General features: G+C 37.3%; 29 protein-coding genes, 1 long non-coding RNA gene, 1 other non-coding gene and 3 pseudogenes across 44 annotated transcripts; 14 read left to right on the plus strand and 20 right to left on the minus strand.

Annotated features, from left to right (window-relative positions):
- The first annotated feature begins 4,204 nt into the window (after nt 1-4,204).
- On the plus strand, nt 4,205-12,051 carry LOC125472516 (wall-associated receptor kinase 2-like). The gene is made up of 3 exons (XM_048574117.1): nt 4,205-5,174; nt 6,389-6,562; nt 10,544-12,051. The coding sequence occupies exons 1-3, from the start codon at nt 4,262-4,264 to the stop codon at nt 11,767-11,769; spliced, it is 2,313 nt and encodes a 770-aa protein (XP_048430074.1). The 5' UTR covers nt 4,205-4,261; the 3' UTR covers nt 11,770-12,051.
- Nucleotides 7,051-8,372, minus strand: LOC103960356 (U11/U12 small nuclear ribonucleoprotein 35 kDa protein-like). 2 transcript variants are annotated; one of them, XM_048574116.1, is made up of 4 exons: nt 8,208-8,372; nt 7,492-7,529; nt 7,332-7,407; nt 7,051-7,233 (listed from the first exon to the last, which is right to left on the minus strand). In XM_048574116.1, the coding sequence occupies exons 1-4, from the start codon at nt 8,354-8,356 to the stop codon at nt 7,173-7,175; spliced, it is 324 nt and encodes a 107-aa protein (XP_048430073.1). In that variant the 5' UTR covers nt 8,357-8,372; the 3' UTR covers nt 7,051-7,172. The 2 variants fall into 2 exon arrangements, with proteins under 2 accessions (XP_048430073.1, XP_048430072.1); XM_048574115.1 differs by having other exon boundaries at nt 7,492-7,553.
- An 811-nt stretch (nt 12,052-12,862) lies between the features above and the next one.
- On the minus strand, nt 12,863-18,526 carry LOC125468173 (coatomer subunit alpha-1-like). Its single transcript, XM_048574110.1, has 4 exons — nt 18,317-18,526; nt 17,897-18,127; nt 16,987-17,481; nt 12,863-16,155 (listed from the first exon to the last, which is right to left on the minus strand). Exons 2-4 carry the CDS (start codon nt 18,102-18,104, stop codon nt 13,205-13,207), a joined length of 3,654 nt encoding a protein of 1,217 aa, XP_048430067.1. The 5' UTR covers nt 18,105-18,127; nt 18,317-18,526; the 3' UTR covers nt 12,863-13,204.
- Nucleotides 18,527-19,399: 873 nt separating this feature from the next.
- On the minus strand, nt 19,400-24,362 carry LOC125472515 (annotated as a pseudogene).
- A 642-nt stretch (nt 24,363-25,004) lies between these two features.
- LOC125472514 lies at nt 25,005-28,582 on the minus strand. Its single transcript, XM_048574114.1, has 5 exons — nt 28,197-28,582; nt 27,551-27,763; nt 26,850-26,998; nt 26,693-26,761; nt 25,005-26,602 (listed from the first exon to the last, which is right to left on the minus strand). Exons 1-5 carry the CDS (start codon nt 28,395-28,397, stop codon nt 25,162-25,164), a joined length of 2,073 nt encoding a protein of 690 aa, XP_048430071.1. The 5' UTR covers nt 28,398-28,582; the 3' UTR covers nt 25,005-25,161.
- A 1,133-nt stretch (nt 28,583-29,715) lies between these two features.
- LOC125472579 lies at nt 29,716-30,219 on the minus strand (annotated as a pseudogene).
- A 2,504-nt stretch (nt 30,220-32,723) lies between these two features.
- On the minus strand, nt 32,724-34,029 carry LOC125472518 (putative germin-like protein 2-1). Its single transcript, XM_048574118.1, has 2 exons — nt 33,452-34,029; nt 32,724-33,364 (listed from the first exon to the last, which is right to left on the minus strand). Exons 1-2 carry the CDS (start codon nt 33,564-33,566, stop codon nt 32,826-32,828), a joined length of 654 nt encoding a protein of 217 aa, XP_048430075.1. The 5' UTR covers nt 33,567-34,029; the 3' UTR covers nt 32,724-32,825.
- Nucleotides 34,030-34,647: 618 nt separating this feature from the next.
- LOC125472580 lies at nt 34,648-35,786 on the minus strand (annotated as a pseudogene).
- A 1,073-nt stretch (nt 35,787-36,859) lies between these two features.
- On the minus strand, nt 36,860-41,260 carry LOC125472479 (LRR receptor-like serine/threonine-protein kinase GHR1). 2 transcript variants are annotated; one of them, XM_048573998.1, is made up of 4 exons: nt 41,121-41,260; nt 39,421-40,499; nt 37,777-39,300; nt 36,860-37,603 (listed from the first exon to the last, which is right to left on the minus strand). In XM_048573998.1, exons 2-4 carry the CDS (start codon nt 40,478-40,480, stop codon nt 37,020-37,022), a joined length of 3,168 nt encoding a protein of 1,055 aa, XP_048429955.1. In that variant the 5' UTR covers nt 40,481-40,499; nt 41,121-41,260; the 3' UTR covers nt 36,860-37,019. The 2 variants fall into 2 exon arrangements, with proteins under 2 accessions (XP_048429955.1, XP_048429954.1); XM_048573997.1 differs by lacking the exon at nt 41,121-41,260 and having other exon boundaries at nt 39,421-40,612.
- Nucleotides 41,261-44,191: 2,931 nt separating this feature from the next.
- Nucleotides 44,192-49,823, minus strand: LOC125472582 (obg-like ATPase 1). Its single transcript, XM_048574225.1, has 12 exons — nt 49,661-49,823; nt 49,165-49,332; nt 48,894-49,017; nt 48,475-48,566; nt 48,199-48,297; nt 47,653-47,766; nt 46,984-47,048; nt 46,466-46,582; nt 45,965-46,040; nt 45,733-45,825; nt 44,850-44,900; nt 44,192-44,553 (listed from the first exon to the last, which is right to left on the minus strand). The coding sequence occupies exons 1-12, from the start codon at nt 49,745-49,747 to the stop codon at nt 44,455-44,457; spliced, it is 1,185 nt and encodes a 394-aa protein (XP_048430182.1). The 5' UTR covers nt 49,748-49,823; the 3' UTR covers nt 44,192-44,454.
- A 1,524-nt stretch (nt 49,824-51,347) lies between these two features.
- On the plus strand, nt 51,348-53,961 carry LOC103936301 (GDP-L-galactose phosphorylase 1). Its single transcript, XM_009346140.3, has 7 exons — nt 51,348-51,805; nt 52,021-52,163; nt 52,250-52,309; nt 52,401-52,631; nt 52,932-53,108; nt 53,211-53,459; nt 53,617-53,961. Exons 1-7 carry the CDS (start codon nt 51,739-51,741, stop codon nt 53,812-53,814), a joined length of 1,125 nt encoding a protein of 374 aa, XP_009344415.2. The 5' UTR covers nt 51,348-51,738; the 3' UTR covers nt 53,815-53,961.
- Nucleotides 53,962-54,593: 632 nt separating this feature from the next.
- On the minus strand, nt 54,594-58,050 carry LOC103936300 (probable receptor-like protein kinase At1g30570). Its single transcript, XM_009346139.3, is given in 2 exon segments — nt 54,594-57,070; nt 57,073-58,050. Coding segments are annotated over 2 exon segments (2,562 nt in total). The 5' UTR covers nt 57,265-58,050; the 3' UTR covers nt 54,594-54,700.
- A 6,113-nt stretch (nt 58,051-64,163) lies between these two features.
- Nucleotides 64,164-69,255, plus strand: LOC103936299 (WPP domain-associated protein). The gene is given in 7 exon segments (XM_009346138.3): nt 64,164-64,395; nt 64,919-65,408; nt 65,411-67,487; nt 67,665-67,791; nt 68,147-68,248; nt 68,599-68,675; nt 68,824-69,255. Coding segments are annotated over 5 exon segments (2,715 nt in total). The 5' UTR covers nt 64,164-64,395; nt 64,919-65,059; the 3' UTR covers nt 68,659-68,675; nt 68,824-69,255.
- Nucleotides 69,256-69,647: 392 nt separating this feature from the next.
- On the minus strand, nt 69,648-72,928 carry LOC103936298 (2-succinylbenzoate--CoA ligase, chloroplastic/peroxisomal). 3 transcript variants are annotated; one of them, XM_009346137.3, is made up of 10 exons: nt 72,559-72,928; nt 72,143-72,215; nt 71,874-72,045; nt 71,678-71,779; nt 71,465-71,562; nt 71,128-71,321; nt 70,839-70,966; nt 70,266-70,654; nt 69,933-70,147; nt 69,648-69,820 (listed from the first exon to the last, which is right to left on the minus strand). In XM_009346137.3, the coding sequence occupies exons 1-10, from the start codon at nt 72,756-72,758 to the stop codon at nt 69,691-69,693; spliced, it is 1,701 nt and encodes a 566-aa protein (XP_009344412.2). In that variant the 5' UTR covers nt 72,759-72,928; the 3' UTR covers nt 69,648-69,690. The 3 variants fall into 3 exon arrangements, with proteins under 3 accessions (XP_009344412.2, XP_048429649.1, XP_048429650.1); XM_048573692.1 differs by having other exon boundaries at nt 72,545-72,686; XM_048573693.1 differs by having other exon boundaries at nt 72,139-72,215; nt 72,545-72,686.
- A 1,855-nt stretch (nt 72,929-74,783) lies between these two features.
- On the plus strand, nt 74,784-75,597 carry LOC103936297. The gene has a single exon (XM_009346136.3). It carries the CDS (start codon nt 74,976-74,978, stop codon nt 75,411-75,413), a length of 438 nt encoding a protein of 145 aa, XP_009344411.2. The 5' UTR covers nt 74,784-74,975; the 3' UTR covers nt 75,414-75,597.
- Nucleotides 75,598-77,195: 1,598 nt separating this feature from the next.
- On the minus strand, nt 77,196-81,513 carry LOC103936296 (ADP-ribosylation factor GTPase-activating protein AGD12). 2 transcript variants are annotated; one of them, XM_009346135.3, is made up of 9 exons: nt 81,147-81,513; nt 80,394-80,504; nt 80,026-80,107; nt 79,695-79,770; nt 79,002-79,165; nt 78,756-78,906; nt 78,549-78,668; nt 78,029-78,124; nt 77,196-77,544 (listed from the first exon to the last, which is right to left on the minus strand). In XM_009346135.3, exons 2-9 carry the CDS (start codon nt 80,431-80,433, stop codon nt 77,263-77,265), a joined length of 1,011 nt encoding a protein of 336 aa, XP_009344410.2. In that variant the 5' UTR covers nt 80,434-80,504; nt 81,147-81,513; the 3' UTR covers nt 77,196-77,262. The 2 variants fall into 2 exon arrangements, with proteins under 2 accessions (XP_009344410.2, XP_009344408.2); XM_009346133.3 differs by having other exon boundaries at nt 81,206-81,512.
- A 1,909-nt stretch (nt 81,514-83,422) lies between these two features.
- Nucleotides 83,423-86,018, minus strand: LOC103936295 (ferredoxin--NADP reductase, root isozyme, chloroplastic). The gene is made up of 5 exons (XM_009346132.3): nt 85,778-86,018; nt 85,556-85,618; nt 84,884-85,216; nt 84,354-84,573; nt 83,423-84,221 (listed from the first exon to the last, which is right to left on the minus strand). The coding sequence occupies exons 1-5, from the start codon at nt 85,799-85,801 to the stop codon at nt 83,722-83,724; spliced, it is 1,140 nt and encodes a 379-aa protein (XP_009344407.2). The 5' UTR covers nt 85,802-86,018; the 3' UTR covers nt 83,423-83,721.
- Nucleotides 86,019-90,632: 4,614 nt separating this feature from the next.
- Nucleotides 90,633-94,977, plus strand: LOC103936294 (nuclear transcription factor Y subunit A-7). 3 transcript variants are annotated; one of them, XM_048574264.1, is made up of 6 exons: nt 90,633-90,806; nt 92,012-92,078; nt 92,682-92,806; nt 93,790-93,891; nt 94,014-94,178; nt 94,274-94,977. In XM_048574264.1, exons 2-6 carry the CDS (start codon nt 92,051-92,053, stop codon nt 94,457-94,459), a joined length of 606 nt encoding a protein of 201 aa, XP_048430221.1. In that variant the 5' UTR covers nt 90,633-90,806; nt 92,012-92,050; the 3' UTR covers nt 94,460-94,977. The 3 variants fall into 3 exon arrangements, with proteins under 3 accessions (XP_048430221.1, XP_048430222.1, XP_009344406.1); XM_009346131.3 differs by having other exon boundaries at nt 90,636-90,806; nt 92,682-92,827; XM_048574265.1 differs by lacking the exon at nt 92,012-92,078 and having other exon boundaries at nt 90,635-90,806; nt 92,682-92,827.
- Nucleotides 94,978-105,585: 10,608 nt separating this feature from the next.
- On the plus strand, nt 105,586-112,241 carry LOC103936292 (homeobox-leucine zipper protein HOX32-like). Its single transcript, XM_009346130.3, has 18 exons — nt 105,586-106,400; nt 108,032-108,191; nt 108,297-108,412; nt 108,498-108,588; nt 108,704-108,799; nt 108,886-108,999; nt 109,151-109,234; nt 109,348-109,503; nt 109,582-109,656; nt 109,744-109,850; nt 109,970-110,156; nt 110,283-110,471; nt 110,605-110,685; nt 110,776-110,910; nt 111,009-111,334; nt 111,457-111,568; nt 111,670-111,819; nt 111,913-112,241. Exons 1-18 carry the CDS (start codon nt 106,171-106,173, stop codon nt 112,057-112,059), a joined length of 2,556 nt encoding a protein of 851 aa, XP_009344405.2. The 5' UTR covers nt 105,586-106,170; the 3' UTR covers nt 112,060-112,241.
- Nucleotides 112,242-119,317: 7,076 nt separating this feature from the next.
- On the plus strand, nt 119,318-122,291 carry LOC103936288 (kxDL motif-containing protein 1-like). 2 transcript variants are annotated; one of them, XR_007254283.1, is made up of 4 exons: nt 119,318-119,477; nt 120,511-120,663; nt 121,412-121,669; nt 121,892-122,291. XR_007254283.1 is itself a non-coding variant. In XM_009346126.3 (3 exons), exons 1-3 carry the CDS (start codon nt 119,353-119,355, stop codon nt 121,509-121,511), a joined length of 378 nt encoding a protein of 125 aa, XP_009344401.1. In that variant the 5' UTR covers nt 119,318-119,352; the 3' UTR covers nt 121,512-121,811. The 2 variants fall into 2 exon arrangements, 1 of the variants encoding a protein (XP_009344401.1); XM_009346126.3 differs by lacking the exon at nt 121,892-122,291 and having other exon boundaries at nt 121,412-121,811.
- A 292-nt stretch (nt 122,292-122,583) lies between these two features.
- LOC103936305 (BES1/BZR1 homolog protein 2-like) lies at nt 122,584-123,607 on the plus strand. Its single transcript, XM_009346144.3, has 2 exons — nt 122,584-123,042; nt 123,166-123,607. The coding sequence occupies exons 1-2, from the start codon at nt 122,818-122,820 to the stop codon at nt 123,445-123,447; spliced, it is 507 nt and encodes a 168-aa protein (XP_009344419.2). The 5' UTR covers nt 122,584-122,817; the 3' UTR covers nt 123,448-123,607.
- Nucleotides 123,608-123,754: 147 nt separating this feature from the next.
- LOC103936289 (DNA-damage-repair/toleration protein DRT111, chloroplastic) lies at nt 123,755-127,204 on the minus strand. Its single transcript, XM_009346127.3, has 2 exons — nt 125,998-127,204; nt 123,755-124,240 (listed from the first exon to the last, which is right to left on the minus strand). The coding sequence occupies exons 1-2, from the start codon at nt 126,841-126,843 to the stop codon at nt 123,944-123,946; spliced, it is 1,143 nt and encodes a 380-aa protein (XP_009344402.2). The 5' UTR covers nt 126,844-127,204; the 3' UTR covers nt 123,755-123,943.
- A 3,774-nt stretch (nt 127,205-130,978) lies between these two features.
- Nucleotides 130,979-139,579, plus strand: LOC103936290 (serine/threonine-protein phosphatase 6 regulatory subunit 1). The gene is made up of 19 exons (XM_009346128.3): nt 130,979-131,284; nt 132,179-132,282; nt 133,159-133,245; nt 133,335-133,410; nt 133,514-133,588; nt 133,723-133,776; nt 134,517-134,576; nt 134,759-134,875; nt 135,241-135,335; nt 135,428-135,630; nt 135,818-135,915; nt 136,137-136,240; nt 136,318-136,483; nt 136,616-136,738; nt 136,910-136,992; nt 137,273-137,414; nt 138,055-138,084; nt 138,218-138,288; nt 138,955-139,579. Exons 1-19 carry the CDS (start codon nt 131,246-131,248, stop codon nt 139,553-139,555), a joined length of 2,328 nt encoding a protein of 775 aa, XP_009344403.2. The 5' UTR covers nt 130,979-131,245; the 3' UTR covers nt 139,556-139,579.
- A 1,468-nt stretch (nt 139,580-141,047) lies between these two features.
- On the plus strand, nt 141,048-147,394 carry LOC103936304 (30-kDa cleavage and polyadenylation specificity factor 30). The gene is made up of 7 exons (XM_048574017.1): nt 141,048-141,699; nt 142,083-142,475; nt 144,155-144,317; nt 144,426-144,536; nt 145,095-145,163; nt 145,890-145,976; nt 146,321-147,394. Exons 1-7 carry the CDS (start codon nt 141,302-141,304, stop codon nt 147,125-147,127), a joined length of 2,028 nt encoding a protein of 675 aa, XP_048429974.1. The 5' UTR covers nt 141,048-141,301; the 3' UTR covers nt 147,128-147,394.
- Nucleotides 147,395-148,256: 862 nt separating this feature from the next.
- On the plus strand, nt 148,257-152,359 carry LOC103936291 (U3 snoRNP-associated protein-like YAO). Its single transcript, XM_009346129.2, has 7 exons — nt 148,257-148,800; nt 149,287-149,629; nt 150,234-150,458; nt 150,773-151,001; nt 151,116-151,294; nt 151,390-151,455; nt 151,811-152,359. Exons 1-7 carry the CDS (start codon nt 148,373-148,375, stop codon nt 151,907-151,909), a joined length of 1,569 nt encoding a protein of 522 aa, XP_009344404.2. The 5' UTR covers nt 148,257-148,372; the 3' UTR covers nt 151,910-152,359.
- Nucleotides 152,328-154,477, minus strand: LOC103936287 (accelerated cell death 11). Its single transcript, XM_009346125.3, has 4 exons — nt 154,207-154,477; nt 153,911-154,083; nt 153,121-153,266; nt 152,328-152,547 (listed from the first exon to the last, which is right to left on the minus strand). Exons 1-4 carry the CDS (start codon nt 154,387-154,389, stop codon nt 152,441-152,443), a joined length of 609 nt encoding a protein of 202 aa, XP_009344400.1. The 5' UTR covers nt 154,390-154,477; the 3' UTR covers nt 152,328-152,440.
- Nucleotides 154,478-155,766: 1,289 nt separating this feature from the next.
- Nucleotides 155,767-168,605, plus strand: LOC103936286 (187-kDa microtubule-associated protein AIR9). Of its 3 annotated transcripts, none has more exons than XM_048573994.1 (39): nt 155,767-155,969; nt 156,135-156,231; nt 156,480-157,347; nt 157,523-157,594; nt 157,746-157,811; nt 157,967-158,038; nt 158,139-158,204; nt 158,336-158,398; nt 158,498-158,563; nt 158,789-158,888; nt 159,126-159,227; nt 159,713-159,945; nt 160,039-160,153; nt 160,288-160,408; nt 160,785-160,960; nt 161,131-161,266; nt 161,478-161,578; nt 161,684-161,731; nt 161,978-162,162; nt 162,263-162,380; nt 162,791-162,918; nt 163,141-163,309; nt 163,557-163,675; nt 163,928-164,096; nt 164,330-164,414; nt 164,526-164,599; nt 164,683-164,802; nt 164,988-165,183; nt 165,284-165,405; nt 165,750-165,957; nt 166,118-166,191; nt 166,287-166,425; nt 166,701-166,882; nt 167,108-167,263; nt 167,406-167,537; nt 167,648-167,706; nt 167,812-167,844; nt 167,953-168,084; nt 168,324-168,605. In XM_048573994.1, exons 3-39 carry the CDS (start codon nt 156,514-156,516, stop codon nt 168,498-168,500), a joined length of 5,148 nt encoding a protein of 1,715 aa, XP_048429951.1. In that variant the 5' UTR covers nt 155,767-155,969; nt 156,135-156,231; nt 156,480-156,513; the 3' UTR covers nt 168,501-168,605. The 3 variants fall into 3 exon arrangements, with proteins under 3 accessions (XP_048429951.1, XP_009344399.2, XP_048429952.1); XM_009346124.3 differs by having other exon boundaries at nt 156,152-156,231; XM_048573995.1 differs by lacking the exon at nt 156,135-156,231.
- A 362-nt stretch (nt 168,606-168,967) lies between these two features.
- LOC103936285 (cationic amino acid transporter 1) lies at nt 168,968-173,159 on the minus strand. The gene is made up of 3 exons (XM_009346122.3): nt 172,907-173,159; nt 172,396-172,810; nt 168,968-170,543 (listed from the first exon to the last, which is right to left on the minus strand). The coding sequence occupies exons 2-3, from the start codon at nt 172,808-172,810 to the stop codon at nt 169,114-169,116; spliced, it is 1,845 nt and encodes a 614-aa protein (XP_009344397.2). The 5' UTR covers nt 172,907-173,159; the 3' UTR covers nt 168,968-169,113.
- A 4,071-nt stretch (nt 173,160-177,230) lies between these two features.
- LOC103936284 (cation-chloride cotransporter 1) lies at nt 177,231-187,013 on the minus strand. Its single transcript, XM_009346121.3, is given in 14 exon segments — nt 177,231-177,635; nt 177,637-178,580; nt 178,755-178,916; nt 179,201-179,601; nt 180,294-180,488; nt 180,891-181,005; nt 181,648-181,866; nt 182,042-182,103; nt 182,276-182,376; nt 182,768-182,882; nt 183,598-183,689; nt 184,037-184,115; nt 184,789-184,935; nt 186,628-187,013. Coding segments are annotated over 14 exon segments (2,952 nt in total). The 5' UTR covers nt 186,801-187,013; the 3' UTR covers nt 177,231-177,488.
- Nucleotides 187,014-188,699: 1,686 nt separating this feature from the next.
- Nucleotides 188,700-193,094, minus strand: LOC103936283 (BTB/POZ domain-containing protein At1g30440). Its single transcript, XM_009346120.3, is given in 5 exon segments — nt 188,700-189,093; nt 189,096-189,465; nt 189,688-190,911; nt 191,165-191,234; nt 192,050-193,094. Coding segments are annotated over 5 exon segments (1,899 nt in total). The 5' UTR covers nt 192,109-193,094; the 3' UTR covers nt 188,700-188,917.
- Nucleotides 193,095-198,838: 5,744 nt separating this feature from the next.
- LOC125472627 lies at nt 198,839-198,941 on the minus strand. The gene has a single exon (XR_007254545.1). It is a non-coding gene; the product is annotated as a U6 spliceosomal RNA (small nuclear RNA).
- A 3,335-nt stretch (nt 198,942-202,276) lies between these two features.
- On the plus strand, nt 202,277-207,039 carry LOC103936280 (protein ALTERED PHOSPHATE STARVATION RESPONSE 1). 2 transcript variants are annotated; one of them, XM_018644761.2, is made up of 6 exons: nt 202,277-202,965; nt 203,078-204,027; nt 204,356-204,540; nt 204,687-204,910; nt 205,451-205,781; nt 206,401-207,039. In XM_018644761.2, the coding sequence occupies exons 2-6, from the start codon at nt 203,271-203,273 to the stop codon at nt 206,815-206,817; spliced, it is 1,914 nt and encodes a 637-aa protein (XP_018500277.1). In that variant the 5' UTR covers nt 202,277-202,965; nt 203,078-203,270; the 3' UTR covers nt 206,818-207,039. The 2 variants fall into 2 exon arrangements, with proteins under 2 accessions (XP_018500277.1, XP_018500276.1); XM_018644760.2 differs by having other exon boundaries at nt 202,278-202,965; nt 206,398-207,039.
- On the minus strand, nt 206,978-216,785 carry LOC103936281 (ABC transporter C family member 12). Its single transcript, XM_009346119.3, is given in 28 exon segments — nt 206,978-207,364; nt 207,685-208,114; nt 208,322-208,567; nt 208,661-208,755; nt 208,758-208,781; nt 208,885-209,641; nt 209,738-210,061; nt 210,168-210,348; nt 210,467-211,005; nt 211,095-211,193; nt 211,286-211,486; nt 211,656-211,796; nt 211,968-212,135; nt 212,286-212,379; nt 212,462-212,568; nt 212,692-212,826; nt 212,983-213,090; nt 213,256-213,330; nt 213,527-213,592; nt 213,785-213,841; nt 213,968-213,992; nt 214,137-214,217; nt 214,306-214,420; nt 214,562-214,718; nt 215,071-215,110; nt 215,368-215,546; nt 215,664-216,204; nt 216,489-216,785. Coding segments are annotated over 27 exon segments (4,878 nt in total). The 5' UTR covers nt 216,012-216,204; nt 216,489-216,785; the 3' UTR covers nt 206,978-207,278.
- Nucleotides 216,786-220,993: 4,208 nt separating this feature from the next.
- Nucleotides 220,994-226,547, plus strand: LOC108866327. Of its 3 annotated transcripts, XR_007254307.1 has the most exons (4): nt 220,994-221,226; nt 222,327-222,394; nt 225,277-225,414; nt 226,237-226,547. It is a non-coding gene; the product is annotated as an uncharacterized LOC108866327 (long non-coding RNA). The 3 variants fall into 3 exon arrangements; XR_007254306.1 differs by lacking the exon at nt 222,327-222,394; XR_001952192.2 differs by lacking the exons at nt 220,994-221,226; nt 222,327-222,394 and adding an exon at nt 224,033-224,563.
- The last annotated feature ends 9,871 nt before the right edge of the window (nt 226,548-236,418 follow it).

Consider the following 236,418-nt stretch of genomic DNA (forward strand, 5'->3'; position numbering starts at 1 on the left):
CATTTTCTATGGATGGCAACTTGAAAGTGGAAATTTTGTTTTAGCTAGGTTTTATTTAAGTTTTTAGTTCGTTAGCTTTTATTTTTGTTTTTTTAGATTTGTTTTGATTGAGGACAAGCAAAAAGCTAAATTTGGGAGTATTTTGATCAGTAGATTTTATATTATTTATTTAACCATATTCTTAGTGTATTTTGGTTAATATTTTGGAAAAATTTTGATACTTTGAATTGTATTTTCAATATAGAACTTTCAACTTTCTCTTGAGCAAAATATGATCAAACAGATGAATTTTGGAGTAATTCTAGTTGGAGGACGTTCGTGAGTCACTTAGCTTGATCATATTAAAATATCAGATTTTTCTACCTCACGGTGATTTTCTAGCAATAAAATAAAAGAACAGTGCGTAGTGCTACAATAGTGATGTTTTAGGCTTGAATTGCGTTTTTGGAGCCCAAGATGACATCTGATGGGTTCGTGGCCTTCTGGAGATGTGTTCAAAACGTCCCGATCTTCAAAATAAGCTATTACGGGCGTGATTTGGAAGATATCTGAGGCTAAAACGTGGCTGGACAAATACTTAGCAGATTCTCCTAGTTTAATTAGGACTTTATTTTCTAAGACATTTTATTTATTATTTGGTTTCCTAGTTGGAACAAAAGACTACATTTTAGGGTTTGTGCGATGGCATAGCAACATATATTGCTTTGCCATTCTCAGTTTTAGAGACGCTTGCTTTTATGAAACTTTGGAGACAGAGAGAATTGCTAGGGTTCTTGAAGTTTTTCTACTTTGAGGTGTTTTCAATCCTTTTCTTCATAATAATATTTTCTATGATTTTAATTATGAGTATGCGTAACTAATCCGTTTTGCTAGGGTGAAACCTTGAGCCTTAGCATGAATATGTAATTTTTATTTAATTGCTTATGATTGATTGCATGCATACTTTGAATTACTAATCACCGTGATTAAAACTATCTAATTGTCTTGATGATTGGCCACCATTAGGGTATTTAGAAAAGTAATTTGATGCAATTTTGGTCGAAGATTCCCTGAAATTGACGCTGGCTTCTTGTGATTAATAATTGTAATTTCACTCAAAATGAACACCATGTCATATGGGTTGCATGGTTTTTCAAATAGTTTTCATAAAGCATAATGAGTCTTTCATGTTCAGATTTAATCCGAACGTCCGAACAGGTTGCATGTTAGATATACATTATATGTTGAAGGTTCCAACTAGAATATAAATTAGGAAAACCTAACATTCAAAGTGACATGTGTAGATCATAAGTAATTGGTAAGAATTCATAAGATTGATAGGTGATGGTGAAATCCTAGTGCTTTTATAAATTGATATTTAAAACTGTTTTCTTTTTATCATATTAGTTGTGGGCAAATTTATTATATGTTTTTAATATTACCTAAATTCAAAATCACCCTTCTCAATTTTTAGTTTTAAGTAGTTAATTAGGAATTGTTTCTACATAAATTATCCAAATAGTCATTGAAGAGAACGACCTTGCATGAGCATCTATAGTACAATACCCTTGTAATCTTGCAAGTATTTCATGTGATTTTGAACCTATTTGCATAGACGGTAAAAATCTTATCACATGCCAACAATGAAAGAAGTTGCCATGGAACTGGAAGGAATGAGAATTACAGAAAAGCATGCATGGGGAAAAGCTGAAATTTTTTCAGAAGAGATTGAGTACTTACTTGGGACACCTAACTCAAATGCTTATCCTGTGTCTTTTAGAGCCGATTGTGGTCCTAGTACAGGTACAGCTAGTGAGCATGGCAGCATGCAGATCCGGATGTTAATTCCATATGATGATGGACGATAATTCACTGCTTGAAATAATCAACTCAACATTGTTTAACATTCTAGCCATAGAGAAATTGTGTTATTTTTCATCACAAACAATCAGGACAGCCATATTGGTTAGAGTGGATGTACTTCTGCTATATACTTAATACCACAACAACGTGTTTGATCTTGTTTCGCAACGTGTTTGGTCTCATTTCATAATTTTGTCTAATGATCCAAACCATTTATTTTCAAGATCCTCATTCATTGATCATTTTTACAAAATTTCGTCCAAACCTTTAGATTGAGTGTGATCCTGCTTTGGGAGTACATTTTATTTCCAATAGATATATTCACTTGCCTTGGCCTTTATCTATTGATTGGTCTAACTGTTGCACAATTTTTCTCCCTCATGGGAATTCGAGTTTCTCATATATGGCAAAGGTAATCAGGTGGCTGATTGTTTAGACAACTTTGGTGTAAGTATTCTTGTCCTCCATATGCAGTGGCAGCTTTTGTTTATGATCTTTCGGAGCTTTTGAACTTTCGCTTCTCTTAGGAATTATTTTATGATTTTCTCATGCTCTAGTTTTGAGTTTTCCTTATTGGTTTGAGTCTGAGTCATTCTTTCTAGCTCTGCCATTTTCATTTATTAATTGTTATTCCTAAGGACTTTTTACTATGTGTTATGGTTAGGTTTCTTGTCCTCCCTAATTTATTGTACTTTTAATTTCTATTTTATCAACACAACAATGTCTTTCGATGATAACAATGCTGGAGTGAATTTGACATTATTATTTAACTTTAAAAAAACGTGAGAAAAGAATAGACAAACATAGTATTATTGAGAACACAATGAAATGTTCACGATAACAATCTAAATGACTTCCGATTTAGACTAATTTTTGTAACAATGATCTATAAAGGACCAATAAAATGAACAATTCGGATGAAACCACGAAGGATAAGCATGCTTTTACTTATTAATTTGAGATTGACTTATTAATTTGGAAAATCTCACGTCCAGATGATGCGACCGTGTTCCTTGCAAATTTTATATTATTAGATAAATATTAATTTAGTGCAGGTCAAAAATTTCCCATTAATTCATGTTATTTTTGTTGCAAATCCCATTAGTTCATGTTAATCATGGGTTTTTGGCTTGTTTCAAATAGTATGATAATTTATAGTTGATATTTTTTCTTCTTTATAAAGGACTTATTGAAATTCCTTTTGTGAGGGCTGTGTAAGTCTGTGTTTTAAGATTAAAAACAAGAAGGAAAGGCTAGATCATAGAAAAAACGAACTTGTCAACCTTTTATTGATTTCTAGGAAAACAAGAAAACAATATCTACAATTTCATTTTCCTAGAAACCAATAAAATGTCGATAAGTTCTTGCTTCGCCATCTATCTTTTCTTTCTTAAGTTTTTACTCAAAAAAAAAAAAACATACTATATGTGCAGGCCTCACAAAATAATTTCAACAACTCGTTTTGATAGAAAGGAAAGAAAATAATCAACCATAAATTCACTTCTGTTGTAAATATGGATGTGCATTGTTTAGTTTAAATGGCTGACATCATGTATGTGCAAGTAATGATATCATACCTATGTAAGCAATGATGTCATTACTTGTTCATCATTTGCCTATACAATGAAGGCCAAGATCCACAAAGTGAGAAACATACCTAAGAAAAGCAAGAAAAGAGGAAAGGAAGAGAGAAAAGAAAGAAGAGAGATGCAGAAGAAAATAGCAGTGAGCAAGGCTAGAGAGAAGAGAGAAAACAGTAAGAGTTATCTTTGTACTCCTATTATTTCAAATAATGAAAGAAAATATTGTGTCTTATTTACTTTATTTCATTACACACAAAGTTTCAAACCCAGGACATATAGCTGGAAGCCTAACACTCTAACCACTAATGTATTGGACCATATGCAAAAAATTCTTTTTTTTTTTTTAGTTTATTAATATTAAAGGGAGGGGGGATTCGAATTTATTATAATAATTTAAAAGAGAGAAGACTAAATTTGGAGACAAAATTTGCAAACTAAATAATATATCACCAATAAAAATAAGCACGTTTATCAACACTTAAATAATAAATCAATTATTAAATTTTATATTTTTTAATTTCTAAAATTTTGTCTACAAATGCGTTATGCCTTAAATAAACTTTACTGTACTTTGCACCCTCCAGTCGCGGATTGACTAATGACCAATACTATGTCAGGTAGACGCTTTCTTGTGCCTCACCTGGAAACAAATTAAGAGCAGGGACACATTTTCCCCCAACCCAAAATATTTCACCACGCGTTTTAATCCCTTCCATATATATTCCTACGGAAGGCCAACCTTCTATATTAGCAGTTCCTTAATTTCTTGGATCCGTCGCCTGCTTTGATTTTCTTTGCTACTGTAGGATCTGCTCAACTATTTTAGTTAATACTATATGCCGCTACTTGGGAGGAAGCATATTTTGCAACTCTTTTTAGTAATGGTGGTGGAAGTTACAATTTTACTAGGAACTCCAAGTCCAACAACAGCTAAATCTCTCCTTCCGCCTCAGCTGGCACGGCCTGGCTGCCCTGACCATTGTGGCAATCTCACAATTCCATACCCATTTGGCATAGGCGATGGTTGCTACCTCCGACGCCGGTTTAACATCACTTGTAACTATTCCACTCAACCGCCAACAGCATTTTTGTTGACGACCAATATCGCCATTACCAACATATCTCTTTATGACGGTGAGCTCCAAATACTACAGTTCGCATCCTATGATTGTTATGATGCTCAAGGCAACTCTATCAGATCGAACAGGCCCGAGCTCTGGGTGTCTCCTCCTTACACCATCTCCCAAACCAAAAACGTGTTCGTTGCAGTTGGATGCGACACATATGCGTTTTTTATAGGTTACCAGGGTGAAGAACAGTACACAACTGGGTGTATGTCCATATGTGACAATCCTGGCAACGCTATCGATCAGCGGGATACTTGCTCTGGCGTTGGATGTTGCCAAACTAAAATCCCCGGTGGGCTGAAAAATCAGACTGTGACCTTGGGAAGCTTTTACAATTATACGAAAGTGCGAGACATCAACCGATGCAGCTACGCGTTCCTTGTGCAAGAAAGCGAGTTCAACTTTAACAGCACGAGTTTTCGAGAACTAAACGATAAAACCGAGCTTCCGGCAATTATTGATTGGGTGATTGGGAATGAGTCATGTGATATTGCAGCTAAAAACGAGAGCACTTTTGCATGCAAGGCAAATAGCTACTGCCATAATCGGTCTTCAGGGGGCTACATATGCCGGTGCCGGTCAGGTTACGAAGGGAACCCATACCTCCCAGATGGTTGCCAAGGTAAATAAATCTAGACACCATTTGACCATTGGATTTTTATCATAAACAATTTTGCGTTCATCAAAACATATTGCATGTATATGTGTATGTATGTAATGTAATGTATGTATGTATGTAGGTCTACTTTTTTTTATTATGGTTAAACAAATAAATTTTTAATTTGCTTGACTTTTTTGCGTATATGATTTTATTGTTAGGCTCATTGGGGTTGCGTCGAGGGATTCAGCACACTTCTGATCCCTTTATATCTTATTATATGTTGCATAGTACTAGTAAAAAAAAAAAACAGCATTAGTCAGCAAATAATTGCCACTTTTGTTGGGGTGACTATAATATTAGTACAGAAAAATTGTTCATGGTAATAGAAAAAGATGCACTATGCAGTAGTTTTCTTTTAGGAAAAAAATAAAAAATAAAAAGATCAGTTGGTGGCTTCATCTCGGCAATCTACCTTTTTGAGGACGAGAAAGACTCGCAAATGTATTTTAACCTCTTCCTAACCACTATTGTGTCCAGGAATCGAACTCAAGACATGATATGTGAAATACAAGCTTAAAATTCGTTTCCAACCACCGATCCATCCCATGGTGATTGCACTATGTAGTAATAAGCTATAAAAGAATATTTTATGTTACGGTGGTTTTAGAACATTAAAATAAGAATAAATTAGGATTTCATTCCTCCTTTTTTTCTCATTAATTGAAACTTTTTTTTTTCATTTTTGATCAAGATCTTTTGACTTTTGTCCATGTCACTTTTTGAATATTAAATTATTTACATGTCATCAAATGTCAATTTTAAAAATGAAAAACTTATGAACCATTTCCAAAATATCTTTTTAGTATTTTTCATACATTTTTATTTATAATTTGTATCCGTTTTTTAAATTTGTACCAATATTCTTTTTAGTTTTAATGTATACCCATAATTTTAAATTTTAATATATACCATATTTTTTTTATTTAATATGGACCCATATTTTTTTTATTTAATAAGGACCCATATTTCTTTTGGTGAATGTACCCATGCTAATTACATGTATTTATTTTATGTTTTAAAATAAAGGTAAATATCAGTTTACTACTCTCATATTTTGTGGTTTTCAACATTTAGTACATCAAGTTATTTTCGTTCCAGAGTCAACAAAAAGTCTCAAAAGTGGGATTTAATTTTTACCTATTGTTCATGGATTTAATTCATTTTTTTCTGTTCAGATATTGATGAGTGCAAGGCTCCAAACTCCTGCAGTATGGGAACCTGCATAAATACAGCGGGAAATTATACTTGTAAATGTCCGAAGGGGTTCAAAAATGACGATCTGGATAAAAAAAGTTGCATCAAGGACAACGGTCGAGCAAAGCTCAGTCTCCCGCTTATTATTTCACTAGGTATGCATATGTTAGTTTTATTTTACTTTTTCTTTAGGCGCGTGTTTTTGCATATACAATTAGAGCTGATTCGGGTCGGGATCCCGTACCAAAACTTCCAAACCAAAATATTTCGGGATGGGATTTATATCCCAAACCAAACTGAAACTGTTCATTTCCCGAAATTTGGGATTCCCAAAACTGTTTCGGGATTTTCGGGTCACCTCGGGATTGGGCCTTGAAGCCCAAAATGTTGGGCTTTTAAACATTTTACAATTTTAAGCTCTTTAAACAGTAAGCCCACCCATTTTTCAGGAAAAAAAAAAGTTAACAATTGCAGGTTTACAGTCCACCTGTTTCACAATCACATAAATTCAATTCAATCAAAGTTCACCACAATCTTATCTCATAATTTCAATTTTCATACCAATCAAGCAACAACTAACAAGTTAAGCTTAAGTTCACAATTGTCTACCAAACTAGTTAATTAAAAGTGCATGCAACCAAAATGAAATAAGTTAAGTTTTATAAACCAAACTTCCGAATGAATTCAGATTAAGTTACAAACCAAAAACAAATCATAGTTTATAAGCAAAAAAGTACAGGCAACCAAAATGAAGCTTAAGTAAGTTCATTCCTTTCGCCCCAATTCATTCCCAAGTCTCTCCAGCTCGTCATACGGGATTGGACGCCTGGTTACCAAGAAGATAAATAAAAGGTATAGAGTCGGTCCATCTAATTCACTGCAAGTTTACGAAATATATTACGTAATTAAGAAAGTTATGCATACGGGGGAGCTCGAAATGGTTTTTCTCGTCCTCCAAAACGAAGTTGTCCAGATTCCTTCTTACCACAGAAACCACCTCCTGGTAAAACAATAAAATCACATGAACTAGACCTCTATAGGCATATGCAAACTGAAGGTAGAAGAATACGAAAACTTAACTAACCTAATCTTCTTGGAATCCACCCTGGCATCAACTGCTGTCTGTTGTAATCAACAATAACTAATCTAAGCACATCATAGACACGTTACGACTTATGCAGATCATAATTTGACATTGTCACCTATTTTCTTTTCCTTGGCTTGCCTCGTCTATCCACATTTAAGACATTAAGCATACCATTACGAAATATATTATCCAACCACCTACAATTGATATGCACATGTCTTTTCTCACAAAACTAGCAAGCACAGCCAAATCAATTTAATTTTGTGAGAGAAGGACGTGTCTATGAGAACAAACACCAATACCATTATAAGCGAAATCCATCAACAGTACAAGAATGTAAAATTAGAATTCCCCGCCACAAAGACATGCATATACATATATGAAAATAAATGAAGAGATTCCATATCGAATAAACTAGAGAGTGGCTAAAAAGTTGAAGCACCTTATATGCACGCTGCACCTTATATGAAAATAAATGCATATACAAATTCGTGCACCCACCCACCCTAATCTTAATCTGAATGAACCCACTAACTTGTGCACCCACCCTCCCAAAGGCATGCAGGTCCTACGCTGCACCCACCCTAATTCGAAACCCACAGTTGTCAAACCCTCACACATTCGACAAAATACTCAAAAATCAAGTTAATCAACATGAAATTTGACCCTAAACACTAAAGAACAAAAACCCAGTGAAAATCGGAAACCCTTACCTGGATTTTGGGACTCGTTTGGTCTCGGATCGCGTCTTGCGTCTCTCTGTGTGGCCGACTGGATGAGCGCCGTTGAAGTGGACGGAGAACGGGAGGAGCGGCGTGGCTCTAATCGATGGAGGAGCGAGCAGCGGGAGCACGAGCAGCATTTGGGAGATTGAGTGAGAGTGAGCGACTGAGAGAGCTTGTGACGATAACAAATGACCTAACTCATTGGACGGTTGGATTAGATCTTAACCAATTCAACGATCCAAGTAATTTCTAATTATAAATTAAAAATAAATATTTATAATATTCGGTTCAATTCGGGATTACCGAACGCTTTCAAAGCTATGGCCGAATCCCAAACCGACACTTTCGGGGACGGGTTCGATTTCGGGTACCGAATTTTTTGGAAAATTCAGTTCGGACAAATTTCAGGACGGATTTGGGACAATTCGGGATTTTCAAGAAAAAAATCCACCCCTATAAGCAATGGATATTGGTGGAGGGAAAAGTTGAACTCGGGTCTTGTGTGCGAACTTAGTTACAAATCTCTTGCTTGGATTGTTAGTTTATTATTTATATGTCACATCATACAGTCCTAGTCTAAAATTCTAAACTTGCTAATTTTTCTTTGAACAATGTAATCAAATTTTGTTTACTCGACCCACTTTTAGATCCAAAACTTTTAAACATATATCAGAAGTTGTCACATCTCAGTTCGAGCTCGACTTTACCGTAGCATGATATTGTCCGTTTTGGGCTCTGATCACGCCCTTACGGTTTTGTTTCTAGGAACTTACACGAGAACTTCCTAGCGGATCATCCATCCTGGAAATACTCTTGTCAGAAATCGCTTAACTTTGGAGTTCCGATGGAACCCGAAACCAGTGAGCTCCCAAAAGGCATCGTGCTAGGTAGAGATGAGAATATACATATAAGGCTTATAGGATCCACTTCCCTGTACGTGTAGGATGTCACAAAAGTGCTCTCTAGAAAACAGATTTTTAAATCAATATTGTCAAGAATGTAACAATCGAAATTGGTACGTACACTTTATTATTGACATGATATTAAAACGGATGTCGGCACATTGTCAATAACAAATATATGAAGAGTCTGTCTTGCCCAAAGAATGACTAATACTTACATATATGTGGCTTAGAAAGATCCATGCATGTACAAAATGATTAAATATTCTCATTGTGTAGCATATGTCATTTTTTGTTACAAAATATCACTTTGTTCTTAAAACAAGAAAAGCACTAGCCAGACGACAAAAACAAGATGAATACATTGATGATTTGCTCTGTATAATTTCTTGTAATTCATGTAAGGGATATTTTGGATGTGGTTCTTAATCCTTAACAAATAACATTATTTGATTAAAATCTTAATAGTATTTAAAGTTTAATCAAAGTCCCTTGACTTTGTACACCTTATTATATTACTATTAATATTAATATTTTTATAGTTTTGACATTAATTGTTTGATATTTTATGAGATTTATAATCCTATAAATTTAAAATCCCTCATTATAATACTATTAGAAACGGTTACAATAAAAAAATTCAAACATTTTGATTGAATAAATGGATAAAAACTATGCAAAAATAATAAATAATAAATGGCAAAAGAATGTATCCATAGTGTTAAAAAAATTGGTTCATTTCACATATAACAAAGTGGTACATTAATAAAGAAGAATTGGTACATTATAAATAAATTATGGTACAGATAAAGAGTTAAAATATTATGACTACAAATGAATTTTTTTTAAAATATAGGCGCTAAAAGAAATTAATACATGGGTACAAAATAAAACTAAAAAGAAAATACTACAAATTAAAAAAAATTGTTGCAAATTAAAAGTGGGTACAAACTAAGAACATAAATATAAGATACAAAGTTTAGGCATAAAACATAAATATACCGTATGTAATTTTTCTATCATTGATTAAATATACAATGTCACGTGACGGTATACACATGGGTACAAACACAATTTAAAAAATATGGGCACAAAAAGAAACTAATATATGGGTACAAATTAAAAATGAAAAGAAAATTGGTACAAATTAAAAAATATTTACAAATTAAAAATAGGTACAAACTAAAAATACAAATATATGATAAAAAAAATTTAGTCATAAATATAAATATACTAATTGTAACATTTTTAACACTAAAGGAATATAGTTTAAAAATAAAAATATTTTATTATTCAAATAATTAATGATGTTATTAATACCCAAGGATTTTCAAAAATTGAAAATGAATAGGATTTTAATCAATGGAGTAACAAAAAGAAGGATGTGAACGTAATTTTTCCTTCATGTAATCATCTTTGCAGGTGCCATTGGAGCCTTCTTGCTTTTACTAAGTGGATCTTCATGGATATATTGGGGAATGCAGAGAATAAAGTACCTCAAACTCAAAGAAAAATACTTTAAAGAAAATGGTGGCTTATTGTTACAACAGCAAATCGATAGTCAACGAGGTTCCGTGGAGACAACAAAAATTTTCACGGTAGAGGAACTTGAGAAGGCAACAAACAATTACCATGAAAGTAGAATCCTTGGTCAAGGCGGCTATGGAATTGTTTACAAAGGAATATTAGCAGCAGATAACAATAAAGAGGTTGCCATAAAAAAGTCTAAAATTGGTGTCCCAACCCAAAAGGAGCAGTTTGTCAATGAGTTGATTGTTCTCTCTCAAATCAACCATAGAAATGTGGTGAGGTTATTGGGTTGTTGTTTGGAGTCAGAAGTTCCTCTACTAGTTTACGAGTTTGTCCCTCACGGCACTCTCTTTGAGCACATTCATGACAAAAAGAGGAAAGGATCATCATTTTCATTGGAATTACGACTCAAGATAGCAGCTGAAGCTGCTGGAGCACTAGCATACTTACACTCCTCAGCTCTGATGCAAATCATACATCGAGATGTGAAAACGGCAAATATACTGTTAGATGAAAATTACACTGCAAAAGTGTCAGACTTTGGAGCTTCACGATTGAATCCTCTTGATCAAGCCCAACTTGCAACTTTAGTGCAGGGAACATTCGGATACTTAGACCCTGAATACTTCCTCACGAATCAACTAACGGATAAGAGTGACGTCTTTAGCTTTGGAGTAGTCCTTATGGAGCTACTAACAAGCAAACGGGCACTTGCTTTTGACAGGCCTGAGGCAGAGAGAAACCTAGCCAGCTTCTTTGTTTGTTTAATGAAGGAGGATCGCCTGAATGAAATTCTCGATGATGACATACTCAACGAGAGAAACATCGAGACACTAAAAACAGTGGCCAATCTGGCAAAAAGATGTGTAAGGTTAAAAGGGGAGGACAGGCCAACAATGAAAGAAGTTGCCATGGAGCTGGAAGGGATGAGAATTACAGAAAAGCATGCATGGGGAAAAGCTGAAATTTTTTCAGAAGAGACTGAATGCTTACTTGGGCCAGTTAACTCAGATGCTTATCCTGTGGATGTTAGAGCTGATTGTGGTCCTAGTACTGGTACAGCTATTGGGTATGACAGCATGCAGATCCAGTTTACTCCATATGATGATGGACGATAATTCGCTGCTTCAAATAATCAACTCAACAATGTTTATCATTCTAGCCATAGTGAAGGATGTACAAACATCAAGCAGAAGCCGTTGCCAGTTAGAAATGACTCAACATCTACATAAAACTTTCTACAGTATAAGTATGTTTCATCATAGTCGTCAGTGTGGCCACATTGGACAGAGCAGATGTGCTTTCGCTGTACACTCGAGTTTGAATTTTTCTTTTGCTGTAGTTTAGATTTAGTTGAAAGTAAAATATCGCTTGTATAAAATAAAATCTCTTTTTCATCATTTTGAAAAAGTTTTTATTTAGGGCATGTATCAGAGCATTTGGCGGTAGAGATCACAACCTTGCACGTAAGAAGTGGCCCAACACCAAAAACTATATCTAATTTCTTCTTCAAAATAAGTAGAGTTTGGAAGATCCTGAGTTATATGTGCATTGGCATCCCGTACTCAATTAGTGTGTATGGTAATTAATTGTTAATATGTTAGTGAAAAATATTTCATAAATAAAGTTGTAGAAAGAAAAAAAAAAAAAAAAATCCCCTTATATCAACTACTAGGGTCGGTAAAAGTGGTTTTTTCTTCCTTTGAACGGCTTTTTAAATGTTATTTTATTATCTGTACCAAAGTATTTCAAGGGAAATGGTGGCTGCTTGTTAAAACGACTCGCTAGACAACAACAATCTTTACAGCAGGACTTGAGAAGGCCAGAGACAACTACCATGAGAGCAGAAGAACTTAATGCAGTGGTTGCCATAGAAAAATCGAAAATCGGAGCTTCAACCCAAGTGTGGTGAAGCTATTGGGTTGCTGTTTAGAGACACCGGTGCCATTACTAGTTTATGAGTTCGTCACCGGGGGAACTCTTTGATCATCTTCATAGCATAAAGAGCAAAGAATCATCGCTTTCATGGGAGTTACGACCGAAGATCGCAGCAGAAACTGCCGGAGCACTGGCGTACTTGCACTCCACCTCCATGCCAATCATACACCAAGATGTGAATGTAATTAGCAGAAAGTTACTCAGGCGCACAAGAAATGAAATACATTCCAAACACAACATATTCAAAATCCAGGCAGATTGACATTTCTCGGATGGAATTCAAAAACGGGTTTTAACACGAAAATGGTGTCTACAATATATGAGATTTCAAGGTTACAAATCTCAGGAAAAGCAAGTAATCTACCAACTCACTCTAATTTGTTTATTTTCAAAAGTCACAAGAATCGCCTAGACCAAAACGCTCAACCTGTTCATTACAGCGAAATCATGATCACCTTGAAATAAAATTTGAAATAGAAATACAAGAGAAGCACACAACCTAATCAAATTGCGTTCTTTTAACATAGAAACCCTGCTCAAGGAGAAGAGAAAACTAACATAACCGTTGTCGGATTTTAAGGTTGGAAAAATTGCTCCCACTTGAGCAGCAGGAGATCATCTTATCTGGGTAGGAGAACAGAGCAAACCAGATGCATCTGATCCAACCACTGAAAGATCACAAACAGTACAGAGCTTCCCTTCCTGGTCCGGAACAAACCGAGAACTGCAGTATGGGCATGACACATCCTTCTGTCCACGGTAAATAGGCACATATGTTGCCCCGCAAACCACAAATGGGTTTCTGAAATCATAGTTTAGCTGGGTTGCATCAGTCATGTTCTTTTCGGCAGCTTGCAGGATTTGTCTTGCAGTCTTTGCATGGTTTTCAATGGTGGGGTTGGTTTCCAAAAGTCGCCTGGCAAAGTTAGCTGCCGTGTTGAGATTACCAGCCTTGTAGCAAACACTCATGGCATTTAGTAATGCAAGTCTCAAGTGGGGCATCTGAAGGTTGCAGTGGGTGAAGTAAGCCGCTAGCTCCTGTTGGCGAACCGGATCGCCTTTAAGTTCCTTCCTCTTAATCTCCATCTTCAAACCCAGAACATACTCCTTTACAATGATAATTAATTCTTTTACTTCATCAACCTCTCTCCTTGAATCAACAACGATCAGAGGAATAGTATGCAGAATACCAAGGAGAAGACGTAAGGCATCAGCAAATTTCCCTTGGGTTGTGGCCTTGTAACCCGCCTTAAGCTTCTCTTCTAGCTCTGAGAATTTAAATACAAGAGCAGGAGGACCCCTAACATTAGGTGTAGCTGATTCACTCCATCCCCTCTCAATGGCCACAGTGAGCACAGGAGCTGCCGAGAAGGCACGTAGATACGTATGACTGCCCATGTGTAAATCGAGAAATAATTGTCTCAAGGGATCAAAGTTCTGTACACCCAGCTGCCTGCTCAACAAACGCATTGCAATATCGAAATTCCCAGCGGCAGCATGTTCAGCAGCAAGAGATGATTTCTGGGACCAGATTTGGCTTACAGGCATACCCGAAGTTGGGGCAACAAACACAGAAGAACGGGCATTGCTGGCAGTTTTTGGAGTATCAATCTCAGGTGGAAGTTCAAGATCTTCAAGATCCCATCCTCCCTCCTCATTTTCCTCGCGTGCTTCCTCATCATCCAGCACTGCACTGATGTCTCCATTTGGAATATTGTCCACGTCAACAAGATCCAACTCCTCTCCCCAATCAGCATCTGCAGCCTCTTCATAATCTTCCTCAACATTCTTGCCCACATTATCAAGACCACCCTCAAATATTCCTCTCGTGACCCTCAACAAGGGCCAATCTCCCCCGCAGATGATTGGCGTTGGTGGTAACAAAAGAGACGGAGATTTCACCTTGGGTAAAACAGGAACATTATCTCCCAGTTCAGCTGCCAAACGTTCAGCAATATCATGGAGCCCATGAATTACAGCTGTGCTATAAGCAAGAGGTAAGTGACCTGCATTCTCCAAGATCTTAACACGCTCTCTGATGTCACCCAAATATAAAGCATTGTGGAACTGGCCCATCACATCATTCTTGACTTCAGCAATTTTCAACATTTTGGACAATTTATCCAAGTTTCCAGTCACAAGATATAAGAATGATAGCCTCTCAAAATTCTTTGTCCTCTGATATGCATATTCTACAATGCCTGCATTACCCTGACGAAGGGCCTCCACTCCCAATCGATACCAGTGATCTTTCTCATCAATTTCCTTGGCAGAAGCAACAGCAATCTGGATGTTCCCGCTCCCTAGTGCCAAGTTGAAGCGAGTCCTCTCATCCTTCACAAAATGAAGGGCAACCTCAGGGAAACCCTTCTGCTGTAGATATGCAATCATGGCCTGGCCACAGAGCTCAGAACTCCTTATCATGCTCATAACCTGGTCATACCTCTTCTTCAGTAAGGATAACTTGAAAACATATTCTGTTGCATCAACAACAATGGAACAGTTCTTCCCATCTCGATCCAAGCAATGTATGGTGTTTCCATACACTTTTGTTATATATACGGGAACATCGAGGGTCCTGATGATTCCACTATCCCCATTAGGAAGGCAGTATTTGATGTGGTTCAAGGTTGTATATATGAAGACGCCATTGTCATCCCAAGCTCCACTCTTTACACGAATTGTCTCATGGAGAGTGCACTGATGCACTAGCTTCTTATTTGCTATCACAATTGAGTGTTTGCTCAGTAAAGCAATGCTCTCCATGTCATTTGACCAAACAATATACCTTACAAAAGGAGTTTGAAGCTCCCCAACAATAATTCTCTGCTGCAGGTCAAAAATAATGACTCTGTCCTCTGCCCTGCACAGCAAGTTTCCAGTTCCAGCATAAAATATTGCATCAGCAACAATAGGTAGGGCACTCTTCTTGACAATCTCATTTTTCAGATTTTTAACTATAACTTGGTTGGAGCTCTTTTCAAGCACTGCAAACCTATTTCGAGCCACGAACACAGCTGGGCCTCCGATTCCTCTTTTTGCCTCCTGCGCAGTATCACCCCGACCAAAGCTATCTTTGGGTATAACGTATAGTTCATAAGACCCCCCATCCACATCTGAACATATCAAAACAGCATTTTCTGTAGGGCTGTACGATAGTGTCTTTGCCCCTTGATTCAAGTTGGAAGAACCAGGCCTTCGAATAGGCATAACCTGAGTGTCTCTCTGGGTAGAGAACTCATAGAAGCGGAGAAAACGATCTTTAACATAGTATATTGAATCACCGCTAACAGAAAAGGCAGGACGCTCCCTCTCCAATTTGAAGACAATCATGCCACTATCATGGCCAGCGGCCAAGAGGTTCATTTCAGGATGTGCTGAAAGAATCCAGAATCTGTCATGCTCCCTACGAAATGTCTGAAGACCAGTCCGTTTTGTTGCATCCCAGACTCGGATACTTCTATCCTCTGAATTGGACACAATAATATCCTGCCTTGAATGGAATAGAACACAGGATACATTGTTCATGTGCCCCCTTAGAGTGTCCACTTCCCAAGCCTTTGTATCTGAAATCGGAAAGATCAACAGGTTACCATTTGGTAGTTCAACCAAACAGGATTCCGTAACTCTATTTCCATCTTTCAAATGTGAACACACTGCAAAAGTATTTAATTATCTGAATCTATATATGCTTACTATTTCACAAGAAATACATAGTACATCTAGTGGGATAAGGCTTTGTTGTTGTTGTATCTCCAAAAGCAATTGTGTGGCTTTTTCAGTGGTAATGATATTATTTGTGAAACTGGCCATGAATTAATTTTACAAAAGTTAGCATACCTAATTTCTAGAAGCTAATGAGGTGAAACTAAACCCTATAAAAATTTTAGTTCTTCCTTTTTTTTCTTTTGGGTGCGGAGAAGGGGGAATGATACGTATAGATGTCTGGTATTTGACAGAATAATAATAGAAAAAATTTAAATGACAATTCGGTTGCTATATCATGTGCTTGGTTGCTACAGAAAGGCAGATACTAAGTATGACGATTAAAGACTAAAAGATCAGTCTTTAGGTATATATTTTCCCAACACATGTTGCGTTTGACATAACGACAACTGAATCTATTATCTAAAAAGGATATAATTAAATAATAATTCGATTTAAATATTCCCAACTATTTAAATTTAAAGAAATTTTTTTTATAACAAACTGTCTTTCAATTATTCTCGTTTCTTCTTAAAAAATAAAAATAAAAAAGAAGAGATTTTGGTACATGAAAGTAAGAAGCAGATGCAGAAATATTTTTTCGTTTCTTGTTAAAAACCAATCTAAGAGAGGTGCATAGTTAAAAATTGTTTATTTCACATGAAAACTGAAATAGAAGAAAAAAGACATACCATTCATCCGCCAAAGTTTCACTTGTCGATCGTCTGCTCCAGAGACGATTAGAGGGAGTGTAGGATGAAATGATGCCCAATTCACACCCCTATCATGACCTTCCAAAACATACTTCACAACAGCATCAACTCCACCAAAGAAATCTGCATTCATCTGACTCAAGCGTAGGATGTCATCTGCTGGGGCAACTGTCTTTTTCCTGAGGGCACCAATATCCCAAACACGAACCGTTTGATCCAACGATGCTGAGACAACAAGATCCTCCTTTGGATGGAATAAGGCACACATAACATAATGGTTGTGTCCAGTGAGCACAGAAATACAAGTTCGGGACTGCCAATTCCATATTCTGATTGTCTGGTCATCACTTGCACTGACAATCCAAGGGTACTCATGATGGAATTGAACAGTTCGGATGTAATCAAGGTGTCCAAGAAGTGTAAACAAACATCTATGCAACTTGTAATTCCACACCTTGATCTTGTAATCATCCCCTGCCATTTAAGCATAAACAATCAATTACTTCTCTCTAGACTCTTCCAAATCGGCAGTGCCATCATAATAACTTAACACTTCACAAACAAGTAAATGCTTCTCAGGTTGATAGAGTAAGGAAAAACAAAGGTACTGATTTTCAGATTAAGAATATAAGAGTAAATAGTTCAGATCTGATTGATTCTACATGGCATCAAGAAGAACCTAATGAACTACACTACCATTCTAATGGATGCATCGGGCGAGGTTCAGCAAGATGACCATACATTACACAATGTCACAAAATAACAAGGCAGTATAAACTACATTATTCCCATTTCATATCGAATTTATAACATCAAGTGCCTGAAATTTGCAGATTTCTACACATAGCGAACGAACAGACAAAAATAAGATTGGATTGCGACGTTATACCTCCAGAGACGAAAAGCGGCTGAGAGGAGTGGAAATGGACGCCACGCACAGGGCCATCATGCTCGTCAAAACGGTCGATGAGAGTGCCCATTCGGTAATCCCAGAGCTGGATCACACCGCTGTGGAGACTGGCCAAGATCCATGGCCGCTTGGGGTGAAAGCTCAGCCCTTTCACCCGATTACTCTTGGTCTCGAATTTCGTCAGCATCTCGAATCCCAATCGAAACGCCCCTAATTGAAATCAAAGATCAAACAAACAAGCACAATCTAATTGATTTAAACTCAATTCAAGAATACAAATCACCCCACAGATTTCCCCAATTTACAATGCTTTCGATCCAACTATCCATTTTTTTTCCTAATCAATTTTCTCAGCAGCCAATCTGCATGTGAAAGTACAGAGAGAGAAAGTGAACATACCTCAGATCTGGGAATACGGATTCTTGATTAGCAAAGCAGAGATACGATACGGTGGATTGGATTAGCAAATCGCCAATGATCCAGACAAATCTTCTCGCGGCTTTTCTCGGAAACCGATCAGCAGGCGAAAGAAATTCTGGAAGAGAGAGAGAGAGAGAGATTCAGATCTGGGAATTCAGATGTGAAATTATTCAAAGGCTGGTGACATCGAAACGCAATGCATAGATAGATAGGTAGAGGGAGAGAGAGAGAGGAGGTCACTAGCAGCAGTGAGTGACCTTACCGCAGATCTGTTTTCGTTTTGGAATTCAAGCAAAAGCTTTTTGACTTTTTTTTTTTTTTTTTTTGGGACAAGGTGACTAGTGGTCACGTTTAATTCCTTTGATTTTTAGGGGTTTATTATTTCATTTTATGGGGGCAAGTGATGCACAAAAATTGGAATCTCTCTCAAAAGAAACTACTTTGAATTGAATCTTCTTTCAACTTTTAGAGCAAATTAAGGAATTTGTAATTCAAGCGATTCAAGATGTTTAGTCATGCACAAGAAGTGTTTAAATTTCTCTTATCGAGACTGGTCGAAGCAAGGCATAATATTGTGTTGTTTCAATTGTTTTTTTCACCCAAAGTCTTGCTAGAGTTAAAAAGAAACCAACATGATTAAGTGGAAATGACATGTGAAACATTTTGTTCGCAATTTGTTGATATATGGAGTTTTACAAAATGTTACGTGTTTCTTTTAAATTAAAAATGTGCTTATTAATTTAAGAGCTGTTTGATAACCATTTTATTTTCAATTTTGTTTTCACGTTTTTGAAAATTAAAAACTGAAATTTTGTTTCGTAGCTTCTTTCAATTTTCAAAAACGAAGACTAAAACAAACAGGTAAAAAGGCCAAATTTGAAAACTAAAAACTGATAACGAAATAGTTATTCAAACAGCCCATTAACGATCGACAATGAATCTAGACCATGACGAATTAGTTAAGGGTTCGATTTCTTCCAACTAACGAAAAAGAAAAGCGTTATAAACATTGAACAGCTTGCATCACGTCAACAGCAACAAGCCTTGTAAAACATTATTCCATCTATCAAAAGTCTTAATACCATTTATTGCAAATTTGGAACAAAAGAAAAGGGAATGGCTTCAAAAGGAAGAAAGGATAATTCAATTGTTTACATTACCAACCTACAACAAAGTTCAATGTTATATCCCTATTTTTTTGTCCCCCTCATTCCACCCACCAGTTTTCCTCTGTATGGTACAACAATCAAAATTCCACCATTGTAGAGTTTCGAATACTAGCTGGTACGTGTTTCTGAAAAAGGGCAATTTCCCTGAAGGCGAGAACAAATTTGGTGAATGGTCTTCTGCGGAAATTGCCTTACGTTAGGACCTGCCTGGCTTCGATATCCTTAAGTCTAAGGGTTACGGCTCTCTTGTGCGCCTCTAGTCCCTCAACTTCGGCCATGGTTGCCACGTATGGGCCGAGCTTTAGCAAACCTTCCTCTGTCAAAGACTGCACTGTCATGTACTTGAGAAATGAGTCCAAAGACACACCACCATACATCCTCGCATAACCATATGTTGGAAGGACGTGGTTCGTCCCACTCGCATAATCTCCCACACTCTCCGGTGTCCACTGCCCTAAAAATACAGAACCTGCACGCGAAAGATATCAAAGTTCAGATATCTAATTATTTTATATCAGCCAGAAACAAAATCAAAATTTTATTGTGGCGAGGGACAAAAGGCTGAAGCTAGTGAGTTTCATCTGTACAACAAGTACAAATGAATCATCACTATTCACTCACATAGACCTACGTTTGGAACCATCGGGAAAATGGCAGTAAAGATCAGCAAAGTGATACACAATTGCAAGACTAAAAGGAGGAAAACTGTCAAGTAACAGGCTAAGCGAACTATACCTGCATTTTCAATGAAACCCTCCCATTTTTCTGCATCCTGGACATTGATGATCAGATGCTCGGGTGCATACAAGTTTGAAAAAGAGACTGCCTGAGACAGCCATCATCATGTCTAATTTCAGGATCACGCAGAACGTCTCAAAGAACATACAGGTAAACAAAAATGATGTGTTGTAGACATGCAGATACAAAATAGTTGTCATTTTTGTTTTACAAGAAGCGATAGCAAACGAAATAGTTGTCATAAAAATACTAAAAAGAAACACTTTTAATCAAATGCACCAACTGAGATAATACAATATGGATAAAAATAATGAGGACCCTTAATGTTGAGAGCCAAATAAACTGAACCAGTAGACAGCAACAATGCAATTCTAATTTTCCATGGAAAAGGAATGCTGAAACAAACATTGCACTTTTGACACCATTTCACAAAGCACATAAAATTCAGCTCCATTGACTAATATAAAGAGGCAACTTAAGGACTTAACCCTAGGCCGTTATTTCTCCTTTCACGTCCAAGATTAAAGTGTTCTAATCCTAGATCTAACGACCCAAGATTACCTTCTTAAGTTGCCACATTACTGACTCCTTACTAGAGCAAGATTGTATCCATAATACGATATTTTCGTTGAGTTCTGTAGACTCTGCAACCTCTCCAAGTAATTTAACATTTGATGAGATGAATTGTATGCTACAAATACCCTGACACTAGTCACTATCCTCCACCGATTTCCACATGTGATTCCAGTGATGTACATAAAAGGACTTCCTAAATTTGGATAGGCATATCATGTCAAGATGCAAGGACAAACCTCAACCATATCCCGAGCGAACACTGTGAAACTGTGGCTCAGTGCTTTTGAAGCAAACTCTCCCCTTGGTAGGCTTTGGCACTGTTTGCTGATTTCCTCTTCTATAGCTTTAACATGCCACACCATCCCCAGCAATTACAAGAACAACTTGACTATCAGGACCATGCTCAGCCTGAAATTGCATTGGTTAGTTATGCCCGTTGGCCGCAAACATTCCCAAAAACTATATAAAGCATCCATATTTCATATAATGCACTAAAAGTTCTGTAACAAATAACAATGTGCCTCATTATACATCTTATAACATCCAGCTTGAAGTCACTGCAGTAGACTAAAGTTGAATCAAAGCCTATATCTTTAAACCTGTAAGTGTCTAAATTGTATTGAGTTAAAATACCCAGTATGATTATGCAGCAAGTTGTAACTAAATATCTAGTTCTCTTACCAAATGTTAAATTATGAAAGCGATCAATCACAAACTAAGAGAGGCATTGCAGAAAAAGGAAGCACCTGAGAAAGCAAATCAGCAGCTATATGAACAGGACTGGCATGTTTGTCAGCAATGACCAAAACTTCTGAAGGGCCTGCAGGCATGTCAATTGAAACCATGGCTTCGCTGTTCTGTTAACAAAATCAGAAAGGGAAGTGGGGCGGTCAAATCAAGATGGTAAATGCAATGAATCTCCCTTAACTCCCATGTTTCAGCTTCTCTAGAAGTTATGCAAAGAACTTGTAAGTATATGTACCTGGAGAATCATTTTTGCAGCGGTGACATATTGATTTCCAGGGCCAAATATTTTTTCAACCTGAAAATTATTTGAAAACAAAAATTAAATAAAGAAGAGCAGATTATTACAACTTACAAGTTTTGAGAAATTTGAGAAGATAAGTGAAACTTCTAAGAAACATAACAACATAATAGCTAAGTTAACTTCAGTCCTCTGCTTTATAAATCATGCTCAGAATATATGAGCTAATAATTTGGTAACAAATATAAGGCATAGCACAAATATCTGGAAAGTTACAAACAACACAACAAGATAAAAGGGAAACTAACACCTTTGGGCAAGATTGCGTACCCCAAGCCATAGCAGATATCGCCTGTAAATCACAAGAATTATCAGATTACTGTATGTGATAAAATACACGTAAGTAGGTTTTCGGTGTTTACAGACCTGAGCACCACCAGCTTTAAGGATGTGAGTCACACCAGCCTTCTTAGCACAATATAGTACTTCCTGAGGGGCAAAACATAAATGATCAGCTCTCATTTTGGAATCCTCTCATAATGCATTCTGTAAAGAATCACCTTGCATATGGTGCCATCCTGACTTGGGGGAGTTGCGAGAACAACAGTTTTACACCCAGCAATCTGTGCAGGCTGGTATGCATAATAAAGCATATGTCCATCAAATCTTTATGACTTGATAATTGAGAACCATGATAAAGATCAAAGGATGATACATGACCAAAAGCAACTTTTGCAACAAAAATGATAAAACTTACAACAGAAAGCATCAGAGCTGTTGAAGGTAAAACTGCAGTTCCTCCTGGAACATAAACACCCACAGAACCGATGCTTCTTGCCACCCGTTTACATTTGACACCCTGAATGGTTAAAGATGCTTAAAGACTCTGGGTATATAGAAAAAAAGCAAGCTGCAATATGGACTTACCTTCATGTTCTCAACACTTTTCTCAGCTGATTTCTGAGCAAAATGAAATGCATATATATTGTCATATGCCACGTCAAATGCTTCTTTAATAACTGCATCAAGCTGCATCAGAAAAATATCAGAATTCAATACATAAAATGAATATCTTGTATCCAGAAAATATGTCAACATAAAGATACCTCAGGATCTGGAAGCTCGGATACTTCTACAACTATATCATCCAGTACAACTTTGTCAAACTTTGCAGTATACCTGTATGAGAGAAAAATAAATAAAGCATATTAAAACAACAAAAAAATCATTAGCAAAATTGCTGAGTAGAAAGGCATGCTAATAAATATAAAGTCATAATAAATCATAAAATGATAAAAAGGGATTAATGAAGTACGTACTTCTTAACTGCAGCATCGCCTCTTTTACGAACCTCATCAACTATAGGGTTGACCTGACCAAGAATAGCTACTGCATTTTTTGAGTTCATGTATGAAAAAAAAAATTGTCAAGTTCTTAAACAACAGTCAGGATTTGGGAACAGAAGGGCTCACCGTGCTGAAAATTGAAGAAAAATCTATTCGAGGACGAGCTTTTAGGCTTTCAACCTCAGGTGGGGATAGTTCAGATAACCTGTAAGACTTCATTGAGCAAGTTATCCCCTTACAAGCAAACCCTGACCAAACAGTCAACTTTAGTAAATCAAGAAACGAAGTAGTAATTCCTCTGAACTATATAAATGTCTTACATTTCGCACACTTTATTTGCACGTATGCACATAAACGGTTCAAATGAAACAAATTTAAACTTTTTAGTTTTTAAACCACTGAATAGGTTTTAGTATGATTCGTATTTTCAATCCAGCTATCAAAAATTCTCTAAAATCGTGCGCAGCAGTTTTACCAAATTTCGAGTCAACTTGATATCAACAAGCACAATATTAACTCAAATACAAAAAGTTACAGAAATCGAATCAACTCAATCAAGAAGGGTCAATCTCTAGTACAAAAATCTATAAGAAAAAAACCAACTTTGATACAATACAGACAGAACTCTCAGAGATATCGAATTGACTCGAAATTCGACATACATGGTGAAAATAACTACATAATCACATTCAACGTGAGTAAAATTTCAATCTTTCAACTGACCACTATAATTTGACACCAAAATCAAAGGAACGAACTGCAATTCAGCGAAAGAAACCGAGCAATGATGGATTCATACCTCGCCGGAGAAAAAGATTTCGGCTTTTCGGGGCGGCAATGAGCGGATGCAATTGTCGTTTGATGAAACAGCTGCTGCTGCTGATGCTGATGCTGCGATTAAAACACTGAATCCGACTGTCCATCATAACCGCCTTCACTAAGACCAGCTAAATTAATACACAAATGTAAAAGGGAAAAGAAAATTCTCTCTTATTTTCTGTTTGGGTGGCGAGAAAATGCGAAGAAACGAAAAGAAAATTGACAGTTTTGAAATTATGCACGTGGTGGCAGAGGGAGGAGGAGAAGCTGAAGATTTACCTGCAAAGTGGAAAGTTAGCGCGCGCGACGGCGGTGGGTGACGGACTGAGCGTATGGGCGGCCACTGGTTCTACTAGCTAATGCGGAGTTGGAGTGGGCTGGAACAAAACCGGGTTTTAGTTTTAATGGGCCACAGGCCCAAACTTCCCTCCCCAGAGATTGGGTTAAGAGTTCAGCCTATAACCAACCGGAACCAGACCGAAATTAAAGAAAACAGTTGTGTTATGTTATTGGACGGTCAATTTAATTCAAGGCGGCTCAAATTAATGTTCGGACAAAATGACGGGAAAGCTTTGCTCCTGAAATAATTGGGTTCAAACATAAGGTATGTTTGATAATCATTTTTATTTTAGTTTTTCTGTTAGAGATAAATGGAAAGTATAGAGAAAAAGAGGGATGACAAGAGTAGAGAAAGGGAAAAGAGAGAAATGGAGGTGAATGTATAAAGCAAAAAACTTTAAAGTTTGTTTTCAATTTTTTGTTTTTTATTTTCGATTTTCATTTTGTGTGTGTGTGTGTGTGTGTGTGTGTGTGTGTGTATATATTTTTTTTTTTTTCAAATGATAAATTTTGTATATTATGCTATATGAATTTCTACTACTTAACTCCAGTGTGGTTTTAAGAAGAAAAAAGAGAAAACTAAAAACATAAAACGAAATGATTATCCGTAGTTTTTCACTAGCTGACTCAAAAGAAATAATGAATGCAGATCCATATCAAAATTTATACTCCAACATAATTGAAGAAGCAACAAGTTATTGATACCTTCCTTTCTTCATACTTTGTATCAAAAAAACCCCTTTTACATACACAAATCTTGAAGCAAAAATATCACACTGAGATGGAAACAAGAGACTGAAAAAATTTCCAAAAATCCCCCAAGTACTGCTATATAAGACTGGTTCTGATTCCTCATGGACTATCCTGAAATTCAGTTATGTCCTGGAAACTCTGCAACCTTTTTCTCCTGCCCGCCTTGGGAACTGGGGATGATGAACTGATGTAATCTACTGATTCTCGATTCTGCTGCCGATCAAATTGCAAAGAACGGCGCACTGCAGAATTCCTTGGTGAACCAGCATTTCCGGATATAACATTTTTGTCTTTAAGATCAACTGATTCAAGCTTTGAGCCCAGACTTTTCACTTGTGCTTGCAGACAAGGACTTTCAGAGGGTATGTTACAGTTCAGGTTTTCATTGTTAAAGTCAAAGTATTCGGTGCTTCCATTAAACAACTCTTGTTCTTCTTCTTCAGCCATATCTGCCCAACTTTTCTTACCACAACTGTACATTGAAAGATCAGGACCCTGCTTTTGATTTTCTGCTACGGGTTGCTGGACCTCATCTATTTCACCAGAACTGTTCTCTCGGAAGCAGCCTTCCACAACAATCCGTTCCATGCTGCCTAAAACAGTTGTATCAGAGCTCTGATTCTGACCTCCATCAATGACAATATCCAGTGCTTTTGCATTTTCACCTGCCATTTGTGGTTCTGCAGATTTCTTGATACCGCCGTTTTCCCAGCTGGCCTTTCTCCAGTCTCCGTTCACAGTATTCTTGGAAGAACTGACCACAGTTTCTTTATCTTTCAGTTGGAAACAGCCATCACTCACCCGAGAGGTATCCTTCCAATTTCCACTTGACATAGGTTGCAGAACAGATCGTGCTGCTACACCTCCTTGGGGCCTCCTCAAATCTCTGCTAATTGGTGAAGACAAACTAGACACCGAGTTGTGAACTGCGACTTCTGACTTTCCAACAGTTGAAGCTGGCAAATCTTCAATGAGACTTTGAACAGCATGTGCTCGCACGTTTTCTGTTTTTAGACATCGGTCAAATGAGAGTTCCCTCCTCGGATGTCCACCATTAAATCCCCAAGGAGATCTTCTTGGTTGTGAAAATTGAACTTCCGGATCCCATATAGCAGGAGCTGGAGAAAAATATGTCTTTGCATTTGGAGTTGTTTCTGCTCCCACTGTACCACCCTGATTATCCTTCATTCTGCTGGAAAAACTAGACCTGCTCTCACACAGGTTTTTGAAATAACGATCTTTCTTCCATTGATCAACAGATAGATTCTCTTCTTTGCGTCCATCTTCCCGCCTTCTGGAGAACATGTAAGATCTTCCATCCTGTTGAATTGGTCTTAAAACTGATTGTGCCTCTAGTTCGGTCAGCATTTGATAAGCACGCTCAAAAGACTTGGCATAAGATTCATCCATTGGTTTACTTCCAGATGAATCTCTTACAACTTGAAGCAGATGTTTTGCTTCTGTAAATCTGTTCATGTGCATCAAGCAGATTGCTAAATTGCATTGCTTGTTCTTATCCGGTTCCAATGACAGAGCTTTCCTGAGATTTTTTACGGAACAGATCATATACATATATAAAAATACATCGTTTCACATGTAGGAATATAAAGCAGGATGTGCAGAAACTTACAAGTAATACTCTTCGGCAGTTTTGTAATCACCTTTCTGCAAGTAAGCCCAGGCCAAGTTCCCTAGTATTCTGCATTGATAGAGAACCGAAGTCATCTAATTATGCAGAACTTTGGGGACCAATTAGTAAGAAGAACGAGAAAAGCAGCGAATTTCACCTTGCTCTCTCTTGTTCAACAGTAATTTGAACCTTCCTCCCCTGAGCTCTTGCAGTCTTTGTCCTCCTTCCACAAAAAGCTATACCTTCGTCAATGTGTTTCAATTTGGACTCGAGCAATTCAATCTCTTCTTCAATCCTTCCTGACCTCTGCAAAACCGATAAATGATAAACATACACAGACACGCACAAAGAGAAGCATATGAAATTGCGATAACCTTATTGCAACAGGTTGATATGCCTCAAATTATGATAGAATATTCAGCAGTACGATGTAGAAATAGATGCTAAGGCATTCTAGAAATAAATATTCGGAAATAAATACATTGTTGATAAACTATCATACATATATTCTACCGATATAAAACAGGAGAGAAAAGTGAAAGGGAGCAAATAAAAGGGTCACGAGAGAGGAATTTCCGACGTTTAATTTACACTGCAAGTCTGCCTAGAAAAGTTACAAGAAGGCCTACTTTTAGCCTCTTAGTTGCCTCAACATATCACAAGAAAAATTGTAACCTAGTTCTAGACTGCTAAAGTTCCTACTTTCAACTCACATTTGAGCACTAATCTTTCTTAAAGTCTTGCATATCATGTGTAAAATACGTTTGCATCTCCTACCATGATTGTGTTGCAACTGCGTATTCAAACAAGGAGATAACAAAATATAAGTAATTTGTCGTAGAAATGGAGGTGCTTTACCTTGTACAGTTCAACTAACACATTGTTAAGAGATTCCTGAGAATCATACGGGCAGAGATGACGAAAAGATTTGATAGCTTCAATAGCCTCCTCCGCTCGATCCAATTGTTTCATCACAACTGCCATGTCTTTCAAGGCACTATCAACTCGATCCCCGGCATTTATAGCTGCCCAGAAGAGGGATATGGCTTTGCCTGGATCCTTGTCTATCAACTGCATTCGAAGAAATGCAAGTCAATCAAATACATATAACAGTGAGGAAAAATAAAAGAACCTTGATCATGCAATTTATATCAACCCGAAAAAATCAAAACGGCTACCTTCTACTTTGTATACCCAAAACCTAGTAACTTTTGTCTGCAACTCTAAGGTAATCGCAGTAAGAAAACAACCAATTTCTCAAGAACAAAAAAACTTAATTATTCACTTCTTTTTTTTATCTTAACAAATTGCAAGAAAGATATTCCAATATAATTTCCACCAATTTAAGGAACAAAATTGGCATCTAAATTCTTACTTTCCAGGAAAAAAAATCATCAGGGGAAACCAATGAACAAGAAAGAAGAACAGTAGCTAATTTTGAAAAATAAAACCCATAAGAAAATTTATACCAAATTACCCATAATAAAAGTTCAAACTTTCTTACCTGAACTTGTTTGGCTCTGACGTAGGGAGAATCGCCGGCAGGTACTTTATGCACAACGCGAAAAAGATCATCTTTGTCCGAAGGCGACATTCTCTTCCTCTCTGACATCGGCACCGCCGGAGGGGTTGGCGGCGCCGTCTTCCATGTCGCAGGCGGCGTCGAGAAGCCTCTTGTGCCGAAGTTCTTGTCTCTGGTCCACATTGTCCTATTACAGTATTACTACGAAACAAAATATATGAAATTACCCAGAAAAATATCACTTTCTCGGGAAAATCCTGAGACCCTTTTTGTGAATATCTCCAAGAAAGGGTTTTTTGGTAGCCGGAAGGACGCGTCACTTTCTTTGGAAAATTTTCAGACGCGTTTCTTGATAGAGCGAGAAATCGGTTTTGGAGAGAGAGAGAGAGAGAGAGAGAGAGGCGAGGAAAACCAGTTAGTTTGCCTTGCGGTGAACTGTTTATATTGTTATTGGTTACCTGGGGATCGATGGGAAAGTGAGAGAAAATCACACAGAAAGTGGAAGAAAAAAGCAGAAAGGTAAGAGAAGGTGGATTGAGAATTGAGAGAAAGTGAAAGAAAATTAGCCGTTTATTCGTTTTCAAAAAGAAAATAAAAAGGAAAATTAGCCGTTTAATTATAATTACTAGCCGTTGGGATTAGGGACGGTTCACACGTGTGTTTGGCGCACATATGAAAGTTGAGTAATGCCACCCTCAGTAAGGGTTGGTACAGTACGGTTCGATGCAGTTCCACACTTAAACTGGAATCAGAAACAGAAAATATCATCTGTTTGGTTTGATGCGGTTTCGCTTAAATTTATTACTAGAGCTGTACGGTTCGATCTATAACGATTCCGATTCCTTTTTTGTCGGTTTACGATTTCGAATACTAAATTATTGAACACCAACTCATCATGCCAAGGCCCATCTTTGACATTGAAGATGGGCCTTGGGCCTTGGGGCTCTTGGGCTCGGATTGACGAAAAACCCAAGTATCATTTTTACGTTTTTGATTTTTGCATTCAGTTTTTTTTCTGAAAAGATAAAACCGATCACATGAACGGTTTCAACTGCTCATTTACGCCATTATATATGGCTGTTGGATCAGAAACAAGAACAACAATTTTCCATCAAATCCTTCACACTTCACAGAGAAACACCACAACCAATTCGCCAAGAATCCGAGTTCGAGTGCAAGAACTTGGATTAGATAGTTGTATCCTGCAAGATAGACGTCCATTGAACTGCTGCACTGGTGTAGGGACGAATTTCTGTCTTAGGAGATTGCTTCTGCAAGCCTCTATCTTCAAGGAACAAGTCAGTGATTTGTGATTTTATATATAATTTCATTAAGTGTTTATGTTTTAATATATTGTATTTGTCGTTGAGTTTTTCCATTTGAAATAAAACTGTGCAAATTGTTATATATTATACACTTGACATTTGATTGGTTATAACAAAAAATTCATATAAAACAATTCAATTTCACGGTGGTTGTAGTACACATTTTCTTCTACAAATCACAAGATGCAAACACAAGGTACAAACTGAGGGATGATCGTTATTAGGGATTTGTCGACCTGAAAAGATTTGGCAAGAACATCCTCAGAAATGGCAGGTTTGGATCCAAACACAGCATGATGTAGACTTTAGGGTTTTGGCTGCTCAAAGAAGATAGAGCAATGGCAGTTCCAGAACCCAGGTTTTGCTGATAGTGAACTAGCCCAGCAGGGAAAAACATCACCCTTCTTAAGGACCTTCGAGATGAGCTTGTTCTCGGGGCTTGAGGTCACAAGGCCAACGTTGAGCTTGCCTTTTAAGACTGTCAAAATCTCGGTGGCACGAGGATGAGTGTGGGGTTGGATAACACCGATTGGTGCGTAGAGCGAGTGAGATGCCGAGGACAAACCTAGGCTAGTAGCGTTAGCAATGCAGAAATCCTGCAACGGGCTAGGCTCAAAAGCAACAACCAGAGAACATGTTATGGCTAGGAGAGTAGTCAATAGCAGTATTTGGCTTGCCATCTTAGTAATTCAACTTCTTGTATGAGATTATATTTACTTCTATATGAAGTTACTGCAAATGAGAGATTGAAGGGATTGGAAGAGAGGTGAGGGAATTGAACGTTTCCCTTTGGTTTCCAAAATAGTAATCAACATGCATATATATAGTACGTGTTATATCAAGCCAAAGCTTTATGCTAAATTATCCGAGTCCTATGTGATTGACTTGGCTCCAAAGTAACATACGTTCCATGCTAAATACACATACTAAAGTTATAATTATATCAAATGGAGGCGTCTCTGTCTAGGGTTTACAGACCATATGAGGCTAAGGCTTAAATGGTTAGATAGATTATCAGGTATATATATCGCCCTTTTTCTTTCTCCGTTTGCAAACACTGGCCAGATTTCCCTAACACTAAGTAAAAAGAAGGATATGGAAATTAATATACATTATTGTAGCATAGACGTGAGAAAAATATATATCGACTAACCAGTATAAGTTCGACACTCTTCCTGCAATTTTAATTAATTTAACATAAAATATCGCTTGTTTCAAAACAAATATTTCATTAGTTAAACAAATCTTGATAATCATGATTCATTAACCATTTACAAATATATAACCCACATACAAAATGAAAGACGAATAATAGTTAATGACTAGCCCAAGATAGTGATCCATAATGCTAATATCAATCCATGATCCTAGCAAAATCCTTTTCAGTCCATAGGATTTCCGGTCGGGTCTTCAAACCCTTCCATTTCGCTACTCTATGGGATTTTGATATCTTGTTACTGAATATTTTGCATCAGGTAATACTAAGGAAATTAAATTTGAAGACAAAATTTGCAAATTAAATGACGTGTCACTTATAGGAATGAGCATGTTTATCAACGTTAAGTAATAAATCAATTATCAACTTCCACGTCATTTAATTTCTAAGATTTTGTCTAAAAATTTAGTCTCTCTAGTACTACCATTTTGCATCAATCTACCACTAGCACAAAATTGATATACACGATATGTTTACAATTTTACACTAAACAATTGAGGAATACAACTAAACAAATTAACAATTTTTAATATAACTGATATATTTACATTTAGGGTTGTCTTGTTACATTCAATGGCGTATCCAAGGGGGCCCTCTGGGTCTCGAGACCCTACAAAAGTCAAGAAACATAGAGAGAAGGTCACCGGACTCTATAACTATGTGGTATGGGACCTGAGAATACCCACAAGATACCCACAAACTTACATTATTGTGCAAATAATGAGAAAGCATGCATCTAGCGTGCATGATACTGATATGCCATGTCATTTCTATGGTAAGAGATATCATGTTTTTTATATGGTCAAAGAGATTGAATGTCTATTTCACTCCTAATTTTCATAAAGAAGATAGATTTCGAACAAGGAGCCGATCGAAGGAAAAGTTTCAATTATCTTAATTTCATATTTGATTGATCAAAATCATGTGGGAATGCTTAACCAAAATGAAATATTTTTTGAGGAATGCATGCTTCTATATTTGCTAATTGGAATCATAGCAATACCAAAGGTTACAGTTTACTTATTAGATCTGCATCCTTCAATTTCAGTAGACAATTTTTAGTTTCTAAGATTCTTGATTTCTCTTGAAAGAAATTGCAAACTGATTCAAAAAATCAAATATTATTACAAGTAAATTTTTTTATTAGAAAAATGAATCAAAGTTGCAGAAGTCACATGATCTATAGAAAAACGTTAGCAGTTTTTACGATTGATACTATGATAATAATACCAAGAATCATGAAAGTATAAAGAAGTTTAGAGAATTGTTTGGAGAAAAGAACAAAAGGAGCCACTTTTGAGGTTGCAGTGCGGGTTTTGTTAACAGAGAGAATGTGGTATTGAGAAAATAACAGCACCAACTATCCAAAAAAAAAAAAATTATTCTCAACCACAATCTCACATGCTAAACCAAATAGTTCTAAATAATTTTAAGCATATGATTTATTATATTAAATCTTTACATAAACAAATGAGATTTTTGAAAGTTCATCCAAAATGTATGTTTAACTTTTTGTTACTGTTTCATTCCAACACATTCTTTGTCCATCTCAAACTAACATGCATATCAGCATTTTACACTCTTATCATTCTGACAAAGTTTTTATCTCCTGCTGGATAGCTGCCCCTTTCTCTTTTTACAGTATCGTAGATGGACGGAAGAAGGGAAGTAGACAGACGGAAGAAGGAAGTTACAGAATGAGACAAGAAGTGGATAGCGAGCTGTTATTAAAATATTATGAACATGATAATTATCATAAAAAATTTCATGTTAATTCCATACAAATCAGTACTATAGCACTGAAGATGAAATATAGAGTCAAAAACATTCATTTTCTTGCCATGTATATTGAAAAACCGCAGAAATATCACAATAACGTAAACAATACTGATAAAAATTGAACAAAGCATAAGGAGCAATTGGATATAAATCAAGATTGATGTCGAAGAATTTCATACAAGACCACTCGATTTCATGGAGACTTTAGTATACACTTCTACAAATAACAAGTATAAACTGAGGAATGATATGAAATATCATAAGCCAATTTAATTCCACATGGAAAAACATCTAAAATTTTGCTTGAAGATCCCTAATTACGGATTGTTCCACTCGGAAAGACTTGGCCAAAACATCCTCGGAAATAACAGGATTGGACCCAAAAACAACATTGGCAATGGTGTTGACTCCAGGGTTTTGGCTGCTCAAGTAAGATAGAGAAATGGCAGTTCCCGAACCCAGGTTTTGCTGATAGTGAACCAATCCAACAGGGAAAACAAACACATCACCCTTCTTAAGGACCTTCGAGATGAGCTTGTTCTCGGGGTTCGACGTCACAAACCCAACATTGAGCTTGCCTTTCAAGACCGTCAGAATCTCGGTGGCGCGAGGATGGGTGTGGGGAGGGATAACACCCATTGGTGCGTAGTCAATGCGAGCGAGTGAGATGCCGAGGGTGTTGAGTCCTGGAATCTGAGCCACCTTGACAGGAGTGACTTTTCCACCAACAGGGTTTGAGGTGTTGCCTGGGATGTGGAGTCCGCTGAAGAAGAAATGCTCAGCTGTTGCTAGCTTGGAGTCCAAGCAAGGTAACCCATTAACTCTCGTTACTGTTACAATTTACAAACCAACACAAAAAGTTAAGCCATTGTGAAATTAAAGCTTATCTTAACATAATTAAACATTTCGACATGAACCTGAGCTAGTAGCATCAGCAACACAGAAATCCTGCAATGGACTAGGCTCAAAAGCAATGACCAGAGAACATGTCATGGCCAGGAAGGTAGTTAACAGCAAGATTTGGTTTGCCATCTTAATTTTTCAGCTTCTTGTACGAGACTGTAATTCCAGTTCTTGCAAATATGGAAAATGGAAAGGATTGAGAGAGATGTGAAGCAATCGTTGGATGGACTTGGTTATTTATAGACAAGGTAGAATTAGTGATGGCTTTCAATGAAGAACAACCATACAAAGAAAACGCGGCCGGCCGCCCGGCCAGCCTTGCATTCTAGACACCGGAAGACTGAGAGCTTTCAGTTAAAGCAAAATGTAAACGTGTACATCCACTAAATCCAAATTTGTTCATAGATATCTTTTGTTCATTTTCTACTCCTTGTTAAACATATCAAGCCAACATCTGGGTCTAATTTATTCCATATATTTAAGAAACCGTGTAAAGAATCTGTAATTTAAAAATTAAAAATTAAAAAAAAAAAAAATTCAATAACTAAACCATGAAAGTTAAGTTGAAGCAGCAGCTTATAGAAAATCTTAAACTCAAATTACAACTAATTAAAGGCACCGCCGTGTTTTTGTTCCAGCATCCTGCTCCGGCTGGAGCTGATATGGTCAGATTATCAGTTATATATTTGCCGGCTTGCAACTTCCGGTCAGTTTATTCCAAGATTAAGTCTTTGTGGAAGAAGGATGAATGTAAATTATGTTGTCATTTTTATTTCCGTTGGCGCAATCGGGTAGTTTGGTTGTCCGACCGAGTAGGGCAAACATAAAGGGGGAAGGGGATCGGAGTTGTACGGGAAATTACTTAAAAGAATTTGAGATGAGAATAAGTAATGCATTGTGCACCTGAACAGCCATAGATATGATCATATAAGAATCTCATACAAATCTGAAACTTACAAGGCCACAGATGGAAGAAAATAAAACCCAAGTGTCATGATGCGGAATATCTTTGACCTATTGTTGATAATAGATTTGCTCGCCGTTGGTGGTGAGCATCACCACCACATTATGTGTCGTTTGATAAGTTTGATTTAACTTACCACCCGCCACGCGAATATCAAAAAATCAAAATCGTCAAATGGCACATATAATGGTGGTAATCTATTCTCCCTATTGCTAGTTGATACTATTCCATTCGCATATAAATTTTTTAAGATGTTCTAAATCTGCAACATAGGAAGATCACCTCCCGGAGGTAACCGAACCACTGGAGGATAGAATGGAGCAGGCTTTTTTCAGAATTGCCAGCTGCAGCAAAAACCAACTCTTGAGGTGGCAAATCCATACTGAAAAAAGCCGATTGACCAACAGTCATTTGTGTGATAACTGACTCGAGATGTGGAATCACTGCTCCAGATGCTATCTCAAACTCAATGTCATCACTACTTTCCAAAAGTTCTTTCATATGTTTTCCTTCAGTCACCAAAGAAACAGAATAACTCGCACAGCCAAGGAACCAATAGATGGAAAAATACCAGAATCCGGTCCTTCTACACTTAAAGAACGAAGTTCAATTCCAGGGAGAGCAAATGACGCATTCAGAGAGTTGGAATACGCTAATTTGCCATCTTCGGTCTCTTTATGCCCAACATTATGAATATGTTGGCACAGCATAAATGTTTTAATAAAGGTTTGGGAATCGAATCTAATGTTACGGCCACCAGCAGAAGCATTTAGTCTCTCTAAAGACACAGTTGGATCCCCAAAATATGCATTTAACCATAACAGAACTTTCAAAGAAGCATTCTGGATAGCATCACTCTGCTTCTTAAAAGTCTCTTTTGGTGAGTACTCTAAAATAATATCCTGAAACTTGGAAATTATTTTTACTTCGCATCTAAATCTACCTCCGGATTCAACTATCTCATTTACGCCAGCATCAACAACACAGCCATTTGCACATTGTGTCTCTTTCCCAGCCAAGTCTGTCACCTTTAACTTCTTGTGTGATATTGGTGACTCGGATGATTCTTCTAGAGTGCTTCGAGGAGTGAACATGGTACATTTATGGCTTCTTGAATGATATTGTGTGATAAGGATTACTTTTTCAACCCTCTTTTCTAAAGACCATGGTACATTTATGGCTTCAATTGAAAAGTTTTCCCTGGAGTCTGATTGCTCCACAGATGATGACTCTATTATTTCAGGAGTGTGTGGATTTTTCTTCCTAATCCAGAGCTCTTCCTCACAAGTAGCAAGCAGTCCAGATAATCTAGCAGCAGCCCTCATAACATATGATATAACCAAGAAAGGATTTGACTCCACCTCAGGATCAATGGATTTACACATATTGTGGTCGGCTCTCTAGTGGTCAACTCTCTAGTAATCGATTCTAGTGGTTAGCTCTTCAGAAGACCATCTTCGAGCGGTTAGCACCACGAATGAGCACCTTGTAAGACCACTTGGTATTGGTATGGTATCACCATTTACTCCAATTGGCAAGCACTCCGGAAAGACCACCTCTCTCAAGTGCTCTAAGGACGACAGCATCCCCTGCGCGCTTTTTATAGACTACCATTAAATGAAGACCCTTTGACTATTTGACTAAGACTAGATATTTGTTAGTCTCTAGTATTTGTTGAGCTTTAGATATTTATTAAGTGTTTATTAAGTAGTTTACATGAGGCCACGTCATCTTGTAAATGTGGGTAGCCCCTTGCCACATACATGACCTTTTGGTGAAAGGTCTCTCTCATTTCCTATTCTCATCCACGTACCTCCCCTCCTCTTACATTTTACTTTTTGTCTTATCGTATTTACAAAAAAATCAATATAAAATGTTGACGTAACTTAACCGTAACCGTTCAAGCATGAGGAGAGAGAAATTAGGAGAGGAGAGAATCATCCCCCATGTAAAAGGGCTATCAAGTAGAAGAAGGGGTTGCACCCTTCTTGCTCACCAAGACTCCTAAGCCTAGTTTACTACAGCGGACCACCCCCATTTATGGATGAACTTCTGTACATCCTCGTGTTTACTCTAGCATCCCTTAAAGTTAACTCCCAGTTTTGAGCGTTAACAACGTGGGTCGCAAGTCCTGATAGACTCGGTTTGGAAGCGAATCTGGCTACGTGGCCAAGTTACAGTTCTTTACACGTGGTGATACCCGGTTGGTTGAAATTGACGTCCCGTCACACCTGGCTTTCGGAACAAGTGTCGTTAGACTCGTCACGCCGTCAGCATATGCCTCGCCTCCGAATATCAACCTCAGATCATATGGTGCGTGCGATCAAGAATTCCTCTTTAATTTGATTCGAGTAGTTTAGAATATCGTATTAAACTACATATAAACTATAAACGACATGGGGCAATGTATGTTAACTTGAAACGGCCAGTGGTGGTGGATCGTCGTGGAAGCGATACAGAGCTAAACAGAAATTTGCATCCCTTGAAATATAATACATTTCCAATTTGCCACAGTGGTTAGTTCAATTAGCTGATCACACTAGAAAAACCAAACGACGTACAAAAAGGGAGGCCAATGAGATATTAAACTTCCCTCCCACAAACAAGCTAACTTCAAACTATATGGAGGAGAGATCCTCATAGATGTTCTTAATACCTGGCCTCTCCCCAACACTTCTTAAACATCGTAACGATATTCCAAGGACCTCCTTCATTCCCTTCTCTGCTGCTGGCATTCCCATTTCCGGCACCAATGCAGCATCAAAACATTCAGAGCCGCGCCCTTCTGATACCCTCAGCCGGACCCAGTCTGTCAAATCAACCCCACTTCCTTCACCTGAAATCACATCGCCCGCACACCTTCCAGTTAAGAGTTCCAGCATTACCACTCCAAAGGCGTAAATGTCTGACTTGAAGGAGGGAAGCGGCTTCTTGGAAGCAGCCAACTCTGGTGCACGGTAACCCAAGACACCAGCATCGAGAATCTGTTCAATGGTGCCAGCTTGTGTCATGAGGCGATGGAGGCAGTAATCAGCAACACGGGCATTCAGGTCTGGCCCGTCCAACAAAATATTTGATGCTTTGAGGTTACCATGTGGAACAGCACGGTCAAAATGGAGATAGTTCAGACCACGTGCAACGTCAACTGCAATTTTGAGCCTTTGGGCCCAGTTCAGTGGTTGACCCCTTCTTCCTGGTCGATCTGAAAATAGTTTAGGCTCATTAGAAATGCAAAGGGAAGTTACCTAAATACAAACACGCGCACAGATAGATACGTGGGATAAAGATCATAATACACGTCTGCATTCTTTAAGAGGAATGTATTTGATCAGTGCAAGATAAATAGGCCAAAGAGACTAATAGAAAACAGCTTACCATAAAGAAAGCTTGCAAGACTTCCAGGTGAGATATAATCGGAAAGAATGAGCTTCTCATGCTGTGTGGGGCCCCAATAGTACCCCTTCAAACCTACAACATTTGGATGCCTCATGTTCGCAAACTTTTTAGCCTCCTTAGCAAACTCCTTTTTCTGTTTCGCCACCCCTTCTCTCAACCACTTCACTGTCAAGAGCAACCCGTTATCAAGTGTTGCCCTGTAAGAAGTCCCATGGCTACTTCTTCCCAGAACTTCAGCAGGAGCCCTTGACAGCTCCTCGGGGGTCAATGCGATTGTGTCATCAAGAAAATGCAACTCACCGACCAATTTATCCGGCGACCTCACATCCAGTCTTGCAAGGTTTTCTGTAGTGACCGACTCTCCAGACTCTGGTGACCAAGAGAAATGGCTGTGCTTTGAAGGAGAAAAACCAGCTACAGCTGCAACTTTTTTGTCGGGGCTGACAATTTCAGATGATGATCCTTTTTGTGAAGCCATGAGATCCTCAGCTGAAGTTCCACGAACACCAGATTGAGTTGGTTGAGCGTGCCTGTGGATGTCTTTGCTTGTGGTATGCTCTGACGGGATTCTTCTTGACATGCGGATGTAGTGTACGAAGATAGCAAGCAGAAGAAGAATGAAGACGGCAACCACACATGAAACTATAATGATTACTTTGACCATTGTGCTGATTGGTCTCCTCTTTGAACTTTCATTTTCAGTACCATTGGATCCTGGAGGACCATTTGGAAATTGTAAACGTGCATTCCCTGGGAAGAAGGAAGATCTTGGAAACTTTCTCAGATTTTCCGGGACATCTCCAGAAAGATCATTGTATGAAGCATTAAAACTTTCAAGACTAGTAGGCAAGTTGTTCGGCAAAGGACCTGTAAAATGATTCTGTGATATGTCGAATGAACTTAATGTGCTGATGTTGGTGACTGAAGTTGGAAGAGAGCCAGAAAAATTATTTCTAGCAACATTGAATACTTTAAGTCCCTTCAATGAACCAAAATGATCAGGAAAATAGCCACTAAGCTGGTTCTGAGAAAGATCAAGAACCTGAAGATTAGACTCACTTGACACAGGAGATGAGATATTAATAGACCCGGTGAGAAGATTATCACGAAGGTGAAGTTCTTGTAAAGTGGGCATTGTTAGCAATTCGGCTAGAATTGTTCCATCGAGATGATTGGAACTGAGATCAAGCACACTAATCTTTGGATACTGTGTTATAACACTTGCTATAGAACTACGAAGGGTGTTATGGGAGAGGTTGAGATAATTTAAACGCAAGAACTGTGGGGTAACATCAGGGATGGGTCCTGTCAAACGATTTTGACTCAGATCAAGATATTCGATGTTCCCCCATTTCACCATCCTGGTTAAGTTTCCTTCAAATTTGTTATTCGATAGATCAAGCACAGCACAACTTCCGGTCAGCAAGGGTAACTCACCAGTTAGCCCATTTGAGGAGAGATTGAGGAAACGCAAATTTGTTGACGTAATCATATTTATTGGCCCTGAGAGATGAACTTAGATGTGAGAGGCATACTAAAACACACTAAACACACATGACTAAAGTAGAGGCCACAAAAACATATTTGTAACAAACGCAAAAAGTAGTATGTAGATAGAAGTACCTGAGAGATTGTTGCCGCTCAAATCTAGTTCACTAACAACCAGAGAATCACCTTTTAAAAGACCATTAGGAATATCTCCAGTAAATCTGTTGTTGCTCAGCTTGAGGACTTCGAGGTCATACACGAAATTAAATCCAGGCAATTCCCCTGACAACTGGTTATAGCTGAGATCCAACACCTTCAAGTTTTCAAACATCTGTAGCTCACCGCCGCTTACCAGGGACCCATTGAGCTGATTGTGGCTAAGATTCAAGTACTTTATAGTCTCCGAAAGGCGAGGCAGAAATTTCTGCTGTTGTGAACTGGAACTAACAAACATATTGCCACTCAAATCAACATGAGTGACCTCAGATAGCATCAAAAATTCCAGATCCATATTACCATCGAGCATGTTGCCATGCAAGTCAAGCACGTCAAGACTTGAAATTAGCTCAAACCCCTTTGGTATTTGCCTGGTAAATCCGTTCAATGACAGATTTAGAGACACCAGTTTAGGCAGCTTTGTCAATGCTGCTGGCAGTGGCCCGGACAAGAAGTTGCGACTTAAGTCCAATGACTGAACTGAGGAAAGGCCCGAAATTGAATCTGGAATAGAGCCTGAGAAGTTGTTACCAGCTAATGAGAGGTTCCTTAAGCTCCCTAACCTACCAATCCCAGGTGGTAAAGGTGAAGAAAATAAATTGTTGGACAGGTCAAGAAACTCAAGGCTTTTGAAGTCAGCTATGTTGCCTGGAAACTTCCCCATTATCGAATTGTTGGCCATGGAAAGTCTCACAAGCTTCGTCAGATTCACAAACACGCTCAAGTCCACATCCGCGGAGAGACTCAAATTATCAAGGACAACTCCGGCAACATTTCCGCCATTACACACGACTCCATTCCAAGAAGAAGGGCAGCCATCAAAGTCAATGGACTCGTCATTCCAAGAATTGAGAACATAGCCAGTGGGATCATGCTTGATACCCTTCTTGAACTCCAGCAGCGCCAAAATATCCTGCGAAGGGAGCTGCCCCATGGCAGAAATAAACAGAAGGGACACCACAAAAAGCCAACGGAGCATGCTTGTCCTATATCAATGGCTTAACCCAGTTGAAATGAAAGCTCAATGTCAGAACAAGAAGTAAATTTTAAGCCTCCACAACCAACAAATTCAAGCAGGAAAACCAAACCAATATTCCAACACCAACTAAAGCACAACGCAGAACCCTTGCTTTCGATTTCGAATATAACGAGAAATAGCTATCAATGTTGTGAACAAATGGGGGGGCTTTTGAGCTCTCAAATTCAGAGTACAAGAAAATTTTCAGACTTTTTGCAACCACGACAGTTGGAATCAAACATGCAATCAGAGCCCCCAAATGCTCATCAAAATAACACCTTTTTCCTAAGAAAAAGGTCAAACCTTCGAACTTTGAAGAGCTTCAAAGAACCCAGATTCTCCTTCTCAAAGAGCAACAAAAATGATTTCACCAATACAGCACAGCATCAAGTTACACAGACTGAAAGCAGTAAATCCCAGAAACAAGCAGCAAAAACTGAGTCACTTTTAGAGATCCAGAAACATTTTCCTGCTAAAAGATCCGGAACTTAGCAACAATGTGGCACTGTAAAAACTATTTTTCTACAAAGATACAAGCTTTGAAGCAAAACCCAGAATCTGAAACTGCTAAAAAATTAGAGATGGGATGTAAAGGCCTTACCTTTTCCACATTGCTTCTTCACAGACCCAACAGTTCAACCAGCTACAGAAAACCCATGAACAAAAACTAGAAGTGGGTCTTTAAAATTATAAGCCAAACTGCAATAAATCAAGGGACCCAGAGGAAATATACCCACAAAAACCCTGTTAAAAAAAAGTACTTTTGGACTTTTCTTAACTGTCCAAAAACTTTGCTCTTTTTTTAATGAAAGTAAAGAAAGGCAGTACCAAGAGATGCATGTGGAGACGCTAAAGAAAAAACCAAAGGGGTTCTGTGGCATCGGGGGATTAAACAAAAACCCTAAAAAAACCCTAGCCTTTGTGCCCTTTGGGGTTTAACTTCTTTTAATAGTAGCAATTGGAAAGTAAGCGGGAAAATATGAGGACTTTTTTTATAGAAAAATTAATGAAAAATGTTTGAAATTTTTGAGTTTTAATAATAAGGATAAAATAAATAGTATTAAAATTAATTTTTTATTGTAAAAATATAATTTTTCTTTAAAATAAGTAATATCAGAAGTTTTCGTTAAAATTTTTTTTTATTAAGATAATATTGGGGGATTACCCGCCAAAACAGGGGACGGAATCTCTCACTTTCCTAGTGGACGTCAAAAGAATTTATGAAATCCAGTTTAAGATTTAGGTTTCACTTTTTGGGGGACTTAAAAATGTCTGAAAAATTAATGGCACGGAGGATCGTGAGGTCAGTGCCAGGTAGGACAGAGTGTGGGCTCCGCCACTGCCCCTTTGACGAGGGTTCTTCACTCCTTTCAAGTTCCCATAAGACCAAAGAGGTGGAGTAGGTGGATGCATAATGATATGTTGTGGCAGTGGGACCCTGAAGCAAACCAGCAGGACCATTGTGGTAATGACACGTGGGAAAGATATGTAGGGAAGCTAGACACACGTGACCTGCCTGATAGACTTGATCGTTGGATTACATCTGCGGGGGTGATTGGGGAGGATAAAATTAATTAGGGATGAGTTCGGTTTCATTAAGTTTGGTTTTTTGGCAAAATCGAAATCAAACAAAAACTAAGGTTCGGTTCGGTTAAATTCAATTTTTTTTCAGTTCCTTTTTTTATCTAATTTGATTTTGTTCAGTTCGGTTTTGGTTTTTTATTTTATAAAACTTGACCTTTATTTAATGAAAAATTTTCGGCACTATTTACTTTACCTTTTATTTTGTCCTTGTCGTTAAAACTCAAAATTTTCAAGCATTTTTCATTAATTTTCCTTTATTTAATATTGTAATTTGGAAAGAGGCTTGCATTGGTAGCCTAATAATAATAAAATGGGGAAAGTGAAATGTGGGAAGGTAGTTGTATATATACAAGATCATATAAATCAATCATATTCTATCAACAACCTCAATTGCAAAGAAAAATGATCACCGTATCCACCTCAAAAAAAAAAAACAAATGGAGAAGCTCTTTCAGGTTTCAATATTCCAAAACATTTCTTTATAACCAATGAAACATCCTCCCTAATTGAACAAGTATACTCCTTGAAAAAAACCCTAGGTTAGTTTCAAACTTGGCAACAAAGTTTCACAAAAGAAACATCATGGGCATACATTCATGAAGTGTAAAGGGATTCAGTTTGATTCGGTTTGGTCCGGTTTTTTAACCTCCAAAATTGAAATCAAACCAATAAGGTTCGGTTCGGTTCGGTTCGGTTCGTTTCAGGTTTTTTTTTTTTTTTTTAGCTTTCGGTCTGGTTTTTTTTTTTTTCGGTTTTCAATTTTTTGAACCCACCCCTACCATTAACCTTTTGGTCATGACTCATGGTGTTGGAGTCATTGTTCTAAAAATTATTGCATAGACCTATTTAGCCATCCACTTAGCCGCCTTGATTTGCTAAAGTACCTGCCTAAGTCGCAACTTTCCCATATACAGAAAATAGATAACTTTTATTTTATTTAATAAATTGTAAGAGACTTGTTGAATATTTAGATGAACACTCATTATATGCTTAGTATCCTACCCACCACCCGATTTGCGCTTAACGACTTGTATAATCTTGGTATTTTATATTTTATGTAACCTTCTATTTTGTATTTTACATTTTCCAAATTTCCTATACAAGTATACATTTTTTAATAGGCACTTATTTATGTGATGTATAATAAATTTAAGTCAAATCCAGTCTAGTCCATCTAGGGGCTTAGGCGCTAACTTCCAGTCTGCCGTCCAACTAACACCTAGCATTTTTTAGAACATTTGTTGGAGCGGAATTGTCTTTTAAAGGATTAGTTATCTTGCAAGAATGCTAATATTTGTTTTGTTGGGGGGGGGGGGGAAGAAGAGATTTGATCCTACAATCAAAAATTATTGTAGCTTTCAAAGGTTTTCATTAACTTTTCTACTTTTGATTGTAGGATCAAATTTTAAAGACCATGATTATTTGATCCCTAAGCTCTGAATGTATAGATCTGGAGAGAATCTCTTCCCGTATGAGGGGATCACCAAACATAGGTGATAAAGCCAATCCAATTTCACTACTAATCCTAACTATCAAACGAGAACTTAGATTAACACGTATGGAAATAACAAAAAGGGATGAGGAGGAAAAGAAGCTCAACTCCCTAAAAGGAATTGGGAAACCTCAGTGCTCGGCCAAAAAGCACACCCATTATGCTGCTAGTGGGAACGGGTTGGTAACCAACACCTTTCTATGATATCAACTTTCACATTTTGTCATGCACTATCCTCCTGCAGTTGAGTCTCTTGATTTCTCGTTAATTTAAATCATGCGGATACAAACAAGATCGAGGGGCCGAAGAGGACCAGAAAATACTTCCTTGCCACAATTTTACCATCCCCTCTTCCTTCTCATCGAGAAAGAGGGGCAATGGAACCGGGACACGGAAGTTTCTCCTCTAGGTCGCGGGTGTTTGGTACCACTCTTCAACAAAGGTTTTACCCTCCCCAATCCCAATTCCACGAGCTCGGCAGTCGGCAGCAACTCAATCTCCTCATGGAGGGGTGTAACTTGGATAATTGGATTGTTGCAATCATTGAGGTAAAAGATAAGGGGGAGTAAAAGGAAATCAAATTTAGAATCTGGATGGGCCGGGAATTTCAGATATATCATGTATTTATCTATTTGCTCTCCACAAAGTCTACATTCAACTTCCAACAAATATCAGAGAGTGGCAACTGAACTAGCCGAACAAAAATTTAGCCCCGAAGCGACGATACAAAACACAACACACAACACGCTACCGCTTGTTTTTCCATTTTCACGATGCAAGTGTACAATCGTATGAATGACATCGAAATGCACTCTCAGAATTAGCAAATTAAGATTATACGTTGTGCTGCGTATGATGCTCACTTCTTCCCACCCCCAGAAACATTAAACTTGAAGAAGATGACGTCTGCGTCTTGGACCACGTATGTCTTCCCCTCCTGTCTGTATTTACCAGCAGCCTAAGCAGAGAAATTACATGAAATTAATTAGCAAAGTTAAATCCATGACAATTCCTCACCTGGTAGAGCAAATAGCTGTGCCGAAACAGCAGAAACTAATTCCTTATATAATGCAAAGCCATAGGTGCTAAAAGCCATTGGGTGAGCAACGACTTGACGGCAGCTTCGGGCTATCTACTATCAAGGGATTATGAATCATAGGAATACGATCCTACGATTTGCATGTCATGAAAGCAATGATATGAGGAGAATTAGATTTAAAGCCTACAAGACATTGTTCAGAACGTAGCCCATACCTTAACAGCTGGCTCACTTCCGAGTTCCTTCAGATCATCAAATTTCATCACCTGCCAATCAAGAAAGAATCCCAGTCAATGAACTTGAGGGATCTGGTACATCCTCTATTCCGAACAGGCAGAAGCACTTTAGTAATGATAACAGAGAAGCAGTAATATAACGGTGATAGCATACAGAAAAGGTGCGGTCCTTACAGCAACATGATAACGGCTAAAGAATAAGTAGTTATTTTCATGATTTTTCCAATTGAAAATAGTTGTAGACACATTAATATGACTCTTTTAATAAATTTGTTACAGTGCCAGACTACTAGTATCACATTTATTAACCACAGTTACCATACAATAAAAAACTCGACTCATCAAGGCCACACCAAACAGGCACTAACGATGCTCCAAGCTTTCAACATGGGTCCACATGTATATATATATATATAGCATTATACGATGTTGCTATTATACGACCAAAAGAATTATAACAGTTGCTATCGCCTGTTGGAAATTATGTTCTCACAAGGAATAATGTTTGTTGATACATACTGATATTTCAGAAAAGAAATGAAATAGATGACAAAGGGAAGGTGATAGCTCTTTAATAGCAAGAAAGAAAAGAATGGAAAACGTAAAGTAAATACTACATTCAGGCTAAATATAATATTTTTTATCCATATGACAACCTTTTAAATTTTTCTCTCTTCAATTTCTTTTTCATGCATAGTTTTGAACAGAAAAATCATTCACCAATGCCATTTTTCTTTTAATTTTGACTGCACATGTAGAGAGCCAAGCCATCTCTTGTATTTGTATATCATAGATTAGAGCTAAAAGATATTAATAAAGAAGAATTATTGCCAGACAAGATTTAATATGAGCAAGAAATAACCTCAGCACAAATGAACCCTCTCTCGAAATCAGTATGGATGGCCCCTGCAGCTTGAGGAGCTTTTGTCTGCCGCCTAATTTGCCAGCACTTAACCTGCCAAATGCGATAGTAGTTGGTAGACTCAGATCAAGTACATGTAAAAACAGCTAATCAAAAAGAGTAACCCTAGACAAGTGGCATCAAGTTTAACTTCAAAAGAATAGTAATAAGAACGAATATTAGAAAATTTTACCTCATCTGGACCAGCCGTGAAAAAGTATATGAGATTAATCGCTGAAAATCCAGTCTTTATGATCTTAGTAAGGGCACTGTAGAAGATTTGAACCAGTCAGCATACAAATTACATACTACATATCCACTCTGTTCCTACGCTGCAAGACCCTAAGGACTTATTGCCGATGCAGAAAGACATTAAGGGACTCTTAACGACAAATAATCAAACTGATATCTGAAAATTAGTCAGGAGAATCAGAGTAAAAGTAGCCAAACTATGGTTTAACCCACAATAAAAGATTGGCAACGTCCCCCTAACATGGACAGTATAACATAAAATTGCAGAAGAAAAAAGTAGCAGTGTGTGCCAGTGTTTCTGTGCATAGAAATAAATATAATTTTCTTCCAAGAAATAAAACACATTAGCTACTAGTCCTTACCAAAATAATGAAAGATTTAAACCATATGCTAGCATTCATTCACTCCTCCATTGACACAACACATTAAAGGTTGAACTAACCTTTGCACGTTGTTCTGCTCGCAATACTTTGCTGCTTCTTCAGTTGGCAAATCAGCGAGATTCCTTTCTAACGCACAGCTGAATGGAATAATTGGTTCAGCTCCATGTTCCTGCACCCTATGACATGAAAAGGGCAATGTTACCTTCACCACATGATTGGTTTCAAGATGTAACATATTTAGGAACATTAGAAGGAAAATGGTAGAATAAAGCCTAAGAAAGCTAATGTAATGTATACACCTTAAATCAATCTATGAAGCATCTATCTGTTTTAAGCTTTTCATAGCAAAAAGCCTAACCAACAGTATGAATCCTGTAGTAAAATGTGTGAAAATTGAAAAGGATGTGAACTGTAAACACACAAAAAAGTTGCACTTTCATGTATGAACATAACTACCTCCCGTGCACACACAGATAGACATGAACAAGGATGAAAACACACTGACAATGCATGCAGAAGCACACAAATGCACATAGCAAGAGAGAGTGGATGGAGAAAACAAATATCAGAAGGTTACCACGCATGGATCTTTGGCAAGAACTTGTTCTTTTTCCTCTGGTAATCTTTCTCATTCATGTTAACCTGTGGAAATATAGTTACAGATATCAAAAATCATCATCCACACCTAAAATAGCTAAAAGCGAGATCCTAAGCTTAAAGTCCAGCTAAAAAAACATAAGCGCACAAAAAGGCTGGTAGCAAAACAATTTCTACAATCTGACAAACAATCTAATTTTAGAATCAAAATGTACGCTACTAGAATGGTGCTTTGCACATTTATATATGTTTCAGAAATTTTTCTTTCAAGGAGTACATTACTATAATTATTAATTATTGTCTATTCAAATTTCTGAAAACAAGATAAAAATAACAAAACTCTTTCTTCTAAATATTTTGTTAAATGTCCCACCACAGATTCTTCACATTATTAATTCTAATACATTTTAAAAGAAAACGTGATATGCTCATAGAAGAACAAGACATTAAAAATTCCCACTGATTTTTCGAGGTCAACATGCAGAAGATATAACAACGCTTCATTTTGTTTACAAGATAAAAGAAATTATCGTTTACATATGCTGATTTTAGAAAAACTGTGAAGTAGAAAATACCGAACATGGAAGATAGATATAAACTGCAACATGCACAGAAAAATTGCAAAGCCACCATGGTAAGGAGAATTTACCAAGTAAACAACAGGCTTGGCTGTCAGCAATTGAAAGGTATTCAGGATCTCAACTTCAGCAGCTTTCCAGTCCCCAAGACGGACATCTTTTCCATCCTCAAGCCATGCCTTGATCTTTAGATCCACAGTCATTGTTCAATATTAGTAAGTAATTGTACATAAATATAAAACAATAATAAAATGCATGCTAGACCATTTTAGAGATGAAAGCATCATGAAAAGACAAAAAAATACTGACGATCCCCTTTACCCTACCTTGCTATGAAATAAAGGAAGTGTGGAAACATTCCAGTTGTGAACATAAGATAGGAAACAACCGTATTTTTTTACATGATTTGTTTCTCATCTCCCTTCTACATTGTTATGACTAACTTCTCTAAATACATTATGTCATCCCAGCCATCATACCCATGCAAAATAAATGGGTAGAAACTAGAAGACGTATATTGTTCACAATGCCTCAGAGAAACTTAATCGATTGTCTCAGTTAAAGGAACCAAAATCATATGATTGTAATACTAGACAAGATTATCTCATACACCAAACCTTTTGGCACAACTCATGTTCAATCTTTAATGCCTTCTCATTGCTCCTCTTCATGCTCTTTTCAAGATCTTCTATTCTCCTCTCAATGAATTCAATATCCTGCAAAACATAAGATGTAACTCTCTTAAAATTCAATATGGACAAATAAGTTAACTGCAAAGATAGACAACAACCAAGATGAGATCATAAGCAAATCAAATGATAGTTTTGAATATAGATCACATGCAGCAATCAAGAATCAATTATAGTTAGAGAATTATTGACTATAAAGCTCACCTTTAGGCGTAATTCTTGGCTGATAATCTCCAAATCCCTCACAGGATCCACGGTATCATCAACATGGATGATATCCGGATCTTCAAATGCACCTAGAAAAAATGGTAAAAGAGAACTGTGAATTTCATAGTAGCATTACACTCATATAATATCACAAAAATAAGAAAATTCCTGGAGAAAAAAAGAAGAAAAAGAGAGACAGAGACCTCTCCAGATTATTCCCAATAAAATTGCAACACTAAAGAACGTAAATCAGAGTTTACGAATTGGCTGTAAGATAGAGGGAAATTTCTTGTTTCTAAAAACTAAAAGCGAAGATGGGCAACATCTGGGCAAAATAAGTGATTTTGGAAGTCACAGAAGTGCTATAACTACTAATATAACAAGCATGAAGTACATCAAAGTTATAAACATCTTACGTAGAACGTGAAAAATGCCATCAACTGCACGGATATGGGATAAGAAACTGTTGCCCAACCCTTGTCCTTCATGGGCACCTCGAACAAGTCCAGCAATATCATGGATTTCCAAAAAAGCTGAGACCTGCATGCCAAGAAAAGTTCAAAAAAAAACATAAGAATTCTAGATGCATGAATAATAAGCTCATACCAAATCAGAAAGCCAATGGCCTTGCGGAAAAAAAAAATCACAATTCACATTTACGACAGTAGATCAAGTGAGCGGACAAACCTCGCTTTTCGGCTTGTATAACTGGCAAAGCCAGTCAAATCGCTCATCGGGAACATGGACTCGGGCTTCATTGGGTTCAATTGTGCAGAAAGGGAAGTTCTCGGCAGGTATCGACAACTTTGTGAGAGTGTTAAACAGAGTGGATTTTCCAACATTCGGCAATCCAACCTAACCAGAAACAAAAGCTTAGATACAATCATTCCATGTACGATACTTCACTTTAAAAACAAATAAATTAATATTTTTTTGTTAATTTCAAGCTTTAAACTTCCATAGAAGGCATATTAACTACCACTAAACCCAAAAATTAGTATACGGATACGGAAATGACCCAATCAAATACGAAATTCCTTATAAATGAATCGAAATTACTAATAGCCGCAGAGCACATGGATTCACTCCGATTCAGCACAATATTTCTCCAGCTCAGTTCCTAATTTTCTCGGGAAACAAACAGAAAATAACAAACGGTGAGAATCAGAGATTGTGAGCTTACGATGCCAATCTTGAGGTGAGAAGAGAATCGGCCGAGGATGGGTCGCTCGGCTGGTGCTTCCTTGGATTTTGCAGATTTCGGAGGCATTTTTGGATTCCGAGAGCAAGACGCAGACGACGGAGTGAGGGTTCTGAGAGTTTCTAGGGTTTTGTACTGAGCGAGTAATGAGGTGGTTCAAGAAGGAGGAAAGTGAGAAATGTTTCAGCTATCAGTTCCGGGCTTTCTTACACCAACGGTTCGAACCCTAGTCCGAGCAGTTGACACGCACTCGCGTTACCCCAACGCACCAACTAAATGTACTTTTGAGAAAATTATTTTTAAAATTAATCACTGGTAAAAATATAAATAAATTTTAAAAATTTATTTAAAATGCTTTTTATGATAAATATATAGCTAATGTTTTTTGCCCGGATCATTTTAAATACTTTTAGAATTTAAAAATATTTATTCTAAAAGTATTTTCAGTTATTTTAAGAATATTTTTAAACGAGCCAAAAAACTATTTTTTGTTCAAAAGCATTTTAAATTGCAAATTTTTAAAAATATATGTGTTTTCTTAATCTATATTTTTTCTTAATGCTAATTATTGTCAAAAAAATTTTGATGGTTTGAAGCTTTTAGTTATTTGAAAAATACATTCAGATGGACTCTTAACTTATTGGTAAATTGAATAAATAAATTGTAACAAAAAAACTAGGCTTAATTTTGCAATGGTCCTAAACTTGATTCCGAATTTAATTTTTGGTTTAAAGTCCAGTATTAATTTTTTCTGTACTTTGATTTAACCATGTATTATATCGTTGGTTCTTTTTACTAACTTTATCTATTTTTCTGTTCAATCTCACTCACGTACATGAGTTTCTCACATTTTATGAACAATATTAGCCCATAAATTGACGAACAAATAAAGTAATTATTGTATTAAATACATGTAGTATGATAACAATTATATAAATCAATGTTACGGTCTGAGTCCGAGCTGCATACAGATCTACAGTAGAGGCATTCACATCATAGAGTAAATTGATTATACGGTTCAGTTGGCCTTCGGGTTCAGAGTAATGATTTATAAGGACAGTCAAGGGTAATTGAATTTCAATTAGAGGTGAAATTCTTGAATTTATGAAAGACAAACAATTACAAAAATGTTTGCTAATGATATTTTCATTAATTAAGAACGAAAATTAGAGACTCAAAGACAGTCACATACCATCGAATTTCACCTTAAGGCTCTGCCAACCCAATGGGCTTTGTGATGTCATTTATGTTTCAGGCCGATGCCCCTCTCGAAGGAGGATCCTCTCAGAATCCTCTTTGCAAGAATTCTCAAATCGTGTTCGTTTAACGTACATCGGTCAATTTTAGTCAGTTATTGTTTATGTTTAATTTTAAATAAAAATATTTAAAATGATTTTTGACCGAACAATGAACGATGAAAGAACACGATATAAGAATATCCTAAATTCTCATAGAAAATATCCGAAGAGGATCCTCATTCGCCCCCTCTGTACCCAAAAAACCAATAAATAGATCCGACCGAATATCCAAAATCCAAAAACAGTTACGTAATATCTTTACACATGAACGGTTGGGATCGGTCAAAAGGAAAACCAGAACACGTGTCCGTCTCTCATTCGTCCCGGTTGCAAACCGTAGATTCAGAACTCTGTATCGCGAATTCAAAAGACGTCACGAGATAGAAGAACAGAAAGAGAAACAGAGATAGACATTTGATACAGATTTTCCGATCGCACAATCATCGACATTCTTGACCAATTTGAAGATTCGGAATCGCTGGTCCGGCGAGGGCTGGCTTCGTAGATGCAATCACGGCTCTAATCAAAGCAATCACCAGTATTAAGATTTCGAGAGGCAGCAGAGAATGCATGAGAGCCTTCACTAATTCGCTGCTTGCATGCCCTTCGTTTCACGGCGGTCGCGGTGCCCTACCATCCGCCGGTGGGCATCCATCCGATCTCACCTACCTTGCCGGCGGCGGTTGCTTCTGAAAACGACGACCGCCTGTGTTTCCCCTTCTGGGTTTTGAGTGTACTTCGTTTTTTATTAAGAAGTAATCAATGGTTACGGTTAAGCAGCTTCAAGATGGTAACTTTACGTCGCAATTCCCTCCATTTTCTCTGCAAGGTTTGTGATTTTTCTTGCTTTTGATTTGATGGGTTTGAATATTTCTGATTGAATTTGACTGGGTTTTATCTGCATTTTATTTATTTTTCTTACATTTGTATTGTTCATGTTGTTTTTCAAGGATCAATCGGTTTATATATTCAGAAGGACTTCAAATTTGTTGCTTTTGTCTTTCCCATGGATTTTTTCGAGTGTTGATGAAAGAATTTTCACAGGTATAAAAATCCCCTTGTATCGTTTTAGTAGCAATTCGATACTGGATAATGGTTGTGTTGGAGGCATTTCGTGTGTGGTCGAAGAAGAAGGAGGAGAAGAAGGAGAAGAACAGAGTGTATTGGATTCTATTCTTCTTGCGCAGGTACAGTTCATTACAAACTATAAGTTATAACCTTGACAGTTTTAGACTTTTGTCCTTGATTTATGTGTTTTTTCCCAATTTGGCAGTGGGAAGATCGAATGTGGAAAGGTCTGTTCAGATACGATGTGACAACATCTGAAATCAAGGTCTTTGTTACCCTATAGCCTGGTGATTCTTGTAACATTGATGATTTAAGTAAAGGCACTTATAGTTGGAGATGATCCATGGCTTGTGCAGGTCATCGGTGGCAGGAAGAAGTTTATTGCTCAGTTTAACGAAGGATGGAGTAGGGATTTTATTCCAAGGATGGGCAAGAACAAGAATTTCCGCCAAGAAGATGCATTCAAGTTTAGTTGGATGGAGCGGCAGGAGGAGCTACTCTTTTGTGTTTCAAGCGGTGAAAAGTCGAACCCTGAGCTTGTTCTTTCAGCTGCCGTGCCTGATTGTGCCTTATTGATTGCTATCAATGTAAGGCACTGTTTATCTATTTTGTTACCTGGAATGGTCATAAGTTGATTATCATCTATTCGAAATGTCACCTCAGATGATGCAAACTGGTGATTGTTCAGTAGCCATACCAAATGATCTTAACCATGCAAAGTGTAGATGTTTATTTGTCTTTTGATTTTATATTTTCTTGACATGTAGACGCAGAGGCGTTAGAGGCTCTTAGTATGTGATGAATTGTTTTGAAGACTTAAAGTTTTGTAGATATCCTGAAAACATGTATCGAGGTAGGAAATAATCAATTCTTTGCTTATTTTTCAGGCATCCCCCGTGGAATATGGTCATGTCTTGTTGGTACCACATGGCTCTAAAATTATTCACCAGTACCTCGATAAAAGGTCATTGGAACTTGTCCTGCGCATTGCTGTTGAAATAAATAATTGCTCTTTTCGCCTATTCTATGACTATTCACCTAGTGCTTCTCCTTTATATTTCCAGGTACAGAATGGCTTATACTGGTTCCTTTTCTTCTTCTTTTTGCAATTCAGATCAAAACTTAATTTTTCTCCTTGCAATAATTAAAAATACAATTGCGTGCAGGCTTGCTACCTTCAAATCCCTTTGCCTATTGAGTTCATGCATTTCGATACAATATTTGGTGCTGGGAAAGAGGGGATGCGCATCTCTTGTGTTGCAGATTACCCCATTAAGACCCTCGTATTCGAGAGCAACCACTTTAATACTATGATGGAGGTTCTTGCTGAGATATGTTCGTGTTTTCAGCAAAAGCTCATTCCATACAATCTGCTAATATCTGATCATGGCAAAAGGATATTCTTATTTTTCCAGGTAAATGGCTAATGGTTTTATTTCAGCTGAAGACCTCATCCATGTAATTTATTGTGCGTGTTCACTCTTCACTGTGACAGTGGTACAACGAATATCTTGCTTGTCTATAAAATACGTCCACAGTTGATTTGCGTACTAACGAATTTGTTTTATGCAGCTACATACATTAAAAGACTCTTGTACCCTTTCTGCTTGGGAGTGTGGGGGGTATTTCTTGTTTAAATCGAGGTCTGAATTTGATCAAGCTACTGAGCAGGCTCTGCTAAAACAGCTAAGTACCGTCTCCCTTGATGACAAAGGTTTCCAAGCAGTGAAGTTGCTCTGTTGCAGCATTGCGGGTAAGTTTGTATGTTGAATTTGGGAGCTGGATTATTGCCCGTGTTGCTAAATAACGAAAAACAGAGTCGATGAAATTCTGTATTCCGATGAAAGTGTACAACTCTGTAATCTGGGATGAAATGAAGTGTATATTTTTCTTATTAATGTAAAATCTATTGATGTATGATATGATTCCGAAAAATCATTTATTCGCTATGGAACCTCTACTTTCCCTAAACCCTTGACATGTCCAAGATGGGTCACAGATTGACGGATTTGGATCCTCTCCTGGGCCAATGGAGAGGATCCAAATCCCAGATTGACATCTAGTTATCGTTACCTCGGACTATTGCAACATGGAACCTCTACTTTCCCTATATGTCCGAGATGGGTCACATATTGACATCTAGTTATCGTTACATCGGACTAATGCAACGGTTGGTGGTGTCCAGTTCAGGGAAGTCATCATAGACCGGCACTTTACCTTCTTCTCTTGTAGTGCTGAGAAGAGTTTGTGGAACTTAAATCTGGCTTCTAACATGTTACAGATTGCAAGGTTTTTCATCCTCTCATATTAATATGTGCACATGATTGACAATAGCAGTCGAGATAGCGTATGTGCTCAAAAAGTCCCTTTCTTTTCCTTTGGTATTGGGTTAGGTCAGTTAGTCATGATAGTATGCCCGCTTCAATGCACCCCAATTCGAAATTCCAGTTAGTCATTTTTCTAAACAATTTTTTGTCTCCTTGTGATATGGTAACAAGGCAAATTTCAAAATTGCCCCAAAACCTCAAAGCAATTACATGAAGTCTTATGAAGAATCTCAATATATATATAACATAACTTCAAATAATATACAGCTACATAAAACAATTATGAAAGAATTATAGTGGAATAATATAGTGAATACAATTTCACTTCCTCAATTTTCATGCCTCTCACCTCCGTCTGCAGATTCATCGGATTCTCTTGTGGTAGACTTTCCGCTGCAACCGGCCTCTTCATCAAAACTCGGAGCTCCTTCCTTCTCTTCTGCTTCTCCCCCGAAAGCCTGACTACTTGTAAAAGAATTGTCTCCAGCATTGGTACGCATCCACGGTTCGTGGAGTTGCAAGGCATACTCCAAGTGCCACAGAACTTCCCCCATTGTTGGCCGGCTCTTCCCCTCATCAGCGAGACATTTCTCCGCTATCTCCCCAAACTTCTTCAGTGCCTCGGGACAATAATTTCCTTCAAGACGATGGTCAATGATGGTCTCAAGGGACCTCTTTCGTTGCCACATCATTGCCCACTCTGCAAGATTGATCTGATCTTTTGGCAAGGTTGGGTTTATAACAGGCCTAGCACAAACAGCTTCAAACAGCACTACACCAAACGAGTAGACATCAGATTTCTCTGTCAACTGCTGTCGTCGATAATATTCAGGGTCAAGATATCCGAAGCTTCCTTTAACTGCAGTACTAACATGGGTGTGGTCCAAAGCCGGACCTGTTTTAGACAATCCAAAGTCGGACATTTTTGCAACAAAATTTTCATCTAGCAGTATGTTGGTTGTCTTAACATCCCTGTGAATTATTCCCCTATCTGCTCCAGTATGAAGGTAATGGAGTCCTCGTGCAGCACCAATGCACGCTTCTAGTCGTTGCTTAAAAGTCAGCGGTGGGAGATCACTCCCAAAGAGATGGCTTCTGAGGGTCCCATTTGCCATGTACTCGTAAACCAAGATCATCTCATTTTGTTCTTCACAGAATCCAATCAATGACACCAAATGCCTATGCCTGAGCTTCGAAAGCATCTCAATCTCCGTCTCAAATTCTGCCAGCCCTTGCTGAGATTGGGGGTTGGCTCGCTTGATCGCTACGAGAGTGCCATCATCAGTCTCCCCTTTGTACACCTTACCAAAGCCTCCAAGTCCAATCACTAAACTTTCATCAAAATTATTCGTTGCTGCACGAATCTCTGGTAACATGAACCGCTTGCCAGCTCTGACAGAGCCCACAGAACCATAAGGATTCTGGCTTCCTGCCCCCTTGGCATTGACATTGCTGTTTAAAATGGAGCCATTAAGGAATAACGGCCTCCACCGAGCGGGGGTGTTTTTCGTGTCACTTGATTTTCCTCTGAGTCTATTGCAGAAACAGTAAATGACAATGGCAAGAATGGCAACAGAAGCTATACCTGCTCCAACTCCCACCCAAAGCATTTGATTTTTTGAACTCCGTGGTGAAGTAACACCTGAATCATACTTCTCAACATAAGCGAGATTCCCATTTCTACTGAGCTTGAAAATCTCCAAGCCATTCAAGAGAGCATCAGTTCCTGCAGCCCCAGCTGCTGTGTCAGGACCCAATTGAATCCATAGTGTGTCAACTTTCGGAGACACCACATCAAAAAAGTCCTGATGATACGCTTTGTTCTTGCCCCCCGCACGGACAAAAACATTGAAATTATCTGCTGCAGTCCTGTTGTTTATGTAAATTCTGAAGATCCTTTCGTTTGCCTTGTCAAAAATCAGCTCACAGAAATGCAGTCGAACTAAATAATCGAAATCAGGATGAACTTCAAACTTCCACGACATGTTGAACCTTTTCTCCAATACTTCAGTGTTGACCATAGTTCTTGCAGTTTCATATACAAGAAGAGGCGCCACCGAGGAATCATTTGCGGATGAAAAGGTAATCTTTGAACTGTTATTGATTTTCAACCCGGCATTTTCTGTGATCATGTAGCTCGAATCCACTTCCCATGTTCTCCAAAGATCTGCATCCTGACCGGGATCAATTTCCGAACCCCCAACATTCAACCTATACATAGTCTCAATCCCTCGCCAACTTATACTCTGATTTGCACCATTTCCACCCACTTTACTAACTGATCCTGCAAAGAGTGTATCCACCGCCGGAACAATTTCAATCGCATTTACGAATCCAAATGACCCCTTAACCGGGATGAACTCCAAAACAAGTACATCCTCTTTGATGGCCAAAATGTACTCCTTAACCAAGAAAGAAGTTAAATTGCTCCCTGAACTCAACAAGTACGCATTTTTTCGCGATATCTCACCCGAAACACTGAATTCAGACACCAACTTCAGACCATTTGCAACAACTCCAAATCTAGATTCATTCACATTGTAATGATCAAATGGGAAAGGACAGAAATGGAGCCTAACAAAATAGCTCCCCCGTGTACCTGGGAACGAGTAGTTCAAGCCACCATCGAAAATTCGCGCCGTAACGTACAGCGGCTCGTAAGTTGTTGAATCAACACTTGAGGGAGTTGTGGATGCAGCATTCGCAGGGAGCTGAGGGTGATGTTGTTGTTGGGGGCTAAGTCACCAACCCATTTCCTACCACTTACAGTGATGCTGGAATTTGTGCCACAATTTATCAGAAAAGATTTTGATTGAGCTTCTGCAATCCTTGCAAATGCAGAGAAAATCACCAGAAAAAGCAGCCCAAAAATCTCCCTGACCGGAAGCGCCATCACCAAATTTCTAAAAGTGGTATCTTTCAGTGAAAAGAGAGGTCCCAATGGAAAAACAAGAACAACCCAGTTTCCAGAAGAGCTCAAATTATACTAAAACCATGAAAAACCCCAACTTTTAATTTCTCAAATTTTAACAAAAATTTGAGAAACCCCATCAAAGTTTCACCTTCATCACTCATGTTTTTGCATTTGAATTTCCTTGTTTAGAAACATGCCTGCCATGAAGAAAGACTGGTTTTTCTGCAAATTTATATTGCACTCTTGTAGATCTGAAGCAAGAAAATATGGAGGGCAAAAAGCAAAGAACTGTCACAAAAGGTGGCAAAACTGACAAATTTCTTCATCAGTGAGACTAACCAAGGAGAAAAACAGGAGAAAAGAACGTGAAAAAAGGATTACAGCAAAGAAGATTGCAACAAAAGGTGGCAAAGGTGACAGATTTCTCCACCAATGCAACCGAAAATTCAACACAACAAGAAAAAAAGCTTGCAAAAAAAAAAAAACAGTTTTTGCTTCAGCAATGGTGGGTTCTATCAGAATAAAGAAAACAAAAGAAGAAGGGGGAACATGGATTGCTGATGAACAGATTGGAAAAGTTTAATTCATCTTTTGCTTTGTCCTGTATATTTCCCCAAAAGGAACCAGGAATCTGACAAGTGACAGCATTAAATTTCTGCACTTTATTACAACATTTAAACTCTTTAAAATTTTAAATTGTAACTGCTGCAACAGGTGGTGTTTGTTAATGCAATTTTCATTTTCTGGTCAAGTTTTGTTTTTTAATTTAAATTTGTTCAAAGTATTTATTATTATTTTTGTTAATTTAGTGAGTGAGAATTTGTAGCAGTTGGCAGCCTGAGATGGGGTTCCATTATTCATGAAGTGGGTCACATGCTCATGTCTGGAAGATGACAAACATTTGCAATAATATACATTGTATTTATTCAATTATTGTTCTTCTAGAAAATTTTCAATGTGCCAAAAACATTTCGACATATTAAGTATAATAATATAATTTGTTAGACTCTTGAAAAAAAAAATTCAACAATTGTATTATGATATTTGATGTGCAGAGTTGTGTTTCCAACGCATTTAAAATTTTCTCATTCTTATGGCATATTTCTATTCTACCTCTTGTTCTCGAGAAACTTAAGTCATGAGACATTATTTATTTATGTACTATAATATAAGTTGAAATTAGCGTATATAGTTAATATTAATAATAGATAGATTTTTGAGTTATAAACTTAAACGTAAGGAAAATTCATTCCTACCGAAAAATATTTGAAGAAATTGTTAATATCCCATGATATCGTGAAATTCGAACCGAAAACTTCTCTTTGTTTTATACTTATCAAAAGCGTGGTGTTATTTGCACATTTATTTTTATTGTGTTTGTACCAACCAATCCCGAAACTACTAAGCACCGGTCAACAGCATACCGTCAAGGACTCATAAGACTTTTCCTCCAACCAGGAAGTCAATCACAGCACGACACATGTCGGTATCAGAGGCCAATCATAGTGCGACACGTGTCGATATCAGAGGCCAATCACAACACGACACGTGTCAATGTCAGAACAAAGCTAGAAACTCTCTTTTATAAAAGGGGATCATTCTCCCACAATAATCTCTAATGTCATTTGTACTAAATTATTCACTAGAACCCACAAAAAGAGAGTTTGAACCTATGTATTTATGTAAACCCTTCACAACTAATGAGAACTCCTCTACTCCGTAGACGTAGCCAATCTGGGTGAACCACGTACATCTTGTGTTATTTGCTTCCCTGTCTCTATTTATTTACATACTTATCCACACTAATGACTAGAGCAACCTAGCGAAGGTCACAAACTTGACACTTTCTGTTGTACCAAAGTCATTGCCAATTTTGTGCATCAACATATTGTTTATATAATTTTGTCGATTTTCGACGATCAGATCAAAAGAACTAAAAATGATTAATAGATAAAAATTAACAAACGTGCGTAAGAGTTAAAGAATGGCATGTAAATGACCCTACTCTATAAAAAATGAATAAAATAAAATAAAATAAAAAAACTGTGATTTTGTAGTTTGTACTGCACCGTACTTAGAGTGTACTTGGAAATCTGTGAATTTTGGTCGGGAAAAAAATAGAAAACGAAAATTAATTAAGTTTGCCATTAATTCAGGTGAGCCATGTTTCAGTGTTTTGCTATGTCTCTGGCTCTTTGTTTTTGGTTCCATGAACCTTTCCATGTTACATTTGTTACGTTAATCTGAACAAACCTTGGCTTTGTCTGATATTTCAAATTTTGAAAGGGGACAGGATGACGAGTTTTGTAAAGCAATGTTTCGCTAGATGAGATCAACAGTATCAATCTTCTAACGCCACTCTACTCGATAAGTAAAATCTTCGGCTACCTCATCTTTTGGAAAATTTATATATGAATCTACTACTAAAAACTAAAAACCCATGCCTTTTTTTTTTTTTTTTGGGCATGGCTAGGAAGTTCTCAAACAATTTAATTAACAGCTAATCAGTGACTAAACAAAGTTACCAAAACAGTGATAGATAGAGAGATTGAAAAGGGATCCTTTTCAGATCCTTCCGCTAAGTTCATCCATCTGGGCTATTGAAATTTGATCTAACGGCTACAAACAAGGGGCTCCATTAAAAATTATTATATAACATTAGCCGTTTAATCAAATTTTAATGGTCCGGATGGACGAACTTAGTGGACTTGATGGAAATGATCCCTTTCCAGAGAGGTTATGACTTATGACCCTTTGGAAGGACATGGACTAATAGGTATAAGTTGCCATCCAACTTTAATATTCTTTGAAATTTTTATCCAAGATGGGTAGATTCTTATTAGGCAAGATTTTACTTGTTTTGCTTCTCAACACCCTTTCAAAAACACTTATAATACTTTATGTATACTTTTTAAACAAGTTTTCTCCACTTTAGAAGGGGAAGAACTAGATAAAAATAAAACAAAAAACAAAAACAAAATTCAAACTTCGCATAAGAAAACGAGCACGTTACCCTTAATTAATTGATTTAACAACTGTCTGCAATTCACAATAATGTCTATGAAGATTAGAACTTAAGTTAATGCAAGCCCCACCGACTTAATCATTCCGCTCCAACAGAACTTTAGCACGTGCGGATTCGTAAATCTACCATGCAACGCATAAAAAAAAAAAAAAATTTAGAAATGGATAGCAGCTGAAGGGAAATTTCCTCAAAACACTGTTAATGAACAGTATTTTTCAGCTGGCTTTTGGTATAAAGAAATATGGAGTCTATTAACTTGAAGAGAACAAATTTTGGTAAAATAATCTAAATCTAATCCAATGGATGAAGTGACTTGCAGAAGAGACCCACAAAAAGTTCATAATTTAAGATTTGACACGCCAACAACCTTGATTATTTTTATCTTAATTTAATTGCATGGTGATCTTATGAATCTTTTTGGTCTTTCAATTGTTGCAAGCAATTGTTGATGATGGGTTTTTCAGTTTTTGTCGTATATTATTGCAGAGGTGGTTGGCATATCTAACCCATATGGATTCTAGTTTTGATTTACTGTTGATTTTGGTCCAAATTCACAAACTTTTTGCATGTTATCTAAAATATTTTAATAGATAGCGTGTTGGGATTTCATCTATGCGTTTTTTAAATTATTGTAATAGTTTTGAACTCTCTTACTCTACTTAATAATAATATTTTTTTTAAATATTTTTTTTTGTTGATGATAATTATTGAGTTAACCCTAAAAATTGGTACAAAAGGGCAAAGGCATAAAGGAACACAACAGCAGCCAAGTTCTTTCCGGCATAAGAAATACAAATCTTTAAAACAATAAAACCTACTAACTAAACTAACAAACAAGAAATCAATCAATTCATACCAAAAAAATGCAGAAAGAAATGAAACACAATCCTACGAAATTGCATTAGTGCCAAACCTAGATCAGCAGAACAACCAAACCATGAGCAATAATCAAAAGGACAACCACCCCACCAGAAATATTAATAATTTGTTGGCCAAATTGTTGTTTGGATTATGATTTCCCACATTATTTTTTTTTTCTCTTTTTAAACATTTTTGTTTATTTTTTATTCTTTGATTTTGTCGTAATTTGCTGAATTCAGAGATAAATGTGTGCATGTGGAGAAAATTGGAGTACATAAAGCGAAGTTCCAGTAGTTTTTATTTCGCGATTTAAGGTGTGAAGTTCACTAATTGTTGAAATTCAAAACCAATAACTTAAAGTTATCAATTTTGAGGCAAAATTAACATATCAAGAACACATGTGATGGTAAATTAAACTTCCTACAACAATTACCAAAATCATAATTTTCATAAACCTTGCAATGCGCATATTAAGAGAAAGCGAACGTTCTAGAAAGGACTAACTCATAGCATGGACTGATTCCTTAACCGTTAAATCCTTAATCAAGTATGAAACAATTATAAGTTCTAATTTATGTTATAAGTTGGTAGATACTGGAGACCCAAAAAGAGCTAACTTCACACTCAAATGCTCCCAAGTCCAACTCATGTTCCACCAAAAAAAGCCCAATCACGCCAGCGAGAGTTTGACTTAATTGGTAAGGTTCATGTCTTGTGTGTCACCTAATCAAGGTTCGAGTCACGCTGCTAATAGTTCTCGTTTGTGCTGATTTATAAATTCCTACGTAAAGCTATACCGGTGGCACCTGGCAATTAATGTCACGCATAAGTCTTTCTCGAAATTGTGGGTATTGCATGACGCTAGTGGTGAGAGTAACTAATCTCTCCTAAACTTTTTTTTTTTACCAGAAAAAAAACCCCAATCACCACAAAACTTCCAAGTCCAACTTATAACATAAGAAAACACTAGGTAAGAGAACCTTAACACGCACCCGAGATCTCATGTTCAATTTCTCATTTTCCTGCTTAGCATTGAATCGAGAGTCAAAAGAGATGATGTAACTTTTGGTGCCAATGGAATACTATGTGTTGGGGAACATGATTGTAGTGGGTCCTCTGGAATTGGAATGCTAGAAAGAGGGGCAGAAGATGAAGAGAAGATGCCCGCAAGAGCCTATACTTTAGTGACAAAAATTCAAAAGTAATAGGACCCATCACAGCTTATAATTTGCTGGAGCCTGGAATTATCAATCATAGATAATGATACAACTAACAAGCAGGCCTGTCTCAAAACATATTAGGTGCAGAAAATTAGATGAAGTTCATTTGATTAGGTAAACCTTAGGCCATTTTTAATGGGATTAATGATACTTTGTCTGTCAGGTGTACTAGATTTTGAGTTGAGATCCGCCGGACCTCTGTGTTCGGAGTCGAGGGACTCGAAATCCAAACTGTTCAAAAGAGGGAGAGATTCAAGTCGTTCAAAAGCTTGGTTTTATGTGAAGTGAGCCAGTAACTGATGGGGTCCCAATATTTAAATTGAGGGGGTCCGTTTTTGAGTCCATGAGTTCCAGTCAAAAAAATCCAGAGAGGATCTCAATACAAAATACAACAAGTTAAATATTTAAACTAAAGTTAAGTAGGGGGAATGATTATCATATAAAATAAAAAGCAGAAAGAGACAGCACTTGTGATGATACAAACATGATTGCTTAGATTAACTAAAACACTTGTAAAGATTCTTGACTTAAATCTTGGTCTTACACCAACGGTAGGATGCGCCTCAACTAAATTAATCATCTAATAGAAAACTTAATTACATGTGACCACCTCCATTCTTTTTAAATTACCTAAATTAAATTTTGAGCACCATTCAGTGACTTCCCATTGGTCCTTAAATTACCTAAAGTCATTTTTTTTAACAAACAATATTATTCTACACTAAGAGGGAGGAGGTGAGATCAGTCTCACAATGGCTTAACAATAATTTGGTTCAAATTCGTCTTTGGTGAGACTTGAACCTAAGATCTATCATTTACAAATTAAAATGAATACCACTGAATGATAGTACTAAGTGGCAAAGTCACATTTTTAAAAAACAAACTATTATCTACACTAAAGGAGAAATTGTAGGTTTAGCCTTAGAATAGACAAACAAAAACGTGATTCAAATTCGTTTTTGACGATAATCAAACATAAAGTCACGTTTAACTCCGCAGATGTTTAATTTTTGGATATGCTAACTCCTTTCTTTTTTCACAAACTACAAAATAAAGTTACCTCCTAACAAATATCAAAGTCATTACAAATATATGTTGTTCTCTTGCCCATGTAAGTCAAACACAACGTCAAGTGAAGAAAACTATCGTTACTTCGAATGCTAGTCGATACAAGCTAACTCTTAATGTGCTGCTGATATATATTCTTTTCCATATTTTGAAAAGGTGGCAACGTTGAATCCACCATCAGCATTAACAAAAACAAATGTTTATATTTACGAAAATTCTAGAATAAATCGACCCATGTAATTGTTCTAAAGTCTTGACCCCTAAATCCTTAACTGAAAATCCAACGGCTAAAAATCATAACTTCTGGCCTGGTCATTATATAGTTCTCAAATCAAGAAGTATGGGATCTCAACCAAAAATTGAAAATAAATATGAACTGATCAGAAAAAAAAGTCCAATAACAGTATAATAAAAACGAAAGGATATCATTTTCGGATATCTTCCATTAAGATTACCGGATCAAGTGATCAGGACCTTGAAATTTCATATAACAGCAGAAATTTATTATAATTTTTAATGAATCAAAATAGATAGGTCGTTGAATGAAATTTCAAAAATCCGGATCATTTGATCCGATGATCTTGATGGAAGAATTCCGGAGCAGATCTCTTTCCAATAAGAACAAATTAACTATACGCTTACGTCACGTCGCAAATTTAGGCACCAATTCTAAAGCTGGGTCAACCCTCGTAATTATGGAGAACAACGGGGTCAAACACATAGCCTCCCTCTCCCGCTCCGCAAATCCACCCCAAAGCCCTGAACTTTTCTCTTTGTCCATGAACCCTAAAAAATCAGAGAATTAGAGAAGTTTCCGTTCAGACGAAAACAAGCAGCTTTGCCCAAAATTCACAGTCGTCTCGGGATTTTCAAACTCTCCTTGGCCGTTGATTTTTACCAGTTGAAGTATCACCGGTGGATTCAGCTTCTTCGTTGGTAAGTAGCTTTTTTTTTGTGCTTCCATTTTTAGGAATTTTGGATTTTTAATTATTTTTATTTTTTTTGGTATCCTGGAATTGGTTTCGTGGAAGCTCTGTTTGGCTGGTGAGAAAATAGTCTAAAAGCTGAATTTTGTAGTTCGTTTTGTTCTTTGAGCTTGTTTTAGCTCTGTTTGGTTGGTGAGAAAGTGGAAGTATTAAGATAATTTGAATTGCGTACTGCATTTTTTGCTGGCTTAACTTGTATGTTACTAGAAATGAAAAAATTTTCAAAGACTGTAGACTTAGAGATATATGTGTGGGTGTGTGTGTGTGGGTGTATATTTGTTTTTGCATTTTTTTAAATGACTTGTTACAATTTTATCTTATGTTTTCTTCCATTTTTATTAGCACTTAAGCAGGTTCCTTTGTGATTTGATTCACATTTTCATGAAATTTAGTTGAGTCGACAAGATTATAGTTATTGGGACTTTTTTAATTGTGATTTTTCATAATTTTTTTTTTTTTTTAAACTTTTGCAGTTCAACGGGTCTGCGCAGTGTATTGGTAATTGTTGAGGACGAAGTGATTAACCTTTTGGGGATTGTATATTGGTAGTGGTTATTCTCTGCAATGTCTTGGTGGTGATGTTCATTTTATATGTGTGAAGAACCGAAGAAGTTATGGAGAGTTTAGAAGTCATGAGTAACGGTGTTGAATCATGCAATGGAGATTCTGTTCAGCTTAGCAATGATGTGAAAGAAAATGATAATCGGGATCTTGACCTTCTCCAGGATTTGGATTCTTATTGGGAAGAAATCAGTGACCGGTTGACCATATCGAGGATGGTGAGTGACTCAGTCATCAAGGGGATTGTTAATGCAGTAACCAACGACGCAGCAGAGAAAATTGCTCAAAAAGAACTAGAGGTGACTAAGCTGAAGGAAATGTTACATGTTTACCATGTGGGTGGTGATGAAAACGAATTCTCACCCATGCAGCGAGAGTCAAAAGGAACTGAAGACAAACCTATTAAAAAGGTGCCAAAGGTGGCATGCGTCCTAGCTTTCTTGAAGCTGTCGTACAGCATGATGGCATTGAAAAAACTTTGGGCATCTTAAGAGGAACAACTGAAGAGCACTTCAGGAAGCTCAAGAATGAAATTGATGGGATTAGAGGGTGTAGTTTGATCAAGAGGATTGGTTCTGGTTCTCAGTTGTTGGGTTTCGGTGACATACTGCAAGATAATGTATCTGACAGATGGATTGATGTGGATAGATTGCTCGATAGCCTAAAAGGTACAATAGAAACTGTCTTTCAACGGGTGGAAGGAATGGTTAGCTCGGCAAAGGCATCAGTCTGTGAATGGCAGCAGGAGCAGGATTTTAAAGCAGAAATAGAAGCACTGGTGATGAGGAATTGTATCTGGAGTGTTGAAGAAAAAAATTTGGATCGGTTTCATGGCGATAGGAATTTGCACTGGCTTGGAAGGATGGAAGAGATATCAAGTTTACGTGAGGAATTAGATTCCATTTCAAAATCACTATCTATTTCTGACATTGGGCACCTATCTTCTCACGGGTCCTTGGAAGGTGATGAAGAGAGTAATAATTATAAGAAGGGTGACCGTTTGCATCGCAAAGTTTCATCATCATTGCTATCATCATCAACAGTAACTTCAACTTCAACATCAACATCAACATCATCATCATCATCATCTCTTTGGGAAGAAAATGGAAAACATGATGAGTCAGAAATAATGCAAGAACATTTGAATGCCACCCGGCTTAGGCATATGTCAATAGATGAGTTGACAAACTATTACAATAATGAGATGATTAAATTGAAGAGAAGTCATGAATCTGAAGTGCTAAATTTGACTGAGCAACTATTCAGCCTCAGAAGAGAATTTTTCAGGGAAAGGGGATCCTCTTTGCCATCAAAGAAGAGTAAGGAGTTTGACTTGTTGAGGAGGCGAATCTCTGAGGTTATTACTAAATTAGATGAAGTGCTTGTTGACAAGGCGGGCATGGCTACATTTGGTATTTATGAAGAAAGTCTTAGCAGTTTGAAAGACAGACTGGAGTTACTCATTTCAGAAAATAAGCACCTCAGATATTTGCTTGCAGATAAGAAAAGGGAAGTTAAGTGTCTTTCACTTCAAGTTTCTGAGGCTGCTAAGAAAATGTCAGAACATTCCATGGCTGAGGCAAAGTTGTTAAAAACAACGGCTAATCTTAAATCAGCTGTTAAAGATGCGGATATTGAAGCTTTAATTGTTGAAGATACATATGCTTGTATTCTCAGGGGAATGATGGATCAAATTAATTGTATCGCTGAAGAGTCACATATGGAAAATATTTATATGCAAGAAATCTACAAAAGTATACTTAAAGAAGCTGCCCATAGTGCTCAACCTGCTAGCCAATGTGAAATTGAAGATTTGAGTATGGAGTACACTATCAGGCAAGAAATATGTGTACTTGTATTCAAAGAAGTCATGAAAGATGCTGAGAAAAATCTCAACAACCTGAACTTGAAATATATAGAAGAAAATGAACTCCGGGTTTTGATTGAGATAGAAAAACTAGAAAAAGAGAAACAATGTGAAGTGGAGGTTGCAAACACAGTGAGATTAAAGCAAGAAATATTATCTCTGTCCGAAGAAAAGGAGCAGTTGGCGCAGGATGCAACAGCTGCATTGGAAAACGAAAAGGTGCGATATGAATTAGCTGCTCAGGAGCTACATAATTTAAGGGACGAGACATGTCGGCAACAGAAATTGATTTCTGACAGCATTGAAGAGTCAAATGCTACAAAGCAGAACTTAACTGATGCATTGGAGCAAATTGAAAGACATAAGGCTGACATGTGCATGTTAGATCAGAAGCTTGAACTAGCAATGAAGGAGTTAAGCGAAGTTAATGAGGAGAGGAGAATGCTTCTTGATGCAAACCAAGAGAAGCAGAATGTTTTATCTTTGTTGGAAGCAAAAGAAAGGGAACACAAGCAGCAATTGGAATCAACGGCTGTGTATATCCGTGAATTATTGAAAGGGGTTGCTGAATTTGAATGTCGAGTAACACAAGATATTTCAAGGAAATGTTCAAGGTACTTGCTCAGTTATTTTTATCTCTTATTGTTTCGTGTAAATTCTTTTGTGCTCTAGTTCTGTCAATAGATTTGCTTCCACATTCTTATATGATTCCTGGATGGGGTGATGTTTTGTTAATCTAATGGGTTTCTACATTCGGAACCCTCATAATGTACCTGTGGCCTTGTTTCCAGGTTGAAGAGTTTGAGTTCTCAATTGCGTTTTCTTAAACAAAAAGCTAATGTCATTGTAAGAAGAGGTTTGCTGTACCGGCAGAGACTCGAAAAGAAATGCTCTGACCTTGAAACGGCAGAAGCTGAGGTATGTGAATTCGAATCAGATAAGTATTATGCATTCATATGTTCCAACTTGATGTTTTGGCGTCATATTATATTTCGTGCTATAAAACCCATGGAATTGAATTGATGCTTGCATATACATGTGGAAGAAGCTGTTTGAGATGCCCTGCTGGATGACAGAACAGTGTAAATATGATTGGAAGTTATCTTCCATTACTGACCCTGAAATGACTTCTGTTTCACAGTGTTATGTTGTAATTTTGTAATGCAAGAAAAGGAATTACATCTTTAAGTATATTGTTAGATGAACTTCTGAGTACGAATCAAAGATAGCTTTTGTAGTTTGTTATAATTGAGGTTTTGTCATTGAATTTCAGGTTGATCTTTTGGGGGATGAGGTGGGGACTCTGTTGAGCCTTGTTGAGAAAATATACATTGCTCTTGATCATTATTCACCAGTATTGAAGCATTATCCTGGAGTAAGATGCTTTCTTATATTCATTGGTTGATCATGTTAGCTCTGTATAGCTTCTAGATTTCAGGGGAACCGGTGTACAATATGAATGTATTGCAAAAAGATTGATGTCGGTGTAAATATCAATTAAAATTGGCGGAAATGACAGAAATTTATCCCAAGCATGAAAGTTAATAAAAACTTATAATTGATTCTGAATTATAATAAAAATGTTGTGCTTCTAACAAAAGCGCTTCTGCAAATAGGCCCTTGTATATTTTGTAAGAATTAGTGGGAATATAGTATGGTGAATGCTTTGATGAGCGGAAATAACACATCTGTATGTTGATCACGTCTTCTCTCTTGCGTTTGCAGATAACTGAAATCTTGAAGCTGATAAGAAGAGAATTAACTGGAGAAATTAAAGCAGCTTGATATACCCTTTTGCCTTGGTAAGGTTTCCAATTTAATGGTTTCGTCTTTCGACAACAGCTCACCATGTCACATAACTCCTATAAATGTGTATAAATTTTACTTATTTGAGACTGTTGGGTCGAATACTCTTAATGATCTCGCCCTTGCATCTTTCGTGTGACGCAGTGTCAGCAGAGTAGTTGTAGGCAATTCATCGCCTTTGTCAAAACAACCATCCAAGAAAAAGTTAGAGGAGCCTGGAGATATAAATCCCGTATGAGAGACAGTTGCAGAAGCAAAATTTGATGAAGGAACGAGATGTGAAATGGTTTGCAACCAACAGGGGCAGTGCGAAAATCAAAATTAGTGAGCTTGGTTTTTGAAGTATAGTTGTTATTCGATTCTTTTTGTCTAGGTGCCGAGCTAAAACCTCGTCTGGAGTTGGTCACTTGTTCCTCCTTACATGGTTGGAAGAAGTTTTAGAGTCCACTTAGATAGCAATACTACATATGTCTGTTTTTTTTTTTGGGGGGAAAATACTACATGCTTGTTTCAGCGCTGCTTTCTGTTGTAAAGTTAAAACTCTCTTTCATAAAATAAATAAATTAATTAAGACAACGGATCCGTAACACTACTTTTTTTTACACAAACATTTGACACGTTTTTGTGCAACTTATTCTGTAATATATTTTAACGATTCGAACCGTCTATCTTTTAGAACATCATTCACAGATTATTTTTGCAAAAAGTTGAACAAATTCAAAACCACAGAGGCATTCATTTGTAATAAATAAAATGAACGAATACGGTTCTACAAAGAAATCATAACTCCTAGTTCAATGGTCATATAGGTTAGATTTGGATTTTTAATGAACATGATCTTTGAGGAAAATGTAAATGATAGATGATTCGAATCGTTAAAATATATTACGGAAGAAGTCCTACAAAAATAAATGTAAAAAAAAAGTTGTGCCACATATCCTTCCTATTGATTAATTAAAATGACAACCAACCGAAAATTCCAACTTTTCTTTTTCCTGTTGAAAAATAGAATCATAGATTGCTATTCAAATGTTGCAGATGAAATACAGCTTCTCCCCGGACTTGGTCTCTTCTGATCTTTCCGGTCGTAGTCGCCGGAAACGGCTTCTTCCATAAAATGAATATTTTTGGTATCTTAAACCTGCAAAGATCATAAGATTAATGTCAACCATTATATTGTAATTGCATACGTGCACAAAATTTTCCGCATGAAGCTAGAACGAGAAATTCGAGAACACTGCTTGGCTCCTTACCCCGTCAAATTCTTTTGTTTACAATATTGACAAAGAATCTCACTGGAGATGTGTGGCATTTGTTTTGAGACAGAGTGTTTGATGGTTGTATTCATCCACTGCCAATCTTCTCTTATTTGAACACACGCAACAACCATCTCGGTGAGACGAGAATCCGGAATTCCGACGACAACAACGCCGGTTACCCCTGGATGTTGTAATAAGGTTCTCTCCACCTACGGATCGGAGATAAGTAATGAAATAAGTAAATATACTTTTTCTAAATTGGTGAATCCGCGACAAAAAAATTTTGACTGTATGCGCCGGTTATATGTAACTTCGAGGCTCACGTACCTCTTCAGGGTAAATGTTCTCCCCTCCGCTCTTGATCCGACCGTTTGCTCGTCCGATTAGCCACACATTGCCATAGTCATCAACGGATCCAACGTCGCCGGTGTCAAACCATACTTCATTGCCGGAAACTGACTCATTTGGTGGACTTCCGTGCCAATATCTGAGCATCACATGTTGACCTCTAGTTAAGATCCTTCCCACATGAGAGGAGCCATCGACCGAGATCTTTAGTTCCACATGAGGAGCCGGCTTCCCAACACAAACACCCCTTTCTTCATGAGCTGAATGCAGTTTTCGTTCATCATTCAACCGTGGAGGGCCGCCAGAGTTGTCAACGCTTGGATCATACAGAGTGATGAAGGTTAATGACGAGCATGTCTCCGTCATTCCTTAAGTTATCGGAAGGTAAGGAGAGACAAAATCGTAAGATTCGAATCAATTTCGAGGACTAATGGCTCGTCTAGTGTCTAGGACTAAATTGGATTGGATAACTCGTAAAACCAATCAAATTCAACCCTAGACGCCAGACGATCTCTAAATAACGAGGGAACCTACTGGATGAAGAGAACTTACCATAAGCTGAGAGAAGCTTAGCTTGTGGGAACAATTTAATGGCAGCTTTGGTCAGCTCAATTGACAAGCCTCCACCTCCATTCAATATCTTCTTCACACTATCCCTCCCTTTCCATGTTTCCTTCCCCCTGACAGATTCCAGAACATGAACACCGAAAAACAATGGCCGCAAGGCACAGTACAAATCGAAAGTACAACACTAAGCGATGCAAAGTACAAGGCTTTGGAAGTCAATCTTCTTTGGACTCGTGCGTGCATTACTTAGAAAGAAAAAAGGGTCATCATTTACCTGAATTTAGAAACCAAATCAGCCATCATTGCAGGAACGGTGATCAGAGAAGTCACGCTATGTCGCTCAATGGCTTCGAGGGCAGATTTAGCCTCAAACTTGGGCATCAAGACATGGCGTGCTCCGATCATTAGCATTGCCAGGGCTGATGACAACCCACCAATGTGGCACAATGGAGCAGTATGCAAGTAAACCTGCAGATATCCACACAATTCAACGGTAAGAAGTCGTTCAATTTTGCTGGCTGAATCTTGTTCAAACCCCGCTTTTGTGCAAAAACCTAGTCCAAGCATTCTCTACTACCTAACTGCAAACTACGAAAAGAACACTTGCGTACATCATCCTCACCGTAGCCAGCAACAGCGATTTTTGCTAGGGACTGTATGATAAAAGCCGAGTGGCTTAGGGTAACTCCCTTTGGCCTTCCAGAGGTTCCTATATATTTAACAAGAACAAATCGATAACTAAAACAAATTAGTGACCGGATTATCTTACAACTATCCTAAAAAATCTTTTGAGAACAAATAAACACAGTAGAGAGAGCTCGTGCCAGAAGTGAAGCATATGATCACAGCCCCGTCAGGTGCCCAGGAGTAGTTCAATGGCAGCGCAGCTCCTACGGAATGCTTTTTAATCGACTCAGTAGTTAACACTGGCCAAATGAAGAATGAAGATGAACACATTAACCCAATTGGTTTTCATTACAATTTTCTAAATGTGAAATACATGTCTTAGAAACTACATACGATTATTCGAAGCCCTTAAGACATCCGAGGAAGGCGAATCCACCGAAACATGCCACCTCAGAGAAGGTATATCGCGAAGTTGAAGCTTTGAGTACCAAGGGATGCAGCTATCATCAGTCACTAACATTGCTGGCCTCACTACTTCCATTGCCAAAAGTGCTTCTTCATAGCTCTGCAGGGATGAAAACACAAATTAAACAGATGTTGGGTCAGATTTTGTTACAGAAAAGTAATTGACAAAATTATGGTTTCAAAGTTTACTTACTTACCCATCGGTAATTAAGAGGAGCAGCTATGGCACCAACATATGCAATGGCTAGTAACCACTCCAAATACAACTCACTGATCATAACGAAACCAAATATTAGTACTTTAGCCATGTTTTGGAAAGGCTAAAAGTGCTTTCAGATTACCAAAAGCGCTTCTAACGTAATTAAAAGAGATAACTAAATGTGTTTATGGACGATAAAAGCACTTTTTCAGCTTTCTCTAGAAGTTTTAAGAGATGTTTTGTGTGCTTCTAATAACGTTATGAGCAAAAGTGCTTTTTAAAGAAACGTTTGAATTTTGGTAAAATGTTTGTTTCGCTTCTGGTAAAATTACGAGTAGAAGTGCTTCCTAAAATCCTGAACGAGTCCTTAGGATTGACTATCTTTGAAAAAGCATCTTACAAGCGAAGCAGCACCTGTTGAAGGCAGCAATCGAAACGACGTCACCAGAACGTATGCCGAGCGGAAGCAGGCCTCGGGCCAGTTCCATGGCACCCTCCACGAACTCCTTGCCCGTCTTTTGGCGGTTGCCGGTGACCATGACCACTGAATTGCGCCGGAGAGTAGATAGGAGGCTCATGCACTGGCAAATGTGGGCCTGTGAGTAATTACCCATTTCTCTAGGGTGCAAACTAGTAATCTACTAAAATTGCTGTTCTTTTGTGAAACTCTGAGAATTCCGTTTGAAAGAAGGAGCGGGGAGAGAAAGAGAGGTCAGAGCAGAGTGCCATTGGAAGACTGGATTTCAAGTTATCTTATCTTTTGGTACATAATAGCTAAGTTATGAAGAAACTCCCAGCAGCTATGTTACCACACCGATAATATTTTAAGTCATTCAATTATTATTGTGCGTTCGTTTTGTTATTAAAATGTTTTAACTTTCTTACGTAACAGTACGTGGTTGATTTAAAAATTGCGCTAAAAAAAAAATCATGTGAATGAAAGTTTATCTACCGTAAAAGTTTGATTTTTCTCCTTTTTCTTAGAATTTAAAGGAGGAAAAAGAAAAGAAGGTGTGCATAGCTATTATTACTGCACAAAAACAATGAAGGAGAAGTAACTTGAGTCCGGATTCTCGCTGGAACCTCTTTGTGAGGATTCTGGGAATTCGTGAATCGTATCCGTTTATCATACATTGTGCGGCTATAAATTATTTTAAACATTTTTATTTAAAAATAAACGTAAACAATACTTGACAAAAACTGACCGCACAATATACAATGAACATACACAAATCCTCAGGATCATCATCAAAATGATCCGAGAGGATCATGTTGGGAGTAACTTAGCATCAAAGTTAAGCCCATAGTAATAATTTACCCAAAAAAAAAAGCCCATATTAATAAAAAAAATAAAAAAATGTTGAGCCTCCAAATACTGCGCATGGATAAGGATTTGGATCCTCTGGTCATGATCCTCTTAACCAGTATTATTAGACCGTTGGATTTTTATCCAATAATTATAATTATTATAATTTTTAAAGGGTCTCCATGTTTGTAACCGTTGGATAAAAATCTAACGATCCACTAAAATTGATTAGGAGAATTCCGACCAGTTACCTTGGAAGGATCCAAATCCCATGGATAAAGCTAAAGTCATCTCCCATCACATATAATATTAATAACACGATAAAGCAAACCGTGACAATCTACTTTTGGCATCACGAATGAAATACGACTATTTCTTATCAAGCTCTACAAAAAGAGATAATACGATTCTTTGAATCTAAAACCAGAATCCAAACTTTACAATAATACAAAGCAAAAGCTTCACCGTCACAACAGATAAAAGTTGCTATACCTAAATTAACAGCCACACCCATCTTTTCATGTCATGCATCGTGCTTATGTTTAATGTCTCAGATTAGATTGAATTCTGGATCTCATAAAATTTAAATATGTTAAATCGGTCGAAGGCCAACTTTTAAAATTATTCAAGTCATCATCCGAGACTGGTCCATTCTCTAATTCAACTAGACAAACTGAGTACTTGACTTCTATTTCTTCCTCTGGCATATTGTGAGCCTAAGTACTGGTTTGGTACTGTGATGCTTTTATAAAAAGTAGGTATCAAAAAAAGTTGAGCTCAAAAAGATATTTGGTAAACACTTAAAAACAGTTTATTTTCACAGTTTTGGATGAAAAAAAAAGCTGAAAACGTGAAGCAGCAAAAATGAGATTATTCTTACAGCACAGCAAAAACAGTTTTTTTTCAAAGCACAACAATATCAAACCAATGCTGAGTAAAAATATCAGTACAGCTAATTGATAAGGATATCGTATATCTTAAATGAAGTCGTATGGAATCAAATGAGACTAAATTGTAAGCAACCCACATGATTGTAAGACTATTGATGACAATCTAATCAAGTTTTTTTTTCCGATTCTAGTGAGCTATCAAATCCAATACTAATCACAGAACGTGATTAAGAATAAGATTTCCCATTTGTTCTTGATGAAATTATGCCCTTTTTCTTCTTTTATTATTTACCGGGTGTAAAAAGTAAAATCCAAAAAAAAGTAGAAAAAGTGCATGTGACTTAGGTTGGCGTGCGAGCCTGTGAATGGTTAATAGCAGAGTACAGCAAATCATACGACGACGTTTGGAGGAATTGAAGCCATATATATTGACTTCTGAGTTCTGCCAATTCGAGAGAGAGAGAGAGAGAGAGACAGAGACAGAGAGCACGACCGCCGCTCACTCCCCACTCGTCTCCGACGAACGACAACAAACTTTAGACTTATCGCTTATTGGTGCTCATACTCTTATAAAACGACTGCGTCGCTGGACCTGAGCCCTCTCGAGACGGAGGAAGAGGAAGAGAGGGAGAGAAATGGCGTTTCTCATCGAAATTGGTGTAGCAGCGATCGCGGTGTTTCTGATTGCGGTGGCGATGGAATCGGACGGCCGAGAGCTGCGGCCGTCCGACCACGGCCTCGTGTACCAGGACCAGGCGCCGGCGAGCGCGAAGTCGCCGACGGAAGAAAAGTCGTTCTTCGTCGGGGGAGGAGGAGGAGGAGAGAATTCGCCGGCAGCGGGCGACGCGGCACAGCCGAAGCCGAAGGCGATGAACTCGAGCGACGAGTCGTGGTGGAAGGGCGTGGTGGCACGTGACGGTGGGAGGGGTAGGGATCTCGTGAGGGACGTGCTGCTGGTGGCGAGCTTGCTTTGTGGGATTGCCGGCGTGGCTCTGTTTGTGGCCTCTGCTTTCGTTTACGTCTTGAGGTACCGAAAGCATAAATCTTTACCGTCAGAAGCTCCGTCATCGTGAGGTAATAATTATATCAAGAAATAACTAATGTTCTTTGGATTTTTTCCCTTCAATTTTTTTTTTTCCACTTTTTTTCATGTAAATAAAATTAAGAGGTGAATCATATGTGATAGAGGATATTCCACATTTTTATTTACATTAAATTTATCTAAACTTTGATAAATAAAGCGGAATTCAAACTTTAGTGCAAAGAGATATATAGCGCTCTAAACAACTTGAATAAACCGAAATCTACTGAACATTTTTTAGTATTAATCAACTTTTATTCAATTGATACTTTTTATCACGAAGTTAGTAGAACGTATTCCAAGTTTACATTTCCTTACCTCCAAATGGATAAAAGTTTTAATTAGTGAAGTTCATAGCACTGGCTTGCAAGGATTTGTAGCCTTGATGATCAAAATTGTTTCCTCAAACAATATGAGGAGATGACCTTTAATCGTTTGTAACGATACGGCATAGCAATGATCTAATTATTGCAAGATCTCTAAATTTTATATCGAAAATTTAAATCGTTGATTTTCCGAATCACTCTGTGGTAAATACCATGAAAACAGTGGTTTATGTTGCATACTTTTTTTAAGATTTAAATTATAGTTACACTAGGTTGGTAATGTATCGATGTATAGCTTTTATGTGGCATTAAATTGTTAGAGAATGCGAACTATGCATCCTCGTGGTATGTTCCGATATATACGATGAGAAATGCGAAGGAGACTCTTCATAAACTTTTTGTTACCTTATAATTTATTGTTAATTTTGTGTTAATATCATAAATATTATGCTAAAAACGTAAAGGTGACATAAAGTCTATGAAGAATTTTACTTTTGAGAAAATCTTCTTAATATTTCTTTTATATATATATATATTATGAATTAAAATATTTTAATGTTTGAAATGGAGGGGCTATTGTTGGTTGGAATGACGATCCTGAGAATCTTCAAATCGTGTACGTTTATCGTACATCGTGCGGTTAGATATTATTTTAAATAATTTTATTTAAAATTAAATATGAATAGTATTCGACGAAAATTGATCGCATGATGTACGATAAACGGATACAATTTGAGAATTCTCAGGATCCTCGTTATGTTGGCTGGTGAGGTTATAATCCAGGTCACATGACATGGTTGACTTTGGGGTAGTTTGTGGTCCACGTCACAAAGAATCGAAGACCATAATGAACTTAAGAACGCCTGCCTTCAATTCAATCTCCATCGCCATTCATTTCATGGGGTCCTTGGCATACAAATCAGATAATGATAAACAACCAAAGAACATGGTTATTTGCGTCGGATCTTTTCCAAAGAATCGGATTCGGTTTAGTGATACCTTTCTTCCCGTTAATTAGTTCTTATTAAAACCTCTTTACGTTTACTAAAGCATGAGTATTGAAATTATCTTATTTCTTGACTCCTCTGCGTTTACTACTTAAAATTTAAAAATCAAGAATCAGATCAATTAGGTGGTACTAGTTGATCCCGAACCATGACTTTCCCGGTTCCAAGTAAACATGTTGTCAAGTCGTTCGTGGAAACAATCTCTTTGCAAAAAAAAAACAAAAACAACAAAGGATAAGACCGCATATGATAGAGGTCCCCCCCCCTCCCCCACAACAACCAAAAAAAACCAGAAGGAACCCTTGCAAAAGCAAGGAGCCTTATTGGTTTGGGATTGTCCTTTTAAACGGCAATCCATTAACCAGAGAGACAACTGAATTTCTATAAACAAGTGCAAAAGAATGGAGATAAGTGTATGATGCCGTTCCGTACAAAAATATATATAACTCAACCAAAAATTACAGGTTTTTATTAAATAAGATGGACAAAAAATAATTAAATCGTTTACCTATTGCTCAAGGGGCATCCACTCTAGTTCTAAATCTATTTCTCCACACTCAACATTCTGGAGCTTCAAAGACACCTCCTGTTTTACCTTCCCGTCGACAATGTTAACAGTGCTATCGTCTATGAGTGCATTGTCGTGCGACTTCAGCCATTTCCCGATTTGCATGTTCCCAAACATTCCTGCATCCCCGAATGCCATCGCAGATGTTATCAATGGCTGAAGATCAACCTCTGCTTCTCCCATTATGTCATCAGCCGAGAACGTGTCGTGATCAAACACCTGCTGCAATGTGACAAGCAGGAGGATTTCCGTAAAATACTTCCCATGTAATACATAAAGGGTTCTGTTTAGACCAGAGGCAGAGGCTAATCTGCGATCCGTGTATACCACAATTTACAGGTGAAAAAAGGATAAAAGGAAAACCTTTCGGAAGCAATCAGATTGCATCAAAGTTTTCCTTGTCATCAACACAAATTTTGTTATCACATTTAACATAGGAATAGCGGGAGGCTGACGTGACTGCTTTCGGTGAGTATGGAAGAATGAGAACAAGAATGGCTATTCTACCATGAACGGCTAAGCAAGTTGTAGAAACATATAGCAACCTAGGTTTAATTTGTGTGTGTGTGTGTGTAGAGAGAGAGAGAGAGAGAGAGAGAGAGAGCGTTATCCACGTACGAGTACAAAGAGAAGGCAGAGTAAAACATGACATCAAAAACAAAATGTTTGCAAAGATGAAGAGGAAAAAAGGCATAGATATGCGTACCAACTGTAAAGCTCCAAATCGCTCAGGTACAGACAGCATGAGTTCCTCATTCCAGACGGGATTCAAGTTACTCTTTATTACAGTCGTTCGAAGAGTCTACATTATCACCAACATTGTCATCATCAAATAAAGAAATGTCAGTCTTAAGTGAATAGAAATTCAAATTCTCTTATTAACATATTAGTTCGCAATCTATAAGTAGGCTAATACGCTTAATCAAATCTAGCCGTTCACATGTGTCAACAACCTTGTTCTTACCCCCATGTTCAAAAATTAAAGATGAACTCTCTCTCTCTCTCCCCCCGATCCCCTCTTTTCGTCCCTCCAAACCCTGTTTTTCTCTCTCTAATATCTCTCCTGGGGATATTTTGGATGTTCACTTTGACATGAAGCTCAAATAAAAGAAGGTAACCAGGAGGCTAGGAAGTAAAGGGATCTCATAAATTCTACATGCTTCTGCGTATCAAGCAGATTCTGTAGTTTCAATACCAAGGGAAAAGAAAATTGAAGAATTATTAACCTGCTTCCCAAGAGTCAGGATGACATAAGGATCGCTTGTCATCATATCTCGAATGGCTAAATTTGTGCCTCTAATCACCTTAACCTTCAATAAACCAATAAATTCTACCATGCCTTCCTGCTGCATATTTCAAGAATGGAACAAAGTTATATTTTAATACTCAAACTACATAATTGAAAGGCAGACATAAGGCGTGACAATATTTACCGATTTCTGTGAAGAATTTGAACGGAAACTATCGATAATCTTTCGAGAAAAACTATTTGATTGGAGAGTGCTCTGGAGAGAGTTCTTTCTAGAAGGACCTGAGTTAATCCGCAAGCTAGGTTTCAGAAACTCTTGAAGCTCATACTTTGACCTACATGAATACGTGACTACTTTAAACATCTGAAAAATAACCCAACAATTGAATCTGCTCCATGGTAGATTCTAGAATTCTATATCATAACTAACCGGATGAATTTTGAACGTTCCTCATGTCCGGCATCTGGTCCAGGCTTTGAAAGTCCCTCAGGAATAAAAGCCTCGTAAATTGAATTAGCAGAAGAGTTTCCTCCAACTTCTATCATTGCATCAATTTCATCATCAGACCATTCATCCAGGGTCACTGACAAAACCTGAACATTTCCAATTCATGTTGTTTAAGACAAATATATAATTGTAATAATGCACACGACTGGAGACATCACATCAGCATATAGAAAACATAAAATAATAATGAATATTGATCAATTAAGCAACAATTGACAGATCACCGAGCAAGCCTGAAATAGTTCTACCATGCCTGTCATCCTAGAAACGAAAGAAGGAAGCCAAAGAGAGGTTTTTTTGGTAAAAGGACTGAAATAAACTTTCCCAGTTTCCTTGCATTGCAACTCAAACAACCAAGGATGAACAATCAAATGAACTTCCTTGATGAAAGCAGATTGGGATCAATCAGTTATTTCGTTCACCGAGTTACAAGTTCCCTTTTGGTCAGTGGATTTTGTATCGTTAATTTTGTTTGTTTAAATTTAGTTATATAACAATCCTGCAAACAAAACTCCAAAGTATGAGTGTCCCTAGCTAGTTTCATGGTTTCAACTGGCAAATTGTTTCCATTATAAAAATTTAAATTGGATGCATCTAGCAATCAGGAGCGGTTACCTTTGATATATGAGTACCAAGACTCCTGTGCACACCACAACATTTTAAGCATATAAAAACTCCAATGTTTGCTGACCTGCAAATGCAGTTACGAACAGGATACCTTCCAAGTCAGAAGGATATAGGATGGAAAGTAAACTGTCCTAAGAATATACATTTATTTTCAAACGTCCTGAAACATGTGTATCCGAATTTGGGATGTCAACTAATAGCTTTACACGACACCGTCATCGTTAAGCTCTGAAGCTTACTCACGAAACAAGCATGTCTCAAATTGACTTGGTGCCATACAAAAACCGATACAAAGTTGTATCAATGGGAAAAAACTTACGCCCATTTAGGATCAGGAGCACTACAATCAGCACAATTGCGATTATCTTTTTGCACCAATAAATCTTTTAATCTTCTTTTACCTGCATTGAATTGAACATGCATGTCATTCAGCTTCTAGATTAAAGTAAGAAGGCAAAAAGACACTTTCTTTTTTTATGCCAAACATGTACAGATTTAGTTCTATAAACCACAGTAAGAAAAGTTGTACAGTCCAGTGACTAGTACACAAACAACAGAAAGTCCCTTTCCTTAACCCCAGTATTATATGTAATTATGGTGCATAATTCATAATACCTAAAAATCACAGTTTATAAGACCCTATTCATAATATATTTCTCTTGTTTGAATCAAGTTTTACAAGCATACCTGAGGCAGGCCTCCCAAGATCCATTGGACGGTGATTCATTGCTCCGTTAGTAAATTACGATCATGCACTGGGTGAAGCCTGTTCTTTTCAAGTAATCAGGACACAGTGACCTGAAAAAGAAAAGTAAAACAATCAACCTGAGCAAAAGCGTTGCAGAAACGAAACAACACCACCCAATTGAATGCTTCAAAGTTTGTTCTTCTTTAGCATAAAGTACCCAAACAAGCTAATCTTGTAGAGCTCAAATTAAGCAAATTCCCCCGCATATATGCGCAAAAATTAGTTTGAAACCAATGAAATTCCCAGTGCCACTGAGAATCTGCAATAATCGTTGACGGGTTTTTACCATCATTCAAAGTTGAAGGCAGTCCAGTAATCGAAACATCCACATCAAATTCATAGTAAATTAATGAACAACATACTATTTCGCTTGGCTACAAAAACTTCATAAATGGATGGAATACGTCAAATTATTTATTTTTTGTTGATTTTTTCAGGTTCCAAACGGATGAAAGCTCCAATCAAATGCAACAAAATGAAAAAAATGATTACAAGAAACAAAACCCAAATCAACAACGAATTGGTAATTAATTAATAATTATAAATGATGGGTTCATTCAAAACTGTTAGAGCATGCAATTAAAAGCGGAAACTTGGTCCAAATCAAAGGTTCCAAATCCATCTAAATCATTCACATATAACCAGAAAAAGAAAATGACAGAAACCAATCATCCAAAAAATAAAAAACTAACCTGACAAATAAAAATATGGAGATTGAGTGAAAGATTGAGGAGAAAGATAGCAAATTTACCAGTGGATTGAAGAAATGGGAAATGCCCCTTTTAGAATGATTGATTCTTCAGAGAGAGGGAGAAAGGGAGGGAGAAAGGGAGGAGGAGGATTGTTGAAACAAGTACAACTGTGTTTTTGGTTTTATTTTTATTTTATTGTATTTTATTTTGTTTTTCTATTTGTTGAATATATTATATTAATTATTTTAAATTGTAAGATAAGAGGAGGAGGAATGAATAATGAAATGAGAATACTTTTCGAATTCTTTTTGTGAGAATTCGAAAATTCTCCGATCATATCCGCGCAATGAATCAATAATGGTCCAAGGAGGATGTGAGCAGTATAAATAATTGGCTTCCCTAAAATAACTAGCACACTTCTGCTCTGCTGCTTCCAACTTCCAACATGGCAGTTGGCTGGCAGTTGGGCAAATGTTCATTTATTAATGTATGTTTTTGTAGAGTTATAACGTTTGTATCTTAAATAATTAATTGTTAAGGGGGACGAACATTAGTGGGGGATTGAACCTGTATCATGGTGGATAGATATATTTTTTCTTAATTAATAGAAAAAATATATATATCTAATTATAATTTGTCAGGTTTTTTATTTAAGAACAATATTTATTTTGTCACTAGCATTATGATTCAATAGTATTATTCTCCATCTACAGGGGTTGAGCTACATGTAAACTGAAGGTAGTCATGACCCTTCAGCTCTGCCACTGCTTATAGTGGTAGGTTTCACTTTCAACTCCCGTGAATAATGAATTTGAAATCCAACAAGTGAAAAATAAATCAAAGACAAATTAATTATGTTGGCGACAAAAACAATTCACTACTTGCACGCATCGAAAGTATTTAGACAATTACTTCTGCAATGGGTAAGTAGTAATAAAAACGAAGTTTGTTACTTTGGTCCCAAAATAATTCAATTTCATTTGATTCTAGGAATATTCCCCCAATGTCAATATCTAGGTTTGAATATCTAATATATTTCACTTGGCCGGTCATCCAGATTTAAATTTTTTTTTTTTTTAATTTTTGAACAATTTTTTAATTTTTTTAATTTTAAGTATTTAGGTTTGAGTCATTGCCTTTCTAGAAATAGTTGTAAATGATTGACATTCTTCTAATTTAAATTTCATGAGTCATAACCAGTAATTTTTTTTTTTTTCTCCCTTTATTTAAGCAAATAAAATGTCAATGTTTAAATATTAAACCTGATTTAATCATGAATTAGCATTGAAAAAGCAGCCGTGTGGAGTGTGGACACAATGCCAATTGTACATGAATTCCAACCTGACAGTTGTCTCTGTTGACAAAGTTTACAGTACATGATGTTTGCATGACATCATGACAATTTTTTTTTTTTTTAACAATCAATATTACTAAGGGAAAAATGTTAGCTTAGCTTTACAATGGGGCTAGCAATAATATGGTTCAAATTCACCTTTGGCGAGAATCGAATCTAAGATCTCTCACTTGCAAGTGAAGAAAAATATCACTAGATTATAGTACCAAATGCCATCACGACAATTGACACAACAAAATGTAAAGCCATGAATAAGAATCATGCCAAACGTCAATCAATGGAGTCGACTAACAACTTACATAACACGAGTACACCATTATCGTAATATATCATGCCAATGATATAAAGACATGTTTTCATCCAGATAACATTGTATCATCGATGCAAAACGTCACGATAGCAATGTTCCTATATCATGTAAGATATTATCGTCATCTTGAGACAACTGAAATTTTGACAGGATAAAAAGACAACCACAAAATTTGTGAGAGATTCTTTGTGTTCCGGCGTTATATAGGGCAACAGGCACATGGGGTGAGACCAGACGAGCGAGCGGTGAGAGCAAACACAGAAGTAGGGTGTTTCGCTAGCAGTCGGGCGGCTACATGGCCTGGACGTAAGGTTAAAGATGAACCACCACTCACTCACCCAAAGAAAAGAGATGATGAAATATCAGTCAACAATTAAAGCGTTTCTCTGTTTCTGTAGCTAAACAGGAAATCTCAATGGCTAATGCAATCAAAGGCAGAGGTACAACGGAAGCATTTATGCGACCGCAATGCTTGGCCACTTTCAATTCAAGAGTGTCATTTAACAAGTAAACGACGTTAGAATCACCTAACCTCAAACGTGATTCAGGAATCGAATAAATCATCCAGCGAACGTTGACAGGACAATTGGACAGCTACAGATCATACGAGAGTAGACAACCTTTCTGATTGTTACATTTATAAATGCTTAAAATACTAAACAGCAGGCAGAAGATAAAACATCAATCGACAATAAAAAGGGTTTCTCAAAATGGTTCAGCCAAGATGATAGCTTGCCTTGTCTAAAGAGTAAAGATACAGATGAATGCTATTGTTGCTCAGGTTCCTTAGCTAAAGCTGATAAATGGGCAACTTACAAAGCAAAAAGAAACCGAAAATTTTACCTAGCATAAGATGCTTGAGAGCATTTCCTCGAGAAAGAGACACAAATCAGTTCTGAAACAATGCATCATCAGTAGACTTCCACATGCCATTGCTTGTTCTTTTTCAGCTGTGAAAGCTTCTCCTCCCAGCTCTCCCCTCTTTCAACCGCAACCCTCTTCAAGGTTTCTTGAATCCCAGGCATCATTCCCTTGAGCCCGCAGAAGTATATGTGGGCCCCGTTGTCCAATAGCTTAAAGATCTCGTCACTGTACTCCTCGATTTTATCCTGAACATACATCTTCCCTCCTCTCTGGTTCTTCTGTTCTCTGCTAAGTGCTATGTCGTACCGGAAATTATCGGGGTAGTCCTTGAGATACTTGGTGAATTCTTCATCATATAGGAGACTATCAGTGTTGGCCACACCAAGGAATAGCCATGCAAGGCCGCCAAACTTGAATTTGGGAACAGATTCCATGAACATGCGACGGAGGTAACCTCTGTACGGGGCAATACCAGTGCCAGTGGCAATCATAATGTGGGTGGCATTTGGGTTGTCTTCAGGCAAAAGCATGATCTTGCCAGCAGGCCCTGCCATGTTATAAGTTGAATTAAGTACAAGATAAGGAATGCATCTTAACTACCAGCAAGTGCCAAATCCATAAAATGAAAAGGATGGACCAATAAAAATGTCTGACAGTTCTTTAAAAATTAGGCTCCTACCTGTGATCTTAATTTTATCACCAGGTTTGGAGTTGCATAAAAAGTTGCTGCATACACCATTCTTGGAAGGATCCTCCTTTCCTGTCTCAGGATCGTAATAGACAGCACGACGAACACACAAACTAGTTGTCTTGCCATCAAAATAGTCTCCATACCTTGTGGATGCAATTGAGTAAAGGCGAACATTGTGCGGAGCCCCAGGTTTCTTTGGGTTTTCCCCCTGTCATGCAAGTAAATAAATAAGGTACTGCAAATGAGGCGTTTGGAGTGCAGATGGATCTAATAGCATGACAGAAACATGATTTAAAACTATGCGGTTTAACTGAAGAGATAGACCCAACATCAAATGGGGATGAAAACAATTATAACATAATCCTCTTAATTTTCAAATCATAGATGCACCAAAAATAATCTCTTAATCACGATTAGTTCAAAAAGACAACCTGAGTGAACTTTCTCAACGAATTTTCTAGGCCAAAAATCATGCAATTATTGATGAAAACATAAACACTATGCAACGAGTTATTTACCGGAGGAATGACACCATAACTTTGCCCTTCCCAGTAAGGCACATTACCACCATGATCAATCACAATATGGCAAGTCTCTCCAGGAGCATTTGGGCCGACAATCCTCTCAACAGAAAGAATGGTTGCAGTATACGGTTCCTTAGGTTTGTATGTATTTAATGGGGGCTCATTAGCATCCTCAAGTTGTAGAGGAGCTACATTAACTTTAGGCGCACTTGCTTGTTGCACTGACATGCATAGAATGCGCTGATTTCTCAGCTGTCCCCTCTTCGTTTTGAAGTCCAAAGGTAAAATAGGAGGCCATGATTTATCATTAAAGTTAACACTTCGTGCCTGCAGCCAAATTATAAGCAGTTTCAGTGAAAAATCGACAACTATCGACGACCATTGCAGAACATCAAGATCACATTTGAATTCAATAGCTAAAGCTGGTTTGTTTGTACTTTTGAAACTAAATTATTAATATACAATGCACACCAAGATTCATAACACTCCTCAAAAAGGCGAATTAGACAAACTAAACAGTAATTTTTTTCCTATCAGCTTCATCCATGAAAAGTGCTCCTAAGGTCGAGCGGAGAACCCAAGAAATGCTATAAACCAAAGCTAAAAATAAACAAACAAACAAACACAACTTTACGAAATTAACACCACCAAAAACAAAAATCACACCTTGAACCCAGATCTTCGGAGGGAGAAATCACTTCCAAGCGGAACAGTCACAGTCAGTGAACCCTGCAAACAAAGCAATCAAAACCCAATTACAAACACAGCATATCTAATCAAATATCTGCTATTTATCCAATTGGGTAATCACAAAACGACCAATGACTCAATTTTTCTTGCATTTTCTCGGGAAACAAACAGGAATCAGAAAAGGGGCCCGGGGATTACCTGAGAGAGAGCCAAATGAGACATGATTGGATGATCGAGGGTGGTATGAATGAATTGAGAGGGCTTCTGGTGGTATGAGGGCCGAGGAGTTAATATAGGTGATGGGGGAGTTGGATCATGCAGGAGAATCACAAGCAGAAGAGTCGTTGAGAAAAAATGGGGAGAAAGGTGATCCTTCCGAGAGTCCCAAAGGTCGGGTTTTTGCTTTGCCTTTGGCTCCTCGGGCTCTCTCTCTCCACTGCGATGCTTCACTCGACCTGACGACTTGAAATAATTTATTACGATGATCCGTGGCAAGTTCGCATTGGCTATGGTCCACTTTTGTTTTATTACCAACTATGCAAACTCCTAACTTTTTTTTTTGAAAAATTAGAATTTCCTACAATTTTCTAATACTCTTCAGGTTAAACATTAGTTCTATTTTGAAATTTGATTAAGACGCCTAAACAATAGTTATGTTACCATTTTTATATTTATTTAGATTACATGTAATTATTGTGTTTTGTTAATTTAAAATGTTAATTATTAAATTCCATATATATAGGTTGATAAATTTCTGTACGTAGACTTTTTTTTTTTTTAGGAAGCCAGTTTCTTCTCCCACGTTTTAGCCATATGGTTTCTTTTCCCACCTTAGAATTCTATGATCCTTATTTTTTAATTTTGAATGGACTTATCCATTTCAATTAGTGGTTGTTTTCACTATTTTATATTGATATCATGTGAGATAATTAGACGTATTCTCTATTTTCAGAGGCTTGAGGCTGGTACGTTCAGATAATATATTTAAACGTACCGAATACGTGCCAAGAATATATACAAAGTAACGTACCAAATACATACAAAAAAAATATGAATATACCAAATACGTACCAAGAAGATATATAAAGTAATGTACCAAATATGTACCAAGGAGAAATATATGTTTAATCAAGAGGAAATATATGTACCAAATATGTTTTTTTCTAAAATAAATATAAACATACCAAATACGTACAAAAAAGAAAACAAACATACCAAATATGTACCAATAAGATATATTAAGTAACGTATCAAATATGTACCAAGAAGAAATCAACGTTTCATGTGTAATTTGAAAGACTTTTTATTAAAATTGAATACTGCAATCTAAGGAGTTTTGAGATATTATCTAAGAAATTAAAAGGTATATTAAATATAATGGCAAGTCGCATTTATGTGTATTTTGAAAGACTTTTTATTGGAATTAAATTCTACAATATTTATCAACAAGATTTTAGGAGTTTTGATGTATTATCTAGGATTAAAAGGTATATTTATATAATGGCAAGTTGGGTAATTTAAATTATAAAAAAGGCTACTTCTAATCCATTTGGCATCTAAATTGTAGGAAGATGTTTAATCAAAACTCTAAAAGGTATAAATGTTTAATCTCAAAATTTTAAAACCATCTGTATCAAACCCCCCCCCCTTTTTTTCAGGTGGTGTTAGTAACACACTAACTTTTACTTTTCATACGCCGTTCTCCATTTTTAACCGTTAGATTGAATAAATTAAAGAAGATTAATATATAAAAATTAATAAGAAAATGTGAGAGATAAAAATGATGTGTGAACCCTACAAAATTTGGTTTCGGAAAAACTGGATCATTTTTATGAGAAAATTAGAGCATCATTCTATGAATATGATCGAATTATAGCTTCTGTTCATGAAGTAGGATAATAAGTTTAAATTCAGGATTTGAAATTCTTCAATATACTATGACAAAATTCCATCAAATTGGTATACGAATTTTCACAAAGTGAAGCATTGGTCATTCAAGCCAACTCCTTGAGAATTTCTGGTAATACTTACCGCATGAAATGCACATGAGCCCGAAGGACTAAGTTGAAGGATTACACATATGCCCTTTTTAAGTAAAGGTGTGTCTCTAAATCAGTGTTAGACTAATTAAGTAGCGCGTCGATTGAATATTTTAAAATTGACATAATGCATCGTGTTTAGTCATTTCAAATATCTCTGTGTTAATTTTTTGCAATGCAATGTTGTTTGATATTGATTCTTTAGCTATGCATTTTGATTTTGTTAAGTTTGGGTTCGTTCCACGAGAAGGTAACTTGGCTGCTTCGTTTGCTACTAAGCTTGATGGTGAGTTCCTTTGTGATGAGATTGTCCAGAATTTCTTATTAAATATTCTCGCGGCTGATGAAACCTTGTCATTTGATTTTAATAAATTTCTATCTATTTGAGAAAAGAAAAATTGTAGTATATTCCTAATTAATTTATCTTAATTAAGATGTATATTGGATTTTTCGTTCAAATAAGAATCTAATAGTTATGAAATACTACAACCTAATAATATTTTTTTATTTATAAATATAGAATACCCTCGTAGATAAAGAATTCAATATTATATTTTATGACAAATTTATATTGTGCTTAGCTCAAATTTCCACAAATAATATTGTTATATTAAAAGGGAAAAAATCCACACCAAAGTGCAGGCCAAGGCCCATATACCACATACAAAAAGGCTAAGAGAGAAGCAGGAAGCCCATAACTAGGGGACTGGAGTTTGGAGGATTTTGTGGATGGAGTTTTAACGAAACAGTTTCGGTATTGTTCATTTTTAACTTTTTATGATACTATTCACTACACCTTTATTTTTCATTTTTCATTAAAACTAAAGTTTTTTTAAACTTTTCGTTAATTTTCCTTTTTGTAGAAGACTCCAGATATCCAGCCAAAATTGCATTATATGACCTTCGAATAAGACTCATCAAATCTTCAATACAAGCCTAAATGAGCAATCTCAATACATTTTGTTTCATATGAAAAATAGGTGTGCAGAAATCATTCAGTTTAATTTTTTTTTAAACTAGTTGATGCAATTTTCTTTTTTATAAGTGATAGCATTATCGAGTTAAATAATTAGTTGTTTGGAGGCAAGGGAATCGGTAGAGATTGAATCTACACTAGAGTGCATAGACATGATTGGTTTCCACTACTATAGTAAAACGTCATCCGCAAGTGATACAATTTCTTTCTTGATAACATGAAATATTATTCACAATTAGACATCATTCAGTCCTCAATAAATTTCTATAATTTATAAATGTGAGTTTAAATTTATTAAGGTTGACTTATATGTGACTTAGCTTAAATTTTCTGAGAAATACTACGGGAATATTGGTATTCTTTATGAAAAAATAGACTCCTTAGCATTTCTCAATCTTCCTTCCACAACTATCATTCTATGAAAAGAGACTCTAATTACCATAAAAAGGGATTGAACCGTCCAAGAACAAATACTGATGAACTTCCATAATCCACATATGCAGTCAATTATTATGAGGCTTTTAAAATCTAAAAATCGAAGGTTTTGGGTTTGAAACCCGTTGTTAGTATGGAAGTTTGACTTGTGGCCAGAAAGAGGCTGAAATGCCTCTGTAAGTCTTCCCGACTCTAAAAAAAAAAGATAATTGTAGCTTATCACCAATTATCTCACTTTTTAAAGAAAAAAAATAAAGTAAAGTATGATCTAAAATATTTCAACAAACCAAAGTATAACCGACCACACCAAACACTTGTCACTCGATATTGCCACCAAAATTTTTTAATCCATAAATAAATCACTTACCCTTCCTAATTCCCATACGGACTATTGTTGTTTATTGCCTATTTTATTTTATTTCTACATTTTCTTCTTGACTCACATGGGAGAGGGGAATATTTTTGCTCATCGTCTGAAGGGATGGTAATACAAAAGTTATTCTATAGATGTTGTTTTCATGCCTGTTTAAAATACAAATCGTCATATTTAATATTGTTAAATGTGTTTAAATTTTAAAACTTGTAGGGTGAAAAACATAATTATTAAAATTTAAATTAATTCAATAATAATAAGTAGGGTAGCGACCGCTAATCTAGGCGTAGCTAGGCAGCTACTCTCTATCTTCCAAATATTCTTCCGTACTTGGTGCTGTGAATGCAAATTTCTGCTGTCTTCTCCTTTGACAAAAATGCACCTGCAAAATAATAATACCTTAAATTAAGACTAAAAGGTCTCACGCGCCCACGATGAATGAGGGGTTTTGGCTGAAGAATCTCCAATGCCAAAGTTAGAATTGGAAAGAGAATGTTTTTGAGAATTTTTGGATAGAGAATGGTCTAGCCTTTTAGTGGGAAAATATGACTATTTATAAATGAGTGACCGACTCTATTTGGAGAATAAGGGTCAGCCACATATGGTCAAATTGTGAGTGTAATTACAAGATATTATTCACATAATATTTTGCAATTAACTTCGCAGCTAATCCTAAATTGAATAGGAAAAATAGGAGTCACCTTTTGAGTGAAGATTTGATGAGGAGTGATGAAAGAGTTTTGAATAAATACAATTTTGATTACCTTTGACTCTTTCTTGATTGAGTCGTTATTGTCGGTTGCGTACGTGTGGAATCTCGTATGACTTTAGAGTAATTTTGTCATTTTCACTCAAAACTTCACGTGTCATCTTTATAATTTTTTTGATTATTTTTTGCTCCACAGATACCATCACTAGAAAAAGAAACAATAGACTAAAGAAAGTCTTTCGAACCAACAAAAGCAGCGATTGGATCAAAAGTTTTCAATTGAGAGTGATGAACAAAAATGTACAAGAAAGCTAATCAAAGCTCAATGGTCGCTCTCTGATCCCCCAAGCCCACCCGCGCAGTAGGCTCCATGGAATTCATGGTTCAGATTATCTCCCGGGCAGCACATTCTCCCTGCCCGAAGCACACCCCTCCATCCGACGGCCCATATCCCTCCACCCTTCCCGATCCTGCTCGACACTTAACCAATTAAATAAAATAAAAACCTTGAGAAAAAGGAAAAAAAAAAAGAGGAAAATGATGTATGGTTGAAAATAGGCATGCAGTTGAAAGTAGAAATAATATGGAGAGATAGAAAGAGGAATTCTGTTTCCGTCGGACGCCATTTTTGTACCCTGCACTGCAGAAAGAAGCAGAATTTTTACTAAATTAAGAAGCAGCAACCGGCGAGTAAGGTAAATTTCTCAAATTTCAAAACCCTAGCTTTTTTTTTTTGCTCTCTAATTTCTTCTGCCTTGCCATTTATGGGGAATTCTCCAATTGGTGTAATTGGGGGGAAATGCATGGAACTGGGGACTTGTTTGTTCTTCGTGATTTGGTGAATTTTATGATTTTTGAGCTATTTCGTGAGGTATTTTCAGAGTTAATTGAGCTGAATTTTCTGGGTTTAATCGTGTGTTTCTTAATTTTACTTACTTGATTATGGAACTGGGCATGCAGATGAACTTAGTTAGTTGGATTGGAAATTATTGAGATAGGTAGGGTTTGCTTTCGCCCGTTAACACTCTGAGTGAATCTTTTTTCGCCTTTTCGGAGTTTTCAGGGTACCTCCAAGATTGTGTTTTATGAGTTAAATTAGTTGTTTTAAGGCATTCATTGAAGAATTGTTAAGTACAAATCTGCAGCTGTGGCTAGTGGCTACAACTTATTAGTAGAGGGAGGGGATTCTTGTTTAATGATGATCTATTTATCTATTTATTTCGAACCTAGACGCAATGGTAAGATTGCTCCTTGTGATCCGGTGGTCACGCATTCGAAATGGGAAAAAACCTTTCGAAATGGGGGTAAGGATTTTTACATCCATTCCTCCTCGGACTCTCGGTGAAGACTGGAGGGAGACAAAGCCTCCGAACCCCCTTTTTAAAATCTGTTTCTATCCAGTATCTTTATTATCCTTGAAAATGGAAGCTACACTTCGGAATTAGCAGTTCATACTTGAAGGCAGTTGTATCAATGTCATCGCGTATCTTTGATTGCATCTTGTTCTTTCATTTTGCTGATATGGTTCTGCGATATCAGTTTCCAATTCCCTCTCCTAATTGCCCCTACTGTTTTTTGTGGTTCTCAAATATATGTGGTTATACTGCTGTATCAGTGAGCTTTTGGGCTTCTTTGTGGGCATCGATTAGCAGCTGAATTTAAGGGATATTCTTTTCTTCACACTAATTTCGATTCCTTGGTGTTGGTAGATTGGGTCTGCTTGTAATTTTCTGTTTTGGAGATCTTTTCTTAGCGTTATCTAGATGGTGAAACTAATAGAAGATATTAGTTATTGTACAATTCTAATTTCAACCTATAATCTCTTTTTTGATCTAATTGTAGTATACTAGTAGCATATTATTTTGGTATGACATTGATCTGGGTGATTATTACTTTGCAGCTACATATTGTTTTGGGACTGTTCACATACAACATCCTCATGATTTCTTCTGTGCACGATCATTCAGGTAAATTTTTTTCCCAAAATTCCAAATACCATATATTCATAATTTCATAGTATCATATGATACCTTTAAGTGATTTAGTCCGTTCAACTTGCTGTAAATGGACACGGACTTATGTTTCTGGCATTTAATTGAGCTGGAGTAGTTAATGTAGAAAGAAATTGAATCACTTCTTGTTTGGATCTTCTGCTTCTTTGATATAAATAATGGTTTCAGTTCCACTCCTTGACTTCCTTGGTTATTCCTGACTTCGGTTTATGGTTTACGTAATTTATCATCCACTAATAGCCCATTTACCCCTTTAATTTTAGGTGGGCCCTTAGGAAGACTCTACCTTGTGTTGTTTCAGTTAAATGCTTCATATATTGCTCTTATGCTACATATGATCGAGGTGGTGGTGTAGGATTTACTACTCTTTCCTCATATTTCTGATTTTATAGCATTGAAGCTCAGGCTTCAAAGCTTTCAATTCTTTGTCATTAGTTTTGGTTTTTATTTCCTTGTTTGATGCTTGATATCATGGTTTCTATTTCGTCCTCCTTCACTTGTGTAGTACAACCATTTCTCGAATGCAACCTTATATACTTTATGGTATTGGTTTTGCAGATAATAGTGATTCTGATGACCAGCAAAGTCATTCAGAGTCTCAAGTTCATTCATCCTTACCTGCAATTGGAATGTCACATCCTGGAGTTCCAACTCCAAATATGCAGTATGCAGTACCTCCACAGGTTGGAACAGGACATGCAGTGGTAATCCACCTAAATTTTTTTAATATTGACGTGTTTTCATACAAGAGGAAGTCTATTACTTGTTCTACTCTATTTTTCTGCCATCCAGTGTTTGTGTGTGTGTAAGTGTATTGGTGATCCTATATACCATGTTTGAACGTCAAGACTTAGAATGTGCTGAAGCATACATGTGGTATTAGTTCATCAAATAATATACAGTAATTTTGCTTATTAATGATTTTTTAAGTTGTCACTTTATCAAATATGAGATGTTTGCTTATTAAACTTTGGTAACTGGCCCCAAAGAGAATTTGTATAAGTTTGGAAAGAAAGTCTTGTTTACACTTGTTCTCCTCCTTTCCATCCCTTTTACCAAACAAGAGGAAGGAAAAGTCTCCTTCTCTTTAAAACATTCTTATTCTAGAATGTTAAGTATCATGGGTAAGTTTTGCTACTCAAGCTAGGTTTCATGTAAATATTTTGTTTGTAATATTGATGTAAATGCTTTAGGTTAGTCTAAAGATATCTGACACATTTGCGTTAATAGTCATAGGAAATCATATACAAACTCTTATATATAGTTGGTACTTGGCATAGATTTTGAAATAAATATCCCTTGAGGTATCTTTTGTATGTCTCCTCTTGGCCTAAGGTTCATCTGATTCTTTTTGCTACCTACTCCATTGTAAGAGTTCTTAGCCCTAGACATTAATGCGTAGTTTTTCCCTTCTCCGTTACCTCATTAGGTGAGCCTTTCCTGTACTACCCTTGTGTACTTTCACTTTCAGTTTGAAACTATTGACCTTGTTTGAACAAATTGGTTGCTGTAAGTGCTTCTATAACTGAATAAACAGCATATCAATGCTCTGGTTCTGGCCAATTAGATTTACAACTTAGAGAGCTGGAAGAGGAAAAATTTATCATCTGTACCTAATTGAATTTCAAATCTTTTGATACATTATCTTTCGCTTGTCTAATTGAAGGCACAAGGAGGTTACCCCTATCCAGACCCTTACTACAGAAGCATCTTTGCTCCCTATGAAACACAGCCATATCCTCCACAGCCCTATGCGGCGCAACCGACGGTATATCTTCCCCTTTCTTATAGATATCCTTTCTTGATAATAGTACTTGAATATGGCGAGTTGAGACTGGATTTTGCTTATGAGCATAAAATTTAATGGTAATTACTGTGTTTTCATTTCAGGTTCATCTTCAGTTAATGGGAATCCAGCAAGCAGGTGTTCCACTGCCATCAGATGCAGTTGAGGAACCTGTGTTTGTAAATGCAAAACAGTATCATGGTATCTTGCGACGTCGGCAGTCTCGTGCTAAAGCAGAATCTGAAAATAAAGCACTTAAGAATCGAAAGGTAATATTGTGGATTGCAAATCCTTGCATCTTGTGTTCAATGAAATGTTTTGGCAGGCTTCATTTATCCATTGACACTTCAAACTACTCTGGCAGCCATACTTGCATGAATCTCGACACCAGCATGCATTGAGAAGAGCTAGAGGATGCGGGGGTCGCTTTCTTAATGCGAAGAAAAATGGGAACCAACAGGATGAAATGACATCGGGTGACAAATCCCAGTCAAATATCAATTTGAACACCGATAAAAATGAGCTTGCTTCCTCAGATGGAACATCCTAAATACTTAAGAAGCAATTGCAACACTCAAGGTGCCACATGAAGTATTTATTCTTCAACAACCGCCAGGAATGGAGGTCCCAATACCAACTTCGTTAGTCTCGGTAGTGCTTCACTGTGGCTCGACACTTGAAGCTTCATTAGCAATAGCATGTGTATAGGTTCTTCAGTAGTAGGCTTGTAGGGAGTTTGCGTGGCGGTGTCTTATTGAAGCGCAGTGATATAACCTTCTCGACAATGGGTTTCTTTGCAACCCTCTCGCTTTCTTTCACAAGAGAGAGTGAAGCTTGCTGTGTGGTTTACGCTTGCACTTATACTAGTTTGTGAGGTTGGAAACTTGTCCGGCAAAGTTGAGAGTTATGCTGTTTGGTTTGGTAAATGCCTCTTTAGATTGGCAGAGATTAGGTTGGCTGCTGCTTATGTATTGGTATTTAGTAATAGTAGTTATATAACTTCTATTCGTTTGTTATCAATTGGGACAATAAGTATAATGGTTAATAAAATTGGCATCGATTGAAGAACCTCTGAGCCTGTGACTTGTCATTTGTGCAACTTCTGTCTTGCTGAAGATGAAGGATTTTACTTGATGAGAAATGATTTCTGCACTCTCGTCTTCCGTTTCTAGCGATTGTAACTGACAGGAGAATCGAGTAACGTAATTAAGGGGAGGAGTGTAGAAAGCGAACCGTTGGTGTTTTGTTTCTTGTTCAATGATGAATGAGAGATTCGATTTTGAGATTTCTTCCTATTTCAAAAAAAAAAAAAAAAATGGGGATATCACTCAACTAAGAACTAGCAAGTGTAGCAGATGAGTCAGATGGGCTATAAAACGTAGGCTTGATTTGCTAATCTTTCAAAGTACGTTTATTTGAGATCCATGAGGGACAAGGATTGTCTTCTCCCATTTCCGGTGCCCTTCCGTGCCCTCCTGTTTTGTGTGGTCCCGGTTAAGGCACGTCAACACTTTATATAGTTTTTTTTTTATAGAGATAATATGACAAAAATGAATAGTAATATAAAATTTTGATGTGATTTAAGCGTGACCCCACAAACAGGAGGGCACGGGAGGGCACCGGAAGTGGGAGGGTAAAAAATCCTTGTCCATCCAGGAGAGGATTGAAAAGCTTGAAATTAGTCGATGTGTGAAGCTTATGACTTCCAGCAATTTCTGGGGTTTTATTCATCTTTTGGTAAATAATAATAATAATAATAATAGTAATAAAAATAAAAATTATACAAAATTCTAAATACTTTTAAGATTTTATTGACTTTTTAGCAATAATAATCTTTGAAATTGACATAACTCTTCACTTTGGTCCTAATAAAAAAATGATAGAAGTTGTCCTAATTTGCCAATCCTAATTATTTTGATTTTTCCGTGAAAAGCTGGCAATATCCACGTTAAGTAGAAGAGTTGATTTGACAAAAATATCTTTTAAAAGGTGGTTACTGATAAGCTCATATTTACATATATTTAACATCAAATTCACTTGTCTTTTCTTAGTTAGTTCCTTATATTTTTGAGCTATTTACTTTGTTTTTGTGTTTTGTAGGATTTGTCAAGCAAAGAAAAGAAAAATAGCACAAGTGGGATTTTAAGTAACAAATTCGTCAAAACTGCATGTGCGGATCAGCTGACTTTGGAAGCAAGTTGCGGACAGCTCATAATGAATTAGAGAATGAGCCTTACATGCTTGGAAAGCTACAGATGTCTATTTTCTTGGGAATTTCGCGGATTGTTAATATCATTTTTCTAGAAGAAGTTATGACCATTTTAACACTGAAAGGTTCACAAGAGATTGAGCAGTTTGTAACTGCTATGAAAGCAATAAACCCAATAAATCTAGCAGCAAAAACTGATGCAGTCAATAACAAGTCAGCTGACACCTAGTCAAATATCAGAGGAAATGGAATTAAAGATAAGGATTAAGTGGGAGTAATTGTCATAAAGGTGAAGGAATATGAGAGAAAAAATAGAACAAAGAAAGAAAAAATGGAAAGGTGCAGCTGACAAAAATGGGAGGGAAGAAAGCAAGACAGCAAGAAGTTAGACGAGGAAGAAGGCAGAAGCATTGAGGAAGGAAGGAGAGAAGAGGAGACTCGATTCTATCGGTTTTATCTTCTCAAAACTAGGTTTTACTTTTAGTTTAAATTTAGAATAATGTGTAACTAACTTTTTAGTAGTTAGGGGCTGTTGTCAAGCCCCGAATATGATTGCGAATGTGTTATGACATTTCGTTGAATTACTTTTATGAATTGGATAAAAATTGGTTCACTACTTATGTCAGTGATGAATTCTTTATGTGTTTTCTACAGGGGCATGATTTTAATGCTATAAATATGTTTGTGTCTGCCCTTGTCGAATGAGGACCTACATATGTTCTAGAGTAGTACTTGTTAATTGCGATTAACATGTAAACCAATTTATAGGATAAGTAAGACAACGTTAGTACTTACGATGCCTTGTGATGACTCAAACTCTTTTTGTTCTTAATGATTTCTACTTGTTAAATCTATGAACACGCCATTCTAGATTGCATGTTAGGGATTAAGTTAAGTTGAAAACGTCATTTTCTTAACATACTACATAAGAAAGAGTAATAGGTTGAGTTATAACATTGAGCTAACTTGAGCATCTTCATCCGAAAATAAAAGGAATTTGAATAAACATAACATGTTTGCATGATTATTTGGTGGTGGATAGCAATTTCCCTAACTCGTTTTCTTAACTTGTGAATTACAATCTATTTTTATTCTTTAAAATTTGTTTCTGTCCTTTTTTTGTTCGATTTAATTTAAATAGAAAATCAACTCTAAAAATCCCAAAAAATTGTGTGAGTGTAGCTCTGTATGTCTAGTATCTGCATATAAAATTTCGTAGACTTTAGATAAGTGGAAGTTGGTCTAATAATTATTTTTCGGTGGCTGGTCACTAGGGACAGCAACCCAGTTTTTGTGACATTTTAAGTTATTAGATAAAACAATCTTCTGTGGGAAATAACCTTATTTTCATATGCTACAATTGACAAATCTTAGTGTTAATAAGGAAAATCAATAGGACATTTGTGTGCTACTTTGTGATGTGCTTTTAATCCTATTAGTTACAATGTTACATGATCGTTTACATGATAATTTAACTACAATATTGAAAGATTTTTCACGGAATAACCAAAATGGTTTGCGATGGACACACTCAAGGACGAGTTCTATCAATTTCCATTGTCAAATACCCAAATAAACAATTATGATAATCTTACAGGCCATTTTAACCAAAAATCAAATTTATTATAATAGTTAGCATGGAGAAAATTAGAAGAAAAAAAAGAGGAGAAAATAAGAAGATATATATAAAAAGAAAAAAGTTGGCTTAACTGTTGAGCATCATGTCAAAGAGTAAAGGGACATTCAAACAACATGATTAATTCCTGTGAATTATGTGTTGATGGATCAAATTAAGATTTTGGCTTCTTTTCTCTACATTCAACGTATCACTATTTCCTCCTCTTTTTTCTTCTACTTTTATTTACATTATCTGATATTATTCCCAAATTTTTCTTCCATGAAATCATTTCGATTCTTGTCTAAAAGCCCTAACGTCGTCGGAATTTGTCTTTTTCTGGACTAAACTGCATGAATATTTTCAACTCTTGTATGAATTTTAGGGTTGTTGGGAATGGACAACTAGCAAATGTGGAAATGGACTTATAGTCGTATACGTATTGAAGAGTCTTGTAATTAGTCGTGCATAAGCGCGTGAGTTGATTTTGGTCATTTTTGTTTTGTGAATCTTACAAGTATGAATGGTTATACGAATGGTTATAATTAGTATGCACACGCATGTACAACTAATCTTCTCATTTTTATGCTCACATAATAATATATAGATTTATTTAGTATAAGAAAGTTCTAAAATGCGAAAGTCAGGTGGTGAGCAGGAGCTTAGAACCTAGGTGTCTAGGTGGGACCTAGGCGAGGGCCTAGGTGGTTTTTTATATTTAATTAAATTTATTATATAACATATACATAAACAGACCATTTAAAGAAATGAATCTTTTTTTTTCTTTGAAAAATGAGGATTAATTGTGGGAGCCACTCCACATTCAACTTCAACAATCCGAATCGGCTATTTTGTAAGTCTCGATTCATATATTATAATTGCAAAAATTCAATTCAATCCGAAATCATTTGTCTATTTAATTATCACAATGAAATTTCCATGTTTCTTAAAGAATAAAGTGCTCTTCAATTCTTGAACTCAATTAGATCCTCAAATATTTTTTATTTTGCTATAATTTTGCAAGGATGATATATGCGGTGCAACTTGAAAAATAGACGATTCAGATTGTTAAAGTTCAATGTGGTGCAGGCCCCACAACTAATCCCCATTTTTATTATAAAAAATGGGGATTCCTTCCTTTAAAGGCTTTATATATATATATATAAATGTCTACTTATATTTAACTTATTATGATACAAATGTACAAATTATAAAGTATTATAACATATTGAAATCATGGGGAACAATCATATAATGTGTGTTCATCCAAGTATTCAACAAGTCTCTTATAATTTATTGATAAAATAAAATGCAAAATGAATATGTATTTTCTGTCTAAGTGGGAGTCGTAATTTAGGCGGGTGTTTAGACAGGTCTAGGTGAGTTAAGCGGGCGCCTACACAGATCTAGGTGTTTTTTCTTAATTTTCAAACGCCTATGAATTAATTAGGGTGATGATCAGTCTAGGACCTAGGCGGAGAATTTTAAAACAATGAAGAATATAAAATATGGAGTTTTAATGAAAAGTCTGCAGTACTGTTCACTTTAATGAAAAACCATATTTTTACACTAAAAAGTCAATCTTGATACTATTCATTTTACTTTTTATTTTGTCCTTATAGTTAAAACTCAAAGTTTTTAAATCATTTTCATTAGTTTTCCTTATAAAATAATCTAAGATGTTAATTCTATTCAAACAAACAGCTTATAACTTTGTTATCATACATAAACCACACCAGAACAATCCATGAATCATTTCCTTGGGAAACGCATGACAAGTTTCGTTGTAATGTTTGGTGGAAAGTAAAATCATGGGTGCCAAAATAAAGGACATCAGGCAGCTTAATTGTCCATTGAAAAGGTAATTAATTAAAAGAAAACTAATAAAAAAGGTTTGAAAACTTTGAGTTTTAATGATAAGATAAAATAAAAGGTAAAATGAATAGTATCATGATTGACTTTTTAGTATAAAAATGTGATTTTTCGTTAAAATGAACAGTACCGTGAGCTTTTCCTTAAAACTTTCGTTAATTAAAGTCACTTAATATTTACTAATTATGGCTTAATTGGTTACCGTACATCACTTCAATTCAATGCAGCTAATACGTCCAATCTAGGTATGCTTTGCATTTGCCACTACGTATAGTTGGATCCTTGGCGAGGTTAACCATTTGGAATCCAGATCATTTTTGTGAGGATCTTGTTAAAATTGAACACAAACAACATTTGACAAAAATTGATCGCACAATATACAACAAATGGACATGATTTACGAATCATCGGGATCCTCACAAAGAGGATCTAGAGAGAATCCTGTTGGATGAATTTGTGCCTTCTAATTAGCCACACGTCAATTTGTTTTTATAAATAATAAGATTGTACATTTTTTTTTTCTTTGGCCCTCGTAAGTTTCCATGCATCATGATAAGAAATGAAAAATGCTTTCTACATATGTGTTTATTGCGACGGCAAATCAACCTCCCTTGAAGGATAATTAAGTTTGCATGTAGTTTGTAATTCAAATTGTTACGTATTTTATCTGCACGTGAGGTCACGGTTACGTCCTCTCAATATAGCAGTCTGTAATCAAAATAAGCACTAATTAAACTTGAGAAAAGGTTTATATGTATATGAATGCGAATATGTGACACTACTTATTTTATGTAATTTTATTTTTTGCACATGTTTTTATGATGTCTATTCTGCAATTTATTTTAACGATTCGAACTGTTTATCTTTTAGAACATTATTCATAAATCATCTTGCAAATGAGACATCCAAAACTATTTAGACAACCATTTATAGTGAAGAAAATGGACGAAAATGATTCTACAAAGAAATCCTAGACCCTTAATCCACCATTCATATGGTATACTTAATCTTTGAGAGAAAACTTAAAAGATATATGGTTTGGATCGATAAAATACATTACGAAATGGGCCTAAAAAAAACTTGAATTAAAAATTGTATAAAAAAATGGTGCCATAGAATCATATCATATATTACACCTACACCACCCAAAGCTAATCAACCAAAAGAAGCTTCTGAAAATATCCAAAATGCACATATGTAGTGCCATAATTTAAAGAGTGCATGGTGATCATTTTTGTCATGTTGGTATACAGCTGATGATCACAAATGCCACTAATATAGTCTCTCTCTCTCTCTCTCTCTCTGTCTCATCTCATGAAACCCTTTTAATTTGTTATCTCTCATGGTTTTGACAAAAACATATTCACATACTTTAATCCCACTCCTAATCATTTCAAGTATATATATATATATATATATATACACACACACACGATATTGTGCCATAATTAGTAGCAAATTAAACATAATAAACTTTTCCCCCATCACATGAGCAGATCCTATCAAGTTGGGTTCCTCCTCTCTATCGATCCAGGTCAACCTTTACACCTCTTTAACTTCATGCATATGGACCAGAGAGAGGAGAGAGAGAGAGATGTAAAATGGAAGCAAAGGGGGAGGGTGGAGGGGGGGTCATCCTCTCCACTCCACCACCAAAGGAGAAAAAGGAGAAAACAAATGAAACTTTTGGGTCCCTTTGGATACAGATGGGGCTTCTGGATAGGGACCTCCACGTACCTTTAATGTTGAATTTGCAAAATCACGCAACATGTCTCGGTGGGGTTTCTGTGTGTTCCAAACCCTAAAACCTTATTCATTATATATTGTATGCTCCTCTTCCTTCTCTTCCGTCTCTTCCCAAAAGGAAAAAAGAAAAAGAAAAAGGAAAGCTACTTAAAAGAAGAAAAAAAGGGAGAAGCAAAGGGCTTCATTATGATCATAATATATATAGGTAACCAAGGAGACAAGAGGACACCAACTGAGTCTGTGTAGCTAGTCATTAACTCTTTTTTTTCGGTACCAAAAAGTTTAGGGGGAGGGAAGGTGACTTATAGAGGATGTCTATAACCTTTTTTTTTTTTTTTTTTTTTTTTTTTTAACAGATCATCCATTAAGAGGGATTGCTGGTAACAGGACTAGCCTAGGCCTTGGTTTAGCGAAGATAACGATCCTTACCACTCAACCAACCCTCGTTGGTATTAACTCCTCTTTCAACCTCATCATAAACCCATTAAACCTATACATATGATACATGTAACATCTTACATCGACCAATGGAGAGGAGGTGATGTGCCTTATATGTACATGCTCCCCTTCCTATAGTACGACGCCTTTTGGGAACTCACTGACTTCGGATTCCATCGAAACTTCGAAGTTAAGCGAGTTCGAGCGAGAGCAATCCTAGATGGGTGACCCACTGGGAAGTTCTCGTATGAGTTCCCATAAACAAAACCGTAAGGGCGTTGCCCAAAGTGGACAATATCGTGCTGCGGCGAAGCCGGTTTGGGATGTGACGATGAGGACGTCGGGCCCCTAAGGGGGGTGGATTGTAACATCCCACATCGACCAACGGAGAGGGGGTGATGTGCCTTATATGTACATGCTCCCTTTCCTATAGCACAATGCCTTTTGGGAACTCAGTAGCCCAAAAAAGATAATATCATGCTATGACGGAGCCGATATGAGATGTGAGAGAGGAACTTAATTTGAAGGGGTATGTAGTGTTTTGCAAGCTTTGGATGCTTTCAATATATGGACCCTTTATGTAAAATGTCAACCTTGTGAAATATGAAAGTCAATTACTTTTCTTATCCATCATCTCTCTCTTTTTCTCTCTCTCACTCTATTGGATTCTTGTGAGTGAAGAGATAGATGTGGGACACACTCTCAATTGTCGCCAAAAGGGTGTGCCATGGTTGGTGCTGGTCGACCTCTTAACCACAAAAGTGAAACTTAGGGTTTAGCTTCTTGCTTTGTAAATTTAAATTGTTTCAAATAGGTCATAGTTGGTAGAGTGTTAGCATTCTACTTAAATTTAATGTTGGTCGACCTTAATCACAAAAGTGTGTTTTAGGGATGTAGTTTTGAAAGTTTAAATTGCTTTAGATAGATCATAATTATTGGAATATGAGCATCTAACTCAGATTCAATCTTCAACCAATAGAGAAATTCAATATATATTGAGTACTTTATGCGACCCTCACGTGATGAGACTCAAAACCCTAGTACTATTTTTCTCATGCCCAATTGGCAATTATAGTCTCATAGACAACCGTGAGCATCGATAATTAATTAAGTTAGGTTTCGGTCTCGAGGTTGTTTGCGAAACGTTCGAATTCGCACATAGTACCAGTTGTGTTCGTGTTTGATTAAGTGATATCTGTGTATTTTGAATTTAATTTTTCTGCAAAGAAGGATAAACAACGAGGAGTTTCAGTTCACCTGTAAAATTTGAGATTTCGGGGAGAGAGGAAGGATGAGAGAGTGCGAGAAGGAGAAAGAGGAATTTCAAAAGATAGAGACTAGTTTGACCATGAATGTCATGTCATTAAAAGTTGCTTCATGAGATTTGTCCACGTCATTTGATAAAAACCGATCTTGATTGTCACGTAGGTACTTAATAGTTCTCTTAACTTGGAACCTAACAGAAGTAATGTATATATTTTTTATACATTGGACGCTCTTTTAGAATGTTTGAAAATGTTGAGACACATTTAGAATCACACCAAAAAATTAGAGGAATTTTAAGTACTTAATTCTAGATATAATGATATCATGAAATTTTTTAAGTTGAATTATCTTGCGAACCTATAAATTTACCCTGAGTATGCCCATCCCGTGAGTTTCTCCCCTTCGTTTGACATGCATGTCTCGCTCCTTCGACAAATACTGCCAACTACAAATGTCCAAAACTTGTTTACTTCACAAGTTATCCAGATTTTTGGCTCGCATCACAACTTACCCCATTAAAGGTGGTACTTGGCTCCACAAAAATTGTACAATTCCTACACAAAAATATAAAATATAATGGACGATTCATGAGATTTTTTACTTATAATTGGAAATATATATATATATATATATATATTTATAAAGATTATTTATGTAAACAATAATTAAGGATTATGGTAGTTTAGTCAATCAACTGTAACAAATGAATAGACAATTTGTAATATTTTTATAAATTTATTGATCCTAATGACTGTACGTTTTTATACATTTTGATGACAATTGTTTCATATTTTATTAATTTTTGCAGAAATAATCTTTACATAGTGAATTATAATATAAATATTTCAGTTATGAATAGAAAGGTATGTGAATCGGCAACAAACTGTTTTTGTGTAAGAACTCCTCGACACTTATGCAGAACCAAGCATCTCCCTTGATATATTGTCAGATCACTTTGAATCTTTCCATTTCTTAAAAAATGACATGTTTTTTATTTGTGATTCCATTTTTCTTTGTATCCTTAACGTGTTACATATGTGCTATCATGTCATGTATGCACTAGTGTTTACGCATTTATTATGTGTCTTTTCTTATATGACACACACATTTGTTGCATATAAGTTTCTCTCGGACGTAGAATATTGTTGACACAACGTTCATTAGGCCTCAATTACACAAAAGAAACACTTGCATTTGCTTGTGATCGAACTGTTTAAATTTTAAGGATCATCCAACCCATCCATTGGAAGATGGGCTATTACATCCCACAATTGCCTATGAGTGACCAATTTTTCGTTATTTCTTTCTTATTTTCTTTGTACTTCTAAATAAAAAGGAAAAGTAAAAAAAACTTCCAAACCCCTAGAATTTGGGCCTATTGACAAAAAAAAAAAAAAAAAAAATCCACGATCCGGGTTAAACCCGCCCAAGTAACAATGAACCCATATACCCAACCCAAGTAATGCCAATTGTCAAGCGTTACTCTACTTTTGTCCATATTATTTTCTCTCCCTTCACGCTTCCCATGCAAATCCCACAGCCCACGGTTTTATCTCACTCGTGCATGCATCCATATGTTACATACAAAACAACATCCATTCATACATGCATCCCATGCACATACATAACGTCACCCTTTCGTGGCCATGCAAAAACATGTCCTATTTAATTTGCCATTTGTTCCAATGTTATTAAGGTGTATTATTTAAGATTTAAGCAGTTCCTAGAAAGAACTCATACTCATATGAGTATTTTTTCAAAAGCGCTACGCAAATAATCAGAAGTGCTTTTATTAGAATTTCGTCGAAAATTCTTGTTACGTTATTGAACATTGTGAGAAACGTTTTAGTTGTTAAGCAACACTTTCAACGCAGTGCTTGTAGAAACAACCCAAATAAACCCTTGTTACCTTAATTGTGCAAAAAAAACAAAACCCTTGTTACCCTGTACCGTTGATTAAGTAGATTCTGAGATGAACAAGTTTTAAGATCAGAGATTTCTAATCAAATCACAACATTAAACAAATTACTAGATCTGAAAAACGTCATCTCTCTCTCTCTCATCAGTGGTTGCTTTTGGGTCCTCTCCGCTCCCTCTCACAGCCTGCAGGCTCGTATCATTTCATATCAGCAGTCAGCTCAGCAGCATGCTGCTTTCCTCATTGATTTATTCTTTTCCCTGTTTTTCTTTCGTTTTCGAAATTGTTCACATCACACAAAGTCACAGAGAATGAGAGAAAAAATGTTGAATTCCCATCTCTTTTATTTAGTTGTTTGACTAAAAAATTAAATAAAATAAAATAAATACAAAATAAATTCATGGAAAATAAAATTTAAAAGAAAAGAGAGAGAAAAAAAGGGACAGACAGAGCCCTTCACAGTTCAGAGCTGCCGTTCGATTTGGCATTGTGTGTTTGTTTTGTTGTGGCTTGCTTGCTTTGCTATCTCTGTCACGACATACAAGCCCACAAACAAAGAAACACACATTATCTCTCTTCCCCCCTATCTATCCCTTTCTGCTATTTCTGTGGGTTTTTCTGTTTCCATTTTCTTAATATCTTAAAAACACAAAACATACATACTCTCTCTCTCTATCTCTATCGCTCTCTTAAAAGAAAACTCTCGAGATTGGAGCCCCAAACCGCAAACAGGGCCACACTTTAACCACTGTTGAGCAAGCTAGGAGCTTTTTCCAACTTGGGTTATTCAGTTTTGGAGTTCTTGAGAGAGAAAAAACCAGAGTTGTAGAGAGAGAGTGAGAGAGGAGAGAGAGAGAGAGAGGGAGGAGAGATAGGCATCTGATGAAGGAGAGAGGAGGCTCTCTTGTCGGAGAGAGCCTGCCCAGCTGTACTAACACCACCACAACCAAAGAAGAAGACGACGACGAACAACACCTAACCCAAACCCAACCATCTTTCTAGACCACCAAACCAAACGTTTCCCACCATTTTTCTTCCCCCTCTTCCAAAACAGTGAGCTCGAAGCCCACATCTTTTCTGGGTTTCCTCTGGTGTCACTTGTTTCTGGAGATTTCCTACTTTTCGATCTATTGGTTTTCGTTGCTTTTCTTCACAAATCTTCTTTAGCTTTTGGGTTTGTTTTGGTGCGTCCGTACAATGGCGCTGGTAATGCACCGAGACTCGCCGGGAAGCAGCAGCGGCGGGAGGCAGCAGATGGATTCGAGCAAGTACGTTCGGTACACGCCGGAGCAGGTGGAGGCGTTGGAGAGAGTCTACTCCGAGTGCCCCAAGCCCAGCTCCCTGAGAAGGCAGCAGCTCATCAGAGAGTGCCCCATTCTCTCCAACATTGAGCCTAAACAGATCAAAGTCTGGTTCCAGAACCGCAGGTAAAAACAACAGAATTCAAACCATTTAAATTTTTTTTTAAGTTGGAAAAATAGTAATTTCGATTCTCAAGCTTGCCCTCTTTTCTGTCTTCTTCCATTTTTTTTTCATAATTTCTGTAAAGTGATGGACTTTTATTAATTTACATTGTCCTTGTAAAGGTATATATAGATTTGAAGAGAAAATGTGTTTTGTTTTTATATTTCAGAAATGCATCTTTAACCGTTTTCTGTCCTTTGGAACAAGCAGAGTTCTTTTATCTTTAAAGAGGAAAAAAGTTTGCCTTTGTTTCCCTTCCGTTTTCGTGTGTACATATATATATATATATTTTTATTCCTCTGGTCTGCAAATCTGAAGCTACTTTCTTTTAAATTATTTGTATTTGTTATGGAGTGTTTAATGGATATTAATTCAAAAGTAAAACATGTATATTGGTGATTATGGCATACCAAGAACAGGCGAGGAAATTGAACCATATATATGAGTGGTATTAGGGTTATCTATAACAAATAATAAACAAAATTGGGCACGAGGAGGAGACAAGAAAATTGTTGATTACCGGTTGTCTTCCTTGGAAGAGAAACGAGAAAAAGATTTGGCCATCCAGAAAGAAGTGTTCCTGCATGTCCAAATCTACATGTCTGTTTGGAAGAAGAGTTCGTTCGTATCCAAGTCTGCTCATATTTTGTAGAAGGAGGAATCACCATGAAGTGTTAGGGTAGAGGCATGATCTGTGAGGGCTTTTGGTATTTATATTTTTCACTCTACAACCACATTGAAACATTTTTAAAAACTCAGGATTGAATACTGCCAGATTTTGACAGATTCTTTTAAAAATTAAGTTTGAATACCACCAGGTCGACATATTCATTAAAAATCTTAATTGAATACATCCGAATCTCTAAATTCTTTTAAAATCTATCAGAATATACCTGAATCTCTAATTTCTTTTTAATGCTTCTACACCTCCCACTTCACATGGAATTGGTATTGGTATTGGTATTTCTCTCTCTTGTTTATGTTTATTTGTAGATAAATGATGATCTTGTTGACATGGAGTTGTGTGCTTACTTTAATTTGCGATTGAATGGAAGAAAACGACAACAATTGTTAAAAGGTGAAACTTTCACTGGGGTTTTCATATTTTATCTTTTGCAGAAAAGTGACTGTAAAATTTTAAACCTGCTTTTGCGTCCTTTGGACTTTTTTAATGAAGGATAATGACATCTCAATCCACTTTCTTTTATTATTTATTAATTTTATTTTTGGGTTCTTGTAATTTGTTCTTTCTTTTCCCGTATGATTCTTTTGAGCCAAGTGACACCTTTTTGTTTAATTAATGCCATTTCTCGAGTTTGGAATTTTCAATGTGTCGGGAACACCTTCTGGAACACTGAAATATCTCTCCATAAACTGAAGTTAAACGTCTGTTCTTGCTAAATTATTTCCAATGAATTAATTTATGCATACCAAACGTATCCTTTTTCTTATTGTGCAAGTGATGATATAAATCGGTATTTTCCAGCGTTCAGAAATGACGACTGAGTTGTTTCCGAATGAGATTTTATGTGCTATCAACTGGTAGATTATTCTCTAAAACTTGTGTTTTTGCGTGTTGTTCCTGCTTGTATAGATGCCGGGAGAAGCAGCGGAAGGAATCTTCTCGACTCCAGACAGTGAACAGAAAGCTGACTGCGATGAACAAGCTGTTAATGGAAGAAAATGACCGCTTACAGAAGCAAGTTTCTCATTTGGTTTACGAGAATGGATTTATGAAGCAGCAACTGCATACCGTAATTCCCTCCACCTTTACTACGATGCCTCTTCTGTTCTACGAAATGTTGCATGATTTCAACAGTATAGTACTTATTCTAAATTCGTTTGATAATAACATGTAGGCATCAGGAACGACCACAGACAACAGCTGCGAGTCTGTGGTCATGAGTGGTCAGCACCAACAACAGCAAAACCCAACTCCCCAGCACCCCCAAAGGGATGCTAACAACCCAGCTGGGTAAGTCGTTAATGTCCGTGGAACAATTAATAGAAGCTAATTAGTTTATGATTAAGTAAAGCCTATGGTATATTTTTCGTTTCAGTCTTCTTGCAATAGCAGAAGAGACCTTGGCAGAGTTCCTTTCTAAGGCTACTGGAACTGCTGTCGACTGGGTCCAGATGATTGGGATGAAGGTAGCTTCCTTTCTTTTAAAGCAATGAGCATGCATGTGTTCATAATTTACAGTCTCTATTACTTCATATCTGCTAGACCAATTTGAAATGTAAAATTCCCAGCAATATTTTGTAGCCTGGTCCGGATTCTATTGGCATCGTTGCTGTCTCCCGCAACTGCAGTGGAGTAGCAGCACGAGCTTGCGGTCTTGTGAGCCTAGAGCCCACAAAGGTACGAATTTTCACATGGCCTTGGAGAAGTTTGTGTTTGTGCATTTATTCTTCGCAGTCTAAAATGTATGTTTACTTACATTGTAGGTCGCCGAAATACTCAAAGATCGTAGATCTTGGTTTCGCGATTGCCGATGCCTTGAGGTATTAAGTCTAATCCCTGCGGGGAATGGTGGAACAATTGAGCTCGTATACATGCAGGTATGCTGTTTTAATCAATTGGTGCTGTGTCATTGTGCATTCAGGCATCAAGTGTTTTTTTTGTCTTTTTTCTTTTTTTTTTTTTTTTTTTTTTTGTGATCATTGTATGTTGTTTTGTATTCTTAATCTGTAAATTTTTCTTTGCAACCAGACTTATGCACCCACAACATTGGCTGCGGCACGTGACTTTTGGACATTAAGATATACTACAAGTTTGGAAGACGGCAGTCTTGTGGTAATTTGATAAGTGGTTTCTTTCTTGCCCTAGTTACCAGAATTCAAAACCTCGATAGTTCAACAATCATGTACGTATGTTTGCGTCTTACTGTCTCAAAATTACATTTACAGGTATGCGAGAGGTCATTGACTTCCTCTACTGGCGGCCCACAAGGGCCAACGTCTGCAAGTTTTGTCAGAGCTGAAATGCTTCCTAGTGGCTATCTTATCCGACCTTGTGAGGGTGGTGGTTCCATTATCAACATTGTGGATCATGTTGATTTAGACGTGAGAATATATCTTTACTATTTCTTCCTGAACTCTTTAGTTTTTCGTTTGCCTTATTAAGTGCCTTTTATGTCTTAGGCTTGGAGCGTTCCTGAAGTTCTCAGGTCACTTTATGAATCCTCCAAAATCCTTGCTCAGAAAACGACCATTTCTGTAAGAACTTTTGTGCAAATTTCATTTTACGCTGTAGTTTATTCTTACTTTTCGTTCACAGTTTAACTTTGTAAATTTGTTTTGTAGGCCCTGCGACACATAAGACAGATAGCTCAAGAGTCTAGTGGAGAAATTCAGCATGGTGGAGGTCGGCAACCTGCTGTTCTGAGGACATTTTGTCAGCGGCTGTGTAGGTATGCCCTCCACAAATTTTCAGTCCAAACAGGGTGGTTGCAATATGAAGTGCATTTGTAAACTTGCAGTTGGGGTTATATTTCTTCATTCACTGAGAATATTTGGAATTGGGTTTCAGTGGGTTTAACGATGCTGTTAATGGGTTTGCGGATGACGGTTGGACACTTATGAGTAGTGATGGTGTGGAAGATGTTACCATTGCTATTAACTCATCTCCGAAAGTGCTTGGTTCCCAGTATAACACTTCAATTTTCCCACCTTTTGGAGGAGGCGTGCTGTGTGCCAAGGCATCAATGCTGCTGCAGGTAATTCCCTAGCAACTAAACTCCATTGCGGCTCAGTTCTTCCTTCAGTTTTGTATATTTATCCTTGTTCCTTTTTGAGTTATCTGGTTTCTATTGTTGACTAATAACTATCATTTGGTTAATCAGAGTGTTCCCCCTGCTCTGCTTGTTCGTTTCCTGAGGGAGCACCGGTCTGAGTGGGCTGACTATGGGGTTGATGCATACTCTGCTGCATGTCTTAAAGCTAGCCCATATGCAGTTCCTCTTGCAAGAGGTGGTGGCTTTCCGAGCACCCAGAATATTTTACCGCTTGCACAAACTGTGGAGCATGAGGAGGTATTGACCTTATCATCCTATGTAAACTCATTTGAGTTACTGCACTTTCTGTGTGTTAAACTCAATTCTATCACTGCTTATTCCCTGTGTTTAAAGTTAATTGTGTACTAATTGGTGTCATTTACTCTTATAGTTTTTAGAGGTAGTTCGGCTAGAGGGTCCTGCTTTCTCTCCTGAAGATGTTGCTTTGACACGGGATATGTACTTATTACAGGTTAGTGAACTAATTTTGTATATCGAATGGATTCATTTAGTGTTCGCTGCTGTTGTTAATTAACAGTGTTCCTATAATATATTGTTGCAGTTGTGCAGTGGAGTTGATGAGAATGCAGTTGGTGCCTGCGCTCAGCTTGTCTTTGCACCTATTGATGAATCATTTGCTGATGATGCTCCTCTGTTGCCCTCCGGTTTTCATGTCATACCTTTGGATCCCAAGGCAGTTAAGTGATGTCTCTAATCTTACTTGCATCAGCGTGTTTCTTGTATGCGTCTGTTGTGATTAATCTGATTTCTTTCACTTGTTCCTTATGATGGCAGGATGGACCTACTGCAACTCGCACATTAGATTTGGCCTCTACACTTGAAGTAGGAACCAGTGGTGCTCGTGCCATTAATGACGCTGATGGGAATAGTTACAACCGTAGGTCAGTGCTAACCATAGCCTTCCAATTTACCTTTGAGAACCACTTGCGAGACAATGTGGCTGCAATGGCTCGCCAGTACGTGCGTAGTGTTGTAAGCTCTGTTCAGAGGGTAGCTATGGCTATTGCCCCATCCCCGCTCAGCTCCCAAATAGGACCAAAACCCCTTCCTGGATGTCCTGAGGCTCATACTTTGGCACGATGGATTTTCAGAAGCTTCAGGTAGCTATGGATATTGTCCCTTCCCAGCTCAAACTCTTTACTTGAGTGTTTATTTGCATATAACTGTGTTAGAAGTTTGTGGTACTGTTTAGTTGAATATCGCTGAACACATGGCATTTCAGGATTCACACTGGGGGAGAGCTCTTTCGAGTCGATATCTCATCTAGTGATGCTATTTTGAAGCAGCTTTGGCGCCATTCGGATGCCATCATGTGCTGCTCTGTTAAAACAAATGTAGTTACTTAACTTTTAAGTTATTTTTAACTCTTAAATTGTAGGCTAGTAAGTACATGCTTAGTTCCTTTTCAACATGTTTCTTGGACATTCAACTGCAGACGTCGCCAGTGTTCACCTTTGCAAACCAGGCTGGCCTTGACATGCTCGAAACCACTCTTGTTGCCCTCCAAGATATCATGCTCGACAAGATTCTAGACGAAGCTGGACGAAAATTTCTCTGCTCGGAGTTCTCCAAAATCATGCAACAGGTAATAATTCCCCAAATCGTGCTCTCATTGCTTTCCTATTTTGAATTCTTTGTTCAAACAGCTTTCCAACACGCTCTTTTTCCGAATTTTTAGGGCTTTGCATATCTGCCAGCCGGAATATGTGCCTCCAGCATGGGGAGACCGGTGTCTTACGACCAAGCTGTTGCATGGAAAGTTGTTGACGACGACGAATCCAATCACTGCCTTGCATTGATGTTCATGAACTGGTCCTTTATGTGATTGTGATGGATGATAGATCTCACAAACACTTTTAAGTTATCGATTATGTAGTTCCGTCTTATATGAGTACTTCTAGAACTTTTGAAGTCAAAGTAGTCAATAGCAGGATATTTCACGGATACTTTTCAGAATGTCTGTTTATATTTTGGATCAATGGATATGGTATGCAGTCTGCTTTAACATATCACGATGATTTGTGAATGCTGAACTCTCTCGCAAAAAGTGTGCGACCCTTCGTATTTTGGTTTCACGCAGTGTGAGAGCTGTTCTACTCCGTCAATAGTACTCAGAGTTTCCTCTCAGGGTGGTTGGTCTAGTTTTGTAACTTAGTTCTAGGATCGTTTTGACATTTAGGTAACTTGGCACTTGTGTTCTGTGATCATTTTGACATTTACGCTTTTGTTTTAATCGTTCACTCGATGTGATGGATTGTCATGATTAATACGAACAACATAAAAGACTAAATTGGTCAAATCGAAAATCACATGACCATTTTAGTAATTTAACCTTAGAAAAGCCGAGACTCGTTTCTGAACATGTACACTGCCAAAAACGTCAGAGTGCTTGAAGATGAAAAGTGTGAGTATGGAATCAGAAACCCCAGTCGCTTTTAAAACTGCAACAAAATACAGCAGTTCACTAAAAGTGGAGGGCAAGTTTGAAATATTGAATTTACCCAAGGGACCTTGTAAAAAAATTCCACAGTAGTCAATAACAGTGTACTTTACAATTTGGTCCACTGACATGTTTTGATTTTACTTTTAACCCCAGAGAGTCTCTGCATTTTGCAGTGGCCTGTAAATATAGGTGGACGAAATAATTGAATTAAGGCAATTGAATGCAACAGATAAGAGGGAGAAAGAGGATGAAGATCCTGCCCTATTGCCAAAACTGCAACCCTAAAATCTCTGTGAAACCTTCAGGACAATAATGATATGGTATGAAGAGGCAGACCAAATCTCTCTCTCTCTCTCTCTCTCTCTCTCTCTCTCTCTCTCTCTCTCTCTGTGTGAAAGTTAAGCTCTAAGCAGACAAACATCTAAACATGGTATACAAAAGTTAGATCATAAATTAGCTACTATTGGCTTAAACAGAATAAAACCCTACATCAAGACCATCTTTTTATGTTGTTTTTTTTTTTTTTTAGTTAAAAATGAGAATGCTTAGAATCTTCGTTGTCACGGATGAGGTTATAATACTCCGTAGTATTGTAGAATTTTTTTCGTTTTGTTACATTTCTTTTATAGCATCTCTTTAGGGATTTAACCTACAAAGCCAGCAAAACTAATCGAAACAAGCTGCTTTCTATATGGTAGGTCAGTTTGACCAACCAACTAGTGATCAGCAAGTCTTACAAAACATTAATCTTCTGCATTGAGAGTTGTACTTAAGCAGGACGAAATGATACCTAAATACAATGAAAGCATAATTCTTTGTGAGATTGCTTCGGTATCTAGCTGGTCACACTGCTCTATTCAAGTCTTTTCTCTTTTATATATCCAAGTTGGTTCGATTTTTGAGATATGATTTATAAGGGTTCAAGTTTATACCGTCTGATCCGATCCGACTTGTGTCCATCCTTAACTAACATCTGTCAACTATCCAAAAATGTAAGTCTCTCATATATAACATTTTACTAAACAAGAAATTAAAATTTGATTTGGATTTTGAGTCTCGTCCGAGCGAGATTAAACGTTTCATGGCTGCAAGAAAACCAGGCAAGCACACGTCACCTGACGGATTCTGTGTAATTAGCTGTGATGCTTTGGAGTATGTCATGCTGCCGTACCACTTGGCATGGTGGTGAAGTCATTGGACCTGATCCTCTCTGACTCCCTTTGCTGCATGCGTCGTGCGATTGATGCCATGAGAGACAATCTGCAAATCAGTTTCGAAAATCATACGCTTGTTAAACACCAACCAGTAAACCAGTCGTACCGTAATGATTTGTATACGTAGCATGTTGTATATTTTCACCCACATTGATATTGTGATGAGAGTGCACATAGCAAAGTGTCGAGTACCCAAAAGAGGCTGGGGAAAACACACGTAAGGTCATTTCCAACCGAAGGGTTAGGCCAGAAAGCTTGTGGGCTCCATGGAATCTGAAAGGGTCAAAAGGTTGCCTACATGCAACTAACCAGCCAACAAGGGGCTGGTCAGAAATTCAAAAAATCTTATCGGATATAACCGAAAAAAATGCTTAAACAAAAATTTGAATCTAACGGCTAGCCGACTAGCCGTTGTATTCAAATTTTTTTTTTGTTTTTGATTTTTTGGGCCAATTTTTTTTTTAATTCTTAAAAATTCTAATTTTTTTTTTTTATAAATACCTAAATCATTCATTAAATTTTAGTTCTAATTTTTCTGGGTTTTTGGGTCAGTTACCATTGTAGTTTCTAAATTTAAGTTGTTGGATTTGAATTTAAGTTGTTGTAGTTTTAAAATTTAAATAATAAATTATGTTTGGCCTTATGCCCCTTTGGTCCTCAGTTGAACACGATTTTTTGTGACGGGGCTAAAACGAGCCCTATGGCCTTTTGGCCTTTGGTTGGAGACGAAGACAAATATGATCATGTACTGTTCATTAAAATATTAATATCTTAAATAGCCCAAGGTCTAAAACGAGTTATCTGACCAGCTCTCAGTTGGAGATGGCCTGAAAATCCTTCAATGAACCATTGAATTTCTGGTACAAGACTCTTGTATCCAATGCTCAATGAAATGTCAGCTCCGCACATCAGTAACACTACGAATGACGCACTCGACATCCCACTAATTATTCAACGAAGTATCTCGCTTAAAAGTCGAAATGTTTTTTTTGCAAGCTGAGCGTGTTTTTTTCGTCGGAATCCAAGTTGAATGTTCGAACCACAATCACTTGGTAGAGAACGTATCTAAAATTTCCCATAGGCATCAGAAATAAAATTTGATTTTCTCCTTTTTCACTGAAGTAACCTAAAATTATTGAAAAAAATTACAATTTAACTATAAAACTAATTAATAATATAAAAAGTAATCTAATTACTTATAAAAACATATAAAGTTCTTTATTTTATCAACATAAGATTAGTCCAAGAGAAACTTTTCTACAACCTCCATAATTGGAAACAATGAACTAGCTATAGGATCGTTATATCTGTTGGGGTTGGGGGTTTGAATCTTGGAGTAGGATTCTCTCTCTTATTTTTTTCCCTCCTTTTCCTTTTTCCCTTATTTGAATGATTACGGTTAAGGCACGTCGATATCTTATATTAATTTTTTATAGAAAAAAAAAATAATAAAAAATGTAAGAATAAATGATAGAAGGAGATAGAAAATGAAGGGAAGAGAATCTTAATCCTTGAATTTTAAATGCGTGGGCCAAAATGAATCTCACTAGCCAATGGCCACAGTACACAAGTTTACAAATAGTCAAGGGAGAGGGTGAGGGATCACAACCAGTACACTTCTGAGATGAAGCCAGCCACATCTTCCCTTAAAAGACGTGCCAAAAACCCTATAACCCCAAGCCCTTCTGCCTCACCAGTCACATCACCCTTTTCTGCTCTGCCTTGTCTGCTATACGGTATATGCTTGTGGTATGGTGTTGATGGACCACCTACCCTTACTGTGTGGCCCAATGATGAACCCTAAAATTAATCTGCTAATTATTATTAATACGTGCTTGGTTGGTTTGGTTGGTGGTAAATTACTTACCACACTGATTTGATTTGACAAATGACATAAAAACGTACACTAGTTCTTCTGATTTTGTCTCATTTTATCGGGATTCATGTCGTGTCCATCAACGTCTTTTCGTTCCTTTTTTTTTTTTTTGTATTGCAAGACTGCCCAACAGCCTCACAACAAAATGGACTTTAAATTGAATATGCACCCAAAAATAGCCAACCTATATCCCACCAAAAATATTAACAATCGAAGCCAATATAGATAAAAATATTACATGCGTTATATTATAATAACTTGCATGAAAAAGGTTTCATGTAAATTTGTTATACATTTCTTGTTACATAATTAGAAAAAAAAGTGTTAAAGTGCTTCTAATTTTTAATAATGTAACGCTAATCACTTTGTTTATTTAAGACATATTACTTCTTTCTTGAGTTGATTACTGAAAAAAATATATAAGTTTCTACTATAAAATCAAATAGTAGCAAATTTATCTATAAATTAACGTAAGATTCGTTCTCAACAATTAATATCTGATTTTCTTAAAAAAGAATTTGATTTATAGGTTGTTTTATTCCTTTTCTTTTTTCTACTTGTACAAGTTGATTACGACCTACGTTTCTTTTTATCATACGTTATTTTCATCCTTATTTTACTAATTCATTCAATAACATAACATGCATGGTACTATAATTACATGGTTTTCAAAATGCACATACATACATCAACATGCATGTTCATACATGAACATTACATGCCTGTTCATGAGTCATAGAACAGTTACACGGTTTGAGGAGGGGCCTGTTCTGCTCTTCTACCCTGAGGCTGAGACGTCCTCTTTTACCTTTTCAGCGTTTGAAATTCGAGGCGTTTTAAAGGTGACAATGAAAGGCAGAGGCACTGTGAAAATTTCGACTCTCGTGCTCTACATTTTTTGCGTATTTGTTAACAAATTAATCGATGACAGGTAAATTAAATTAATGGTGGCTTATTTATGATACGAATCTCTCTATCTTTTGGTGCAGAGTAAGTTAAAGCAACTGTTCCCGCATGAGACACCCACCCAACCTTTCCACCTTTGTCAATACTACTTTAATCTCATGCTTCCGTTTTTTATGATTTTTTAATTAGTTTTTATTTTCTAAAATTTAAAAAGAAAATGATCTTTTTTCAGGTGGGTAGATTCAGAGCTTTCAGCCCAAGCGTGCCCTTTGAATCCTTTCTATGGCACTGTTGGTTTCTCCAACAACAGAAAAAAGGCAGTGCAAAAGAAATGCAGAGAAATATTAAAGTGCAAAGATCTCTAGCTTTTCGAAAACCCTAACCCTAGCTAGGGTTTGTGTTAGTTTTTTGGGTTTTGCCTTGCCTGTCTGACTGTGGAAGAAATTTGCTGGGATCTTTAATCAAATCTAATGACCTGCAGGTTTCTTAAATATATTTAGCAGCTAGCTAGGGTTTGGGATAGATAGAGTATCATGGTCTGAGAGAGGCATTACTCAGAGAGTTTAAGATCATGGTCTGAGAGAGGCATTACTCAGAGAGTTTAAGTTAGTGGTTACTGGTTAACTGGGTGAATAGCTTGACTGTTTGACTGGAGGGGTTGGATTTTTCATGTTTTTGTGAAATGGGTTTTTTGGAGGGTTAGGGTTTTTAGGGGACTCTGAGTGTAAGGGAGTTTTGGTGGAAGATGCAGTGCAGGGAAGGAGGGTTGTGATGATTTGGTGGGTTTTAGGTTTTGGCAATATATGTGTGTTAATCTTGTTTGTTTGAAGAGGAATGGGATATTGTGGATATGGTTGGAGTTTTGCAGGGTGGATTTTGGGAGCGACCTGGATTGTCTGTCTTCTCCATCTCCTTTTATTTTTTGTGATCACGGTTAAGCAAAATCAACATTTTATATTAATTTTTTTTTTATAGAAATAATAAGACAAAAAGTAATGGAAATATAAAATGTTGATGTGGCTTATTCGTGACCACATAAATAAGAAGGGTGTGAAGGGTATGAGACGAGGAGAATAGACAATTTACGTCCTTTTGGGAGATATAAGTCATGATTTTTTCTCTTTCACAAATCTTTACTAGGGTTTTGTGTTGGACCGAACAAACAAGTCTGAAAATCTTGGATTCATACTTCACAACTTTGAAAATCATGTCTATATGTTAACCGAGTATATTATATTTATTTATTTATGGTTTTTTTTAAGTCAAAAACTTTTTACTTTAGTTCTTTACAACAAAAATCGTTAGAAATTGTTCTTAAATTTGTCTGCAGTGAATTATTTTGCTAATTATGTGAAAAATTTGTTAATATTTTCATTCAATTGTCATGGAAACGACTATGTGACCACCTTTTTAAGTGTAATTATGTCAAACCAACTTCTCTACTCAACAAGGATATAGACAGAATTTTCATAGAAGCACCAAAGCGATTTATGATGGACAAACTCAGAGGGTCACTTTATCGATTTTCATTATCATGAACTAAAATAAAGAATTATGTCAATTTAAATGATTATTTTGGCTAAAAAAACCTTTATATATTTTTGTATTTAGTTAGTGCATTATGGTAAATAATGAACAAATTTATAGAATTCAATCCATAAAATATTTTTCAATTCTTCTTATTTCCTTAATATTAATGAAATGAAAGAATTGGGTTCAAAAGCAGCTTTTTAGCATGAATACAAAATATTAATAATAAGAATTAATAATTAACGCCTTAAACAAAACAGAAATATAATGTGTTGTCTTGATGTGGAAAAAGGACCACCATAGTTTGGTGTTTTTGTTAAGAGTAATGTTAGGGAGACTAAATTTTTAAACTAAATTTATAAACCAAATGATGTGTCACCAGTAAGAAATCAGCATGTTAATCGACACTTGATTAATAATCCAATAATCAATAACCACATCATTTGGTTTACACAATTTGGTTTAAAAGTTTGGTCTCCCTACCATTACCCTTTCATTAAACAAAAAAGAAAGTTCAGATTGTACATATCATCCATGTAGTCATAGAGATGTCTTAACTCTTTTTCTTTAATAAAGGGTGACAACTGGTGGCAAGCCACGGTTATCCACCCATTCCAAGAATATGTCTTAACTCTTAAAGTGACCTAAATCATAAAAAAATATTAATCATGCCAATACTTTGAAGTCTGTTACCAATCCTAGTGAAGCTTACATACACTAGTAAAAATACCTAAAAAATGACTTGCGGTCGGAATTTGCATCGAAATCTCAATTCTAACTTTAGATCGATAGGTAACACAAATTTTCTTAGAAGTTGTAGGGCAAAAGCACTCAAGGAAAAACCAATTTTTGGTCAATAAACCAAAAAGATTGAGCCTTCAAAGTTTCAACCCATACATGTAGGTTGTCACTTTGGACTAGCCAATGTCATTCAATATTGGGCCGTTGAATTTAATCTTGGGCCTGTGCAGATTGCACTTGGACCAGCCCATGTAATTGAACTCCCGGAATTCCTTGGTTGTTGGATTATTTGACTTCTTTAATTTGGGTTATGGCCCGACCCAAATGGGCCAGCAGTTATGATGTCTCTCCCAACCTTGTCCCTCCGTGATGAGTAGAGAGAGTGGCAGGTAGCAGGAAGACGAGGAGATGGAGCAGATGGAGCAGATGGAGAAAGAAACGATCAGGGAAGCATCGGTGGAGGTATCAAATGAATTCAAAATACTAATCGATGCTCAGGACTTGGAGTCCCTCAAGCAATTGCAGCACCTTACGTAAGAACTCTCTCTCTCTCTCTCTCTCTCTCTGTGAGCAGTTTTTATGTTAATTGTAGTTCACCATTGTTTATATATGTTAAATTTTACAGGTTGTTGCTTGTATATTTTCATATGTTTAATTGGGTTTCTGTGAAATGCTGTCTGAAGAGTTAAAGAGAGAGAAAGGAAGAAACTTTATTCATATTGTGTGGTTTGGAGGAGCTGTTTCTAAGAATTTGTTTTACCACCAAGGAAATAAAATCATGGGTTTTTTTTTATTAATTTAGTGTTTAATGTGAAAATTAAAACCCCACTTGGTCATCTATTGAATTGAATTGAGAAACTTGAGTGGGAGGAAAGGAGAAGTGGGAATCAAGCAATGAGGGTCTGTATTGCTTGGATGTAGAGGTAAGGTAGGTATTTGGATAGCGGCAACGACCTTTTCTGTTTCGCTGTGTCCTTTAACGCTTTCAATGTGCATGGTCTTGCTGCTAGTTGTTTATCTATGTATAGGTTGGAATTTGGCTTTGACGATTTTGCTGTGTTTTTTTTAAAGTTTTTCGTGAGTATAGTCTTTAATATATGTGTGCTTATCGTCATTCGATCTGTTGCTATAGTTTGGTGACATAGACGATATAATATGAATACCTAGACATTTAACAGTGCATCTAGTCTACTCGTCATGAAGATCTTATATATCTGGATTGAATGAATGCAGTTGAACTAAAGGATATGAATCAGCTAACATGTACCTTTAACTTAACAAGCAACGTGATGCAAAATAACTAGTGGGGGACAATATAGTAGAAAACTTGGAATTGGATGTTCTATTTCGAATAAAATCCGTTTGCGTGTATATTATGCAGAAATGTAATGTTTCCTGCATTTCCCTCCAATGCGGAAACAGCAATAACAATGCGTTATGCTTGTACTGAATGGATATTGAGTGGTTATACCTTTTGTATACCATGATCTGTGATTCAGCTCTTATTTTTGTCGTTGCCTTTGGTTGCTCATTTGCTGGAATTTGTTTTGTGCTATCCACATGTAGATTGGGGAGATTGCAAGATGGCAATGCAGTTCTGTCACATTTTAATGAGTTTTCAGAGAACTGCTTTGCCGAGGTTTCTGGAGATTTCTCCAGAAACACACGCCTTTTAAAGTCTATGAAGACTGATCTTGAATACATATTTCAGAAGTTAAGGTATGATCATTGCTTTCTTTTGGTTCAGTTTGTCGTTATTTAAAGTGCTTAATGAATCTTATTTCGTTGCTATCCAAACACACTGTTGCTGTTTGGGGCGGTTGGACGGTATTTTTATGTGAAGATACATAGTACATGTTCAAGGGGATGTGATTGTGACGAGTGGTTTCTGCGGTTCTCACTTGAACATTGTAATATCATTTCTTTCGTAAAAAGGAGCAAAGTCTCATGCACACACACGGACGATGGGGAAAATAACAAACCAGGATGAGCCTTGCGGGTTGACTGAATATTGATTTAGAGTGGTGTTTACTATCAAGGATAAGCTAAATAATTTGTACTTTTGTTCCCTGATTCATACATCATGGATAAAGGGATAAGCTTTGAACATCTAAACATATGGCCAGTTACCTGTCGTATTTGGCATTGAGGTGCATACGATAATTGTCTGACTACAAACCGCATTAGATACCATAGTAGTCAATGTGGTTTTAGCTAAACCACTTCATAATTTGAGAAAGCTTCTTCTTCCGTGCCTAGAAAACTTAGCTATCAGGGTCCAAATTTCAAGTTGGCTTGTTGGAATTTCCAGTCGATACAATTTTCCAGTTGATGTATAAGCTTCCTGATGCTTGGGAAGATGCACATTTTATGCTAATTTTTCGATATCAAACGTGGTTGAGTTTGTGTTATATTTGATTACTTCTTTGAAATGAGATGTTGATACATTGCGGTAATATGATAACAGGAGCATGAAGTCAAGAATTTTGGCTACCTATCCTGATGCATTTCCAGATGACTCGAAACAAGTACTCGACCAAAGACCAGACCTGGAAATGCCTCTGTAAAACTAGACAACATGTTCCTGCCTTCTTGAAAGAACATGTTATCGGTCTGCTATGGAAGTGTTCCGAGAATTAAGCCTGTCAGCAAATGTGTTCAAGATCTCTATAATCTCTTTTTCCTTGGATTTATAGCTTGCAGAGGCTTTCCTTAGAAGTTTTTGGTAAGTTGGTAGAGTTTGGTGCACGTAGCACAATCGTCTAATTCCGTCCTTGTAAGCTTTTCCATGTACTAATCTGAAATTCAGTTACCGTTATGTAACATTCCGCTAAACCGCAGCTCAAACTAAACGTTTTTTTTGGATAGCGTTATCTTCTTTCATTTCATTCTGCACACACAGACTACCAACCTCTTTATGTCCTCTTTATGTCTTCATATTTCGCAGTTGTATGTGGAAGCTGTGAAAGTTTGGCCTTGATTCAATCCGCCACCTCTGGTTTTCTGTTTGTATGTGCTTGATATTGATCGGAGGTGGGGAGGGAAAGGAGAGAAGGAGTACATCGGACGAGGAGTCCGTGATGCGCAGGAGTAGAGGTTGGAGAAAGCGAGCGTGATCCGACATAAATTATACCAAGATTTTTTTTTTTTTTTTTTTTTTGTCGAACAATAAATTTGTTAGATTAGGGAACCGACGAGATTCGAATCCATACTGTAGTGTAAGGGCAACAGCCAGATCAATTTATACGGTAATTATTTATTACATTATAGTACCAAACCCTTGTCTTGTATTAAAATAATCTTATCTGGTGTGTAATACGGGAAGGAGAATTCTCTCCCTCCTAATCTCTTTCCACTTCCCTTCCCTTCTATTTTGACAATTACGATTTAATCACATTAACATCTTATATTGATTTTTTTATAAAAACAATATGTGAGAAGAGAGAAGGGAAAGAGATGGGAATAGGAGGGAAGAGAATCCTTCACTGTGACAAGGCAAGTCAAATTGAAACATGCATACCGTCTGTCAGAAACTCTCTCAGGAGCGCGTGAGACTAACACCCCAACCCCCGAATCCCCTCTCTATGCGTGAAATTGAAGCATGCAATTGTCACCTCTCTCTCTCTCTCTCAAGCTGTCATGTCATACAGAAAGAGAAACACAGGGAGCGCATGCAGATCCCAGGAACCATCACCACCGTCCAATCCAACCTGTGTACTTTTCTCCTACCCGGACCGTCCGATGCTCACCAACTTCATTCTACAGAACTCTGATTCAAATCAAGCTCACACCTTTAGCTTTCGTTGTTGACTGAGCTTCAAGAGATAACAGAGAGCAGAAGAAGAAGCGGGGAGAGAGAGAGAGAAAGAGGAAATGGCGGGAACGAGTGGGAGTGGGAGGAGCGAGAGCGAGAAAGAGAAGACCAAGATGAGGGAGAGGCAGAGGAGGGCCATCACCACCAAAATCTTCCACGGCTTGCGCAAGCACGGTGGCTACCGCCTCTCTCCCCGCGGCGACATCAACGAGGTGCTCCGGCATCTCGCCACAGAGGCTGGCTGGCTCGTTGAACCCGACGGCACTACCTACCGCCCACCCAACGTAATGCACCTCCCTCTTTTTTCAGTTTTTCCTTTCCTTTGCTTTCCTACATTTTCTCACCATCCAAACACATTTTGTTTATTTTGTTTTGTTTCCTTTCCTCTCTTAATTTGTGGACGGAAGGCTCCTAATTGCTGCCCGGCTTGTGGAACCCCCAAAGCGACCACTCCAGTGGCAACAACGACACCAACCCCAAGCAGTAGCGTGGTGGTTGGAGGTGGTGATTGTTCAACCACAGCATCTCCAAGTCGATTCCCCGCCTTCAACACCACCACCACCAACACCAGCAGTATGAGCATCTACTCGCCATTGTACATGTATGAAGGCGGGCACCCGCAACTGCAGGAAGCCAGGGCCTCGAACAATACCACTCCTGTTGCTTCGCCTCCGCATCACCGCCCTTAGAACATACTTTATCTTCCTTAATTCATATAGATTATAGGTTTGTTCATCCCATACTTTGGGTTCGGATGTGAAAAAGTTAGCAGCAATGCAGTGTATATGCTGTGCTGTGATGAAAACCCATTTTCTGCAATCCAATTTTCTTCTATCATATGAATTTACTACACTATCCTTTACTTGTTCCTTCCTTTGATTTGGTTGTTAAGTGAAGAAAACAAAACTAAAGTTTAAGCTTAAACCCTAAAAAAGTGAAGGAAAAAAATGGAGTCGAAACAGCCTGGGAAAAAAAATAACCTTGCAGCACAAGAAATTGGTCAAGCATTCCTGAAGCAATAACAACCTTTCATGTGATCGTACAGAATCCAATCACAAAAGTAAAGCATTACCACTGCTAGAACCTCACATCGTTAATGGGCAATGTCGAAAACAAAGTTTACCTTATCTTTCTCAGTAACTCTACATATGCGGGGAAATTAGCTTGCATTTGAAACTCTGTAATTCAAGTAAAACCTGGGATTTCTCCAGGCATTGGAGCTAACTCGTTGTTGCCGAACCTCTCCTCATCATAGAACGAGGCACGCACCACTCTGCCTCCAAAGTACCGACCATCAAGGTCAACCAATGCTTTAGTCGTTTCCTCAGACCTCTCAAACTGGATAAAGATTCTCACCGCCTCATCCACCGGGAAATTTGGCTCTGTTATCTCAAATATAAGCACCCGCGTCACTGTCCCATATTTTGCACACTCTGATGCTACTTCATCTTCCAATTCATCATCCACCTCTCCAGGGCCCACCTTCAACAACAAATTACATCAGCTAAAATTAGAATTAACTATCCAAAAGAACAAGAAGTCAAATAATAAATCGGTTGTGAAATAAGTTCAAAAACAGACTTTTTCTACATGTTAAATAGTCACTGACTCACTGTGTAATGATTTTCACATAATAAAACCTATGTAAAGCCCTAATTCATTAGCTTCCCAAAGAACCCTGCAGCATTATAGAAAGAACGAGATTGGGGTTTAATATTGAACGCAACTTAATCGGTTGCTCAACAATTTGACCATATATGGTTCATAAATTTTAATCAGTTTTTGTACTTGCACCCAAACTCAACTTCACCTTAGACACTTAAAGAGAACTTGAGCCCAAGTTCATTCATTTCCCAGCAAGCTGTTTCTCCATATAATGTCGTTGCAATTTCACGTAATGACATAAAACATGTTCAGTGCTGATAGAGATTTCATGGCTAGATCCAACGTCCATTGCTTAAAACACACACATTTACATGGTTCGTGCATCAGATTTTTTTTTTTTTTGGGGTGGGGGGGGGGGGGGTTGGGGGGCCGCGACTGGATGCTAGATTATAAGGGAAAGGATAGTTGAGTGCTTATGTTATGTTGGGAAGGTCAGGGAGTTTTATTCAAGGCGTGAAAAGTTACATTTATTTTTTTTCGCGGGTAAAATTATAGCTAACAATTTCATTCAAAAGTGGCCGTAGTCGGTAACAAAGTGGGTGCAAACAGAAGCACCCTTTTCTTGATGGTTCCTAACAAACGTAACATAATTCATTTGCTTCAGTCCAATGATCAGCCCTATCAAGATAGGTCAGTAGATCGACAATTTTAATCGTAGAAAACAAATGTGCTTTAAAATGAAGCAGAAGTTAAAGTCATGGAACTATAGTATTGTTCTGCTCAACAATCTAACGATGTAAAGACTAGACTGATTTCAGCAGTGGAGGTTAAACTTAAGGTCCAGCTGAGGAAAGGAATGGCATTAAAGACAGAATAGTTCAAGCAGTTGAGGAAAAGCTATACCATATATGGTGAATTCATTAATGATATATACATGAAAATTGTAATAGCGACCAGAAGGTTGAGCACCACAATCAGTTAGAAACTCTAAGACAATCTTCAAGCATGCCAGGTCATATGAGTAGACCTAAAAGGACTCATGAACCGGGTTACGGCATTACTTTTAAGTACCTTGCTATGATTGTAGAGATGGTTAAAACATCAACCCCTTGAACAATGATACATAAAATATAGTGGCATGATATACAGGAAAAGAGAATGTAACCTTCTGAAGAGTTATAAACTTAACATCAGTAGTACACGAAGTTAACAATACATTGTATACGAAAGGGAAGAAGCTATTTGATACAAGAACAGTTCCATAAAGACCCTTTGAACAGAATCCCGCTTCATTAGCCAGAAAGTATTTTCAGAAAAGTCCCTTGAACCTCGTTTTCTTCCATATCCATTTTTGTGGCATACTAATATAAGCACTAAACTATGTCTTGGAAAATATGGATAGCTAATTACTAGATTGAGAAACTATTTAATCAGCTTTCGGGATGTATCTACTGCTAATACATAGCCAGTTTTATCCATTTGTTAGGTTTCAAGGGATTGAGGTCACCCTCGAATTTCAAATGATTGTAAATCACATTTGTAGTATCATCTTCCAGAGAAACCAAAAATAATTTCACAACAGTATCCATACACCAAAGCATCAATATGCATGAGAAAGTCAAGTATACACATACCATGTTTCTAAGCAGCAAAACCCTCGTGGGTGGCCCGTTAAGGCTGACACTCTTCGCCTTCTTCTCCGGCTTTGTTTCACTAGCATTCACAATCACCCCGGCTCGCCTATCCGTTTTCTTGGCCATCAAGGGAGTAGTAATCCCCTGCTCCTGCTTACCAAGCCCTTGACCCTGCTTCCACCCCATCTTCGCCATCATTCTTTGTGCTGCGGTCATTTGGCCGCCAGCCCCAAGCCCCAACCCACCACTATCAGACTTCCCAATGATAAAACCATCTGCATTACCGGGCGGGGACGGGGACCTTGGAACTACCGGCGTTGCTGCCCCGCTCATCGCCGCACGCCTCCTCCAGGCTTCCTCACCTGAAATGTTCCTTGATTCTCCTAAATCCCTCTCCCTCTCTCTTTCTCTCTCCTCCCTCTCTTTCCTCTCCTTTTCCTCCTCCTCCTGCCGCCTCCTATCGAGTTCCCGCCTCATCTCGGCCTCCATTGCCTTCTTCTTCCTCTCCCTCCTGTACTCCTCATAGTCATTCGGCCTCGCCGGATCATACTCCTCCAGCACCGTCGACGTCACCCCAACCAGCTCAGGTCGCTCCACCTCATCGTATATCACCGCCGGCGACAGTGCAACCACCGGTGACGCTGTAATTTTCGGCTGCACCGCATTCGACGATTTAGGCTTGCTCTGTGGCTTCAGAATCGTCTGCGGCGGGGCAAAAATCGACGACGGCTTCCGGAGCGTCTGCGGCGCCATTTTGGTGCTGCTCGACCACACCGTGCTGTTGCTGGGCTTCTCTTCCTCCGCCGAAGAGGGCGGAGGAAGGTCTCCGTACAAACCACCTAGCATTTTGACGACTACCCACTTTCTTTCTCTGCAGTTACAGAGCTCTGAAAGCCCTAGAGGGAATTGAAGGTTACGGATTGACGTGAATTTATGCGGGTTCTGATGGGGATTCGGTGGAAAATAAGAAAAGGGTTTTTGGGGGAAATCGGTGAAATTAGCGTTTTGGGGTTTGGATTTGTAGCGAGATTTATAGATTGGTTTGTACTCTGAAGATAAGGAAGGAAACGAAGCGTACCAACAATGGCGGCTGCTGCCTGTTCAGCTAGATAACTCTGCCCTGCTTCTCCGGCTCCAGCAACCGTGGGAAGGCATTGGTTACAAAACTCTTGGCAAAATTGCAGTATGCAGTCCCTGTAGTTCTCTCGAATTATCATTTCTCTCCTTATATATATATTTTTTTTTTCATTTTCTTATTATGGTTTCGTGAATGCAATTGTTTTTCTTTTGGTACGTTTAGCCCAATAGAGATGGTCCAATATCAAAAAGATCCGGGGCTAAAATTTACTTGCCAAGGTCCATTACAGATGGTCCAATATCTGAATTTAGATCATATCTAATTTGTTGGAAAGGGTCGGAGGCTAAAGGGCAAAAAATGTACTCCTCAAAACGATGGGGAAGAATCCTCTTTGTATCCCTTCCACCAAGTTCATAAATGGTATAAATTTGAACTTTTAAAATTTGATTTAATGGTTAAAATTATTATAATTTTTAAAGTGGACCTCTATTTGTAGTCGTTTGATCAAATTTCAAATGCTCAAATTTGTGGCCTTAGGCCTCGTTTGATAGCTCGGACTGTATTGACTATTTCTGTCGGATAGGATAAATAGCCACCGAATAGTACTGACTAAATTAATCGGACGTTTGATGCAGTATCGAACTAATAACTGTATTATTTATACTGTGTTTGGAATTGAATGGATAAGAAAGGGGAAGAAAAAAAAATTGACAAATCTTTGTTTCTTTGTTTGTTGAGATCTGAGACGAAGCGTCGAAGAGTCTACGGTGGAGGAACAAAGAGAGATGTAGTGGTCGGAGAAGAGGGAGGGAACTCCTACAGTAGCCAAAAGAAGATGCAGGGAGAGAACCGAATAGTTTGCGGTGGAGGAAGTAGAGAGATGCAACGGCGGAGAAAGATGCAGCGGCGAAGAAGAAGGAGGGAGATCCTGCGGTAGCCAGAAGAAGATGTAGGGAGAGAAGAGTCTTGTTCTGGGTGGTTGGATGGAACTTGCTGGTGGTGGTGGTTTATGGTGGCTGGCGGAGGAATTGGGTTTTGGGATTTGTGGGATTCTTTGGTTTCTTGGAAGCTACTTGGAATTTTGGGGAGTTTTGATTGGGAAAAAGGAGGGAGTGTGGTTGGTTTTTGTAAGCAGAGAGAGCGGCTGGGAAGAAGAAGAGAGAGAGGGGAACGAAAAAGAAGAACAGAGGGAGGGAGAGAGCCCCGACTAAATTGTCCCATGGTTTTGGAGAGTATAAGGAAGCGGCTATTCACCAGATAAAATAGGTGGGTCAGATTATTTAATCTGATGGCTATTTAATACGAACGGACACCAAACACCGTACTTCGTCTAATTAGTACTATCCGGTGCTTTATATGGTGTGCCAAACGAGACCTTAATGGACTTGGTGGAAGGGATCCAGAAAGAGGATCCCTTTCCAAAACGATGATATAGACCATTGATTTTTTTTTTTTTTTGAATAAAACTAATGAAAATAGCTTGAAAATTTTGAGTTTTACGATAATGACAAAATAAAAGGTAAAGTGAATAGTATCATGATTAATTTTTTAATGTAAAAATATAATTTTTCATTAAAGTTAATTTTGTTTTGTTCTAGCGGTTAGGATTTTAATTGTTAAGTGGATCCCACACTGCCCAAGGCTTGGGCTGGGACTGGCTTGGCCTTTAAATCAATTTGATCAGACAAATTTTGTTGGATTGGAAATTGTTTGTTCTATTTTGGGGCAAGATTATCAATTTGTCTAGGCCATAAGCCTCGCATTTATATTAAATTTTCATTATGAAGTTCCCTTCTCGAGGTTTTATGTTCAAGTTCTCATTGGAAGTGATGCTTCTTAGATGTTTTGCACGACAAATTTTTAGTTATGACGGGAACACGGATGATACATCGCATGTTTTTATATAAATAGTGGAAAATTTTAATTTTTAAGTTATTAGCCTTTTAACACACATATCTCATCATTTATATAAAGACACGTGATGTACCATCTCGTGTGACAATCACATTGAAAAATCTCTTGTCTTGCACACCTTTGGGGCCTTGCCTTTATTTCACACCCTTTGCTTTCTCACCCATACGTCATTCAGCAAAGCGAAATCTTTTCGAGAAGAAATTTAACGTTGGAGAGTGTATAAGAAAAAATGACTTCGCCTTGTAGCAACGCACAACACTTTCGTCATAGAGATGTACAATTTCATGCTAAGAGTTAAACTATAAATAACATCTGGTAAAGAAACAAAAAGTTGAAATAGTACAAGTGATACATTCAATGTTGGACAACTCAATCATAAAATGTCGAGACTTTGAAGTAACATCTCAATTTTCTATTAGTTTAATAATATTTATTTTCTTCGATGTTGACAAAAACATAACTTTGATTCCCTGTCACTATTAATTATTTGTTTATTTATTTATTAATAGTGATTATTATTGTTGATGTACAAAATTGAGTTAAATTTGAGTCAACCTAAAGTATGGTGGATTGACACTCGCGAGGAAGTTTTGATTAAGGGTAGATGGACGAAGCGACCTACAAGGAAGGTAGAGTAAGTACCGAAAGGCACCAATGGGCAAAGAGTCTCCAATGCTTAAGTTAACAAAGTATGTTTAAGGTGTCACGTGGGCAAGTTTACTAGTAATATAAGTGGTGAACAATAATTAATGATTACCTTTAGAAGGGAGTAAATGTTACCGTTTTATAGAGACAAAATTGGAGGCAGTATTTTGACTTAGCGAGTATGGGATTGAATGTAGGTATTTTGGTGTTGTGAATCATCACATTGTGTTTACTCTTGAAGTTAGAGGGAAATCTTCTATAGATTGTGGGGATAGCCAATGAATGATTGCCAATTGTCGTCGCCTCCACTTATTGTGGGGTTAGTTGTGTGCATCAGCATGGGTGCCTCAATGAATATCTTTTAGCGAGTTCACAATGCTCAACAGTTAATCGATATCTGATAGTTTCGAAATCGATGTAATATGATAAAGGAAACTATTACATTCTAAGTTCAACTCTTATAATATTACTCAAATAATAGATAAAAACAAAGAGGTATTAAAAAAGAAAACCAGCAAAACAAGGGATAGAAGGCACTACACATGCATAAATTTGTCAATAATGCTCCCAAAAGCAAGTGGACAACAAAACTCCAAACTTCCAACTTTAAAGGAGAGCAACAAAACCTACCCAAATTAAATATAAAATACAATGACATATTTTTCCATGCTCAAATGTTAGAATAATCAATGAGGCCATCACAAAGTTCGACTAGCTATCCAATTATATAATATTTTTTCTTTGTTATTATTTTATCAAAATATTGTGTGTGTTAAATGTTTTTTAATATTATGAGATAGCCATCCAAATTTTTTCAATAACGATACTGGGTTGAATTATTAGAATGTGTTTATCTCATATGCTTTCAAAAGATTCACTTGCATTTTATAAAAGATTAGTTGTAAAAACATTTTCACTAAAAATGAATGTAGCTATTTTAAAAATATTTTCACTAAAAACCTATCTTAAAATGATTGAACGTTTTTTTGATAAAATAGAGATGAATCATAGAAAAACACTTAAATAATTTATATAAGAAGTTTTTTAAGAATTCTAAATTATTTTTACTAAAAACGCTTTCAGTTATTTTACTTCTAAACGAGTCTTTAATTATTATAGGAAAAAAAATCGATAAAAATCAAACCCATATCAAAATATATAAAGATAACTACTCTCCAGTGCGGTAAAACGCGAAGACAAATAGTGATCCAATTGATTGAAAACAAAAAAAGCACAGGTTATAAAACACGAAAAAGGAAAATAACATTTGAGAGCCATATAATAATTCAACCCTCCATCCCATAATTCCATTTCATCTCCAACAGCACACTCTATCTCTCCCTCTCACCTCCGCCCACGATTGCAGGCTTCGTCGGGTTCTTCCATCTCTGCGCGGCCCTCGATTTAGATCCAAATCGATTCCGTGGCTTCCAATTTCTAGGGTTTTTGCATCGTATGCCCGGATCACTTTCGGCGTTTTGGGCGTTTCGGCGATTGGAGAAACCTCGGTTTGGGGATTTTGTTAGAGCGCGCTAGGGTTCGGTTCCCGGAGTTTCGCAGATCCAACTCCAGTTTTCCGCGCGGAGGCCATTTTCGCTTCTTAATTCAACCATGTTTTGGCGTATGGCGGGGTTGTCCACGGCGTCTGCGGTGAGTTCTCCGCCGTCGTTTTTGTTTTATGTTTTCTTGTTTTGGCAGTAGGTGTGCGGGGCAAAGTATTGGTTTATTTGTGATATATTCGGATTGAATCTCGGTGAAGTTTTGGGTATTTTTTGTGTTGCTCTGTTTGCTTGGTGAGAAAATGTGGGATCAGAAATTGAATTTTGGAATATTTGGATCTTAAGAAGTGTTGTTATGTTGTGTGGAAACTGATGGGGGATTGGCAATTGAGACTCTGTTTGAAATTGGGCATGTTGTCTTTGGTTTCGGATCTGGAATTGGGAACAATGGTGTAGTGGGAACTGTGAACTTTCTAATATGCCACTCTGTGGCAGTCGGAAAACACCATCGGGAAGATTATTTCTTTTAATTTTACGGTTGGAAACTAGTGGCAGTGTCTTTAGAACATAGTCTATTTTAGTCTAATATACATGGATTTTTTATGAAGTCAGACGGTGGCAATACATTGCATGCCAGTTAGCAATTCGTCAGGGGGTGGTTGAGAGTTGTGCAAGGTTTGGAGACCTTTTAAAATTCTTCGATTCTCCAAGCTTTAACCATTTTTGGGTGATTGCTCTTAAAGTGTGGTTTTCAAATTAGGACATTGTATTATGCAGGCTTAAAAATAGGTTGTATTCATATTTTTCCATGCCGTGCTTCCCTTGAATCATTCAGTTGTATCTGCGCTGGTTTACATAGTTTCTTATGCCCTTCCTAGAGGGCCGGTGATGGTCTCCAGGTGTCACCTGTGCTTGTTGGTTTGCTTTGAACTTGTTTTAGGAGGTCCATATTACTGGTTTCACTAATATGGAAAGCTAGTTTTTTTCTGTTTGTTTTTAGCCTAATTTATGTGTTTTGCGTCTCTTATTTTATTTCGTGGTTCAGGTGGAGACAATTTTGGACAAGGATTATTTCACGTTGGAAGAGCTACTTGATGAAGATGAAATTATTCAAGAATGCAAAGCTCTTAATGGCCGCCTAATCAATTTGTAACTCTCCTTTCATTCCCCAATGTCATTAGATTTTGCCTTTCTTTTTTATTCCCTTATTCCTTGTTTATCATTGAGCCTCAATGAGTGAGGTAATAGAGGGTTTATATCTTTCTGCTTAGTGTCTTTGGGTAAGGGATGCTTGTCATACATTTGTCAGAAGTGATTTTATGTTTTATCATGTGCAGATGTACCAAAAGATCAATGTGTTTAAAGATAAAAGCAGCAATTTAACACTTCCTATAAAGAGCTATTATCAAAATGATTCCTTATAGTGGTTTGGGGTTTATAGATCTGCGACATTGATGTTGGCATATAGATGTAAATCCTTTGCTTTGAATCTGAAATTTGGGGTTTGAGATGTCTACACTGGAAATTTAGTTTTGATTTTTTTTTTTTCTTTTCTGGGTACTAAAAGTTTAGGGGAGGGGAGGCTACCCCATCCCAGGGCAGGGCATACGACAAGCCTCTTTGAGGACTTGCAGAGGGGTCTTAGCCCCTTTTTTGGGTTTTTACAGATCGTCCACCAAGTGGGATAGCTGGCAACGGGACTCAAACCAAGGCCTTGGTCTAGCGAAGAGAACGATCCTTACCAACTCAACCAACCCTCGTTGGCATTTTTATTTTTTTCCTCTATGTTGGAATGTAGTTGTTTTACCAAGCTTTTATTTCCATCCAATTTGAGCAAATTAGTCTTTTATTTCTCAGGCTAAAAAAACATAAGATTGTCTAAAGACTCTAAACTTTTCTTAAATAATCGAAGTGTAGTATTGTTTGCACTTTTTAGTTGTGTTGTTTTCCTCATATGCTTAAGCCTTTGAAAACTCCTTTTCACATGTTGTCTTATTTAATTACTTGTGGTGCCCTATGTTGCAGTTTGCGAGAAAGAGCCCAGGTTGAGCAACTCATCCGATACATTGTTGAAGAAGCTCCCGAGGATGCTGAAAATAGACGAACTTTCAAGTAGGTTGCATTGAACGTACATGTAAGCATCAGCGTTGAAAATTTACTCTACCCATGTGATTGATCAAGTCAATTTGTTGTGTATGCAGATTTCCTTTTATTGCATGTGAGATTTTTACTTGTGAAGTTGATATCATACTCAAAACATTGGTAGAGGATGAGGAGGTTAGAAACTCTAACTATACAATCTGAATGACTCTGTTTGACAGTTTTGCCGAATGTTTAACAGATTCAACTTTTGATTAACTTGGTTATGTCATGTTGCCAGTTGATGAACTTGTTGTTCTCCTTTTTGGAACCAAATAATTCTCACAGCACACTCTTGGCTGGGTACTTCAGCAAGGTATTTCTTTGTTGAACTAAATTCTATCTTCGTACTTTGGCATGAGAGTAGTTTTACCAATGTAAATTATATATGTTTACTTGCTGGTTAATTTCTTTTTCCTAGGTTTTTACATTTTTTTTCCTTTATCCTAGGTTGTTGTTTGTCTGCTGTTGCGCAAGGCAGTTCCTTTCCTGCAGTATATTCAGGTAAGTCCATTATTTGTTCTTTTTAAATTCCTTTATGCTTAGTCATTAACTTTCTGAAGTTGTGTTGTGACGTGGGCCAATGGGTGTCTGATATGCTTATTCTGGTGGATTCAAAGGGGAAAGTACAATGAAATTTTAAAATTATTTGGGTTTATGTAAGTTTCATTGTAATTTCATAAAGTGTCGTCGGGTTGTGTGAAAAACTCTTAAATGTGACAGTCTGTTTGGCTTTTCGAGCCTTTGTTTACTTCATAATTCTGTTAGTTGGTGTGCATGTCCTAATAATTATCTACATGCATGACTTCATAGATTCATGTTCTCCTCAAATAGATTGAACCTAATATCCTCACTATAACCATGCTACATGTATATTTAGGGCTCGTTTGGATGTGCTTTCAAAATGATTGAAAATACTTTTAGAGAAAATGTTTTTGGGTTTCAAAAGCACTTTTAAGTGCTTTCTACAAGAAGCACCTGTTATGTGCTTCTTTCAGGAGCACTTTAAGTGCTTTTTCAGGATTTATTAGCATTTTTACTAACGATTGTTTCCAAAAATATTTGCACCAAAAGCACTTTTAGTCATTTTAAAAGCACATCCAAACGAGCTCTTAATTTTCTGTTGAATACTTTCTATGACATCATATATCTTGTTCAAATTAGTAAAGAGCTTTAAAATTTTCATGAGTTAAGTTATTTGCTTTAGTTTGGAGCTGAAGAATTGTTTGTATGTGCACGTTCAGGGTCATCAAGATATTGTCAAGAAGCTAGTTGACCTGATTGGAATTACATCTATTATGGAGGTTGGTGTAGATAACTGTTGTTGTTTCTTTCCGTATTTGAGCTCGTTACTGCACTGTTATTAAAACTAAGATGCAAAAGAAGCATCTTAAGATTGGTAGCTTTACAGTTGGAGGAAACTCTTTTGAAAAAGCTTTACAGTTGGAGGAAACTCTTTTGAAAGCCCAAGTTATATGTTTTATAGGTTTTGATACGTCTGGTTGGTGCTGATGAACACATGTATTCTAACTATACGGATGCAATGCACTGGATACAAGATACAGATGTGCTAGAGATGATTGTGGACAAGTTCAGCTCTTCGGTATGTGACTTATTTTACATATAAGCTATGTTCATGTGGTTGAATGACTACACAACGTGGGGTTCCTCGTTTCTTAATCATTTATCAGTATTTTTTTTTCCTCTACATGTTTGTGGGAAGTTTTTTGGAGGAAAGTTTAGAACCATAACTTGCCATTGCTTTGTTAATGGAAGATGGTGCAATCTTAACTTTTAAGGGGGAAAAGTAAAAGGAAAAGTTTGAATTTTTTAATTGCCTGTTGGAAAAAAAATTTACCCTATGTATTTTTCTTTTTTTGATGATCTAGACATTTTGCTGTATTGCTAAAGATGATCTGTTTGCTGTGCATTAAGAATGTTGAGTGTTAATGAGCTTGATTTCTACAGGATTCTCCTGAAGTGCATGCTAATGCAGCGGAGACACTTTGTGCTATAACACGGTTTGCTCCGCCTGGACTTTCTTCTAAAATCTCCAGCCCAAGGTAACATTTAGTTCTCGCATATATTGATTAGTGTTATACATACATTTTCTCTGTAGCTTCTTCGTTAAAGTCCATTTGCGTATTTTGTGCAGCTTTATCGGAAGATTGTTTCGGCATGCTTTGGAGGATTCACGGCCAAAATCTGTTCTTGTTAACTCATTGTCGGTATGCATCTCTTTGTTAGACCCTAGGAGGCTAACCTTGGGAACGTATCATATGTATGGACGTCAGATGACTCATGGATCCACAGTTACCGCTAATCCTGAGACTGTTGTGGGCATGCTGGAGAGCCTAGGTAAAGTTTTCTCCTTTTGACTACGGTATTTTCTTTTAGTTAAATGTGAGCTGATATGTAGCTGCTTTGCCTACATTCATATTGCCCGTGAAGAGTTTCTATGCTCCTTTTTCTGGCAATTGGAACTTGAAGATTATTTTTTGCGTCTTTTCTGAAGGATTAAGTAATATCTCTTTTAATTATTTAGGTGATTTGCTGAAGCTGTTGGATGTTTCGTCGGTGGATAATACGCTGTTAACTACATATGGCAAGTTACAGCCGCCTCTTGGAAAACATCGATTAAAGGTCAATATTCTAATGTCTTTTCAAGTTGTCCTTGCTCAAATTTAAGAATTGAGTTCTTTCTCTACAAAAGTCTTCCGGTATGTTTGGACTGTTTGTTTTGGGAACATTATTAGTTTAATGGAATATTCAATTAATATGTTCACAAGCCACTTGAAACTTTCACAGCGTGTTTAAGGGTGATGTTTATATTTTAATTCTGGTCTGAACATGGTACTTTTCAGGTTGTGGAGTTCATTTCTGTATTACTTACGGTTGGTAGTGAAGCTGCTGAGAAGGAATTGATTCGTCTTGGAGCTGTACAAATAATTTTAGACTTGTTTTTTAAGTAAGCACAAAAGTTTTCATGTTTACTAAAGAGTGATTTTATACAAGGCCTTATCCGTGGTTCTGTTGCCTCCCCAGGTACCCATATAACAACTTTGTACATCACCACATAGAGAACATAATTGTGTCGTGTTTGGAAAGCAAGAATGTTCCTCTTGTCGAACATCTTCTTCGTGAGTGTGACCTTGTTGGAAAAGTACTTCAAGCAGAAAAGAATTTTACATTGGCAGCTGACTCGGACAAGGTGCTGCTGCTGCATTGTTTTGTAAAATATTAATACCTTGCATCCAGATCATTTGTTTACTTTTTATATTATTTCTAGTCGTAGTTTATTGAAACAGTATTTAAACATTGTTTTGTTTCATATTTCTTTCAGCCAACTGTTCCTGCGGAGGGTAGATCCCCACCCAGAATTGGGAGCATTGGACATTTAACACGTATATCCAACAAACTCATTCAGCTAGGAAATAACAATAGCGAGATTCAGACGCTTCTGCAGGTTTTTATTTATGTTTCTTTGTATTTATAGTTAGCCTTTTTAATTTATGAAAGTAAGTTTTTGGAAATGGAGTATTCTGTAATCTATATGCTGAATAGAAGATAAGTTTTTGGAAATGAAGTGTTCTGTTATCACTGTCGAAGTAATTTTAGAGTTGTAATTATCTTGCAGGAAAACAGTGAGTGGGCTGAGTGGCAGGCAAATGTCCTGTCAAAACGTAACGCAGTCGAGAACGTCTATCAATGGGCCTGTGGGTATGTGCTTTTCCCTCACAAAAGCGTTTGGTTTCTTCATGTCACATTTACCGTTGATTTGCGGTGCAAGTTCTAAAACTGTAGTAAATCGCATATAGTTACTAGTGGATACAGCAAACATGATCGACATGCTTTTTATTCTAGTAAAATATTGCTTTTGTTGTTTCATTGATACAATAGTGATTATCAATGTGACCCGTTTCAAATTTTTATTACCTCTCCACTGTGCTAAGGAACTCATGTTTTCGGCTATCTAATCATGGTTAATCAACTGAAACAGGCGGCCAACTGCATTACATGATCGAAATAGGGATAGTGATGATGATGACTATCAAGATAGAGATTACGATGTTGCAGCCCTTGCCAATAACTTAAGCCAGGCTTTCCGATATGGAATTAACAACAATGATGTGTTAGATGAGGTAACCCCTGACACCTTTGATTATCTTAAAATCCTATATCTACACAGTGTAAGTTGAAAGAGACAACTCAAAGGGAAAATACACAATGGCCAGGAGAAAATAACTTAGTATTTTATGTTAGCCTATATCATAAGTGCGGACAGTGTTTTTTCTTTTAAACCTTTAGACTAGAAAGTACCCTTGGAGTGAGTCAAAAGTTAGAAATAAAGAAAAAAGGTAGAAGATAGACCTGTTTAAATCTTCAGGAGTAATTTACACTATCATCATATGCACATTGCTGGGAGTCGGATATCACATAGAACAAGTTTCCTTTTTAGACTAGACAATTTGGTGCTTTAATTTTTGATTTCTTAAAGTCTTTGTCACTGTGTTTAGCGTTTAGGAAGGTTATTAGCCCATTATTCTATCCACTGGCCCCTGGGACGTTTACATGATGATATGTTGTTGGTTGATATTTTCAGCACCTGGAATTTTTGTAATTTTATTGCACCAGCTATGAAATTTAGTGGTGTTTCATAATTTGGTCCTAGAGGAAATGGAAAGATGACAATGTCCCAAAATGTTCCAAACACTTGTGTCATTCTTACTTAGTGTTCCTGTGGTGATGATTACTGATAGTAATATTCTTCATGCATTTCAGGGCCATGGCTCACTTGAACGAGATGACGAGGTATCAAATATGCTGCCAGCTTACTCAATTCAGTGATTATTAATTTTTTTCTTGTTGATATGTTTTTGATAATGTTAGGTTGACTACTGTTAAAGGTTTTCCAACTGTTCCTTATGAAATATTTTTGGCGCAGGAAGTTTACTTTGATGATGAATCTGCTGAAGTCATCATATCTTCATTGCGTTTGGGAGATGACCAGGAAAGGTAGGTGGAAAGTCCTTTAATATTTACTCTTAAGATTCTATGAGGATTTTTGGCAAGACAATCCTATAGCATGAAGCTGTTTCCAGAGTTTGATTGCCACAACAAAGCAATGCATGTAGGCTATACCTGGTAATAATGTCATGAAACATTTGAGATTTTTATGGGTGTCTTCTCCTTCCTCAGCCTGTCCGGTAAAAGAATAGGGGTGCTGCTATTGATGCTCTAAAAAAGCTTTACACTCCATACTTTTTAAATTTAGAAATAAAAGTACACTTATTGGGTGTGTATAATGACTTTTGTGGAGTGTCTCCCAGATCTACTGAATAAATATTTTTTTCCTGCTGGTCCGGTTTGTATCTACTGGGAATATGAACTTGGGTTAACTTACAATTGTGGTGGCAACTAAGTCTACAAATTCTTTGTCGAGTTGATAATTACCCTTTTTTTTTTTAGCTTATAATGCTGGGTTTGAAGCAAACAGTTTTCTTTCCATGTTGTTCCTTTGGTTTATAGTTCTTTGCACGGGTTGTGGGACAGTGGGGCTAGGCTTCTGAATGGATTTTTGGACTCTTACTAGCGGTGTTATTATGCATATCTAGCTCTCCTGATTATGTGTATAAATCCGGTGCTTTGAACTGCTTGACATGTTTGCCGTTCTGATTGCAGTGGTTCTCTGTTTACAAATTCCAACTGGTTTGCTTTCGAGGATGACAGGGCTGCCACTGATCACTCAACTGGCTCTCTTGCGTCTCCGTCACCTATTACGGCGGAGTCTAATGTTGTCAATGGTGGCGGGGATGATGATGTCATTGTTGGTGAAGATGATGACTTAGTTGACACCGCAATATCTTCTCCTGAACCAGGAATAAAACCAGAAGATTCGGAAGTTGCCGTCCCAAACAATTCGTTAGAATTGGGGCCTGTTGAAACTGAAAAACCACCTGAGTGGGTTGAATGGAGGGAGACGTCAGACTCTGGGGAACCCTCTGATGCCCTACCAAATGGTGAGCTTCAAACGAAATCTGCGGATGCAGCTAAATGTTCATCATCTTCTGAGCCATTGATGAAAGATGATAAAGTTGTTACCGAGCCTCAAACTGAATCAACAGTTGAGGGAACTTCAAAGCCGGCTGAGCTGTCAGAATCAGGCAATGAGAAGCCAAGTTCTGAGTCAACCACTTCTGATGCTGCAGCTGCCGACGTGGGAACAAAAGGCAGTCAAGAAGCAGCTCCGGGTGATAAAGAGAAAGATAAGGAAGGGAACTAGTGTAAATTCTTGATGATCAGTTAACTGGGCTAACTCATTACACCACGACATTGATCGGGTGGGAAGTTGAACCTAGACACTTGTTGGCTGGGCAAAGGCGACTGTATCTATAGGGCCCTGCGCACATCATCGAAGTGGACGATGATATTTTTCCCCCACCTGTAAGAAATTGATCTGTCCTCTCTCTCTCTCTCTCTTGCCTCCCTCCCCCCTCACTCCATTTAAACATTGAGGAAAAGGGAAGGGGGGCAGGTTCTCGTTTGCAGACGCTCGTAGTAAAGTAATTTTCATGTTTCATTAATTTGTCTAAAGCTTCTTAGGTGTTACAGAATCTGGATTTGTGACGTGCGCCGCCGCTGTATTTTTTTTAGCAAGAACCTGTCAATATACATAGCTGCTCTCCCCCTCCCTCTGAATATGGAAATTGATTTTGGAAATGAGTTCATTGATTGTCTGGTGCATTTTCGTGTCTTTGATCTGATGGTGGAGTTAAATCGAATTTCCGACGTTACATTTGAGATGTCAACGTGCTGTTAGAATTCGTATGCAGCATTACCCATCAGATTATTTTGTTATTTCAGGCTATGACTGTAAGAGCATGGTTTTACTTTGTGTTCAGTTTCACTACTTTCTACGGAGTCTAACCACTTGTATTCGGAGTGTGTTAAGAAGTTTTAGTTAAGCTGCACAATGAGTCATAATTCGTACTAGAAAATGTTGAAAACAAAACCTTCAAGTGGTGGATTTCCCTGCTCCTGAGATCCGGAGAGGAGCTCTTTCTGTATAAACTCACGTAGAAATTTGCTTGTAATAAGAAAATAAAAATATAATACCATTAAATCTTGGCCCCATATCGAACTTAAATATAATTATTGTTCTAAAAATCTCCTCCTAGGCTCGTCCCGATTAATGTCTAGGGCATCTAAATCTGCTGAGGAGCCCACCTAGATCGTTTAGGTTGCAACTCATTTAAATAGAAAATAGATAACTTTTATTTTGAATTTTATTTTTTTAATAAATTGTAAGAGATTTGTTGAATACTTAAATGAACACACAATATAAGCTTGTTCCCCATGTTTTTTTTATGTTCCAATACTTCATAATATAGTCATTCTATGTTGTAGTTTATGATGAAATTATATATATTTTAAGTATAAACAGACAATTATTTACATGAAATATAATATATTTAATTAAAACCGCCTAGGCGCTAGGCCTCAGCCCGTCGTCCGATTAGTGCCTAGTGTCTTTTAGAACCTTGAATATAATACCATTCAAACACCTCATTTTATCTTCCACATATTTTTGATAATTTTTCTTCATTTATCTTTTTTAATTTATTTGATTCGACAGCACAAAATTGAGAGAATTTGTGTGAAATAAAAATAAGTGTATGGATAACATCGTTAAATGAAAACTCCGTTGCATGAGAGCCCTTTCTCGTTTTGTTGGGCCGGACTGCGATTTTCTTTCATCCCCGAATTAGACGGGATGAGAGCCCAAACCCGGATACCCTTTCTCCTCTGCGAGTCCTGGTGTTCGCGCTCTTTGTTGTTCCCTGTCGACCGTCGAAACCCACGCTCCTTCTTCTTCCTCCTTCATTCAACCTAGATCCCCAAAACGCACGTTTCGCATCTCTCTCCTTCTCTCATCAGAATCTCTAAAACCCTAATTATCGACGCAAATCCCTAAATCTCCCGAACATACACCCGCGCACAACAGACAAACGAATACTAAGCTCACCCGATGGAGGACTCAGACGGAGGCCTCAACTTCGACTTCGAGGGAGGCCTCGATGCACCCGCCACCGTCTCGGCCTCCGCGGGCCCCGCCAATACGGTCCCAACTTCGAATTATTCCGTGGTGCAATCCGACTCGGCCGTTACCGGGCCGGGTGCCAATCAGGTCGCTGCGGCGCCGCAGCCCAATCAGAATGCGAACCGGACAGGTGGGCGGAGCTACCGCCAAACGGTGTGTCGTCACTGGCTGCGCAGCCTTTGTATGAAGGGCGATGCCTGTGGGTTCCTCCACCAATACGACAAGTCGCGCATGCCCGTGTGCCGCTTCTTCCGGTTGTACGGCGAGTGCCGCGAGCAGGACTGCGTGTACAAGCACACTAACGAGGATATCAAAGAGTGTAATATGTATGTGTTTGCTCTTCTCTGCCAGTTTCCTGATTCATCTTTGTTGGTTTTTGGTTGAATTTTGTTGTTTTAATTTGGTGATTTTGATCTGGAACTTAACGGATAGGTTAAAGTTTTACTGAATTGAATTCAATTGTCCTATTGTGATATTGCTGTGGTGGATTCCTTAGGAATTGTTGCTATTGGTATTGTGGGATCATATGATTTCGACTATTCGAGGTGCATAAGTGGAAGGCAGAAGGAATAAAATTATCTAAAGTTGTTGCTTCTCCTCATTATTTAAACTTCTTTATCCGAAATATTGGTGTCTAGTTTCAGTGTGAACAAAACCATGAATTTATCGAAACTGTATTTGTTCTTATGGAAGGGTTTTGTCATTTTAGGTACAAGTTGGGTTTTTGTCCAAATGGTCCTGATTGCCGGTATAGACACGCAAAGCTGCCTGGACCTCCACCTCCAGTGGAAGAAGTCCTTCAGAAGATCCAGCATTTGACTTCTTACAATTACAACAACTCAAATAAGTTCTATCAACAAAGGAATGCTGGTTTTCCCCAACAAGGAGATAAGTATCAGCCTGCACAAGGACCCAACAATTTTGTGGGAAAACCTACTACAGCAGAGTCTGGGAATGTCCAGCAGCAGCAACAGCAACCGCAACAGCTTCAACAAACCCAACAACATGTTGGCCCCGCAGTCGCACAGACACAAAATCTTCCCAATGGCTTAGCTAATCAGGCAAATAGAAGCGCGTTGCCTTTGCCTCAAGGAACATCTAGGTTTGTTCAGAGTCCCAAGGTTTTTTATTAGGTTTTGTAAATCAATTTATGTATAAATTGTTTGGTCAATAATTCCCGAAAGAGTTCTGTCCATTCTATCGGCTGTAATTAGCTTTCTTTAAAGTTTGAACCTATATTAGCTAACTTTATGAGTAATTACTCTGTATAATTTGTACTTGACCACATTATGTACGGATTTTTCTTTTTCGTATGTAGTTATACACAGAGTTGCTTTCTCCCAATAAGTTATTGACCTAGTTATACTTTGTTATTGAGAGATGAATGATATCCTCTTCTATTCTTCTATTTTTCCATTGTACTGCACTAAGGAAAATATATGGCAAGATTGACTTGCATGGATACGATAGTGTAATAAGAAACAGCTGAAATTATTTACATAACTTAGTAAATTTCACCTTTTTTGGTGCTAGGAAAAAAGTTTGTATCTTTATCCCCGATATATGGTATTTGTTGCATATGGCTGTGGTATGTTAATTATAACTTTCTTGGAATCTGGGAGACTCCTAAGAGACCAGAAAGTCAAGACAGTTCTGAACTCTTAAGTAGGGTTTAAGCCTGAAATGTTTGGCTTTTACAAATTTACAACTGGAATAATTAGTTGACTTGTCAGTAGGAAGGGAGGGAAGAGGGAAATAAAGAACAGGGTACCCAAAGCAAATGTATTTTGATTTTTGAGTTGCAATAAGAAGCAAAAAGCTCAACTTTGTAAGCCACTTGGATTGAGCAATGGTGCCTAGATAGGTTCCTAGATGTAAGCTCAGGGCTTAAGTTGGACCTCGGCTGAAAAAGATGTTGTATCTTGAGCTTCCAGAACTAGAAGTCATACAGAACAGTGATTTTGTTGATGAGGAAGGTCCATAGAAAAATATTTGGATGAGTTTTATGCAGAGTCTGGGAACAGGTCCTTCGTTGTGGGTAAGCGGGAATCCCGACTCTATGAACCTGAGGAAGGGCTGCACAACCATGGTAGGGGCGTTATGACCTGAGCTTTTCATAGTGCTAGTAGGAATGCCAGTGCATGAATCCCATCCCACAATGAATGGTTTGGTGATGTGTTGAGTTGTAGGGTTCCAATATGTGTTCTGTCAATGAACATACAGATTCTGGATTATACTCTGACCTGGCTATGCAGAAAATTTCCTTGGGAACATGAGTCAAATATGTTCCTACTGTCAAACTGCATTTGATATTGTTGGGGGGCTAAGGTGCCACAAATGTGAATCTCAAAAAGCTTGTTTGCTATCAATCTTGATTGCCTGTTCCCAATGTAGATTTGGACCATCTAGATACAGTTAGAAAATATACATATATGTGGTTATTATATCAGTTTAAGCTGCTTGATATGTGCTACCAAAGTGTGTGCATCATTGCTTACTGCTTGCTGCTACTCACTGTTAGTTGTGGAGTTTTGTATGATGGCTGTATAGGTTCAAAGATAAAAATGCACTGCCAACCTGCTTGCTGACATTTTATGAAATGTCATATTGTGATAATCATCTTCCCATTAAATTTTGTACTGTATAGTCAATAGTCATATCATTCTTCCTACCTAATGAAATCTCTTGACTGTTTCTCTCCATGTATTACTCTTCTTTCCAATTAGTTCACCCGTTTTATGAAATTGGATATACTTATTTATTTCAAACATCAAACCTTAGGTATTTTATTGTTAAAAGTTGCAACCGAGAAAATTTGGAATTATCTGTACAACAAGGATTATGGGCAACTCAGAGGAGCAACGAGTCCAAACTTAATGAAGCTTTTGACTCTGCTGAAAATGTGATTTTAATTTTCTCAGTCAACCGGACTCGACATTTCCAGGTAGGATTGCAAATTACATCCCAATGTTTTTTACGTCGCTTTCTATTTTTAGTTATATCAAGTTATCTACTGGGGGTGCTAGAATTAAAATCGCCTATTATTTGTTAGGGTTGTGCAAAGATGATGTCCAGAATTGGTGGGTCTGTTGGTGGAGGGAATTGGAAATATGCACACGGAACCGCGCATTATGGGCGAAATTTCTCTGTCAAATGGTTAAAGGTATAATTTTGTTTAAACTTTATGGCAACCTTCTACTCATTGAGCTAGAATTTGATTCCCTCTTTGATATTTTTTCCTGCTGCAAACAAACAGGATCCTACAAAGCTTCTTGTTAGAATTATCAAATCTGTTTTATTATTATTATTGTTTTCACTCTTACTGATTGGCATGCTAATGAGTATGGCTTTGCTTTTATGTTCCTTGTTGGCTATAGTTCACAGTATCTGTTTTATTTATTTGAGGGCTTGTATCTTAATAGTTAATTAATTCTTTTGATCCTATGATCTCAAATTGTTGGTTTGAAATTGAATCAAGATTGGAGTTGATTGTACTTGTATCGACTTTAAGTTATTTGGACTTCTTTCAATGTTTTAATTCATAACATACCTAAACTCCCATCTGTGTGCCAACTTGAGTCAAGTTTCAGTTGGGATCACTACTTACATCTGGAAATTAGGAGAACCGGTTATGATGGAAGACCTCAGTTTAATTTTTAATGGGCATGGATAAGCAGTAAATGATAAGATGTGATGACTAATTGCAGTTTCTTTGATGCAGCTATGTGAACTGTCCTTTCACAAAACTCGTCATTTGAGGAACCCCTACAATGAGAACCTACCAGTGAAGGTAAAATCTGGAGCCTTAAAACTATAGAAACACCCACATAAACACGATTTGATTTTTGTCCTTTCTTGGTTAATTGTGAAATCACCCAATTTTTATTTCTGTCGGGATTTTCAATACGTATCAGTAGGCTGCAGGTTTCTCATGCTAATCCATTATTCAAACGGCTGAAAACATGTTCTTACATTTATAAAAGACATAATTTCATTAATTAAAATGAAAGTTACAATCCAGGGGACTCGGAGTCCACTGAACAGTCATGAGTACCAAGCTTAAATTGACAACCAAAAGCTCAAAAATAATAACAATATAACCTGTATGACTAAATGCACAATCCATGAATATATATGTATACATGTATTTTTGTGGGTCCTTCTGTGGTTTGTGTGTTGGGTATTAACATAACAGATTAGTTGGCATTGTTTAGAACCCTGCTGAAGAATCATTGTCTAATGCCATGATGTATCACTTGGCTGCGTGTTGCTTAAAAATGTGTGTTGATGCATCACTTGGTTCTGAAACAGAACAAATCTGATAGAATATTATGTTTGTAGCTTCTTTACGTGGGTGACTATTTTTTATTAGCTGTTTCACCATGCCTTTTCACTTGCAATCATTACCATTGTCAACATGTAGTGCTTGCTCATGTGATACTACTTTCTTGTGTAGACATACCTTGAGATGAAAAAAATAACTTCTGAGCTTATTGTCGTGCTTGTACTCTTGCAGATAAGTAGAGATTGTCAAGAGCTAGAGCTCTCCGTCGGTGAGCAGTTGGCGTCCTTGCTTTATCTTGAGCCAGATAGTGAACTTATGGTATGTTAAAAGTTCACAGGAAACTAGTTAAATTTTGCGAAAAAGAAATTGAAATTGAAAAAAAAGGGTTAAAAGGAAAGAAAGCAAAAAGAGAGAAAGCAATAGAGTTCCAAAAATATTTACAGTTACAGTGTGTTTATCAATTAATTTTTAACATTGGAATTTATCTCGATACTTCTCCTCTCTTAGTTTTCATTTGTGTTGTCCATTAAATTAGAGGCCATTTTGCTGGGGCAGGACAAGATCTGTTTTGCACTATAATGTGTGCTTTACTTTTAATTTTATGTTATTAAATGGCCAGAACTTGATGAATCTGAATCTTGTTTAACGTTCCCTGCGTACAGGAAATTTCGATTGCGGCAGAATCAAAACGCGAAGAAGAAAAAGCAAAGGGAGTTAATCCAGAGAATGGTGGTGAGAATCCAGACATTGTCCCATTTGAGGACAATGAAGAGGAGGAAGAGGAAGAAAGTGAAGATGAGGAAGATAGCTTCGGTCAAGTTCCCGGAGCAGGAAATGATGGCAGAGGAAGGGGCAGAGGAGGAGGAGTCATGTGGCCTCCTCACATGGCTCTACCAAGGGGTGGCAGACCTATGCCCGGGATGCAGGGTTTTCCCCCAGGAATGATGGGTCCTGATGCAATGCCCTATGGACCTGACGGATTTGTAATGCCAAATCCGTTTGGTATGGGGCCTCGGGGTTTCAATCCGTATGGTCCCAGGTTTTCAGGTGATTTTACAGGGCCCAACCCTGGCATGATGTTTCGTGGGAGACCACAACAACCTGGATTTCCACCCGGTGGGTTTGGGATCATGGGTCCTGGACGTGCACCATTTATGGGAGGGATACATCCAGGCCGAGGTGGTCGGCCAGCAGGTATGTCTCCAATGTTTCCACCACCCCCACCACCATCATCTCAAAACCCTAACCGGATGCCGAAGAGAGATCCAAGGGGAGCTTCCACTGATCGGAAGGGACAAGATATGTCAGGTCCGGCTGGTGGACCAGATGATGAGACACAGTATGGTGCTGGAAACAACTCTAGACATGATGATAGCGAAAGTGAGGATGAGGCCCCGAGGCGGTCGAGGCATGGAGATGGAAGGAAGAAACGGCGAGACTCGGAAGGAGATGCGACCTCCGAGCACTAGCAGGTCGGCAGTACTAGTGATGCCATGCCCATGCCACTAACGAGGGAAACCCATCTTCCTCCACACCATAGGCTTACTGCTTTTTCTTAGAAAATGGAAGGTTTCATTCGTGATATATGAATTCTTTAGTGCTACTGATGTCTTTCCATTTTGTTAGAAGTTTGAAATATGCGGTAAATTCTGTGATATTCTTGTAACTATCCTGGTAAAAGCAACTAAAGGTTAAAGGTAAAGGCAGCGGAATTTATAATTATATACTTTTTTTAATCCTCTGCAGCAAGTTCGAATCAATTTAGTACAAAATATCGTTAGTATAAAAATAAAGAAAAGTTAATGAAAAATGTTTGAAAATTTTGAGTTTTAACGATAAGGACAAAATAAAAGGTAAAATGAATAGTACTAGAATTGATTTTTTTAGTTTAAAAATGTGGTTTTTTTATTAAATTGTACTAGAAGTTTTTTATTAAAATTTCCTTAAAAATAAAGAGGACAATAGAAAAACAATGGATTTTCGTGTTCAATTTTTAGTCGTTTGCACTTCAAAATAGAGTAGCACGGATTTAAAGTGGAATTCTCTCCAGCACATTATTGTCATGAAAAAGCCGTTAGTGTTAAATCTCAATGTTTATTTTTTGCGTATTGATGCGCAAAGAGCATCATGCTAAAGTTAAAAGTAGTTTAAAATATTAGTATTGGTGGTTTAATATGCAAATTTGTGGAATATCGATGAATATACCGATATCACTATCGGTTGTTTTTTATGAAAATGATGAAAATTTGCTTTAAAACGGAATATTTAAAATGAAACTTTTGGAGTGTCATATGACAATTTATCGATATTTAAGTGATATGTCTAAAAATCAAAAAAATCTGTTGATTTTACTTGAAATTTAAGTTTATTTGATATCTTGGGAAGTTTAAACTTCATCCCCAATTTTATATTTTTCTCTGATTTTTTTCGATATTTCAACGATAATATCGAAGAAGTTTTAAACAATGATTATGAGTTATAATCCAACGAAACAAAACATTTGGGCCTGGAAAGTAGAACAATTGTTACGAGTTCAAATAAATCGAACCCGGGTCACTATACATGGACCCGCGACCCGAAATTCTAACACTTCCTCACCGTCTTCCTCGCCGTTTAAACCTTAAACCCTTCAAAAACCAAAACCCTAGCAAACCAGTGCAAGCAGCAGCAGCAGTTCCGATTTCCCCTCAACACTCCTCACATTGATTCCGACCATGAAGAACAAGAAGAGAGGCGGTGGCTCAGCTCCCAAGGGACCCAAAAAGGGCAAGGCTTTCTCTCTCGACGAGGATCCCTTCTTCGGCACCGAATCCAAGAAGCGCCGGAAAGTCGAGCGCGATGAGATTGAGAGCGAATCAGACGACGACTACGGGGCCGTCGGGGCGGACGGCGAGGGCGGCGGAGAGGAGGCCGACGAGGAGGAGGAGGCTATAGTGGAAACGGCAGACGAGAAGAGGAATAGGCTGGCTCATGAGTTCTTGGAGAACACTCGGGAGCTGCTGAGGAGGGCCAAGGAAGATGAGGATGATGATAGCGGTGAAGAGGGTGTGAAGGAAGGCGAGATGGACTCGCTTGTTGGCAAGATGTTGCAGCAGCAGCAGCTCGAGGACAGCGGCCGAGCTCGCCGTGCCATTGCTTCTAGGTAATCACTGCTTTTTACCTTCCTTTTTTTTTTTTTTTTTAAATTGAAATTGTTTTCATTAGAAGTTTTTAATCTGTTTTTGTTGTTTTCGTTTAACTTGTTAGTCAGCATTTCTAGTGTTTGCCAATTTTCCTTTGGTTTGTGCCGAAATTTGGTTAATTCGTGTTTATTATTTGCAATTGTGGGTGTTTATGTTAGTGATTAGATTGTAGGTGTTGTTATTGTTTCAAAAGTTGGCCGACATGTAGCGGCATTTGATCGGTATTTGGATTCAAAGTTGTGATCTTTATAAACCTCCGTTTTGATTTAATGCTACTTTGTTCAGATGCTATCATGCTACCATCAACTTTCTTGCTTAAGCATTTTATTGTCTGACACTTAAGTTTGATGGGTATCTTGGAATTTTACTTCCGTCTTGTGGGTTATTTAATCTGTTACTTTGTGGTACATTGTTCCTAATTCCCATGTTGAATTCTGTCATTTTAGGGTTAAAAAGCCAGAATCTACTGATGAATTTCGGATATTAGTGAAGCATCGACAAACTGTTACTGCTGTGGTTCTGTCCGAGAATGACCTCAGGGGCTTTTCAGCTTCTAAGGATGGCACCATTCTACAGTGGGATGTAGATAGTGGGAAAAGTGAAAAGTATCTATGGCCTAGTGATGAAGTACTTAAGTCCCATGGGGTCAAGGATCCACAAGGTCGAGCTAAAAAGCATAGTAAACACGTGTTAGCACTAGCAGTTAGCTCTGATGGTCGGTATTTGGCAAGTGGGGGCTTAGATCGCCATGTTCATTTGTGGGATACTCGTACACGAGAGCATATTCTGGTAAATACGATTGATTTGTTGCTTCTTTTTGGTTATGGAGTAGAATAATGCGTTAATATTTTGGAAATTGTTAGTAGGTTTTGGTTTAATAAACTTAGTTCAATCAGGATAGGGAGTGCAGTTGACCTCTCATACTGTTAGGACAATTCAATAGCTGTAAAATCGCTAGTGCATAGACAAGGGCCTATGTGCCTATATACAAATCATTTGTGAATGCCCTAATTTATTTTATTTTTTACAAGAAACACAAGAAATGCTTTTGTTTTTATCCAACAGAAGTACATGTTTTTCTTTGGCAAAAGCAGTACTATCTGTAAGCTTACTCACATGTCGTCCATATATTGGGATTGGGATGCATTGACATGTTAAAGACACTGATGAGGAATTATGTCTGATTATGCTATAGAAAGGTCCTAAACAAAATAATGAAATGTCAGGGCTGTGGATGTATTGTTTGTCAACTTAAGTTTTGACAGTAAGCTATGATTTTTTATTATGCATACGCACTCTCCACTTCTCCCTCCAAATTTTGTTAGAAGCAATATTTGTAACTACGGAAAGGTTTTATGATCTGTTCTTAATTGAACTTTGTGTTTGTTAACAGGCTTTTCCAGGTCACAGGGGCCCCGTTTCATGTTTAACTTTCAGGCAAGGGTCTTCAGAACTTTTTTCTGGTGCATATGATCGAACAGTTAAGATATGGAATGTAGAAGATAGAGCTTACATAAACACATTATTTGGTCATCAAGGGGAAGTATTAAGTCTTGATTGCCTACGGAAAGAAAGGGTATTGACTGTTGGACATGATCGAAGCATGCAGTTATTTAAGGTAAGAAGTAAATACTTTTTATGTTTTGGGAACACTTGTAAATAAAACTTAGGTCAAATCACGTTGGCGGAAGCTACCATTTCATATTATTCCTTTCCTTCTCATTTCTAAAATCCCCAAACTTCCTAGGAATCTTTAGCTTTCCTGTGATTAACTTTGGATCCCAATGCTATTGAATTGCAGTACCGCATTAGCCAGACTTTTAGGATAGACTTTCTTTTTCTTTCAATTATATGTTCCAGAGTTACTTTGGTGTACTTACGGCATGTAGTCTATCTTAGTTTTGACACAATCATCTGTTACCTGAAACACAGGTCCCAGAGGAGTCACGTTTAGTATTCCGTGCCCCTGCATCTTCATTGGAATGTTGTTGTTTTATTAGCAATGACGAATTCTTATCTGGTTCTGATGATGGAAGTGTTGAGCTTTGGAACATGGTGCGGAAGAAGCCTGTTTGCATAGTTAAGAATGCTCATCCTTTATTGGCTGCACACAAAGAAGTCGAACAAAAGGATGGTAATAGAATCCCAAATGGTCACATAGGTAAATTTATGTAAAACATTCCTAAGTTTTTCGGGCTTCAAGTTTTACTCTGCGGACGCTTTTCTTCCCAGTTAGTTGTGTTCTAACGGGATGGTATTGAATTTTGTTGTGCAGAAAATGGTAACCACACTTCTGAAAGCTTTGATTGTTCATCAACCAATTCTTGGATCAGTTCCGTCACTGTTTGTAGAGGCAGTGACCTCGCTGCATCAGGAGCTGGTAATGGCTCTGTTCGATTATGGGCTATTGAAAGTGAGAGCAGAGTGCTTCAGCCGTTACACAACATCCCATTGGTATGCCAAATCAATTATTAAAAAACCCTGTTTGCCTCGTGTAAATCAGAAGTTAACAAGTTTTTTTCTTCCCTCAATATTCTTGTTACGTGCAGGTTGGATTTGTGAATTCTTTAGCTTTTGCAAAATCTGGACGGTTTCTGGTTGCAGGAGTTGGGAAGGTGACCTCTCTTTTCTTTTCGATCTTCACTTATTTCGCAATCTTGCAATTTTTGCTTTCTCATATTCCTTTCAACTTCATCGATTGAAAGGAATGCTCAACTTTAAGATTGAACTTCGAAAGTGGATATGAAAGTTGAAACATTATAATAGTGCAGTGCAAGCGTAATGCTGCTAGAGCTTAAATTTCTGTTTTTTGGGGCAAGGAGAATGACGCAAAACTTAAATTTCTGTTTCTTTGAATACTTCATCGGGATATTTCTGAACCCGTGTCTATTTTCTTCAGTCTCGTTTCCATATTGTTCACTTTACGGAAACATTCTCAGCTTCTAACATTGCCAGTGACCTTTGCGACAGGAACCTCGTCTAGGAAGGTGGGGACATAACCCAGCTGCTCGGAACGGAATCGCAATCCATTCCATTAAGCTTTCATCAGAAGATACAAACACTCTCTAAGCTCTCGGTTTTGACAATCATATGTTCTTGCACCTCCCAATTTTGACAACAATGAGTTGATGAGTTAAATGAAATGATGTTCCTTCTGCTCAGATTTTATGTAGTTGAGCTTTTGTTCTTGTACTGTGTCATCGACGACGTTGAATTTCATACGACGAGGAGGGCAACATTTTTCAATGTGCATTCGAATCAGAAGTCGAATAGTAGCAAGTGATGTAAGAATTTGAAGACCTAAATTAGTAGCCTGTGGTACATCATACGGGATTTTCCTGCAGAAGTTGCTTGCGACGATGTTTAATCCACCATTCTCTTCGAACAATTCCAAGCTCCGAACAAATAAACGTTCACTGTAAAAGCATGTGGAATTTTATGTAGCAAAATTGGATCATTAACATGTTGCAATTATCAAAAACGGTTGTAAACAGAAGAGTTTATGAGCATTTTCAATTATTTGTAACAGTATACAACAATGTTTTCCAACAAGTTACAATGTCAAGTACAAATCTCCAGACGTACAATGCAAGCTCTGCCCTACCAATCTACGCCCAATTTCCGCGAATGGAAGAGTTTGTCGATGTACAGACTTAGAGGTGCAGATGCAGCAATATAACGCTGCATTTGAACTTTTGCCGAGTTATCTGAAAGAAACAAAGTAAAGGGTAATGTGAAGTTAACAACTTAACACGACCAGTCGATCGAGTATAACAATACAAGTAAAAGTTTCCCTGAAACAAACAAGGAAAATATTGAAAAGGGTTTTCCTTCCCCGCTTTTATTTTACAATCCATTTGCAAAGTGACATATTTAACTGGTGCTAAGTGTTCAAACTTTCGACTTGAGACTCAAATCATCTAAAACGGAGCCTATCTGTACAAAATGTGAATAATGGAAAGGTTGATATTCACAAGTTATATAATGAAAGAAATGGTAGAAGCTACACTAAAATCTATAAGCTCAGCAAAGTCGAAATCTCGGCAGGGATTGTCGAGCATTAGTTTTCAACTTTTCACTATATTCAAAACGGCACAATGCCATAAAGCTCCGCTCAAATCAATCAAAGGTCAAATGGGTGTGTAAAGGTTTTAAAATAAAACTACCAGTTCCAACCGTTTTGGCGTAAAAGGTCCAAATGCAGCTATCTTTGCAGCCAAATCAAATTTGCCGAGATATAGAATTTAAGAAACAAATGTAATATCTCGTAATACACTCACCGTCTTCATTGAGTTTGTTCATTAGTTGTTCCCTAGTAGGAAGCGCATACATCCCCGCAGCAACAGCTTTCCTGATGACCCATCCATGGTGGGGAGCAAACACCTGTGCGTAAGCCTTGGAAGCTGGATCCTTCAGGGAATTTCCCCTTCCATATGAAAACAAGGAAATTTCAATACAATGTAACCATGTAATATAAACTTAAGCATCCAAATAATTTGTATGAACCTCGACATCTTAAGCTGGATTCACTTTGGTTCGTGATGTTTCCACTTGAACAAGCTATACCAAACTTTTACAAATTGTAGCATGTTAACCCCGTTTAATGTTTATGTTCAATCAATCATACCACTACACCAGTCGCCGCAGGCTTGCAGCGTCACCATTTAAACCAATTCAAGGAAGAAAAACAGATGAAAACTATGTTCGTGCTTAAAACATAACACACGGTGGTTGCAACAGCTCGAAACAACAAACGACATGCAGCAAACGGAACGCATCCAAGTATGATTGTACAACTAGTGCAGCTGCTTGTATGGTTTTACAACAGTTGCAGTCCGTCAATGTGCAAAAGTTTGCAAATTTATGGTGCAAAATCAATTTTTTTTTTAGACCGAAACTCTAAATACATTTCGCACTTTTAATTCGCAAATAATCCCCTATTAATTTCGATATAATCCCAACAAACTTTGTACTAAAAAGCTAATTAATTTAACTGGAAAATAGTAAAATGAAGATGATCAAACAATCGAGCTATGATGCAAATCAATAGTTTCTGATAAAATTACGTACTTGGTGACTATAATTTGCTCGAAGAGCACTCTAACCATGTCAATCCCACGCTTCACTCTCAACAAATTCCTCGAGTGACTACCGGCCTTTCTCACGCAATCCGCTTCGATATCGCGATCGAGCAGAACCTGCAACGTCGAGATTGAATCCGACGCCTCCGATAGATCATGGACCTGTTACAATCCCGATACCGATCCAATTGAAGCGGAAATTTTCAGACTTTGGTTTGAGCACGTTTCTGCGATTTTCTCGGCAACCAAACAGGAAAAAAAAAAAGGGACAATGAAATTGCGTACCTTGGCGACGTAGTCGATCTCGGCGAATTTGAAGGCGATTCCCAAGCAGCCGAACAGAGGCGAAACGAGTGAGCACGCATGAGAGAACGGAGCCACCTCGACGTCCGCCGCTGGGGAGTTTACGGCTGCCTCAAGCTCTTTGAATGCCTCCGCTATCTTCCTCAGCGGCCTCTCGTCCGCCATTGCAGCTCTCTCGTTCTCTCTCCTCTTGTTTCTCTCTCTAGAATTCTCTCTCCGTGTTAGTCTTTTGCTTTGCTTTTCTGCGGACCAGACCAACGCCGTGGCGACGAAGAAGTGAAAAAAATAATATTTGGGGACGTTTGGACACGGGCAAGTCTATGATCCTGTGCGGGATTGGAATTATCCTTACGTCGGATTAGGATGAACATTTATCCGTGTTTTGTCATTTTACAATTTTACCCATCAGTTGTCCTGTGACAATAACCTCGTAACGAATGGTGAATTAAATTTAGCCAAGGTTTCGTACTTGTGTAGTAATAATGACAACGATTTCCCACCCGACAATAATTGCTTTTCATTTCGGTCAGGAATAACCGAATAGAAAGTCTCCAATTTATTACCCTTTTGAAAAATGTGTGTATTTTTATTTTTTCAGGTAATCCTCGAGCCTGACGGAACTGATTTGAAAAGGAACTGAATCTGATGAAGTGCACTAGATAAGCAACAAGAAGTAAGGATGTTTGCTGCATTGAAAAAACACAAACATCTTAGGTAAGATGGCTTTGCATTCTCTTCTTTCAATTTGCAAAACAAAACGAAAATTTACATAACCAAATTAAAAACTGTTTAGTCATTTAAATTAGATGGTCGAATAAAGTTTGTTTACTAAAATGATGATGATATTAATTAAACGACTAAATAATCTTCAGTTGGATAAAAATTGAAGATTTAAAAGTTAACAATCATGAACATCATACATAAAAAGGCAATTACGATACAAGTTTTAAATTTAAATTAATTTAACTAAAGGAAGTTGATATTAACACTTCAAAAATCTCATTTGGTACTTCAAACTTTTTATAATTAGAAAGAAAAATACAATTACGAGACTGTAGAATGATATTTTTGAAGTGCTAATAATAGTTCCTAACTAAAAATGTTTTCGATCATTTTAAAAGTATTTCCAACATTTTTTTTTTGGTGAAATCCCAAAATAAAAGCACATTACTTTTTTATCCAAACTTGGTAAAGAAATTAAGGATGTGCTATCCACACACCCCATTTTACTTTTCACACATCTTTGATAATTTCTGTCTGTTGATCTTTTTTAATTCATCTGATTCGATAATTAAAAATTAAAAATATGTATGAGAAGTAAAATGAATTACATCCCAGAAATTAAAGTAGTCAACTGCACTTTAAATTTCACCAACCGCTCCCCCTTTTTTATGCCCACTCACACTTTACATGGGGAATCGGAGTCCATTTTTCACTGCACAGTGTTTTAAATCTTAATTTTTTTTTTTTAACATTTGCAAATTTTATCTGGAACCGAACTTTTTCCAAATATATTTTAATATCCCCACATTGGTGTGGCGTGGCCAAGGCTTTTCCAAATTCTTAGCTCAGCAAACAGCACAGTTTCTCAGTTACTCACTCTCTCACTCCATCACTTTTGTGCTTTATTTTTGGTGCCTTGCGAGCCTGCTCTGAGCATCTTCTTCCATAATAATCAAACCCCAGAAATGCTTTACAGTTTTACTTTCAGTTTTGTAACCCCCCAGATCTGAGACATTGTCCAGGTGATTTTTTAATTTATTGTCCTTGTCTCTCTATCTCTCTTCATTTATTTCGTCTTAATCTTTTTACTGTGTGTTTGCATTTGCCCTTCTGAGTCCACATTTGTTGTCTTTGAGCCTTTTGCTTAAAAGGGTTTGGCTTAAATCGAACTGGGTTTTGCTGAACAGTCTGCATTTTGTGGTAGATCCAAGTATGGTCCTTTGTTTACAAGGACTGGGGTTTTGGTCCTGAAAAAAGCTTCAATCTTTATCTAGTTCTGGACTTGTAAGTACCTCCGGCTTTTATTTTATGAATTGGGTTTTCCATTTTTTTCACATGGAGTTTTAGTTGAATTGAGTGACCTTTTAGTTGGCGAAAATTTGAGGTGAGGACTGAAGTTGAAGTTTATAGCTTAGTTGAGTAAAGGGTGTGAATTTTTACAAAACTGCACTTTTTTCTTTTATTTTCCTCTGCATTTTCTTGGAAACCAAACATAAACTTATTCGGTTTTGTTGACTGTTGGTGGAACGTAGCTTTTGGTTTTGAACGCATTTGTGGTGAACCAAAATGGAGGACAGTTTAGTGCCTGCGGGCGAAGAGACAGTTGAAAAGGTCCCCATTCCAAAGAAGAAGTCCTCTGTTTGTTCATCAGAAACTGCAAAAAGTATTTCCAAAAAGGTGAAACCTGGTGGTGCAGCGACATCGAAGGTCTCGGTTCCAACTAGTTCCATTAGACAGAAAGTAGACCCGAAAAGTGGTTTGCATCCTAATTTAAGTGTCACCAAGTCAAGTGCAACTGGCGCTACCCGGAGTTTGAATTCAGTCCCTGTAAGGCGCAACAGCACTGGAGTTTTGCCTCAGAAGCCATCAGTCTCCACCGCAAGAATGCAAAACACTGCTACTACGGCTGCAGTTAAAAAGACTCCGGACGCTGTAAGGCGGTCTCTCCCAGAGCTTAGAAGAAGTTCAGTGCCTTCAGCTGCTACTACTAAATCTTTGACTAGAACCAGCGTTTCAGAGGTTAGAAAGTCGGTTTCAGGATCGCCATTGGACCGGAGCCTGAATAAATCAACTGGATCTAATGTGAGTGTAACTAAACAAGAGACGATCAGGAATCCTGCCGTGAGGCCAGCATTGTCCACTTCTTCTTCATCTTCAAGAAGGGCGACTTCCTCATTGGACAGTAGTGCTAGCAGTGGAGTCAGGAAGTCGGTCTCAAAGCTTTCTTCCCCATCAGCTCGATCACCTGCAGTTACTAGTGGGCTGAGAACCGGTTCTTTGTCCTCTTCTCTTGATAGAAATTCTAGTTTATCTGGACGTAGGAAAACAGCAACTCCTGAACACCGGGATTCTCGGTTCATTGTACTTCCACAAGTGGAAATCAAAGCCGGTGATGATCTGGTAAGCACCATTCCTCTTCAATTTCACATACGCTTGGTTGGATACTTTATTTGATTTGCATCTGTGTGTGTCATGGTGTTGAAGATGACTACTTGTAAAATATTATCATATCACAGGTGACAGACAGTCCTTTCATTCTGTACTTATTACTGCCTTATATTACTTTTTGTGCCAGAGGTTAGATCTTAGGGGTCACAGAGTTCGTAGCCTCAAGGCTAGCGGGTTGAACTTGTCACCAAATTTAGAGGTAAACTGATTTCTTATTATATGATTAGCATTTAAGAGAATTTTGCGATCTACCTAACTACATACCTTGTCAATTATTTTGTTAGTTTCCATAATCGTTCTTCCTTGCAAGCGATTATAGTTCTTCCTTTAAATAACACTCCTTTTGGCAGTTTGTTTATCTCAGAGACAATCTATTGTCTACATTGGAGGGAGTGGAAATATTGACACGAGTAAAGGTTGGTTAATAGGACTCAACGGTTTCCATCCACATGTTCAAATTATTTGACAAGTCAACAATTTATTACTTTGCACACAATAAGCATGTAAACAATGTCTGCAGATTTGAAAATAAATAGCTTAATAATGATTGATAGTATTTCCTTATTTCCAGGTTCTGGATTTGAGCTTCAATGATTTCAAAGGGCCTGGATTTGAACCTCTTGAAAATTGCAAAGTCTTACAGGTTTGTGTTTCATATGTGTTTCATATATATACATATATTCATCTTTCCGGTAGAATGCAGATATCCATGTAATAGGGTTCTTAAATTTTGATCTGTGCAGCAACTTTATCTTGCTGGAAACCAAATCACGTCACTTGCAAGCCTCCCTCAGCTCCCTAATTTGGAGGTAAGGATTAATGAATTGTTTTCAGTTGCTGATGTGCAATGGCAGTTTTCAATTTGTTATAACCTCCTGAGTTGGTCCCTGGTGGTAATAATTTTGATGTTTCTGACTTTTGTTTGTTTTTTCTTGTATAGTTTCTCTCTGTCGCTCAAAATAAGTTGAAGTCTCTTACAATGGCAAGCCAACCTAGATTACAGGTTTGTTGTTGTTGTAGTAGCTTGCAACTTGTGGCTTCTTTTCCCTGCTCCCAGTGTTTGAAATACTTATTATTTCAATCACTTCAAAATTTCAAACAGGTATTAGCTGCCAGCAAAAACAAAATTTCAACTCTAAAGGGTTTCCCCTACTTACCAGTCCTTGAGGTTAGTTTCAAAATACCTACATTTACCCCAAGTTCTCTTGTGTGGGTCTTTATCTTTAGCAATGTAGCTGAACATCTGGCACATTTAACGTCACATACTCATAGAGACTAGCTGTGGTGATTGTATTGGTGAAATTCAATGTGATTTACATCGAGCATGTCATTGAAAGGGATTGATGCATGTGTGTAAACTCACATACTCATACTTTCTTGTTTTGTGCCACAGCATTTACGAGTGGAGGAGAATCCCATTCTTAAAATGCCTCACTTAGAAGCAGCTTCCATTTTGCTTGTTGGCCCTACCTTAAAAAAGTTCAATGATAGAGGTATCTTGTAGAATGATTGTGATTTGGTTTCTGCATCTCTATGTTTTTCTGTTTCATGCTCTTATTTTTCTTCTGCCCCACCTCAACCACCCCACCCACACCCCCCCCACTCCCCCCCCCCCCTGCGGCTCTGTCTCTGTCTCTGTGTCTATCTATAATTTTTGTGTGTATGTCACTAGTTTTATTTTCCATTAATGTGTTCTAACTTCTTACAAGTTAATGTGAAAATTTTGCCAGATCTTTCCCGAGAAGAGCTTACAATTGCAAAGCGCTATCCTGCACACACCTCTTTGTGCATTAGAGATGGTTGGGAGTTTTGCCGTCCAGACCATGCAGCAGGTGTGTAATTTGATTTTTTTCGTTCTTTTATGTTGCAAAATTCAGTTCTCGTGAAATCTTTGGTGCAGAGCTTATGTTTGGTTTTGAAAGGACAAGTCGCTGTTGGAACTTGGAAGTAAAGGGTTTGAATGGATGCCTTACTGTCTTGCATAATTCCTTTTGGAGAGACAAGTTGTTTTTGATAAAGGGACTGCAAATCTGATGGTTTATCGTGTATTATGCTTCATATGATAATAATGTATTGAAATGCATGAACAAAGTTCACAATAAGCTGCATTTATATGCCCTTCGAATGAACTTACCAAATTTATATGTATATGTCTGGTGATCTGGGTGTTTATGGATAGTTATATTCTATGATTGGCACGCTGCTGTATTTTAGTTTCATTTTTGTCTGTTGTCAGGAAATATTAGGATGTTTAACCTTGTTTTGCAGTTGTAGGTGATAGTTTAGTTAAACTAATGAAATTTTGTTTCTTGAACAGACTCAACTTTTCGTTTCCTTGTTGAGCAATGGAAGGATCATTTGCCTCCTGGCTTCCTGGTCAAGGAGGCCTCTGTTGAGAAACCATTTGAAGAAGATACCTGTCGCTGCCAGTTCACTTTTGTACAAGAGAACACTTTGGCAACTGATCCACAATTAATCTTAAAATACCAATGGTTTGTAGGAGAAAGAACTCCTTCAAATTTCACCATTATTCCTGATGCCACTGGAGAGGTAACTGATTCTTTCAGTAAGTTCAATGTTTTGAAGTTTAGGGCTGCAATTTATTCTTCGTGCAATCTAATTTTGAGCTGATGATGAACATAGGTCTACTGGCCTAAGCATGACGATATCGGTAAAATTTTAAAAGTGGAGTGTACTCCTGTATTAGGAGAAACGGAGTATCCTCCTATTTTTGCTATATCTTCTCCAGTTAAACGAGGTAAATACCAATGGAATAATTTGCCAATATATTTCCGTGTAAAGAAGCATACCTTTGCTTATTGGGAAAGTTTTTATATGGTGTTAAGGAACTTTTGTCATGCTACTGATTATCTTACTGTCTCTCTTGCAAAGGAAGTGGAATCCCAAAGGTTGTGAATCTTGATGTCCATGGAGATCTGGTGGAGGGAAATATTATTAGAGGCCATGCAGAGGTTGCGTGGTGTGGTGGTACTCCAGGGAAAGGTGTTTCTAGGTGAGAATACCCATTTAAACAATTTACGTACATGTTTACAACGTTACATTGACAATGCTGGATATTTTTGGCTTGATATACATTGTTATCCATTCCAAAATAGCTGAAGATTGGGTATATGATAGTCTCATGTGTTCCAAACCTCTGATCCTCCAGCCACCAGTAATTTTATCAACTTTTAATAGTGCAGGAGTGTGTTGCACAGGTTGTTGGCCTATTTCTTAGCTTAGGCTTTGATGTACAATGGTAGTCTAGCACATATCTGCGCAAGTTATTTACATACATATGTTTCTTACAAATATATGTTTGTCCGCACGTTTGTATGTAATGGTACAGAGAAATAAAGTAATGCACATACATCTTTCATATTTTTCAGTTGGTTGAGGAGAAAATGGAATAGCAGTCCTGTGGTTATTGCGGGAGCTGAAGATGAGGAGCACAAATTGACCATAGATGATATCGATTCAAGTTTGGTTTTTATGTACACACCAGTGACAGAAGAAGGTGCCAAAGGAGAACCTCATTATAAATACACCGATTTTGTAAAATCAGGTTTGTAAGCCTTCCAACTTTTGCAAAGATCTTGTCCATAACTTTTGTAGCATGACTATGTCAAGTATACGATTCATTGAGACTGTTTTTCCCTCTTTTATCACTGCATTTCCTTTTCGGCCCAAAAGATTATGATTGGGGTATTAATTGTTCATGTTTCATGGTGGCAGCCCCTCCATCAGTCAATAATGTACACATTGTTGGAGATGTTGTTGAAGGCAGTACCATCAGAGGAGTTGGTGATTACTTTGGAGGAAGAGAGGGTCCCAGCAAGTTTGAATGGTTATGTGAGCATAAAGACACTGGGTTAGTATGCTCATATGTTGTGATGCTCCAAAGGAACTTATATGGCCTTTAGTTATTATGTTTCTTCATGTGGAAGTTCCTCATAGTTTTGTTCCCTTAATTTTTTTTCAATTTTGGCCTCTTTTTTTTCTAATATTTTTTTTTTTTAAAATTTAATTTTGCATACTTGAGCCTCCCTCCTCTTATTTCCTCTAATGGCTTTTCTTGTCAGAGACCTCGTTCTGGTATCAACTGGTACATCTGAGTATACTTTGACTAAGGAAGATATTGGCCATCACTTGGCTTTTGTGTATATACCTATCAATTTTGAAGGTTAATACATTGACCTTTCCTTTGGGAACATTTTATATATAGTAACAGTGTGGCTTACTCCTGAATTGTCATTTAACATTGTGTTGGTACTTTTCCATTTTTCAGGTCAAGAAGGGGAATCGGTTTCGATAAGGTCCCATGTTGTGAAGCCAGGTATCTTGAATAATGTCAACAGTCTTAAAGCTAGATTTGGTTTACTTTTCTAAGGAAAAAAAAAAGCATTCTTTTAATTGATGTCATTTTCCTTGTGGAAGTCTTCTGGTTGATTTTGTGGATGTCTGTTGTGATGTACGGTTGGAATTTTAACCTGTTCTATGTATCTATTTTGGTTTTATGATGTTGGCATGTTGTCACTGACTTCCTCTTGTTTAATATTTTTTTTGCTCTGTCAAATTCCAGCACCTCCAAAGGTAATAGATTTGAAGATAGTTGGTGATCTAAGGGAGAACAGTAAGGTTACTGCAGTCGGTACTGTCACTGGAGGAACGGAAGGGTCTAGCAGAGTACAGTGGTTTAAAACAAGTTCGTCTGCTTTGGATGGTGAGAAAGGTCTTGAATCTTTGAGCCCCTCTAAGATTGCAAAGGTTTGTGATCTCATATTCTTTGAACATACGAATTCAGAAATCCTAATTGAAGGGCTTTCATATATGTGATGCAAATTGTATTGATGATACCTTTGTTTAGGCGTTTCGCGTACCCTTAGGAGCTGTTGGCTATTACATAGTTGCAAAATTTACTCCTGTGACTCTAGACGGTGAATCTGGTGAACCAGCGTATGCTATATCAGATAGAGCAGTTGAGAGTAAGTAAATCTTTTTTATGTTTGTGTATTTAATAGTATTTGGATTTCAAGGTAATATACAGTAATATCAGCCTAATACAAGGATTTTGCCACCACTGATATAGAAAGAGTGGTAGAACGTATATCTTTCCCCGCTTATCAATGAAATGTTTGCGGCATTCTACCACAATTATCTTGGTGGAAAGTTGGAAACACAGACAATTTTTTAAAATATTCACAAAAATTTTGGTGGAATTCTATATGTATCTTTTTAGAAACTTTATAAACCCAGCCGTGGATTTCCAACGGCTAGATTGAAGGTTGCATCTGTTGCTAACAAGGGAGTTGCTTAATCCATGGACCTTGCACCACCCATTCTTGATGCGCTAATAGAGGTAGTGGATAGCTGACCGTTATCCTGCTTCTTGCAGCTCTGCCTCCAAGTCTAAATTTCTTATCAATTACTGGTGATTACACCGAAGGTGGAATGTTGACGGCATCATATGGTTACATTGGTGGTCATGAAGGAAAAAGTATCTATAATTGGTATCTTCATGAGGTATACCTTTATCAAATTCAAGACATGATTTAATGCTTGATCTTTTGGAGGTCTAATACCTTTCTTACATATTTTTAACTGATTTATCTACAAAAATGAGAGAATCTTCAATGTTACACTGGGTCGTATGAGGTTTTTTTTCCCATGATGTGCTGTGCAGATTGCTAGGTGATATATAGAGGACCTATGCTTATAGTTACTTGTTTTCCTGGGAATTGACAGGTTGAAGCTGACTCCGGATCTCTAATACCTGACGTCACAGGACTTCTTCAGTATCGTATTGCAAAAGATGCAATTGGTAAATTCATTTCATTCCAATGCACACCGGTGCGTGATGATGGGATTGTGGGTGAACCAAGAACAAGCATGGGCCAGGAACGCGTTTGCCCTGGTAATTTTGTTCTCTTGTTTCTTGATATATATTGTGCCGATTATTTGCATGTTTGTTTTTGCTAAGTGGACAAAAGAAAAAACACAGTACATTTATCTTTAGTTGGTTTCAATTGAACATGCATGCCAATGGCATATGCTATAATTTTCATTGTGGACTTGTGCAAACTATGGTGGATACCTATGCATGCTGATTTATATATTTTGTGCTCGAGTCATTCTTATGAAGCATGCTACTTCTTAATCAGGGAACCCTAGATTGCTTTCTCTACAAATCGTTGGGAATGCAACTGAAGGAACTACACTTAGTGTGGAAAAAAAATATTGGGGCGGTGAAGAGGGAGATTCAGTTTTCTACTGGTTCCGGGTAATTTCATTTAACTTCGTGCTGCTAGTAAGTTATCTTCTGTTCTCAATTTGTGAAATTTTGGTGGCTTCACAGAACCTTGTGTGTGAGAATTCCTTGTTTAGTAGAAATTTACATTTTAATATTACCAGAAAGTCACAATTCCTTGAGAAAACACGTCGTATACGACCTTGTTTGTGGTTGCTTTTCTCAAGCAATAGAAAATTGCCAACTGGTACAACTTTTGATAAAAGAAATGTGATGCATTGGCAGACTACTTCAGATGGAGCACAAACTGAAATTAGGGGTGCAAAAGCTGCTTCATACACACTCTCAATTGATGATATTGACTTCTTTGTCTCAGTGTCATGTGAACCTATCAGAAGTGACTGGGCTCGTGGTCCCACTGTTCTATCCGAACAAATTGGACCTGTTATACCTGGTAATGAGTTAATTTATTGTTATCTTCACTTATAATGGTAGGATACTATTGAAGGTTTCTAGTTTTTTTTTCTTCCCTTTCCCACTTTGGCTTGTATAGCTGGTTATTAGTAATAATATGGTCATATAAGTTTGATACGCATACCATTGGTGCTGATAAATGCCTATTCATCTTTCCAGAAGAATAAAATTAAGAAAGAGAGTGTTTATTATAAGCTTGTATTTGGACTGCAGGCCCCCCAACTTGTCGATCTCTGGAGTTTCTTGGTTCAATGATAGAAGGGCAACGTCTCAGCTTTACTGCTTCTTATAGTGGAGGGTCAGATTTCCTTTTATTCTTATTGTATTATTGTTTTCTCCTCCTTTGGATAATCCTGGAATTTTGGTTTTATGACTGTTCACACAATGGAAGTCCTTGTTTGTGATTCAGGGAGAAAGGAAATTGCTCCCACGAATGGTTTAGAGTGAAGCGTAATGGTGTCAAGGAGAAGTTGAGTACTCAAGGTGAGTTCTTTAGAGTAATTAGTTGAGACATATTTCACATCCATTTAAATTACAATTTGAAATGGTACTTTTTCTTGTGGCAGATTTTGTGGATTTGACCCTTGATGATGTGGGAACATGTGTTGAACTTGTTTACACTCCTATGCGCAAAGATGGGATGAAAGGAAATTCTAAGAGTATACAATCTGATGTGATTGCTCCTGGTTAGTTAATTTATTTTCAAGAGTTCTGCAGATTCTTTTTGTAGTTTGGACGGTCAAATGTTAAATTCGTTTTGGATTATGGTGAATCCATCTTCTTCTATCCATTTCTTTTGTTTTCATTTGCATTAAAGAAAAGATTATTTGATTATTATTAAACCAACTCAATTTATTGCTTCTTGCAACAGCGGATCCTGAAGGGCTGGAGCTTGTCATTCCTGATTGCTGTGAGGCTGAAAATTTACACCTGAAAAAAAGATATTTTGGTGGAGAAGAAGGTGTTGGAGAATACATTTGGTACAGAACAAAGAATAAGCTGCATGGATCTGCACTGCAGGATATATCTAATGCATGTGAAGATTTGGTTATATGTGGTAAAACATTGTAAGTTCTGATACTGGGACTGGGAGGTGATTTCTAATGATTCTAAGTCTGTTTTTCCATTTTTGAAAAGATGTATCTTAATGGTTTGCAAATGTGGCAGAACATACACACCAGTACTTGAAGATGTGGAGGCATATTTAGCCTTGCATTGGCTCCCCACTCGTTCTGATGGAAAATGTGGACAGCCACTAGTTGCTATTTGCAACTTTCCAGTTGCACCAGGTACAAACTTATTTCTGATATTTTCATGCTTGTAGGTTCTTTGGTTATCGTTCACATGAGGACATACCATTAATGCTGTTTTATTTTTCTGATTGGAAAAATTGATATACACTCCTTCAAGTTCCTGGTCTTGGATTTTAAGGAAGTTACATACTTGAGAAACTGTTTCAATTTAATTTAGCCAAGAATCGAGACCAACTTTATAGTTAATTGATCAGTTCCATGTTCTGTATCTGCTATGTACTATTGTCGATACATTTCATATGTTATTGTCTAGGTCTTCCAAGGCATTCATATATCCATTTCTTTTGGATCATTGACTGTTTGGTGAAATAATGTTGCAGCTCTTCCTGTGGTTTCTAATGTTCGTGTGAAGGAGTTGTCACGAAGTGTTTATTCTGGAGAAGGACAGTATTTTGGTGGATATGAAGGATCGAGCCTGTTTAGCTGGTATAGAAAAAATAATGAAGGAACTATTGCTCTTATTAATGGAGCCAACTCTAACACTTATGAAGTCACCGATGCAGACTACAACTGCCGTCTATTGTTTGGGTAAAAGTTCCATCTCGCATTTTAACCTTTCCAACATCTGACAACTTGCATGTCAAATCTATTCCTTGTTAGTTATATGTATAGCCTGTGGAGTTTTGTGGATGAATATGTAGATATCTATATATACACAGTAATGAACTTTTTCAAATGCATCTCATAGATACACACCAGTTCGTTCAGATTCGGTGGTTGGAGAACTGAAGTTGTCTGAGCCGACTGATATTATTCTTCCAGGTAGAGTCCCATTTGACCGTATCAACACTTCTGGCCTTTGATATATTTGATGGACTTAAATTTTAATTTCGTTCGGATATGGCATTACCCTCCAGAGCTTCCAAGACTAGAGATGCTCACTCTCACTGGAAAGGCAATCGAAGGAGATGTTGTAACAGTTGTTCAAGTGATCCCAGAGAGTGAGACTCAACAGATTGTTTGGAGCAAGTACAAGAAGGATGTCAGATATCAATGGTATGGTGTTATATTTTAGTAATCACCGGCATGATTCCATTCAAATGGGACTACAGTTGGGTCATAGTGTCAAGTAACGTATTTTTCCGATAACCAGAGGGCTATTTGAATCTTTTAGAAGGTGGCATGCAGCGGTTTCTAATGTCATCTAATGTCATAACTTTCAAGTCTCGAGATGCATTCAATTTGTTGAAATTTTCTTATTTCTTGTCTCGAAGTTTATCAGCTTGTACTATTTCAATTTGTTCATTATATGACACAAAGGGATGCTGCAGGTATTTTTCTTCAAAAGAGGAAGACAAGAAAACCTTTGAAATATTACCTGCGCAGCAATCTTGCTCCTACAAGATGCGTCTAGAAGATGTTGGCCGCTGTCTAAAATGTGAGTGCATTGTGACTGATGTCTTTGGAAGATCAACCGAGCCTGTATATGCTGAAACTGGACCTATATTACCAGGTATTCCCTTTCAAACACATCCATTAGGCCTCGGGTTTGGTGATTTTCTTGGGATCCTAAAGCATGTAAACTGGAGACTAGTAAGAAATGCTTTCAAGCCCATTGGATGAATTGAAATGCAAAACGTGTGGAAGTTGCCACGGCTCCATATTTTAGCTTTTAACCGTATTCGTATATGCCCCTAATTTTTGTTTAATCATATATTTCACTTCTGTTAATCTGTAGGGATCCCTAGGATAGATAAGCTGGAGATTGAAGGGAGGGGTTTCCACACCAACTTATACGCTGTACGTGGAATTTATAGTGGAGGGAAGGAAGGCAAAAGTAGAATCCAGTGGCTCAGATCAATGGTTGGGAGTCCTGATCTTATCTCTATACCAGGTATAGTTTTTCTTACGCAAATCATCTTTCCGTTCAACAATTTGTGCAGCTTTCTGAATTTCGTTTGTGATGCTAAATAGGCTAGCGAATAGCATATGGTTTATCTTTCCACTGGAATATTGAATGAAAATTTTACTTGCAGGGGAGGTAGGGAGAATGTATGAGTCTAATGTGGACGACGTAGGGTACAGGCTTGTTGTGGTTTACACTCCTGTAAGAGAGGATGGAGTGGAGGGGCAACCTGTTTCTGCATCAACAGACCCGATTGCAGTTGGTAATTTAGAATCCTGTCTCTTACCATTTTTTTCTTTTTTTCTTTTTTCTTATTGCTTTTAAGTTTTAATAGACCGACTGTTTATAAAATTGGCATCGATTTTCATGCAGAACCTGATGTTCTTAAAGAAGTGAGGCAGAAGCTTGATCTTGGAACTGTGAAATTTGAGGTATTGAAATCGTTAAACAAATTGATATTATCTTCCATGTGTAGTAAATCCTATAGTATCTGTCGCGAAAACCATTTCTAACTACATTTCACTTATTCGGTACAGACATTGTGTGACAAGGACCAATCTACGAAAAAGGTTCGTCAACTGATATCCTCTTTCTACGATTGTAATTAATCTGCTCCCCGTTGGAAACGATTGAAAACTTGATTGTTTTTTTTTTTTTTTATGTCGTTTTTATTGCAGGCTCCTGCGGTGGGAAGTCTTGAGAGAAGAATCCTCGAAGTCAATAGAAAAAGAGTCAAGGTGGTAAAGCCCGGTTCTAAAACCTCCTTCCCAACGACTGAAATTCGTGGAAGTTATGCGCCTCCCTTTCACGTAAGTTCACGTCACTAACTTCCTATACACGCTTTCTAATCCATCTTTGCTTTCCCAGTTGCCCGATGTTTGGAATGTTAATGTTCAGCACATCGAAGAAATTTCAAACATAGAACTTTAGCGCAGGCTCATTGTTGTCGTTCTAAGCCTAAGATGGCTGGATTTCCTTTCATTTTCCTTCCGGCTTTGAGTTGCATTTCTTATGTCCTACAAACTTAAAAGGTGGAGAACTTTGTCAGGTGGAGCTGTTCCGAAACGACCAACATCGTCTGAAAATCGTGGTGGACGGCGAGAATGAGGTGGACTTGATGGTGCAGTCGAGGCACCTGCGGGATGTGACAGTGCTTGTGATCCGAGGGCTTGCTCAGAGATTCAACAGTACATCCCTCAACACCCTCCTCAAAATTGAGACATAAATATATAATGTACGTAATTGTAAGGTGTGCAGTGAGAAGGGGATATTACAATGAGGACTGTGTTGGCATTATTCAATTAGTTAATGATATGTGCACGTTTATTAATCGGTTTTGCGAATTTCTACATAAAGTATAAAATTTATTTTCGTGTAACTTTTGCGGCGTCAAAATGGTTCACTAATTTCTTTCGTCTTCTAATTGCCATGGATTTTTCGGAAGTTGACTCAAATCATCGATTTACAAATCTCAATGATCTAAATAGAACACTGATGATATATGGATCAAACATTGGCGATATCGATCAAATGCTGAAAAATGATAGTTTCAGTAATAGAGATCTGTAAATTGATAATAGTAAAAGGGCGATCTCAAGCCAACAAGACTTCTCGTTTTGCGAGAGTCGAAAGGAACATTTATAGTAAGAAGAAGGAAAAAAAAAAAAAAAACTTAATTCACAAAGAAAGGTGTGAGTGATAACAATAAAAGTACTACTTTAATATTATAGACATATCATTGTAAATCACATTACTAATAAGCAAGCTGATAACAAACTAATACAGAATTAGCCGCACACAAACACGATTAAATCTTGACACATTCAACAAACCCTTTCTTAATTAGCAGGAGTTACAGAGGCATAGCTACCATTTCCGCTGCCTAACCCGGAGTCCCTTGTCGCAACCCCTGAAGCTTCGACCTTCCTCAACTCATTGCCTGTGCCGCCCTCCAGCCTCTTCGCTTCGGAGTCCTTTGCCGTGTCATAAGACGCGTGCAACCCGAAGATGAAGTAGTAAACCAAGATGATCAGAGTCCACACTCCAAACCTTATGAATGAGGCGTGATCGATTGACCCGAGCAGGAAAATGTTGATGGCAATTGAAAGAGATGGCAACCATGGCACCAGTGGCACTCCCCAGAGCTTCGGATTCCTTGCTTGGGGGACAAGTAACCAAATCCCTAAAGTACCCAAGAACCAAAGCGGCGCGGTTACCACGTAGGCAGTCCATTTATCTGTTCTGCTCCAGTAGATAGAGGTGGCAATTGAAGAGCTAATTATGATGAAAAGGCAGGCAATGAACTTGTTCCTGTTGGCCTGAGTTGTGACGCCGCTGACATAGTAGCGGCGAACAAGAAGAGCCATGGCGACAAGGCTGAAGATGAACAGAGTGGAGATGGAGAGAAGGTTGGCCAGAACGTCGAGGCTCGTGAAGAAAGCAATTACTGCGGTGGCTGCAAGCATGGTGACCGTGGCATTGACAGGAGTGCCGGTTTTGGAATCAACTTGCGCAAACCATGGCGGCACCATGTGGGTTCGGGCAATGTGAGTGAGGTACCGAGCCTGTCCAACTGCCCCCACAAGCAGCACGCTTGTCATACCTTTCAATGCGCCCGCTGCCACAACGTACTTAGCCCATCCCATCCCAACAGCTTCAAATGCAACCGAAAATGGCGCTTGTTCGTCAATGCTGCTGTACGGCTGCATAAGGCATAATGTCACTGCAAGCAAGCAATAGACCACTGTGGTAATCACCATTGAACCGACAAGACCAATTGGGATGTCCCTTGCGGGATTCTTGGTCTCCTCCGCCATGGTTGAAACAGCATCGAATCCAACGTACGCAAAGAACAGTACAGCTGAGGCTTGGAACACACCGCGGGGGCCAAAAGGGGCGAAATCGACGTAGTTTTTGGTATCAGCTTTGGTGAGGCCGGCAATGATGATGAAGACAATGACAATTACATGGACAATCGAGGCAATGTAGTTGAGACGAGAAGAGCCCTTTGTGCTGAGGACTGCGAGGCAGCAGATGCCGATAATGACAACAACGGCAATGGGGTCGAGGAACCTGTAGTCCTCTGGCAAATCGTGGGCTACGATGCGGAAATCATTGGTGTCGCTTCGGTTGCAGAGGGTGGTGAAGTAGGAGGTCCAGGAACGAGCAACGGCTGCGCCGCCTATGACATACTCGAGGAGGATGTTGCCTGCTGCAATGAAGGCCACGAAGTCCCCTAGCTCCACCCTTAGGTACGCAAATGAGCCCCCTGCAAAATCAAATTCAAAACGTTTTCACTTCTACGATCAGTTGCCTGGCTAATCACATGAAGAAAAAAAATGGGTAAATTATATAAAAACTACCTTAATTATTGGGCCAGCCACAGTTTCATACTCTATTTTAAAAAAAAAATTCAATGTCATACCTCATCTACGAATTTGTTACAATTTTATATCTTCCGTCAGTTTAATTATGATGGTATTACTACTTTAATTACTTCGGAATATCATATTAGACATAGCAAGATAGGATCAATAACTATTATGTTTTATAGAAGCGATACAACAAGATTCGAACTTGAGACTTCGAATGCAAGAGTAAATGCTCTTAACTTTACTCACTCAATTTGTTAGTACCTAATGAACCAGACAATACTAGACTTAAGTCTAAATCAAGGATAATTGTTCCAAAGAAGTCAAAACCAGGGATAGATGGTGGGGACAGGACGGCCGGGTCATTCATCAGAGTTTAAGAGATAGACCGGCCTACGTTATTGAGTCATTGACTTTGAATAGTTAAGCAAACAGAAAGTCCACAAGGAAAACGAAGAATAATGTGGAAAGTAGCAAAAGCATGCGGGCAAGCAACGTAATGGGCTCACCCATCTATTCATTCAATATTTCTTGGATTTTTTTATACATCTTACTAAAATATCTTCAGAATATTCAAAAGAATTCCTTAACGTAAGCATTTGATCATTTGACGTTTTTCATCTTCACCTAAATGGGTTATTTAATATTTAAACAGAATTGTTATTAATATTTCAAAAATCTCATTTTGTACTCTAAATTTTATATAATACAAAGAAAAAATACAATTATGAGAAAAAATGCAGAATAAAATTTTTTAGAGTGCTATTAACAGTTTCCGGTTCAAATTATATGATGTTTATGTGATCTTGCAGTCCTAATTATGATCAAAATAATAGATTCAGAACTCTGTAAATTTTTATTTCATTTAATGGTGTGATGGGACCAATGAGATTCTCTCATTCAATGGTAAGGAGATAGAGAGATTAATTTCACAATTATATAAAGATTTGTCCCTGTTCTAACAATATTGGTTCTAATATGTGCTTAACTCTATTGAATAGTAAGAACATATAGTTTGAAGAAAGTAGACAACATTTTTAAGCATGTGACGATTTCTCTTCTACAAATAAGTTTAATTATAATTGATTTATTGCAATTCGATTTATTGGATATGTAATCATAATTTCTTCTTGTTGTGATTTCAAAATGTCTTAGGCTAAAATCAGCAAAGTTGTATAAAACCTCAAGTCAAATACCCTATGGAATAATTTAATTTATATAATTTTACGATAATATTCTCAAAACATGCGTTATTATATAAAGGAAAAAGACAAAAAGAGTTCAACTTTTAAAATACTCAAATTGCCTCTGTCATTAGGAATTTATAAAAAATAAAAAGTAAAAATATTCACACAAAAAAGACGTAGTGAGACCGTTAGTGATTAGTAAGTTTATTATTTTTCAAAATATATTTTAATGAAAAGCACATAATAAAATAAAAATGGTAATGTTAAGGAGATCAAAATTTTAAATCAACTTTGCAATCTAAAATGATATGTCAGCAGTAAGAAATAAGCACATTATCAATGCTTAATTAATAATCTAATTATCAATCATTTCATTTGCAAATTTAATTTAAAAAATATTTACGTCAAAATCGAACCTTTTTTTATTGAATTTTATATATCCAACCTTTTTTAAGTATTTTCCGTCAAGATCAAATATTTACGTCCAGGCATACACATCAGTTGTTCATAAAAATTATATTTAACAAAATTGCTCGAATATTCAGTAAGTGTGTTGCCGTACCTGCAACAGGAATCTCGACTGCGAACTCGGTGTAGCAGAAAACAGAGAGCAAGGCGGAGACGCCCGAGACGACGTACGACAGCACGACCGCGGGGCCCGCGTGATTTTTCGCCTCCAGTCCGGTGAGCACGAATATTCCGGCGCCGATGACAGCGCCGAGTCCGAACCAAATGAGGTCCCACCAGTTGAGCGTTTTCTTCATCTCGCTATGACTCCGCGCCTTCATCTCCACCAGCTCCGTGCTGTCCGCCGACCGGGTCAGGACCCGATCCACGAACCGGCCGGGCGTCTGCCTCAGCGCATTGACGTAATTGCCCCAGCTCTGGAACGACTCCTCGGGGAGAAAATCGTCCCTTCGATACGTGCAGCCTCTCCGCCGTAGCCCCTCATCGACTTCTCCGCCGCCCGCCACCATCTGTAAAAATTCAAACTCAACATTTTAAGAAAACACCGAATTTATTATCGAAATAAATAAGTAAATCAGATGATCCAGAGAGGCTTGATTCAGTACCCTTAGTTTCTGTTTGGTTGCCGAGAAAGCTGAGGAAAATGATTAGATCCGTAACCGTACGTCTGAATTTGGCTTATATATCCGAAATAATAAGCGATTATTCCAATATCTGCATATTTGTATATTTTCTTCGAGGGAGGGAGAGAGAGAGAGAGAGATTTATAGAGAGAGAGACAGAGTAAGCTTCCGTTTTTCTCCGGTGGCCGGCGGAGAGAGAGACAGAGAGAGACGCGGGAAAATTCGTTCAGCAGAGCAAGCAGTTATATACGCTACACTTCGTTGACCGCTCATTACTCGCGTGTTAAGAATAAGAGCTGTTACATTCTGGCAATGATCGAATCTGAACCGTTGTTTTTTAGAGTGTGATTCATTCCATCAACTGTTTTAGTTGCATACTACAATCGATCTCAACCGCTAGATTCAGTGAATCCAACGCTTCATCGACGGTCACTAATTATTTGAGGCGATCATTGGTCGTTGATTTGGTGAATCTCCATATGAGATTCACTTTATTTATGTGCTCGTGAATAATTGACGTTAATATTTTTTTATATAATTGAAAACAGCTTTGTTTGTTCCACGAATGGAAATTTTTTGTTTTGGAATTATATTACATGGAAATGCGAAGCTAGAATCCTTTTAATATTTAATTTTCTAAATTTGATATTTTTTAGTAAATCGTAAATAGTTTGATACTTTAATTAAATTTCTACCCAATTATGTAATGACATTTCATGCATCAACAGTAATCTCGATATACGGAAAAAAATTTCATTTCAAAATTAAGACGGTACTTATTTAGCAAAGAGAACGAGACAAACGGGCATTGAATGTGGACAAAATTCCGTAGTTTTTAAATGATGTTCTAATCTGACAATTGATATTTTATTCCTAAAAAGTACAGTTGTCGTGACGCGGATAGTGATTAGTGAGAACCCCCACAATTAACGTCGTCTTAATTGGTATTTAGTGTGAAAATGCAATTTAATTAGGTCTTAGCTGGCAGATACATGTTTGAGGAAATATACCACTCGCGGCAATGGCTGGCCTTATACGCTTACCCTTTTGCTCTTTTTCTGTTTTTTTTATATGAGATTTTTGTCAAGAATTATCAAATAGGGTCCCACCAATTAAAAATTAAGGGTAGGAGATCCAACTGGAGAAATTAAAATTGGTAATTATAGATTAAATTAATTTCTTTATGGGTTGTTTTCACACTAATCAAAAACTCAATAGGAGTCCATTATATGAAATAAAATTTTTTCATAAGCACACATATTTGACACACAGATAGATTGTGTTCATATTACTGAAGAAGACTTGAATCTAAACAACAAAAGTTAAGGATACACCAAAATTATATAATTTTAAAATAGGACGGATGTGTGATATTATTTTTTTATACGATTTTTTTATTACAGAGTGAGTTTTGTGAGACCCACTTTATAATGTATTTTAATTATTTGAACGGTCTGACTTTTATAACATCATTCATAGGTTATCTTTGTAAAAAATTAGAGAAATCCAACACCATTAAGATATTCATTTGTAGGTGAAGAAAATGGACGAATACGATTCTACAAATAAACCATAACCCTTAATCCAACAATCATATGTTTCAGATTTGGGTGTTTTTTGGTAAACGTTACTTTTGAGGGAAGACCTAAGTAATAAACGGCTAACATTGTTGAAATACATTACGGAGTGCGTCTCACAAAAACGTGTCAAAAGTTATGTAAAAAGTGGTGTTATGGATCCGTCCCCTTTAAAAAGTTAGGGACACTAAGAGGAAAACCAATTGGAGTATGTTCGCATAAATGAGTAGTTGAACATACCGAGCTAAATTTTTAATTTTTAGACCCTTACATTAGAGATAGCCCAATAAAATGCATGTAATAGATTAACGAATAATTATTATACGCATCAGTTCATAATTTTAAAGGATGTGTATGAGATTCGTATCGAGCTTCTGCATTTCTCCTTTCAGTTGCTCTAAGCATTGGAAGGATTGAGATAAGATTAATTGGGGTTTACGGTTCAAAGTTTAAAGTTAAGATAAGATTAATTGTGCTACGTACTAGCTACTATAGTTGAAATTCTGTAGATTTTTTGAAAAGTCAAATAATTTTTAACCGTACGATACATGATGAATGGCTGAGATGTGAGGATCCCCAGAATCCCCACAATTTGGATCTACATGGAATCCAAATCCTGCATGGTTTTGGACAAAGTTCGGCTACAATGTTGACAGTTCGGTTTCAGAGAGTATTTTTTTCGTTGAAAATTCCTGGTTCCCTCATGGTCCGAATTAGAGGCTCTGACTCGGGCGCCTCTTTCGTAGTGGACATGTGAACTAAGGTGATAAGGGCTTAGTCTAAAAAGTCTCCTACATTGTCCCACCTTTTTTGTGTTTTGTCTCTTGGTTTTGAAGTTGGATAGTGCTTCCATTAATCATTGACTATGATCAATTGACCAAGACTATTTTTTGTTTGTAAATTTTTCGGTAAAACATTATTAAGAAAAATTTAGACGGTTTAGATACTTAATCGCCTACACAATTCAGCATTTGTAAGGTTTTTTTTTAAAAAATAATTGGATGGAGTGGAATTATACTTTGATAATCATTATGTGTCTTATTTTATCTTGATATTTTTTTGAGTGCAGGGCTTTACGTTCTTCAACATTGTATATGATTATGAGTTGAAATTAGCATGATATTGTATTTTATATAAATAATATGATAATTTACACTAAAACTCTTTCCATTCGCAAAAAAAATGAAGAGTGTGAACCTGAAAACGCAATGAGTTAAACAACCTATTCATTAGGACACTTCCCGAACCAAACAAGTCAAGAGTTTATTCTTGATCATCTTCAATGGTGTAGGAAAACAAAACGGAAAAAATTGTACTATAATGTAGTAAGTTGCCTACTCAATCAGTCTCATGAACAAAGTGAGTCACTCTAATGAAATAGACAAACCGCATAAGCAAAATTTTATTTTATTGCTTTATTTCATCTTTAATATTTACTTTTTATTTTTTAATTTTGTCTTCCTCTTCTGCATAAAATGTTTTATTAAAAATAGAGTCGTGGGACGCGATTGCCCTTAGTGTTGAAAGTGGCAATATTGCTTACTTTGTTGGTGGGGACAAAATTTGCATACCCACTTGATTCATGGATTTTAAATGTGTCCGAAATATGAAACAGAACATTACATGTTATCATATAATTAGAGGAATGTTTTATTTTCAAGTGTTTTTCCAATTGTAAAAATAATACATGATGTTTTACTCTGTATTCTAATACACTAAAAAATCTCAATTGACTAGCCACCCAACCTTTGGCATTGACTTTGAAGCCGAATGGTCAAAGAGCCCAAGGGAAAGGGATCATCTCCGGATCCCTTCCTCTTAATCCATCGAGTCCGGAAATCCGGACTGTTGAAATTTGATCCAACAGCTACAAACAGGAGTTCATTTTAAAAGTTATAATAACTTTAACTATTAAATCAAATTTTAATGATCCAGATTACCGGACTTGGTGAGCTAGCACTCCAAGCCGAAGTGGTCCCTGCTCTGTGATTCTGTCATTGAATAGACTTCCAACACGGCAGATTTTCTCTCATGCGGCATTATCCGGATAGCAACGATAGTGACGCAGACGACAATGGTCATATAAACGTCATGCTAAGTTGGTGACAACGTTGATGTTCGGTAGAGATTAGGCCATTTCTAATAAAGATAGCTAAAGGTCTAGAAAGTAAAAAAAGACCTCATTTGCACAAAAACTCACTCCAACTCGTTGTTGGGGCTATTATTTGGCGAAGGCATGAGATTGGCCAAATGTAATCCTCTTCTTAGCTTTATTTATTTATTTTTATTTTTTTTGACCAGCTCATCAGTTACAATAATTGATTTAAATTCAACGACTTAATTTGAAAACATTAAAAGGTAGTTTAATTAAATTACTTAATAAATTTAAAGTATAAACTTAAAACTAATAAATTATTGAGAAGACTTTGATTAGCCGCTTCGGTTAAAGATGGTATAAGAATGATCTGTCACTATTCATTTAAAACAAATATTTTGCAAGACTAATTCTGGACGACATTACATTTAATCATTTCGATTGGAGATGACCTTATATTAATATCTAATAGATATTGTCATTTGATCCTTAGGCTCAGTTTTTAGGATCCGATCTGTCTTCCGCGTCGCTCAACCAAGTCATGCAAATGCAAGGTACTATGTATTGCTTAATTTGCTGCAGGATGTTTTAGGAGAAAGCAAATAAACACCAAGTCAAACCAACATATCTAAGCTGCAAGATGACAACAATAGCAAAAACTTATCACCCTACGCGGGGTCGGCTGTATGAATCCGAAAAAAAGTCTAAATTTCAAAATTTTACAAAAACAAATTAAGGGAACTAGTAAAATGCTGCTCTAGCCATAGGGACGGTGAAATGAACTGAATGTAACGTTTTAAACTACAAAAGTTAAAAAAAAAAATTATGAACAACTAGTGTTGGAAAATGCGGTAATTTACCATTCCAGGACGGACGCAGTCTTCCACTGAAACTATGTGAATAGAGTTACAACGTCTCTACGGTATCCTCTCACCATCAGAAGTCTCGGCACGTTCTCCACCAGCAAATCCATGTACTCCATGTAGAAATATGCAGGATGGTTGGCCGGCGGTGGAGGTAAGCTCACAAGCACAACCGCATGCCATTCTCGAGTATCTGAGTATTGTCGAGTTCAGCTTCAGAGTAGTGTAAAGAAACTTCTCCACCTGCTGTTCATCCACAAAAACTTGCTTCCCGTCAGCCATCAGCGGGGTCCCTTGTTTCTCAGCTATTGCCTTCATGTTAGCCATGTAATCAGCTATCCGCCGCCGAGCACCAGTGAACGCCTCCACAGATTCATCTTGAGGAGACCCACCATCTGCTTGCACATCCCACGATCTCATTGTTACAACAATCACTTCAGCATGCATCCGAAGATCATATAGAAACTTTTTCACATCAAACTTGAGCCCCTCCGCATCAGTATCCTCCTCTGCGATGCAGAAAACCTGGATTTTGCAACTCTCAAAGCTTTCCTTCGTGAGGAGGAGCTGGGACAGAAGCAGCATGAGACCTCCATCTCTCACAATCCAGTATAAGTCAATGGTACCATACTGCCTCTGATACTCATTAGGCCATTCATCAAGTCCCTTGACGATGACAACGGCCTTGTTCGCAACAATGCAATCGTTAATTATTTCAACGAAAGTGGCTGGAATTTCCGTTAAGTTTTCACGACGCCATATCTCAGGATACCGCATCACTACAATGTTTGGCTTGAGGTTTCCAAGACCCATTGTCTGGACGATGCCCCGAAAGCCTTCAGACATACTGGGGGCCACGACAATCTCAGCTACACCTTCACAATTCTTGTAGTCAAGGTAGGTCGCAAGCTGTTTGCATGCAGTCTTAGCATCTTCAGCACATTCACGGTAATCACCGTCTAGAATAGAGAAAAAAATGGACATTCCCCTGCCCTTCTTCTTCATACAGTTGGCAAAGTCAGCAAGTTTGGGATGGCAGGGCACATTTTCTGGCAGCTTCCCCCATGGCCGGCAGAATATCAAGGGGATGGGATACCAATTCTTTGGGTGTACCTGGTTTGCTGCATGGATAGTGAAAAGATGAATGAGAAAAGGTTAAAATATACTAGCACGCAAGCACAAACCATGGCATTAGCATGCACTTCGTTCAAACCATCAGCATGCCCCCGGCAACCACACAACACAAACATGGCTCCCACATTAAAATTTTGTCCTAGAGATGCAAGTACACGTACCTCCTAGAGATCGAAGACTGCGGAGTGCTAGTTGGAAATATGCACTCTTGAAACCATCACCCCAGTCCCCAGCCTTGCCTTTGATGCTCACATAATAATATATAAGGCTTGCCAGGGCTAGAGACACAATAGTGAATGACCAAGAGATCAAGAACATGATCACTGTATACAAAAAGAAAAAAGAAGACACGGAAGTTAATATAAACTTCAAAAGAAATCGAATTTGACCTACTTACATCACACATAGCATGTGGCTACAATAACAGAGTACGACAGTAACAGAATCACGTCACTGACAGATATTCTTTTCAAGCACAAACTAGTGCCTAATTTTCAAGAGCTGACAGTTGATTTCCCCTACCTATGCTTTTACTGCCTTTCTTAGCACGTCTATACAGAGAGCATAATGTTAAAATCAAAGTACAAAACTAATACAATAGGTATACCTATACAAAGTGTGGCTCCAAGAAGAGAGAGGCTCCAGTGGTGAAATTTCCACCGAGGACGCCAACTGGGAGCATCTAGAAGATCCAGAAGGAAGCAAGATAAGTTCACACCCGCATAACACAGAAGGAAAAACATAGTTATAGTTGGCGTGATAAGATCCAGGTTCCCAATAACGACACACCCGATACAGAGGAGCGCCGTAAACAAGGTAGCAATGTGAGGCTCATTTCCGTCTGAAACCCGAAAGTAGTTAAGAACAGGTAAAATGTCATCATTGGCTATTGCTGCTAGGAGACGGGGGGCACCAGTCAGGCTTTGAAGAGCGGCACCTAAGGTTGAAAGAATTATTCCAATGTAAATGAATACTGGGAAAGGCCAAGCAATTCTAGCCGAAAGTAGCCTGCAGAGGAACTCCAGTTTCAGCAATGAGATAAACAATGAACAAAGTACATTATTTTGCTACTGCAAAATTCTAGCTGACACATACACAGGAAAACAATTAACTGGACAGATCCTCCCAACTTTTAGAACTCAATTTGACACCATAAAGATAATATATTAAATAAGTGGCCATGGAAGAAACTCCAAACCAACAGATTTAGCTGTTCTAAACCACGAAGAGTTCAGAACAAACGAAAAACAAAAGGAACTCCCAGACCACAGACTAGTTATATATTATGAACTCACACAAATCTTCTCACTTCTGACATTAGGTGTCAAGAACTTCAGCACAAAGGGAGACGTTTTTATATGTTTCTAAGAAAGAAGAGCCATTGACGAAAGAGGGGGAACTATAACAGTTTAGAAAAAGATTTCAGTCTCTCCTTTCTTATGTTGAAGAACTCCGTCTTCCCTTCAAATTTTCAACTTCTTATTTCCATAGTTGATGAGAAAAAAATGGAAATGAAAAAAAACAGATGATTTCTCGAGCTCATTGACACACTATAATAAGAACAGAAAGGGAAGAAAAAAAAACCAATTATACAACATGCAACTTTTGAATAAATAGTTAAAATGATTAAAAAAAATACAAAAAAAAAAGACAGAAATTTATGTATGCCCCAAGAAAGGACTATAAGAACATTTGTATACCTGTCAGTCAGAAGCTTCTCCCTGGTTGCAAGAGCTCCAAATAGTAACACAGAGACCAGATACATTGCAGTAGTTGAAAGAGTTGCAGCCAGTGTTCCAATAGGAATTGAACGCTGAGTATCTTTCAGTGAGGCTGACCGATTTGAACCTGCCATAATTCCTGTCACAGCAGGGAAAAAGAGGCCGACCATTGCACTGGAAACAAAGATTAATAGCAGTTAGAAAAGCAAAATTTTTTATCTCCGCCCTAGATTCATAACAAAGCATATAAATTGCTATACAAATATACAGCCAGCATGCAAAACAGCCTTCACTAGAAAAAAATAAATAAATTAAATTTTTTTTAAAAAAAAAAAAGAAGAAGAAGAAGAATAGTAATAACACGAATAGAGAGTGCGCGAGAGAGAGAGAGAGCAATAATAAGAACCCAGATATCCGCATATTACTAGTTTAAAGAAACAGATTGATGAATTGGTGATTTAAAAGAATGTCCTCCAAAATCATAAAAAAAATACACATATTCAAATATTTATAAGTTTAACTCACACCAGCATCAAAGTAAAACTATCTAAGTTCAAAAATTAATGCCATACTTACTTGAAATTCCAGGATACTTTTCCGTCAGGATCAGGAATTCCATTGTTATTGGTCTTCTTATAATCTGAGCCCCAGTTTTCTTTGAAAGAGTGCGAACTCAAGCCCGTGACCCCATCTGTAACAAATATTGCAAGAAATATTATCCATTTATCCCCACCAAAACCTTAAAAGAATACATTTGACTGGAACAAATATTTTAGAAAGTCAAGTTACTATAATGCAATAGTTGACTTCATCTGATGCGCACCCCCAAGTAAAAGTCAGCTAATCTTTAAGAAACTGATCCAGGCATGCAGCCTTTGACCACTAAAATGAAAAAAAATAATAAAAAAACAGTATCCAGCCTTCAAAGATACTTATTTTAGTATAATGTTCTTGAATGTGGGTAGTGTGGCTTAGATTATTGACTTTATTTTGTACTTTTGGTTGAATTTATCGTATAAGCTTCCTTATATTTTCATTTATTTTTATTCATAAAATTTTTGTTTTAGTAAAATTATTATTGTTGTTAATATTTGTATCATTATTATTGCAAATAATATTATCTCTAGCATTGTAGTAGTAATAACTAATAACAAAAAAAAACAAGAAGCTGATAACAACACAACACTCTAGGTTCACAGCATTATGTTACGTTAAAAATCATACCTATATATTATGACCTCAAAATGGCATACATCATTAATAAAACGAGGCAAAAACATATATCCATACTGATAAGTGCCAGTTCCTGAAAAGAAGTTAAACCTTCACTAACCTACAGGGTGATTCTTCCTCGCCAAAGCAATCCCGATATATATGCAGAACAGTGAGAACAAAACGGGTATGAGGAAGGCAGGTGCAACCCGATTGATCATTTTCACACCACCAAACACAATAAAGCACAAAAGAATAGTCACAACTATCCCATAGATTTGCAGGTCATGAGAACTCGGACTCTGTATTGCAATTGATGTTCCATTAACTCTTGTGGTCTCTGTGTTTGACAACATGAGTAAAGAAAAAGAAATTACATACACTCCATTCAAATATTAGAAACAAGTCTTTGCTTTTTTTAACCTGAAATTTTTTTGGTTTTTAAACCAATTCCCAGCAACAATTTTCAAAGAAAAAAGGTTCTATTCTTGTGAACCGGAACATTGCTAAATTACCTTTAAAAATCCCAGCTGCTGGCACAGCTTTCAAGAAGGTTTCAACAGCTCCCAAGACATAACTAGAACAACAAGAACATGAAAGCCCAAGTTCATTACTCAACAACCATCCAGCATCAAGCACAAAGCAATCAAAAGAATAGAGCACTTTATTCAAGACTAAATCCATCTGCCTCCGGACATCAACCATCATGTCATTATATCATCACAATTAAGTTAACAGTGAAAACTCACAGAGATCCAGCAACAGCATTTCCTAGAAAGAAACATAACCCAATGCTAACTCCAACTTCTGGACCAAGAGCACGACCAATTAGATAGTAAGGTCCACCACCCTAGTAAAATGAATACAAAGCAGAACTCAGTATCCTTCTTTCACAACCCTATTCGGTCAAGAATAAATTAACTCCTAAAATACAGTGTCAGAGTACTCAAAAGGAAAGAACCATAACTCGACGTGCAGTACCTGATAATAATTGGAATATTACACAGTTCATTAATATAAAGCACAAGGTTAATGATTCTTTGAAAGTAGGAATAACTGTTAAGATTAAATCTCAATTGTAGATGCACCACCGTGTAGCAATCTAAAATGGTATCACAATCCAGTTTCAACTGTTAAGAGTCGCTAAAGTATTGCTCTGCTATTTTATGATAGGGTGTCGATATTCTTATAAATTTCACCATCTAATATTTTTCTAGTCTTATCATATATATATTGTGTACCTTCATAGCACCATTGGTTGCAATTGCGCTCAATGATATTGCAGTCAGGAAAGTACACAAGCCACAGAAGGAAACCAAGAATAGTGACTCAGCTATGCCAGCCATACCAACAATCCTGCCATTTTAACATATTCAGAGATAATATCAGTAGCTTTTTTTTATTAATAAATAAATTTAAAAAACTTATATCAGTAAAAACATGACTGGTTTATAACGAAACAGAAACATGATGAATTCAATCATTTAAAAGCAGTGACAAAAATAATCATTTAAAAGCAGTAAAATATTATACAAAAATATAAGCAATAATGATCAGATTCGTCTGGCATGCAATTTCCCAGTTCTACTAAGCCTAATAAAGAGCTTTAGAAAGAGAAAGAAGCATGCCGGACAAACAGTCAAATTTACAGCCTTTGCAGAACAAACTAGTGAGAAAACAAGACAATCCCACTTCCATAAAAAGCAGGTGCTGTGGTGGCTGCGCCAATAGGTCTTGTAGTTGTATTTGACATAGATAAAAACAAGCTTCGAAATGAAAACATAAAGGTTTTCTTAATTTCAGAATCTAAACAAGTTCCACTAGAACAGCACTAGGGGGACACAAAACAATGTGGTATTAAAAGGAAAACATAAATTCACCAGAATTTTGATAGCACATCGAATAATGCACAAGAAAATCTACATTGCACACTCCATATACAATATCAACATCTAACAGAAAATCCTACCATAAATATAAAATTGTTCATGCATCCTATAGACAATTTGAAAAATAGAATAAAATAGTTGAATACCAAAGAATGATAAACCTCAAGCAAATCAAGAATTACCAAGAAAATCGGATATAGTAGATAATTCCCAAAATGTTCTGAAGGCACGGCACAAATACACCCATCAATGTTCCCAGTTTGAGATCACTTGGCTGCATGGTGAATGCACGTCAAAAGATACAGAAAAACATCAGAAATTCAAAATCAGTTCCAACTTTCAGGAAAGCATAACAATATGAAACTTCAACAATAAAGCAAAGGGGTAATAAGCATATACTACAAGTAACAATACCGTCAAAATTGGTAGTAAAATGTCAGAAAATTGAAGGGAATAAGGGGAAGAAAAAGAAGGATTGATGTTGTTGAGGATGATGATGACGACCTAACACAATAGTTACACTATTTTGCCTTGTAATTGCTTCTATTGAAACCAAGCAAGCAACAAGATAAAGGAGGGAGTTATGCAACAGACAGCAGGATTGTAAATAAATTACCATACCTTTGGTCGCCCCTGAGTGATAGCAATATCTTCACCATCTCTAGGACTTGATGGTGCTGCAGTCTGCTCATCCGTCATACTGTAGGAGCATGAAACAAATAATTACCTACCAATCAGCAACAAAATTTTATACCAAACTATAGTAAATAACTTTCATATCAAGAAAATTCTCCAAAATCAAACATGCGGGGAGAAAATTGCCAAAATATTCTCTCAGTCCTTGCATCTCTTCTCAGGAAGAGATTAGGCAGGAAACATAAACCATATATCAGAAAGAATAACTTTAAAAGTGAAAGTAGTTTGTACGTGTGCCGGTATCCCTCTGAATGCCTAGACATGTATGTATATGGGTCAATAAAATTATGTTCCAAGGGCACCAGACACAGGATACATAAACAATGCAACAATATGACAAATCGTAAAAACTAGGATATAGATATAGCCACAACGAATAAGACAACAAAACAAAATAAATATGCAAGGTGTTTCCTCTTTTTTATCAATGTTTTATTTTCATGTTAGCCCTTAACAATTTAAAACTACCAGCAGACACATGATTTTCCTAACAATCTCAAAATCACTGTTCCTATTCACCATGTACATGCCATATTCAAGGGTCAATTTGAATACAGATTTGGAGTACCAAAAGAATGTCAATCAGATATTACATACCCAAAATATGTTGCAGTATCTGCGTTTTAGGGTGACAGAGCATGATAAAGAAACAATACTAATGAACATAACAAACATACCTCTTCAGACCAAGAATGTTGACAAGAGAATCAAAACCAAATAGTTCCAATTTGGATTCTTTCTGAGGGCCTTTGTCTTGCACTTGAGTAGAAGGCCCTTCATTTATGTTAGAACCCATGTTTTCTTGTGTGCTCACTTTTATTTTCCTGTCCACCAGCAATACGCATGTACAAAGACTATAAGCAAGAATAAATACTATTATATTCTAGTACACATGTTGCTTGATCTTCTTTACATGCAATGAAGAGAAATCCGCCTTTCAACATGTAGGTACAAAAAACCAAACTTACCTGAAAAAGAATATTAGTTTACAAGTATCTTTATAGCTATCAGAAACATTTTGACAAGGGAAACTCGGATTTTTTGTCTCAAGGAATTATTGCAACACCTCATAAATAAGATATCCTTAGATTTTCATGGATTTTGATGCTATGCCAAACCATAGATTGGGATACCCATGAATGATCAAAAGATGTATAAGTGAAGAATGCAAGAATTAGATTACATTCAACTCAAAAATCCCATCCAAAATGATTGCAGTTAAAGGAATATCCTGAAATGCTTGGATATAGATGACCAAAATGTTAGGAATTGGCTCGTCAAAGTAAGTGTCCTATTTTGTTTAGGATTGTATTAGGAAAGAAATAAGTTTCCTTGTACAATTAGATTGGGAATCCTAGAAACATAATTGGAAAAGGAAAGAAAGTGTACTTTCCTATTTCATATAGAATAGGAAAGAAAGTGTACATTCTTACTCCATACAAAATAGAAATAATTTACCTTCCTATTTCCATAAAGAATAGGAAACTTAGTAAAAATAGGTATGTAAACCACACCCTATACTTATAAATAACGTGCAGGCAAGGCTAGTAAAAGAAGAGAACGCCAGAGACAGCCGAGAGGAAAAGAAAGGGATTAATTCTAAGGTTTGCAAAAGTACTGTAACTCTATTATTAATCAAAGAAGTCGTTTCTCTACCTAGAGAAATCACAACTGGACGTCGGCAAAAGTTCTGCCGAACCAATATAAATCTTGTGTGTTTCTAGTTATTCTCTATTTTGCTAAATTTAGTTTGTTGCCAGATACATCAAAGAACAAGATCTAGAGGAGAGTCAGAAATATAAAACACGTAAGAAAAAAATTCAAACTCTATTATAGTCCAAAACGCACCCCAATTCCTCCTCCGTAACCTCAAAATACCTCTTATTTCATTCCAACCAAACAATCCACATAGAAACCAATACCCCACAATGCCAAATGATAATCACATTACGTTGGCCCCAATTGATCTTCACCAGCAAGGAACAACATTTTCTAATCTAAACCTAAACCACCCCCAACAGTTTCATCAGCCTAACTCAAATTTGTGCTATAACAGGATCAGCACTCTCCTACTTGGGCAGAGCTTTATATTAGGATTCAGAATCCAAGTATCTTATGATTTCCCATTTTTTAATTCAATAGCTCAGTCCACTTAACAAACAACATTCTGACAAAGGCACTTGTGGGTTTAACTCATTGTCGATTTCCAACAAGAATTCGTTATACACAAAGCAGCTTGAAGCATCAAATTGCCTTTGTGGGTTTAGCTCATTTTCGAATTCCAACAAGAATTAACAATACACAAAGCTTAAAGCATCAACTTGCACTTCTGGGTTTAACCCATGTTCGGTTTCGGACAAGAATTCACCCTACACAAAGCTTAAATCATCAAGTGAACTTCTGGGTTTAACTCATTTTCGACAATTAACCCATTAAACCAAAAGCATAACGCATCAAAATTCATTCTTAAACCATCATTCAAATCCCTAAGTCTCAGATACAGAAAACACACATACTTGAGGGAAGCCTGGTGAACCGGGAGAGAAGACGACGAAGAAGAGGAGGAGGAAGGATCCATGGGCGACATCTCGAGCACGGCCCGATCGTTGTCGACGACGGGGCGGTACTTGCGACCCCTCTGGCCACGGAACTCGTTTTCCGCACCAGCTTCGACGTCGACATTGTCCATTTCTTATCCCCTGTTTGGATCGATCCGATACAAAGCTACTCCTATAGAAGGTGGATTTAGATCTGTGCGAGAGAGAAGAGATAGAAAGAAAGGATTTTTATATAATATTTGTGGAAAATTAAGAAACGATGATATTATTGGATATTGATTGTTCAAAGAACCGCAGAGAAAAAGAAAGAAAGAGGCGGCTTTGAATTGAAGAAACCTTGAGACGAAATCATATGAGAAAAAGAGGAGAAAAGAAATTGAGAAATGACGACGTCAAATTTTGGAACCACAGTTTTGCTTTTGTTAATAATAAAAAATTAATTTGCTCTTGGTCCTGAGTTCCTCCTCAATTCGTTAGGCAGTCATCCTCCGTTGATCGTACGTTGACGAAGAAAATTAACATTACTTGCGAATTTTAAAATGACGAAAATTAAAATTGCTAGGTTTATATTTTTTAAGATTTATGAATTTTTTTATTTGGTTAATGTAAAAGAATAATATAATTGAATACAAAATATTTTTTTTAAACTCTCCATCGTATAAATTGAAAAATGACACATATTTACTTGGAATTTAAACTTGGGAATTAGGTCCTAAATTTTAAGTTTTTTTACACGCTGAAGTTCTAAATTTATATGTTTATGAATCCAAACAAGAATTGGTGCATGTCAATTTATAAATTATGACTTTCATCCAAATTCTAAGTTTATTTCATACTTATAATCATAACCGTTATAAAGCATTTTGTAAAAATTATCTATACAAAAAATTAATAAAATATGAGATTATTTAGTCATCGAATTGTATAATAATAAATTGACGGATTCAGCAAAAACATTAAAAACCGTCTATCTATTTGTTACAATTGATTTATAAAACAACCTTAACTTTAATTGACTTTTGTAAGGAATGATCTTTACAAAGAAATTTGTAACATATACGATTCTGAAATACGAAGATCTATTAATCAATCATTAGTGTATTAAGCATTGCTCACTATATTTTCTGTTTCTCTCGTCTTATAACAAAATTTGATTGATAGTTATAACGTATAAAATTTGTTGATCCTATGTAGATAGTGTATTGCGCTCCTGGAGATGATCTTTGACTACAACTCAGTGCGTCTTGGTTTTAAATTCTCTCTAGTCTAGCTTAAAATAGTAATTTTGAGTGTAAAAAAATGTTGCATAAAAATTTTCTCTTTAATTCACTGCATCCCAAATTCAAAACTAAAGTCGTCTCTCGTCCCCGCAGCATTGAAGGGTACACACAAAAATTATAAGACAACAAGCTTAAAAACTAAAATCTTACAATTGAATGAGTTCTCACAAATTAACTTTGATGGTGAGTTTTGAAGGTACCATGTAAAGGAGGAAAGATGTGTTAATAAAAATATAAATACTTTCGATACAACATTTCTAATTTGCTACAAAGAAAATATGTTCTTCATCGTGGCCCAATAACTTTGTGACCCGAACTTTGGAAGTTTGACATCCATTTATCCTTCAACGAACGTTAAATCTAGTGAATTTTTCACGTCAATTTCAAATCAAATTCAATCCTCGACAACAAACCAAACCTTCAACGTACATTGAATCCAGTGAATATTAATCAATTCATATCAATATTTGTTTTAAACAAATACATCTAAAAGGTTAAGGATTGTTGCATTTCTCCTGCATGAGTCGGATAATAAAATCCACAACTGCAAATTTCTTCGTTGCTCGCGCATCTGCGCCAGCAGGATGCTTTCACCGGGAGAGCTGCGACGATGATTTGTTCCATCTCGAGGCTCTCCCCACACTTCTTCTAATCCGCGGGAGGTCAAATTTAGGTTGCTGCTCAATTATTTTAGTGTACCTATGACCTCCCGCGATTAACAAGAACACAGACGACTTGCAACAAAAAGCATTGATTGATAAGGGTCATTTGAATTTCTCATGAACTTTGTTGAGAACCAAATTACAAGGTAACTTCGTTTGTCGATCTCCACTACACATAATTACGGCAGAATATTATACAGCAAAAGACTAAACAGGTGTATTAGCACAAAGAGGCAAACGTTGGAACTTACTTTCCAAACCGAAATCGAAGAAACATCCAGGTAAAACACAGAAAAAACTTCAAAACTATTCATCTTTAACAGAGTCTTTCTTATGCTTACCATGCCTCTCCTTTAGCTTCTCGACTTTCTCACTCCCGTTGTGTTGATTGGTGACGGATCCCTCTTGAGCACTGCACATCTGGGACTTTATCTTGAACCCGAATTTCTTTGATACGTTTCCCCACGTGCTAGACCCTTTACGCGACCCAACTTCTCGATCTCTTGTCTCATGTTAGAACACTCCTTCTCAAGCTCGGATACCCGCATCCTCATATTGTCCATCCCAACCTTTAAAACCTGATTCTCCCTCACGGTAGTGGCCCAGCCTCCCTCGTTAGACATAGCAAACCCGCTTCTTAACTGTCTTGATCCGTCAAGATTTTCTGATACCAGAAAGCAGTCGGCAATTGACGACCGAAGCTGAAGCTGCTCGAAGAAGAGAACTTGAACAACTATTCTCAAGGGTAGCCTCTCATTCTGTGCAGCATGAGTGCAAGCTTCCAAGGAAAGCTTCTGGCAGTCCATCAACCGGCAAAGCTGTTCCCTGTCGGACTCTACCAACCATGGGTGTGACTGCAGGTTGTAAACAAGGTTACAGGAGTGTCCAATACTAACTTCAATTTTATAGATTGTAATTCTAGAAACATTGATGTTGAGAGAATCTTTATTTCTAGGTGCATGCGATGTGGTTTCTTTCTATATGGCATGGCATGATGACCGCTTGTCGATTCAATGACCGATCTTATAAAGAAAACATGAACTATAGGTAAAAAATTGATCGATGCGTATAATTACCTTCAAATAAATATCTATGGCACGGTAAAGACCATCATCCAAGGGTCTGGCATATTCTGGAACAGCAGCAGCAAGAGCCTGAAACTTGGGGAGCTTCAAGTTGACATCAGGAGCGACCTCTGCAAGGTATCCATCGATGAGTTTGGCTACCATTGTGATTGGGGTCAGTGAAGGACCTGAAGACCCGATCAATTGTTCATCATCGACCGAACATGGAGACACTCCTCCTGTTTGTTCCATGGCAATGAAGTGGTCTAGAATTCGTTGCACACAGTCAACATTGTACAGAGTCTCCATAGAATAAGAGAAGTTGGGCATCAAAAGATCTTCCAAAGTAGCTTGATCAAGCTGCATGCCAATTCTTTTCTCAAAATTTGATATGCACAAAGGGTTGGCTCGAAGAATCATGGCTGTTCGAAGTAGACCAAACAAGAATTTGGTTGGGACTACACGCTTCTGAAATGGAAGTAACCGATCAACCTCTTCAAGTAAGAGCTTCTGGTCTTCTTCTGATGGTGGGGACCCCAAGGACACTGGTTTAAGATGAGTACTAGAATCATTGCCTTGACGCCGATTCAGCCCAGGAAGGTACTTTTTTGCATAATAAGTGATTGAGGCTGCAATGATCTCCTGTTTGATGCCACGAGATTCCATGACCGAAATCAGCCTCTGGTAGAGAGGCAAGCTTAAGGTTGATGCATCCTCATACCACCAATCTGAACTTGATTTCTTTGGTCTAGCCCCTGTACTTATCCCATTCCACAGGACACTCCCACCAGGACTTTGCATAGGGCCACCATGCTCCTTGACAGGCCACCCAAACAAATTAGGATCAGTAGATGCTTTTGTGGCTAGTGACTCAATGCACCTTTTGGTAATGTTGAGTTCTTCAGCATAAGGGAGAATATCATCACAAGTCTGAAGCGCCTTTAAAGAGTCTTTCCAATTTCGAAGGACTACTTGATTGAGAAAGGCTTCAGTTTGTGTGATTAAGTTGTCCTCCCCGTACTCTTCAGTCATTTCAAGATGCTCAGCAGCACATCGAAGGTAGACAACATTTGAGGCAGTAAGCTCAAATTTCACCCCATAGCAGAACTTGGCTACCAATTCAAATGTTTTTACCCCACCAGGAATATCAGGGACGGTTATGACACAACCTTCTTCTCCTTCAGATGCTTCGGAAATCAATCTTTCCATAACCCCACTTCTTGAGAGCAAAGGAAACTGCACCAAATGGCAATTCAAAGGTGAGAGTAGCATTCAGATGTGAAATCAGGCATGCATTATGCATATGGGGTTGACAACAAATTATGATTAACGACTCAAAAAAGAGTCAGATAACCTGATAAAAGAAGTCAAAAGTCATTCTCCAAAACAGGTACGTAACGAATTGTCCCAAGTTACAAGAACAGTAAATCAAGTGATAGTTATACCAACCACAGGGAGGTAAAAGTAAACAGGGAACCAGGAAGCTAACCTTATGAAGATGGAATGACATCTCTCCAACCTCAACAGCAATGTCACTAGGAAGCCCAGTGGTGCAGAACCTATATCGTTGCAAGACATATATAATGTCAGTCAACAAATACGAAAGTATTGGGAACTAATTTACTCAAGAAGAATTGATTCGGTGTCTGTAGTCATAACATATAATCAGCTAATCAATCATGAAGCACAGACATCGTAATCCAAAAGGGTAATCGCTACATGGCTTTCGTTTCACAACATTCATACAATTTGTTATATATACTCATTACCTAGTAGAAAAAAAAAAAACCTCAGTCCAACATCGTTTCATATTGTTAATCACAAATATGAGGTTCAAAAACAGAAAAAATATTGCTAGCACAATGCAATGTACAAAGAGAATACAATCGCCCACGTACTTCACAGGAACACGCAACAAGTAGATCCTAAATCCCAAAGACAATATCCAGAACACGTATGGTAAAGGAAGAAGAAACGTCTTCTGTCTTCCAAATTAAGTCATTCTTCAAACTACCAAACAACTGTGCTACAGCAAGAATCCATCAATTATTAACAAGCAGCGGACATGTTTGTATCAACCGCCTTTCTTTTAAGCATTCTTCAAACTACGAAATCCCAAACACCAAAGGAAAAATAATAGTTTGAAGGTAACAAATCTCAATACAAATTCAACTTACAGGCAACATATCAAATTTTACTTTCCATACAAATTCAAGTTTGCAAACTGAAAATAAATGATGTAAAAATAAACAAGTTTAATTGTGACACAAATTCAGAACAATTCAGAGCATATATACATATACATACATACATATATATACACACACACATTCGGTCATAAAGAGTATCAAATTAAAGATGTCAGGGTGCATACCAGGCCTGTCCTTGTCTATGGAATGCATCAGTTTTAGATCCCAATTTCACGCAAGCCATTTTTTCTCCCAGTGAAAGCAGAACAGAAGAACTTCAAGAACAACTTCCCAACAGAGACAAGCTAATCAAGTCTGCAGAAACAAATCCCTCAAGGCAAAATGCACTAGTAACTGCCCAAATCAGGGCAGTTTTACAAGCAAAGGCAGAAACCCAATAAGCACTTTCCCTCAAAAACCACTGTAAAAGCCCAAATCAGCCAGAAAAATCCCTGAAAAAAAGCCAGAAGCAGAAACCCAACAGCACCACAATGGAGCTTTCTTTGTAGAACCTCACTAAATTTTTTGGAAAAAACTGACCCAAAAAACCAGCAGATATAACAGAAAAAGTGAATTCCTTTACAAACCCAGTTCTGAATCCATGAAAATTCCTCCAAAACAACTCCACTACAAATACCCACCTCCAAAAATCCCCAAACCTGACCCCAAAAACCCCACAAAAAATTAAAAATTAAATAAAAACTCAAACTTTCTAATTCAGACAGAGAATTTAGGTCAACCCCTCCAAACCGGTGCCCCAGAAACCCCAAAAACGAGATGCTTAAATAGTTTAACTAAAAAGAAATTCCAAATATTGAAACCCCTCAAGACACAGGAGACCAAAACCACTGACACCTTATTAAAGTAAAAGGAAAAGGAGTCCTCCTAATGTCTGCCAATGCAAACCGCAAGACCCATTTGCCCAAAAGACAGCCAGGCGCCCGGAAACCCTAACGTGTCAGGGCCTTGTTATCAATGGCAGCACATCAGCTCCCTCTCTCCGTCTGGCTCCGAAGGTAGGAAGACCTTCTCTCCTCTCACACGTACATGTGGGGTCCTCTGGCTTGCGACACACTCATTGCACTTTAAGAACTTGGTTTTTTTTTTTTTTTTGGAAGCCTAAGAACTTGGATTAGGAGATGAGAATCTTTACCCAACGTAATGATTTTAGTTTTGAAGTGGGTGCAAATTTCCGCTTTTGGTCTTTCAAGTTTCAATTTTCGCGATTAGTCTTTTCCTTTTCTAATGTAAGAGGAGAAATGCTAGGCAGATTTTTTAAAGTGAAACTTTTTTTGAATTTTTCGTTTTTGATATAACGTTTTATAATTAACATTAATAATTTGAAAGAGGTATTTTTCAGATCTCTTTCATTAAGATCATCAGATCAAATGATCTGAGCTCTTTAAATTGATATAACGACTAAAGTTATTATAACTTTTAAAGGGCTTTGTTTTTAGTCTTTAGATCAAATTTCAAGAGTCCAGATCACTTGTTCTGGTGGCCTTAATGGAAAAGATTTAGAAATGATCTCTTTCCATAACAATTGGGCCAATCGATATTTTTTCTCCCCCCCACCCTGACAAAAATAGGAGGTGACTCTCACTTTTGAGAGAGGTGTTATTCGCATACTTTTTTTTTTTTTCCTAAAAGAATGACAACTGGTGGCAAACCATGATAATCCACTTCTTCCGAGGGTCAGGAAGACTCACAGAGGTATTTAACCTTCCCTGACCACAAGTCTGCCTTCTACACCAACAACGGATTTCGAACCCGAAATCTCTAGTTTTTAGTTTTAAGGAAACCTCGTAATTCACACACCTATTTTTATCTCGCACATTTTTTTGAATTTTCATCCGTCGGATCAAATAAATTTAAAAATATCAACGGACAAAATTCACAAAAGTGCGCAGGAGATAAAAATTAAAAAAAAAAAAAAAACAAAAACAAAAACAGGTTTATGAAAAGCACTACCCTAAAAAAATACAAAATAACGCTTGTGTGACATATGTGAAGGTAAATTAGTTTATTTTTTATACAACGACAAAAATAACACTTATGTGACATATGTGAGCGTAAATTAATTTATTCTTCATACAACGATATATTTTTACATTAAGAGCGAGAGAACAAATTATTATTAAAGTCGTCATTCAGGAAGTTTAAATCTAAGACCTCTTGTAAGTAATAAATTATATTTTTGGAGGTGGAAAATAAAATAAAACAACCACAACACTTAATCAAGGCATTACTTTGAATTATGACGATTATAAATCCTAAAATTGAAACTATAAGAACTAAAATAAAATGAGAAATGCTAAAGAGACACTTTCAAAATGAGATTTTTACGTACTTTTTATTACTTCACAGTTTAATATAATTTTCGTGTCAATATTATAAAACATTGCTCTGATTGATGTCACATCCCGGCCCAGGCCCCCACCACAACCCAGGCCCGATCCACCACCGTAGCACGATATTGTCCGCTTTGGGCCCCGACTACGCCCTCACGGTTTTGTTTCTGGGAACTCACACGAGAACTTCCCGATGGGTCACCCATCCTGGGAGTGCTCTCGCGCGCTACTCGCTTAACTTCGGAGTTCCTATGGAACCCAAAGTCAGTGAGCTCCCAAAAGGCCTCGTGCTAGGTAGGGATGAGAATATACATTTAAGGATCACTTCCCTGGGCGATGTTGCTTAACTTCGGAGTTCCTATGGAACCCGAAGCCAGTGAGCTCCCAAAAGGCCTCGTGCTAGGTAGGGATGGGAATATACATTTAAGGATCACTTCCCTGGGCGATGTGGGATGTCACAATCCACCCCCCTTAGGGGCCCGACGTCCTCGTCGGCACATACGCAACCAGGGTTAGGCTCTGATACCAATGTCACATCCCGGCCCGGGTGGGACGACTTCCCGGGCCCGCTCCACTACCGTAGCACGATATTGTCCGCTTTGGGCTTACCATTCCCTCACGGTTTTTGTTTTTGGGAACTCACGAGCAACTTCCCAGTGGGTCACCCATCATGGGAGTGCTCCAGCCCTCTTCTCGCTTAACTTCGGAGTTCCTACGGAACCCGAAGCCAGTGAGCTCCCAAAAGGCCTCGTGCTAGGTAGGGATGGGAATATACATTTAAGGATCACTTCCCTGGGCGATGTGGGATGTCACATTGATAAGACTTTTCATTTGTCAAATAAAACATTGTTCTGGTTGATAAGACTTTTCTCTTTATCTCACTATAAGTTTCATGTTCAAATTATTCTTCTTTCTTCGTATAGTTTAGCCTGCTTATAATAGTAATATCGATTCTAATAAGAAAAAATTAAAACTTGAACGAATCTATGGACGCTAAAATCATAATTCTAAAACAAACAAAAAAACATAAAGTACACAAACAAGTAAAGGGAAACTGCAATTTGACCAGGAAAGGGATAATCTTGTCTAATTATTAACCATAATTCTTTAGCTTTTCTTGTTCTTGTAGTTTAGTGACAAAGAATAGAAGCAACATCTATCTGCTTCATCCAGCAAGGCCATGTGGGTGCGTCGCTAACGCCCATACGAAAATTAATTAATTATTCAGACCAAAAGAAGAATAATAATTAAATATAGTACGTGGACATTTTAAGTGAGATTTTGATTGATTTGGGGGAATAAAATTAAAAACAAGAAATTGATAGGGTTGATTGGAAAGATAGTCAATTTATTGTCCCATGCGGATGCAAATGCAAGAATTTGGAATTGGGACCGATCCATTCCCTCCCCCATCCCCGTTGTATCGACGGCGACGAGCCTTTATGTGAGGGGTATATGTCGAATTTTAAGTTGTTTTTTTTTTTTTTTTTGTGTACAAGCGATATATTTACATTGGCCCCATTTCCTTCCCACTCCCCTATGTATCGACGGCGACGAGCCTTTATGTGAGGGGTACATGTCGAATTTTAAGCTTTTTTTTTTTTTTTTTTTTTTTTTTTACAAGCGATATATTTACATTGGTCCCATTTCCTTCCCACTCCCCGATGTATCGACGGTGACGAGCCTTTATGTGAGGGGTATATGTCGAATTTTAAGCTCCTTTTCTTTTTTTCTTTTTTTTTTTTTTTTTTTTTTTTTTTTTTTACAAGCGATATATTTACGCTTATGAATTGATGATTGAGGTTAAACCATATGATGGCTTAGTCATAGTGACTTGGTATTTAACTTATCATTCGCGAGAATGAGAATCGAACTTAAAACTTTCTACTCATAAGTATTAAGTAGTAAGGTATATTACTAGACCGTAATAATAAGGTGACAAATAAATGGAAACTAATTAGACAAGTAAATGAAGATGAAGATTAGGGTTGGGTTCAGTTGGCAAACCGTGTCAAATTTCTTATGCCACCTGCCATCCACATACACATAATTACCGAAAATCAGTTACCTGCTAGCCAACTGTCTTCTTGCAGTTGCCAAAAATTAGTTCAGTCAAAATTATTGGCTTGTTCGGTTGGTAAATGACACAACCGATAGTTTGCAAATAAGCTACAAAAACAACAGCTCAAAACCATGCACCGACCCGTGAACAACAAAACATAGAAGAGAAAAAGAAGTTGTTGCAATTTTTCAATTGATGATAAGCCAAAAAAGCATGACTTTACAAATTAAAATGGAAATCAAATCAAAACTTAATAAACCAACAACAATGTCAGCAAACATAATCTAAATGGTTATAAGTTCACAAACTCAAAAGTCTTAACTAATATAATTGTCTAAATTCAATTGTAGCAACTAATGCTTAAACAAAAAACTCAAAACTCAAAAGTATGGTTTTGGTTATAAGAACCCCTTATTGTAATTCCAAAACAAATAACTTGTTGTTTTGATAATGCAACATCACTGAAGTAGCAGCAACCAATGCATGTGAGATCTTCCATGAATCAATTCTTCGAAGCACTTGGAATTGATGTTCCTGCTTGAGATGTAGAACCATCAACTATTTCAATTCAAATGTTATATATAAAAAAAGTATGATTAGAATAAGAAGTAATATTGAATAATAAATTAAAATTATCAATAAACATTAGATTGAAGTACTATAATTAGAATTAGAAAAAATATAGCCATACTTACAATTTTCCAGTTCTTCACATGTCAAGCTTGTAAAAAATATCTAAAATATCTAAATAGAAAAAAAAAATTATATATGTATATATATAGATATATATTGGTAGGTATGACATACCGTGGGTATACAAAATCCAATACCATTAATTGTCGGTTCGGTCCCAACCGATTATGAAAAAATATCAAAACTATACCATACCATTATGAACCGACTGATATGGTTCGGTTGGTAAATCGGTATATGGCAAAATTTTCCACCCCTAAAGATAACTTTGCATTTAGTGTTAAATTTCCAGCCCCCTTCCCTATCAATGATGACCAACACATGTAAACCAGGGGTGAAATAGTAAATTGCGTGCAACATAAAAAAAAAAAAAAAAAAAAAAAAGAGTTGAGAGTAGGCGACAGCAACTGAAGGGCAATTTCGTCAAAATACTGCTAATGAACAATATTCTTCAGCTAAGTCTTAGTGTAGAATAATCTGCTCAACCAACTGAAAATAAATAGGTGGGTAGGCCTAATCTCACTCTTACTCAATAGTCAATAGATCATAACAGATTAATGAACAAAAGAATTTAAGTAGGGGTGTCTTTCAACGTCATTAGCTAAGCAACTGTCACAAAAGTTGAAAAACTCGTGTATTTTGGTTAGACATGGCCTTACATTGATCTACTAGATGCGTGAACTGACTTATTTAGACAATTCTACATAAATTTTTCTCCTCATAACAAATTACAAAACCAAGCATAAAGATAAGAACTACAATCAAATATTATAAAAATAAATGTGAAGAGCTTTAGCATCATTCAACTTGTTTTTTTATTTGTTTTCACCTGAGGTTGAACTAAATATAGTGGACTAAATTAATATACCATTGATTAAAGTTTCATGTTCATTGTATTGCTTAACATATATAATTAGGGTTTGAACAAATAGATAAATGCTAAGAAGATTCTCTACCACTTCACAATTTAACGTCAATTCTTGTGTCGACTTATAAAATATCGTGTAAAAAATATGAGGTGACAAAGAGTCCCTTGAACAGTAACAGTAAAGCCATGTCAATATCTTATATTGATTTTTGTATGGAGACAATAAAACAAAAAAAAATGTGAGAGGAAGGGAGATAAGGAAATGAGATTAGGAGGAAAGAGAATCCTACTCCCACCTTAGCATACGTAGGTGTGAAGTTTTGTCCAAAGTTCAATGCAAAATGTGGAAACCCACATAATCTTGTATGCTGCAAGTTTGCAGAGCGTGGGAGCGATAACATGAGTATTTATAGTGTATCATAATTTGTGTTGTTTGCTTTTTACTTCTTAAATACTTAGCAAAACAATAAACAACAAATCACGCGGACTCAAACATTCAATTTTTTGAAACATTTTTATTGTCTAGTCGATGAGAGAGAGAGAGAGAGAGAGAGAGAGAGAGAGAGAGAGGTATAGTCAAGCATTCAAGTTCAACTTACTTGATTGACGAGTTTGATACCTAATTATTATGATTGGATATGATATGTGAAAGAAGTACTTTCTTAGCACAAATACAAAATAATCGTGTCAATGATTCAACTTCATATGAAAAAAGAATTGCACATGTTATTAAATTAAGGACACGTGATACTACAACGTCGTATGCTACCATTAAAAGTCGCCGCCATGGACCAAAGGAGGATACATCCTCCTTCTCAGGTGCTTGCAAACCGCTTCACTACTATCATATGTTGTACAGAATCAAAAGACAATGAATTACTGGAGATAAAAGATACTTCCCTGTAGCTTAAAAACCAAAACCTCATTCAGCTATGTATTTTACCCTTCGGATTCTGGCAAGCACCTTGACACAGCGGGAAGACGGTGAAAAAAGGGCAAAAAAAATTTGGACCGTTTCTCGATTTATGCGTGTCATCCTTGCGCAGGGGCCATGCTAATCTTCTCTGTATCGTTCCAATTTTATCGGATGTCCCCGAAGGGACATAGGGTATTATGGAGCAAACGTATATAAAGCGTTGAAGCATAGCATGACTGATCGATGTGGGACAAGTGTTGCCTTGTTTTCAAGGCTCAGTTTTCCTTCTTTACTAGTCAGGAGTGAGGCCCCAGCCCAATCTCCCTCAGACAGACCCAATAGGGCTTTTTCTTCGTGGGTTGGATTCAATTTATTAAATTTAAATTACATTCTTCCTTTTCTTAGAGAAGCCCAAAGAAGAAGAAGAACAAAGATATCAAACACGAACATAAATCTTTCGCCCCTTTTAATAGCCAAATGGTCAATAGGTGGATCAAACTTCCAACTTCTAATTTTTATTACAATTTTTTAAGTTTTCATGAGTAATGCTATTCATATCACATTTTTATACTATATTTTTATACCACCTTAGGTGACATCTGATGTGGACAGTCACATCATTTGAATTAATCAGATTTTTAAATTTAGTTCATTATTTAATAAACTAATAATTAAGAAAAACTAGTAAATTAAATGATGATGATGGTATACGAGGAGTCTTTCTCCTTCCTTTCCTTGGGTTTTGCAAATTTTTCAAATGATGTGGCTGTCTACATTAGATGCCGCCTACGAAGATATAGAAATGTGGTATAAAAATCTGGTATGAAAAGAGTAAAATATAGAATTCGTCCATGAATTCACACCTGAGTAGAATTTCTCAACTACTTTTTCGTTAATTTACATCTCTTGATTTACCAAAATAAGCACCATTCGTTCTTTTGGTGAATGTTGTCAGCTTTTTTATTCAAAAAGGCTTGTGCCATACACGTGAGGTATTTTTTTTTCAGCAGTACATTGGGCGAGGAGACAAGAGGGAAAATGCTCACAAAAATAGATGGAGGTTATTTTGAGCAAATGGGCATGGGTGCGAGATGTTAGCGGTACTATTGTGGCAATCATGGCAGGAAGAGTTGAAGGAGTGCGATCACCATTTCAGGTGGAGCTGATAGCTCCCAGGCATGCATGCATTATATTTGAAGCAGATTCAAAAGACAGATCACGTGCTTGAGGAATGAGGAACCACCCAACACTATCACCAACTTGTTTGAGAATAGCTCACATGTTTAATCTTTACAATGTTGTACTCCTTTTCCTTAGACGAGTTGAAAGTTCTGGCAAGGTTTGTTGTGTTCTATTCTCCATATGATATAACGTTTAATGTCTATGAATATTGTACCTTTAACATCAACATAGTCTCCCTCAACATCCTTAGTATTGTGTGTTGAATTAACTGGAGGAAAACTGCACAGAAGCTTTACTTGTACCAGAAACATCCACAAATCCTTCCTAGCACAAGTCATTGCTTAGGTCAATTGGGACGGCAATTATGGCAACACACCCCCTGTGGTCCAATACAGGAGGAAAGTACATGAAACAAAGTGTTGCGTTCCTTTTTGGGTTGTGGGTTTTGAAAATTAAAAAAGTAAATAAAAGTGGATTGGTGTGCTATCCTATGTACTCTTGAAAAACATCTTACGTGCATGACACTTGGCTTTTTTAATGAGAAGGCTAACTGCATCCGCCAGAAGGATGAATGATGCCTGTTTTGATAAATTAAAAGATATAAATTAACGAAATATTAGTTAAACGATGAATCTAAACTCAGATGCGAGTTTAGAAAGAATTTTAAATGCAGTTTGTTTATACTTATTTCTACTCGTAGACTGTGAAGTTTTATATTCAATTCATATGAATACTATTTGATAGTTAAGTATAGAATATTCAATAATCATAATATTATTGGATTGCTAGAAGCCTATTCGAACCCTCTCTTTAAAATTTAAAGTATATGCTTCCACACGAATTTCAACAATCATTTGTTCTTATTCTATAAACTGAAACGAATCCAATGATTGATTCATTTTTTAAACTCTGTTTAATGGATATCTTTAGGTCATTATTCAATTTTCATAAATTATAAAAAGCCCTTCCAATTTTAGATTTTTCAAAACAACTCCTTACTGAAACTTCTTAACTCATAGATTGATTTTAAATTCATGAACCGTCCCCCGAATTTTGTTTTTTGATTGTACAACTAATAAACACCACATTATAAAAAGAGAGATGAATTCGCAACTTAAGAAGTCTTTTTGAAAAGTGAACTTTGGTACTTTAGAAAAGTAGTTTTCTGAATTCTTGTAGTTATCTAAACTTTAATTCAATTCATGATAATTGTTATTCAACGTAAGTTTTGAATATTTTTCAGCAAACCCTATTAATGGTAGAAGCCTAGAAACACCACATATCATGCTTTCTTAGTACCTAAGAAATAAAAGTTATTACAACTTAATTACAATTAAAAACTCGAGAGAACGAAAAAAGTAGAGAAAAAGCGAACAGCGGAAAGAAGATACAGCAAAAGAGCTTTTTAAACACAAACTGGAAAAATTGTAGTGGGAGCTTTATGAATAAGGCCACCCAACAACTCCTCGGCCCTCTTTTGCATACTAGAATGCGCACCTTTAGGTTTCACGCACGTCATACGAAATTACCAGCATAATACGGTCATGTAATGTTATTAATTTACTTTATATTTTAAGTAAAATAAGTTGACGTATCATGATAAATTACATGCTGATGTATGCTTTATATACTCAACAGTCTTTTTTTTTTGTGCGGCGTCACTTAAGTTTAACACGTGTACAATACATATTGAATGACGTAAGAGCATATTGTCATCAGGCTTAACATGCGACAGATCACGTAAGCCTAACACGTAAAAATACAAATTGAGTAACGTGAACCGTTGGAAATAAGACATTAATTTTCTAATGTAGAATACACACTCTCAATAATTTGTAGTTTTACCTCTCATTGCTAAAATGCGCCGAGGGGTAACACACTCTCTGGACCTCTTGGGCAGGGAAAATTTTTAGGTGTACCGGGTACACCAAAAAAATTTGGTGTACCCTCACTCATTAGAATTTTTTTGGTGTACAAAAAGTGAGGGTGCACCAAATTTTTTTGGTGTACCCTCACCATTATGAGTGAGGGTACACCAAATTTTTTTGGTGTACCGGGTACACCGAAAAATTGCTCCTTGGGCAGCACTGTTGCAATTGGCGGAGTGGCCTTCCAAAAGGAAATCATGTCTGCCATTCATATGAATTTTTTTTTATTGTGACGGAATACAAATTGTACATTACGTATTTTTATATAAATAATATAAAATTTTACTTTTTAAGTTATTAATATTTTAACAACAAAATTCCATAATTTGTATAATCACATTGAAAAATTTGTCGTCATTCGTGATCGTGAGTTGCTTCTTGGGTAAGTATTTTTATATGTTGTGCTATAATGCGCCATCTTCCTCTTCTTGTCCTTGGATGCTTCTCTTTCTCTCTTCGGCCTCGAGCTCATCTCTTTCTCCTTGCTTTCTCTCTCTCTTCTCTGTGTGCTTGGAGAATGGTCTCCACTTGAGAAGCATGGAAAAGGCTACACACATTTGTTGAAGAAGATTCTACTTTCTGTCACAACGTTTTGAAAGCCCAATTCCCTGCTGCTACTAATAGCAGCGAGTGTCGTTTTACTTGTGTAGTTTTTTCTGGGCAAGGCAAATCTCTGCTCTTCTTTCTCTCTCTAACAGTTTCCATGTCAGAAGCATTGTTTATCTTGGTTTTTTGCTTTCCATTTTTTTTAATTAATATTTTTATTTATTTTATGAAAGTTCAAATTTTTATGTAATAGCATTTTCAAACACATCTGTGGAACTGCTTGGCAGGAAAAACACTTCTCTGAAAAGCTGCTCTAAAACCCGTTTATTTTTTAATTCCAGTTCTGTTTGCTTATGGGGGATATGGAGATTTTGGGAAGTCGGTAACTTTTTTTTACTGATATTTTTGTTTTCTTTGGGGACTTGAAGCTCCGGAAGTGTGGATGCATGCAGTGCAAAGATAGCAGATTCATGATTTGGAGGATGAGACCTTTGATTCACTGGTGAAAGATGCCAACGTTATCTGTGTATGCTTGAAAATTCACTGAGAAGAAAGGTACCCACTTTACTTTTTCTCTTTTTCTTGTTACTTCTACAACCTCTGAAGCCTTCTGGTTTATGAAGATTTTGAATTTGTTGGGTTTTTATTTATTTATTATTATTTTCAGTGACCAGATTAAAAGGAATGCATGTAGTGGAAATTGTGAAAATTGGATGTGGAAGTTCTACTGTCGTTTCTTGATATGATGAGTTCTGAGTTCTCAAAGTAGTTAAAAATTGGATGTGGAAGTTTTGGTTTTGTAATTTCAGAAACTAGGAAGGAGATTGTGTTGTTTTTAGTAGGATTTGTTAATCTGGAAAATGGGTTGTGTTGCATCTAGGATTGATAAGGAAGAGAGGGTGAAGGTTTGCAAGGAGAGAAAGAAGCTAATGAAACAGTTGGTAAGGTTTAGAGGTGAATTTGCTGAGGCACAATTGGCTTATTTAAGATCATTGAGGAACACTGGATCAACACTTCGACAATTTACCGAGTCGGAGATGTTGGAGCTTGATAATACTGCTCCATACGGCTTGGAGTCGCCAGCTTCACCACCTCCCCTTTTGCCTCCTCCTCCGCCGCCACCACCTTTGAGCCCTGATTCGAGAAAGTTGGATGATAGTCACAGAGAAGAAGTTGGTCAAGAGGAGTACATAGAACGTACTGAGGATGATAGCAGCACTCCACCACCTCCTCCAAACCTGAGCTCTTCCTCACCAGAGCATCATAAACATGATGAAACGGTGGAATTGCTTGAGGAAAAATGGGAAGAGACTAAGATGGAATTTGAGGAAGACGAACAGGAAGAGGAAACGGTTGCTAATGTTGTGAATTCACCGCCTAAGAATCTGCAGCTCGCAGAAGCCATCATGGAGGATGTATCAGTGAAGAAGCGGCATACTAAGGACACTGCAGATGTGCCCATGGTAGTATGGAGAAGCAAGAAGACCTTGGAGGGTATAGCTAAGGAGTTAGATGATTATTTTCTGAAATCATCAGATGGTTTAAAGGAAATTGCTGTTCTTATGGACATCAAAGGAGGGGACACTTTTCTGCCACTCATTACTAGCGAAAGCAAAAGTAAATGTTGTCGATTTTTGGATTTGGTTTCTCTTATACGTTGTCTCATTTTATTTCTTGATAATTTTTTCTTTTGACAGAAACACAAACTTTATAACAAAGTTGGAGAAAAGTAAATGTAGCATGGTAGAGAAGTTTGTAAAATTAATTTTTACACTTCTAACTCGAAAATACATCACATTAAAGTTAAAATTTCACATGTATTAGTTCTTTACAACACTCTGTTATTGTGCAGCTTAATGCAGTCTCTACGTCTGTGTACTTGTGTTTACTGGCTATTTCACTTGTTAAGCTCTTCCACATATTTTCTTTGCTGTGCGATTTACAGGGGAGAGGTCCAATTCCACAAAGGTCTTTAGTGCATTCCCATGGAGCTGGTCTTCTAGGTCACTTCAATTTCCTAAAGATGCGGCTGAGTCTATTGGTCCAAATGAACCATGCAGGCCAGGAGCTCATTGCATCACACTGAAAAAATTATATGATCACGAAAAGAAACTTTACAAAGAAGTTAAGGTAAGAATAGTAATTGACTAGTGTATCCAGTGAAGATAATCGGAATGCGTATTTAAATATCACAAACTAGCCTCGTTCCCCTCCTCCTAATCCTCCTTTTCCAGCTAGCCTTGTTTCTAGAGAATTTAATCATTTTCATTGTGCAGGAGGTAGAGTATACCAAATTTGAGCACGATAGGAAATCCAAATTACTGCAAAAACAAGAGGATGGAAACAATGACTGGACCAAGACTGAGAAACTTCGGTTAAGCGTTGAGAGTTTGGAGTCTGAAATCTTACGTCTTCAGGATTCAATCAGCACTACTTGTTCTTCAATAGTGAAGCTCATAGATAATGAGCTGTATCCTCAGTTGGTCACGCTAACTTCTGGGTATTGTTGAGATTATGAAAGCCATTGTTTTTTTTTTCTTGGTCTAGAAAAATAATATGGATGCTATTCTATTAGATTTAAATTATGTAGGACAGTAGAATGTATAAAGTACTCTTGATCACTCAGGGAAAATTGTTCATCATGATGACGCAAGTTATCATTTTTTTCTGTTCTCATTCATCTCAGTCACCTTAGTTATCAGACCGTGATGATATCATATCCTACTCATGTTTCTATAAATGTCATTAGTACTCTTTCCTTCACACTTTTCTCTTGCATACAGCGGGGTGTTTAGTAGTCTTTCTAGTTGATTCCAACCAAGTAGCGAATAAATGAAACAAGAAGTTGTTTTATCCCTAAGCACCTTTTACTGAAGAAAAGCTTGATTTAATCGTATTTGTTTTGTCTTCAGAATTAAAGTTGCCATACCCTGAAGATGGAATTCTCAACTGCCCTTCTGCACCTTTTAATGGAATGTATTGAAACACTTCCCTGCTTATTTGTATCCTGAGATGTCTTCTTTGTATGGCCCTCTTGCAGGCTTTTGCACTTGTGGAGAACGATGTATGAATGTCACCGAGTTCAGCATTATGTTTCCCAGCAGTTGAATATTCTTACTGATATTCAAAAGCTAAACTTGAGTAGCAACTATCATCGCCAAGCTGCAGTTCAACTAGAAACTGAGGTCTCTTGTTGGTACGACAGCTTCTGCAAAGTCATAAAATCTCAAAAAGAGTATGTTAGAACACTTTCCAGGTGGATCCAACTTACTGACAGTCTTGTCGATGATGATCGAAAGAGTCTGTACTCATCTTCTGTTCACCGTATATGTGAACAATGGAATCTTGCCTTTGAAAGATTACAAGATAAGGTACTTCTGTTAAAACCTTATGTTGGCTATCACTGATTTTCCAGAAAATCTAACGTTCCTAAAAAGAAAATTCTTGATGGTCTTATCTACAAGCTACTATATAAATGTTGTTGCTAAAAGCGGAGTGCACCATTAGATATGTTCCCATTACTCGTTTTGTCGGAGGAAGGTAAATTGCACATGGTAGTGGAAAGGACGACCTGGTCTATGTTTTTCAGTGTTTCTCACTTGTTTAACAAAATACAAGGAGTTGGACGTTTGCTGTGCTGAGGCAAAACATGTGGTTGGCTTTTGACGGAAAAACAAATTTACGTGCATTTCTTGTTGCATATGATGAGAATGGAGAGGGTATTTGATAAGAGTATTAGATGTTGAGGTATTAGGCGATCAAGATGTACTAAGATGTGGAAATTAGATGAATCAATTGTGATTTAGATATAGTTCAAATCCTTGCAAGTATTTTGAAGTTAAGAATAACTGATTACCATTATGAACCATTCTATTTCGTATCCTAGTTTGTGCTTGGCGTTGGTACTTTTAACTCTGAAACTATAAATTACCTCCTGTGCTGTTTTATGTGGGGAGCTTTTACTTTTTATGCTTTTTGCGCTTGCAGAAGGCAGCAGAGGCCATTAATGGCCTTCTAGCAGCCATCCACTCGATTGTCATGCAGCAAGAAGAGGAGCACAATCTGCAGAAAAAATACGAGAAACTTGACAAAAGGCTGCAAAAGGAGTTGGATTCATTAGTTGAGATGGAGGAAAGGAGCGCTGCCGAAGATGAGTACTCCCGTTTAGGCCCTAAGCATCCATTGTCACTTAAGCGTGCTAAAACTGAAGCCTTAAAGAAGCAAGTGGACAGCGAGAAGGCTAAATATCTTAACTCGGTCCAGGTTAGTAAGGCCATGACATTGGAAAACCTGAAAACGAGCCTTCCTAATGTATTCCAAGCGTTAATGACGTCCTCAAGTCTCTATGTGGAAGCCATTGAGTCTTTTGATTCCACTTCTGAAATTGCACTGCCCTCAACTTCATAGATTTATACTGGGGGGTGGGGAAGGGATTGTGTTATCAACGTAGTTGAAGACGTTAATCATAACAATCCTGAGGATTTTGTTAGATTGGCTGATCTTAATTGCTTTTGTAAGATGCAGTTAGTGCTGTATTGCTCTAGTAACCATTTCTGTCCCAAGCAACTAGAGAAGGGGATGGGGGAACGTTTATAAATCACACCGGAATGAAGTTACAACTTTGAATACTGTCTTCGGAATCATTTGAATCTAAAATTGGCAAAAGAATGTCAAAGTAATATTAAGCAGTACGCATACTTGCAGAAAGAACTGAAATATTTTTCCTTCGAAAATATAGATTTGCTGTTGTTCATAACGACTTATGGATTGAGCTAAAAGCAGAGATGGTAACTCCCTTCTGCTTGTTGCAATTTGGACATCTGAAAATCCTTGGCCTGCACAAATATGAAACATTTCTTGCTCTCTGTTCAACTCCAATCTATGGCTTTGTCTTCAAAGTCTTCTTCTAACGGGTGAAGTCTGTTGTGAGCCAGCCTGCCCATCACAGCCATACCTGAAACAAAAAGTCGATATTTGATGACGAAAAATCGAAAGGAAGTTGATTTCTGCACATACCTTTGGGACAAAATGCTTGTGCGGAAATCATTTCCCGAAACAAAAAAAAGCACATCTAAATTTAAGACACTAGAATGCGCCCCTCTTGACGCAACTATCTCCTGTTGTTCAGTCCACGCTATATCGTTTGTGTTCTTTGTGTGTTTGTAATTTTACGCTCTCCATCTCGTTGAACCATTTTCGGCATCAAAATACACGGTTTTGTACTTTGTACTTCTATGTATTACAATGTATAGGTACATGAGTTCAAGATTTTACCTTCTATTACTCTGAAGAAAGCCGACCACCATCCTTCCCTTGGTATATTGTGTTGATTCAGTGTGTCGTCTATATCTTTGTCATGCTTCCCTTCCAAAACTCCCTGTAGTGTTATTACTGCATCATTTGTTTTTATGATGATGTTGTTTTTGTCTTCAATGTCCATTCCTCGAAGGTCGTTTTGCGAAGAAGTGAGACTAACAGCTAAGGCTAACTGGGCAGCAGCGGCCCAGCGCGAAGAGGCTAACCATCCCCTCTGGCTCTGACCAGCCAGCTGCTCCGTTCGGTCTCTAACCACCTTATTCCGTTTACCTCCGAATACCAGGCCGCGCAAGTACTCAGCATTCGCAGGTCCCGTGCTCTTGACCATCTTGGAGAAGGCACTCTCTTCGTTTGATAGGAGTTTGTCTGGGGAGTCATGTTCCAGGACCTAAATGGAGAGGACGAAAGTTATGAGTTTGAGTACTCGGAAAATTGGTAAAACATTATTGTATGAGCCCGATACGATCTTCCTCTCACAAAATGCACATGGGAACCATTTTTACATAGCGGAACCTACATGCATATCCTGAGAGGGAGGTTACATTTGACGGGCTCACACAAGGATTCCTGCTCGCATTAAAGTGAGGGCACATACCTGACCGGCATCCAGAACCAGAATTCGATCACAGTCAATTATGGTATTTAATCTGTGAGCAATAACGAGCATGGTGCACAATTTGAACTCTTCGCGAATGGTTTTCTGGATAAGAGCATCAGTCCCAACGTCGACAGCAGCAGTTGCTTCATCAAGAACAAGAATCTTTGATCTTCGCAGCAATGCTCTAGCAAGACTTAATAGTTGCCTCTGCCCAACGCTAAAGTTTTCGCCTCCTTCGGAAACCTTGATGCAATAAAGATAGGTTAAAACTTAATAGTAAATTGTCACTTTTCAATGCTCACTTAAGCAGCTTCAACTTAACAGATGTACTTATACCTCAGCATCCAGACCGAGAGAATTCCGCCTAATGACATCCTTTAGATGTGCCCTCTCTAGAGCTTCCCAAAGGTCAGCGTCGGTATGCTCGCTGAAGGATCAAGGTTAAACCGCACGGTTCCTAGATGAGAGATGATGGAAATCAGTTAGAATGCTGCATTTTATGTATATAGGTTGAAAATATCAGCTCAATCAAAGTACATATAGGTTGAATAAGAGCATACCTGAAAAAAGAACCGGTGACTGGGGTATGATACTAAGAACTTTTCGCAAATCCGTCAGTCCAAACTTGGAAACATCACAACTATCTATCAAGATTCTTCCCTTTTCGATTTCTACTATCCTAAATAATGCATTAATCATGCTAGATTTCCCTGCACCAGTTCTTCCGACTATTCCTAGCTTTTCACTCGCAGAAACTGTAAAAGATAATCCGTGCAATACCGGAGGAAGTCCAGGCCTGTAACGCAGGACGACATCTTCAAACTCAATTGATCCTGACGATGGCCACCCAGGTTGGGGACGGTTGCTTTCAATTACAGCCGGCGCCTCAGAAGGCAGTTCTATATAGGATCCAACACGCTCAACGGCATTTAAACTATTTTCAGCCCGGCTGGCTGTCCTGAGAACACCGCTCAACAAATTTGTGATATTTAAAGTATAAGTGAGAAGTAGACCCATTGTAGATGCAAATGCTACTTTGTTTTCTGCTCTTCCGTTTTGCATGACAGCAAAGCTTGCTATCAACCAAATCATCAGACCTCCGAGCGTTTCCAACCTAATCGTAAGCCAGCGATTTGAACTGATATTCACAAGGGTGAATCTGATGTTCTTGTCCATGGACCTTCCGCTTATGTTGGCCATCCGATCATACGCTTTGTAGGCACGAATGGTTGACAAACCATTCAATGCCTCTCCAAATTGTGCATAAACAGGAGATCTGCTAATGGAATCTAAGCGTTTCACTTCACGGGATGTGCTCTGTAAAATGAATGGATAAGTATTAAGATTTTATGCCGAATGATGATACTAAAGAAACGGAAGAACTAATAAAGATCGATACTATGTCAAACTTACCTGATAAAAAAGATAGGCAGCATAGAACAAAATCAGAATTGGCATTATGGCCCAGAGGGATATTGTGCTCACAATGCCTATGAGCACAAAAGTTGAAAAGAGCTGCCACACTTGACCCATAAACATGTTCAGAACCATTGCTACGCCGCGATCTATGTCACCCAGATCTTTTGCAAACCTATTGATTATCCGTCCTGTTGGATTAGTGTGGAAGAATACCATTGGAGCTCTCATTATAGCATTAAGCAGAGCATCGTGCAATCTTCTGGCTGCACGAAGGCTTGATGTGATTAACCAAAAAGAGTTCGTCAGTGTCACTGTTACCTGAACCAAGCAAATTCAGATTTAAGTATTTTATGGAAAAACTGAATAAAATGATGTAGCTAACATGCAAAAGTGAGAATCTGCTCCCAGTTACGCATCAGCTCACCTGACCAAATGACAGAAGACCATACACAAGAATGAAGAATCCAGGTTTATAACTCTTCGATGTGCTTTTTGATGTCCAAACACTTAACCATGTGCTGCTCGAAACTCGAAGAACTTCTGTTAATGTATAACACACAAATAGAACCATGACCACCCATAGACCTCCTAATGCATTTTTGTATCTGCAACAAGAACAAATAGACTCAATTCATTCATCGATGCGTGATGATCAGATTAAGAACTTGCCACTGGCAATTAATATTGTCAAAAAAGACTAAAGGCATTCACGACTGGCATTACCTCATTAGAATTTTCCAACTGACAATGCCTGTTTCCCTTTCCTCTTGTTTAATGAGTACGGATTTCGCCCCTTTCCCTTTCTTTGGGTTGCTTGCATCTTTTGGCAACTCATTTGACACCCCATTGGAAGTAGGTGTTGAGCTCTCATGGTCATCATTTTCACTCTCTTCCTTTTCTTCGACATGTGCTTCCATTTTCCCTGCATTTTCCATTAGCTTCTGGAACAGCATACTGCTTTCAGAGAGCTCCTTAAAGGTTCCCTCGCCTTTAATCATACCTTCTGAGACTAAAATAATATGATCCACTTGAGGAAGAAAATGTAGCTGATTTGTGACCAGCACCCGAGTTTTCCCGTGCAACTCTTCCTTGATACAGCGGTTGAAAACCTCTCTCGCCACATGAGCATCTAGAGCACTTAACGGGTCGTCAAATATGTAAACGTCTGAATCAGAATATACAGCTCTAGCCATTGAAACTCTTTGCTTTTGACCGCCACTAATATTCACCCCTCTTTCACCTATCTCTGTTAGATCTCGACCCTAGAACATAAGTGTAGTAGTTAACTAATCAAGACCTTTACATGCTAGAGCAGTACTTGAAAGCCTAAAAATTCTCACAATCCACTTACTGGAAGTAAGTCTAGATCATGCTGTAACTCAGTCAAATCAATGGCCTTCCAATATCGTGCAGATTCGAATTTAGATCCAAATAATATATTTTCGCGTACCTAGAAAAATGAATTTTGTAAGCTCAGAAGTGTACGTAGGGGTCACAAGATTAAACATTGGAGGTACTCAAATAAGAGAAGCCGTGACTCACAGTAGCGTTGAAAATCCATGAAACTTGGGGAACATAAGCTACAGTCCCCCTGATTACAACACTGGCAACTGTTCTGGGAGGCAGCTCACCAAGCATGGCTGATACCAGCGACGTCTTCCCTTCTCCAGTTCCACCAACAACTGCTACTAAGTTGCCAACTGGTATATCTAAGTTGATGTTCGATAATGTAGGATTCTCTGCCTGAAAAAAAAGAAAAAAAAAATCAAAAAAAAGAGAAGAAGATAAGAGGCATGCTTGATACTCAGTATCAAGTACGAACAAATATTCCTGGGATTTCTACACATTTTCTTATGCAACATTTCAACATAACTAAGAATGTACTATATATATATAATCCTCAAGCGCTGACCTTTGAATCCCATGAAAAGTACCCATCCTTAATTGAGATGGCTGGAAGCCCTGGTTCAAGAGGCAAGTTTGGTACTAGAATTCTCTCCTCGGTTAAAAATAGTTCCTCCAAACGTTGTAACGATACATTTGCATTCACAACCTGTTAAATTAGAGCAGAGTTACAAACTCACAAGGATGAGGAGAAACTAGGTAACATTCCATTAAGCACAAACGAAACATATATTACACGTTGAAAGGAGACCATACAGGTTTAGATGTTAAGCCAAAAGCAGGAAGTCAGATAAGTGAACAGATCAGAAACTAATGGTACCTGACTTAGTAAGCTAGGCAGCATGTTTAGAGGAAACCGTAGCACTGCAAAAAGAGAAAGGGACGTAAATGCCCTTGCAGGTGTCAATTCGCCGCCAAGAGCAGTGAACACCCCGAACGATGTTAATGTCACAACAACTGGGATGCTGTTCAGTATAAAACTGTTAAACTGCAAAAATGGTGGCATCTGGTCAGAGAAACTCTACGGTCACGAATGAGATAGTCCTCAGAAAATGTGTTATCCACCAAATCTATTGACACAATTGTGCTTTAGGTGTTTAGGGAAATAAAATTTTCAGGACGATGTGTTGTGCCTTACAGAAGATAGTAATTGCGCTTTACGGAACCTTGACAACTCATCATTCCTTATACTTTGAACTCGGTGTTGGAAACTTGTCTCCCAGGCGTAACATCTGAAACATTTTATTTCAGACGAATGTGAATGGCTTGCTATCTAGAAATGTAAAGGGAAGCTCTAACCAAATTCAACCATACTTCACTGTATCCATGGCTGCCAAAATTTCATTCATGAGGCCAACTCTTTTGTCAGTTTGCTGTAGTCCATCCTTTGTCAGTTTTCGCATTTTGCTGATCACAAATGTCTATTCACAAAGGAGTTTAAAACAAATGAGTCATTTACACAAAAACATGTAACGTTATGGAAGCCTAAGCTTAACTTTCGTAGCAAAGTGGTAATCTAAACAGACTTTTGGTAGAAAAAGAACCTGTATGGGGATCATGAGAACCAGCATTCCTGATCCAATGAGTGATGCCACACCTAGTTGCTGGTAAAGAAGAACCATAGCTACAGTGATACGAAAAGGAGCTGACCACAATCCATGAAGTTGTTGACATATTTGCTAAATCATGAGAAAGCCCATATCAGTTATAAATCCACAATTCAATAAAATGACTTGAAATACAGCGTTTCAAAGAATTAGAAATGGAATTTCCATTTAATAGAAAACAAGACATCAGAAAAACCGTCTCGTACTCAATCTACGTCTAGAGCATACCTGGAGTGCATTAGCATCTGTTGACATCATATTTGTTATCTTCCCAGATGGAAACTTCTTACGGCCTTCATGAGTTATTCTTATAGATTTACGGAATATAGCAGCAACCTACAAGAAAGGAAAACAAAAGCAACCAACTTTTCATGAATCACACAACAGGAAACGGAGTTGGGAGCTTGAGCTGACCGAAAATTCATTGCAGACAGAAAGAGAATAATAAAAATAAATTAAAATGTACCAACGAATTAGTTTTATATTTATAAAGAACATTACCAAAGTTGATCTGAGCCTAAAACCGACCCGCATAACATTCTGGAAATACTGAGCTTCACAGAGCACACCAAGTGACTGGACAAAGATAAATAAACTTGTCAAGATAATTCACAACGTCTTTGAAATATGCTGCACATTTAACTTCTCAGTTCTTGGTTACTCAATTAATCATCCATTTTCCTTAAAGTTAACGCAGGTCAATTAGCTGTTGCTTGCCAGAAAAAGTTGAAAACATGATGTTACTTGAGAAAGTAAAAGACGAAAACCATACCACACCAGCGAAAATTGAGAAAGCATAGATGTAACCAATCCAAGTCGGATCGCCTTGTTGCATTGACTGCACACCATAATGAGACAATTATGAACCCTCATGTCGAAACACAAGCTAATAATAACTTACAAATTCTTGAAGAATATTAGCATTGAAACTTCATAGACTCGAACATGAATTCCTTGAACCACTTTCGATACAACAAACTGTAATATGGTAGAAGCGAATACTAATGATGCTTTGGCGAGAAAGACTGACCTGCAAGAGATGACTTAGTAGAACCGGACCCGCAAACTGAGAAAGATCATTTCCAATCTACAAGATGTTCAAGGTAATAAAACTTTAGAGGCAGATAAAGGGATGCTTGTGAAATTTACTCAACAAATACTTTCTGAAAATATTTTGCCTTTCGACTTTATAAACTGGCTATATGTTCATTACCTTGAATAAGCCTCCCCACCAGAACCTACAAAGAATATTCGACAAAATCGATTCAAATAAGATAGAAATGAAATAAAGTGTCACAAAATAGGGTGTTTTATCAAAACCAACTTATTGCTAGAACTGAGAACTTATTCAAAATTCACGAAAATCGTAGTTTAAACATTACCTTCCTCCAAGGCTACAGTTCAATGCTCTTAGAAGCCATGGCTTGGGCCTTTGAGATTCTTTATCCCAACATGTCTGGAACCTGCAAACTCAAAACTGTTATGCATGTTCTGCGCTAGACATATGAAATTATGTCGAAGCAACTGAAAAGGAGGCAATATGAAGCGAACTTTTTAATTAGTGTCTCAGTCTGATCCCACGTATCCAACTTCCAAACATCTGATTCGGTGATGGGTTTTCGATACCCTAGCTGCATGAGTGGAGTCATCCATCCGAAATATATTCCTACAGAGATGCACAAGAAAATAGTAAGTAGCTCTAGAACACATAAAGTATCCACCAAAACATAAAGAAAAGAAACTTAAAGACCCTAAACCAAAGTTATAAAACTGTGGATTAATTATGCCAAGTTCAAGAATTACTTACTGGAAAATATATTAACATGTCTTTCAGGGCAAATTTGTTCTTCTCCAGGTAGTGCTTCATATTCGACATTATCAAGAGGCTCAGATTGAAGAGGAATGTAACCCGGATAAGGATCCAAATTAGGAATATAAACGAGAAGTAGAATTCCAAACAGCACCTACATCAGAACAAGAACCGTAGACCAAAATGTAATTAGCATTATACGAAATGATCGGAAACAATGAACTAAGATCTAAGTTTGGTAAAAGTATAACCGGCTTAGGTGTAAATTTTAAATTTCTTCGACAAACTAATGAGATATAAATTACTCAACAAAGTAGAGCAAGGTCTAGAGGCTTATCAGCCAGAAAACATTCAGACAGAAAGGCTGTCAGCCTTAATTTGGAGACTACAATATTATGATGGGAGATGAAAGACAAAGAAAAAGGAAAAAGATTTTATTGATCTAACAACTTATACACAAGCAATAAAATGAAGAAAACATAATTAGTTCAGAAATTGGGACAAACCTGGCAACAGACCGTGCTTATATACAGATACAGAGTACCTCTGCAAGAGTGAAACAAAAACGAAGAATAAAACCACTCAGCAACGACTTATATGATAATCATTTCTGAATATTCTTTCATCTTTAAACACAAGGGCATTGTCTGAAATTGGTTTAGTTAACCATTATTCCCAAAAGTCAAAGTTCTTATGATGTAAGATGAACACTTATTGTATATAAGAATATTCTCCTTCATGTGTGGACCTTCAAACAACACTGAAAATAAAGCATCTGGTAAGTGAAGAGGAGGAAAAATAACCTGGTGTAGTAATCTGCCACTGAAAGAATAAGGTTTAGCACCACAGCATCTCCCACCAAGACATAAATGACTCCAAACCTTACATACCACCGGAATTCCTTTATGTATACCTTAGTCTCCAACCCAATCATAATTAGCAAGGAGCACCAAGCAATTGCCTCAATGACTGCAGAAGTCATCTGCAAGCGGTTACACTACATGCGTAAGCTTCATTTCGTATTAAAATTTAGTGTAGATTCCTATCAATAAGGCACATATCAAAAGTAGCACAAAGCAAGAAAATAAAAACAACCCACCTCAAAAGGAGCAGAGCCAGATTGTGCGTTCAAGTTAAAATATGACATGCCCATCAGCAACCTCAGTAAGGGCTGTGCAGTGAAGTAACCAGCCAACAAACCCAAAATGTAATTGTAGTAATTCGACCTCAATCGAAACCTCCGGGCTTTTGAACTCATCTTGATCATCCATATCCGGTAGCAGCAAAGGCCCATAAGAACCAAGTGAGAAGTGCAGATGGCCAGGGAGTCAATTGCACAAGGAGTGTATGAGCCAAAAGCACTTGCTGCTTTAGCTGCCCACACCCAATTAGCTCCTGGTTGGCAATACCAATCTATTGGCTCAAAAACCATGGCTTGTGGCGGCATGCTCGCAATCCAATACAATTAACTTCCTGCCTATACCCGAGGCTCAGAAATTTGGGGTATACAACCCCAAAACAGATGTTCACTACTGAAGGCACACTACAAGTACAAACTCATACTTCTTAATGCAATCTTACTTAATCTCAAATTTCTTAATTATTTCACAAGGAAATAATTTCTCACACAGAAGCACTTCCTGCAATATTAACAAACACACTAATTTCAAAACATGAAAAAGCAGATTCAAAGATTCAATTTTTGTATAGAAATAAGCCAAAAGCACTAGCTGCTTAATGTGTGAGCCAAAAGCACTTGCTGCTATAGCAGCCCACACCCCATTAACTTCTGGTTGACAATAATAAATAGAATCAAAGATTCAATTTTTGTATGCATCAAAAACCCACCTCCATTTTCATAGTTTGTAATCTAATTATATCAACAAATAAACAAAGAGGAGTGGAAAGAGAAGAAAGCCGTCACCTTTGAGCTCAGTTGCAGAGGAAATAGAGAACCCAAAAATCCCAGAAAAATGGGCAACAAGTTTAAGCAGAGAAAATTATATATTCAACGTCCAAAACGCAAATTTCCAAATTCAATAGGTAGCAACGATATATTTATTTATTTATAAATTAAGGAGTAGCAAATAAACAACACTAATCAGTCACTGCACACGTCACGGCTTACGGAAACCACACTGCATTCACTAGGATAACGACATGAAATTGAAATCAAAGAGATTAAATAATTGGCGGGTATTTGGAACCGCATATATCATGCTGGTTTGATAGTGATACCCTCACGAGTCAGCAAATGAGAATTCGGTTCAGACTACAAGATGCAAGGATCTAAAACCATCTCTAATCAGGCCAAATGGCTCGTGAACCTCACTGGACAAAAAACGGCTGAAGGACCAACCGGTCGGCCCAAATGGGCCAATTAGCCGGTCCTGTGTCAGGGCACATGCTGATGTCATATTTGATGTATTTTTTTTTTTACATTTTTTAAACAGTTTTTTACTTTAATTTTTACATGAAACAACATTAAACAACATTAAATACCATTAAGTAACATTAAACAACATAAAAAAAAATTAATAACATGAAACTTAAACAACATTTTTAAAAAAGTTTAACAACATGAAAATTATTGACAATCCATAACATAAAATTATTGAGGTAATTTGATTTAGGATAAATATCAGTTACTACCCTCAAGTTTCATGGTTTTTAAAATTTGGTACATGAAGTTTTTTTCGTTCCAGAGTCATACCTAAAATGTTAATTTTGGAACAGTCTCATATCTGTTAGTCAAACTGTTAACTCTGCCATTAACTGATGATGTGGTGCTTATGTAGACAATGATTGGACGCCACGTGTCATTAAGAGATCCACGTGGAAATTAAAAACTTCAAAAAAATAATTATTTAAAGAAAAGTTAAAAAAAAAAAGAAGAAGCAAAACCCATATCATCTTTCCCAAATACCCCCGTGCCCACCCTCCCACCCACACCCAGATCGTCTTCCCTACATCCCCCCGTGCCTAGATCGTCTTCCCCTTGTCCCTATTCCTCTCTGCCTCTCTCGCTCTTTCTATCGCACCAGATGCCATTTGTCACATCCCGTCCTGAGGGATCACTTTGGACCCCGACTACGCACTTTGGATCCCGACTACGCCTTCACGGTTTTGTTTCTAGGAACTCACATGAGAACTTCTCGATGGGTCACCCATCCTGAAAATGCTCTCGCGTGCTACTCGCTTAACTTCGAAGTTCCAATGGAACCCGAAGCCAGTGAGCTCCCAAAAGATCTCGTGCTAGGTAGGGATGAGAATATACATATAATGATCACATCCTGGACGATGTGGGATGTCACATCATTAAACCTACTAGATCTTCAATACCCGGGAGTTAAATTTTTGAAGTATCTTTCCATGAGAGAAATGAGGGAGGAAATGCCGTACGTAATCGAAGAAGGTGAGAGGGAGGAAGAAGGTGGGTTCCCTAATACCAGTTATAAGAGATTGATGGTGGTGGGTTACGCTCTTACCTCTAAAAAGATTAAGAGCTTTTTGCAGCCAAAGCTCGAAGGTTTAGCTAAGTACACCCAGATCTTCCCGTCGACCCGTGTCCCCCCACCCAACCCAACTCAAACCTTCCTTCGCCACCCCATTCTCGCGGTCGCAGGTGACGCAGAGTGTCCGGACTCCCTCTCTCTCTCTCTCTTTCTCTCCCCCCGAACCTTCTTCTTCTTCTTCTTCTTCAAGTTCTTAATCCTATCTGAGGGGGGGAATGGCCGATAGGGAAGATCTAGGTGTGGGTGGGTTTTTTTTTTTGGTTTTTTAGTTTAGTTTGGTTTTTTTTTAATTTTTTTAATATTTAGTCAATTATTTTTTTGAAATTTTAATTTCCACGTGGCGTCCAGTCATTGTCTACATATGTGCCTCATCATCAGTTACCAGCAAAATAAACAGTTTGACTAACGGATGTATGAGACTATCCTAAAATTAACACTTTATGTATGACTCTGGGATGAAAAATACTTCATGACCAAATATTGAAAATCATGAAACTTAAAGGATATTACATTGATATTTATCCTTTAATTTAAGTAACCATAGTAATTCAATTAAAATAATAAATTATTTTTGGGCCTATGGCCCTTGGACCTTCGGTTAGATAAGATTTTTGTGTGATTGGGCTATGTTTGGCTTGGACTTCGGTTCGAGACGGTAAGAAATATGATCTTGCACTGTTCATTAAAATATTAATTTCTTGGAGCGCCAGAGGACTAAAACGAGCCCTCTGGCCCTGCTTCGGTTGGAGATGGTCTAAATTCTGTCGATAATACATGATCTTTCTCTATGGAATCTGATGAGTGTTGTGACTTCTCAGAAAAAGTTTTCGATTAGGGATAACAACTTTTTCTATCATAGGAACAAAATCTTGAACGTAAATGCTTGTATGTCTTTTTTTTTTATTTTTTATTTTATTACGTAACATATATAATAAAAAAGATAGAGAGATAAAGACAATTATATAAGCGCTAAGGAATGTTAAAGTTACGACGTTTGACTATGGAGTTGAGATCATCTCCAATAGAGAAGCTAAAGCTCCAAAAGTCAAAAAATAGTTTGAAATGCCAAAAAACTAATCTTCAATAGATGATTAATCTATGGGCAATGGGAAGATACCCAGAGATATGGGGGGCAGATGCTGAGTGTTTTAAGCCAGAGAGGTTTCAGGGTTCTTCTGTTGACCTCAAGGGTTTTGACTTTACGCAAGGAGTGACGCTGCATATCATTGAGGCTGTGCATGGTGTACTAATCTGCCCATTAACCAATCTTAGTGAAATGATTATTGCAAAATCTAAAAGAAATGGGAACATACATCTTTCATATTTGAAAAGAAATGATAAGAAAAGGTGGTTGGCCTTTGGGATGCTTTTTGTGTGCATTTTGTGGTTTTTTAGAGGACTCAAGATTGCATCACACTAAGCAAGAAAATCCTTCTCTAAGTGCATGTAACATATTCATGGACATATTGGACAGATGGGCTCCTGTATTCTTTGGTGTATCACGTGTTTTCATATAAGTGGTGAAAATTTTATGGATATTGCTTAGTTGGAGCCTAGTTATTGGGTATTTGTTAGAGAAATTTACCATGACTGGACAGCTTGGGCTATAATTCTACAAGCCCAATAAACCATTATTTAGCTGAAGGCGCATTAGGTTGGCCAAGTGTAGGCCACCTCTCAGCCCTTTTTAGGACAACTCTTATGATGCAATAATTAATTTAAATTCAACGACTAGATACAAAAACATTCAACGGTAGTTTCATTAAATTAATCAACAAATTCAAAGTATAAACTGAAAATTAATAAATTATTGAAGAGACTATATTTAACTCTTTCGGTTGGAGATGGTGTACGAGTATGATATAACAATGTTCATTTAAAAATAATTTTTTGTAAAACTATAATCTGGATGGGTCTATGTTTAGCCCAGTCTATTGGAGATGGCCTCAGAGCCTGAGAATTAGTATGTAAGGCCATCTCCAACTGAAGAGTCCAGAGGGTCGAAAATAACCTGAAAACTGTCTCCAACCGAGGGCTAGGCCAGAGGGCTCGTGGAATCTGAGAGGGCCCCACAGAATCTGAAAGGGCCAAAGCGTTGGAGGGTTCGGGGCTGGCCAGAAAAAAAAAAACATTAATCCTGTCGATTATAATCGACATGAATGCTTAAACAAAAATTCAAATGCAACGGCTAGCTAACGTCAACTAGCCGTTGCATTTGAAATTTTTTTTATACAATTTTTTTATTATTTTTTATTTACAAAATTTTTCCTATAACTTCTATTTTTCATATTTTTTTTTAAATTCTATTTTTTTCTTATAACTTTTATTTTACAAAATTTGTTTCCTATTTTTTTTTTTAAATTCCAACGGCTAGCTAACGTCATGCTGACGTTACTTTGCCGTTGGATTTGAATTTAAGTTGTAGTTTTTAAATAATAAATTATGTTTGGCCCTATGACCCTTTGGCCTTCGATTGGAGACGGTTTTTTGTGACAGAGCTAAAACGAGCCATATAGCCTTCGGTTGGGGACGGAAGCAAATATGACATTGTACTGTTCATTAAAATATTAATATCTTGAAGGGCCAGATGACTTGTTTTAGCCCTCGATTGGAGATGACCTAATGATTGAAGACTTGTTCCACTAGAGCTTTTGAATTAAATAATTGAAACTTAAATTACAAAATAAACAAGAATGTGTAAAAAGAAAAATAAGGTGGCCGAAAATTAATTTTCCAAAAATTTTATACACACTAAAACTGAAAATTAAGAGAAACACTGTTCATAAGCACACGGTACTTCCGAAAATACCCCCAGTTTAAAGGTGTAATTTCAATTTTGTCTTGACCGTCGAGTTTGAATCTGGGACGTCCATTTTTTTAGACGCTCTGCTCAGTCCGTCCATTTCATCTTCTCTCCTGTCTCCGCTGAACACTCAACAGCGTGCTCTCTCAATATCACTTCCTGCTCGACATCGCTCCCTCTTTCTGGAGCTGCGCAAGTCGAAAACCCCTCCAAACAAACCCATAAACACCCCAAACCCACCACCAATCTCACTTCCTACATCAAGATTCATACCTTGCATGTACGATTTGGTGAAGGTTTGAAGGAGATTGAAGCGAATATCGCCACCTTCTCTTCTTGCTCAGGTAAAAGCCAACGACTTTCTCTTTCCGAATGCCTTTTTATTTTTTATTTTTGTCTTTGAGCTTCTGCTTTGTGGGTTTAAAACCGGGATAGGGAGATGATGTTGATGTGGGCTTCAACATAAAAAAGGTGAGGGAAAGGAAATCGAATTGGAATGATGCCGATGTATGGAACGTTATGCACTTGTGTCAATTTGTAGTTCAATATTTGATCAATTTACATTAACTCTCTGTATGAATCTCTGCACAATTTACAAGTAAACTGCCAAAAGGCTCTGAAATCAATACTATATTTCAAAGCCTTAAATTTCCATAAATAAAAATTCCAACATCAAAAAATAAATCAAAGTAATGAAGGAGGAAGGCAAAGAGAGGACAGACCTGGGTTTGAGGCACTTAAGGGATCTTTAGAATTCTGTAAAATACTTTGTGCCTTTTTGCTATTGGTGATGATTTTTCATGAATATAGTTGTTACAGGAGCAAGTTGTTTGACTAAAAACCTTAGAAGATTAACGGGAACTTGGGCTTTTCACCATAAACATTGCCTTTTTGTGTGATTGTTTAGTGTGTTTGAAGACCCTGTGTCAATATATCAAATTCTTATATCTGACATTTGTGGTATAGAAATGAAAAAGGGGGCACAAACAAAGAGAAAAGGAGAGAGGAAGATAAAATTAATTTTCAAATGAGAAGGAAGAGACCTAAATATATAGAAGTTTTAGAAACTAAAAACTGAAATATCAAAATGGCTTATCTTACTTAAACGGGCTAGCATGTGAAAATTAGACGGTCAAATAAATCTCAAGGGGTAAAAATTGAAATAGATGGTATGAATGGTTTTGAATTGCAATGTCCTTACATATTAGACCGATTTGGTTTGAGCATGATTGAATTGATTGCTTTGAGTATGAATGGTTTTGAAAACTTGGATTCATATGGGATTTAAGGTTTAGGGAATTTTTTGCTTGGATAAGGCAATACTCTTCAACTTATTTTCATTGTCATCAATCGCAATGCACACCACATATATTTTGTTCCTTCATTTTCAGTAAAACTACCATTTATTTACATTAACAAGTTTCATTTTTCCGATTTGTAACAGCGAAATGAAAACAGAAGAAAAAAGTTTTGAAGTGTCGATTAGTAAAGAAGAAAGTTCACTGCTGATCGGTATATATGTACCTAGAATATTTTGGAAAAATAAGCAGTTCAACAGTGCTCTAAACTTGCAAAATGTTATGAACCCCCACTTTTGGACACCTATTTTTTTCTTATTGTAAATAAGGTTGTAAATATATTTCCACATGTATGTAAATAGTATTGTCTATCGTATATATTTAGAACTTTCAACATGTTTTATACAGTTTTAAAACCCGCAGCATCGCGCGGTCAACTTTTGCTGGTTCTATATACTAAAAGAGAAAAACGCTTGAAAAACTGTTCATTCTACAGTGTCTTTTTGCTTTTGCCCTTCCTTTGTTTTTGTGGTTACTGTTCATTTTACAGTGTGATTCCGTTTTTACCCTTGCTTTAGTCTTTGGTCTTTTATTTCATTTTTGGATTCTTCTTTCCCACACTTACCACACCGTTTTAGGCCCTCTCCAACCGAGGGCTAGCCAGAGGGCTCGTTTTAGCCCCCTGGCCCTCCAAGATTCTCCAAGATATTAATATTTTAATGAATAGTACATGGCCATATTTGCCTCCGTCTCCAATCGAGGGCCAGAGGGTCAGAGGACTCGGTTTAGCCCTGCCACAAAAAACCTTCTCCAACCGAGGGCCAAAGGGCCAAACATAATTTATTATTTAAATTTAAAAACTACAACAACTTAAATTTAAAAACAACTTAAATTTAAAAACTACAACTTATATTTAAAAATTACAACTAAAATTTAAAAACGACAAATTAAATTTAAAAACTACAAATTAGTTTGACAATTCCCCCAATACTATCTTCCGACACCCATCTATAAGCCTTGCAAAGAGCTTCATCTTCTTTTCGGCTTCAAGCCCTACCTTTCATTGCAGAAGAGGCCATCTCAAAATTATTAAAAAAATTGAAGGATAGATTTTTGAAGAGGAAGGAAAATATGAGAATTGAAATGGTAGGAATGGTGAAAATTTTGTGGGGAATGGTTTAGGTATTTATAGGAAAAAAAATAGAATTTTTTTTTAAAAAAAAAAAGGCCCAAAAAACCCTTAAAAAAAAAAAAATTTTGAATCCAACGGTAACTGGCGCTAGCTAGCCGTTGGATTCAAAATTATTTTTAAAAATTCATGTCGGTTATAACCGACAGGATTTCCAGTTTTTCTGGCCAGCCCCAGCTAGCCCTCTCCGATTCTGTGGGACCCTCTAAGATTCCACAGCCCTCTGGCCTAGCCCTTGGTTGGAGACGGTTTTCAGGCTATTTTCGGCCCTCTGGCCCTCTGGACCCTTCGGTTAGAGATGGCCTTAGGCCATCTCCAACCGATGGTTGGCCAGAGGGCTCGTTTTAGCCCTTTGGCCCTCCAAGATTCTCTAAGATATTAATATTTTAATGAACAGTACAGGGCCATATTTGCCTCCGTCTCCAATCGAGGGCCAGAGGGCCATAGGGCTCGTTTTAGCCCTGTCATGAAAAACCATCTTCTACTGAGGGCCAAAGGGCCATAGGGCCAAACATAATTTATTATTTAAATTTAAAAACTACAACAACTTAAATTCAAATCCAACAACATAAATTTAAAAACTACAACGATAACTAGCCCAAAAAACCAAAAAAATTAGAATTTAAATTTAATGAATGGTTTAGGTATTTATAAGGAAAAAAATTAGAATTTTTAAGAATTAAAAAAAAAAAAAAAGTTGGCCCAAAAAACCAAAAAAAAAAAATTTGAATACAACAGCTAGCTGACTAGCCGTTGCATTCAAATTTTTTATTTAAACAATCCTGTTGGTTATAACGGACATGAATGCTATATTTTCTGGCCAGCCCCGGGCTGGCTGGTTGGCTGCTTGCAGCCAGCCCTCTAGCCCTCTCCGATTCCGTGGGGCCCTCTCAGATTCCACAGCCCTCTGGCCTAGCCCTCGGTTGGAGACGGTTTTCAGGCTATTTTCGGCCTTCTGGCCCTCTGGACCCTTTGGTTGGAGATGGCCTTAGTATCTCGACCCACCTTTTCTCTACCTAGCTCCTGCTCTCCCCGTCTCCCTCCTCGCCTCATCTCCCAATCTCCCATCGATTTACACTTAAATCTCATATGAATCTCCTTGGTCTCAAAGGTGTCCTCTCCTCCAAACCCAGAAAAGCTTTAGCCTTCCGACGACTCTGGGTGCCATAATCTAAGCAGTTCAGCAGCTAATAGGTATGCCTAATTTCACATTTCCGTATTGTTGGGTAGAATTGAAAGGACCCGAGATGGAGAGTTCTAATTTTTATTTGAATTGCATGTCACCTAGATGAAAAATTGAAAAGGTTTATGAATTTCGTAAATCGGGAAATACATTGGAAGTTACGCTGATAAAAGTTCTAACTTTTATTTAAATTGAAAGGAACCCATATAGAAAGTATGAATTTTTACTACGATTTTTTTTCATCTTCTCAAACATGATAAGTTATCTCGATCTATGTTAATTACCCAGTCGTTGAATTTGATAAAGAATGTGATTTTTTAGATGACAGAGTTATCTCAATAAGGAACAAAAGATAATTCATGTAGAATGTATTACCTAACAAAAGTTGGAGATTAAGCTATTTGCGTTATTTGATTATATTGTGGGTTATTGGTTAGAAAATTGCTGAATTTTGTGTGATTGTGTTTTCCATGAGGTTTGTTCTACGCAAATATCATGGTTTCAATTTTTCTTATGCTTTTTATTGTCGGGTAGTTCTTTCAAATAAGTTTTAGCTCTATTATTATGTAATTATTTGGAATTTGATGGTGTTTGTGTACTGTTGCAAGTGATTACCAAAAAATCACTTTCGAGTGCACAGGTAGGGAAAGGTCCTTAGTTCTCTGCTTTAAATCCTAACTAATGTATCATACGTAATCGTTCAATTGAGTTGTGCTTTCTGCAGGATGAGGATCTGTGCAGACTGATGGACTTGGTATTGCTTGGGGAGCAACATGTCAGGACTTTAATTATTTCTAAGTATTATCCAGTTTATAATATGGTGGAATAAATATTGGATGCCTGATGAGCAAAAGAAACAGAGGTATGTATGTCTTCTTATTAACATGGACTCAATGACGCTTGCTTCCATGTTGATTGGTCTTTCTGCTCTATCTTTCTACTATTTTAGTGGTTGGTCATTGTGTGAATTCAGATATGAACGTGCATTTTTAAGTTATAGAACATTACAAATTATAAATGTAGGATTAAAGTAGGTTTGGTTCTTCAAGACTCCAGCAAAGTGGGGAAATAACATGGTGTTCTTACAAAAATGGTTGACTGAAAATTAACATAAATGGATCTCACACAACTCTTTAGACATGATAAGCCTATTGTAGGAGTATGCAAGTCCAGAAAACTAATGTAGACATGAAAAAATCACTATTCAGATGATTGTTCGATGGAAGGAATATAAACACACACACAAATGAAGCGAGGAAGGTGTGGAAATTTTAGATTTACAACTACAAAAAGATAAAGAAGTTCCCTTAGAGCAAATTAAATGAAATTGAAAGAAAGAAGCACTACGAATATTTGAGATAAAAGTGATAATGGTGGTTGGGGTGTTAAAAATTGCATGTACCTTTCTGTTTTTATTGAAATGGTTGAAGAAAATGTGCTATACATGCATAGGTACCCATTTCTTTACACTTTTCGAAGATCTTATAAATATTTTCCTATATTTATGCTTATTGTTCTCTCAGTTAACAATTCAGCAGAAGAAGGTGTATATTTCCGTCAACCTTTATTCATACTTGTATGCTGAGAATAACTCTGTCGCCTAAACATTTTTATATTCTTTACTTTAATTTTGATACATACGTGCACTTATTTTTAACTAACCAAATGTATATTTTACTTTCAGATTTATAGCACAATGAGCATACCTCCAATCCACGTTTTGAAACCTTTTCAGTTGAACAAGAAGTTTGGAGTCTCTGTTCTGCATGTAAAGCTTCAATTTTCATATCAAGTTTTCGTTTGTATTTTGAATGAGAGAAGAAGCTGTAATTTGGGTTATAATTTTTCCCATCGCAGATTTACGAAGTTGGACCGAACTTTTAAAATATACTTCAGGATTTGGAAAAAAAAAATGTTGCTTTTTCTATATCAGGTTCTGAATTGCCCATACCATTTTTCTAATTAGAGAATATCAAGCACAATCCTTTTTATATACATAAAGTTTCCTTCTGCGTTGTTTTTTTGTTTTTGTGATTTTATTGTATTGTATTATGTAAGAATGCATGTTTTACTCAAGAGTTACGTATAAATTTTAGGTTTTTGTCCACATCTGATGGAAATATTTGTTCACATTCTGGACATGTTACATGTTATACAATGAGTATGGCTATGCAGCATCAATGAGGTTCCAATTCTTAGCTTCACAACGCGGGCGCATAGAACAGTTCACGGTAAGCAAATCATCAATTATCGTACTATTGTACACAACTATTACGCATGTTAGTAGGTGTGGAGAAACAATCACCTACTTTTAATTTTGCTTACACTTCTATTTCAACTTATTTTCTGGTTGAGCTGCTATGATATATCTCCTTAGAGTGTTGTTTTGTTTTTTTTATTAATTCTCACTAATTTGTCGTTATGCTTTAAGATTAATGTTTCAATTAGGTTATGTTTTCTGCGGAAGGAGGGTTTGCGCAGGGTGATGCACTTGCTATTCCCTAGGGAGCACCATCCTAGGGCTTTACGTATTCATCATATAAGCGTGATCCAGTTTATAACATGATGGAATGAATATTTGGTGCCTGATGAGCAAAAGAAGCAGAGGTAACAAGGAGTCATCATATTAATGGGGTACGTTGCTGGGGGACTTGAATGTACCAGCTTTAACTACATGAATAAGACACATTTAACCTAAAAAAATTCAACATAATCATGAACGAATAAAAGGGATAGATGAGTGAATGGTGTCGGTAACATAAGCAGTTCGATTTTTATATACATTCAACCGAGCTAATTACAAAATATATAGTTGCAAAAAATGCTCTATTTCCTTGAGAAATAGAAGCAACATGCATTTAACACTTATATTGCCCTTTAAGTTAAGATGGCAAAATATATGTCCTGCAGGCCAGGCACGTGTTTTAACAACTAAACAAAAAAGCAAAAAAAGTGTGTTATTCTTGTTTCAGCAGCTAATGTTTCAAGCATATGTTCAAAGCAAAAAAGATGCAGGATGCTTGTTTCCATAAGTCACAGAAGAAACAGAAGGAAGATGTAGTCCATACATATTTTGCCCCTGCAGTTAAGCTGACAAAATATATGTCCTGCAGGCTAGGCACCTGTTTCAGCAGTTAGCAAAAAACATAAAAAGCTGTTCTGTTGTCGTTTCAGCAAGTAAGTTTTCAAGCACAAATGTTAAAAGGAAAAAAACATGGAGAGCGGCTTTGTAGCAATTGATAATGGAGACTGCGAGCATTCATTTTTTCTGTGGGCGGACATCTTCAACACTATAGCAAAAAACATAAATCATAGTTTAGAAAACACTGGTACAACGGATGTTATGTAGGTGTGCGTGCGAAAAACAAATTGTAATATACCTATCTTTTGGTTTTTTTGGCTTGAGACTTTGTTCTGAGTGCGGCTATCGGCTCTTTGTCTGCGGGCTTAATGTTAGGGACAACCAAATTGTGGAATTCTCTAGCAATTAAGCAGAATTGGTTGTCTCTGTTTGCTCACTGCGAGGTTTTTTGCTGTGAATGAAGGTACAATTTATAAGGTCAGAGAGAAATGTGATAGGCATGGAAAAGAGTATGAAAGAGCGGTGTGAAAAGATTGCCTAATAGTTTTTGATAAGCGGCAAACCACATATGTATACCCAAGATAAACAAGCGTATTCATTAAGATTTACACATGAGATGATAATTGAGAAGATAACTTAACCTTTTAGATTTGTCTGTTTCATCAAGGAACAACGCTCTCTTTAAAGCCTTGGAAGGTGCAACTGATTGGGGTTGTTGATCTAGCAGCTGGGAAAGTGTCAATGAGGCGGGGGTCGCTTCACTCATAATTTGTTTTCCTATGGTAGCAGCAGGCGTTTCTGGCTCGACTGAGGTAATCGTTGTGTTCGAGGGCAGTTGATCTTGAAGCAGTCCATAAATGATGAAGTCCATCTTTCAGAAGTCACTGTTTTGACTCCCAAAAGAGAGCTGAAATCTCTTTGCCTCGCCGACCAAAATTTTCAGAGCCGGCGGCACCACGAAAGGATCCTCTATCACTAAAGTGTGGCAAGAAACATGAAGTATCTTTTCAGCGTGCTTCTTATCATGAGGAAGTTGTGCTGAATCGTGTTATCTGCCACTTTAAGATTGATTTTGAACCTATGCAAGGGTTAGATATTTTTATGTCAGGCAACCATTATTGCTAATACCAATCTGAAACTACAAATTGCCAAAAACATCTCTATCAAAAATTAAGACAGAAAACCAATCTCCCTATAGACATCACAAAAAAATGAAAACAAAGTTTACCCAAATGAAAATGGTATCACAAATCTCACATCTCTCCTTTTTTCCAGATGGGATACACAATGAATGCAAAACCATGGCAAAACCTGTGCTTGAATCAAACATATAGACAGTCAAATAATCCTCTAGATTTTAGCACAGCTTAACAAATTAGATAAACATAGATTCCAATTTAATCTTTTTCTACGCATTTTTTTCTTGCAACACTATCAGGTACCAAACACCACCAAAACTGACATCACCGATACACAAATAAGCATAGTGAGAGTGTGTGGGGCATATATAGAGCTCTAGAAATGGATTCAATCTGCCACTCTTAAGAACACTCAAGCAACCAAATCCCTAATTACTCAAGCAACCAAATTCAATATTTCTGAACAAATTAAACACAAATAAAATACAAAAAATTATAAAAATCAAATGAAAATAATAAAGCTGCAAAACTGAGCAGAAGAAGTTCAAGATCCGATTGAACAAAATAGCAAGATTGTACCTTTTCAAATTGAAGGGATCCATTGGATCCCAAACTAATAAACACGTGTAAATACTTGAATAAAGAATCTACTTAAATGTGCAGCAACCAACAACCAAAATGCATACCCCACACATGTTCTGGCCTAACCCCTTTATAATCATCAAAGACACTCACATTAAACTCCATCAAAATGACTTTGGAAACACCAAATACCCCCTTGGAAAGCCTTGAATTGAATATTTAACAACTCAATGCACCACTATGGATAACCCAGCACACAACGAATTATTTAAACAGTTTCAACCACAAATGTAAGGAGTGACAGTGAAACACATATATGATGTACACTTTCCTCCCGTTGTTTACAAAAAATGCACTACATTAATAAATCACTTTTCGGATTCAATGTCTTTTATCCAAACCTCCTGACCCCTTAGGTGATTTTTACTAGAGCCAACTTTCTTATTTAACCTGATTATGCAACAATGCTACATGCTTGCAAACCCCATGTATAAGCCAACAGGTTGTCGTCAATTAGTGTAACCACTACCTTTGGAATGATAACTTGACCAAAAGAAGTGTGGGTCTGTTACGAAAGTGACTGTGGAAAGCTTTTTAACATCGGGAATTAACTTCATAGAAGAACACAAAATAATACCATAATCCAGTGGATTCACATTATATATGATCCATTTCTTTAACAAAATAACAAATGTAGGAAAACGGTGATACCCCTTAGCAATTTTTGCGTTAATTTCGCATGCAGTGATGAGGGTTCGATGGCCCGACATCTATGGCAAGTCCAACAATTAGAACTCCAAATACAAAGACGCTTTCTTTACAAAAACAACTTCCAATAAAAATCCATGAGTGTTCCAAAACTTTTATCAACCAAACACACTCCCATCCATATGTACATTAGAGTGAATTCAAGAGGTTGTAGATTGAGTCATGAAGTATAAAGATAAACTGAAAAGCATTATTCAGTATAGCAAAATTAACGATTGATAAACACAAAAAAAGCAGTTTCATAACACATGCACACCGATCTTTCTATTAAGTGCAAAGACATATGTAACGCCAGTTTCGTCAGGCATTAAATCTTGTTGTTGCACAAAAGATTATAGGTATAAAAACATCATTAGTCATCAATTTTACAATTGCAAGAAATTCAAAAATGACTAAGCAACTTAATATAACAGTTAGATGTAAAACAGGTACAAAAGAAAATTACCATGGTTCGGGTAATCTATTTAACAAACCATGCTCATTGCACTTAAATGATCCAGACGCTTTCTTGACAGCTTTATGGCAAGACAGGCACGACTTGTACCACCAACCCCTAGTCAAATTGAATCCAACAACAGTCGCTTGGCATGCGAAACTTGCATTATGTTATGGAATCACAGGATTTTTAAATAATGACCATCACCTTGTAAACATGGAATATAAATGGATAAAGAAACAAAGCAAGACATAGCCAAGGAAGATGCACCACTAAAATTCTATTATTAAAAAGATGCGATTTTTGTTAACAGGTTGGTGATAAGAGACTAACCCTGTGTAATACAGGATCAAGCAGAAGCAACTCATCAATCGTTTGGGCTCATAATTAGGATTGACAGCATGGCTCGCATACATCTCAGCTGAGGTGGGCAGGATTCGAACATGCGATCTTTGATGCTCAAAACTGTTTAGTGTATGTCTAGGCTGAGAAAGATAAATCGAATAAATATAAACACCAAAGTCATTAAAGATGGGTTGTCAATTTACTTTTGTTGTCCAGATTGAAAACATAAACGATCGATCCCACGCTTCCAAGAACAGGGTTTCCTATAAATAAAACATAACAATCAACAAACTGAAGCTTTAAGCAGCTAAATAAAGCACGTCGGGGTATAACCTTGGTATTGTTTTACTTTGAGGCTTGTTAAAGCAACGAATACGGGTGGTAAAAGTGATTGTATTCCGCTATCCTCAAAACTTGTTGCAGCCTCTCCCCATAAGGTGATCCTAATTGTTTCGCCCCTATAAGTAATAAAAAAAAAAGGTGATTTTTTTTATACGTCATAAATAAGGTGCCACATATGTGAATTGTAATCAGAACTTAACGTAAACAGAAATTACCTGATATTTTGTAGGTTAAAATTTCTCTTCTTCGCAATTCTTGCATTTTGGACAAGGTTCTGAAAAATGCTAGGCGCTAGTCGGGCGGCGGGCTAGCGCCTAGCGCATAGGCGGCTAGGCGGGGTCTAGGCGGATTTAGGTAAATTTCTTGTATATCTTGTAAATAAGTGCATATTGACACTTACAAAAAATTATACTTGTATGAAATCCATAGATAAAATAATAAAAGAATGATAAAATGCAAAAAGAGTAACCAACAAGTCCAAATATAATAATACATAAACATTTCATATAAATTTACTATGTAATATATACATAAACATTAAATAATACATTATTTTTAAAAGTATATATATGTAATGTAGGAGTTTTAAGTATAATAATAATATGATGGTCTTAGAAATACCAAATATAATAAAATACTATTCCTAATATATTATATAACATATTTATTTAATAGTGAAGAGTGAATAATTATTTTTTATTTTCTTTTATTATAAATTATAAGTGAGTAGTGGGTGATTATAATTTATAACAGTGAAGAGTGGATAATTAATAGGGGAAACTGGTCAAATAGAGGGGATGGTCATTGACGCCTTGGAAACGGTGAAGACCTTTATTTTGGATTCTCTCTGTTTCTTTTCCTCACCTTCTTCGATTGCTTCGCCTAGTTCCTTATCTTCTTCTTCCTCTGTATAATTTCTCAAAACCTGGTTGTGGGCAGCAGGTCGAATTCCTTAGGCGCATAGAAGAAATCCCAACTTCCTAAGTGTCCAGTCCATGTCAATTTCTCATTCTTTTCCTGCAATTGCAAATCTGTTTTTCTAATTGCTTCTAAACGTCTTTCTCGCTCTCTCCCTCCATCGTTCTATCTTTCTCCAAATTTTTTGTCGTCGCGTTCTCTTTTACGCGATGAGTGAAGTTGCGAGATGTATATAGTTTTTTTTTACAGACCCGCCAAGCCTGCCGTCAAGGCCGCCTAGCTTGTCGTCGAGGCCACCTAGCCCACTGAGTCGGGCGCCTAGCCCACCGAGTCGGGCGCCTAGCCCACCGAGTCAGGCGTCTAGACACTGCCTAATTCCCTTGCCGATTTAGTGAACGTTTCTGATAAAATTGCTGCGGCAGCCCAACGCCTAGGCGGCCGCCTAGACCGTTTTTTTGAACACTGATTTTGGACAGTGACCTCTTAAGTCAGCTACACAACCGTCAAGCAGCCAAATACATTTGCGAATGATATTCAGTGGTGGGAATGATTGCACATCGAAGCCAACAAAAAAATTATAATGATGATTTCAAATTTTGGTGCAGCACTTAAAACTAAATTTGTTACCTGTAAGCTTAGCATCGTTGTCGATTCTTTTATGAAGCTGATCAAGCTCAATCAAATTGAACCACTGCTTAGAGATTTCCTGCTTTGTTTTGTTAATGGGAATGATTGCGGTTTTCTTGTTTAATTCAACCACGGCAGGATGAGGGACAACTTTGTCTGATGCCTTGTTATGGACGATGCGAAATTTGTTGATCTCGTATGCATCGTCGACTCTCAGATGCTCAAAAAAAAAAAATGGATGTCTCAAGCGTTCATGGTCGCGTGAACTACATCCCCCTGTTAGAAGGAGAAAATTAAAATAAGACAAATTACTAAATGAGCGGGAAAACATTTAACACATGTGGTTTAAGAATCTCATAAACAGTGAGGATAGCATAATTGTGACCACAGAGATAGCATTTAAGATCAAATGCAGCATAATAGTGGAGATTGCTTTAAGAATCAAATTGGCAGCAATTGAAGCAACCTTATAAAATCACTTTTAGTTATATTTGTATGGGCCAAAAATAAAAATAAAAAAAATAAAAAATAAAAATAAAAAACAAATAAAGAAAAAGAAGAATTGATGGTTTATACTTAGTTTCATTTGCACATTTAAAAAATCTTGTTCAAACAGAATAAAATATAATCTCCAGTGAAATGCAAAAAGGGCAAAAGTGTCCATGACCCACTCTCAAATTTGTTTTTGTAAGAATGAAATTTATCGTAAGCCATGCCATTATATGAAGAAGATGGAATTTTAATTTCTTGTCCCTTTGCATGAATCTGTTGGTCCAGCATAAAAATTAATGTTGAGGCCCATGATTGAATCCAATAAATCAATAAACCAGACAAACGTTAATCACGTGGAAGTGATATATAATTGGGCAATGAAATGCATAGAGCAGTTAGTTCATGAACTTTAGGGCATGTTTGACCACAAAATTTGTTGTACTTGGATACATAAAAACGTTAGCATCTTATGATAACAAAAAAAGGTGTAAACTCTCACCTGTTTATCGACAAACACACAATCAAGACTGAAGCTGAGGATCATCTCCAATGCTTTTTGTGACCCACATCCTGCAAACCCTGATTCGGAGCTTGTTTGCTGGCTAGTATAGCCTCAAACAATGAACTGACATCATTTCCATCAATCTAGATAGATAAAAAATTCATAAGAAAATTAAATTGAAAACTGAATAAGGTGATTTATCAAAGTAACGGTGCATTCATGTTTAGAAAAATACACAAAAGGACAAAATAATAACGCAAACTTATACCTTCATGTAAACTATGTTTTTGAATAACTGTAGGGCATGTCGCTATCGTGAGCAATAACAATTTTTAGACCCTTTTTTGAGGTGACTGGTTTCGGCATAACAAAGCTTGCACTGTCTTTTCGCACTTAGGCGCACATCGTGCAATTGTTAATGATTCTACTACGGTGCCACAAATTCGCAAACTGATCCTAAGTAATCGTTGTTGTTCCTTGATCATGAGCGAATTTGTTGATGTTGCACCCACGAAGTATGGCACTATAGCACAACATATAACTGTCCATGAGAAAAAAACAAGTTGTGACATATACAGACCGACAATTTTCAAGGATTGTCCTTTGCTTTTGTTGATTGTTATCGCATAACAAATTTTTAGAGGGAACTGTCGCTTTCGCAAGGCAAAGGGATATTTATGCTGAGATGATTCAGTAATTATCCTGGGGATATAAACTCTTTCACCTATGTTGCTTCCCGTTATGATTTTTACTTTGATAATTTTATCGTTTAATTGCATCACAACCAACTGTGTTCCATTACACAACCTAACACTTTGGTTTAAATTCTTGATCAACATCACCGGGGTGCCAAATTTCAAAACCAACTTGTGGTGCGGCAAACCAAGTAAATCAAGTTGGTTCATAAATTCTATTGGATAAATCACATCTAACTTTTCTGAATTTTCTGTTGAAGAAGACACCGAATCAAAACCAAGATAGGTAAGACTTTCATTGCGCACCATACCCAACATAAAATCGTTTATTTCAGTGGCTATATCTTTCCGTGGCATCATAACAACTCTTTCCTTCAAATATGGCATATCTCGAAAATTCGTTTTGAAATTGGCATGCACAGCTTAAACCAAGGCTTTTATGGGATCTTCATCAAAATGGATAAGGAATTGTTCTAGAATTTGAACCCATGAGCTTTCTTCATCAGTTGAAGATAAAGACTTGGCAGTAGTACTATTGCCAATGTCTAATATCCACTTTGCAAAATCAGCGAGTTCTTGTTTTTCCCTTTCGTCCAAACTTGTTTTCGAAATCCTCATGTTTTGCTTCAAAAAGAATATGGTTAAATCGGGCCAAGGGTATGAACTCATCAATGAATCTTCAAAACGTCAACGACACTTCCGTTTAGAACAACAGGAAGAATTTACCTGAAATCACCTCTGAAAAGAATCAGCTTACCCCCAAATGGCAAATGGTCAAAACCTGGTTTTGACCCTTTAAGAACATCACGAAATGTAAGATCCCATATCGCCCAGGGGAGTGATCCTTATATGTATATTTCTATCCCTACCTAGCACGAGGCCTTTTGGGAGCTCACTGGTTTCGGGTTCCATCAGAACTCCGAAGTTAAACGAGTAACGCGCAAGAGCATTCCCATGATGGGTGACCCACTGGGAAGTTCTCATGTGAGTTCTCAGAAAGAAAACCGTGAGGGCGTGGTCAGGGCCCAAAGTGGACAATATCGTGCTACAGTGGTGGAGCGGGCCCAGGATGTGGTGGACCCCAGGCCAGGATATGACAATTTGGTATCAGAGCCTAACCTTGGCCGTGGTGTGCCGACGAGGACGTCAGGCCCCTAAGAGGGGTGGATTGTAAGATCCCACATCGCCTAGGGGAGTGATCCTTATATGTATATTCTCATCCCTACCTAACACGAGGCCTTTTGGGAGCTCACTGGCTTCGGGTTCCATCGAAACTCTGAAGTTAAGCGAGTAGCATGCGAGAGCACTCCCATGAGTGGTGACCCACTGGGAAGTTCTCGTGTGAGTCCCAGAAAGAAAACTGTGAGGGCGTGGTCGGGGCCCAAAGCAGACAATATCGTGCTACGGTGGTAGAGCGAGCCCGGGATATGGTGGACCCCGAGCCGAGATGTGACACGAATGGACCTATCTAGAGTTTCAAAACATCGTTTATGATTCATGGGGGCTTCGTCCCAAAGAATAAGCGCAACTTCAACAATTAGTTTTGCAAAATGAGTCACTTTTTTAATTTCACAAACCGAACAATATGTATGTTGATAGGAATTTTAAATCTAAAGTGAGCCGTTCTTCCACCGGGAAGCAAGAGGGAGGCAATCCCATATTGTATAGACATCCGTTGATGTGGCAGTTAAGTTAAGGTGATTTACCCTCCGTCAAGTTATTGAAGAGAGGTGAATGCCTAAGTACTGTAGTGTCATTTTGAGATCCTATGACTCCAAAGATAGCATGCCAGATCCATGTGTCAAACAAGGCAACCGCCTCTAATACAATAGTTGGCTTTCTTGATCTTCCGTTAAATCCTTTTTGTCATCCGGTGGGACAGTTCTTCCACTGCCAATGCATGCAATCTAATGACCCTATCATGTCTGGAAAGCCACA

Source organism: the organism of the source record quoted next, unplaced genomic scaffold, assembly GCF_019419815.1.
Source record: "Pyrus x bretschneideri cultivar Hongxiangsu unplaced genomic scaffold, Pyrus_bretschneideri_v1 Contig7, whole genome shotgun sequence".
Taxonomy (NCBI): Eukaryota; Viridiplantae; Streptophyta; class Magnoliopsida; order Rosales; family Rosaceae; genus Pyrus; species Pyrus x bretschneideri.

What these genes read in the sequence shown, in the direction of transcription:
- LOC125472516 (XM_048574117.1), top strand. Translation starts at nt 4,262, where the DNA reads ATGCCGCTACTTGGGAGGAAGCATATTTTGCAACTCTTTTTAGTAATG. An exon ending in CCTCCCAGATGGTTGCCAAG is followed by an intron (nt 5,175 to 6,388) that starts GTAAATAAATCT and finishes TTTTCTGTTCAG; the next exon opens with ATATTGATGAGTGCAAGGCT. An exon ending in CCCGCTTATTATTTCACTAG is followed by an intron (nt 6,563 to 10,543) that starts GTATGCATATGT and finishes TCATCTTTGCAG; the next exon opens with GTGCCATTGGAGCCTTCTTG.
- LOC103960356 (XM_048574115.1), bottom strand. Translation starts at nt 8,356, where the DNA reads ATGCTGCTCGTGCTCCCGCTGCTCGCTCCTCCATCGATTAGAGCCACG. An exon ending in GTGGATTCCAAGAAGATTAG is followed by an intron (nt 7,408 to 7,491) that starts GTTAGTTAAGTT and finishes TTGTTTTACCAG; the next exon opens with GAGGTGGTTTCTGTGGTAAG. An exon ending in AAACCATTTCGAGCTCCCCC is followed by an intron (nt 7,234 to 7,331) that starts GTATGCATAACT and finishes CTTGGTAACCAG; the next exon opens with GCGTCCAATCCCGTATGACG.
- LOC125468173 (XM_048574110.1), bottom strand. Translation starts at nt 18,104, where the DNA reads ATGCTGACGAAATTCGAGACCAAGAGTAATCGGGTGAAAGGGCTGAGC. An exon ending in GCCGCTTTTCGTCTCTGGAG is followed by an intron (nt 17,482 to 17,896) that starts GTATAACGTCGC and finishes CTTAAATGGCAG; the next exon opens with GGGATGATTACAAGATCAAG. An exon ending in GAAACTTTGGCGGATGAATG is followed by an intron (nt 16,156 to 16,986) that starts GTATGTCTTTTT and finishes TTCCGATTTCAG; the next exon opens with ATACAAAGGCTTGGGAAGTG.
- LOC125472514 (XM_048574114.1), bottom strand. Translation starts at nt 28,397, where the DNA reads ATGTGGACCAGAGACAAGAACTTCGGCACAAGAGGCTTCTCGACGCCG. An exon ending in TCAGAGCCAAACAAGTTCAG is followed by an intron (nt 27,764 to 28,196) that starts GTAAGAAAGTTT and finishes CTTCGAATGCAG; the next exon opens with TTGATAGACAAGGATCCAGG. An exon ending in GTTGAACAAGAGAGAGCAAG is followed by an intron (nt 26,762 to 26,849) that starts GTGAAATTCGCT and finishes CTATCAATGCAG; the next exon opens with AATACTAGGGAACTTGGCCT.
- LOC125472518 (XM_048574118.1), bottom strand. Translation starts at nt 33,566, where the DNA reads ATGGCAAACCAAATCTTGCTGTTAACTACCTTCCTGGCCATGACATGT. An exon ending in TGCTGATGCTACTAGCTCAG is followed by an intron (nt 33,365 to 33,451) that starts GTTCATGTCGAA and finishes AAATTGTAACAG; the next exon opens with TAACGAGAGTTAATGGGTTA.
- LOC125472479 (XM_048573998.1), bottom strand. Translation starts at nt 40,480, where the DNA reads ATGCTCCGTTGGCTTTTTGTGGTGTCCCTTCTGTTTATTTCTGCCATG. An exon ending in GAGCGGCAACAATCTCTCAG is followed by an intron (nt 39,301 to 39,420) that starts GTACTTCTATCT and finishes TTCATCTCTCAG; the next exon opens with GGCCAATAAATATGATTACG. An exon ending in TCTTGCAAGCTTTCTTTATG is followed by an intron (nt 37,604 to 37,776) that starts GTAAGCTGTTTT and finishes AACTATTTTCAG; the next exon opens with ATCGACCAGGAAGAAGGGGT.
- LOC125472582 (XM_048574225.1), bottom strand. Translation starts at nt 49,747, where the DNA reads ATGCCTCCGAAATCTGCAAAATCCAAGGAAGCACCAGCCGAGCGACCC. An exon ending in GCCAAGAATTACGCCTAAAG is followed by an intron (nt 48,298 to 48,474) that starts GTGAGCTTTATA and finishes TATGTTTTGCAG; the next exon opens with GATATTGAATTCATTGAGAG. An exon ending in TCACGGCTGGTCCAGATGAG is followed by an intron (nt 45,826 to 45,964) that starts GTAAAATTTTCT and finishes CGCATTTGGCAG; the next exon opens with GTTAAGTGCTGGCAAATTAG.
- LOC103936301 (XM_009346140.3), top strand. Translation starts at nt 51,739, where the DNA reads ATGGTTACGGTTAAGCAGCTTCAAGATGGTAACTTTACGTCGCAATTC. An exon ending in CCCTCCATTTTCTCTGCAAG is followed by an intron (nt 51,806 to 52,020) that starts GTTTGTGATTTT and finishes GAATTTTCACAG; the next exon opens with GTATAAAAATCCCCTTGTAT. An exon ending in CCTTATTGATTGCTATCAAT is followed by an intron (nt 52,632 to 52,931) that starts GTAAGGCACTGT and finishes CTTATTTTTCAG; the next exon opens with GCATCCCCCGTGGAATATGG.
- LOC103936298 (XM_009346137.3), bottom strand. Translation starts at nt 72,758, where the DNA reads ATGGGTAATTACTCACAGGCCCACATTTGCCAGTGCATGAGCCTCCTA. An exon ending in CTTAAGGGCTTCGAATAATC is followed by an intron (nt 71,780 to 71,873) that starts GTATGTAGTTTC and finishes TCATTTGGCCAG; the next exon opens with TGTTAACTACTGAGTCGATT. An exon ending in GATTTGGTTTCTAAATTCAG is followed by an intron (nt 70,967 to 71,127) that starts GTAAATGATGAC and finishes GGAATCTGTCAG; the next exon opens with GGGGAAGGAAACATGGAAAG.
- LOC103936297 (XM_009346136.3), top strand. Translation starts at nt 74,976, where the DNA reads ATGGCGTTTCTCATCGAAATTGGTGTAGCAGCGATCGCGGTGTTTCTG.
- LOC103936296 (XM_009346135.3), bottom strand. Translation starts at nt 80,433, where the DNA reads ATGAATCACCGTCCAATGGATCTTGGGAGGCCTGCCTCAG. An exon ending in GAACGTTCAAAATTCATCCG is followed by an intron (nt 78,907 to 79,001) that starts GTTAGTTATGAT and finishes GTATTCATGTAG; the next exon opens with GTCAAAGTATGAGCTTCAAG. An exon ending in TCCTGACTCTTGGGAAGCAG is followed by an intron (nt 78,125 to 78,548) that starts GTTAATAATTCT and finishes GTGATAATGTAG; the next exon opens with ACTCTTCGAACGACTGTAAT.
- LOC103936295 (XM_009346132.3), bottom strand. Translation starts at nt 85,801, where the DNA reads ATGTCTCATTTGGCTCTCTCTCAG. An exon ending in CTCATTTGGCTCTCTCTCAG is followed by an intron (nt 85,619 to 85,777) that starts GTAATCCCCGGG and finishes CTTTGTTTGCAG; the next exon opens with GGTTCACTGACTGTGACTGT. An exon ending in TGATAAAATTAAGATCACAG is followed by an intron (nt 84,222 to 84,353) that starts GTAGGAGCCTAA and finishes ATAACATGGCAG; the next exon opens with GGCCTGCTGGCAAGATCATG.
- LOC103936294 (XM_009346131.3), top strand. Translation starts at nt 92,051, where the DNA reads ATGATTTCTTCTGTGCACGATCATTCAG. An exon ending in CCTATGCGGCGCAACCGACG is followed by an intron (nt 93,892 to 94,013) that starts GTATATCTTCCC and finishes TTTTCATTTCAG; the next exon opens with GTTCATCTTCAGTTAATGGG. An exon ending in AAGCACTTAAGAATCGAAAG is followed by an intron (nt 94,179 to 94,273) that starts GTAATATTGTGG and finishes CTACTCTGGCAG; the next exon opens with CCATACTTGCATGAATCTCG.
- LOC103936292 (XM_009346130.3), top strand. Translation starts at nt 106,171, where the DNA reads ATGGCGCTGGTAATGCACCGAGACTCGCCGGGAAGCAGCAGCGGCGGG. An exon ending in TGGAAGACGGCAGTCTTGTG is followed by an intron (nt 109,235 to 109,347) that starts GTAATTTGATAA and finishes TTACATTTACAG; the next exon opens with GTATGCGAGAGGTCATTGAC. An exon ending in CTCAGAAAACGACCATTTCT is followed by an intron (nt 109,657 to 109,743) that starts GTAAGAACTTTT and finishes TTTGTTTTGTAG; the next exon opens with GCCCTGCGACACATAAGACA.
- LOC103936288 (XM_009346126.3), top strand. Translation starts at nt 119,353, where the DNA reads ATGGAGCAGATGGAGCAGATGGAGAAAGAAACGATCAGGGAAGCATCG. An exon ending in AAGCAATTGCAGCACCTTAC is followed by an intron (nt 119,478 to 120,510) that starts GTAAGAACTCTC and finishes ATCCACATGTAG; the next exon opens with ATTGGGGAGATTGCAAGATG. An exon ending in TACATATTTCAGAAGTTAAG is followed by an intron (nt 120,664 to 121,411) that starts GTATGATCATTG and finishes ATATGATAACAG; the next exon opens with GAGCATGAAGTCAAGAATTT.
- LOC103936305 (XM_009346144.3), top strand. Translation starts at nt 122,818, where the DNA reads ATGGCGGGAACGAGTGGGAGTGGGAGGAGCGAGAGCGAGAAAGAGAAG. An exon ending in CTACCTACCGCCCACCCAAC is followed by an intron (nt 123,043 to 123,165) that starts GTAATGCACCTC and finishes TGTGGACGGAAG; the next exon opens with GCTCCTAATTGCTGCCCGGC.
- LOC103936289 (XM_009346127.3), bottom strand. Translation starts at nt 126,843, where the DNA reads ATGCTAGGTGGTTTGTACGGAGACCTTCCTCCGCCCTCTTCGGCGGAG. An exon ending in TTTTGCTGCTTAGAAACATG is followed by an intron (nt 124,241 to 125,997) that starts GTATGTGTATAC and finishes TTGTTGTTGAAG; the next exon opens with GTGGGCCCTGGAGAGGTGGA.
- LOC103936290 (XM_009346128.3), top strand. Translation starts at nt 131,246, where the DNA reads ATGTTTTGGCGTATGGCGGGGTTGTCCACGGCGTCTGCG. An exon ending in GGTTGTCCACGGCGTCTGCG is followed by an intron (nt 131,285 to 132,178) that starts GTGAGTTCTCCG and finishes TTCGTGGTTCAG; the next exon opens with GTGGAGACAATTTTGGACAA. An exon ending in CACTTGAACGAGATGACGAG is followed by an intron (nt 138,085 to 138,217) that starts GTATCAAATATG and finishes TTTTTGGCGCAG; the next exon opens with GAAGTTTACTTTGATGATGA.
- LOC103936304 (XM_048574017.1), top strand. Translation starts at nt 141,302, where the DNA reads ATGGAGGACTCAGACGGAGGCCTCAACTTCGACTTCGAGGGAGGCCTC. An exon ending in ACCGGACTCGACATTTCCAG is followed by an intron (nt 144,318 to 144,425) that starts GTAGGATTGCAA and finishes ATTATTTGTTAG; the next exon opens with GGTTGTGCAAAGATGATGTC. An exon ending in ATGAGAACCTACCAGTGAAG is followed by an intron (nt 145,164 to 145,889) that starts GTAAAATCTGGA and finishes GTACTCTTGCAG; the next exon opens with ATAAGTAGAGATTGTCAAGA.
- LOC103936291 (XM_009346129.2), top strand. Translation starts at nt 148,373, where the DNA reads ATGAAGAACAAGAAGAGAGGCGGTGGCTCAGCTCCCAAGGGACCCAAA. An exon ending in CGTTACACAACATCCCATTG is followed by an intron (nt 151,295 to 151,389) that starts GTATGCCAAATC and finishes TGTTACGTGCAG; the next exon opens with GTTGGATTTGTGAATTCTTT. An exon ending in TGGTTGCAGGAGTTGGGAAG is followed by an intron (nt 151,456 to 151,810) that starts GTGACCTCTCTT and finishes CCTTTGCGACAG; the next exon opens with GAACCTCGTCTAGGAAGGTG.
- LOC103936287 (XM_009346125.3), bottom strand. Translation starts at nt 154,389, where the DNA reads ATGGCGGACGAGAGGCCGCTGAGGAAGATAGCGGAGGCATTCAAAGAG. An exon ending in AGATCGACTACGTCGCCAAG is followed by an intron (nt 154,084 to 154,206) that starts GTACGCAATTTC and finishes GGATTGTAACAG; the next exon opens with GTCCATGATCTATCGGAGGC. An exon ending in GAACAAACTCAATGAAGACG is followed by an intron (nt 152,548 to 153,120) that starts GTGAGTGTATTA and finishes TGTTTCTTTCAG; the next exon opens with ATAACTCGGCAAAAGTTCAA.
- LOC103936286 (XM_048573994.1), top strand. Translation starts at nt 156,514, where the DNA reads ATGGAGGACAGTTTAGTGCCTGCGGGCGAAGAGACAGTTGAAAAGGTC. An exon ending in CACCGATTTTGTAAAATCAG is followed by an intron (nt 160,961 to 161,130) that starts GTTTGTAAGCCT and finishes TCATGGTGGCAG; the next exon opens with CCCCTCCATCAGTCAATAAT. An exon ending in AACAGACCCGATTGCAGTTG is followed by an intron (nt 167,538 to 167,647) that starts GTAATTTAGAAT and finishes ATTTTCATGCAG; the next exon opens with AACCTGATGTTCTTAAAGAA.
- LOC103936285 (XM_009346122.3), bottom strand. Translation starts at nt 172,810, where the DNA reads ATGGTGGCGGGCGGCGGAGAAGTCGATGAGGGGCTACGGCGGAGAGGC. An exon ending in AGTCGAGATTCCTGTTGCAG is followed by an intron (nt 170,544 to 172,395) that starts GTACGGCAACAC and finishes TTGATTTTGCAG; the next exon opens with GGGGCTCATTTGCGTACCTA.
- LOC103936280 (XM_018644760.2), top strand. Translation starts at nt 203,271, where the DNA reads ATGGGTTGTGTTGCATCTAGGATTGATAAGGAAGAGAGGGTGAAGGTT. An exon ending in AACTTTACAAAGAAGTTAAG is followed by an intron (nt 204,541 to 204,686) that starts GTAAGAATAGTA and finishes TTCATTGTGCAG; the next exon opens with GAGGTAGAGTATACCAAATT. An exon ending in TTGGTCACGCTAACTTCTGG is followed by an intron (nt 204,911 to 205,450) that starts GTATTGTTGAGA and finishes GCCCTCTTGCAG; the next exon opens with GCTTTTGCACTTGTGGAGAA.